The sequence below is a fragment of the Chrysemys picta genome, chromosome 1 (genome assembly GCF_011386835.1).
Source record: "Chrysemys picta bellii isolate R12L10 chromosome 1, ASM1138683v2, whole genome shotgun sequence".
Classification (NCBI taxonomy): domain Eukaryota; kingdom Metazoa; phylum Chordata; order Testudines; family Emydidae; genus Chrysemys; species Chrysemys picta.
Window position 1 is genome coordinate 25126579 of NC_088791.1, and position 211456 is coordinate 25338034.

Consider the following 211456-nt stretch of genomic DNA (forward strand, 5'->3'; position numbering starts at 1 on the left):
GCTATAGTCCACAAAAGCTTATGCTCTAATAAATTTGTTAGTCTCTAAGGTGCCACAAGTACTCCTGTTCTTTCTACTGAGCAATGAGTACTAGAGGGTTTGGCTGTACTTATGGGTTTAGATGCAGACATACCGACATACCCTTTGTACTGAGACCACTTGGCCTTCAGCAGTACCCTTTGTGGGCATGAGGGCTCCAGTATGGCACATTTCTTGTGACCAAGTTCATTCGTAAGAGATTTGAAGATCCTTTTGGCAGAAGATTGGATGTATCACCCACAGATCTCTCTCACGATGGTCTAGAAGGTAATTGAGTTGTGGAAGTCAAGGAGGTGCTGTGGTCACTTGAAGACATCTGCACGGTGGGGTCTCGAGGTGTGAATCTGATGCAGGTCAGAGAGAATGCTCCATCATAAGGAGACAAAGCTTTACCTCCCTGTCTCTCCTAGAACAGCTCTTGAATCCTGTGCAAATCTTGGACTTGGATGGTACATGAGTAGCTCCCAGACAGTGGATACACTGCAAATGGCTGTCACTAACTGCGGTGGAATCCCAGCAAGTAAAGCAACACATAAATCCTGACTATTTAAGCATATCACAAGGGAAAAAAGCTCCTTCGGGGAAAGAGAGGTCCCCTGGAAAAGGGGGTGGGAGAGACAAAGCCTCCCATAACACACACACACACACACACACACACACACACAGAATAAAACTAAACTATTAAAAATAAAAACAGTTAAACTAGTCTGTTAAGACGAGGTAAACTAAAGAATAAGTAAACAGAGAAACAACCGGTAGCTAGCTAAACAAGCAGGCACCACTGACTGCTCCATCTCAGGTCATAGGTAGTTGACATGGAACTGAGGTTGATTCGTGCATCGCAGCCCCGTATACTGTTAGTATGGGGCACAAAGATAGCAGGGGCATATGTGTGGACTGAACATGCACTACTGCTGAAAATTTCCGATCGAAGGAGCATGGACAAGTGGCCATCCATCGGAACATTACTCGAAGAAGAATGTGAAGGTCCTAAACTTTAGGAGCACAAATATGTCACAATGCACCAAAGCAGCAAATAGGTACTAATATGCTGACAGGTAGTTTGTGATGGCGCCACATATTTATATACTGTATTGGAAAATACTCTACATGCTGAGATTATTATATTTGCATAATATGTACCTATGTTCTTCCCCTCTTCAGGCACCTCTGGTTTTCACTGTGATGTGTGTTAAAATGGACTCCTGACAACATTTCAGCAGTTTGCCACTATGGGTATGTTATAAAATGTTTATTTCTACCAGACCACGTGTGGCCTCTCTTAGAAAAAATATTCTGGCCCTGGATCGTTACAGATTTTTTTCCTGATGTTATTTTTTGTGTGGATCCCATGAGCGCAAGCACTTGCTCTTGGGCTTTAATAGATGGAGTATCTTGCCAGCTTTAATTACTTCAAAGCTTTTGGGCTGTTAATTTCCTTCATTTTTTAATGAATGCTGCAGGTTCTAAATATTTGTGTAATTTCATTTTTATTAGCTTTATTATTTTAATTGCTTGGAAAAAAAACATTTAGAAAAGCTTTTCTAAAAGGACGATTCAGATTATTTTTAAAACTAAGTCGAAGTTTCTCAAGGAAGTAGGGGCAGTGACCTTTCCATTCACTTCCCAGGGATTATGGGGAACACCAGCTGAGGGGCTCTCCTTTACTCCCTGGGAGATGTAGGTGCAACTGCACCTATACTCCACTACCCACCTGGCATCAGAGTTACACATAGGGGGAGTAAGAAGGTGTTTGGCTGTCCTTCCCAAGACATGAAGAAGAGGATCTATATACACCCACCCACCATTGATAGCACTACAGGGATTAGTGTGTGATACTGATGAGGAGCAACTCTTGGGGCAGCATGCCCCCCCCCACATACCTCTGACCCCCCACACACACCCTTCACACATCTCACCAACACCCTCACACACATCTCTTACTCAACACATACACACATCCTATACCCCCCAGCCCACACCAGCCCCTCCACACACACATCCCTACTCACCACCCACAAACATATATCCCTATATGCGCCTTACCACCCCCACATATATACCCCCTCCACACCCGTCACTCCATACATACACCCCCTGACCTCCATACACACGCTCTACACACACACACACACACACACACACATCCCTTGCTGCCCCCTCCAATCCTCCACACAACCACACTCCTCCACACACACATACACAACTTGTGGGGGAGGGGGGGGGTTTACAACCACACCTCATACACACAATCCCTTCACACACACACCCAACACACACAGGTAAGATTGATTGCCCAAGGACAAAAAAGTAATGATCAGTGGAATTTGTAGCCTGCTCAGTACAAAGAACAATTAGGAGGAACATTGGTGACAACTGTTATCACAATATATCCATTCTCAGAACAATATAATGATAATATTTCATGACATGCTGAGTGTCCTTAGTGGGGTTAAAAGAGGATTTATTTTCCTCAACCAAAAGATGGCAGAAGGGATTGAACTGCTTATGAGTCAGCGAGTAGTACCCATTTACCACACATAGGTGGACTGTACAATACCTGCTCCACTTGCATAATCGGGTGCAATTTTCAGACTGATTCGAGCACTAATATTTCCTGCTGTTGTCTCACAAACTGTTACTGTTACCAAGTAACGTAATGAATAGTCACTGTAGGTAAGGAGAACTGGCTGGGTTTTATGTCGATTGCTACTACTGAGGATGGGTGGCATATGCAATATCATAAAGGATACTGTGCAATTTGATAAAAAACACACATGTCTACATGCTGCCTTAGCATCAGGTGTGTTTGTAGAGTAGGGATTTTTTGACAATTGCAATTTAAAGGCGAGGTTTTATACCTTAATTCTGAGTACTAAGCACAGAATTTGTATCCAAATCAAATATTCCTTCCATAGAAGAACAAAGCCTTCAAATTACACTAATGTTTAGTTGATGATAGCTGCATAATACTGAGGGAGGCAGCTTTTAAGGACTCTAACAGTATTCGGAAACTAGCCTGACCTACATTACAGAAGGTTAATAAATCACTTCAAATGCAAATTTCTGTCTGCTCTCACCTTGAGGTCTGAATACCTTTAATCTTGGAACATCATAGAAATTTTGATCAAAGGATCTAATGGCTTCAGTGTTGCCAACTCTCATGATTTCTTCATGAGTCACTTGTGTTCAACTCGGGCCAATCTCCCAGTGACAAAGAAACTCTCGCCCTCTTGAGAATTTCAGCCTTGCCTGGGGGAAAGCCCCATTGCCCCACCTCCTGGAGAAGATCAGCCAATCGGGGCTGCTGAAAAAATCAAGCAGAGCTCTATTCTCCTCTCCTCAGGAACAGACGCCATTCTCATAGGAGGGGCATGGCTCCCCTCCCCTCTTGTGAGCCATGGAGCGAGCACAGCTCCTCTGTTGCTCCCCCTTTCCTCTCCCTCCCTGCAGCATGGGGTGTGGCCTGAGAATGAATAAGAGAGACACGCACGCCCTGCACCCACCCACCCAAGCCTGTGTGTGCGTGACGAACTCCAGAAGCTGCAGGAGGAGCAAAGATGGGGCTGGGGAGAAGCAGCACTGATGGGGACACTGGGGGACCAGAATCAATTGGCATCTGAGGACAGAACTGATGGGGGCCAGACTTAATGGGGAGTGAAGGTGTTGATGGGGGGGCCAGGGGAGAAATTATTGCTGGGCAGAGGGCTGGGCAGGTGTGAAGATAAGAACTCTTTCAGCAAGGACCAAAATCACCCTGATACATTTAGAAGCATTGGTAACACTTCCTCTCAACCTAAGGGTGGGGCAGGTAGAGTTCAAAAATCAACACACAGACCAAAACAACATTTAAAAAAAAAATCACTTGATGTTGGGGGTCTTGACTCCTAAGTTTTGAGCCTTGGTAGATGGCAATACTGCAGAGTGGAACTGCAACTTGGTAAGAGAGCCGGGACTTAAAGTTTGGACAATTCTTTTAAAAGTTTGAAATTCCGTCTCTCCAAAAACTACAAAGCCTAACAAAGAGATGAAGATTTCAATGTTTAACAAAAGGCAAGATGGCTTATAAAGCCCCAGTATAGCTGACACCAAGATGCCAATGGGACAGGAAGGAGTCAGGGACTTTGTAAAGTTGAATAAAATCAAACGAGTTGGGCCATTCATGATCATAGGTTAAGGAATAGTATGGAACACATTTATATCAGCCTATTCCAATGACTGTTTTACTCTATAGTATAAATTCACTATCTTTGGAAGAGAACCATTGAGCCTCAGACTTTGGAGCCCTGGTCCCAGAAGACTTACACATGAAGGTTTGAAGCTGCAAGTGAGTCTTGAAGGCAAAGTCCAGGCTCACAAAGTTTGGAAAAGACAAAGAAATGAATCTTTGAAGATCCTGTTAAGAAGGTTGAAGGAAGCTGCACTATTGACCTTCTAAGAATATGGTCCCAACCTAGCTCTGCGTGAACTCTTTTGCCAGCAGAGAGAGATACAGACCTGCTGGCTCAGCCAGCAACTTTTAATAAGCAACTTCAGAAGGTTTTTATGCAACTAAGTTTTAAAAATATTTTATTTACAAGAGCTCTTTAAATAGAAATAAATGTTGCCTATAAAAAATCAGCCTAAGAACAAATTGGCAAGAAGGAGAAAGCAAAGACAGATTCTCAGCCATCAGAGAAGTTTAAGACTAGACTGAACACAGCACTAGAATATGTGTTATAGGGACCAATCCAGCACTGACTGAGAGATGGACGACAGGATCACTTCAGAGTGCTTTTTCATCTCTAACTTCTATGACACTGTAATACTTATCTTACCCATCCACTCATCTTGTACAGCTTCAAAGAGCTTCAGATTTGCTTTGGAACATCATTGCACTTGGTATTTATGTAATCCATATGTTTTGTACTGCAGTATTTGATTGTTTTGGCCCAAAACAAGATTTTGTCCTGTGAGGGAAGATTGAAAAAATGGGGTTTGTTTAATCTTGAAAAGAGAACACTGAGGGGGGACAGGACATCAGTTTTCAAGTACATAAAAAGTTGTTACAAGCAGAAGGGAGAAAAATTGTTCTCCTTAATCTCTGAGGCTAGGATAAGGAACAATGGTCTTAAATTGAAGCAAGGGCAGTTTAGGATGGACATTAAGAAAAACTTCCTGCCAGGGTAGTTAAGCACTGGAATAAATTGCCTAGGGAGGTTGTAGAATCTCTGTCATTGGAGGTTTTTAAGAGCAGATTAGATAAACACCCGTCAGGCATGGTCTAGATAGTACTTAGTCCTGCCTTGAGTGCAGGGGACTGGACTGAAAGACCTCTTGAGGTCCCTTCCAGTCCTTCGATTCTATAAAAGAAACAGAGAGAAGCAATGCGGAGAAGACATGGATTTTAGTTAGAATACTCTGTGTCAGCAGGGCATGCACTCAGCTCAGAGGGCCCACAAACATACAGAACTAAGATTTGGCAGTTACTGGACATGCTCAGTAGTTGTTACTACAGCTGTACAGGAAGTTTTTATTGTGGGCAAGGAGTCTGGCAAGTCCCACACATATTCACCATTTGAAGGATGAGCCAATCAGAGTGTGGAGGAAGAAAGGGCACAAGATTATAAACATAGGAGTGTGACAGCAGGGTCCCACTACCTGTACCACTTTGGATAGAGGTGTGTGCTAGTCCAGCTTTGCTTACTAGGGACTCCCTCCATTAGAATAATATTTGGCCCATTGTTATGTTCTTTATGGACCTGGAAGGAGAGCTGGGGGGAGGGAGGGAACAGAGAGCAATTGTCACCTGTAGGGGCTACATTTTTTATGGAACTTAACATTTAGCTATTAGCTAACTGGTTTAAATTGGGATTTTGTCCCAGCCGGAGAGAGAATGGGACAGCCCAGTGATGTGAAGATTTTTAATTCTTACCTGAATTTACTCAGTATTTGGGGGAAAAGACAGTGCCCTATAGAAATCCAAAGAATGTATATTTTATATGATAATTCCACTATCTGTACCATTTTGGATACAGGCTACAGATTTCTGAGGAGACCAGTCAGCTATTTGATCCAAGGGTTAGAGTGCTGCTAACTGTAAGGCTTGTTTGCTGACAAGACTCTACAGTGTTCGGAAAAGAACCGAGGTGCTGCCATTCTTCTCTAGGTCTGAAGAATCCAAATGACACACACTGTCTATTAGAACTGAACTACAGAGACTGAGAAATCATCTCTGAAAGAAGATCAGTGTCTGTACTAACTGATAGAAGTGTAAATGTTACATTGAAACATTCCACTTAAATATCTGTAACAGCAACAAAGGTCTGTGTAAACAGATTTACCACCTATTCTCTTTTGTTTTAGCATCATTCAGAAATATTCCAAATACTATTTACAAATGTTCATGTGTATTAAATGTTTGTTTACTAAGAAATTGAATCCTACTGGGTCTTTGAAGCTGACTGGGAACTGTTGTTAACAGCTACAGTCAACAATGTGATGTTTTCTGAAAAGACAAACCCTGTGCCTATGTTCCAGCAAAAAATGTTTAAGCTACAGGTGTGTCAGCCTTGCTTTGCACTCATGCAGAGTGTCTTCATCTCCATGAAGTGGTGTCATTGTGTCAATTTAGTAACACTTGTGCAAATTTTCTTAAGTGTGTACAAGGCCTATGCTTTCTGATTTCCCCATAATGAAAATCCGTGTGGCCAAAAACTCTGTAATAGGAATAATCAGCTGGAAATAAAAATAAGGTAAATACTGAGGTCCGGAATGTGTTGTCTCCGAGAAAGAAACTTAAAAATATAAGCACTAAGCAAAATTAATAATAGCATTTGATTTATTTTTTCCTACCACTCAGTAAATCCATTGCTGGCCACTGCCAAAGACACATATTTTTGGAGCAGTCTTTTAATTTACTTATTAAACTCTGTTTATGTATGTTTCAGAGAGGCTGGTCATTTAGTTACTGTATAGTAATTTATGCTGAAATGTTATTAGCACTGCTTATGTTTATCCTATTTCACTGGAGGGTTTTAGAAAAGTTTTGTGAGGTCTCTGCAAGTGGAAGGAGTGCTACTTGTTAATTACTGCACTATTGTCTTCAAGAAATTGAGGCCTCCAACTGTCTCGGGAAAAGGCATAGTCTAGCTTGCAAGGGATCAGTTGCTGCTTTCAGGAAACAAGCTACAGCTCTTAGATGTAGGAAGCTCAACTTGTGCATTACTCAAAATGCAGCTTTCAATCTCCATCTTCAGGCAGAGCAGAACAGTGCACCCCACCATCTGAACTGGGCCATTGGTATGCGAGTGGAAAAATGCTATTACAGTTATAAGATAGAGAATGTCCTATATTGAACTAATCATGAAGGTGAACTGCAAATAAAATCTTAAAAATCCACCTAGTGCAGAAACGTGTCCCTATTACCCTGGCTAGAAGGACTATTCATCACATTACCACTTACAGACTAACATTTTTTATGGTCAGGTCTGCTTAAGTTGCTGCAAAATGACGGCAGTCCTAGAAGTCTGCTGGAGCATGGAGATAAATGCAGATTTTAAAAATACACACACACACATATGTGAATTTATGTAGAATTTATAGACATGTAAAAGGACAAAAAGTAATTATTGTTGATATGAAAGGAAAATATCTGTGCCAAGTAGTTTTTAAAAGGGCATCAGTCCTAAACTGCCATCGTCTGGCTCCTTGTTTTGGTGACATTCCACACAGTAGCTGTGGCATCACAGAAAGTGACAAATCCAGCCTTTTTATCCATCCACACATCTAAAACTCTCATCTAAGCTCTCATCTCATGTCTGAATTACTACCACAACCTTCTCTGTGGCCTAGATAAATGCAATCACGTCCCATTCGTATCCATTCAGAATGGTGCTACAAAGATTGCTTTGACCATGCTACCCCTTTCTTTGCATCTCTTCACTGGCTTCCCCCTTCTCTATTGTATCATAAGCTGTTTTTCTTCACTTTCAAGGCCCTTCATGGTTTATCCCCATCCCACCCATTTTCTCTTATTCAGTATCGAAAAGTCGGAGTACGATCTCTGATTGGCCCATGATGCCAGCCTGCACCTCCCATTTGTTACAGTTTCAAACAAGCACCTTTGTGTTTTCTCCCATGCTGCCCCTCATGCTTGGGAGTTGCTCCCCAAAAGCATCTGCAAAATTACCTCATTATCCACCTTCAGATCCCTTCTCAAATCTCTATTTAGCTGAAATGCCTACAAAAAATTGACACTAGTTAACTGCTGATGTGCTAAGACTACAGGTCTGTTGCATCTTATGCGCATTTAACATGTGCGATTTCAGCTTTACGCACTCAACAAAAACAAAACAAAGAAAAATAACAATTTTAATACTGTACCTGTAGTGCGGGCGATTCCACCAGCCATTACACTCAATGTAATTTTGACTATACGCGATTTTTGCTTTCCGCGCTGACTACAGAACGTAACCCCAGTGTAAGATGCGACAGACCTGTATATCCTATCAAAATTGTCATTGCTTCCTTGTATTCCACAATCCGAGTGTAACCATCTGTTGTTTTTTGCCTTATACTTACATTGTTAGTTCCTTGGGACACGGACTTTCTTCTTTTTCTTTTTGTTCTGTGTTTACTAAATTTGGTGTCAATACCCCAAGGCAGCTTATAATAATTTTTCTTACTTCCTACCTTTAGAAGCAGTTGATTGGAGGCAACATTTTTAGTCTCAGCCCAGGGCAAAAGTAAGTGGTTCTCAATCACTGCTTTTCGATGACACAGACTATTCCCTTTAGCTTTTGAAGCACAGGGAATTTGGAGATTTTATGTGAAGTTTGCCTTTCTGCCCTTTCCTGGTGTTTGGAGATTTCTACATTATCTAGGCACATTGCTTTGCTTACGGACAGGCAATTCACTAATATATTCAATATTATTCAAACATGTCAAAAGTAATTTAAAATCTTATCAAAATTGAAAACCTAAAAGAACATATTTCCCCAAAATTCCACTTAGTCAAGGACTCCAGTTTTACTAGGACTTCTTAATGAAAATGAGTATGTAATAAAGAGTTTTCCTTAGGGTGATTGTGTTTATTATTGTTGTGATACAATTCTTTAATTACTTCTGCTCTAAAAATTTACTACTACTGATTTTTCTCTATCCTATCTGCCCAAAAATACGACTTTTGAGGATGAATAAGGAGCTTAATTATTATTATAAAATGCCTTCTTTCGGATTTTTCCATTTGATTCACAATATCTGCAGTAGATAAGTCAAAAACAGCTTTCATCTCACTGCCGGAATGGAATTAATTTACTATGGCTGAAATTGATGGCACCATCAAAAGTGTTCACGGTGACTAACATCATGAATATGAAAAGCTATCTTGTCTGAACCTAAGTTGCAGATGGGGCTTGGCAGAAAAGAAGTTAAAGGAAATGAATGTAATAATTGCAAAAATATGTAAGAATGACACAGATGCAGAGTCTAGACAATGTGAGATGATTGTCATGTTTTCCAGTTTAAAATGTTAAGATCTCTTATCATTTATTTGTTCTGTTAGTTTAATGTGCAGAACAAAAGTCACTCTTTGAATCCGTATGATCAAGTAATTTGCCATATGTTCTAGTACACTGAATGAGCACACTGAAATGTACCACCATTTATACAACCCCCACCCAAAGCCAGCCATCTATTTCCAATACATTAACCAGAATAATAAAAACTGCCCTCCCTCTTAAACCACATCAAAATACAAAGGGACTTTCCTCAATCCCAACACCTCCTTTTTTCTCCTTTGCTCTCATTCTCTAAAGTCCACCACAAGCCCCAGTGATGCCTCCCTTTCTGCCTCATGACTACTCTGACCCTCTTTCATACTTGTGTCTTTAACCTCTCACTCTCATGTCATCTTCTCGCTCCTCAGAAAACCACACCCACCTCTCTAACTACCAACTCATCTCCCTTCTCTAAAATAAGAGTTTCAGAGTAGCAGCCGTGTTAGTCTGTATCCGCAAAAAGAAGAACAGGAGTACTTGTGGCACCTTAGAGACTAACAAATTTATTAGAGCATAAGCTTTCGTGGACTACAGCCCACTTCTTCAGATGCATATAGAATGGAACATATATTGAGGAGATATATATACACACATACAGAGAGCATAAACAGGTGGGAGTTGTCTTACCAACTCTGAGAGGCCAATTAATTAAGAGAAAAAAAACTTTTGAAGTGATAATCAAGATAGCCCAGTACAGACAGTTTGATAAGAAGTGTGAGCATACTTACAAAGGGAGATAGAATCAATGTTTGTAATGGCTCAGCCATTCCCAGTCCTTATTCAAACCGGAGGTGATTGTGTCTAGTTTGCATATCAATTCTAGCTCAGTTTTTGAAATTATTTGGAGCCATGAAGTTGAGCATCTAGCTACTCTATGGAGCAGCATATTCTTATCACTGTTATCCTTTTCCGCCTTCCTTCCTATTGCTTGTTGCACTCATTGCATCCTGTCTTAAATTAGGTTGTAAACACCTGTGTTCAGGGACTCTTTGTGCTCGTACAGCACCCAGCACAATGGTGCTCGGATACTGAAAGAGGTCTTGCGGGGGGGGGGCTACTGCTTTCCAAATAATAATATTCAACTACTAAGTAACAGCTCAACAGTGTGTGCTGCTCTTTAACACAGACTGGTATTTTAAGTATAAACTGAAGGACCTAAAATCAACAAAATAAGGCAAATGTATACGCATGCAAAACAAAATCTGTCTGCCACTTCTACACCTTGTTTGCTCACTTATCATATGATAGTTTTATGGTCAAGTGTATAGTTTTGCATTTTGCGCAGTAGTGCAGGGAATCAGAGCTGATTGCCCTCAGAATCCTTGCTAACCGCCTGAATTTCCAGTTGGCTAACACCACTCTGTCTATCCCTTCTCAACCCTGCAGTGTCAATTGCAAAAACGATATCTTCTTCGGCCCTGTAAACTGCTATTCAGCATTGCTAGGTGCTATTAAGTGTGACTGTGTTCAGTGCCGCATGAAAAAATTCCTGTTAAAGCCCCTGTCATTCTGAAAGAACCCATATAAATGTAAAATATTGTTACAGGTAAAGTGTCAAAAATAGAAAAATCAATAAAACCTCAGTGACTTTTAGCTTAATTTCTTTGTTACTTTGTTTTTGTTAAGACCGTTGAAATTTAAATATGTTTGAGACTGGATTTAAGGAAGGAATAGTGTTCCCACAAAGATCTAATGCCATCCCGCCCTGCTCTGAGTATGTTCTGCATAACATACAAACATCAGAACAGCCACAGTATCCTGCCTTCTGACAGTGGCCAATGCCAGGTGCCCCAAAGGGAATGAACAGAACAGGTTATCATCAAGTGATCCATCCCCTGTCGCCCATTCCCAGCTTCTGGCAAAACAGCCATCAGCAACATGCTGCATAAACGTCTCTGTCAATCTTACTCATACACACTCCCAAAGAATCTGGAAGTGATTGCTCAAGTAATAATTAAATCAGATAAGGAGTATATTAGGAGATTATCAGATTGACCTTATTGATTTATGTTCTGCATATCTCCTGGTTTACTTTGTATTTCTGTTGCACTACAGGTCTTAAAAAAAACATAAAAATTGCTATTTGAAGTGATATGTTCTGTGTGTTACATTAAATTTTGGAGGGATACACTGAAAATGAAATTATAGGGCTTAGTTTTCAAAATTAGGAATGTTCAATTACAATTGCTTAAGGACATGAGATGTTGACATGACTGCACCCATAAACTGGGCAATTCCATGCATAATGAGTCACATGACTAACCACACTGCATGTAACTGCTTTGTTTTGGAGAAAGCAGAATCTCTCCGTGTATCAGACTGAAACTCCAGGGGGTGAAATCCTGGACCCATTGAAACCAATAGAAGTTTTGTCACTGATATTGGTGAAGCCAGAATTTCACTCCATGTCTTTCTTCAAGGGATCTTAGTGGTACCAAAGTTTCTGCAAAGTAAATCACTATCCTTGATATCTTTTTTTACCTAGTTCACTATGCTTTTCTTGTGACCTCATTTCAGTTATTTTTGCTACTTTTGCAGAGCTGGGTTTGATACCTTCAGTGAGTGAAAGTCTCATAAAAAAAAACTGTTAGGCTCAAGCAAGCAATATTTTGGGGACTAACATCAGGTTGGTACACAGAAGAAAATGTTATCCTAGTAGAAGATTCTCCATACACATGCAAAACAGATACTTCCACAGTGCATTATGACAATGAGAGAAAACATCTGCTGCTAGCATATTGAACATATGCACACAGTATTGAACCAGCATGTGGCTGACAACCAGAAGGCTAAGGGCAGGAAAATTGCCCTGATAGTCTTCTCCTTTGGAAAAGGAACCCAAGCCTATAAAGCATATGCAGGGCCTTGAAAGGTACAGGGCAAAGCATTAGGCTTTTCCATTCTGGAAATAAGGTGAAAAATTTTATCCGTGAGAGTAATTAACCATTGGAACAACTTATGAGAGGTTATAGTGGAGTCTCCATCACTGACCATTTTAAAATCAAGATGGATGTTTTTCTAAAAGATCTGCTCAGGGTATTATTTTTGGGAAGTTCTGTGGCCTGTGTTATTCAAGAGTCAAATCAGAGGGTCACAATAGTCCCTTCTAGCCTTTGAAGCACCTGGCACCGGCCACTGTCAGAGACAGGATACTGGGCTAGATGGACCAGTGGTCTGACCCAGTAGAGCGGTTCTTATGTTGGAACCTCTGAATCTTTTGTGTATTGCTACATGGCAAACTGAACACAAGTTTTAACAATTACTTAGACAACTTTTAATATTCCATGTGGAAGTTCCAAGCACTCTGTTCACTGGTAGCCAGACACACAGTGGCGTAGACAATCATTTAGCAGAGATTTCTGTGGTTTACTGTACATGGATGGGCAAGTCTGGTAGTAACTGAGAAAGACACACAATCCAGGCTTCTTTTGCGCCCCAAGTAGCATCTCTACCAAGTGATCCAAGAAGGAACCTTCTCTGAACTGCGCTACTGAGCCGCACTAAGCAGTATTATAGTGGTAATCACTTCTTGCAGTGTGTATTGTTAGAGTGTGCATGTGTGAGTAGTAAAGAGAAAGCAGTTTTCTTTATTTTATAGCCCCACCCTTGTCTCACCCCAAACAGAAGGCCTGAGTGTGCATGCTAAACCAGTGCATTGGCTTAAGTCTCCTATCTCTTCCAGGAGAGGCCACTAACACAAATCCAGGGGGAAAATTGTAAAGGGATTTAAAAAAAAAATCTTAACCCTTTTAAATTTGGGACTAAAGACAGTATGGGTTATTAAATATTATTATTATTATTATTGAATATTAATAATAATATTATTGAATATGCTTCTCCTGCTTTTTTGAAGTCTTAATGAACTAGCACGTTTGAAAGGTTAATGCTGTCCAGAGTAGATACAATCAATCAATGAATCAGTTTATGTCATAGCGTAAGAGGTCCAGTAACCAGTTGCTGCTATCTAGTCAGCGTCTCTAGTATCTTTCCTTGTATCTTTTATTAAAAGAATGCAGCATGGAGAACTTTCTTACAGCTATTGTTGAGCTTATGTTGATGGGTCACAGGCAGTGCTTGTTTCTCTGCTGAACCCGCACATGATACCTAATCCCTCCAAGCACACTAGATATGTAACATTGAACTGTTTGTCAGCACAGTGATCCAGTGTCTCAGCAGTCTGATGGAAGATTAGCTCAGGGGATTCTGGAAAAACATTTAAGTAATATCATAGGAAGGCAAAGTGCAACAATGTGCACCAGCACTGTCGGTTTACAAAATAAGTAAACGATTTGCCATCCGTTCGCTGGTCTTAAGTATATTGAAAATGATAAAGACCATAAAATTATAGGAAACTGAAAAAAAATTGTCATTTGCCTGCTGTCTTGAATGAAGTAATGACTGCTGAACAGAGTTTCACTACCTGACTTTGGTAGCAAGCAGGGAAATGAATACCATTCCCAAGACTGTCCTAAAGTAGAGAGGTGGTGGTTTTTTTTGTTTTGTTTTTTGTTTTGTTTTTTTAATGCATAGAGCCAAGATTGTAAACAATGGTCTATAGAGAAAGTGAGAGTCACCCAATATTTTCATGTCCTTGAGATACTGTTCTCTAATTACTCCCAGTATATATTTGATTCCTCCTACAGAAAGCCAATATCCTGGAAAAGACTGATGATGATACCCTATCCCAGAGACCAATAGCTGTCTCAAGGAAAAGGCCTATAAAGGCTTGAGTAGCCCTGGCAAATCTGAGATAGAAGAGAAAAATGAACAAAGATTCCATGTGGGGACTGAAGTCAACAGTTTGAGACATAGACATGTATCATGCAATGATAGAGACAATAGCATTATTTGTTCCCAGACCACAAGTGGAACCAATGATACATTCAAGCCCTATCTACCATCAGAGGTACATTATGTACAATGGGAATTTATTCCAGGTCCTCTCTCCCCAATATGAAGGCCTCTACTTATCCCAGAACTGGGTGGGAAAATAGCAAGAAAAATAGCAAGATTTTGTAATCACTTGTGTCTTATCAATGGCACACAAGTAGCATAACTGCACTTTAATTAATCTTTTTGGTCCAATTTCCACAATTTATAGTTAATTATGCACCCCCCCACACACTCTGAATGAAATATTGGCACAGACCTTCCCTTATCATGCTTGCCTGCACAGCACTAGCAACAACAGAAGACCGAGGCTTATAGACAGCTAGGAGAATGGGCAGTGTCTAGCCTCAACATACAATTTGTCAATTTGGTATTCTTTCCATTCACAAATGCTGTTGCCCACACAGAATGCGGCAGTAACTCTAGGAATGTATTTGAGGTCTTTTGTATTTGTATTTTGCTTCAGTAAGTATCTCCATCCATTTCAGGCTTCAGATGACATTTAATTATTATTTGCAGCATTGTTGTAGCCATGTTGGTCCCAGACTATTAGAGACACAAGGTGAGTGAGGTAATAGTTTTTAATTGGACCAACTTCTGCTGGTGCAAGATAAAAGCTTTCAAGCGACACAGAGCTCTGAGTAGTTCAAAAGCTTGTTTCTTTCACCATCCAATAAAATATATTACCTCACCTGCCTGGTCTATTTAGTCACAACTAAATTCGGTATGGTTTCATCAGGCCAGAGCCCCAAGATTCATAACATAAACATAACCTCCTGGTGCATAGTTAGAATAGTATTTTCACCTGTACCTTCCTAGACAATCTGGGATTATTTTTTTGTGTGTTCTTGCATAATGAACCTTGTCAGGCCAGTCAATGTTTACATCCATGAGTGGCTTCTGTGATCTACCACAGCTTACATCATCATAGGGAGTTTGACTTCTAGTTGTAGAACTGGGGCCGAGTTATACTGGAGGAAAGGTCCAACATCATTTGGGAAGCCTCTGTCTCACTCCTACTCCTCAATAATTATTAAAGAAACATTGGTACTCTTGATCACATGGGTCAGTAGGACTTGCTTTATTGCAATGCACCTTTCTACTACATCTTCCACCATTGTCTTCGCTACGAGAGTAGCTTTGCCAAGTAGTGGTAGGCTGGCTCCTTGAGCAAGCTCCATGGTGCTCTAGCAGCTCTCTTGTCCATCATGACAGCAGCTCTTCTTGTTTAATGCTGAACACTAAGAATCAAAAGCAAGTTTGTTCAATCACAGGTGTTTCAATTGGTCACTGCTAGTCCAGACAGCTACAATGTTGTCCCACCACTGAGCATAGCTTGGCCTGGGCCATAGTCCGCTCTTCACGCTGTTTAAATTCAGTAATACAGGCAAAATCTCTTTATTTGCCTCTGCCTGCTTTTCTGGTACTAGCTCCAAGTGCTCTGTGCTGTTACCATTTCTAGCCAATTACGTTCCCAGGCTGGTAAGCAGCAAGTTACAGAAGTGGGAGGATGCAGCAACTGTACTGATAAGCAGGTTTCCACAATGGAAATTAGCCGCTGTAATCCCTGTTTCAGGATTATGGGATCTGCATTTAAAAAATCCTATAAACCTAGGTGGAAGGGAGTAATCCTAAAAAATTACTCAAGGAGCTATTGCAGGGGCACTTAGGGTTAGCTGCCTTGAATGTATTCATTAAAAAAAAACAAAAAACAAAAAAAAACCCAGGCAGAGTACAGTACAAGATGTGGATGCAAAAACCTTCATGAAAAAAAAACCTACGAGAAAAAATATTTTGAGACCAGTTAAGATTACGGTGGTTCTAACTGATTACAGAATCATGGTTGCGGCTATGTGCAAAGTGGCCCCAGGTGACTTATGGAGCAGAGATCGAAAGAGCCTGGAGCACTGGGCCTGGTGTAAGATTTGAGGCCTGTGAACCAAAGTCAGCCCATGTATTAAAACAGATATTTACAAGTTCACTGTCCAGTACATGAACATGGCAAAGTTGTTGCTAGTGTACTAGGCACCAGATATCTATGTAAATATATTGAATCTAGTACAGATACACCCCAATCTACTACAAGATAAGATGGTTTGACAAAATAATGAATAGGGATGTTTTGTTCCAATTATCAGGAACAAGGGGAGCTAACAAGCAGATGTCATGAAATGTGTAAGTTGTGTATTTTAGTTGTCTGTTTTAGCCTATAAAAGTCAGGGTACTTTGCCTTAATTGTTTGTTCGGTGAAGGGATAGCAGAAATTCCTGTTGCTGACTGAGCCATTCCTTGTCACAGAGAACTCGTGTGTTAGCGTACTGTAACCAAGGAGCCAGGGTACTGGGACTGTCTTTTGATGGCAATAAAACTGGCCAAGTGCCTTTGTCACTGAACTGTGCCTGTTGTCTTACTTTATGAGTAACCTCGCAGTCTGCTGAACGAGTGGACTGCCTTATCTGCTCCAAGGACAGAAGCAGTGGGAACCTGAACAGCATTACTCAGGCAACGACACTCCAGCCTTCAGCACATAACACTGGGTAATACTATCAATGTCTGCTAAGCTAACTATCTGCACAGAGCTGGACAGCACACTGACAGGACACAAACGGAAGCCAGCTGACAACTCTTCACTCTAGTTCAGAGAGGGAGAGTTACTATCAGAGTTAGAATTCCAGAACTGAGCTCCGGGATAGTATACCTAATTTCTGCTATGACTAGCACTGTTGCAGAGGTCTTTTGACTTAGCCAACAAAATTTGACTATTTAACTTGAGAATTCTATTCTGTGTTTGAATGATGAGAAACCAGTTAGGTCTAGTCAGATTAATTGCATTTGTCAAATAGTGAAGTGACTTGCGCCCCATTTAGTTGTGCTATAGAAGAAAGGGAAAGCAAAAGATTCATTTAATTTACTACTACACCTCCAGTGGCTTTGTTTGGGATTTTTATTTGGTTGGGAGACAGTTAATCCCTGATAAAATTAACTTTCATTATCAAAAAGATTAAGCTGAATGCTTGTAAATAATTTCTAAAGACTGAACCAACAAAAAAAGGGGGGAGGGGAGTGTAGCAGAAGTAATTACAGTTATCCCTTCTAAATAAAAAAAAATAGGTCAAATGAAGTAGGTCAAATGAGCTATACCAAGGGAAGAGTTCAGTCCTTGGTTGTTAGCAGATCTTGTAAGTAAACATGTATTTTATCTAGAAAATCCTTCCTGTAAAATAAAAGCTCTTTATATTAATCTCCTTTATGATGCTAACAAATTGATAATTTATAGCGGAAGAAAAGGGTGACCAAAATTTGACGGTATTTTTATTATTCAGTGAACTGAGGTGTCTGTTCTGAAGATTGTTCTGTAGCAGTTTCAACCTCACCCAAAGGTTGAAAAGGAAGAGAAAAATCCAATTTGTGATTGCTCTCCCTGAAGGATCCCCAGTTACTGATAGCATGAGATATAGCATTGCTGACAGCACAGCTATAGCAGAGACCATGGGCTTTTCTACTATAAAACCCACTTTGCAGCAGTTTCAAACTGCATCGGGCTGAAACTTGAAAAATTGTCAGTTCAAATGCAAGAATGGTTTAAATCATTTAAGTCCTTTGCAGTTAAGGAAGGGCAAATCAAAATAACTGGACATTTCTAGTGTGGGTTTTTTTGGGAAGCACTTTAAGGAATACATTTTTATGAAATAGGATCACATATTGATCTCACTTACAACTACATTAAACCAGTGTAAATAAAGTTACATCTTGCACATGTGTCACAGACACAAGGGCGCAGATTTTTAAAGGTATTTAGGCTCCTGGGAATTAGACATCTAAATACATTTAAAAAACTAGATCTAAATGTTTAAATAATGATTTGTCAGAGTGCTAACAAAAAAGTATCAAACAGACTCCAAATGTTTTTATTTGCCTTTTATCATTGACTTCTACAGTTACGCTCTAAATTCTCACTGCTGTAAATGAGATCAGAATCTGGTCTTCAGTCCTTAGAACAATTTACAATCTTTAAAATCTTACCATCCTTTATGAAGTTAGATATTAACTTGGATACCCTCGGTGTTGAAATAGTCTAGCCTATAACTCTGTCATCAAAAGCCATAAACAACCTGGATTCTAAAGGATTTAGTTCTATTGAGACAGAACAATTAACCCTTCCGACATTAAGGGTGTGCAGGTTAGCTTTCCATAGAAAAAAAGAGACTTGGGGGAAGAAAACTGTAAAATTGATTCAGATGAAAATCAGATTTTGGTGTAAAAACTTGGGATGACGTTTGAGAGTGACCTTATCATTATGAACTACTACATAAAGGGGGTTCTGACATCAAAGGCTGATCTCCCTTATACTTCAGGATGAAGTTATAACTACCATGATGGAGGTCTTCAATAGGAGATATAGGGAACAAGTTGCTAGGCGTTCAAGAGGGGATCCCATTACACATGTTAACAATATACTGAGGTCCTGAGGAGGGGCACCGAGATTGAGGAAAAATTAGGTGCCAGACCCTTAAGAAATGTTGCAAATGCTGGGTGAGGAAAAATGATACGGCCCTGATTCGGATGGTGTGATTCAAGATTGCAGCTAAATGTACCCTCTGGGAGCTATTGGAGAGGCCTGATCATGTACTAGCCCTGAAACAGTCCAAAATAACAGAAATTGGGGCATCTATGGATAGCAGGTGATACTGAAAAAACCTCTTTCGCCTTACTTTATAATTCAGTCTAGTAAAGTTTTTTCTGCTATGAATCAGAATGTTTTGAACTTGAGCTGCACAGCTCCTGTCAGGAGCAATTATCCAGAAAACAACCAAACCGTCAGATGTAATGTTGTTGGATCCAGGTGCAGGATCTCACTGAAGTTTTGAGATTACATTAGGTAGAGCTGATAGAGTGATTGCAGGTTTTGAATACAGAAGCAGAACAGAGTACAAAAATTGTCTGACCTACACTGGTGCTATTAAGATAATGACATCTGCCTCCTGTCTGTTTTTCTCAGGACCTTCAGTGTTAATGGAATGGCATATATTAGTCATGGAGTCCAATGAATGAGAAAAACAACTGACAGGGAGCCTGGACTCAAACCCTCTCTGGAACAAATATTTAACATTTCTTGTTTTGATCAGTGGCATATATACTGATCCTGGGGAATCCTCATCAGCAGAAAATCTTATGCAAGACGGATCCTTGAGTGAACACATTTATGCTAGAATTCTATGCTGCACAGGGAAACATGAGTGTGAGAAGCTACTCCTATCTCCTTCTGTACAAACTACAATCTCAGCCTGTCTCTCTGATGACATCTTGTGAATGTCTACCCATGAATTCAAGCTCAAAATGGTTAAAACGGAGCTCTTCACCTTCCTTCTCTCCAATTCTTCCCACTACCTGCTTTCTCAATCACAATGGACACCACCATTCTATCTATCCCTCAAGTCCATAAGATGGGTGTCATCTTTGATACAGATCTCCTTTCTAAAGCCTCACACCTAGGCTATGTCTAAAGCCTTTCAGATTCTTTCTGCATAACATCTCTAAGATACAGCCTTTCCTATTCATTCACACCGCTAAAACTCTCATCCAGGCTCTTATCTCATGTCTCAATTACTGCAACATCCTTTTCTCTGGCCTAAATAAATGCAATCTTGCCACACTCATATCCATGCAAAATGCTGCTGCAAAGATAATTTTCCTAGCTCTTCACTTTGAACATCACCCTTCTTTTTGCATCGCTTCACTGGCTCCCTCTTCTTTATTGTATCAACATAAGCTGCATATATTCACCTTCAAGACCTATTCTCAGCCTCCCTTATCTCTTATTCAGTAAGGAAAGGTTTACTTACGCCTCTAATCGGCCCATGATGTCAGCCTCCATCGCTCACTTGCAAAATTTTAAAATAAGCACCTTTGTGCTTTCTCCCACACTAGCCCTCATGCTTGGGAGAAGCACCCCATAAACATCAACAAAAACTCATTATCCTTCAAAATCTCCTTTGCTGTGATGCCTATAAAAAACTTGACAACAATTAGGCTGCCGGTGTGCTGAGATCACTGCCTATTATTCTGATCAATATTGTTTCATTGATTCCTTGTACTCTCCCATCAGTATGTCTGTATCCATCTGTTGTCTCTTGTCTCATAGTTAGATTCTAAGAGCTTTGTTTCAGGGACCAGCTTTTGTTCTGTGTTTGTACAGCACCTAGCACAACAGGGTTCTAGGTCTATCACTGGGGCTCCATGGCACTATAATAAATAATGAGAAATGTGTAAGTCAAGATGCCATGTGTGGTGCACAGTCAGTGCTGGGGCATCAGTGGAACCCAATTCTGGCTGGTGACTGGCCTTCAATTGTGAAGCATGATACAAGACGAAACTATGACGACTATGGAGGGAATGTGCTTAATCTCCTCTTTGGAGTGATGCTCCTGCTCCTCTCACACATGGTTGGAGACTGGATCAAGGAGACCTTCTTTGCCCTTCAAGCCTCAGCTACTGACAACTGGGGTTAGTTTAGTGGAGGAAGCAGTTCTAACACGTGGGGTAGAGTACATCTCACTGGGGCACTGCTGAAGTGTGGCAGTTTAGAGGAATAGTCCTTATGAAGCTCTCTAACAGTCATTTTAACTGTGCATCTCTCGCCTTCTGTGTTCACTTTAAAAAATGAGCAGCCAATAGAACAGCAGTCTGGAATCCACCCTTCTCCCTGATGAAAAGACACTCAGAGTGCCTGTTAAAAAAAAGGAAAGATTTAAAGCCTAAGGATTTTGCTTTTGTAAACATCTCGGTGTTGATGTTAAAATTGTATTTTTGTATAACTGGTTGGGAATTTTCCAACAGAACCATTTTCTCATCAGAAAATGTTGATTTGATTAACCTGAAATATTTCATGGGAACATATTGATCTAATCAATTTTTTTGATTAAAAATAATCTAAGTGCTTCATTTCAACAAGTTTGAACTGGTTGTTGACTACCATTTTGACTTTTATGTTACATAGTATCTATTGCATTACATTATATTGCAGTGTACTATAGAAGTCAAAATGACATCTACATACATTTAAAAATCTAGATCTCAGAATCTACCCCACACCGTTCCAGGAAGTGGACATGCCCCTGTGGCCCTGGGTTGGGGGGGAAGGGGCATGTGGCTCTTTGTGCTTACTTAGCAGGAGCAGCACGCAATCTCTAATTCTAGAAATAGGATTATAGAGAAGCAGACGCACACTCCCTGAATTCTGTCTCACAGCCATGGGAGGTCAGAAGGAACTGCCTGCTCTGCGCTTTATGTCCTTGGGTAAGGGGCACAAGGATGTGCAGTGCATAGGTGCAGGCCCAATGGACACTGCTGACCTGAAGAATCAAATTTCACACACATGGGGTGCATGTGCACTAGAAATGGGATCCATGTGGACAAGTAATTCAAAGAAGAATTAAGGTTGTGGGTGCTCAATGCTGCCCTATGCTACCCGTTAGTGAAATGAATCAAATAAGAGGTAACCCTTATGTCTGGAATCTTCATTTCCAATTGCAAAGCTCTTTGTTGGTAAAATAAGCCACTTTGCATGAACAAAAACTATCTTGAGTACATTTTTCTGTTCCTTTTCCATGGTTAAGAGGTGTATTATTGACAACTGCAGTTCACAAGCCACCTCAAATGTTTAACTTGAATTCTTGCTTTAGCTCCCTTTTCCTAAGGAGGACACTCCTAATTCCAATAGAATAAGCGTTATCTGATCCTTTGCAGCATCACAAAACTGGATTTAGGTCAAAGGAAGCAAATAAATTCAATAGAAATATGGTGGAGTTACAAGAAACACAGATCACTGCGCAGTTTTATACCATCAGCCACAGAATGCTTTATTCCAAGCCTCCTCACACTTTCAGTTACAAAACATGTGGCAAAAAACAACAGTTAACACACAAGATCCGCCATGTTTCTACTTACCTCTATTTTTGTACTGGCTTTTTCATATTAAGGGATGTAGAACATTTCTCTCATTTATTTTCTTGCATTATTGATATACCTGATGACAGCAATTTACATGTGTCTGCATTTACAGTGAAGTACCCTTCGTTTCTTTTTACAAACCCTCATTTTATTCTCCCTACGCTCCCACTGTTAGTGCAACAATCCAGCATATTGCCACTTGCTGAGGTATATGTAGTTACAAACTAATTTCCATCTTCAACCCAAACTGTTACTTTAAATATATATATATATATATATATATATATATATATACACACACACACATACACACTGAAAGCAGTATATTTAACACAAGTTTCTCAAAAATATTTCCATTCTGGAATAAATTAGTGACAGGCTGTGAAAACCAACAGTCTCATCTTTTACCCCTACACAATTCTTGCTGTACTCTCCCTCCCCCGCCCTCCCCCTTTAAAATATATTCTGTGCAAAATTAAGTTCTGTGTAGGTCTGTACCATATTTTGGGAAAAAAACTTTATAAAATATACTTAATTCCTAAAAACAATCCCAACATCAGATAACAGAGGAAGAAGAAACAGATCAGATGCAGCCAAATTTATCACATGAGAAACTAAGAATAACATGTTCTTAAAGCTCCAGTAATACATTCCTTCAAAAACCAGAATGCACTTTGGTCATTATTAAACATTAGTACATAAGCAAATAAAATACAAAATGCTTGTTTGTGTTGCTTCGTATATAAATTTTTTTTATACCACACAAGTTTAAGATACATTACCTCAACTATTTAATGACAGAGGATTAGTAATATGTCATGTCTGATGGATTTTTTTAGTGTGTATATATGTATGTATCACATAGTAGAAAATGTAATAGGCTCTTTTCCAATCCGAAGCAGATGATTTTTTGAATTCTAATCATAAATATATTCCCCTAAAAGTAAAATGTTTAATGATACTCAAACATGATATTGGCCCTCCTAATACAGTTTTGTAAGTGGGATGTTGTTATATGTTTAAGCACAAACTAACTAATAACTCTGAAGGGATGAATTTCTAAGTTTTCCATATTCAAAAACTATCTGATACAGGTAAGGAAATAATGAGTCACAATTGAGCTAACCTAAAATGTAAACCCCAAAACAAATCTGCCTTCAAAATCATGCTCTTTAAGTAGCATCAGGGTTTAGAGTGGAGACTTGGCAACCTAAATAAAAACATTGAGGAGAAGCTAGGTGATGCTAACATTAGCAGCATTTAAAAAAAAATGCCTCAACTACAACAACACTACATACTAGTTTTAGTTGATAGATTTTGCAAGCTACATTTTTATAATTGCAGGAGATGTAGGCATGGAAACAAATAAGACTTACATTATATAGAAACATTTCTTTTTTTAACAACTGTTCTTAAAGTTAAGTGTGGTATAAACAGCATATACTATAGTGTACTATGGGAGAGTATCTGTCCTATTCTTGAGCGTATATAATTTACCATCTTCCATTAACAACTTTTTCACTCATAAGTGAAGTCCAAATACTCAGATTGCAAAAATAATATATTGCTCCACAGTCCACCATAATATATTACCTTTACTATATATAAAGGTCCTAATTAAAAGTAACAATAAAAAGTGCACATACTGAGCATGCACAGTTGAATCTGTGCAAATAGCCCAGTGTTTCAAATAAATACAATAGTTAATTTTATCAAAATATCTTACAGCATGTTAACCATTTACAATTATTGCTCTAATAAAAGTGTTATTAAAGAGTACTTGTTGACCTGTTATGTAATACCTTATTAATATCCAAGGGTGATTAAACTGCAGCTTAATCAGTTTAGATCCTGGACTCACTCAAAAAAAAATAAAAAAACAGCTTGCTTCTAGCGTTAACATAAAACATTTCCACTATCTGTCATACTGTATTGTCAGTACTTTAAGTTATTTGTAAATATGTATCATTTCTACTGTAACAATCAATCTACAAATATTCTGTTTTTACCCATAAATTATGAAGTATAAAACTTAGCATTTGTATTTCGCTTTCACAAAAGATACAGTAATTTAGTGTGACCAATTACCAGGATCTCAAGTAATTGGATATCAGTTTTCTAACCCTTTCAATAACTAAGCATACCAATACTTGAAAATAAAATACAAAATGTCAGCTAAAACATAAAAAACAGTGAGATGATAAAATAAATATAAAGATTGCACAAGACAATCAGATGTAAACACTTCAGTTTTCCAAACTACATCCTTGAAGAGGCCATAGCTTCCAAAGCACATTTCAGTGACTGCTCTGAGGCAGTTTAGTCAATCAATGCATTTTGCCAGAATACTGTGCTACATCTTCTCTTTGTGTATTGTCATGATTTGATCTTCCAGAGCTGAAAAAGTGAAAGCAGCAATGAACATTTTAAGTTTTGCATGAATTTTCAGTTAAATATTAAAGTTACAGTACAACCCTGTGTTTACATTTTAAAACATACCGCTGTGTCTAAAGTGTACAGAATCACTGTTACATTCCTTTACTTGTGAAAGGACACAGATATTTTTGTAATCTATTTAGAAAAATGAATGGCTAAGCATCAGGACTAGATGCCTGATACTACTGCAAGCTTTTGTAACTGATATTCCCCTATCTCCTGAGTCCGGAAATTATGACAGCTCATGCAGTTCAGATTTCAGTGTTAAATGATCAGTTCATTCTCTCATCATGGGGTGACATGATGCATAGTATGACAAGGTGATCCTACATCATGTTGTGACATCATGCATATTGTGGGGGAAGAGGTGATATGTGCATTTTCTGTAGCACTCCAAGAACTGCAAACAAGCTAGCAGTAAAAAAATAATGGTCAAGAGGCAGAGATAATTTCCTAAATTAGACGTAGGTCTTGTAAGATTAGTTAAATAAATTAACTGAGCCTGTACAGAAGTGTATCTGCTAAATGAAGGCCCAAGGTTGGAAGAAATAAATGTGAAAAGCTTTCTGGTGGTTGATGTGTTCTAAGAATAGAATGAAGATCCTCTGTTTATGTACATTAAATTTGATTAAATTATTTTCAAACAATATTCTTAACTTTACTATGTATTTTTACTGAGGTCACTATGCACATACAATTGTGACATTTTGTGTGTTCTGGATCAATACATGATACTGGAAGTGATCACCTTTAGATTAAATCCAAGCAAGTCACTGATAACACCAGAAACAGCAGACAGGATGACAACTTGGGTGATGTTATAAAGCAGTGGGTTCATTGTAAGCCCATATAACCTGAAGGGGCTGTCCAATTCCTACCAATGGAAATATATTTACATAATTAAAACACACAAATTATACAAAAGCAATTTTAATGTCAAGAAATATGGAACTAATACTTCAATGATCACATTAAGCACATTAACAAGATTTGTGATATGTAACTTTGAATGCCTTTGAGGCTGTAAAGGGGTCACAGTATTGACAAATAAGACAAAATATTTTAAGGAAAAAAACTGCTTACAACTCCAATTACTGCACCAGGACAGCCAGGCAGCTGATTTAACTGCCCATTTTGTTGTTGGCACAGTGTATGTGCTTGAGAAGCATCTTGAAGTTCCAGCTCTGGATCCAACAAATACTGGGAAAACTAGACTTCCAAAAGAAAGAGGGTGCTGTGCAGTGAAAAGGGCAAGAATTTAAGGGCTGAGCAGAATAATAGGGAAAGTTAAAGAGCTCAGTCACTTCAGACTGGCTGCTGTACTGTAATATAATGTAAAAGAGGGTTTTAACAAAAACTCATGCTCTGATGCCTCCTCACTTCTGCTGCAAAAACAAAAAGAAACCTACAACTTTTCATGACAAGAGCTGAAATATACTGATGCTAAGCAATAATACATTACACATTAGCTCTTAGCAGAAGAGCTATCTATTGTGCCAAAGGGTTAATAGGACAGTTCTCGTGGTTTTTTTTTTTTTTTTTTTGGTAGTATAGGACAGAAATTAGTACTACAAAGACATTAATTCAGTTTGCTATCCAAAGGGCATGTCTCCAGGTGAAAACACTTATTTTCTTAGTATGAAAAGAAACCAAATTTAAGAAATCACTTAAAAAAAATCAAGAAAACACAAACAATTGCATGGCAAATATTCATAACGCTGCAGCGATTACCTTGTTCACTACTGAAGAATGGTTTTATGTGAAATGGTGTTATCTGACACTTTGCATAGTGCCAAAGTTATTAAAATATTTTAAAACATTACTTTATTATTATCTTCGACTCATAACTTTCTGTAACAAACAGTTGTTCACATATATCCAAAATACCCGTTGGTAATTATAAAATCAAGTTTTACAAATGGCATCCCATGTTAATAATTCTTATGGCTCATTTGTTATTCATTACTTGTATTACAGTAGTTCCTAGAGGCACAACTAAGACTGTGGCCTCATTCTAGTAGGTGCTATACATACACATTGGAAGGGTGTAAAGAATAAGAGTCATGATGGGTTAAAATCTAAATAGAGAGGCAAAGGTGGGAGAAAGGAAAAATTACTGTTCCCCACTATGCAATTCACACAAAGGCATAAGTAGCCAAAAATGTCATCGACTTTCATGTAAAAAGCAACAGAGGGTCCTGTGGCACCTTTAAGACTAACAGAAGTATTGGGAGCATAAGCTTTCGTGGGTAAGAACCTCACTTCTTCAGATGCAAGTAATGGAAATTTCCAGAGGCAGGTATAAATCAGTATGGAGATAATGAGGTTAGTTCAATCAGGGAGGGTGAGGTGCTCATATATACATCTCTGAATGACACCTTCCTTGCATTAAATGACTGTCTGTCATGGAGAGGGCAATGGAAAGAAGAATTCTGGGAATTTCAATCTGTGACCGAATTCCCAATGAAGTGATCAGACAGCGGAGTGGAGTGCAGGACGTCATTGTTGAGAGCAGGCATAGTAAAATGCGACAGGCCGGGCATATAGCGAGGCTCACCGACAATCGATGGACTGCAGCTGTCGCCGAGTGGTATCCACAGGAACTGAAACAACCACTTGGCTGAACTCCAAAGAGATGGAACGATTTTATCATGAAAAGACATGGCCGCACATGGAGGAGGCGGCCAGGATACGAGAAGAATGAAAGATGTGTTGTGATCGGCGCAATCTATATGAGGGCCGAAGGACCGATCGATCAAGGTGATCAAGGATACTTCCCTTCCTTATGGCAGCAACCACAGTTACCAGCTGGAAAAAATATCTCGGGGGCTAATAATAAAATAAAAGGAATAGCCACATACTAGGAGTTCCTGTTCATAACCAAAGTATTCTAACCAGGAGTTAACCAGGTGAATGTGTACATACAGATATGCCTCTGAGGGCCACTGAACACAAAGTCCTGAGAGTTGTTCTTTTGGATGAGGAACACTAGGATTTCCATCCTGAATATGGATTTCTGGACAAGGAGATATGGGCAGATGAGATCCGAATTGTGACAAAAATCCCATCCTTCTCGGATAACAAGAAGTATGCTGTAAACACCTGTGTTCTAGTCTGCCATTAGGATATGAACAATTACCCCAGTGCACAACAGGATGCAATCTGTGTCCTTGTTTTTGCCAGATGCACAGACCAAGTCAAAATTATATGGTAGGATGTGATGTTGATGAAAACCTGGCCTAATTATCTACAAGACTCATTTGCCACTGGTCAAACCCAGCTAAGATTCTAAAACACCTCTCTCTCTCTCTAGGCAGTCAAGGTTGGCCCAGTATCAAAGGGGTAGCCATGTTAGTCTGGATCTGTAAAAAGCGACAAAGAGTCCTGTGGCACCTTATAGACTAACAAACGTATTGGAGCATAAGCTTTCGTGGGTGAATATCCACTTCGTCAGACGCATGTGGTGGAAATTTCCAGAGGCAGGTAGGTTACCTGCAGGTTACGCTTTTTAAGATTGGCCCAGGCTAGCATAGCCTTATTGTAACCTGATGGCATTCTTCTGGCTTTTTCACTGGAGATACTGAACTAGTCCTTAGCTCTAGTGGAGTGAAAGGCATATCTGTAACCTCTTTCCAAGCTATAGTTAGGAGAGTGAAAGCAAGAGGGTTTGGGGTTTTTGCCTTCTCCAGAATGAGTAATCTTAAAAACTTTCTTCGGGCTTGAAAGATTTTATTGGTATGACAGAGATTACTTATCTTAAAATAGGAAATATAGGTAGAATCAGTTCTCTCTCTCAAACAGGTAGAAACTTCTTAATCACACTCACTGTAGTATGTTTAGTTCAGTGGTGTTCTTCACTGTAGTGACCAATACCTCTCAAAACAGTTTCTTGACACTGAATAGTGTATGGATCTAGATTTGGTATCTGCCAGATCCAATACTGCCAGGCTGTGCTGTACAGTTACAGCTGTAGAGGTTCAAATAACTGGTGAGTTGTCAAAACCAGTCTGATACATCAGCACTTCTAAGCTCTCATCAGAAAAGAAAAAAATTGCATAATCCTTCCTCACGAAGCAAGTTGGAAGAGTTACTCCAGTAGCTGTCTCCATATTCGCGGAGAATAAGTCCATTAGAATAATGAGTAAGGTGCATTAGAATACAAGGGCTTCTATAGAAGGTTCTGGTGAATGACTTCTTAAGCCACAATCAATCTGGCATGTGAACACTTCCATCCATTCAATCATAATCCGTTGATCAGTTGACAAAAGGAAGTATAATATTTCCAAAACACTCCCCATGATGATCTATTGTATACCTATACTATGAGTTCACCTGTAAAAATGTGAGTAATTTTATGCACAGGCATAGTTTCATTTACTTAAGTATCATTTACAACTAGATAATTTAAAATTTAGACTGGATGAAATACTCTGCAACCAGTGCAGAAATGAACATGACTAGAAAACCCCCTTTTTAAAAAAAAAAACACAACAACCCACTTCTCTCACTTCTATGACAGGATTCTTAAATATGTACAAATAAGTTGATTTTAATTTTAAACAGTAAATAACCAACAACTGTTGCAGCATTTAGGAGGATTAGCTTTACAGAAGAGTATTAATGTTACAGTAATTGACTACTTAGCACCTTATATAGAGCAGAGATCAAAAACAAAGCAAGCTTATAGACTCCTCCTTCTTTGGTCCAGTGTATTGCCTATCCCAAAGGCTCCCCTCACTATACTCTTCATGTACTGTTCGTTACAAAGTGAAACTTAACAATGATTTTAATAAATTTCTATTTGCAATCCACAGTGATGACAGAACACAACAGACTGAAGCATATGAGAGAAAGTGTCCTGGTGACAACACAGACTATTAGGGAAAGTGGGTTTAAAGGGGAAGGGTATATATTGCATACTACAGAAGTGCTAGGATAAGCAAGATGTTCTCTCTCTTTATCATGTCTAATATTGTTGTACTCCATTTTCATTCTTACCTTCAGGAGTTTAGTAGCAAGTTTTAAAACATTGTTTACTAGTGTCAGTTCCTCCTTCTTATTAGGCTTCTTCTCCATTTTCAAATATAGATTTATCTATTCAAATAAAATATTGATTTAACACCTCAACTGAGTTAGCAAGAATCCATTCAAAAACAATTGTTAACGGGATAAGTGATTAGTCAGTAATAATATGATAAATACATAACTCTATTGTGGAAATCCAGAGTTTTTTTTGTTTTGTTTTTTTAAGAACAAATGTTTGTATGATTAATACTATAATAAAAACACATTTTATGATGTACCAAAATAATTGTGACTCTCTCATTAAGACAATAACTGAATCTGTAATTTGACACATCCACAAATCTGATTGGAAAGAAAGAGCAATAAAAGTTGCTTAAAGGACACAAGATTCTCTGTTCTCTCTGGAGTCTTAATACTCTGACAAAATTCTCCAGGTGATAATCAAATATGCCAATGAATGAAACTCCTTATTGAAGCAGAAAAACTGAACGGTGACCATTTCAATGATCTTGGAAGACATTTTTGATGACAACATTGCCCTGAAAGTGTAGCTAAAAATTATAATTTAACTCCCTGTTCCAGGCCTTCCAGAAACTTTGAAACATAAGCAGCTTCTGTTTGTCTTCAACACCCAAAATGTGGCAAAGATCACTTGATAATTAATAAAAACAAATGAAAAGAATTTTTTTTAACTCGGTAACTTTTTATATTAAAAAAAAATCAGCTTCAGTGTAGAATAAAATGAGCAATTTAAAGGTAGACTCCAGACAGACAAACTCACAGATACCAAGTAGCAGAGGAAAAAATAAAGAAACAAAATAATCTAAACTGGCATTAACATAAGCTGAGGCTCAAACATGAGGAATGATCCAATAATGGCTACTAGCATCCATACAGGAAAAAATGCATTCCTACTCAATGCTACTGATTTTACTTCTGAAAAGAAGGAATTACCATTTTTCCACAATATGAAAATAAAACAAAAAAAGAGGAGAGAACTTTTCAGGTACAATCGTGTTAAACTTCTAATGTACAGTCAGCCCACTTAAAATGTGCATTCTGGTTTTAGACTTAAGACTGATTAAGTATAGGGAATATCGCTTGAAAGTGGGAATAGTGCAGAAACCAAAACCATCTCTAAAACAGGAATGAAGTGAGCTATCTGTATTTAGCATACTAAACCATATTGAGAAAGTAATAACTAAAGGACACTGTGGGGACAAAGATCCTTTGGCAATAACCAACCTCATGGCTAGTTTACAAAAAAAAAAAAGAACGGTTGATACCCAAGTTTTTCAATGATAGTCTGTGGAACTCTCAGGGACACAGAGTCTCCGTATTTGCATAAGCATGTTAAAGTATGCCCTGAGCACAAAGAGGACTTTGATCAAAACATAGCACACATTTTATACATCAAGGAACTAGACAGAAGCACTTTACTTATAAAAGCAATTGAAGGTGGTTTCAGAAGGACTTGACAGGTTACAAGCTGATAACTAATTTCAAAGTGTCAATGGAAATCTGACTTGACCTAACTAAAAAAAAGAAGCTATGGAATCTCTCCTTTATTTCTCCAGCATGACTGATACCAAAAACAAAGTCCATTTGCTGAACCCAGAATAGGAGGAAGCCGTGGAAAACTTAGTTTATGGAAGGCAAAGTTAAGCTCCATCTTATTCATGCAGCATTTAAAAATGAAGATCCAAATTTCTCCAAATGTGTGTTTGTGAAGGAGTCAGTATCACAGTTTGTTGTATCAATAGACAGAAAACTGGGGAACTCAAAACATGAAAGGTAAGATGGTTGAATCCAGAATTTCGTTAATTTTTGAAAGATGTGTATTCTGTCCAGTCAGGGCCGGCTCCAGGCACCAGCCCACCAAGCTTGTGCTTGGGGCGGCACCTGGAGGGGGGCGGCGCAGCGCTCCGGCTCCGGCCGCCAGGGAGAGCAGAGCCACAGTGGGATGGCCACCCTCCCCGCGGCGCTCTGGCCGCCGGGGAGAGTGGGGCCGCGACCGGGCTCGCTGCCCTCCCCCGGCGCTCTGGCCGGGCTCGCTGCCTTCCTCCCGGCGCTCTGGCCGCCGGGGAGAGCGGAGCCGCGGCGGGCACTCTGCCCTCCACCCTGCGCTCTGGCCGCCGGGGAGAGCGGAGCCGCGGCGGGCTCTCCGCCCTCCTCCCGGCGCTCTGGACGCCTGGGAGAGCGGAGCCCCAGCTGGGCTTTCCACCCTCCTCCTGGGGCTCCGGCCGCCAACGCTCCGGCCGGTCGGGGAGAGCGGGCCCGCGGCCGGGCTCGGCGCCCTCCCCTGCCGCGCTGGGGGGGTGGCGGGAGGCTTTTTTGCCTGGGGCGGCAAAAAAGCCAGAGCCAGCCCTGTGTCCAGTCAGTTCAGTATCAGCAAGTTTGTTTTCAGCACATATGAATTGGTTTAGTCAAAGCTACATAATACACAAAATGCTTGTACGTTGGTTAATTGTGTAAGATGGTTACCTTACAGTAACTGGTGTTCTTTGAAATGTGCTCTCTAAATGTATTTTACTCTTGGTGCACGTGAGCCCTCAGTAGTGAGATCAGAACATTTTGGCCAGCAGTGCCTGTTGGCCCAGGTCTGTGCCCTAGCTACCCTCACACCCCAGAAGGCATAAAAGGGCACAGAAGGGTCAATTGCATCTCAGTTCATTTGCTAACCAGAATCTACATGACTATAGAATCTCATAGTGAGGAAGGAGGGCATGGATTACAACTAGGTAATACATATCAAAGAACATCAGTTACTGTAAAGTAAGTAGCAGCTTTTCTTCCAGTGATTGTTTATATGTATTACCACTCCTGATGATTCCCAAACAATGACCTCCTGCGGTGGGTCAACAGTCTTAACCAAATGGGGACTGAAAAACTGCCTTGCCAAAACTAGCACCAGCTCAAGAATCCTCCCCAGTTGCATAGCATTTTATTAGTGTACAAATTAAACTCCAGGAGGCAGCTTTACAAGTTTTGGAGATGGGGACATTTTTAAAGGAAGCCACAAATGCTACCTGAGTTCTAGCAGAGTGAGCTTTTATCTAAGCAAGGCGATCAAACTTAGTTATTTAATAACATAGTCTAATACAGTCTGAAATCTATCGGGATAACCTCTAGGAAGAAATTGCTTTCCCTTTTACTCTTTCAATATAGGCTATAAATAATATAGAAGAGACTCTAAATGGTTTGGTTATATGTTAATAAAAATACAATGTTCTCAAAATTACAAAAGGGTGTAATTTTCCTTCAGAACTGCTAGCATCAGATTTGGGAAAGAAAACCAGTAAATGAATGGTCTGATTAATATGAAAGTCAGAAACCACTTTAAGAAGGAATCTCTGATTAGGCCTAAAAGAAACCTAATCTCTATGAAAAATAATGTATGATGACCAGGCCATTAAAACTTTAATTTTGCCAACCAGACAGACCAGACACACTGGCCACTAAAACCAATGTTTTCACTGAAAGATGATGTAATGAACTCAGCAGTCCTACTAATTCCACATTAAAGTCCCATGTTGGAGGGGGTTTCCCTAATCGGGTGAGAGGGAGGGTTGGACTAAATACACTAAGATCTTTAAAAATCTAAAAACCGTAAGGTATGAAAATATTTTTTTATTTTGAATTTGTGAATTAAGAAGATATAGCTGCTAGATTCTGTTAGTTCTATAAAAGTGAAAGTCCAGATGATTTAGTGAAAGCAGATAGTCCAAAATGAATGGAAGGTCTGTTAGAAATGGTGAAACATTGTTGTGCCCAAACAGTGAATCTTTCCATTTTTGTCATTATAAGTAGATCTTTTAGGGTCCTGTGACACTGCACCCCATATTCTTCATAGTGATATTATTATATGATTATAGCATAATTATGATTTATTTTATGCAAGACGGGTCATGTAAGGTGTCATTGGAAAAGCTATGATTTGTTGAATATGATTATCCTACTTGTATGCATGTATCATTTTTGTATCTGAAGTTATAAATATTGATTATGTATCTGTACTTCAAATGTAGTTACAACTGGGTAACGCCCACCAGACAAGGTGCTTTCAGTCTAGATAGTTGGTTGGGAAGGGCCTATTCAGGGTAATAGGCCATTAGGGAAAACAATAGGCCTTAGGAGATGCTTATCTCCCACCTGGTGAGCTTTCCTGAGAACACTCCAAACAGCCTGTAGCGGTAATAGCTGCTATGACTCTACAAGGATATGTGACCAGGCCACATGATTCTGGACTCCATCTTGGGATGTCAGTATTTTTCCACAAACTTGTCTGGGAACCAAGTTTTGAAACACAGGGTTCCCGCCATATGCTAAAGCTATATAAGGCAGGGAGTGACATCATCTGTTGTTCTTCACTCCCCGTACAAGAAGATTCCTGAAAGCACCTGAGGAACAAAGACTGAACTGGGGGAAGTTCTGGACCCAGGCTAAAGGGATTTCTAGCCTGTGTATGAAAGACCTGGGGATTCCAAGCTGCAAAGCAAGTATAGTTTGTGCCTTAAGAATCTGCAGCCTGCTTGTATCAGGGTGAGGGATTCTTAATTCAAATCCTATCTTTCTAGTATATTAAGCTTAGATCACTTTTTCCTTTATGTACTAAGTCATCTGCTTTGATCTGTTTGCTATCACTTATAATCACTTAAAATCTATCTTTTGTAGTTAATTTATTTTATGTTTTAATCTAAACCAGTGAGTTTGGAGTGACGTGCTTGGGAATCTTAGCTCAGAGAGGCTGTTGTATATTCCTCTCCCCATTGAGGGGGGAGGCGAACTGGATAATAAATTCATACTGGTTGGGGTTTGGACCAGGGCAGAACAGTACTGTTCTGGGGTTCTAGGCTGGAAAGCTGGGGATTATTTTGGCTGTAGCCTCTCTACTGCTGGTTAACATGCAGTGGCTAGTCAGAGAGCCTACATGTAACCGCAGCTGGCTGTGTCCCTACCTGTGTGTATGCTGGTGGAAGTGTAAGGCCGGGAGCATGTCTGCAGCTTGTCAGAGCAGCACAGGATGAGAGGTAGCCCAGGCTGATGGGTCAGAGGGCACAGCAGTACCCCAGTTCTAGGCAGCACCCCAGGAGGAACCCGTCACAAGTCCTTTCTACTATTAAAATATTCGGTATATCCCTGGAGCAAGACTTCTTTACATCTGTTAAGCAATAAGAATCCAAGCTTTAAGGTGCAGTGTCTTCCTGTCATCTTGAAACATCTAATTTGACAGTAAAGGCAATGTTATTGGAATCCAAACTGACAGTGTCAGCAGGTCTGGGATCAAAAATTGCCTGGGCCAGGCTGGTGCAGTTAATATTATTGTTGCTGTGGCATCCTTGGGCCTTCTCAGAGTGTGCAAAATTAAGGGGGATAGTTGGGTAGGTGGACATCAAAAATCAAGATCATGATATTAGGAAGGCACCTGATAGGGTCAGAGTTGGATCTCTATCTCAAGCAAAAGATGTTGCATTTTTGTTCACTTCTGTGGCTAACAAATCTATGATCTCTTGCATTCAGTTTTGGAAAATGTGCTGATTAATTGAGTTCTTTATGGACCACTCCTGGTCAGATCAAAAATGCCTGCCCAGCTGAAACACATGGGTATTTATTAGTTTTGTTAGATGGATAAGCAGCGACAGATACTAGATGGCTGGTGCATCACTCCCATAGCTGGGTTACTTCCTGACACAGAAGAGGCCCGTTCCTGCCTGTTTAAATAAAACATTTCAGCACTGTTGTCTGTCATCGCTTGAATTGACTTGCCTTGGATTAGAGGCAAGAATGCTACATGTCAGACAAACTGCTCTGAGCTCCAAAATATTTATGTATCGAAGAGATTCAACTTTTGACCACAGACGTTGAGTCTGATGACTTAAATGTGCTTCCCAACCTAGACTGGAAGCATCCATCACCAGTGTTAACAAGGGGAGAAGAAGTGCAAGAGGGACATCCTTGCATACATCAATCAGATCTTTCCATCGTGGAAGCGAAGAAAGTACAAACTGAGTACCCCTTCCAATATATCTCTATGAGGTTGTATTGGAGCTAACCCCTTCCAGTATCTCTCTATGAGGTTGTATTAGAGTGTAAACTGATTTCAGCCAGTCCTGCATACAATGAAAGTTAAGTCTGGCATAAAGAGTGATGAATATGCATCACGCATTGTGACTCAGAACTCTTAGTCATGATCTTACTGTTGTGCAAGGGTTGCTCTGCAATTGGAAAATGATTCACATTGTGGTCTCAAATCTGGATTGATACCGAAGTGGAATCCAGAAGACCCCCTTGAATTTTATTTTGTTGTGATGGAGTCAGATTTTCCTTGTTTACTGCAAGCCCCAAACTGGCACACAGATGGAGAATGTACCGAATGTTAACTGAAACTTGCTGAGGAGGGGTATCTTGAAATCAGCCAATCATCAATGTAAGGCTAAACTTGAAATGTTCTGCTTTCTGAGGGCTAGTCTACACTACACAGTTAAGTCGATATAAGGTGCCTTATGTTGACCTAATTATGTCAGTGTCTACACTACACTGATGTAAGTGCCTTAATACACTGACATAAGTCCACCTCCATGAAAGGTATAAGGCTTAAGTCGGTGTAGTTAGGGTGACGCAGTGTTTGTGTAGATACTGCATCCTTTACATCAGCTTTCTTGTCAATTTAATGGCAGGAGCCGTGAAATTGACATGCAAGTCCCCAGTACCTGGAGAGCTAGGTGGCTTTTGACCCTGCTCCCATCTGGAGCCCGCAGAGCTTAGGACCCCACTCCCTGCCGGGAGCCAGGCAGCCCTGTCAATTTCACAGCTGGGAAATTGACAAGGCTGGCCGACTCCCGGCAGGGTGCGGGCGGTAGGGTGCGAAGCCAGGGCAGCTGGCGCCTGTTCCCCGGTAGCAAGAATTCCCGGGTATCTTGCCCCAGCTCCTGGCAGGGAATGGGGGAGGGGAGAAGCACCGGGCTGCTTACCCCGGATCTGGGCAGGGATCAGGGGGACAAGCCCAGGCGGCTTCCCCCAGCTCCCAGTGGGGAACAGGGAGTGGAGGATAGAGGACAGCCTGTCGGGAGCCTGTGGGGCAGCCAGGGTCCTGGCAGGAAGCTACCACTGGAGTTGAGAGACTGGGCTCTCAGCTCCCCACACTGCCACTCTCAGGTGAGTGGAAGCACTCCTGGTGAGGATCTGCACCAGTGACCCGAGGGTAATGTGGACATGCACCACTGCAGTAATTACTGCAGTGGCTGTAAGTTGACCTAATATAGGCTGACATAGGTTTGTTGGGTAGACATACCCTGAGAAATGCCGCCACTGCTGCCAGAAATTTTGTAAAGGCCCAGGGGCTGCTGACAAGCCGAACAGAAGAACTCTATTGGAAATGTTGTGTACCCAACTATGAAACAGAACTATTTCCTGTGTGCAGGATGGTTGGAAATATGCATTGTGGCGGTACAGAGCTGTAAACCAATTTTGTGGGTCTGGGAACAAGATTATTGAGGTTAAGGTCATGGTTCGGAATTTGAGTCAAATGTATTTATTGAATCTGCCTAGATCCAGAATGGGTCTCTAATCTCCTCTGTTAGGAAGCAGGAAAAAATGAGAACAAATGACCTTTCTCCTGAATTGAAGAGGAACCTCTACTATGTCTGTGAGGGACTTCACAGATTGAACTTCTTGTTGTAGAGTCCTCCAGAGGAGTCCCTGAAAAGGGACGGGGATGGTGGATGGGGTGTAGGGATAGACTGGCACTGAAGAGTATAACCAGTCTGGTTAATCTGGAGGAATCCATTAGGCTGCTGTAATATTGTTCCAGGCTTCAGAGTTATAAATGAGACTCACCAAAAAGGGGTAGAAATGAAAAAAAAAAAAATTCAAAATGATTGATTTGGAACAGTTCTCTACAGAACTGTTAAACGTGCTGACTCTTTGTTGGTGACAGACGTGAAGAGGTTGTCATAGATGAAGCAGATGGACCAGTGCAGCAAGCAGGTGCTTGGGACAGCCAACGGAAAGGGGCGGCACGTCCGACTCTTCAGCGGCGGGTCCCTCAGTCCCTCTCAGAGGGAAGGACCTGCCGCCGAATTGCCGCCAAAGAATGAAGCGGCAGCGGTAGAGCTGCCGCTGAAGTGCCGCCGATCGCAGCTTTCTCCCCCCCCCGCCGCTTGGAGCGGCAAAAATGCTGGAGCCGGCCCTGCTCTTATGGAAGCATTGCTTCTTTCTTAGAGGTTCAGCAAGTCTAGAATATGCATAAAAAGTTGAGACAGTTGCTTTGATTGCGTTTGGCTGTATTGTTTTTAGCTGAAGAGTGTATATGCCCAGTGATGGAAATGTTACTCAACCTGTGCAGTAACTGTAGTTCTTTGAGATGTGTCCCCCTATAGGTGCTCCACTTTCCGAACCCTCGATCGAAGATTTCTAGCTAGCAACATCTGTTTGGCCCATACATGCACCCAATGCCTCCTTGTGGCAGACACCAAGGCTACATAGGAGTGCGTGGATGAATCGCCCTCAGTTCCTTCTCTACTCATTCATCCTCTAGGGAACAACTGAAGCAGAGGGGAAGGAGGGCGAGTAGTGGAGCATCCATAGGGGGACACATCTAAAAGAACCATAGTTACATCAGAGGATAACATTTCTTACTTTTCTAGTAGTGTCCTATAGATGCTCCACTTCATGTGACTTCTGAGCAGTATCCCTAGAAGGAGGGGAGAGCTTCGGAACAGGATCCAGAACTGAAGATAGTACTGCAGAGCCAAGTGACATCAGAACTGACAGCATGAAGTAGAGCATAATGCTTCAAAAATGTACAAACTGAAGACCAGGTAGCAACTCTATATATCTCAAATACTGGGATATTCTCCAAAAAAATGCAGCAGATGTCGCCTACCATTTGGCTGAATGCACTCTCAGCCCCAGGGAGTTGCTGACTACCTGCAGACTCATAACAGTAGCAATACAACCCGATATCCACTTTGAAAGTCTTTGAGCAGAAATGCAAGCCCCCTTAGACCTATCTGGGAAGGATATGAAGAGCAGAAATTGAGAATTCCTCAACTGGGGGAAAAAAGCAACGAGATGTACTTTGACTGAACTAATGGATAACCCGGAGAAGTTCAGATCCAGCAGGTAATCTAGGATGAGGGAAAGGGGAACTGATTCCAACCAGAGGTAGTGACAGCCACACAAGTGGACAAATCTCTTCCATTTCTGCAGATAAGTACACGGATTGATGTTTTTCTACTATTTAATAACACCTACTGCACCTCCGTAAGGCAGGAAACCTTTATTCCAGAGAAACATCCGGGAGCCAGACTCTGAGCCATAGAACTGCCAGTTTGGGGTGAAGTGTGTGACCCACATCCCAAAGCAGATGAGGAATGATCAGGAGCCTGATCGGCATTTTGATACAGAGCTGAAGTAGGTAAGAGTACCACGCTTCTCTTGGCCAGGTAGGCACTATGAGGATAAACTCTGGTCTTATACTGCCTGATCTTGTTAAAATTAAGGGTGTTGGAGGAAAGGCATAGAACAGGGTCTTTTCCATGGTAGAAGGAAGGCGTCCCAAAGGGAGTGGTGACCTAGATCCCTCTTGGACAGAAGAGAGGACACTTCCTGTTATCAGAGGTGGCAAAAAGATCGATCTCTGGCTTTCACCATCTCTGGAATATGCAAGGGAGGACTTGAGTGTCTAGTTCCCATTTGTAGTCGTGGGAGAAGTGTCTGCTGAGGGCATCAGCAGTGGTGTTCCAGATGGACTGGAAGGTGGACTGCTGAAATCTGGATATGGTTGGTTATGCACCAGTTCTAGAGCTTTATAAGTTCAGTGCACAAGGAGGGGAATCTTGCGCCTTCCTGCTTGTTGATGTAAAACATACTGGACATGTCTGTCATGACCCTGATCATTTTGCCCTGATGAAGGGTAGGAAATGGAGGCAAGCATTCCTGATCATCCTGAGTTCCAACAAGTTGGAAGCTGATTTTGTGGGCTGTTCATCTGCCCTGAAACTTGAGGATGTTGAGTTGGGCTTTGGCTGTTAGAGTCACTGATAGGGCTGGGCAGCAGAAAGGGATGCTTGCACAGACATGAGGTTGCTCCTTCCACCAGTTTAGTGAGTTCTTTATTCACCCGCCCATCCAGAGCAAGGTTATCTTCTCCAGTTGATTCTGCCAGATTTCACGCAGAACAGCAGCCTCGTGTTTCTCCTTTGCAGCATCAACTCCACACTTGTGAAGAACAACTTCATCACACTGATCTTAGTCCTGCTTTGAGTGCAGGGGACTGGACTAGAAGACCTTTCGAGGTCCCTTCCAGTCCTACAATTCTAGGATTCTATAAACATCTAGTTGGTCTAGGGATCCTCTGTAAGATGGGCCTTCCCTAAGAGATCCTTTCCAAGATTAGGGAACTAAGAGAAGTTGCATGTAAGCTGTGTTTGTTTAGACACCTTATGTAAATATACCTCTTCCTGGGCCACCTTGAAGAAGAATTTCTGAACAAATGCCCCTGAGATGCATCAATATTTTCATCCTCTGGACAGATGACCTAAACTCCCTCATAGATGTCCACTACTTCAACTATCTATAGAGAACACTACCACACTACCATCAACTACCTGAATACCATGCTCAGGGTTCAGGAGTAAGCAATGGACCCATACAGATAACTACATACAAGAAACCCACAGATCATCATCCCTACCTTCACCATCCCAAATACATCAAGCCACCCCAAACACACCAAGAAATCGGTTATCTACCCCTAGGCAGGCATTCACATAACACAGAATATACTCTGAGAAGAAAGTCCAGGATATACACTTTAACCCATATAAAACCACCTTCACCGAACAAGGACACTCCACCAGGTAAGTAGATTGCATCAGGGAACAGACCATCCAGATATCCTGAGATGACCTGCTTCAATACAGAAATAAAAACCCCTTCAACCACACACCTCTAGCTGTCACCTACCACATCACACTGGAACCCATACAGGGAATCACCAAACAATTACAACCCATACTTGATGGGGACCACATCCTGAAAGAAATCTTTCCTGAACTCTCTCTTCTGGCCTTCATACAATTCCCCAACCACTCCAAGCTCATCATCAGAAGCAAGCTCCTCAGAGATCAGGACAAACCAACTCAAAATGGCACCAGACCCTGCCAGAACAGATGTAAAACCTGTAGACATATCAACTGCTATGATGATCAACACCCCCCACAACACACCTTTCCAGATCCATTGGTCCTACACATGCCTATCACAATAATGTGGGGGACTTCATCCAGTGCACTAAATGCCCCAATAAAAACTGTGTGGGTGAAACCAGACTATCACTAAGCTCTCAAATGAACTTACAGAGAAAAATGATAGAAGACAAAAACATCCTGTGAATACTTTCCACAAAGCGATTACTCCATAGCTGACCTCTCACTCAGAAATCCGATCTATAGCCAACTTAAATCCTATCCCCAGCATTTTTTTCCCCTTTCCTGACCTATGACTTCACCTTGAATGGTCCCTTGAAATATGTGTTGACTACATATACTAAACAATCTGTTCCACCTTGTATTTAGCTATGACACGGAGTACATTTCCCAGACCTGAAGAGCAGTGTGTAAGATCAAAAACTTGCTTCTCTCACCAACAGAAGCTGGTCTAATAAAAGATAGTACCTCACCCACCTTGTCTCTAATTAAAAAAACCTTTTTCTTATAGGAAGCCCATATAAGAAACATTCTACTAGGGCAACAGCAACTTTTATAGAAGCTTCTTCAGCTCGCCTGAAAAAGACTACTGTAAGATTTGTGAAGTGGCTAAAAGCTGTTTTTACTGAGCATTACTCTAGATTTGGCAGTACGGAAAAATATGGGAACTGAGCAACATGTTGTATATGTCTTTAATATCATGATTTCACTGAATTTGGGGTTGTTTAAAGTCCATGGCCCATGGACTCCCAGACTGAAGACATATGGAGAGATAAATATGCAGGTCTAGGTACATTCTCACCTGCTCAGTAAGTAATATTGAGGTATTGCTGTATTTTTTACTTGTTTCAGATCCAAGTGTAACAAATCTTAGGAGAAAGAGAGTTAATGAAATGCACCAAATCACTAGTTCCCAATTGTAGTGACAATCAAGGAAGATCTCATGCACATGAAGCAACTGAAAGTAAAGAGAAAAAGCAAAATTAAGAGTTATTGAACTTCAAAATAAAGGTTAATGCTACAGTAAGATAAAAGAACTTTAGTTCCTAATATTTTTTTTTCTTGTAAAAAGTATGGATCTGGTTTTTACTCTATAATAGACTTTTTAAATTATTTTATATTTCAAAACCAACATTCTATTAACAGAGATAGGTTTTCATGTAAGGACTGAGCAGTCCTAAGAGTAGTTTAGAAAGTTTTGGTCCCTTTAGCATGTAAGTAAAGCAAAAAAAATATTTTAATACAAAATGAAGAGGTTTGAACTCCTTAAGTTATCACATTTGCTCGAAAACAGCAACATACTTATCACTTGGATTAAAAAGAAAACTGAATTCATATAAAGTTGCTAAACTTAAAATTATGTTCATATTAAAATATGTATGATTAACACTACGATTTTGGTATGGAGGTCATGGTGTTCACAATAATAATGCATCTGAATAAAAACCGGGACGAGCCTGTCCCATAGGCTGAACCCAGCTCCACAGGTGCCAGAGACGAGGAGGTTGGAAAGCCAAAGAGCCACTCTCCTCTCCCCCACCTCCTTTTTAAAACTAGACTGCAAGGGAAAGTCCTGGGGCCTGATCCAGCTGTCCAGCAGCCAGGTCCCACTATATGTTGTTCCATGTGCTGGTAATTGGGCTCTCACCCACCAGTTGCCGAAACCATGGCAGTACCCCTCTCTAGGTGCTGTAGACTATCTGAATCCAGGAAGAGGGACAGAAGTGTCACCCAATGGCCTCAGGCTCACCAGCAGGGAGAGTAAGGTAAGGAGCGGGCAAAGGGGAGCAGGGCCTCCAGGAGGGTCGGGCTAGTGGAGCGGGGCTCCCTTGAATGACCTTTCCGTCATTTATCTTTTTTTCTCCTGCACCTCTGCCATGAAATTTACTATAAGTTTCCATGCCAAAATCATAGCCTTGTTTAGTTTATATACCAGGAAAAGGCAGTTAAATTATTTTTGGCTAAAAAGGAATGGAAAAACGATGGCTAGTCGATTCAAATGACAGGGCTCCTGGTTGTTAGCTGTAGACATCCAAGAAAGTGTTTACAGTAAATATTAGGCTATATAAACATAGGTTTGCTTATTCCACTAGAGGGCAGGCTAATACTAGCACACTTAACAATGTAATCTTTCCTGAAGAGTTCGGTGTAAGCTCTCTCACTAACACAAACTGGACCAATAAAAGATATTATCACACATCTGGTCTCTCTAATATCCTGGGACCAATATGGCTACAATACTACTGCATTTCCTATTTCTCACAGAAATCAGGATGGCAATTTATAGCAACAGAACGAAAGGAATAGGAGACAGTATACAAACACCCAGAATGCAAATAATTAAGACACTATTAAAATATCTCACTGAATAATATTATATTATACTTTTAAAATCCCCAATTAACCCCTCCAGATTAATTTAATTAAACAAAGTGCCTGCAAAAGCAGGTTTTTGATAGTGGATGAAAAAAATTATAACAGAGATATGAAAACAATGTCAGTTTATTTACTTTTAATTTATACTCTTGGTAGAATACATTTAGCCATACACTGGTGGTTAAAAAGTTAAACTTCTAAAATGGATAAATTGAGTTATAGTAGAAATTAATCTTCTGAAAAGGCACTAACCATATGATAGTTATTTTCACTGTATATCTTCCAGCCTGGAAGGCTTGCTTATAAAGTGTAACATTTTTAAAGAAACATTGTAAAGTCTTGGCTGTCTTTACATAAATGAGGTATCCTCACCTGAGCACAGCAGATAAATACAACTGAAATAGTCAATAAGAAGGCAGATGAAACTATTACATCGACTGACCGCTGAGGACCTCGCCGCTGAAAATAAGGGAAACATATTGAGTGAAAGTCTCTGTAGTAATTGACCAAGAAACTTTGTAGATTTAGTCAGGTTCACACCCCCAGCATAGGCTGATTATGGCTCTCAGTGGCATAACCTAGAACTTTAAAAACAAAATGTATTTTAATTTTACAGTGTAGCTACACATTAATATTTCCTGAGACAATGCATCACCAATGAAGAAGAAAGGGGAAGTGGGTGGCTCAGAGAAACTATAATAGACTATGAAACACTGGTTTGCTCAGTTCCTCAGTGATCAAAAGTTGCTAGTTAATAGTATTCCTTAACTGCCTTATGAATGGAAAAGATATTCTGCCTCAGGCCATAGCAAAGAACTAAACTTGGGTTGACAGCAGAGTTGGAATACAGACTACTGCTATCAAGATGCCATCTACATACATCAGTACAACAATCTTTCAGTATAAGAATACTGCATTGGGATACCAAAAGATTATCCCACATAGCCATACTATGCTTCTACATGCGAAAATTCTCATGAGGGAGGGATGGAAAAAAAGAAAGGTCTGGGACAGGCTAATATGACTGGAAAGGCATGTTTTTATTGTTTTCAATAACCTCACTCCCAGTTACATATACAGCAAGATGATCCTGTAATACTGGGGGGGTGGGGGGGTGGGGGGGGTGTTCCTTTAAGAATTGAGTGCCCTCTGCTGGATTGAAAAATGTGTACATTATGAACATACATTCATTTTTACTTCCCATCTTTCTTTTCCCTTCTGAAAATTTTACTTCTCTGTTGCATGAATGAGAAATGTAGGAGTTTTTGATTGTGAGGTATCATTTACTTATTTGGGACACACTTAGAACCTGAACAAACAAGACATATAATTTCTCCTGAATCCAGTGACTCCACTTTTTTCTGGATAATGATCAAAGTGAATATTGAGAACAGCTTGTCCTAGCACAAAGTTTATTAGTGCATGCGTGACAAATGGGGAAAAAAACAAAAAAGGGGAAACGAAAATGCCACATATGAATGTCATTCTAAAATCTCAATGTCTTGAATCACAACAGAACATACAAGCTGCGTCAAGGCAGTGTCTCTCTTTGCTTCATAGCTACCCACATTATATAACCCACAGTTTGCACAAGTTGGCACGTTGGCTCAAAACAGGCTCTGGAACAGCAGAATTGTACAAATCAAAAATGAAGGGCTTTGGCAAAACTATCCAGGAAATCTTTACAACAGAATGTGTCTGCGTTCTGCATGTCTTTAGGCAATGTTTTCATAAAGCAATAAATTCATCCACAAAAATGCATGGGAGGATAATTGACAAATTGTTTTTGGACTACAATGTAGTCTACAGTTTATTAGTCAATTTAATATGGTGCAGGGGCCAAATGAACTGCATATACAGTAAACACAAAATTTTGGCTCTTGATAGGCTGAACACAGTTATATAAACGGTCTAAAGTTCTACTAAAAATAGTTCTGTGCTTTTTTCTTTGAAATAATTTCTTTGTATGACGTAATGCGCTCCGCTTAGGAAAGCACCTTGTGATCATTTGAAGCTACAGTTTGTCCAGAGTATCTGATAACATCTTGTCTAACAACACCAGAGACTCTGGGCTTTCAGGTAGAATTCAAGGTTTTTATTTTGACCTTTAAAGCACTTCTATATGGTTTTGGTCTAATATTATTTTAGAGATTGCCTCTTTCATTACTCCATACTATCACAGTTGTGATCAGCAGAGTTGCTAGAAATGGAGCTCCCTTGACAGAGATGAGAAGGAACTGCCAGAAAGGCACTCTCTGTGAGGGTCACTCGACTATGGAATAATGCTTCCTTCTTTGGTCTTCTGGAGTCCAAACTGGTTAACCTTCCAGATGTGTCGCAAGGCTCCCCTATTTTCAGGGGTATGTGGGGATGGAACAGGATGAGGTGAGGAGAATTTGTGAATTATGCTATAATAGTTACATGGTGGGAACAAAGTATAATTGTATAAGATGGCAGTGAATTTACTAAACCATTGATTTTTACTTATAATGAAAGGAGAGCCTGAAGTAATGGACAGATGGTCCTAGTAGGTATGGCTTTCTTTTTTTAATTGCAGTGTTGAAACACAAATATTGCTGTACTAAGTAAGCGACTACATAAAGTGAAACTGATTTCCATTGTCGGAGAGGAGAGAAATAAAGAGCATAAGTACTAACAAGTAATCTGTATTTCAAAACTTTCATACAATATTAACTTAAATATTATTTTAATAATATTGGTAAACAAGATTGTTTACAACATTTTTAAGTTGACAGTTCCCTTTAAGAAAGTGGTGTTGGAAGGGTTCAAAATGAAGTGATGCCCTGACTTTCTCAAACAGAAGCGTGGTGGAAGCAAAGGAAAACAGACCATTTCAGGATCGAAAAAGGAAAAGTGGAAGACCTCCTGGCCTCCCAGAAAAAAAAAGCATTTTTAACAATGGTATACTCTGTATAAAGTTAGCATTCAAGGATATAATTAAGTTGAGAAGTCTAGGCAGTGTAGCTTTTTTATATTTAATCTTAGAAAAGGAAGCTTATTTCATTAAAAAGGCCAAGTACTGTAGAAAATTTGTTACATGACATTTTCTTTCTGGGACTAATCTCTTTCCCAGACATTCAGACTAAACCTCACTTCCTGCAAAGGCTGGAGGCAGTTTAGTCTTTTCCATGAGGCTATAGGGCTCAGCCAACCCCTGGAGAATCTCTATGCTGGAAACTGAAGCTGCAGTTAAAGACGGATGGAAGACACCTGATTCCACGATACCCTGGAAATCACTGTCTGCATCTTATCAAATCTTATAAATATGAAGGAGGCATCCACTGCAATAAATTTTGCTCCTCCTGATGTAGCCACCTGGTTCAATCATCTTCAGGTGAAATTGTCGTTGCTGCTCTCCACCAGTCATACAAAAGAAGAAGAAGATGATCTCTGTTGTCTACAGAGGAAAGAAATTCCAGTGATCAGGGCACTAGCCTGGGACTCTGAAAAACTGGGTTTGATTCTGTGCCACAGACTTCCTGTGAGTCTCTAGTCAAGTCACATAGTCTCTGTGTCTCAGCTTCCCATCTATAAATGAGGATAATTGTACTTCCCTATCTGAGAAGTTTTCTAGGCACAAGTACATTAAAGATTGCAAAACACTCAGATGCAGTAGTAATGGATATCATATAAGTACCCACAATAGATAAGATTAGATAGACTAGATAGGGAAACTAGTTCCCCTATGTTCACCTCAACTATTAGGTGGATTATTCTTGAAAGAGGATCAGGGAACGCTCTTTCAAGTTTATGATGAACCTGCGTACTTGGTGAATAGAAGGGGTCCTCTTGGGTCACTTCCTGCAAGATCCTCAAAAATAGTGTTCTGGTAAATATGTCATCTAAGAACAGGTTTAAATGAGCCTGTAGAATCCTTAGCTGAACCAACATCTTTATAAACATGCTGTGAATAAGTTGTTAGAGAACACTCCTGAGTTCAGAACTTCCATTTGGAAAGAAAACTGAAAGGATTATTTGCCCAGCAGCTCAGTTACTTAATTTAAGAACCTGGGATGATACCTTGACTTTTTCTTTTGGAGGTGGCCTGGACCTTGGACTTGGGTGGGAGACGGGGGGTGAGGGTTTGGGCTTTACCCTGAAGAATCGCTTATTAGGAAGGATGATTCACTTTGTGGAGTTTTAAGACGTGAAGAAGAGGATTGATCTTCCCTTATGGAGAGGTTTCTGGAAGAGCCTTTATTGATATGATGGGAAGCAGAAACCCTAACAAGCCATTCCTTGGAAGAAGGGTTTGCAGATTGGGAGTAATCATGGCAGTGCTGTCTTTTTATTACGCTTGAGAGTCTCCTTGTAGATGGAGCTCCACTTTATCTTCTGATTGCTCCATCTGATTTTACTCCTGGGGGCATTCTGCACCAAAAAATTAAAAATTCTGTGCTCAATATTTTAAAATTCTGCAAATTTTATTTGTCAAAATAACACTACATAATCATGCCAGTTTCAATTATTTTGGTAATTTATTTCAAAATACCTGTCAGCAAGTATGTCTGTAACAAAACAAACACAAAAATTCTCCCAGGAGCGGAGTTAAAGAAACCCCCATGACATCCCAGTTCCTGTTTCTCTGCCCCTTCCCTCCCTTTCCCCAGAGTCCAGCAGGGAGCCAGACACCCACAACCCTCTCCTTCCCCCAGAGCCCATCAGCAGGCCCCCCACCCCCAGCCAATACACCCAAACCCTCTCTTCCCCAGAGCCCAACCACAGCCCCCCCCTCCAGCCCAGATACCTGCACCCGGTCCTCCCCCAGAGCCCAGCTGCAGAGCACCCCCTTGCCCATGTAACCATCCCACTCCCCCCCAGAGCCCAGGGATCCACAGGGAGAGAAAGCCTAATGCTTGGTCCCAGGCTTGCACGGAGTTTCCTGCGTGCCACCCTCTCCCTTCCATCAGGGCATGCTGGGAACTGCAGCTGCCAGGAACCCTCTAGTTCCCCCTCTCTACCCCCAGCAGTGTCTTCTATTTGCAAGCTGGGGCTCTGCTGAGTCCAGTGGCCCCTAGCAGCACTGCAGCCCATTTCTATGGGGGAAAGGAAATTCTGCATGCACAACATTAATTTCTGCAAAATTCTGCATTGCGCCGTGGTGCAGAATTCCCCCAAGAATATGATTTATTCTGTCATAAGGGAATCTATGATAAGGCAGGAGGCTAAACCACCACCACTGGAGTCAAAGAAAGGCACAAAGGGCTTGGTCAGGACCAGGAGCTTATTGGAAAAGCCTGAGCTAGCTTTGTTTATTGCAACAGGTGCAGCCAAAATGTCTTGGATTAGGAGAGAAGTAAGGATATTGAAAGGAAGTTAGCAATTCAGAGGAGGGCAGACCTCAATGCAACAATATCATCAGCTTTCCAACAATGGGACATGCATTTATATTAACAGTGTAAGAGTGATAGGAAAAAATATGGTCATTTTACCTTCAAATAGGACCGGAGAGAGAGCCACATTTTTATATTTTGCACTTTCTTCAGCCGGAAGTGAGGAATCTCTGATTTTCTTGCCCTTCTAGCAGATGTTAAATGACCAAAGAGTTTGGCAAAAAGAAGCCTCTACGAGAGACGAACAAAATTTTACAGTTAAGTTATTATAAATTCATTTAAAAATGCAGTGAAACAAAGCTGAGCTCAACACGGCTTATCAATTTAGTTTCATATATTAAACATGCTACTTTAAAGAGCAGTAATACAGGTAGTGCTATACTAAAAAGAATACATCAATAAATTATATGAATCCATTAATGCTACAGAATAGGAAAATTTAACTGTGCTTGCCTGAAAATTTGCATTTTACACAGATCCATTACCAAGAGAGCTGGGCAAAAGTTTATCTGCAGAAAAATGCAGTTTTGGGTCAACCAAAAGTATTCATGAATTCATGTCACGTTTACTGAATAGTTTCGACCACACGCACACAAAACAAAACAAATAAAACCCAGAACACATGCTTAGTGAGATTCCAAAGAAGCAGGGGCTTCTTCCCTTGAGGGGACTACAGAGTACAATACACCTCTCATTGACTGTTCTATTAGGAAGAATTTTAAACACAGCTCTCTGGCTTTCAGGATGCATTCTGAAAAAGACAAAGACTTATAAAAATCACATACTTTCTGGGCTTATGGCCTTTTCCCAGGGAGAAAAGAAAAAGACATTTATTGTGTCCATCATTTATTGGAATGATGCACAACAGCCAGGTTTCAAAACCTGGAAATTCTAAGTCAGCCATAGGGCTGATAGACCTGGTACTGGGGCAGTTAAATAAAAACAACCTAACTCTGTCTCTCTCACGTATACACAACATTATATATATATATATATATATATATATATGAAAAATAAAGAAAAACTAAGTATTGTAATTACACTAGCTATATAGCCACACAGAGACTACAGTAGCCAAGAAGACAATGTAGTTGGTCTGTCTCACTGTCAAAAGCTATAAGAAAAAACTGAGTGGTGGTTCGGGGGCAACTCCACCTTTTATGCCACTGAGCATGTTTGGTGGGGACGGCGGGCAGAATGGCATGCAGAGTCCATTTGCAGTTCTAACACTGCTACTTAAAAGATTTCCATTCCTTTGTGTAGGGCACATATGTACTGGGATCAACATGCACAGATACTCGAAGAAGAATCTGTACTTTTAAGCATGGCAACCCAGAGTGATAACTGAGCAAAACAGCCTGGTAAGGAGTAGGTGACCTATAGCTAGTTTCTTACGTGTGGTAGGAAATCTCCATTTCTCTATTTTAGTACAGTGGTTCTCAAACTTTTGTACTGGTGACCCCTTTCACATAGCAAGCTTCTGAGTGCGACCCCTCCTTATAAATTAAAAACACATTTTTATATATTTAAACACCATTATAAATGCTGGAGGTGAAGCGGGGTTTGGGGTGAAGGCTGACAGTTCGCGACCCCCCATGTAATAACCTCGCGACCCCCTGAGGGGTCCTGACCCCCAGTTTGAAAACCCGTTATAGTATCTTCCTAGGAAAGATGGGGAAGGATAAGTAGTTATAGCTTACGTTCAGCAGCCACAGACCTCCTAATTATAGTTTCATAGAACTCCGTATTCTGCCTGAAAGATTATCTGTCTTTTTAAAATATATAATTGTATTATTTAATCCCTTAACTCTGATATGGACAACAGGCCTTCCTTCCTTAAGGAAAAATATCCCCCTCGTCCCCTCCCCTCCCCCAAGTCTTTGGTTTGGTCTTTTCCACCTTTATCTGCCAACCCATGCTCTATGAAGGTGAACAGGGGAACTTCAGAGAGAGGAACACAATTAAGCTAAGACACTCTTCCAAAAAGATTTCCAAGTGGCTAGCAATCTCTCTGCCCTCAGCAGGCAGGGCTCATTGTCTTGTCTCCCCAGTATAGATCCCTTCTGGATCTCTCAGGTAAGGTACTGAGGGATTCAAGAATGGACTCCCCAGAGGCTCTAACCCTATCTACTGTACGGAATCTATAAAAAACAGATGGTTCTACATTTCCCCTGGATAGCCCCAGCCTGGGATATCAGTAGGGATCCCTTGGGAGGCCTATTGTTGAGATGTCAGCAGGAAGAGGAAGCTGGGCCTGATTATCCAGTGTTGGCAGTGTCCATGCTATAGCCAGTGCCCTCCATACACTGCCTGAGGAGAGGCAGAAGAGGAGAAGACACTGGAGCTCCTCAGTCAGGAGTGTGACTGCTGACATGGGCTCTAACGATTTAGACACTATTTTCCACCTGGAGCACGGCCCATCTGGCATCACTCCTGTTGTGAAAACAAGGAAGGGGGAGCTGCTTGCCCCTGGAGATGGCTATTCCAATCCTGCCTGACTCCTTTCCTGTACAGCAGTGTTTCCCAAACTTGAGACGCCGCTTGTGTAGGGAAAGCCCCAGGCGGGCAGGGCCAGTTTATTTACCTGCCCTGTCCGCAGGTTCCACCGATCGCAGCTCCCACTGGCCGCGGTTCGCTGCTCCAGGTCAATGGGAGCTGCTGGAAGTGGCGTCTCAGCCCGCGCTGCTTCCAGCAGCCCCCATTGGCCTGGAAAAGCAAACCGCGGCACCTGCGGATGGGGCAGATAAACAAATCAGCCCGGCCCGCCAGGGGCTTTCCCTACACAAGCGGTGTCCCAAGTTTGGGAAACACTGCTGTACGGGGTACAGGGGGACTGAGGAACTTCAGCTCTGGGGCATGGCTAAGAATTAGTTGGACAATTATTGAGCTAAAGTGTTCATCAGAAATTTGAAATAAAAGGTGAAAGTTTTCCTCAGAAAAAACTGTAGCAGGGATATCTTACTGAGTCACTAGTTGTAAAAGAGGCTGATAAAACTAGAGGGAACTTCAAAGGGCAAGGTGTTCCCCATCTGCCAGTGACTGACAGGTCTGGTTCTGCCCCTCAAGACAATCAGTGTGAAGTGTCCACTGTAATGGATCTGTGGACCTTAGCACCAAGAAGAAACAATTTAAATTATTTATGCCCAACAAAACTCATGAAGCATAATACTTTGTTTTCTTTTTCTTCCATAAAGGAAATGTAATAAAGAGAGGCTTGATAGAATATTTACCTGTTTGTATGTTCTCTCTGCTACACATAGCAGAAAAAAGAAAATCCATACAAGGGACACACGGACTACAAAACTTATTATAACCATAGAAAGAACAGGTATGTCTCCATTTGACCCAAATGCAATAATATAAAGTTCAGTAGCAGAATGTGTAGCTAGCTGTTCCAAATCCTTAGCTTGGGAAAGTCGAAATATAAATGGAGTTAAACCCAGGATTAAAGAGATTACGTTTCCAAAAATCTGGTATCCTATTCCTGGCATGTGGCTGTTCACCTAAAAATGGGAGAAATAAAGTTATCCATTTATTATCAGAATTGATCTCATGCCTGTTAATGTCAACAACTTAGTTATTACTTCAGTTTAGCAATGACAGTTCAAAAAAAAAGCCATACAAGATGTAAAATATTTATTAAACACCTTCAAAATGTACTGTTATAGAAACAGTATACCTTGAATATACAAAATGACAATGAAACTGAGGGTGAGGATGGATAGGTAGCTATAGAAACAGGTGAAAATAGTTAAATGCACACTGAAAATAAAATTAGTAAATAAATTTAACCTATAAATTATTATTTTTATAAGGAACTAAAACAGATTATAGGCTGAGAGGCAGCTGAGTAATTTTATTAAAAATAAAGACAACAGTGAAATAACGTATGTGCCAATCAACCTAATTTCTTTGCTTACATGTTGTATCTTGTTCACCTTCCCTGCATCTTTGTCTTTTTAGAATGTAAGGGGACAATGCAGGGACAATGTCTTCCTAAATGTTTGTATGGCACCTAGCACCATGAAACCCCAATCCTGCCTGGTCTTTTGGTGTTATCACAATATAAATAAATAACAGAGGGCTATATTGTCTCTGTGGATAAGGCACATGTGGTTCACCTAAGCGTGTAACTGTGTTGCCTTCTAATGACTTGTCCACAGAGAATAACACACTCAATACCGCTAAAACAAAAGACGGTTCTCTTTAGCTAAAGCTGTGTATGTCTGGATTTGGTATTGAAGTCTATTCTATCTCTGCTGGTGTCCATATTGGTAGTATTGGTACAGCATATGCAGGGGTAGTCAACAGGCGGACTGCAGGCCAAATTCAGACCACCAGATGCTTTTGAATGGACCCCAAAATCTTTATTTACCGGTACTACTTATTATAGTTATTTTAAAAAAAAAAACCCACAACAACAACTTCTGGCGTCTGGACCTTGACAAAAAAATAACTGACTACCCCTGACACATAGGGTCATATCGGGCTTCTCTTAAGAGGAGAATTTTATTTGGGAACATTTTGGTGCAGTCAGATGTAGCATCCATTTTCTTAAAGATTTATTTAATAAAGTAAGCAATATTTTTTTCCAACCTTAACTCTAGTTTTCAGATATTTATATCTATAGCTGTATCTCTAACATATTTCTAATTTTTGATATTCACATAAAACCCAGAAGTGAAATTGGTTGGGGGACCAACATTTACAGAATGTTCAAGTGCCTGAAAAAAACAAAACAAATAAAGACTAACAATTAAGCTCACTGTATGGATATATAGTAATTCAAATCTAAAATACATGGTTTTAAGATTGGAGATTCAATAGCTCTTGTAACCCTGATGGTGACAAAATAAAATCAGATTGAGATCTCATGGAGCAAGATTTCTAAAGATATTTGCTGGAGATTATCAAAGAGAAAATCTGCCCAAAACATGATAATTCTGAGTGCTACTTATAGTTTGCAAGGAGTAAAAGGAAAAGAATACTCACTCTGTTCATTATCATGCCGCTGATTTCAAGCACTGACATATCAGCTTTCTTGCAATCATTACCCTCCCATACAATAGCGCTTACTTTTTCTAGTCCTGGATTGGAACTATGGAGCCAGGGCAAATGACTCTATAAAAAGCAAGGATATTCATTTGTATATAATAAGTATTGTATAGTTCAACAAAATTTACTTCAGTGTCAATACTTCTGCTGACAAAAGAAATTACATCATATTGTTGCAAAGAGCTTTCATGTGTACCAGATCATCACAGAATCAAAAATGCAAGATTAGAATGGACCTTGAGAAGTATCTAGTCCATCCCCCTGCGTTGAGGCAGGATTAAGAACACCTAGACTATCCCTGACAGGTGTTTGTCTAACCTGTTCTTAAAAATCTTCAATGACAGGAATTCTACAACTTCACTTGGAAGACTAGTCCAGTACTTCACTATTCTTACAGGTTAGAAAGCTTTTCCTAATACCCAATTCTCTCTTGCTGCAGATTGAGCTCATTATTTCTTGTTTTATCTTCAGTGGGCATGGAGAACAATTGTTCACAATCCTCTTTATAACAGTCCTTAACACATTAGAAGGTTATCAGTACCCCCCTCCCATCAGTCTTCTTTTCAAGACTAAACATGCACAGGTTTGTTTGTTTTTTAACCTTTCCTCATAGGACACCAGTCAGTTTTCAGAATTCACCTTCCTCAATCCCCTGTGTCCAGGGCTGGCTACCGCCAGGATTCCAATACCTGGCGGTAGTCCGGGGCTTCAGCGGCACTTTGTGGCGGGGGGTCCGCTCCGGGTCTTCCGCGGCACTGAAGGACCCCCCGCCGCCGAAGGCCCCCAGAGCGGACACCCCCCCCCCCCCCGCCGCCAAAATACCTCTGAAGACCCTGAGGCACAGGGCCCGATTCCAAGGAATCTGCTTAAAGCCGGCCCTGCCTGCGTCCCTTCCAGTCGGCATGGTCACAAGTAACCTCAGACTGTTGGGTTTTCGGTATAATATATCTGGGCTACACCCTGCAATTCCTTGAGTGCATCCTCAAAAGGAGTGATTCTGGATCCCCTGGTGTTTCGCCAGGCAGGCTGAGTGGGCAAACAGGAGGCGGAGAGGCAACAATGACTGAACCCTCTGTCTCCATCTCCCTGGCAGGGTTTCTTTAGGAAGAGAGGCAGGGGTGGCTGGAACTGCTTTCTTCCTATTTGCGGCATATGCAGACCTAGCGAGCAGAAGGTGGCTCAAGAATTGTTGAGTCCATGCAGCCTCGCATCCGTCTGCTCTGAAAAGAGCCCGTTTCCTTCAATGGGAAGGTTATGGATGGAGGACTGGGTTTCCTGGGACAACTTGAGGACTGAAGCCAGGAACTGCGCCTCATCACTACAGCCTAAAGTAATGACCCTGGCTGTCAAATCGGGTGTGTCCCAGGCCCTCTGGAGAGAGCCCCTCGCTACCGCAGTAACCTCCTCCAGGATGGTAGCAAATTCCTGGCCCAAGTCCTGAGGCAGGGAGTCTCTGAACTTCTTGACGGAGTCCCACAACTTAAAACTGTATTTCCCCAACAAAGCTTGGTGGTTCAACACTCTAAACTGAAGGCTGGCTGTTGAATAAGCTTTTCTTCCAAAAAGGTTCACCTCCAGGCATCTTTGTTTTGGGGGTTGGAACTCACTTGCCCTTGCCTGTCCTTTTCGTTGGCCGCAAATACAACAAGCAACCCTGGGGGTGGGTGGGTATACAAATACTCGAACCCTTGAGCGGGGATGAAATGTTTCTTTTCTATCCCCTTGGAGGTGGGTGGGATAGAAGACGGGATTAGTCACAGGGCCTTCGCGAGCTTTAGAACCCCTTCATATACCAGCAGTGCAACCCATGATGGGGCTGCCACTGTTAGAACGTCAAAAAAGTTGTCTGATTGCTCCGCCAGTTCCTCCACTTCTGAGCCCAAGTTCGAAGCCACCCTTCTAAGCAGGGCTTGGTGCTCTCTAAAGTCATTGGGCAAACTAGCATGTGAGGGTCCCACTACTGCCTCATCTGGTGACAAGGATGATGATTGCACCACTGTGGAAGGGCCTGGGGCACTGTCCCCCGTAGGGGAAGGCTCCCTTGTTGTGCACACCTGCTCCTCTACCCCAGCATCAGAGTCCGGGCTGTGCACCAAACTTGGTACGGTCGGTGGAGGGAGTTGCTTCTCTGAAGCCACAAGGGAGGACTGGTGTGAGAAAGGCATCAGCATCGCCGGCATGCCCCAGACGTTTCAATAAGGCCATTGGGCTGGCCACTGGCCCCTGCTGCCATGCTGGCACCACAGGAGCCGAGACGGTCTCTGGCACCCACAGGGTCGCTGCTGCTGTGGCAAGAGGCTAAAGTCTCACTCCGACACAGATGAGTCCCTTCCGGTGACCAAGGCGGGGCTGTAAATGCCTGGGTCTGGCAGTTGATACTAAGTGCAGCGGAGCAGTGCCTCGAATAAGGTGATTAGCGCCTCTCCAAGGACCAGTGCCGGGGACGTAGATATCGGTGCTGCGAAGGTGAGTGGTCCTGTACCAGTGGAGGATGATGCATGGATGGAGACCTACGCTGGGGCGTCAGCAGGTGGGAGGATGATCTGTGCCTCACTGCAGGTGATCCGCGCTGCGCTGGTGGAGACCAGGACCGCAGTGCCTGCAACCTGGACCATCTGACCAGAGACCTCAGTTATGGAGCCAGGGAGCGCTGCCTCTGCTATGGGGACCGACAGCATTCGGCTGCCCTCTGAGGTGGTCCCATGGCTTTTCTACACACTGCAGGAAGGGCTCTCTGGTCCCTAGCCACCAAGAAGGCCTCAGACGTCAAAGGCACTACCAGGTACCTGGGTCCCCTAACGCTCTCAAGAGTCGGATCCCTGGAGGGGAGAGAGTGGGGGGCTGAGGGGTCCAGATGGAAAGGCACCCCCTTGAGGCTCCGGAATGGGCAGGCAGCCTGCACTGGGCCCTTTGCCCAGTGCCCCTTGTCCTTTCTTGTTCAGTGCCGGGGAGCCTCTCTTTTTCAACACCAGCAAAGAGGAGCGGTGCCGGGAGGAGCTCGGTGCCAGCGATGCGCTCCTCACCAACGCCAAGGAGCTAGGCATGGAGTCAGAGGAGGAAGGCTCCAAGGCTGGACAAAACGGGCCCTCAGACAAATGTCCCACTCCTTTTGAGTTCCGGGACGAAAGTTTTTGCAAATTCAACACTTGTCCTTTATGTGCAACTCTCCCAAGCACTTTAGGAAGCTGCCATGGGGGTCGCTAACTGGCATAGGCCTATTGCAGTCTGAACAGGGCTTGAAACCTGGAGACCGGGGCATGCCCCGCCCCAGGGTAAAGTCCCTGCAAGGACTCTAACTTACTAACTCTTACAACTTAACACCTAATTACTAACTAACAGCTATATACAAAGAGAAGAGACAATAGGTACTAGAAAAACCACTATCCACTTGGGGGGCAAGGGGAAGGAGCTCCAACCTATGTGGTAAGAAGGAACTGAGGGAGTGTAGTGCCGCCGGCGGCTCATATACCGGTGCATGAGCACAGCATTCCAGATGACTCCACAGCTGGCCCAATGGATACTGCCAAGAATAGCTCCAGTGTGGATCCCACGTCCTCTGCAGCGAAGACCAATGCAAAGAATTTATTTAGCTACTCTGCAATAGCCTTGTCCTCCTTGAGGGTTCTTTAACACCTTTGCCATATAGAGGCCCCACTGCTTATGTAGCAGGCTTCTGATGTACTTAAAAAAATAAGTAGTTTTTGCATCTTTAGCAAGTTGCTTCTCAAATTCTTTTTTGGTCTGCCTTACATTTTTACAAGTTACTTGCCAGAGTTTGTTCTCCTTCCTGTTTTCCTCATTAGGATTTGACTTACAAATTTTAAAGAATGTCATTTTGCCTCTAATGGTCCCCATTACTCTGCTATTAAACCATGGTGTGATTCTTTTCATTCTACTACTGTCTTTTTTTTATTTGGGATCTACATTTACTCTGAGCCTCTATTATGATGTCTTTAAATAGTCTCTGTGCTGCTTGCAGGCGTTTTACCCTTGTGACTACTCTTTTTAATTTCCATAAGTGAAGTTAAATGTTACTGTGATGGGTTTGTTTTTTTTAATATTTCCCCTTCCTACAAGCATGTTAAATTTAATTACATTATTGTTACTATTACTGAGCTGTTCAGCTATAGTTATTTCTTGGACTAGATCCTGTGCTTCACTTAGGATTAAATCAAGAATTGCCTCTGCCTTTGTGAGTTCCAGGACTCGCTTCTACAGGAAGCAGTCATTTACGGTGTCTAGAAATTTCTTCTCTGCATCATGCCCTAAGATGACATTTACCCAGGAAATATGAAGATAGTTGAAATCACCCATTATTATTTCATTTTTTGGTTTTGTAGGTTCAGATGTCATAATTAATATATTTATGCTACCTGGAGCTTTTTAGAAGTCTAGGGCTTCGTCTATGTTATATCTACACTTGGAGCACTTTATTGGTGTAGGAATACTGGCAAATGTTTCTATTGGGAATGCAGCTATACTTGCAAAACAGTCCATATTTGGGGCTTCTGCTGGCACAGCTATGCTTTGCCTCTGAAAATGCCTTACCCCAAAATACAACTCTGGAAGGCTACAGAGTAACAAAATGTCTGGAAGTGCTGGTGATCTTGGGAGAACCTGATTCTTTCAGAACAACGCCCTCAAAGACACTGACATAGGTGTACTCTAAGGCCCTATCTGTACTTGCAGTGGTATGTAGGGTGTGTGTAGCTACATGCTGTAGTAAAAAAGCAGGCTGTGTCCACACTGTGGCATGTAGCTACACACAGCAATGAAAAACTGTGGCAGGGAGGAGGCAGAGGAAAGTTGCCAGAGACTTTCCTTGCTGCTACCCACTGTGACAGGTGGCACAAAAAACTCCTGGTGGTGGCATGTGGCCACAGTGATCGCATTTGAGAAACACTGGCCTATGCAAAAACTTGAACAGTGGCGTAATACTCCCCAATTGAAGAAATTTAAAAAGAATACTGAAAGGGTATAGCTTACTAGTTCACCTTGTAATAAAATTACAGCCAATTTTTTTAACTGTTTAAAGCTAGATCTTTTTCACAGAATGGTTTTCCTACTATTCATTTGGATTCTTCCTATTGTTAAATGCTACTCACTCATTGGTCAAATCTTCAGTGTTACTGAACAGAACGTGAACTACATTACTAAAAGGATCTTTAATTTGGTTAGTTGCAGGGACAGAGTGGAGTGGAATTTAAAAATGATATCAAGGATTTTCCTTTCATGGAGTAAAAACACTGGGAGCATTATTTCTTTTTATTAAATCCACAAATGAACATTTTCTGTGCAAAAACAAACAACTGCAGAAAAGTAAAGATAGCAGATCCGGTGTAATACCATTCTATTGCAAGTTCACTTAAATTTCATATCAAGAATAAAATAAGTAAAGTGTAACTATACATAGAACAAAAGATAGTAAATAATAAAATTAAAAGCTAAACTGCAATCTTCATTTTGATTAACAAATATGCAAATTAAAATATTCAGTTTATATTGGAAAGTTATTTTTTCAGGTTTTTGTTTTTTTTAAACGTTCTAACAACACAGCTGCTGAATTTGTTTAAAAATAACTATTTAGGAACTATATGCAAATCATATAGGAACCAAAACTACAATATTAATTACAAAACAGAATATACTGTATTTTCTGGCGTATAAGACTACCTTGTAACCCAGGAAAATCTTCTCAAAAGTCGGGGGTCGTCTTATACGCCGGGTGTCGTCTTATAGGGCGGGTGCTGAAACTTCCAAGCCGGACTGGAGAATCTGCGGTCACCGCATATGGTGGGGGGAGCTCAAAAACGGCCGCGGCCGCATCCCCGCCGTATGCGGCGACCATATGAAAGCAGCAAGGGCGGAGCAAGCTGCAGGCGTCCGGGATGCCCGGGGTATGGAAAAAAGAGAGAGAGCGGCGCTGTGCCCAGAAAAACACGCGGTAGCGCAAACACGCCTCTTTCACCCGTCTGGCCCGCCCTTGTATCCTATTACCTCCTTCTCTGCCTCTCAGATCTCGCTCCTGAGGACTGCAGTGAAGCGGCACAGGCACGCATGTGCGAGATCTGAGAGGCAGAGAAGGAGGTAATAGGATACAAGGGCAGGCCAGACGGGTGAAAGAGGCGTGTTTGCGCTACCGCTCTGATAGTCTTGGAGACAGGGAGGGCTGGGCAGGCAGGGAGAGCTGACCAATCCAAGCAGGCTTTGTATACAACAACCAGCCAATCGCCGGTAAGGTACATCGCTGTTGTATACTGGGTACCACATACAGTACAGCACCAGTATCTGTACCTGTTCATACAGTATAGCACCAGTACATACAGTACAGTATACAAATTTCCAACAGTCAAAACCCCATCATGGCTCCACCAGCAAGAAGAAAGAAATATGAAGCCAGTTTCAAACTTAAAGTTGTAAACTTTGCCATGGAACATAATAACTGTGCTGCTGCAAGATAATATGGAGTAACAGAAAAGATGGTTCGGGACTGGAAAGCAAATGAAAAAGCATTAAAGAGTATGCCAAGGGGTAAGTGTGCATTAAGAAGAGGCACCCCACATTGGCCAGAACTCGAAAAACATGTAGCAGACATGGTGAATGAGCATCGCCAAAACGGTTATGTAGTGACACGAAATAAAATACGTTTGTTTGCACTTCAGTGGGCCAAATCTAACCCAGATCACAGCAACAGATTTAAGGCCACTGTATCCTGGTGTACTAGATTCATGGGAAGGCATAATATGGTACTGAGGCAAAAGACGAAAATTGCCCAAAAATTACCTGCAGATCTTGATAGCAAAGTATATAGTTTCCATCGATACGTAATACAACAGCGCACTAAACATGGCTATGCGTTAAGTAGTATTGGAAATATGGATGAAACTCCAATTAATTTTGATATGGTTGGAAATAAAACTGTCCATCAAAAAGGTGAAAAAACAATTTTAATTAAAACAACAGGACATGAGAAGTCCAGTTTTACAGTGGTACTAGGATGCACAGCTGATGGCGCCAAACTGAGACCAATGATTATTTTTAAAAGAAAAACAATGCCGAAACTCAAGTTCCCTGTTGGTTGTTTTGTACATGTGAATGAAAAAGGCTGGATGGATGAAGAAGGGCTAAAGCTATGGCTTGATAATGTATGGAGCAGGCGACCAGGTGGACTTATTCAAAAATGTAGTCTACTGGTGTGGGATATGTTCAGGGCTCATTTAACTCCCAGCACCAAGCAAAGGCTTGCAAGACTAAACACAGATGTGGCAATTATTCCTGCAGGATTGACATCGTTGGTACAGCCACTGGATGTGTGCCTAAACAAGCCATTTAAAGATCGCATTCGAGAACAGTGGAATGAATGGATGGTTAGCGGCGAAAAGTCATTCACAAAAGGAGGAAACATGCGTGCTCCACAGTTGGATGTTTTGTGCAAGTTTGTCATAAAAGCCTGGAATGATATTGATGCAGAAACAGTAATCAAGTCTTTCAAGAAGTGTGGCATATCAAATTCATTAGATGGTATGGAGGACGACTACTTGTGGCAAGATGAAGAGGAAGCTGAAGCTGAGACCACACCATCTGATACGGAATTCGATCCATACGATGACTGCCTTACAAATGTATCACAAGATGTCATTGATGTACTTATGATATCAGATGACGAACAGGAGGATTTTGAAGGCTTTTAAAGGGAAACTGTCATGCCAGCAAAACCTGTAAAAATACCATAGCTTGCAGTTATGATGGGCGTTGCTAACTCGCCAGGGACTTGCCCGGCACTTGCTCTCTCTCTATTGTTTGTTATCTTCCTCCTATCATCATCAGTTCCAGTTTGGTTGACAGCTTAGAAAACAAACAGCATGGCAGCTCCCATGGGTTTATTGTCTTATCCTTCCTTTCAGCTTTAGAGTGAATTAGGAAAAGTTTAATCCACTTGCACTGTTTTATGTTTACATGTTTGATGACAAACAGCCTTATGTTTATAAGTGACAGTTTTCCTGCTAAGTACCTGCATGTCATAAGCATTTGAATTAAAATTACCATATTGAAATCAAATCTGATGTTTTTTTAATTTTTATTTGGTGTGCGTTGGAAGAGGGGTAGTCTTATACGGCGAGTATATCCCAAACTCTATATTTTAACTGGAAAAGTTGGGGGTCGTCTTATACGCCCAGTCGTCTTATACGCCGGAAAATATGGTATATTTTAGAGAAACTGATTAATTTTGAACACTTTTAATGCCCATATTTTCTAAATATGCATGTGAATGTACAGAATTTTCATTTACAGCCCCATATGTAAACTAAGAATGTCTCTAAAAAGTCCTGTTTGATCTGTGTCTAATTCAAAGATTAGTTTCCTAAGTCTGAACTGCAGTAAGGAAGTATAATAGCTCTGATCATCATCATGTGATTTATGAACTGTATGACTGTCTTACACTTATCTATTAATAGATATTGCCCATAAAACAAACAATTAACCTAAAAATAAAATATGTTAAAGTTATGCTGAGTTAGAAGCAAGTTAAAAGCTGTGGTGCCTTATGAGAGTTGCAGTTTTGGTGCTTCATGACCCCCATATTCCCTCTCTGGGCTAGGCTCCCTAGCTGGACTACATCTCCCATGATAAAATTTTCCTTGTTTTAAAGGATTTAAATCAGAACTTTGCAACTAATTCAACATTTATTTTCTGTTATTTTCATTTAATGTAAGTTTCTCTCCCCAGTTCTAACTCCTGAACACTTCATAAAGCTGTTAGGAGTGCAGGTAGCAAGTATTCCTTTAGATAATAAAAATAATTACAGGACACCAACCTGATGAAATGGGTCATCTCTATATTCTTTTTTCACACAAGGATTAACTTGAGGGTTTTCTACATCTGTCTCACTGGTACAGGAAGACCGGCACTCTGCACAGTGCAACAGATCTTCCCAGAGCACATCTTCGGTTTCCGATTCAGGCCTTGTGCTCTCAGAATCTTGTCTGGAACTTGAACATCGTGAACTGCAACTAGTACCTGATTTAGGGGTATCCTGCAATTAAGATATACACTGGCATTAATTCAGTTTACATATTCCACCCTGTTTATTTAAAATGCCAATTACTAAGTTCAACTATAATAAATCCACTCATTTTAATTTTCCAGTTTCACTGGAAATACAATCATAAACAGTACAAGTATTATTAAGAAGAACTAAAATTAATCTGTTCAAATTTCACTGTTGCCTTTGTAGGCTACAAATAATTATTACACACAACAGTTTAAATATTCCAGTCTACCCCTTCCACATAAGTATTCTAAATGTGAAACAGAAATTGAGGCTTGGGTCATGTACATAGAATTAACATAGAAATATGACTGAGAATCAAGAAACCTTCATTCATAACAATATTTTTTTAAAAGGCAGATGAACTTTGTCAGCATTTGCTGATTCTTCACCAAAATCACAACATTCCAGGGTACCATGTCAATTTTGATGAAATTTCCCCTGAAACCAGGGGATGTAGATGAAGAACCCCTTTTAAGAACATAAGAACGGCCATACCAAAGGTCTATCTAGCCCAGTATCCTGTCTTCCAACAGTGGCCAATGCCAGGTGCCCCAGAGGGAATGAACAGAGCAGGCAATAATCAAGTGATCCATTCCCTGTCGCTCATTCCCAGCTTCTGGCAAACAGAGGCTAGGGACACCATCCCTGACAATAGCCATTGATGGACCTATCCTCCATGAATTTATTTAGTTCTTTTTTGAACCCTGTTATAGTCTTGGGCTTCACAACATCCTCTGCATTGTGTGAAGAAAATACTTGCTTTTGTTTATTTTAAACCTGCTGCCTATTAATTTCATTTGGTGACCCATAGTTCTTCTGTTATGAGAGGAGTAAATAACACTTCCTTATTTACTTTCTCCATAACAGTCATGATTTTATAGACCTCTATCATAACCCCCCTTAGTCACCTCTTTTTCAAGCTGAAAAGTCTCAGTCTTATTAATCTCTCCTCATAAGGAAGCCGTTCCTTACCCCTAATAATTTTTGTTGTCCTTTTCTGAATCTTCTCCAAGTCCATTCTCTCTCTTTTTTTTTTTTTTTTTTTTTTTTTTGAGATGGGGCGGCCACATCCGCATGTAGTATTCAAGATGTGGGTGTACTATTGATTTGTAGAGAGACAATATGATATTTTCTGTCTTATTAGCTATCCCTTTCCTAATGATTCCCAACATTGTTAGCTTTTTTGACTGCCGTCGCACATTGAGTGGATGTTTTCAGAGAACTATCCACAATGACCCCAAGATCTCTTTCTTGAGCGGTAACAGCTAATTTAGACCCCATCGTTCCATATGTATAATTGGGATTGTGTTTTCCAATGTGGACTACTTTGCATTTATCAATATTGAATTTCATCTGCCATTTTGTTCCCCAGTCCCTATTTTTGAGAGATCCTTCTGAAGCTCTTGGCAGTCTGCCTGAGACTTAACTATCTTGAGTAGTTTCGTATCATCTGTGAATTTTGCCACCGCACTGTTTACCCCTTTTCCCAGATCATTTATGAATATGTTGAATAGGACTGGTCCCAGTACAGACCCCTGGGGGACACCGCTATTCACCTCTCTTCAGTTTGAAAATTGACCATTTATTCCTACCCTTTGTTTCCTATATTTTAGCCAGTTACCAATCCATGAGAGGCCCTTCCCTCTTATCCCATGACAGCTTACTATGCTTAAGAGCCTTTGGTGAGGGATCCCCCTTGTCCACATGCCTGTTGACCCCCTCAAAGAATTCTAGTAGATTGGTGAGGCATGATTTCCCTTTACAAAAACCATGTTGACTCTACCCCAACAAATTATGTTCATCTATGTCTGACAATTTTGTTCTTTACTATAAAAACAACAAGGACTAACAGATTTATTTGGACATAAGCTTTTGTGGGTAAAAAACCCACTTCTTCAGATGCATGAAGTGAAAATTACAGATGCAGGCATTATTATACTGACACATGAAGAGAAGGGAGTTACCTCACAAATGGAGAACCAGTGTTGACAGGGCCAATTCAATCAGGGTGGATGTAGTCCACTCCCAATAATTGATGAGGAGGTGTCAATTCCAGGAGAGGCAAAGTTGCTTTTGTAGTGAGCCAGCTACTCCCAGTCCCTAGTCAAGCCCAAATTAATCGTGTTAAATTTGCAAATGAATTTGAGTTCTGAAGTTTCTCTTTGAAGTCTGTTTCCGAAGTTTTTTTGTTGAAGTATGGCTACTTTTAAATCTGTTATAGAATGTCCAGGGAGACTGAAGTGTTCCACACAAGGATGGACTTTACAAAAACAAGACAAGCCATTTACAATGCACACTTCACTTCTCTACAGAGGAAAGAGGACAGTAAACTATCTAAACTCATATATACCACAGGGATGGAACACTTCAAAGAGAAACTGCAGAACTCCGGCAGGAGGCGGGGGAGATGGAAGGGGAGCCTGTGCGCCAAATCCTTGCTCCTGCCCTGGACAGGAGGGAGGGGGGAATCAGCTGGCTTGCAGCATTTAGGAGGCAGGAGGGAGGAGGGAGGAGCAAGGACTTGGCGCACAGGCTCCCCTTCCATCTCCCCCGCCCCCGCCTCCTGCCCAGAGAAATCAGCTGGCTTGCATTGTTCAGGAGGCAGGGGAGGGAGGGGGAGCCTGTGCGGCGAGTCCTCGCTCCTTCCCCTCCCTCCTGCCTCCTAAACGCTGCAAGCCAGCTGATTGCCGCGGGCAGGAGGCGGGGGGAGGAGAGGGAAGGCACTGATCTGCGGGGTCTGCCGGCCGGCGGGAGGCGCTGTGGGGACGGAGGGACGAGAGGGGCGTAGGAAGGCTGCCAGCTGTGGAGAAAGCAGGCAGCTAAACAACGTAAGAGTGGAGCATTGCACACCTTTAAATGAGCGTGTTCCCTAATTGATCAGCAATGTAACAACGAAACAATGTTAATCGGGACGACTTTAAGTGAGGAGCAACAGAGAGTCCTGTGGCACCTTTAAGACTAACAGATGTATTGGAGCATAAGCTTTCGTGGGTGAATGCCCACTTCGTCGGATGCATCCGACGAAGTGGGCATTCACCCACGAAAGCTTATGCTCCAATACATCTGTTAGTCTTAAAGGTGCCACAGGACTCTCTGTTGCTTTTTACAGATCCAGACTAACACGGCTACCCCTCTGATACTTTAAGTGAGGAGTTACTGTAGTCCATAGAGTGACCATTTGGAACCGCATGTACCGGATATATTTGTTGAGGCTGCAAAGGTAGAGGATGGGTCTTACTCCTTCCTTGGATTTGAGTATCAGGAAGTACCAGGAATAGAAGCTGTGATCCTGGTGTTCTGGTGGAATCTCCTCCTCCACTCCCAAAGCCAGCAGAGCACGGACCTGCTTGAGGAGCAGTATCTCATGAGTGGGGTCCTTGAAGAGAGGCAGGGAGGGAGGATGTGGGGAGGAACTGGATGGCATAACCCAGCTCGCTGTCAGTGGTAATTGATCTCCAAGCATTGTGAAAGCAGGCTAGCCTGTCCCCAAAGCGGGGAGATGAGGAGAGAGGAGCAACGATTGGAACAGTGGTCTGGACAAAGAAGTCTTCTGCTGCTGTTGAATGCCGTAGTGATGCCTCCCTACCACTAGCGTGTACACCCCTAAAGACTGCAGGGTAGCCCTCCAGGATCTCATCAGTTTTGTCTAAAAACAGTATTTGGCCGCCAAAGGGCAAATTCTTAATGGCTCGCAGGACATCGGGGCAATGCCTGAATTCTGCAGTCAGGAAGTCCTCCTCATGGTGACTGCGGAGGCCACCACTCTGGCATAGGTGTCTGCAACATTCAGCACAAATTGCAAGGATGTCTTAGTCACCAAGCAGCTTTCAGTGACAAATACCCAGAATTCCTCTCATGAGGCTTCGGGCAATTGGTCTGCAAATTTTGATATAGCGGTTGAGTCAACAAAATCATACATGTTCAGCAAGGCTTGCTGGTTAGCAATTCGCATCTGTAAGGAAGAGGAGGTGTCCTGCCCATGAGGTCCACTCATTTAGAGTCCCTATCCTTGGGGGTAGACCTAAACCTGCCCCACTGAGGTCTATCATTCACCACAGTTAGAACTAGGGAATTTGTGGCCAGATGGGAGTAAAATCCCTCAAATCCAGGCATGGGAACGAAATAGCCAATGTGATCCAGAGGCCCTTAGCCAGTTTAAGGTCAAATGGCTGCAAGACATCCACTAATTTGTGGGTGCTCTTTTGGAAAAACTCCACTTCACTACTGAGGGAAGCAGCTACACACTGCAAAAAGTCTTGATACACCTTAAAATTCTTCAGTACAGAAAAGCAGCACAGAATCATCCAGAGATGAAGGAGAGAATCATAGAATATCAGGGTTGGAAGGGACCTCAAGAGGTCATCTAGTCCAAGCCCCTGCTCAAAGCAGGACCAATTCCCAACTAAATCATCCCAGCCAGGGCTTTGTCAAGCCGGGCCTTAAAAACCTCCAAGGAAGGAGACTCCACCACCTCCCTAGGTAATGCATTCCAGTGTTTCACCAGCCTCCTAGTGAAATAGTTTTCCCTAATATCCAACCTGGACCTCCCCCACTGCAACTTGAGACCATTGCTCCTTGTTCTGTCAAGGCCCTTAACTGAGCCAAAGCAGGATCCTGTTCCAGGGCTGACGACTCCAGAGGCTTCACAAGGAGAACTTCTGGTGCCTGGGCTTACGGCGGATCGATGGCCACCACTGCAGACCTGGCCATTGATCTTGCCTTCAAGTGAGACGAAGAGCGGGATCTCTGCGACTGAGGAGCATCTCACAGATTCCATGGAGGTTACTGGCATGGATAAGGCATTGATGGCCAATAGGCATGAGGCCAGCGGCCTGAATCCCGACCACGAGATGGGCGCCAATCCTGCTACCCATAACGATCCATCAACAACCTGCAAGGCTGGTCAGACGATGGAGAGTGAGAGGATGATGACTCAGTCTCAGATGCCAAGGAGCTTTGGAATTCTGGGGTAAGAGTGGACTGAGACCAGAGGGAGCGAGTAACCAGTCTGACTCAGAAAAAGCCAGGAAGCAGTACTGCAGATGGAAGTGGTACCATCAGTACTGACCATGCTGATGCTGGAAGTGGTGTCAATTGTGAAGTCAGCAGTAGTACCGGAGTGTTTGGTGGTACTAACGTCAAGGGCAGTGAAAGCTGCCACGGAAGCATTTGCAGTGCCAACAGTAGTGCTGCTGAGGAGATTCCCAATACCGAGGTCCCATGTACTGATCATAGTACCGGCCCTATTTCCACAACCTGTGGAAAGGGAACATTAAGGTGCAGTGACAACAGATCAGAGGGTTCAGCGGCTTGCTGAGACAATGGGGCTATAGATGATGCAGCCCTGGCAAAGTTCTGGGCCAAAGACTAGGTCTAGACCCAAAAGCAGAGGTGGCCTGTAGCTGCCTGGTACTCTGCCAACATGGAAACAGCATCTCCCTCATTGGTACTGGACTCAACGGATGCCCAGGGGCCTGAAGCGGAGTCAATAATAAAGGTTTTCTAACCTGCCTACTTGGTACTGGGGAAGGATAAGAGATACTCATGCCATCCCGCACGCTGCACCAACTCTGTGCCAGTCCATACCTTCCATGGGGGAGCTGGAAGAGTCACCCTGAGACCTGAAGTGGCCTCAATTGGTCTTATGTGACTTTTTCCTTGGTGCAGTCAATGGGGAACACCACCTCCATTTCTTCAGAGAGGCACCTTCTCTGGAACATGAAGCAGCAGCACTCTCAGAAGCAGAGGGTGATCTTCAACCTGATGCCTGCTTCAGTATGGAGGCCCTCCACGTGGCCTATTCAAGCACGTGCTGTTTCAGGCAAAGGTCCCGAGCCACTGGAGTCTATTTTTTGAATAATCTGCAGATCACACAATGCTCTTTAACATGGGCCTCGCCAAGATAGAGCGGTGGGAATCACTGTTGGTGATCGCTGTCCCATATAAAGAACAATGTTTAAACCCGGTGAGAGAATCACCAAGGAAAACAAACTAATATGACTAAGGGCATAGCTACACTTGCGAGTTAAAGCGCATTAAAGCAGCCCAGTGCACTCACGACGCGTCCACACTGGCAAGGCATGTAGAGTGCTCTGACTCTGCGGCTAGAGCGCTCCTGGTACTCCACCTCAGCGAGTGGAATAATGTTTGATGCGCCCCCGCTGGAGCGCCGCGGCGCCAGTGTGGACACCCTGGTCTGTTAATGCACTCTGATCGGCCTCCAGAAGTGTCCCACAATGCCTGTTCTAGCCACTCTGGTCATCAGTTTGAACTCTACTGCCCTGCCCTCAGGTGACCAACTGTCAGACCCGTCCTTTAAATTCTCTGGGAATTTTGAAAATCCCCCGTTTATTCAGCCAGGCATGGAGTGCTCTCAGCGCATCTTATCTTTCCAGGTGACCATGCCTCCACGCGCCAGGCGATCCCCAGTATGACGCAATGGCGAGGTGCTGGACCTCATCAGTGTTTGGGGGGAGGAAGCTGTCCAGTCCCAGCTGTGCTCCAGCCCTAGTAATTATGATACCTTCGGGCAGATATCAAGGGACATGATGGAAAGGGGCCATGACCGGGACACACTGCACTGCAGGGTTAAAGTGAAGGAGCTGCAGAATGCCTACCGCAAAACCTGCAAGGCAAACCGCCACTCTGGTGCTGCCCCCGCGACCTGCCATTTCTACAAAGAGCTGGACGCGATACTTGGAGGTGACCACCTCCACTCCGAGTACCACCATGGACACTTCAGAACCCAGTTCAACAAAGCAGGAGGAGGAAGAGGAGCACAGTGGGAGCGAGGGTGCTGAGGAAGACACCCCAGAATCCCTAGATGCATGCAGCCAGGAGCTGTTCTCAAGCCAGAAGGAAGGTAGCCAGTTACGGCAGCTGGTGCTTGGGGAAGGACAAACACCAGAGGAGGTTCCCAGTAAGCAGCTTTTATTTTGGGAAGGAAGTTATTTGGTGCAGGCTCTTGGGGCAAGTAGGGTTAGGGCTGCATGCATGCCTAGATGCAAAATAGGGCATTGAAGTGCTTTCTCACATCATGGTAATCGGCCTCAATGATCTCTTCAAAGGTCTCAGCCAGAATTTGGGCAATGAGCTTGCGCAGGTTTCTTGGGAGAGCCACTGTGGTCCGTGTCCCAGTCAGGCGAACATGTCCACACCACTGTGCCGTGAGGGGCAGGGGGGACCATTGCTGCACACAGGAAAGCTGCATATGGGCCAGGGCAGAAGCCACATTGTAGCAGAAGACCCTCCCTTGCTTCCCAGGTCACCCTCAGCAGCGAGATATCTTCCAGGACGAACTCCTGTGAAAAATGTGGGGACAGTGTTCAGTGTAGGGGCCCCCTGCAGCTGTTGGCTCTCCCCAAGGCACAGAAACCCAGGGGACAGTACAGCCATGAAACAATCATTCCCCCTGGACCCTGTGCTTACTCACCATTTTGGGGCTCCCGTGGGTTGTGTGCTCGCTTTGGGATGGGCAAATTATGCTATTGTGTAGACTGTGCTTACCCTCCTTAAGTATGGGGAAATCATTGCTCTGTCTGGTGTGACAGCAGCAAGAAGTAGTTCAACAACAGTGCCTCTCAAAATCTGAGAGGGATGAGGTGTGAAACATGGCGTCAGAAATCTTAAAGGAGCAACACTACAATTCGATACTACAGAACCTGAACCACCGAAAAAGAAAATCAACCTTCTGTTGGTGGCATCTGACTCAGATAATGAATATGAACATGAGTCAGTCCACACTGCTTTGGATGCATACAAATGTTTAGCGTATCTGGCATGTAAATACTTTGCAACGCCAGCTACAACAGTGCCATGCAAACACCTGTTCTCCATTTCAGGTGACATTGTAGATAAGAAGCGGGCAGCATTACCTCCTGTAAATGTAAACAAACTTGTTTGTCATAGCAATTGGCTGATTAAGGAGGACTTAGTGGACTTGCAGGCACTTATTTTTGAGTGCAGTTATGTAAAAAAAAAATCTACATTTGTAAGTTACACTTTCATGATAAAGAGCTTGCACTACAGTACTTGTGTGAGGTGAATTGAAAAATACCGTCTTGTTTATTTTTTACAGTGCAAATATTTGTAATAAAAATAAAGTGAGAACTGTACACTTTGTATTCTGTGTTTTAATTGAAATCAATATATTTGAAAATGTAGAAAACATCCAAAAATATTTAAATAAATGGTATTTTATTATTGACGGTGTGATTAAAACTGCAATTAATCATGATAATTTTTTAAATCTTGCGATTAATCGCAATTAATTTATTTAACTGTTTGACAGCCCTAGCTGGAATACTAAGTATTCACTGGTTTGCTTTGAAGCCTGCTTGCCTTCAGCAAAATGATACATGTTGTTATCCGAGAATTCTATTTCCATTTGGTTCCCCACATCTGAATTTCATTTCTATAAAGGACTCCACCAATAAGGGGCTGCTGGGTTGCTGCTCTGCTCTTTGACTTCACTATGTAGCTCTTTAAATCAGAACACTTGAACTTCTTTTGCTGCCATGCAACAGCAACAATTGTGGCTTCAATAGCATATAGCATATTCTGAGTAATTGAAAAACTAACCTTTTTAAAGCATGTTACATACTCATATCTAGGAGAACATCCACATTGGTGGATCCTCTCACAACAGAACTTGGAGGTAGAATCAAATTTTCTTGTCTACTCAGAGTTCCCCTCATATGGGCTAATGGACTTACTGGAGACAATGGTGAAAGAAGCGGGGGTGCAGTCTGAACTATGACATGGAGAAAGCACTAGCATCAACACAGTAATGACTAAAAGTGCAAACAGATTGCTGGAAAAACAGTCTGCCAAATCTCTGGCAAGAAAGCTTTCTTTCTCACATAAGAGGAAACCACTAGTTTCTTAGATATATGTGCCTCCAAAGGAGGCGGCTGCTGCATAATGGGGCTGCTTCTAGAAGGCAAAATAGAAAGCAGCAAAGCTCTGATGGGATGTGGTGTAAGACCATAGCAACAGACCAATTATCCATATTGTGGACCCGCCCCCAAGAAGTGAAAAACATGCTAAATTCAAAGTGACTCTTGTGCAAACTGGACACCAAATCGCAATGATTCCCAAAGACAGTTACTTCACAGGAATATTTTTAACAAGTGTCATGAATTATTAATATTGACAAGATCACCACTAAATTCCAGTGATCCAGAATGCGTTCAGAAGAAATAAGTTCAAGGGAGATGTTGGCAAACCAGTTACAAAAAGGACTTTTGGGAAAAGAACATACCTCCACAGGGTAGTGTTTCTTATAATGGTGGGATTTCCTGTTTCGAAGAGCACAGTCACTAGAAGCACGTTCTACATTACGGCGTAAGGGATATCCAGATTCAGGTCCCTCCTCACTTGAAACTTCATCAGATACATTTGTTACTGTCCTGTGTGTATCCTAGACCAATTAAAAATGTACTATTAGTAAATCACACTATTTTTTCATAATGGTCTTTTAATTCATCTTAAATACTGCAATCGATTTTCTCAATTCTTTTAATTAAAAAATATTTAATAATCCCCTTTTGCTGAGTAGAGCATAGAAAACAGTTTCCCTCTTTTAGGTTATTGACTACATGGAAACGTGGTACTAGATGTGATATACAATAGAAGATTATAACATACTAAAGTAGGTGATTAATCATTGCACAGTAGTCGTGTGTCAGGCTAATTTATACTATACTGCAGAATGGATTCAAGATATTCATGTTCCAAGTGATGTTTTAGGTGAAGTCACAGCAATCCCAAATGGTGTATGACTCAAAAGAAAAGAAAGCAACATTCTATTCTTGGTTTTGTCCTCTCAAACACAGTAATTTCCATTATTGACAGCTTTTTCCAATCTTAAAATTTAATTTATTTTTACCACCTCCCCCCCCACACCCAAAGACGTGTAAGCCAGTAATCAACTATGAAATGCTTGGACTGTGAGCATATATCATTCCCTGGTTTCACGCTAATGTAGACGCAGCCCCCACAAAAGGAGAATGGTAGGAGGGACCAAGAAACTTTCAGTTTTCATTCTAAAGGGTTTCTTTTTTTAGAAAAATATACTAGTTTAATAAAGAACAACAATGAAAGTCTCTTTGGCTTCTGCCCTCCAATTTCTAAATTTCCAAGGATGATTTTTACTTTAGTGCACTTTCAGTGAAAGAAGCATTCAACAGCTGAATGTTGTTTTGTCATAAAGACCATTTGCCTACTCTCCTACAGATTAATGGCTGCATAAGTAATGTTAAGTACAACTGTTGCATTTGTTTGTATGGGGTTACATGTTGCTCACCGGGTAATTGCGATTTCTCAGGTTGTGCATGTACCTTTTGGACTTTGAAGCAGTGACATGGTAGCATTGCACAGAGTACAATTAATTGGGATGAGCATGGGTGGCATACTAAACTTATTGTTTATTTTGTCCACTGGATTGCAACTTTGGGTGGGTAGTCCTGAAATCAGGGTTTAGAATAATGTTGTGGCAATGACTGGGTCTCACAAATCTGCAAAAATTAGGATTTGCAGTAATGCCTTTTTTTCCAGCAAATCAGGCATCAGGCCATTGTTTGTAGTGAAGGGGATTGGTTCAGGTTGCTTCCCCATCACCTGCAATGCACAGAAGTCTTTGGCTAGGCCTGAGAATTAAACAGCTTTATTAAATGCACTGGGCTTATGGTCTGATTAGGTCTTCCATAGGCGCCGACTTCTGCTCCGACCGGTGAGTACTCGACCCCTCTCTACCCCCGTCCCCGCCCCGACTCCACCCCTGCCCCGTCCCCATTCCAACCTCTTCTCCAAATCCCTGCCCCGGCCCCACCTCTTCCCCTGAGCGCACCATGCTCCCGCTCCTCCCAGCACTCCTGGAGCTTGCTATGCCACCAAAGATGGGAAGCGCTGGGAGGTAGGCGGAGGAATGGGGACGCAGCGCGCTCAGGGGAGGAGGTGGAGGAGGAGGGAGCCCGGGGGAGGGGAGCTCCAGCCCCGGAACACCCATGGAGTCGGCGCCTATGAGGTCTTCAACAGTTGAGCTGTTTAGCATTTGATTACTGAAAATTGGGCAAGTCTGCCACAGCATGAGGTGAGAGTTGCTTGTGACCTTAATATACTGCCAATACTGGTTGTCTTTTTAAATACTGTGTTTGTTGTTCGAAATTACAACAACATTGCAGGCATTTAGCAAAAGGTGAATGCTTCTGTGCATCCTTATTGAACTCTGCCATTCTCAAAGTTTCTTTTAACAAAGTTATTTAAAGGAATAAAAGGCAACTTCATTTAAATTAGATATTAAACAGATAACTCATTCATTAAAATTATAGTAATGGCTATTACCTGCTCTTAAAATTGTTTGTTCATAAACCCTGTTTTCTGAATTTTTTTCTTGTTAGCTGCAAGAGTTCTGCTTTGAAGCAAAACATCAAGACTCCTTAATCAACAAAAGCTTTTAAAATAGTCAGACTTCAAAATGCTGAATTAGCAAGATTTAGCAACAAGTGTGTCAATAACATTTTCTGATTTCTTTCATAAATAATGAAAAATACTTCTCCTTTTTCTGATGTTAACAGGTATAATGAGAAATGCCACATAAGAAGTTTTTATATTTCTATAGAAATTAATTTACCTCAACAAGACTTTTTTCATAATTTATTCTAAATTTAGAGAGGTCTTTGTTTTTCCAAATAAGATTAGATACATTTATAATTATCCAGAAAACTGTTTATGCATGTATAAAAAGTGTTATGAGAGCTTGGAACTTCAAAAACGTGCTCACCATTTGACTGAGGAAAAGCAATATAAAGCACATTGAGGAAACTGATTTTTTCCAGAAACATTTTCACAAGTCTTATTTTATCTTCAACATACTGTAAATGACGATGATGATGCCAGAGCAGATAGTGATAAATCAGTGAAAGCATCATAAATTACAGTAATTACAAATTAAGTGTGCCAATGCACATCAAGGGACATGATCAAGGAGAAGCATGAAACTACCGTATACAAATATTCTAAATCTCACTTGCCCAAGTGTATCAAAACCTGAAGTAGGTGTACAGAAAGAGTGCATATGTTGCACTTTCTATGGATCCTATCTATGGAAGACCCCAAAACGGGTCCCTCCTTTAAAAATGTCTCTCATTGAATGAAGCCAGTGTCTCTCAAACTTTCCTTAGGCAAAAAATTTCTGTTTTACCACCATCATTACCTTCTAGAAGGTAGAATAATAGGCTGCTCCTCATTTGCTTCCCTTCGCTTTCTTTAAATGCTGCACTTCCAAATCTTCATGTACCAATAATGGTAGAGTTGTTTTGGAGGAGAATGAAGTAAGATGAAATAGGAGAACTGAGAGCTATCAGACCTAACCAGCCAAGCTCCATGTTGAGCAACACATCCTTCCTCCTCATTATGCTCTGCTTTCTGACTATCTTTCTTCTCTCCGATCCCCTCTGCGCTCTGCATTTCAGAGTGCCTTTTCACTTCCATGGGGAAGGGAAGGAAAGAAAACACTTGCAGATTTCTGCACTTATCCACAAGAGAAGGGGAAGGAGAATCCATGAACACGGAGGATTGGCAGGGAAACCCTTTGAAAGTATGGGGGGTTGTTTGAATTTTGGAAGTCATCATTACTGTGAAATGTGTCCAACTGTAGCAGAGAAGCAGACTCATTCCAGAGAAAAATCTAACAGAGGCAGGTGAGGTAGAAGCAAAGCCTTCTCATGAAGGCTAAAACAAACAAGAAATACAAGGACACATGGTGAGTCAAATTAAAGAAAATCAGAGAACCTAAAAGTCAGTAAAATGAGGTTCCTGTGGTAGGAATTGAGCCGTAGATATGCACTTGCCCAATCCTGGGTGACCAGTGTTACTGGGGTTCTCCCATTGTGTCTATGGCAAAATAGTTATGAAGTAGCACTTGCATAAATTAGCACAATTTAGATATAATAAAATATTTCTGAAAAGCAGTATTTTTGCCTTTGGGATGGCCTAAGTTGTTCAATATGTGTGTAATTTCCCAACACATTTTGCCAGGGAAGGGCGACTCCAGACACCACTACAAAAAGGTTTCAAGTCTTTTATGCAAAATTCAGTTGCTTGCAGTGCATTTTGTCTACCTGCAGATATTTTTTCTTTTATTTCTTTTTATTAAAATATTGCCCTGAGATTTTGGTGGAGATTTCTTCTTGAAGGAAGAAAATATTGATGGGACAGTGAAGAGAAAATATAAGGAAAAATTTAAGAGCAAGAAACCCAGAACTAGATCTTGCACTTAGGCCCTTAGTATCCTAACACGAGCCCTATTAATTTTTTTTTTAAGTTTAAAAAACACAGGGTCAAGATATAAATGGGAACCTATCCAAACTGCTGTGGCAATACGGTGTTCATATAATTGGACACACTACTGTTAGTTACGAAACAATGAACCATGCTTACTTTGTGAGGACTATGATTGTTGTATGTGTTTCTCACAGTTCCTGTGCTCCAACCTCCCTCTTCTGGCCTAATCACTTCACAGTGAGGCTCATGGGTCTGTACTCCATCTTCACTGCTTTTACCTGTCTTTTTCCCATCAAGGGAGACATAGCCATTATCAGTCTCTGTTGATTTATCTATTGAATTCTTTGCTTTCTTTGATCTAGATTTAAAACAAAACAAAAACAAACATGCACATAAAATTACTGTACGACTGTTATTGTCTATGTCCTCTCTTACCCTTCTCCCCCAACTATTTTTGACTTCATTGTTGAGATGTATGAAAACTAGTAATCTAAATCAGATTCAGTAGTATCTGTGCTACTTTTCACCATTTAAAGCTTATCTGTTACAACTGTAGGAATCTGGAATACCAAATGAAACATCCAGCACATGAAAGATTATTATATATTACAGTACTGAAAGAAGAGCTAAAGACCAAGAAAAGCTGTATTTTACTAAATAAGGCTTTATAACAGCAACTTGACAAAGCCAATTGCAAGTTCTGAATGCAATACATTTCCCTGTTCACATTTTTGTATCAAACAGAAACATAAAGGTATGCCCAAATAGCTGTTAATTCTCAGGAATTTTTAACTGATACTTATTTAAACTAAAAATTCATATTCCTTGCACACCCTTGCATGAAGCATGAATTAATCATATATTGAATTAAAATGAAAACCGCTATCCAAAAGTTTAACTTTTTGGCCTAACTTCACTTTGCTTCATCAGCAATCTAAAAGTTTATGCTAATTAGGAGATTTTCAAATGCATAATCCAGGTTGTTGCAGTCTCCCATATTACCTGGCAACAGTATGACTATTAGTGTTCCTGGCTTAAGTCCTCCCCTTCCAAAGCACAAAAGAGTAGTACAAGTATATACAGCCTATTTCAAATGACACACTAAGTGGAGGCAGGACAGAAAAAGAGAGAAACTAGAATAATTCTAGTTCTACAACTCTTAGAATAATCTCCCCTGTCCTGTGCCCCTCTCTTCCCATCCTACACACCAACATCTCTGAGTAAGCAGCAGACATAACAACAAGTGGAAACTCTAAAGAAAGGCTTACAACAGTGGAGTTTGGATGACTGCACTTCCAAATTACAACTTGGTATCTATGATGGCTTCCAACTGATGGTGGTGGTGAATGTGTGAAGGAAAAAGAGCAGGTGGCTAATTTACCAACTGATGAGGCAGATAGCTCAGACCTGCAAGCCCTTGAGGTTGACACACTTTGGACAAGTCTTATAGGCACTGTTGGATCAAAATCTTTATCCAGTGAGCAATGGAGATCTTGTAACAGGACAAGGTGGCACACAGCTATATGAAGTAGGTAAACAGCTGCATTTTAGATTTCTGGATTACAAGTGTATGTCCAGACCATGAAGCTTTCTTGTGGGAGTAGAGGGCTCTGTACACAAGGTAGGTAAAACATTAAGTTATCTGAGTTTTTTCTTCTGTATATCCCCCTTATTGAGAGAGAAACTGGTGGTGCAACTGGACCACCACTATATCTCCCAGTATTTGGATCATACTATGGCTCCTCTCGAAGAACTTACTGTTGGCAAGTAACCTTCATCTGAACTTTAAAAGTATGAAATAAATTTGAGGGGCCACACTGGGGAGGCAGAACACCCCTACCTAAAATAGGTACATTAAAATTTTGCTTTGGTGCAGTTCTACAGTGTTGAAATTATTTACTTAATAGATGAAGAGTAGGCTAGAGAGATGGAAAGGGAGATGCCTATGAAACCTATCATTTATGTTTATGGAAAATGGATGATTAAGCATAGGAAGGAAAGCAAATAATCAACCCTCTGGTGCTAGCTGGACTTGTTTGCAAGAGAATGCGCTTCAGGAAGTCCCAACAACCAACAATGAAGAGGCTAAATAAGATAAAGGAACAATAGTGACAAAATAGTCGCAATAAGAGGGAGGCGGAAGAAGCTCATTTTAATGCACTAAAACAATATTTTTGTTATCTTTTCTTCTTCATAGCTACAGTGGTTGAAAAGAAATGCAAATCTCATGAGACACACAGTTAGTAGAAATTCAGTATAATACAAGACAATTAAGTGCTCAATTCTGATCAAGTCTACCACAAACAATTTGCTACAATTAAACATTAAATAATATTCAGGTAATTCAATTCCTTAGAGCCTTTTTCTGTGTACAGTATATTAATAAAGAACCAAAGGTCATTAAATGTCTTCTGGCAGACAGAGCATCAAAAAGTATTAAATGAAATAAGTAGTAATGAAATATGAAAATTCAAACCAGTTCTTTTAGACAGCGCACAGATTTAAAAAAATGCAAAAGCATAACCAGTGAGACTCTGCTATTCCATGACTTATTGAACTGATGCATGAGGTACAGTTGTGATAATTCTTCCAACTTTGATTCGAAATGCATTCATAGGCCTGTAAAGTTCAAAAAGGTTCTGGTTCAACTAAACCTGGTTTTCCCCATGATCAACTTTCACTGCAAAGATGAGGCTAGACAGGTTTGAACATCCTGTAAATGTTTACAGGAACTGGAATTGGGATTAATGGACACACTGGAAAATATTATGCACTTGCTTCATGTGACCTTTCCCAGAAAAAACAGTTTGAACTTGAAAAGTACTGGGAAAGAGCAACCCCAAAGTACTCCCCAAAAACCACATTATTTCATTTTTTCCGCCACTGCAATGTACTTTAAAAATTTCACCTGAGGTGGGGAACGTGTGTAACTCTCTATTAGAATGTTAATACATGTCTATTACAGATTACTATATGAAGTGTGAAAAATCTAATAAAGTGTACGTATAGGGGGATAACATGAACACTTGTAGGAACATGACGGTGTCTTGCGATTTACAGATATACCAAAAGACAGGACAGGCCAAGCATTACTTGACATGGTATTCTCTCTGGATTAGCTAGAGGAAAGTGTTAAGGAAGGCTTAAATAAGGTTTCTGGAAGATAGATTTTCATTATCATAAATTGGGGGAAGTAAGGAAGGAGAGACTAAAGAGCAAATCTTCTTTCTGTAAATGGAGAAATAGTCTGCTCCCTTTACTTTCATCTGTGCTGATCTTAAAGATTCTCTCCTGACCCAATCCTAGAGTTGTTCAAAATTCAGAACTGAGGTGTTACATTTTGTGTGTTCTTTGAAACAGATACTGACTTATTTATTATGAATGTATACAGAGCTTAGCTCAATGGGACCCCAACCTGGTTGAGATTTCTAGGTAATATCAAAATATAAATAATAAATTATACAATTTGTGCAAGGTTTCCCCTCACCAAAATGATATTCAAGATGGGGTCAGAATTTCATAAATTCCTTCTTGCGCTGGATGAAAATCAAGTATTGAATGTTCTACAAGCTACTAATGACATTGGACTCTGCTATTCAGAAAGCATATGTTTCAAACACTTCCAAATTATCTAGGTCTGAATGTATGTATATATTTGATAAAAACTGTTTTCACTCTATCATGTATTTCAATTTATGATATACTCCAAGAACAATACATCCACTTCTGTGAAAACGATCCACTGCTTCAATCAGCCATTATAATAATATACAAGAACATAATGAACTAGTAATGTGGAGAGAGTGCTGGGTGGGGAAACCATGAATTCTGTTACTGTGTAAATTTCAGCCTTTCTTGGAAGAATCACTGAGGCTCACTTCCTCCACACTCATCTCTCAAAGATTCTGCATTGTGAACTTCCTGCCTGAAAATGCTGGACTTCTAGAGCCTTTAAATACTGACCTGCGTATTTGCCAGAGAAGAGAGACATTGCTAGAAATCAATAAGAGGCAATACATCCCTCCAAGAGGTGTGTATTCTGTCTCTTCAATGCTCTCAGCCCCTGGCATAAATACACTGCACAACTACTAGATTGGTGGCCAGCCCCACTTCTTGACCAAACTGTATACATTTAATGGCGTTTCTGATACTTTGTTCTAAAAGTAGTATAGTTGTCATCTTTGGAAATTAAACTCTGATGCAAGACAAGACTGTTGGGCAACATATGTTAAACTGCTTAATTTTATTTCTTTCAAAATACTAACACAAAGAGATGAAGGTTTTAAAATGAAAAAAAAAAAAAAAAGCATTGAAAAATCCCAGCTCCTAGATGCCATTGTAACGCTGACAGACCCCGGTTGTCAGTGGGTGGGATCGAACCTGGGACCTCTGGAGCTTAGTACATGAACCAAAAGCCTGTGGCTGTTAACTAAGGCTGTAGAGCAGACTCATTAATCTCTCTCTCTAGGTGGTCTCAGTGCCACTAGATGAGACAGAACACTACACCCAGTAGGTGTGTGGGTTACACCATCATACACACATAACACTCATTATTATATACAATATTTTAAGTGTTCGGGGGAAAAAACACATGCAAAATATTTCCTCTATAGAGGAAAAATGCAAGGGATTGACTGAACAGTTTATACACAATGAATCATGCAGGCGAATATCTGGGCAACGATGTTAACAATTCCTTTGGTACACAAAAAAAGTCACAAATCAAATTCAGTTCAATTTGTTCCATACCGAAGGCTATGCTAGAAGCAGTATTTTCTGCACTGGTAGCTCCATAGCAGTAGTAGAGCAATAGCATAAAACTTCACCACAGCTAGCTTCCATGATTCTCTGTGTTGACTGCAATTAGACCCTTCTGACTAAGGAAAATGGAAGTAATCATGTACAGCGAAATGTTGAATGTGCCTTCAACTACAGTACTAAGTGCTTGTCTACATGGGAACATCCTGGAAAGTGAATCCAAATTAACGAACGGTGTGAATTTGAAGTAGCTTTGTTAAGCTGCATTAAATCCCTGTGTGGATACTATTATTCAGAATTAAAGTAGCCTTAATATGGTTTAGTTTAGTTCTCTTAGTGAATTAAGCTAAACTGAGTACAAACCCACCTGAAACCTGTGAGTATGCACTCATCACAGCTCAGCCCTGCCTTCACTACTGCTACCCATACAACCACAGCTACGCTGCTATTTACATTCATGCTAGGTTGATGAAAGCAAATGCTAATGTGTACACAAGCAAGGAAATCACAGACCCCAGCTCATAGTGTAGACAAAGACAACTTGAGCCTTCCTAATGACCTAGTAATAGTGCTATACAATGTGCCATACGAGATGTAGGTTAGATTTGAGTTTGCAGTTTCTTCAGATGGGCTGTCAAAGAAGCTCTAGCCTTTCAGGGTGGGGTCTAGCAAGTTCTTCTCATGGCTTATAACCCTGAGATTTGATTAAATGATGTAAATAAGCTCTACAGTGAGACACAGCCCTGCTTAACTGTAAAGATTGTGTATGTGATGTTGACCCTTCAGAAAATGAGGTAAAATTTTGGGGTGCCACAGGCCTGATCCTGTGTGGTGCTAAGTGCAGTTGACTTCTATGAAAGTAGAAGATATTCAGCACTTTACACAATCAGCTCCAAATGCGCTGGAATAGACTGCATGAAGAACAATTCATTGAGATGTGAGCTTACTCAAAAAGATCACCCGTTTGATATTACTTGTACTTTGCAAAGCCAGTTTAGTTTATATAATGAAAAATATAAATAAAATGTATATAAAATTAAAATGGGATAGAATTGCCAGTGCTTTAAAATATCTAAAAGCCTGCAGCTCAATACAATGCTCCTGGTAATTAACTTTAGAACACCGAATAAACTTTATCAGAGTTTAAGAGCACAATCACAAATATAAAATGTTCGTGTAGTAATATTAAGACGAGACTTCCACGATAGAAAACATACATGTAGGAAACTGCAGTATCCCTTTTCTCAATTTTAGATCACCTTAGATTACATACAATATTTTGAACAGTTTCTAAATGCTTCCCAATTTTTAATGCAGCTGTATAGTGCACTTGCATTTGGATTCTAGACAGCTATTGAATGTTTTTACGTAAGTTTTCCGGAGGACCATTGTTTGGATAGATTCATTGTTCGCAAAAGAAATAGGCTACTGAAGGGCACAATAACTATACTTTCCCTCCAATCGTATAAAGGCTTAATTTAAAAAAAGAAGAAATATGCAAGTTGCACTTCATTACCTTAAGTGTTCTATTGTCCTTCTTGAACAATAAAAGCTTATGGGTATTTGACACCTTGACTTTTTTTTTTTTTTTTTTTTTTTTGCGCGCGCAGGCATAGAGTTAGAGCAAAGAAATATATACATTTAAATGTGTCATGTCATGGAATTCCATTGCCACCAGTAAGTTATTCTCTGACAGGATTTAAAAATAGAGAAATTGAAGTGTCTTATCTTTGATAGTCCTTATATCAGAGGTGAGCAAACTTTTTGGCCTGAGGGCCACATTGAGGTTGCAAAACCGTATGGAGGGCCGGGAAGGCTGTGCCTCCCCAAACAGCCTGGCCCCTACCCCCATCTGCCCCCTCCCACTTCCTGCCCCCTGACTGCCCCTCTCAGAACCCCCGACCCAACCAACCCCCCCCTGCTCCTTGTCGCCTAACCGCCCTCTCTCAGGACCTCCCTCCCCTAACCGCCCACTGGGACCTCACCCCCTATCCAACCCCCCTGCTCCCAGTCCCCTGACTGCCCCAACCCTTATCCACACCCCCACTCCCTGACAGGCCCCCCGGGACCCCACGCCTATTCAACCCCCCCGTTCGTCATCCCCTGGCCCCATCCACACCCCTACCCCCCTGACAGGCCCCCCAGGAACCCACGCTTACCCAACCCCCTCCCCGTTCCCCATCCCCTGACCACCCCCCACCCCAAACCTCCACCCCATGCAACCACCCCCTGCTCCCTGACTGCCCCTTGGCCCCCCGCCCCTTATCCAACCTCCCAGCCCCCTTACCATGCTGCTCAGACCAGCATGTCTGGCAGCCGTGCCGCCTGACCGGAGCTACACACACTGCCGCGCTGCCCTGCAGGAGCTTGCAGCCGCGCTGCCTGCGTGGCTGCGGGGGAGGGGGGACAGCAGGGGAGGGGCCGGGGGGGCTAGCCTCCCGTGGGTCGGATATGGCCATAGATATGGTGGGCCATAGTTTGCCCACCTCTGCCTTATATACTACTTCTCCCTCAAGCATCGAACACATTTGTAAAGTTAAGCCATTAATTTTGTATGTCACATGGATTATTTCACTGGAATTTGCCAAAATAAAGACTAATGTCCACACAAGCTCAAATAATTCAGAGTATGTTAGAAAAACAGAAAAACATTCTGTTCGGTAGAAAAAAAAACACATTTGATAGAAATATAGATCAAATATTACTTTTTCAGAAAAGGGATAGTGCATATCTACGACATACATAGCCTTAAATAAATACAAACCCTGATAAAAAGAAAGCAGCATGCCAGATATCTCTGAAGACGGCGCCAATACTGTAAGGGGTGCTTGTACTGTAGCTCTGCACTGTTCCCTCCTGTGTGTTATCTGTGGTACTAGAGCCATCTCCTTCCCTATGTACTTCCAAATGTGCTGCTTTCCTTAATTTCCTTTATCAGAAGAGATTAAAATTGGAAGGCATCTTTATAAATGTAATCCATTAGCTCTATAATGTGTTCAACAATTTTTGTAAGCATGCAAAATAAGAAACTTTTTAAAACATTTTAATCTAGTAATTTACCATTTTGTTTTAATAAACATTTTAAAACATTCAGCACATTAGAACTGTCCATTTTCATTATATAATTTCTTCTAGACAAAAACGTAAATTCACTAAACACTAAAGGCTCAAACCCGCAGTTGTGAGTAGTCCCACCAATTTCAACAGGATTACTCATAGTAGTAAACCCTATTCATTTAAGTATTGGCAGGATGGGGCCCATGTTTGCGGTTGCACTGTTTTTCTTTTAATTTGGGCCTCCAACAGGAAGATTATTGATCAGTATTGAGTACTGAATAATATAAGTTTACATTCATAGTTACAGAACAGTCTCTACCAATATTTAGTGACACACAATTTGAAGCAAAAAGGTTCAATACATAGCCAAATAAAGGTGAAATCACAAGACTAAAGGTTTTAAATCACTTTTAAAGTTTAGTAAACATATACACAGTACTCAAATTTCTTACAAGACAATGCATATCATACGCTATTGTAGACAAAACCTTGCAAAATGGTTCAGAGATTGTATATTCCAAAATAATTTCATGTACTCATGATCCTAACTGATAGAAAACATTTTAGTATAGACTGTACCTTCTTCTTTTACCCCCTGTGCTAGGTGGTGGTTTAGGAGTTCGTGTTGAAACAATCTGACAATGCACAGTTCCAAGTAGCAACATTAGCCATATTGGCCCAATTACTTCAGTCAGAGGTATGTTATGTGGGCTTGCTGCTGTATAGAATAATACTATTGCACCAACTGCAAAAAAGGAAAAAAAAATATTCAATTCAATGTCTGAATTGTCTTGAAATGCTCTATTGGTCAACTAACATGGATATTTCACAAAATTAAAAGTATTCACATCTCTAGAGATCCTTTTCTACATCCGAACTGCTCTTCACCTAACTCACTCAAGCCAAATATATCTCTGATACAACTTGCATTGCTAAATGACAGGTTGCAGATTCTACTCTAATCTTAGAAGTACAACCACACCCATTCTGATATCTTAATTATATGCTGCAAATATAGATGTCATTTCTGACCCAGACACATGGAAACAATTTCCAGGTCTGGTGATCTCAGAGGATAATTGGAAGAAATCTTTAAATAGGATTACTAGAAGATTAAAAAAATTTACTAACAACTATAGGACAGTATCACTTATTCATACTGTCACATCTATTATAAATTTATCCTCATCTGTATGTAGACCACAGCATGGCATGTTTACATATGTTTTGGAATTGTAATAAAATGGATCAATGTGTTTGATATTATGGGACATTTTTTATTATATCTCACAAATACCACGAGTCCTCTGAACTAGAATGTCAGCTTGTTTCATGGAAAGTGTCCTGATGCAACTATTTCTTAGTTGGTCAGAAGAAACCTATATAAACTGAATATTCATGCATCAAGAAATGTGTCACCTGTGAAAACTTTTAAACTAGGAATTGTTCATGCTTCCAAGAAAATTCTTGAGGTGCATGAACTCATGGAATCCAACAATCAGAACAAAGCTCATATATAATTTATTAAAACTGGCCTCTGTGCTGAAAGTTATGAACAGATTTATTTAGAAACAGCAAATATCAACTGAATAGGGGATGACACAGGATCAACCCTGATCATACAGCCACAGTGAACATTTTTTTCATTTTAAATCACATTTCCTAGTTGTTTGTCTTCTAGAGTTAAGTAAAACATATTGTACATCTACAGAGAAAGATTTCTCTAATTCTGCCAGAGTCCTATCCCCCACATTGTCAGATGCAACGAAAGCAGATCTGGATAGTACACTTTCCCTTGCTGCTATGACACAAGTAAGTGTCTGTAATTCCCTTTGGAAAGAAGGCACAAGTCCATGTAACACTGCTATCTTGGCCATGCTGGGGCAATAAGCATCATCCTGGCTGATCATCTTCACAATCTTCCACATTAGAAGGAATGGTGGGAAAGCATACATCAGATCTGTACCCCAATTTAGGAGGACTGTATCAGTTAGAGAGTGAGCATCTGGCTCCTGCTCTTAACACCAAGTGCCCTTCTTTTTGTTCAAGTCTTCTGGTAACTAGATCTTTATCTGAAGTACCAAGTACCCCAAAGTAGCTATGAAGCCACAAAGTACCATTTCAGAGTAGCAGCCGTGTTAGTCTGTATCCGCAAAAAGAAGAACAGGAGTACTTGTGGCACCTTAGAGACTAACAAATTTATTAGAGCATAAGCTTTCGTGGACTACAGCCCACTTCTTCGGATGCATATAGAATGGAACATATATTGAGGAGATATATATACACACATACAGAGAGCATAAACAGGTGGGGGTTGTCTTACCAACTCTGAGAGGCTCTCTGTATGTGTGTATATATATCTCCCCAATATATGTTCCATTCTATATGCATCCGAAGAAGTGGGCTGTAGTCCACGAAAGCTTATGCTCTAATAAATTTGTTAGTCTCTAAGGTGCCACAAGTACTCCTGTTCTTTTTTAAAGTACCATTTGTGCATCTGGGAAAAGTCTCTGTGTAGCTGGTCCACTGACTCACTGAGAGGCCCTGTCACATGCAGAGCTACTGTTCTATTGTCTGTGGCTACTTGAACCACTGATCTTTGCACTGGAGTACTGAATGATCTGACCAGAGAGAGGAATGATCTGAGTGCCAACAAACTGCTCTTAACTCCAGAACACTGATATGAAGGCAAGATTCCTAGTGATTCCAGAGACCTCTTGTTAAAAATCTCCAATTAGAGGCACAGGGGCACAGATACACCTACAGTGGAGCACCCACAGGGACACTACTCGAAGAACAACTTTTGGATGCATCTGATCAGCCCTGGATCCAGGATGGAACGAAGACCTCCATCTTTCTTTGGAATTAGGAAATAGTGGGAGTAGGAACCCCAATTTTTGAGATTTTCCTGAACCTCCTCTACTGCTCCCTCCATTAATAAAGTGGAGATTTCTATTCTTAACACCAACTTGTGAGAGGGATCCATGAAGAGAGAGGGAGGGGAGGTTGATCTGGAGGGAAGATTTCAAATTGTCCTTTTATAATAATCAAAACCATCTGTCTACAGAGTCTTTTGACACTTGCCGTAAACATGACAAAGAGTCTCCAATTGTTAGGGGAACTGAATTCAAGGTTGTTTTGTTGCTCTTGAACTTCATGCCACACCTGCACTCTAACTGCAGGTACAGAATGGAGGACAAATTCCTTTGTCTCATCATGGATTTAAAGGGACATCTTTTATATTGCTACCGAGAAGCAGTGATTGCCATTGTTGCCGCTGGTAGTGTTGTCTGCCTTTGTTGAAATATAAAAATGAAGAATAAGATGGACAATGTTGCCTTTGCTATTTGAAGGTAGGTATAGGAATTTTCCTCTTAAAAGGTTGCAAGAAACCCTGATGCATAGCTGTTGATCTTGTCTCTCATTTTCTCTAAGACTTCATTTGTTTTAGAACTAAAAAGTCCATCCCCTTCAAATGCAAGGTCTTCAATCTTTGACCTTGTTTCAAAGATTCATTTTAAAGTAACAAGCATTATACCATAGTAAATTCTTCTAAATTAAATGTATATATATTTATTCAATAATTTAAAAAAGGAAGGTCCGTTTGTGGATATTTGTTGGGACACATATTTGCATGTTTTTACATACTTTGTATGTTAACATACTTTTAATCTGATTTTAGGTTAGTGAACATATTACATGAAAAAAATATACCCAACTATCCACAGACTGCATCTACCCAGAGTAAAATCTCCCCAGTGATTTAAAATATACCCAGAATGCACAGCTAATTATAGATCCTAAATGCAACACCAATTATGGATTTTAAATACACTTAGAAACAGAGTATATATAAAGACAAGCAAAAGGAAGTATTACTGGGAAGTGGAGCTAGAAGTTTGGGCAGCAGAGAAAAATGGTGGAGAAAATAGTTGATCAGAAGAGCTACTGGAAGGGTGCTGACGAGGTTAGTTTCCTCAGGGCTCAGAGTTCTGGTATTCCCTGGATGTTCAGAAAACTCTTAATATTCATATTCATCATAGAGAGGATGGAAGCACAGCACAGATTTCACTGTTCAAGTGGAAGGGATGCTAAAGTGGCTTTAAGTCACCATTATACCCTCCCAATCCTGGATTGTTCCATGCCCCCCTGTGTAATTTAGAAAGCCCTGAAGCCTCTCCCCGATGCCTACTGGCCACAATGCTGTGTGCTGCCATCTATGTTCTCTTCCCCCGCTTTTGCCAGGACTTATGAGGGGGTCCTTGGAAAGTAGCCTTTATCTGAAGTAAGCTGTGTAAGTTAAAGGTGCATTATTAGGACCACTCAGCATTTTGAAAATACTGGATCTTGTCAGTACTAAGTGAACTTGACAAGATACAATATTTTCAAGATTGTTACAAACAAATGTTTGCTTTTATATTATCTTATTATCCAATTATACCTTGTAGAAGGTAAAGAACAAGCAGCCAGAAAAAGATGACGTTTGATGTCACTTGTAACCACCACCTGTAGAAAAATGGAAAGAAAACTACTCGAACAATTCCTTTTCGGGTCAGAGAGGTCCAAGGACTTTCAGGTTTTGCTTTAGCAAAGGCAGAGCCTAAAATTAAAGACAACAAATGTTATTCTTAAAAACACTTATCTAATAAAGTTCTGGTTACCATTTTAGTACAATATAATCACAATGCTGTCTTGTGTATTAATGCATCCATATGGTACATACATATATACACATGCACCACCCAGGTGGTGTAAAGGCAACCTGCTGCAGGATTCAAAAGTTCAAATCCACCTCCAGTACCTCATAGAATAAAGCAAGCAACCATTAAGGATTTTTGTTGAAAAGTGAAAGTTTATTCTAATATAGCAAAATAAAATCATGCTGTAAAAAATAAAGTTAGGTACTCTTTACTGTGTTATGCATAACTTCAGTTTTTCTGAGTTACCTAAAACACATTACAAATAGTCAAATGACCAGGAATTTAAGATTTACATAGAGTTGGCTAAAGATGTATTTAACAGTATCCATAAAATGTACTAGCAACCAACGGGGTCCAGAAGAAAAGTGGATGCTGCTCATTCTTAACTAGCAAACACACACATTTGGAAACTTCTGGTAATAAATGTGCTAGACTATACAGGCAACATAGGAATGCAATTTTCTCACCTATGCCAAAACAGGTGCTCCCAGTTGGGCTAATCAAGGGGGCAGGGCTGCACCTGCAGTTACAAAGGTCAGACAGAGAGCCAATGAGGCAGAAATGGCTGAGAGAGAGCTAGGAAGAGGAACTGGGAAGGGAAGAAGTGAGAGCCTAAAATGTAAACGGTCAGCTGCAGAACTGTTTGTGTAAGTTTAGATAATAAACCTGCCTAAGAGAGACTGTGGGTGTGGCAATGAGACCATAACAAGTTGGGGAGAAGCCCTCTGACATATGGAAGAGAAGGCTAGCACTGAGATCGGCCCCTGGTACAAGGGGAGAGCAAGGAGAATTACTGGTGCCAAGAAAAAAGGGAAAGCCCAAGCATTGACTGAGCCCACCTAGTTTGGCTGATTAAGGAAGATGGAGGAGATGATACATCTATTGGTTATAGCACAGCAACACCAGACAGCTGCACTACAGCAGCAACAGGAACAGCAAAGACAGAGGCTATGCTCCTACAGTTGACGAACAGGCTAGAGAAGCAACAGAGGCACAACTTGCTGCTCAAAAACACTGGCTAGAGGCCCCCCCCCTTCCAGCAACAGGAATGTCTACAGAAGCAGTTAGGTCAAGAGACCCAGGGGAACCTGCTTGGTGATGGAGAGGGAAGCTCAGGTCAGCTAGTCCCTGGCCTGGTAAAGCTTGGGCCAGAGAACGACCCATAGGCCTTCCTTGGAGACAGTGGCAAGTGCAGCAGGCAGGAAGGAGTCAATTTACATAGCACTGTTCCTGATGGGCAAGGCAGAGGCAGCATACCAAGCAGTAAGTGACGAGCAGACAGGCTCCTATCCTGTGGTGAAGGCTGCCATCTTAAATAGACTAGGACTGACTTCAGAGGTGTATAGCACCGGTTTTGGGCTGAACCATTTCCATGGGGGCCATGACCACACATAGCGGTCAAAGATTACAGGACCTCATGGCTTGGTGGCTATGCCCGGAGACCAGTTCAACAGAGAAAATCATGGACCAAATCATCCTGGAACAGTTTTTAAAAAGGTCCTACTCAAGGGAGTAGAGCTAGGCACTGCCAGCCTAACTCAGTGTGGGAGGAAGTCAAATAGGCAGAAGCCTTCTCTGTGGCTGAAGGAAATGAGCAGCCTGAATGATATGGCAGAGTTAAGAGTGACCCAACAGGGTCACAAAATAGTCTCAGGAAAGCTCTCATATAGCCCAAAACAGGAGGCTGCACAGAGGCCACCAGGCCCCTGCACTTTTTGGTTTGTGGGTGGAAGAAGTCTGGAAGGGGCCTCAAGTCAGGAAAAAAGCCTATCTGTGAAAGAGGCAGGGTTTTGGTTGTTTGTTTTGTTTTGTTTTTTTGAAAGGGACAGGTATGTCACAGGGTGGCTGGCCCCTGTAACTGAAGTAGGTCCCTCCTCCCTGTGCCAGAACATGTGCTCCCAGTTGATCCAATTAAGGAGGTGGGGCTGGAGCTATAAAGGCATTATGTGACCTGGGGCTATAAAGGGTAAGAGAAAGACCCAGTGAGGCAGAACTGACTGGGAGAAAGCTAGGAAGCTGCAGGACAGCCAGAGTTTGGGAGAAGAGACCGCAAGAGCCCAATATGTAAAGGGTGAGCTAAGAAACTTTTTTGTTTGTTTTAAGTTTGGACAATAAACCTGACCAAAAGAACGTAACAGTTAGTCTGTAACAAGCTCCAGAGAAGTCCTGCCTTGTTTCATAGGTCTACAGATGATAAAGCCTCCCAAGCATAACAGAGTAATACATTTTAGATGTTTCTAAAACTAGCCTATACTCCAACTTCTGAAACAATGGACATTTATAGATATTATGACCATAAATCCCATATCTTCTTATAGTTACAGTGCTTTTAAACCGATTTTTGTTCACATAAAAATTATGTATAAACGGTTACTTTAACACTTATGCCCCTAGTCATGGGCCAAGACCCTATTATACTAGTTGCTGTATAAACATAGAATGAAAAGGTGAAAATTTAACTGATTCCTGTTCTTAATTACACCTCTACCCCGATATAACACGAATTCGGATATAACACGGTAAAGCAATGCTCTGGGGGGGGCAGGGTTGCACACTCTGGTGGATCAAAGCAAGTTCGATATAACGCGTTTTCACCTATAAAGCGGTTAAGATTTTTTGGCTCCCGAGGACAGCGTTATATCAAGGTAGAGGTGTATAATGAATTTAATGCAAACCTATTTATAAAAGACATCTACTGAAAAGCATGAAGAGCTGTACAGTAAAACTAATCTAAAACAAAAATAAAAACACTGATCTCTAGACAGACAGATCCAACCAAAGGATCTGGTACAGGGCAAAACCCACCACCATTCATGTCTGTATATGCATTTAGATTAGGAGTTCCAAAGGCAGCAGCCAATCAGGACAAGGATTTGTACTCTGAGGCTAAGAGTTATTAGCCAATAAGTATAATCAGATACACCTATTTTACAGGGAAGAAATAACTGTACAGCATCTACAAATCCCTTCTCAGACTATGCTCAAGCTTATTCCTTGAAGTGTCCTTATCAGGATTTCTTGAACTTTCCTCTGAAGTTTCTTAAAATGGACACTATCAGATACAAAACAATTAGCAATTGTTTCCTTTTTTCTTAAGACTATGGCTATAATAAATCTACATGATCAACTACATACGGTAACTAAACTGATTTAATTTTAAATTTAGACATAAATAGGAGACAACTGTTTCCTGGTGTTTCTTTAGCCATAGAGTTTCTTCTCATTTTTATTGTTATACTCAACTCTTCTGCTGTAAGGCTATCAGGATAAAGACAATTATTTTTATAACTGTCCCCATAAGGTCAAATTACTGACAAATTCAGCATTTACTAGCTCAAGCCTTACCTCTTACAAGATCGACATCTATGAGGTCTGGCTTCACATGTCCAGTTTTCTTTGGCTTGTTCCTCAGACCCTGTAATATGCAAAAAATATTGGAATCTAAACACTACAACCGAAGATATACATTAGCTAAAAATAAGAATGGGGGTCAGTAACTGTCTTACACTTTTTTTTTAAAACATTTAAGAAAATGCCAAATTCACAATTTGAAATCTAAAGTAACAAGTGTTCCAAAGAACAACGTACCTGGTATTAAATACAAACAATGTGTTAAAGTAAAGCCAAGATGGGGTAAAAAAAATTTCAACAAATAGGATAATGTAATGAAAACTAATCAATTACTGCCCCTTTAGGGTGTGATTTTCAGAAGTGCCTAAAAATTCTTATTGACTATGATAATGCAACATACTATACACACATGCTGCCTCCGCCCGCAAGCACTGCCCCCGCAGCTCCCATTGGCGCAGTTCCCAGCCAATGGGAGCTGCAGGACCGGAGCTTAGGGTGGATCAGAGGCAGCAGATGGAGCTTGGGGCTGGGTAGGGAATCTGCCCCAGCCCCACCAACCACCCCCCCCCCAGCACCTCCCAGGCTGCAATTCCGCCCCCCCCCCCCCCGCCGCCGAGCACCCACGGCGTCCGCCCCCTAGCACCCACTGCACCCCCGCTTCCCCCCCCCCCCAAGCACCACCCCCAAGTTTTAGGCAGGAGTATATAGTAAAAGTCATGGACAGGTCACAGGCTGTGAATTTCTGTTTACTGTCCGTGACCTATGACTTTTACTAAAAATACCTGTGACTAAAACATAGCCTTAATTATGGTTCATTTGGTTTCTGAAATGTGACGTCAATTACACTGGCCACGTTATGGGGATATGGACTCTATAAAGTACAGTTTTTAGAGATTGAAAGCTAATATGTTGTTCTCAAAAGATAGCAGGCTAGTGGTGTGGAATTACTATCAGGGATGGCTGAACCTTATCCTTCTGTAATACTTTTTAAACTGATGCATAAACTGCAGTTGCCTTTGTAAAACATTTAAGTATTTATTTTCAAGAATGTCAATTTCATTCATAAAATTAGGAATACAAACTTACTAAGTTATGAGTTAAAGAGTATATCTACACTGCAATAAAAAATCCGCAGCACTCAGTTTCAGAGCCCAGGTCAATTGACTTAGGTTCACAGGACTTGGGCTGTGAGGCAAAAAATTGCAGCACAGACATCTGGGCTCAGGCTGGAGCCCAAGCTCTGAGACCCTCCTCCCTAATGGTGTCTCAGAGCTCAGGCTCCAACCAACACCTTATCATCTGCACTGCAATTTTTAGCCCCGTGAGCCTGAGTCAACTGGCTCAGGCCAGTTACAGCAGTGCCAAGAGTCTTTTGTTGCAGTGAAGACTTACCTAAAGTCACACTATACCTATGGCAGAAGCAAACAAAGGTCAGTGATAATTAGTCATATTACTGTAATGCCAGAACTGGCAAAGTCATCTTATGACAAGTAGATGCATGAATGCATGCAATTTTCTCCATTTAATTTAAATGAGTAATTTCAGTTTGGCATGCTCAAACAGGTATGATGTTGGTAATATTGAACAAGACAATGCTGTTGCTACAGATTTAGATCAGATAAATCAGAGGTGTAGAATGCTGGAGAGACAAACAGAAGAAATTAATCAAAACAAAGCAACATACCATAGAGCACAACTAAACATGGTTATAGCAAGTTAAATATATTACAAGACAGCAAATATGGATAAACTAGCTGCATGTAAAAATTAAAACACTGTCAGATAAGTCTTGTAAACAACATGATGTGTAAAAGTATTCCTTCAGTCTGCACATCAGACTGATTATTGAGATATGTTATGCTGAACAAAAAAATAAGTCTCCATAATGAGAAATGGGAATCTTAATAGTTACAAAATTTGCTGTAGATCACTGTGAAATCTGAAGCAAGACAGCTCCAAATGTAAAAGGAAGTTCATCTATCACAAAAAACCCATTATTTTAAACATGTATAACTTATGAGAGTGGGGGAGAGTTTTGTATTGTGGTGTGAATCCATGCCACAGGACCCTCTGTTGCTTCTTCCAAAACTGATATCTCTATCAACAGGAAATCCTGTTTAAGCCTCATAGTAGTTTAATGAGCTTAAGGCAAGCCTTACTTCGGCCTTGCAAAAGAAATTAAAACAAATAGTAAAATGTTTTTTTACCAATATAAATAAAAAGAGAACTAGAAAAGAAGTAGGGCTGCTATGGGGTAGAGCAGTGGTTTTCAAACTTTTTTCATTTGTGAACCCCTAAAATATTTCAAATGGAGTTGCAGACCCCTTTGGAAATCTTAGACAGTCTACAGACCACCAGGGGTCTGTGGACCACAAGTTGAAAACCAGTGGGGTAGAGATTAAACAATCTAGGTATGTCTCACAAACTAAATGAATATGTTGTCCCAGTTTTCAATAACAGTGATGATGCAGACCATGGGGGCAAAGGCAGGATGCTAATGGGAGCGAGTATAACGACAGAGGGATAGAAAGACCTGGATGTATTAGTCGATCACAGGATGACTAAGCCATCAAAATGATGCAGCTGTGAAAAAGGAAAGTGTTTGCCTAGCATGTATGAAGTAAGGTATTTCCAGCAGAGATAGGGAAGTATTAATACCCTTGTACGAGGTACTGATAAGATCTCATTTGATATAGTGTATACAATTCTAGTCACCCATGTTCAAGAAAGAATTCATATTGGAAGAAGTGCAGAGAAGGGCTACTAAAATGACTTGGAGAGCCTACTTTACAAGAGGAAACTTAAAAGGCTTGGCTTGTTTAGTCTAGCAAAAAGAACACAGCGGGGATATGGTTGCTCTCTATAAATATGTCACGGAGTAAACATCAGAGAGGGAGAAGAGCTATTTAAGCTTGAGGACAATGTTGGCCACATGAACAAATGTGTATAAACAGGCTATGAATAAAGTTAGCAGGTTTCTGACTAGAAGAGTGAAGTTTTGGAACAGCCTTCAAGTAGGACTGGTGGGTGGGGTTGGGGGCACAGGGGAGAAACCCAACTACTTTTAAATTGGGGCTTGATATAATCATTTACAGAATTATATAATGGGGCTGTTTGCAACAACAGTGTACTGGACCTGGAAGGGATCTCCTGGGTTATATTCCTAGATTATTTTAAATTTATACTGTGAGGTCTCTTAAAATATAGCACCATCTTCATAATTAAACATTCTAATAAGCATCTTAGATACACTTTATAAAGAATAAGCTACATTATATTTTCATTTCTATGGCACAAAATCTGCAACTTTCAACTTAGGTGCTGAGTCTGATGTGCTGTCCCCACGTTGAATTTAGTACCGTGTTCCAACTCCAGTGCTGGTGGTGCTGGGGGTAGTTAGTCCGAGGCATCCAGGGACAACTGGTGGGAATATGGGACCGGCATAACGGGCATGCCCCAAAGGTTCCAGTATGGCCATTGAGTGGGCCATTGTTCCTCCTGCCATGCCATCGCTGCAGCTGCCACACCAGCTTCACGGGTCGGCAGTGAATCACCCCTCCTTGGCGAGGGGCTGAACACCCGGTCCGAGTCCAACCATTGACCTTCCAGCAACCGGGGCGGAGCTGTCAAGGCCTGAGTCTGCTGACTGATCCTGGTGATGATCGGTGCCTGCTGATGAGTGGTACCGAGGGGGTTGGGGGGGGGGGGGTGGAGACTGGTGCTGCAACAGAGGCGATCCCGCCCCAGTGGGGGACCCATGTCTGGGAGACCGTCTGGGAGAGGGTGACCTGCGCCGTGGCAATCTTTGACAGGAAGCTCGTCGGTACTGGTGGTACAGGGACTGGTGCCTTGACTCTGGTGTCCCATGTCTTGTAGGGGGAGGGCGCAGCGTCAGGGACCTGGGTCTTCTGACTGGAGACTGGGGATGCAGTGCTGGAGTTCTAGGCCCCAGAGATGAGGATCTACGCCTTCGTTCCAGGGACCAAGGGTGCTCCACTGCCCTATGGGGCAGTCTCATGATTGGCTTGCCCTTATGAGTTGGGACCTTAGCCGAGTCTGGCGCCTGGTGCGGTGTCTGCAGTGCCTGTCGGCCAGCTTGCTCTTTAGCTGCTGGGGCCGCTTGGGCAACCAGGGCCCAAGGAGAAGCCAGGGTCCCCTGCCACTCCCGGGAGTTGGAGGCGGATCGCTGGCCGGGCTGAGGGGGTTCAACCTCAGTGGTACCCCCATGATACCTTGAGGCGGGCACATGGCCTGACATAGGGCCTTTGCCCAAGGCCCCTTTACCTTCCAGTGCCGGGGGGCTTTTCTTCTTTTGTCGCTTCTTCAGCACCGGCGAGGGGCACGGTGCCGGGCAGAGTCCGATGCTGGCGGTGCGTTACGCACTGATGTCCAGGTGCTCAGTGTGGGATCCGAGCAGGAGGACTCGGACACAGGACGAAGCTCAGTCTCCATGAAGAGGGCTCTCAAGCAGCTATCCCACTCTGTGTGTTCTGGGGCAAAAGTTTTTACAGATTCTGCACTTGTCCTTTCTATGGGATTCCCCTAAACACTTCAAACAACTGTTGTGGGGGTCACTAATAGGCATCGGCCTGTTGCAGGACGAGTATGGTTTGAAGCCAGGAGATTGGGGCATGCTCTGCTCTGGGGTGAAATCGCAGCTGGTACTCTAACTACCAACTAACCTAACACTTAATGGCTAACTAGGAACCTACAAACTATATACGAAGGAGACAGACAATGGGCTGTGAAGAACTGCTAATGCTCTTGTGATGCAAGACAAGGCACTCCGATCAACTGCCACGGGTAGTAAGAAGGAACTGAGAGGGCGTAGGGTTGGCAGCATCTAATATGCCAATGCGCGAGCGCAGCACTCAAGGGGACGCTACAGCCGACCCTACAGATACCACTAAGGCAAAAAATCTCTGCTGACTGTGCACGTGGGTGCACACACACCTAGAATAGAATCGACATGAGCAAGCACTCGAAGAAATAGTTCCTAAGCTCTAAGAGACTGATGATCCAGACCCACAGGCTCATCCTTAGTCCTCTTTTCTTCTCCCTCTACATCTTATCTCTGGGTAATCTCATCTGCAAACAAATTCAACTGCTAACTCTATGCTCACAACTCACAGATCTACCTCTCTCCTCCTGTCCAAGCTAAAATCTCAGCCCATCTCTTCGACATCTCCATATGGATGTCTACCACCATTTAAGCTTGAGTTGATAGCTAAAACAGAACTCTTAATCTTGCCTCCCACACCATCCCCACTACCTCCTTTTTTGATCACTAGACACCACCACCATCCTGCTGTACTTAGGCCTATAACCTGGGTACCACCATCAACTTTGACCGCTCTCTAAGTCCTCACATTCAGGCTTTATCTAAATCTTGCTGATATTTTTTCTGCATAACATCTCTAACACAGACTTTCCTATCCATCCACACAGCTAAAACCCTCATCCAGATTCATTACCTCACAACTGGATTACTTCAACGTCTTTTTCTCTGACCCTGACAAATCAGTCTTGCTCCACTCACATCCATTCAGAATGCTGCCAGAAAGATCATTTTCAGAGACTGTGACTTTGCCCATGCCACCCTTCTCTTTGAACCCCTCCACTGTCTCTTCACTTCCCTATCAAAAACAATGTGCACGTATTCACTTTCAAGGCCCTTCACAGTCAATCCTCACCCGACCTATCATCTTGTTAGTTATCAAGCTGTCAATTCTCTCCTCTAATTGGCCAACAAAGCCACCCTCCACTGCGCATTTGTTAAAATTTCTAACAAATATCTTCATGCTTTCTCCCATCCTGTCCTGCACACTTGGAGGACACTCTCTGTAAATATACGTAAAGCTACCTCATTTATCCACCTTCAAATCCCTCTTCAATGGTTAGGCTGCTAGTGTGCTGAGACTACTAGCTATGACTGAACAAATATTGTCTCATTGTTTATTTGGTACTCTCCCATCTGTCCATCCATCTGTCGTCTCATCTTACTCAGATTATGGTCCCTGACCCAGGATCTTATCTTTCTGTTCTATGTTCGTACGACACCTAGCACAATGAGGTACCGGTCTGTGACTTGGGCTAAAAAAGGACCTAATAATGAGGAAAGTGCCTTTCCCGAGCTGAAGAAGGCAAAGATCTTGACCTTTGCAATCTACCCAGAGAAGCCTCTCACTGCTCTGGAGTCAGAAGAATAGGAGTATTCTTTAGGCAGAGGCGATGCAGTGCTGGTAAGGGCACCAGGCAATCTAGAAAGTTTATGCAGCACTGTGAGAGTTGAGGGTACTGAGGCCAGTATCGATGCCGGCATTGGGATGAGCACTGATGTCAGCCCTAAAGGAAATCTTGAGAACGTAGGTTGTTGCAGGAAGGAGGGGTTCCACACTGATAGGCAGAGCAGATTCCTAGCTGCCAAATAAGCCTGTGTAATCCCATTAATGTTGCAAATACATTTTAATTAATATTTTTAATAGCACAGAGTTAGAACTTGTTATATTGAAAAAGACAAAATGCAACAGCTCAAATATGAGAGAAATAAAATACTTGGCAACATTCACGTGGAAACTAACATTAGTGAATACCTAGCCATGACATTAGAGGACTGGGCCAAAAGAAATCTTATGAGGTTCAACAAGAACAAGTGCAGAGTCCTGCACTTAGGACAGAAGAATCCCATGCACCGATACAGACTATGGACCGAATGGCTAGGCAGCAGTTCTGCAGAAAAGGACCTAGGGGTTACAGTGGACGAGAAGCTGGATATGAGTCAACAGTGTGCCCTCGTTGCCAAGAAGGTTAACAGCATTTTGGGCTGTATAAGTAGGAGCATTGCCAGCAGATCAAGGGACGTGATCATTCCCCTCTATTCGACATTGGTGAGGCCTCATCTGGAGATTTGATAGCTGCTTTCAACTACCTGAAAGGGAGTTCCAAAGAGGATGGATCTAGACTGTTCTCAGTGGTACCACATGACAGAACAAGGAGTAATGGTCTCAAGTTGCATGGGGGAAGTTTAGGTTGGATATTAGGAAAAACTTTTTCACTAGGAGGCTGGTGAAGCACTGGAATGGGTTACCTAGGGAGGTGGTGGTCAGGATTGACAAAGCCCTGGCTGGGATGATTTAGTTGGGGATTGGTTCTGCTTTGAGCAGGGGGTTGGACTAGATGACCTCCTGAGGTCCCTTCCAACCCTGATATTCTATGACACCACATTTAGCCTGGCCAAGTTTCCAGAAAGTGACTAGGTCATTTTGGGTGCCTCAGTTTTGGGGGCTCAATATGAGACACATTAAAGGAGCCAGATTTTCTAAAGCTTGAGTGCTCATCACTTTCTGAAAATCGGGCCATTTTAGGGTGTTTCAGATTGATCACACAAAAAACTGAGGCACATAAAATTACTAAATCATTTTTTAAAATCTTGGTCCTTGTTCCTTTCAGAATCTATCTGCAAGCGGTTATAATGTATGTTTACTCTTTAGAAACTTCAAAGCTGGTATGTTTTGTGTTATTTGTTCATTTAGAATATTATCTCTATTTCAGTCAAACTGTATAAAAATATGTACCGAGTAGGTAAAACACCCCAAAAGAATGCATGTATCAAGTTTATGCAGTATTTTAGCCCAATATATTAAAAACTGACTAGTGATAGTAGATGCCCAAACTGTAATGGAGCCAAATTTTCAAAAAGTGCTTGTGCTAGACCTCAGAAAATCAGGACCCTTTAAGAAGTCTCAAGTTGGTACCCAAAAATCAAAGCATCCAAAACTACTAGTTATTTCGGAAAGCCGTGGCCTTAAATTTCTTTTCATAAGGTTTTATCTTTAGAAATAAAATGCAACAGAAAAGAAAAAAGAGTGTGAACAGAATTAAGCAAGAATGCAAATGCATACTATAAAGAACTTAGTTGCACATTTTTAGTTAACATTTACTGTAACCTAGAACTTATTTTTAACATGGAAACCTGAGAAATAATTGATCAATCATGAAAATTTTCAAGGTACATAAATTATGGAATTTGTATGTTTACGCAAGTTTTTATAACAGCAATACAACAGTGCAGTAGAGTAGGACTGACGCTGTGTAAAGCCCCAGCTGCCTATTGTAATAAAAGCACGTTACTTCCAAAACCGTGATTCACTACTTACTTGAAGTGCAACTATACTAAACTCACAATATAAATGTGATAGTGAACAGCATTAATTTAACCACTCATGTATAATTGCTTAATTATTGTAAAATAGGACTGCCCAACCAAGAGCTATCTCTGATAGGCATGTAGCATGTTTTCAAAAGAACATAATGCATATGAAACAGATTATTTCAATTTCTTATGTATATGCTTGTTATACTACTGCAGAGGTAATTATTGTTGGTTTTCACTGAAATAACACTTCAATTAATAAGTACTGTGCCCAATGTTCGGATTTGAGATTATAGATAGTTATTGTGTTGAATGCTTCTGAAGTCCCGCCACTCCACCAATCTTTACAATTTGAACACACATTAGTCTGTATTAGACAATGTCTGTATGAGACACAGGTCTTCTGATGAGCCAGAAGACCTAACACTCAGACATCCTCCCTACTTTAACCCAGGAGGACAAACTTGAAAGAAAACATTTGTATACAAGTTTTTATTATTTTATTATTTTGTTACCTTTCTGAGGGCAACTAGTGATACCAACTGTAGAGCCCTGGTTGAAAGAGGGTTTTTAGAGCCATATATCTGTAACATATGGACACACTTCTATGTGTTGCCAAATCAAGAGAAGTCACCATGTGAAAGGTGCTATAATATAATATAATAATAATATAATATGGAGGTATACCTATCTCATAGAACTGGAAGGGACCCTGAAAGGTCATTGAGTCCAACCCCCTGCCTTCACTAGCAGGACCAAGTACTGATTTTTGCCCCAGATCCCTAAGTGGCCCCCTCAAGGACTGAACTCACAACCCTGGGTTTAGCAGACCAATGCTCAAACCACTGAGCTATCCCTCCCCCCATACTACTATAAAGCAGTGGTTCTAAACCAGGGGTACGTGTACTCCTGGGGTATGCAGAGGTCTTCCATGGGGTACATCAACTCACCTAGATAGTTGCCTAGTTTTACAACAGGCTATTTAAAAAGAACTAGCGAAGTCAGTACAAACTAAAATTTCATACAGAATGATTTGTTTATACTGCTCTATATACTATACCCTGAAATGTAAAGTAAAATATTTATATTCCAATTGATTTATTTTATAATTATTTGATAAAAATAAGTAAGCAAGCAATTTTTCAGTAATAGTGTGCTGTGACACTTTTGTATTTTTATGTCTGATTTTGAAAGCAAGTAATTTTTAAGTGTGGTGAAACTTGGGGGTACTCAAAACAGACTCCTGAATGGGGTACAGTAGTCTGGAAAGGTTGAGAGCCACTGCTATAAAGTATTACATACTTACTCTCAATGGCTAAACCATTTAGTTCATAATTTAAAACATATATATGATGCAAATATTTAACTGAAGCATTGCTATCCGATTAGTGTACAGTGATGTGACCTCTAAAATATATTTAAATTTTCAAGCATTCTTCTCATTTAACAGATATAAAGATAGGAACATTTCAGCAGAAAGCAATTATTTCGTAGAATGAAAAAAAAAAAAGTTCTCTAGTGAAGTCAGGGTCACATAATTACACAGTCCAGGTCAGTCTCGGATGTGTTAATGCAGCTGAATTTCCACTTAATAAAGCATGCCCAAAGTGCATCAAAATCCCCTATTCATTTTACTATCCAATCACTAAAACCCAGTGAAATCTTAAGCAATTTATATATTATCAGAATTATTTCTGCTAAAATCAGCAACGGCTTTCAGCCCAGGAAATAGCAGCACATTTACCATATGCAGAACTTGAGGGAAAAAAAGTTGGTATAATAAATTCATTTGTTAGGAGAACTACTTCATTTCTATAATTGTGTAATATAATTTATTATCCATGAATTCCAGAAAATCATAATCTATTACAACAAAAGACTCCTATCAATTGTTATTTTTGCATAACAAGTTGGCAGTGTCAAATACTGATGACATTCTGTTAGTCACCCCAAAATGCAGAAAAAAGGTAAGCATAGCAGCTTATGCACAGTAACACAAAACCATTCTGAAGTACTTACCAGTCCAATAAACTGTACAAAACAATGACAGCATCAAAAAGGAGGATATAAGGTGGTATAGAGTAACTAACTGAAAGTAAAAAACAGCTCAAACAAGTGACATTAGAATTCATACAAAGAAAATTGAACTTCTTGCCATGAACTTCAGATTGCTAGCGTTTTTTCAGTAATTAGGAAATATATGATAAACAACATACAAACTACTTATTGTTATACACTGGAATTCAGAACATTATGAACATTACTTTTTCATTGTAATAAGAGTTTTAGGAGTGTAAATCACCATACTTACGTAATTAGAAATTTAAGATTAAGTTAGCCATAACCTACACTATGAACAGAAAAAAATATTACCTTGATTTCTCTTTGTTCAACAGATTTTTCCCATATTTGTTGATCATATGCCCCGATCTAAAAAGAGAACAAAAATATCTAAATGAAATTACATTTAATGAAACATTATGCAACAAAAAGACAAATCGGCCTTCACAGAGGTAAGGTAAAGCATGAACACAAACAATAGACCATAGTTTCCTTGGAGATACTTATTTACAGAGAAACCTACATTTTCCCTACTTCCTCCCATTTCTCATTTCCTATTATTTTGATATTCTAAAAATTGAGGGTATTATAAAGAATACACATGGCATCAACAGCTGAAATTTGAAATTCTTAACAAGGATTATGCAAGAAGCCAGTTTCATTTATTTTCCTAGTTTTATAATCCTCCCTTACCAAATTCCTTTTCTCTTTATCACAGAGTCAGAGATTTTTTCTTTAGCAATACCCAATTGGGGTGAGGGACAGGTGCATGCATGCTCTGCTGCCTTATGCTGTTGCACAATCCCATAGAGGGCAAACCCGCCCCCACACCCTCCTACTTCCTTCTTGACAGACTCCAATATAAAGGGAAAGGAGAGTGGGTCATGCAATGGGAGTGTGCAACATCTCAAAAGAATCACAGATACAGACCAGGTGAGTAACCATTTTTTCCTTCAAGAGATTGCACATGTCCATTCCACTTCAGGTGACTCACAAGCAATTCAAGCCAGAGCTGATTTTGGAGACTACCTGAACAATGAGGGAAGGATTACTCATCCAAATTTAGCATCATCTCTGGAATATTAAGATATAGCATAATGAGTTGTAAAAAGTTATGTACCAATGAGCAAGTTTATTCCCGGGGGAATTCTGTGCCAAAAATTAAAAATTCTACGCACAATACTTTAAAATTCTGCAAATTTTATTACTCAAAATAAAACTACATAATCACACCAGTTTCAATTATTTAGGTATTATTTCAAAATACCTGTCAGCAAATATGTCTAACTATACAGACACACAAAAATTCCCACAGCAGTAGAGAGTTAAAGAAACCCCTATGACAACCCAGTTCCTATTTCTCTGCCCTCTTCCCTCCCCCGCAGCCGGGGTGCCATACATTCACAATCCCTTTCCCCCCAGAGCCCAGCCGCAGGGCTCCCTTTGCCCAGATTCCTGTCCTCCTACCCCTCGGAGCCCAGGGATATCTAGAGAGAGAAACAGCCTGATCCTGGGTCCCAGGCTTGCACGGAGTTTCCTGTGCGCTACCCTCTCCTTCCTTCAGAGAGTGCTGGGAACGGCAGCTCCCTCCTTCTCTCCCCAGCAGTGTCCTCTATGTGTGAGTTGGGTTTGGCAGGTCTGGTGGCCCCTAGTGATGGCCAGAAGAACTGCAGCCCATTTCTGGGGGAGAAAGGAAATTCTGCATGCACATTCATTTCTGCAAAATTCTGCATTGCGTAGGGGTGCAGAATTCTCCCAAGAGTACAAGTTGCAGCTTTACAAATGTCTGGTATAAATACCTGCGCCAAACAAAAGCTACAGGACAATATCTATGATTCTAAGGTTAAAGGACTAAACACCCAACCATGAACCCTGCATTGCATCAGAGAAAATGAAGACTTTCTGGATAGAAGTCAGTGTTTGGTACTGCAGATACTGAACAATCAGAGAGGGTAGTGCAAAACGGGGAAGAAAATTGGTGGCATGTGACCTCCAGAAGAAGAAAGAGGAGAACCAATGTATCCTCAATGCAGATAGAGATAAGAAACTGTTTTCAGGCTCTCGGCACAGGTACTATGGTGAAGAATGGTTTGGAAGAGTCATCTGAGGGAAGGGATCAGAAGGAGACCCCAATTGACCAGAGGGCATGCGATGCATTGTCCTAAGGATGGGGGTTCCATGACCAGCACTGCCAAGGGGAGGAGATGGGTGGTAGTGATTGTTGGGGACTCCCTCCTAAGAGGTACGGAGTCATCAGAGAATATCAGGGTTGGGAGGGACCTCAGGAGGTCATCTAGTCCAACCCAATTCCCAACTAAATCATCCCAGCCAGGGCTTTGTCAAGCCTGACCTTAAAAACCTCTAAGGAAGGAGATTCCACCACCTCCCTAGGTAACCCATTCCAGTGCTTTACCACCCTCCTAGTGAAAAAGTTTTTTCTAATATCCAACCTAAACCTCCCACACTGCAACTTGAGACCATTAGTCCTTGTTCTGTCATCTGGTACCACTGAGAACAGTCTAGCTCCATCCTCTTTGGAACCCCCCTTCAGGTAGTTGAAAGCAGCTATCAAATCCCCCCTAATTCTTCTCTTCTGAAGACTAAATAATCCCAGTTCCCTCAGCCTCTCCTCATAAATCATGTGCTCCAGCCCCCTAATCATTTTTGTTGCCCTCTGCTGGACTCTTTCCAATTTTTCCACATCCTTCTTGTAGTGTGGGGCCCAAAACTGGACACAGTACTCCAGATGAGGCCTCACCAATGTCGAATAGAGGGGAATGATCACGTCCCTCGATCTGCTGGCAATGCCCCTACTTATATAGCCCAAAATGCCGTTAGCCTTCTTGGCAACAAGGGCACACTGTTGACTCATATCCAGCTTCTCATCCACTGTAACCCCTAGGTCTTTTTCTACAGAACTGCTTCCTAGCCATTCAGTCCCTAGTCTGTAACAGTGAATGGGATTCTTCCGTCCTAAGTGCAGGACTCTGCACTTGTCCTTGTTGAACCTCATCAGGTTTCTTTTGGCCCAATCCTCTAATTTGTCTAGGTCCCTCTGTATCCTATCCCTACCCTTCAGCGTATCTACCACTCCTCCCAGTTTAGTGTCATCTGCAAACTTGCTGAAAGTGCAGTCCACGCCATCCTCCAGATCATTAATGAAGATATTGAACAAAAACGGCCCCAGGACCTACCCTTGGGGCACTCCACTTGAAACCGGCTGCCAACTAGACATGGAGCCGTTGATCACTACCCATTGAGCCAGCTTTCTATCCACCTTATAGTCCATTCATCCAGCCCATACTTCTTTAACTTGCTGGCAAGAATACTGTGGGAGACTGTATCAAAAGCTTTGCTAAAGTCAAGGAACAACACATCCACTGCTTTCCCCTCATCCACAGACCCAGTTATCTCCTCATAGAAGGCAATTAGGTTAGTCAGACATGACTTGCCCTTGATGAATCCATGCTGACTGTTCCTGATCACTTTCCTCTCCTCTAAGTGTTTCAGAATTGATTCCTTGAGGACCTGCTCCATGATTTTTCCGGGGACTGAGATGAGGCTGACTGGCCTGTAGTTCCCTGGATCCTCCTCCTTCCCTTTTTTAAAAATGGGCACTACATTAGCTTTTTTCCAGTCATCTGGGACCTCCCCCAATCGCCATGAGTTTTCAAAGATAATGGCCAATGGCTCTGCAATAACATCCGCCAACTCCTTTAGCACCCTCGGATGCAACGCATCCGGCCCCAGGGACTTGTGCTCGTCCAGTTTTTCTAAATAGTCCCGAACCACTTCTTTCTCCACAGAGGGCTGGTCACCTCCTCCCCATGCTGTGCTGCCCAGTGCAGCAGTCTGGGAGCTGACCTTGTTTGTGAAGACAGAGAGGACAAAAGCATTGAGTACATTAGCTTTTTCCACATCCTCTGTTACTAGGTTGCCTCCCTCATTCAGTAAGGGGCCCACACTTTCCTTGACTTTCTTCTTGTTGCTAACATACCTGAAGAAACCCTTCTTGTTACTCTTAACATCTCTTGCTAGCTGCAACTCCAAGTGTGATTTGGCCTTCCCGATTTCACTCCTGCATGCCTGAGCAATATTTTTATACTCCTCCCTGGTCATTTGTCCAATCTTGCACTTCTTGTAAGCTTCTTTTTTGCGTTTAAGATCAGCAAGGATTTCACCGTTAAGCCAAGCTGGTCGCCTGCCATATTTACTATTCTTTCTACACATCGGGGATGTTTTTTTCCTGCAACCTCAATAAGGATTCTTTAAAATATAGCCAGCTTTCCTGGACTCCTTTCCCCCTCATGTTATTCTCCCAGGGGATCCTGCCCATCAGTTCCCTGAGGGAGTCAAAGTCTGCTTTCTGAAGTCCAGGGTCCATATTCTGCTGCTCTCCTTTCTTCCTTGTGTCAGGATCCTGAACTCGACCATCTTATGGTCACTGCCACCCAGATTCCCATCCACTTTTGCTTCCCCTACTAATTCTTCCCGGTTTGTGAGCAGCAGGTCTAGAAGAGCTCTGCCCCTAGTTGGTTCCTCCAGCACTTGCACCAGGAAATTGTCCCCTACACTTTCCAAAAACTTCCTGGATTGTCTGTGCACTGCTGTATTGCTCTCCCAGCAGATATCATGGTGATTAAAGTCTCCCATGAGAACCAGGGCCTGTGATCTAGTAACTTCTGTTAGTTGCCTGAAAAAAGCCTTGTCCACCTCATCCCCCTGGTCTGGTGGTCTATAGCAGACTCCCACCACGACATCACCCTTGTTGCTCACACTTTTCAACTTAATCCAGAGACTGAGGTTTTTCTGCAGTTTCATACCGGAGCTCTGAGCAGTCATACTCCTCTCTTACATACAATGCAACTCCCCCACCTTTCCTGCCCTGCCTGTCCTTCCTGAACAGTTTATATCCATCCATGACAGTACTCCAGTCATGTGAGTTATCCCACCAAGTCTCTGTTATTTCAATCACATCATAGTTCCCTGACTGTGCCAGGACTTCCAGTTCTCCCTGCTTGTTTCCCAGGCTTCTTGCATTTGTGTATAGGCACTTAAGATAACTCACTGATTGTCCTGGTTTCTCAGTACGAGACAGGAGTCCTCCCCTCTTGCCCTCTCCTGCTCGTGCTTCCTCCCGGTATTCCATTTCCCCCACTTACCTCAGGGCTTTGGTCTCCTTCCCCCAGTGAACAGTCATCCATCTGCTGTCCAGACCAAGAGACTCGAGAAGTGTGCTGCTCGCCTGGAGCTAGAATTCAGGATGTGATGGAGTGTCTGCCGAGACTGATCAAGTCCTTGAATCGCTACCCCTTCCTACTTCTTTACATGGGCACCCATTACATTGCCAAGAATGACCTTGAGTGGGTCACTGCAGACTACGTGGCTCTGGGAAGAAGGATAAAGGAGTTTGAGGTGCAAGTTGTGTTCTTGTCTATCCTCCCTGTTGAAGGAAAAGGCCCAGGTAGGGACCATCGAATTGTGAGGGTAAATGGGTGGTTGCGTAGGTGATGGAAAGAGGGCTTTGGATTCTTCGACCATGGGATGTTATTCCAGGAAGAAGGATTGCTAGGAAGGGATGGGATCCACCTAAGAGAGGGAAGAGCATCTTCGCAGGCTGGCTTGCTAACCTAGTGAGGAGGGCTTTAAACTAGGTTCGCCAGGATGGTGACCTAAGCCCAGAGGTAAGTGAGGAAGTGGGATACCAGGAGGAAACACAAGGAGGAGGGTGCAACAGGGGAAGCCTGCTGATCCATACTGAGAAAGTAAGGCAATCGGCTAGTTATCTTAGGTACCTGTACACGAACGCAAGAAGCCTGGGAAACAAGCAGAAAGAACTGGAAGTCCTGGCACACACAAGGAACTATGATGTGACTGGAATAACAGAGTTGGTGGGTTAACTCACATGATGGGGTATAAATTGTTCAGAAAGGACAGGCGAGGGAGAAAAGATGGAGGAGTTGCACTGTATGGAAGAGAGCAGTATGATTTGTGACAAAGTTCCTTCTCTATCTTGGTGGGTCCTGCGCTTATTGGTGGATTTTCTTGCCTCAGAGATTCACCATGTGGGTTGGGGAACAGCCCAGAGACCTTCCCCTCTGGTAGAACCCACAGTCCAGGTCAATTGGGAGGTTTGGGGGGAACCCGGTCCCGCCCTCTGCTCCGGGCTCCAGCCCAGGGCCCTGTGGACTGCAGCTGACTAGAGTACCTCCTGGAACAGCTGCACAACAGCTACAATTCCCTGGGCTACTTCCCCATGGTTCCTCCCAACACCTTCTTTCTCCTCAACCACAGGACCTTCTTCTTGGTGTCTGTTAATGCTTATACTCCTCAGTCCTCCAGCAGCACGTCCTCTCACCCCCAGCTCCTTACACCCAACCCATGAGCTGAAGTGAGCTCCTTTTTAAACCCAGATGCCCTGATTAGCCTGCCTTAATTGATTCTAGCAGCTTCTTAATTGGCTGCAGGTGTTCTAATCAGCCTGTCTGCCTTAATTATTTCCAGAAAGTTCCTGGTTGTTCTGGAATCTTCCGTGTTACCTTACCCAGGGAAAAGAGACCTACTTAATCTGGGGCTAATATATCTGCCTTCTATCACTCTCCTGTAGCCTCCTGCTGGGCTGCCGTAGCAGGGTGTCGGAGCAGCTCCGGAAATGGACAGGACTGCTCCGGTGTCTCTCCCTTCGAGGGAGAGAACTGGTGCTCAATCAACTAGTCCTGTCCATGCTCTGGTCGTACCGGCTCAACACCCTGGTCCCGGCCCCGGGTTTCCTAGCCAACCTCCGGACGTCGATTCTGGGTTTCTTTTGGTCAGGACTGCACTGGGTCTCTGCGGGGGTTCTCCATCTACCCCTGGAGGAGGGAGGGCAGGGCCTGAAGTGTCTGCACGCTCCGGTCCACGTCTTCCGCCTCCAGGCCCTGCAGAGGCTCCTTTATGGTGCAGGTAGTCCGGCGTGGAGCGTATTGGCGCACGCCATCCTGCGCCGCTTCCGAGGGCTCCGCTATGACTGGCAGCTCCTTTGTCTTCATCCGAGAGGTCTCCTGCGAGACCTCTCCGGGCTGCCGGTCTTCTACCAGGACCTCCTCCGGACCCGGAAACTGTTCTCAGTGACCAGGTCCGTGGCAGCCTCCATGGGGGCAGATCTCCGCGCGGAGCCCCTGCTACACAATCCCCAGCTCCATGTGCAGGTGGCGGAGTCCCCCGTGGTGCGCCAGAGGTTGGTCCTGGCAGAAGTCACCAAAGTCGGAGACCTCCTGGACTACGACCAGGGAGACTGGCTGGATCCCCTGACACTCGCTCAGCGCATGGGGCTCTCCAGACCTCGTACTCCCCGGCACGTTCTTCAGGAGGTGAGGGCTGCTTTGCTGCCCGCTGCTCGGGACTCTCTCGACCGGGTCCTGCGAGAGGACACGCCCCGCCCACCCTCCGCTCCGAGCCCTCCAGACTTTTTCATCGGGCCCCTGCTCGTGGACCCAACCGGCCCCCTCCCCGTCCCTTCACCATGAGCTGGCTGCACGATCTGCAGCCGGTTCTGTTCCAGACCGCGCCAAAGAAACATCTATACACGCTTGTGCTCCATGTTCTTCATGTCCTCACCCTCGCGTCCCGCCCTGATACGAAGTGGCGGGACCTTCTGCCACCTCTGGAGGGTGAGGAGCCCCAGTAGGCCAACCTTTATTCTACTCTGATCCCAAAGCCCACCGGGGACATCAGTTGGCGGCTCCTTCATGGAGCCGTGAGCACGGGCGTGTACTTGGCGCGGTTTACCCCATCCCAGACACCTGCCCCTTCTGCGGCGTGAGGGAGACCCTGGCGCATGTTTACCTGGAGTAAGCCAGGCTACAGCCCCTATTCCGGCTCCTCACGGATATTTTGGTTGCACTTTTTTCCTCACCTTTTTATTTATGCACTCCCTATCCATCGCCCCACAAAGTTACAGGACCTCCTGGTCCACCTCCTCCTGGCCCTAGCGAAACTGGCCATCTATAAAACCAGAGTGAGGAGTTTGGCCGATGGAGCCTCCTGTGACTGTGGGGCCTATTTCAGGTCCTCCGTTCGTTCATGTATCCGGGCAGTTTCTCTGGGCAGTGTCCACTGGCTCCCTTGACGCCTTCGAGGAGCAGTGGGCGCTGTCCGGGGTTCTCTGCTCGGTGTCCCCATCTGGTTTGCTTCGTTTGACCCTTTGACCTCACTCCTGTCCCTGTTCTTTTATTAGTTGTCCCCCGTAATTTTTTGGTCTCCAGGTCCTATGGACCCCCCCTTAGGCTGGGGGGGATCCTTTAGCAGTGGGCGGGCTTTGCCTGTCACAGATTGCTCAGAGTTCCAGTATGAAACTGGAGAAAAGCCTGTTGAGTCTCTTTGGTTTAAGTTTAGAGGGGAGAGCAACACGGGTGATGTCTTGGTGGGCATCTGCTACAGACCACCAGACCAGGAGAATGAGGTAGACAAGGCTTTCTTTGGACAACTAACAGAAGTTTCCAGATCACAGGCCCTGGTTCTCCAGGGGGACTTCAATCACCCTGACATCTCCTGGGAGAGCAATACAGGAGTGTACAGACAATCCAGGAAGTTTTTGGAGAGTGTTGGGGACAACTTCCTGGTGCATGTGCTGGAGGGAAGAACTGGTAGGGGAAGTAGAAGTGGGTGGCAACCTGGGCAGCAGTGACCATGACATGGTCGAGTTCAGGATCCTGATAAAAGGAAGAAGAGAGCAGCAGAATACGGTGGATAGAAAGCTGGCTAGATCGTCTGGCTCATCATCGGGTAGTGATAAACAGCTCAATGTCTAGTTGGCAGCCAGTATCAAGCAGAATGCCCCAGAGGTCAGTTTTGTTCAACATCTTCATTAATTATCTGGATGATGGGATGGATTATACCCTCAGCAAGTTTGGGGATGATACTAAGCTGGGGGGAGAGGTAGATAAGCTGGAGGGTAGGGACGGGGTCCAGAGTGACCTAGACAAATTGGAGGATTGGGCCAAAAGAAATCTGATGAGGTTCAACAAGGACAACTGCACTTAGGATGGAAGAATCCCATGCACTGCTACAGGCTGGGGACCAACTAGCTAAGCGGCAGTTCTGCAGAAAAGGACCTGGGAATTAGTGGACAAGAAACTGGATACGAGTCAACAGTGTGCCCTTGTTGCCAAGAACGCTAAAAGCATATTGAGCTGCATTAGTAGGAGCATTGCCAGCAGATTGAGGGAACTGATTAGTCCCCTCTATTCGGCATTGGTGAGGCCACACCTGAGGATTGTGTCCAGTTTTGGTTCCCCACTACAGAAATGATGTGGACAAATTAGAGACAGTCCCGTGGAGGACAACAAAAATGATTAGGGGGCTGGGGCACGTGACTTCTAAGGAGAGGCTGAGGGAACTGGGCTTTTTAGTCTGCAGAAGAGAAGAATGAGGGGCGATTTGATAGCAGCCTTCAACTAGCTGAAAGGGGGTTCCAAAGAGGGTGGAGCTAGGCTGTTCTCAGTGGTGGCAGATCACAAAACAAGAAGCAATGGTCTCAAGTTTCAGTGGAGGAGTTCTAGGGTGGATATTAGGAAACACTATTTCACTAGGAGGGTGGTGAAGCACTGGAATGGGTTACCTAGGGAGGCGGTGGAATCTCCATTCTTCAGGGGTTTTACAGCCTGACTTGACAAAGCCCTGGCTGGGATGATTTAGTTGGGGCTGGTCCTGCTTTGAGCAGGGGGTTGGACTAGATGATCTCCTGATGTTTCTTCCAGCCCTCATCTTCTATGATTCTATGATACTTTAGTCAGGAATTTTGGATGCAGACATATGTATACCTTTTCCTTATTAAAAAAACTGCATTAAGGAGAGTCAGCTACCAAAGCTTGTAATTCTGTCACTCTTCTCACAGAGGTAACAGCTACCAAAAATACTACTTTCATAAAGAGATGCAGTAAGGAGCAAGTAGCCCTTTGTTCAAAGGGTGGAACCATCACCTGAGTTAGATCCCATTCCTCCCTCGAACTCCATGGTGCTATGACATGGGGATTTAAACTGACCAGATCCTGTCCAGATCTGATTGACACAGGATTAGAAAATACCAAAACAGCCCACAGTTGCTTCCCCCCCCCCCCACAGGTGGAAAGCAGAAATAGCTGCCAGATGAACTCTGATGGATCTAATTGATAGGCCTTGTTGTTTTCGGTGGAACAAATAGTCCAGAACGTGGTATAGAGGCCAGGACTGGTGAAACATCCTTTTGCTTTGACCATAAGGATAATTATTTCCACTTCAACTGGTAAGCATGTTTAGTAGGTGACTTTCTGGAGGCAGATGTTTTGCACATTCCCCGAACACTGCCTCCTGAGACATTAACCATGGAGCATTCAGGCCATCAGATGTAGCAGGCAGCCGTGGTCTTGGAAGTTCAGATTGGCTTCTGAAGGTAGTATCAAAGGAGCCTCAGCAAACAGGCTCACCAGACTGGTGTGATAACAAAACGCACTTCTAAACAATGACTATCTGATCTGGCCACTCTCTGCCTGTTCAAATATAAAATTGTTACAGTGTTGTCCATGAGGACTTGTAGGGCCTCTCCCTTGATATGAGGAGAAAAGCCAGATGAATAGCTCACAATTCACATATTTTTGTGGAGAGCCCAAATCTTGAGGAGACCATAGATGCTGAGTCTGTAGATTTCTTAGGTGAGCTCCCCAACCTAGAGAATCATAGGGTTACTAGGGACCACAAGGGCCATCCAGTCCAACCTTCCTCCAAGATGCAGGACCTGTTGTGTCCAAACCATCCAAGACAGATGGCTATCCAAACTCCTTTTGAAAACCTCCTCCAGTGAAAAAGCTTCTACAACCTCCCACGGCAGTCTGTTCCATTGTTCTACTATTCTTACAGTTAGGACGTTTTTCCTGAGATTTAATCTAAACCTGCTACACTGTAGTTTGAACCCATTGCCTCTTGTCCTACCCTCTGTGGGAAGAGAACAACTTTTCTCCATCTTTTTTGTGGCAGCCTTTCAAGTATCTGAAAACCGCTATCATATCCTGCCTTAATCCCCTCTTTTCCAAAGTAAACATACCCAGTTCCTTCAGGCTTTGCTCATATGGCTTGTATTCCATCCCTCTGATCATCTTTATCACTCACCTCTGAATCCTTTCCAGGTTCTCTATATTCTTTCTACACATTGGTGATCAAAATTGGACACAGCACTCCAGCTGAGGCCTAACCAGCATCGAATAGAGCGGTACTATCACCACCCAGGGCTTGCACGTTATACCTCTGTTAATGCAACCTAAAATTACATTTGCTTTTTTTTTTTTTTCCCCCGCAACCACATCGTATTGTTGACTCATGTTGAGGCTGTGATCCACCGAAAATCCCAGATCCTTCTCAGCAGTGCTGCTGCCAACCCAGTTTCCCCCCATTCTATATTTGCCCATTTGTTCTTTCTTCTCCAAGTATAGCCTTATATTTGTCTTTGATAAATTGGAGAATTAGACACCAAAATGAAATTCGTCAAGATCCCTCTGAATTTTAGTGCTATCCTCCAAAATATTGGCCATTCCATCCCCAGCTTTGTGTTATCTGCAAACTTGATCATTATGCTCTCTATTTCTACATCCAAGTAATTAATAAAGATGTTAAATGACACCAGACCCGGAACAGATCCCTGTGGAACCCCATTTGAGACCTCCTTCCAATCTGACATCATTCCATTAATAGTTACTCTTCATTTGCAGTTGTTTAACCAATTATTTATCCACTTAATGGCAGTTCTATCAAGCCTGCATTTCTCCAGCTTACTTATCAGAACGTTGTGTGGGACTGTGTCAAAAGCCTTGCTGAAGTCCAGGTACATTATGGCCACCACATTCCCCCTCTATCCACCAAATCAGTTACCCTGTCAAAGTAAACCAAGCTGGTTTTGCATGATTTGTTCTTGGTAAATCCATGCTGGCTGCTAGGGATTACCCCTTCATCTTCCAGGTATTCACAAATTGAATGTTTTATACATTGCTCTAGTAACTTCCCAACTATCAAAGTCAGGCTGACTGGTCTATAGCTTGCCAGGGCCTCCTTCCCCCCTTTTTAAAGATGGGCAGTGCACTACGCCTTCTCCAGTCTTCTGGGACCTCTCCTGTCAACCATGAGTTTGTAAATATTATTGCCATATTATTTTGCCAAATATTGCCAAATATTATTGGCTCCGAGATATCTTCAACTAATTCCTTCAGTATCCTCAGGTGAATAGCATCCAGCCCCACTGGTATTAATTCATTCAAATTGAATGAAGTGTCCATAACCAGAGTCAGTGTGGGTAAGGAAGGGGCAAAGGAAACTCCAATACATACAATGCCCAGATCCATCCACCAGTCTAAGAAGGCTAGTTCTCTTGTGGGCACTCAACCCAGCATGTCTAATGGGTGACGAGCTAGGGAGTACACTGATTTTAACCAGCTCTGAAACTTTCTGAGATTAAATCTGGCATGCCGAATCCCATACATACACATACTCAGTAGTCAGATAATTGCTGACTGTTGAAAGCAGATGGGCTTTGAGCTCTATGGTAATTTTTAACATTGCCTGGAATCTGGCTTGATGTAGGAACACCAATGTTATTGTAGAATCCAAAACTTCCCCAATAAATTCTACTCTCTGAATCGGGGAGAATATTGTTTATCAACAGACCCTGAAGAGGGATCAGATCTTGGAGAGACTGACTTTTATTTGGAGCTCAGATCAACCTCATACCAGCCAGTCAGCTATCTAGGTAATAAAATTCTTGCCCCCCAGTTTTCCTTAGGTATGCAGCCGTTGCCACCATGCATTTTGTAAATACTCATGGGGCAGTGGACAGGCCAAAAGGAAAGACTAAACGGATAATGGGCGTTGGTGACCAGATACTTAAGGAATCTCCTGTGGCTTTGATGGATAGTCACTTGAAAACATGTATCCATCAGGTTAAGAGCAGCATACCAGTCTCCAGGATCCAGAGTGGGGATGATGGAGACAATTGGTCTGTGGTAAAATAGGACCACACAAATAGGAAGTGGGATAACCTGTTGGAAAGTAAATAAGGGAGGGAGGAACTCAAAGTGATCTGGTATCCTGTCCTCGACAAGGCAATCAAACAGACTGCATGGGATTTCCAGACTAAGAACCCGCTGTGGAAGAAAACTGAGGAGGTTGAGGTCTGCTGTAGTTTCCTCCTGTTTCTGGAATGGCCAGGCTGCCAAGGTGGGAAGAGGGGGTATCTCTGCAGAGATGGAGGACAGAATTGCTTTTTTTTTATTTTATTTTATTTTATTAATTACCCTAAAAGAAAAGAGTATAAATTCCCAACGATTTCAGCATAGCCCTCAAACTCTTCAGAGTGTGGAGCTCCTCTTCCATCTTCTGTGAAAAGAAAGTAGGACCTTCAAAAGGGGTGATCCTGGATAATCTGCTGGACATCCTGGGGGAGACCGGATGGCTTAAGGCACAAACATCTGTGCATAGTTATTGCAGATGACATGGCTCTAGATGTCAAAACTGTCCCATCTAAGGCAACTAGCAGTGAGATCCTAATCTCCAATTTCCCCCCTTCTATGGTGGCCTAAAAATTCCTGCCTGGCATCGTCTGGCAACTTGTCTGAGAACTTCAGTATATTGTCTCAGAGGGAGAAGTCATACCAAGCCAGTAAGATTTGCTGGCTAGATATTAAATTGTTGGCCAGCTGTGAAATAAATCTTTCTACCAAAAAGGTCAAGTCCCTTGTCCTTTTGGGGTAGAAGACCATCTTTCATTTACTGCTGTGACTACAAAGGAACCTGACAAGGAATTGGCCTAAAAACATTCATAGCTTTGAGAAGGGAAATGGTACCTTCTCCTGGTTATCTTAGCTGTTAGAGGCAGAGAGGATAGCACTGGCTGCAAGGATTTGTTAGGTTCCAATAGGGGGCTTCATTGACAAGGAGAGCCACTCCCGAAGGCCCTACTGAACCCAGAATGTCCACAAGACTATGGACCACCTCAACAGGTATTTCAAGAGAGGTAGCAACGCTCTTTAAAAGATCATGGTAAGCCCTCTCATCATCTTGGACCAGTGAGGTATCTTGAGGAGCTACAGTCTGAGCATGTTGTGAGGACAACAAATATAAAGGAGGCTGATCCTCTTGTGCTGTAGTGGGTGCAGGTGTCAAAGCTTGCAGGCCTTGAGGGTTTTGCTCGGTATCGAAATTAGATCTCCTACCAGGCGTCACTACCAAAAGACTGAGGAATCAAGTAGGATCTAGAAACTGGGGGCATGCCCCATGGGTTCCACATGGGTCATGGGTATGGAATAGGACCCCAACCATCAGTGCTCCAAATTTCTCTCTGACTGCCTCTGGACATCTGGTGAGTATCAGTAACAAAATTCCCTTGATGAAGGAGAAAGGGAATGCCCTCATCTATGTCAAGGGGAAGGGGCATAAGAACCTACCTCAGACTCCATGGAGGACCCTCAGCCCATCACGATGGTGCTGACATCCAGGTTGCAGCCCTGGGGATATTGGTACTAGGGATATCGAGGTAGGTTGACCCCTAGACTAAATTAGTTGAGAAAATGCCAGATATTCCAATGCTTTATCCCCCACACTGGACTGACGGCTGATCAGAAGCCTAAGGTAAGTCCGTAGCAAGGGCCTGAGGGTGCATCAGTACAGGGTGAGCTGTTTCCTGTACCATTAAGGATTCCGGCACTGAAAGGCAGAGTAGGTCTCATGCTGCTACATATGCCTCAGGCATTGTTGGTACTGAGAGATTTTCTTGTTGCTTATTTTGTTGCACAGGTGGTCAGTACTGTAGCAGGGGATGGTCTTGACGGCCCAGATATTAGTGACGGAGTCAACACCCCTTATGTGAAAGGGCTGGTACCAGCGAGTGTCTTTTGCAAGAGGACCCATTCCTCTGTCCTCCTGAGTGCTTACTAGTGGATGGCACTGGGGACCTTGATGATCTAGCAGAAGTAAGTCTTGGCTCCTTGGATGATTTCGACCTCTCGTTTCTTCCTCAGCACCAGGGAAGCAGATCAGTGCCAATGATTTGAGGCAATGTCTAGAGGACAATCTTCACCAATGACCAAGCATTCTGTGTTCTCCTTAAGCAGGAAGGCACAGAAGGAGACTGCATGACAGCTTTCATAAGGATGTGGCGCAGTCTTGCCTCTCCGTTTTTCTTCATTCAGCACTTAAAGTCTTTACAAATTTGGCAACCTTATGTGACCCTTACCAAGGCACTTTAGGCAGGTGGAATGAGGATCACTTGCCAACATACATCTTTTGTAGCCAACACAAGGCTGAAACCCCAGAGAACAAGCCATGCCCCAGTACCAGCTGTTATCACCTTAAAACCAGAGGGAACAGATGTTCCCAGAAAATAAAGGAAAAAAAACAAATGAAACCTATACTAATCTAAACAACTACTATCTAACCAAACCACCTATTTATAGAAATATAAGATAAATTCCCTGTGAGGGAACTTGTTCTGACTACCAATCATGGGTGGTAGGAAAGAATTCAGTGGGGTCTGGGGTGGCTCGTCCCTTTATGCCATCATACAGTAGCAAGAGGCAGCAGAAGGTGCATGTGTCCCCACTTCCCCCGACTATTACCACGAAGGCATTCAGAATAACTTAATATTCTATAAATAACAAAATAATTTAGATTGTATTACTAAAGCAATCAAACCTGAATGGATCTTTATTGAAACATTACATACAAGACAAAATCACAATTTATTTCTGTAACTAAAAATAACCCCTCGATTGTGAAAGGGAAATTTACATTTTAACCATTAGCTCGTTTACTGTCTATTTGCTGGGACACTCAGAGGTCAGAAGAATACTCAAAGTATTTTTATATGGGTTCTGGAAGAACTAAGTGTGCATACCTGAACATGTATAAATAAACCTTATAAATTTAACCTTAAGATGTGGAAGACCAACACATCAAAGAAAGAAGAGAAGGCTTTTCCATTTTTTTCATTTTGCAAAAGATGCCACACTTACAAGTCTCAAAAAACGAACTCAATACAAAGGAAAGGTACAAATCAAAGCAGCATCAATTTTTGGTTTCAGATCCTTTAGGCCAAGTTTCAGTCAAGAGCTATTAATTTACAGCAATATTAATAATGAAGTACATCATTTCTGGCCAAAAAAGGGTATATAAGAAAGAGTACATAAGAAAATTCAAGCTGACACTAGTAGATTCAGATTTATAACTAAATAAAAGAAACTAATCAATATATACTCAACCATTTAATTTAGGCACAAAAAGAATGTCTCAAATCATTACTGACAAGTGGGATGTTGCCTCAATTAGATTTTCATATAAATACAGAAGTAACAGAACTAGTGGATATCATCATAATAAAGCCTTTCTTAGGAGGAATTGTATAATTATGATTTGGACTCTGCACTGAAGAGGCAGGTACATTAAACTTTTTCCAGACTTCTGCAATCATCATAGAATTAGAATTATAAACATAGTAACAAGCTAGCATAATTTATATGCTTGTTAATATTTCTCAGTACACAACCATATATAGTACTCACAACTAATGGTGGTGTAGTCAAATTGAAGTAGCTGAAAAGTATAGTTGCTTCTGTTTTGTTAAGTGTTGATTAACCAAAGAGAAAGAGATTAATCAAAAAAAAGGAAACATTTGGCTACCTTTTAAATGCAAAACATTTTTCTGAGTTTATAAAATGCTATTACTCTATTTGCAGACTGGACTGGTTCAATTAGGTTCAGCCAAAGTCCTGAAATGAATATGCTTTGTTATACGGTGGAAGCAATCATCTCTACTCCCAGATCAGCTATTACCAGGGAAAATACAATACTATCTAATAAAGTACAAGGTGTTATTGTGGAACAAAATAAACCCAATACCAGAGAATAACCTATGGCTAGGCCCAGGGCCGGATCCAGGGTTTTTGCCGCACCAAGCGGCGGGAAAAAAAAAAAAAAAGCCGCGATCACGATCGGCGGCAGCTCCACCGCCCCGCTTTCTTCTTCAGCGGCAGGTCCTTCCATTCGAGAGGGACAGGGACCCTCTGCCGAATTGCCACCGAAGAGCCCGATGTGCCGCCCCCTCCCCTTGGCTGCGCCAAGCACCTGCTTGCTCAGCTGGTGCCTGGAGCTGGCCCTGGCTAGGCCAAAGTAAATGATTAATTGTAGAAACAAATCCATTTTAAAAATGAACTGAAGATGTTATTGGTATTGTTTGAGGTGAGAATCTTCTCACAGGAAATGATCATGTATCAACTGTCACAGGTTATTTGGCTATCCTTCCAGTAATTTACTCTGGCAATTAACAGCTTGGTGGATTCGGATTATCTCCATGTTTGGGGACATGCATATGATTGTCAGCTTCTATGTGAGACCAAGCAGTATAAATATAGATTCTTATGAGTTTAGACCAGTATTAGCCTCTGAGGTTCTAGAAATCCTCAAAGAGATTTAGGCTGCCACCTGACAGTTAAGTCCATATTCTTCCTGGTTAGTAAAGTTCTGTGGGGAAGCAGAGTTCATTACTGGAGAATCTCAAAATTTCCTTTGGCAGAGTACCACTGCCTTCTTGAAGAGGAATTATTTACTCTTGCTTAAAAGAAATAATTTATTGAAAGTGAGGATTTTATCAGTATTCCAGACTTGGCTGTGACTACACTACAAGCTAGGGATGTGATTCCCCTGCTTATGTACATGTATTCATGTTAGCTGTCACTGAGGTAACGCAAGTATAAACAGCTGCAGTAGCATGGCTTCCATCAGCAGAGGGACAGCTAAGCCATGCTGAGAACATTCTCACCGGTTTCAGGCAGGTTTGTACTTGGCATGGCTCAGCTGTGCTGCCACTACCAGTGCTACTGTGGCTAAACTGCCCTTTATACTTGCACTAGCTTGATGCCTTAAAAGACAGCCAAAACTATCTTTTCCCCACAAACCATCCCTACTTTCCCCATTTTCTGACCACCACCCTCCTCCTCCATATTCAGGCCCATAATTTGGAGATCTTTTAGTCCTCCCCCTTCTGTGCCTCACACTTCTGGACCATGTTCAAATCTTGCTATTTCTTCCTCCAACGTTTCTCACATCATCCCTTTCTTTTAGTTGCTTCAGCTAAAATTCCTATTCATGTTCTATCTCCCATCTCGATTACTGTAATTTCATCCCTCTTTGGCCTCTCTGATACCTACATCGCTGTTTTCTCCTCAATACAAAATGCTGCCACTTCAACTTCCTTGCCCAGTATCTCTCTCTCTCACACACACACACACACACACACACCTTTTAAACCTGCCACTTTAATAAAATCCAAACTTCTTGTCCTTTCCCTTAAGGCCTGCATAATTCTGCCTCTCCCTGCCTATCTACTCGTATCCACTGGTAACTCTTTTCAGTATATTTACGGGCCCAACAAAAAATGCCAGCCTTAATGCACCATATGTGCTTTCTTCTATGGAATGCCCTTCCTGAACGGATATAAAACGCATTATCCCCTCCAACTTATTTTTAAAGTTAATTGCTTGCACAACTTTCAACCATTATTGACAATTGCCATCAGTGGTTTAAGTTGTCTGAGTCAACTAGTGATATATTTAAATTTGCTTGCCGCTAGTTAAGAGCATGAAACATTTCAGCAAGTTGTGAGGGAATATATAATGGAGCCCTAATTACACCACAGACTTTGCTTTGGAATCTACCATTTACTTACTGCCGGTGCAGAAGTGTGCTCCAAAATTTAAGATTCCACTTTATGTTTTTAATAACAAATGTTTCTAGCTCTAGTATTGCCAATCCCAAGTACTCAAAAAATCATGAGTCAGGCCCTCCCCCCCCCCCAAAAAAAAAGATTTTTTTTTTTTTTAATTAATGACATTTTTGAAAAGTAAATAACTTTTTAGGAAACAGTTTATTTGCCTTTTAGTGTTGAAGCATATAGGGGTCAACATTTTCAAGTTCTTCTCCAGAACCATCAGGATTAAAACCATTTTTTTTTTTATTATAATTTTTAAATTCTCGATTACACTGTTTCCAGCAGTTGGGGACTTTAAGAGAAAATAAAAAAAAAGAAATCAGAAAACTCAAACTAAAAATCTTGATAATATGCAACCACTATATCCCTCATGATTTGGAAGATACCCTTTTAGATAAATGACTGTAAATAGATGAAATATTTTCTTCCTGAGTCTGCAGGCAGCCTGAAACAATAGTCCTGCAAAGAATTAACTGCTCCACTCATCTCAACGGAATAGGAGCTCTGAAAACACAATGATAATATTTGTGTGGATAAGATCCAGAGGTCCAGAATCGGAGTGTGCATATGTCTCTGCAGATGGATCAGAGGGGAGGATTGTAGCCATCTGTGACTTCTTAACATTATGCAGAAGCCAGTGCTCTCAACAACCAACAGGAAGTGGGGAACTAAGGCAAAATTGTTGTAGAGGATCTTTTACACCCTTAACTTCTAGAGTAGAGGCTCAGGTCATACACATGTCCCCAATTTCAATTACTAAACCAGAGCTCTATGGCTCTTGAGCAAAGGCAAATAATGCCATACAGTGGGGATCTGCAGAGAAAATTTTACTGAAGGGATAGAGTGTATTTAGGCAAAAAAAGTGAAAAAAACACTGAGTTTCATTCCAATCTCTCTCAATTGGCATTTCCATTTTTATGCCTTGTTAACTTAATTTTTTGGTGCTTTTTAAAAAAAATGTTAGCAGAGGTACTTCCTACAATGCCAAGCATGGATGTTAATCTTCATAATTTAGATTTGACTCCCTCTCCCCTGCAAATCACTCTAAACCAGCAGTTCTCAAACTGTGGGTCGGGACCTCAAAGTAGGTTACGACCCCATTTTAATGGGGTCACCAGGGCTGGCTTAGATTTGCTGAGGCCTGGGGCTGAAGCCAGAGCCCCACTGCCCAGGGCCAAAGCCAAAGGGCTTCAGCCCTTGGCAGCGGGGCTCATGTTACAAACCCCCTTGCCTTGGGCTGAAGCCCTCGGGCTTCAGCTTTGCCAACGCCCGGCACCCACAGCAGTGGGGCTCAGGCTTCCCCACCACCCAGGGCAGTGGGGCTTGGGCAGGCTCAGGCTTCGGTCCCCTCCTGGTGTCGTGTAATAATTTTTGTGGTCAGAAAGGGGTGACAATGCAATGAAGTCTGAAAACACCTGCAGTATAAACAATACATGCTTCTCTTTCAAACCAAGTTTGTGGGAGAAGAATGCAGACAATTAGCCAGTACAAATAATAATGAAGTAGCGGGGGTGGGGGGGGGGGGGGAGAGGAGCAGTGGAGTGGGGGGGTGCGGTTGGGGCAGGACAGGTGAGGTGGGGGTTTGGGGGAAAGGGTGGAGTGGGGGCAAGGCCTGAGGCAGTGCAGGGGTTGAGCACCCCCCAGGAACTGAGGAAGTCAGCGCTTATGCTCACACTCCTACCTATTCCAGCCTCAGCCCCTATAACACACCTAAATCCCCACTATCCCTGCTCTACCCCCCATTTCCCTCCCACACTCCAATCCCAGCTTCTCTAACACTATGGGTCCTTCAAATAATCCCCATCCAGGACAGTGACACATGGTAAACAGAATAAGCCCTTTATGTTTAGAAGAGAGACTATTACATATATGTACATAGATGAACAGGTCATACTTTAATCTAATCATACAAATGAAGGGCTGGAAGGGACCTTAAGAAATTATCTAGTTTCCCCACCACCACCACTTCCCACAGTGAGGTAGATACTTAGACCATCCCTGACAAGTGTTTGTCAAATCTGTTCTTAAAAACCTCCAATGACGGGAATTCCATAACCTCCCTGGGTAACCTGTTCCAGTGTTTAACTACTAAAACAACAAGGAGTCTGGTGGCACCTTAAAGACTAACATTTATTTGGGCATAAGCTTTCGTGAGTAAAAACCTCACTTCTTCGGATGCATAGAGTGAAAGTTATAGATGTAGGCATTATATACTGACACATGGAGAGCAGGGAGTTACTTCACAAGTGGAGAACCAGTGTTGACAGGGCCAATTCAATCAGGGTGGATGTAGTCCACTCCCAATAATAGATGAGGAGGTGTCAATTCCAAGAGAGGAAAAGCTGCTTCTGTAGTGAGCCAGCCACTCCCAGTCCCTATTCAAGCCCAGATTAATGGTGTTGAATTTGCAAATGAATTTTAGTTCTGCTGTTTCTCTTTGAAGTCTGTTTCTGAAGTTTTTTTGTTCAATGATAGTGACTTTTAAATCTGTAATAGAATGACCAGGGAGATTGAAGTGTTCACTTACTGGCTTATGTATGTTACCATTCCTGATGTCCGATTTGTGTCCATTTATTCTTTTGCGGAGGGACTGTCCGGTTTGGCCAATGTACATGGCAGAGGGGCATTGCTGGCACATGATGGCATATATGACATTAGTGGATGTGCAGGTGAATGAGCCCCTGATGGTGTGGCTGATGTGGTTGGGTCCTCTGATGCTGTTGCCAGAGTAGATATGGGGACAGAGTAGGCAACGAGGTTTGCTACAGGGATAGGTTCCTGGGCCTGCCCCTCTGCCATGTACATTGGCCAAACCGGACAGTCCCTCCGCAAAAGAATAAATGGACACAAATCGGACATCAGGAATGGTAACATACATAAGCCAGTAAGTGAACACTTCAATCTCCCTGGTCATTCTATTACAGATTTAAAAGTCACTATCATTGAACAAAAAAACTTCAGAAACAGACTTCAAAGAGAAACAGCAGAACTAAAATTCATTTGCAAATTCAACACCATTAATCTGGGCTTGAATAGGGACTGGGAGTGGCTGGCTCACTACAGAAGCAGCTTTTCCTCTCTTGGAATTGACACCTCCTCATCTATTATTGGGAGTGGACTACATCCACCCTGATTGAATTGGCCCTGTCAACACTGGTTCTCCACTTGTGAAGTAACTCCCTGCTCTCCATGTGTCAGTATATAATGCCTGCATCTGTAACTTTCACTCTATGCATCCGAAGAAGTGAGGTTTTCACTCACGAAAGCTTATGCCCAAATAAATCTGTTAGTCTTTAAGGTGCCACCAGACTGCTTGTTGTTTTTGTAGATACAAACTAACACGGCTACCCCCTGATGTTTAACTACTCTTACTGTTAGAAGACTTTTTCTTGATATCCAACCTAAATTTCCCTTGCTGTAAACTAAGCAACTTATTGTTCCATCCTTCTTGTCCCTACCAAATTCACAGCCCATTTTCGTCAATTTCACGGTCATAGACTTTTAAAAATCATAAATCTCACTGTTTCAGATATTTAAATCTGAAATTTCACGTAATTGTAAACATGGGGGTCCCGACCCAAAAGAAGGTCATCGGGGGGGAAGGGTCACAAGGCTATTGTAGGAGGGTCGTGGTATTGCCACCGTTACTTCTGTGCTGCTGCCTTTAGAGCTAGGCAGCTAGAGGGCAGCCGCTGGCCAAGCACCCAGTTCTGAAGGCAGCATTGCATCCAGCAGCAGCGCATAAGTCAGGATGGCAATGCCATACATGCCACCACCACTTCTGCGCTGCTGATGACAGCAGCGCTGTCTTCCAAGATGGACTCCCAAGACAGCAGCCGTGAAAGTTTCCCAGAGATGGGTCTGACCCAGCCTGAGAGTAGCCCCGTGCAGAGGGAGATGCAGTCCTGTCCCTCCCCAGCCAATCCAGGACTAGCAGCTGGAGCCTGGTGTACCATAGGATCCCTGGCTCCAGACCCAGCATTTGAGAGTTAACAAGGGGCCTTGGGCTGGCTGTCTGGGAGGGTGGGTAGGGGGTGACCATGACACACACCCCCCGACCACAGAGCCCTGGGTGGTCACCCACTCATAAAGCTGGCCCTGCTTCCCCCAAATGTAATGACCCCTCCCCCTCATACCATGCCACCCTCACTTATGCACTGCTGCTGGTGGCAGCGCTGCCTTCAGAGCTCGGCTCCCAGCCAGCAGCCTCCACTCTTCAGCTACCCTACTCAGTGAAATCTGGTCTTCCCTACAATAGCCAGATTTCATGGGGGAGATCAGATTTCATAGTCTGACACACGTTTTTCACAGCCATGATTTTGGTAGGGCCTTAACTATAATCACCAGATCCTTTCAACCTCAGTGGTTGCAAGTTTGTTACTGACTCACTGGCAGTTCAGGTCCATTCTAGTTTAATAATAGCAATTCACCAGTTAATCCCACAATATGGTGTTTCTTACTCTATCTATATTTAAACTGTCTGCAAGATACTGGTAGAATATTTGACAAGAGCACAAAATCCTGATTTTAAACCAATGCATCATGGAAATTTATTGGAGCTCAGTTTCCAAAATATTAGTTTTCCTAGTCCAAAATAGACATGAATAGGATAGTTCATCAATAAAGCTTCTACTTCAAAGCATCATTAAATATTTTTTTAAAACATATTCAGCATATGAAATCTAGGGACTTGTACTGTGGCCATCAGAGATCTATCTTCACCCTATCACACCAGCAAGAGAGCATAATTGCCAACTTTCATGCAGTAAGCATCCCGACTTTCACAATAAACCAAAAAACAAGCTAATCCTATTTCAAAACAAGGCCAAAACAAGCCAATCCCTAAGAACCCCAACACTCTATGTGACTAGATCCCCCCGGCGTGCAGTCTGGACTGTGTTGGGCCCACTGTGCACCCCTGACTCTCCCCCCCCCCCCTTGCTCCTGCTTGCCGGGAGCCTATCAAAAAAAAGAAGCAACAAGCTACAAGCCAAACAAGCTACAAGCCAAAAACTGGCCAACAAGCAACTCACCAGCCAATTAAGCCAAAAACAAGCCCAATTTCTGCAGGTTTTTTTACAGGTTTGGCATGTCTGCAAGAGAGTTTTCCAAACACTGCACATGTGTATGATTGATGGTTTCTTGGAATGCAGCATGACTGCAATAATTTTATTCAACAGCCCTCTCTTTTCAGGTTTACATTTTCAGCATAATTCTCTTTTTTGGCCTAGTGGTTGAGTCTTCATGGCAAATTCAGCCTTAGCCCCTAAAGTGCTGAAGGCGGAAATTAAACAGCAGAACCCCTTTCTTTAACCCATTCAAGAAAAACCCATAGTTGTGGGGGAAGAACAAGAGGAAGATCTGAAGGTGCTATTTGAACACCAGGAGAAAACATCATCCAAATTACATTAAGAATTAATTATGATAGAGGGAGCAGTCTTGTGGAAGATACGGTATAGACTCATGTAATGAGACTATCATAGTCTTATACAAAAAGGGGCAGAGTCAAAGCTGAACAGGTAATCTTAACCTTGTCATTTCCCAACTTTTTAGTGCTTCAATTTTCAAATGCAACATTTTTAGACTTTTTGTAGCAAATTCCCTATGGTTTGGGTAAAAAAAATCCATCATATTTCAACTATTTGCTGAGTACTTCAGGGTCTCTAGATACCACGGTTATAGGGACCATATAATTACAAAGAATATGATACTCTGTACTGCACAATATGTGCAACTAATCAGGCAGGAATTCTTGATTCATTCCATGATATAGAGAAAGGCTGGACTCCAGAGGTATGCTTCTGTTCCTGTGCACCTTCATTAGATATACAAAGACGCAGTACTCCCTATGAACTTTCCTAAGTTGCCTATGCATTATTATTATTTGTATTGCAGTACCAGCCAAAGACCCCAATCAAAGTTACGGCCACATTGAGCAAACACACACAGAAATCATGGCCCCTGGCCCAAAGATCTTACAAACTAACATGCTGTAACCACAGCACTTCCAGCCCTGACTGTTTGGGGAGTTATGAATGAATCAACCTAGCCAACTGCTTCTTCACTATGGCCTGGTCCACACTAACCCCCCACTTCGAACTAAGGTACGCAAATTCATTATTAACGTAGCTGAATTCGAAGTACCTTAGTTCGAACTTACCGCGGGTCCAGACGCGGCAGGTAGGCTCCCCCGTCGATGCCGCGTACTCCTCTCGCCGAGCTGGAGTACCGGTGTCGACGGCGAGCACTTCCGGGAGCACTGCCAGCCCCCTCCCCCCCTCTCCCCCCCCCCCCCCCCAACACCAGCGGGGGTCCCGGGCCACCTCCCCCAGTACCCACGGTGCCCTCAGAGCACCTCCACCTCCCCCCACCCAAGATTTAATTAGGGGTACATAGAAAAAGTCATGGACAGGTCATGGGCCGTGAATTTTTGTTTACTGCCCGTGACCTATCCATGACTTTTACTAAAAATACCCATGACTAAAACATAGCGTTAACTGTAAGTGATTTTGTTTATAACTTCCTAGACAAAATCAGAGAATATATTTGACATAGCATTACTAAATTTTAATTGATATATGGATGGTGCCTCTAATACAGCTCAAAGAATGCTACTATTTGATTTTTTTTAAAAAAATCAGTAATTTTTATAGCAATTGATACATTGATCAAAGAACTTATTTTGTATCAATTTAGTTAATTCAAAGACAGCTAATCTGTGATTCAAGTAATGCCTCGTGCTAGCTGTGTTGGCATTGTAAATTATTTCTTCCCAGCATCTTATTCGTAAATAGACAGAATAAATAAGCCATATGTGCACCAAGACTGAATTTGAGCTTTGTGAAGGACACTGATATTCACTTTAAACTAACATAGTAATGGTATCAACATGTAGTCCAATACTCACAACACCTTGTTATTCTAACGGAATCAATTAATATTTAAGGAATCATTTATAATTTATGACCAGGGTAGACTACCATTCTCCAAGATTATATTCCTGAGAATACATACTTGCTCTTTCATTATATATAATGTTTTAAAGGCTTAGCACAAAAAAGTTAATCCATATTAAAAAAAACAAACAGAAAAAACAACCATACTAAATTTTTCTGCTTAGAAATTCTGAATCAAAATGATGCAACGTCATATTTAGTACCAGAATTCCAAAAGATACTAAATATAATCCCAAGAGCAAATTCATTTTTAAAATTAGTTTCTATGGACCTTCTGTTCCAGAAATAAAGAATAAAATCAAATGTTTTATTACGAGTGCCTAGTATAACTGCATTTACTAACATCCTTCAGAAATTATTTTATTCTTTCCTTAGTGATCTACAGGGCAGGAATAGTAGCAAGCCAATAATACAGCAGTACCACAGACTTTGCTATAGTTTCCTTCTGTTCACTATGGATAAGTCTCTGTTTGGAGATGGGCAGAGCTTGTTCCTAGGTATGGACTGTGTGAAAGAAATATAGCACATGTGCAGGAAAAAGAAGTGGTCATAATGAGTATGGGAAGAATGCTCCAGTGGTTAGGATGCTAGCCTAAGAATTGAGAAACCTGGGTTCAATTCCCTGCTTTGCCACAAAACTTTGTGTAACCTTGGCAAGTCACTTAGCCTCTGTGTCTCAGCTCCCCATCCGTAAAACAGGTACTGTGCAATACTTTATCCTCACAGTATCCCTGTGAGGTAGGGAAATACATTTCAGATTGTGAAGCACTGAGATCTACTGATTAAAAATACTTTATAAAAAAGGTAACAACACTCCATTAGTTGATACTGGGAAGTGCAGTAGTGACTTTAATTTTTCACTATTCAAGTGGGATGGAGAGACGGAAGTAGACTGTACAAGCTGCCCATCACATTGTTCAGGACTTCTAACCTTTCAGCTTCCTGATGTGAGTCCTGACTCCCTGTACCCTATCAGTTTAGCCTTCTCTTCTTAGTCATTGGTGGTTTTCCCCTTATGTAGTAACTGAGGTTCTTTGAGATGTGTGCACGCATGTGGGTGCTCCACTTTAGGTGTTCATGCGCCGCCTGCTCGTAATTGGAGATTTGTCATAACTGCCCAGTTGGGTTATACATGCATGGTCCCCATTTTGCGCCGCTTCAGGTGGTTATTTGGTGCTGTGTGACCATCCCCCACCCCCCTTTCCTTCTCATAGGCAGCATTGCATCCAGCAGCAGCGCATAAGTCAGGATGGCAATGCCATACATGCCACCACCACTTCTGTGCTGCTGATGACAGCAGCGCTATGGTGAGTCCGAATAGCGCATCGGATGTTGAATGCTGCTCTAGTGCATAGTGTTGTATAAATGTGTGGGCTGATGCCCAAATTGCTGCTATACAAAGGTCCATAATGGGAACATTGTTGAGAAATGCTATGGAGGCCGATAAGACACTGGTGGCATGAGTATGAATGTCCGTAGGGGGTTGTAGGTCATATTGGTGATAACACAGTTTGATGCAATCTGAAATCCATTTGAAAAGCCTCTGTTTAGATATGGTGTTCCCTCTGGATCGTTCAGTTATTGAGACGAATAATTTCAGAGACTTGTAGAATGACTTCGTTCTATGTAAATTGCTGATGCCCTGCGTACATCCGGGGTATGGCATGTTAACTCCTATCTATCCCTGTGGGGTTTCGGATAAAATGTCAGTAGATGGATGGATTGGTTGAGGTGGAATGATGAGGCAACCTTAGGCAAAAACTTGGGATGCAGCCTCAGGGAAACTTTCTCTTTGAAAAAGATTATATATGGTGGGTCTGCAATGAGAGCTCCCAACTCTCCAACCTATCTGGCGGATGTAATAGCTAAAAGAAGCACTACCTTCATCAAAAGGTGAAGGAGAGAGCATGCTACCATTGGCTCAAATGGGAGGGGGGGGCGGTGAGGACTCGAAGGACTAAGTTGAGATCCCAAGCTGGGGTAGGATTTCGCACTTCAGGGTAAATGTTGTTGAGGCCTTTGAAAAACTGCTTGGTGAGTGGGAAGGTGGAAAAAAAAAAATCAATAAATCGTATACTTTGTGGTGGAACGCTATGATAGCTCAGAGATGGGCCCATCCATGAGCTCAATCAAGGTATGATTTTTTTAAGTTCTAATATTAGAGGTCAGGAGGCTGAGATTGATACAATCTTTCTGCTGGCACCAGGTATCAAACCGCTTCCATTTGTGTAGGTATGTGTGGTGGGTGATTGTTCTGCGGCTATTTAATAAAATGTTTTGTACTTCCTTCACGCACATAATTTTGGATCCTTAGAGCTTTGAGATTGAGTATTTCCAGGTCCAGGGGAAGGATTTGATGTGCATCCTGGGACAGGAGAAGAGGCAGAGGTGGAAATGTGCGTGGTGGACACACCACCATCTTGAGAAGGTAAGGGAACCAGGTTTGCCGAGGCCACGCGGGGGCTGTATCAGGATTACTTTGGACTTTTCCAGCCTGATCTTGTAAAGAACCCACGCTAGGAGGGGGGTGAGAGGAAAGGCATATAAGAGGGGAGCGTTCCATTTGATAAGAAAGGCATCGCCTAAGGAGTGAAAACTCAGCCCTGGCATTTGGCGTTTTGTGCAGTTGCAAACCTCCAACACCTGAATATATTGTGGAGCACACGTGTTCAACTCCTTCTCATGGCCCTGAGAGAAGTTCCTGCTTAAGGTATCTGCTGTGGTGTTTTGGCATCCAGATAAGTATGATGCTGTGATGTCAATATTGTGCATGACGCATCAGTGCCAGAACCGCATGGTCTCTATGCATAGCGAGTGTGAGTGTGCTCCCCCTTGTTTATGTAAAACATGCATGCCACCATGTCTGTGAGGACTTGTATGGTCTTGTCTTTTTTGATGGGTAAGAAGTGGGAGAAAGCATTGTGAATGGCTCATAGTTCTAAAATATTTATGTGCAGAAGGGATTCTGCTGGGAACCAACTGCCCTGGATAGAATATGACTTCAGATGTGCTCCCCAGCCCAAAAGTGATGTGTGTGTCATGATGGTCATCATGGGGGATTCTGTACAAAAGACCATCCCCATGCAGACGTTGTCTGGCTGTGTCCACCAGAGTATGGAGTTTTTTTTTTTATCTTGTTTGGCATTGTGAGGCATTTGTTTATATTGTGCGTGTGCGGGACATCTCACGTGTAGTCTCGCATGCTTGACAACGAAAATCGTGGCAGCCATGGGGTCCAATAGTTGCAAGCAAATCCTGGCGGTTACTTGCGGACTCTGTTTCATGCCATGGTAATCAGATTGGTTAAAATTAGAAATCACTGCCATGGTAGAGAGGCCATCATCTCAGGAGAACTGAGGGAGGCTCTGATGAATTCTAGTTCTTGCACTGATGTTAGTATTGATTTTTATGCATTTATTTGGAGGTCTAGTCTTGTAAAGAGAGCTACCGTCTGTTCGGTGGCCTCTAAAGCTGCTTGTCATGTTGACACTTTCAGTAAGCAGTCGTCCAAGTACAGGAATATCAGGATTCTTTTTTTGCAGAGGTAAGCAGCCAAAATTGTAAGGACCTTCGAGAATACTCAAGGGGCAGTGGATAGGCCGAAAGTCAGGACATTGTACTGGAAGTGATCCAGTCCAATAGCAGATTGGAGAAACCTTTGATGGAACAGGTGAATTGTTATAGGAAAGTACGCATCCTGGAGGTCAAGGGCTTAGAAATAGCCCCCCCTTTCTAGCGCTGGAATTATGGTCACTAATGTGACCATCCTGAAGCGTTGGGTCTTCACAAACTTGTTGAGTTGTCTTAGATCATGAATGGGTCTCTCCACCCTCCTGTTTTTTTTCCTGTGTGAAGAAATAATGTAAGCAAAAGCCCTTCCCTCAGTGTTTTGTTGGTATGGGTTATACTGCTCCAATGGGCTACCTCCTGATGCAGCAGATGTTCGTGAGAGGGGTCCCTGAAGAAGGATGGGGAAGGAGGGTGGGTATGGGGGTTGGAGATAAAAGGGATAGAATACCCAGTCTCAATAATTTCTAGAACCCATCTGTCTGTTACAATAGTTTGCCAGATTGGATAACTCCAAATGGTTGGGAGATGGTTCCAGCGCTAAAGATGTGGGGGGTCTCAGACCCTCGAACAGGGCTCAAATTTGCTGCCTGATGGTTGAGACAGAGTAGTCGGAGGACTAGGTTGTCATCTCCTCGAGGGTCTCCGTTTCCACCCATGATGCTTGTATTGTCTGTGCTGTTGTGTATGGGCTGGAACCTCTATGGGGTATAATAATTTCGTCGTCTTTTCTTGGTCCTAGGTGTATAAACGCCCAGGGACCTCAATGTCACCCTCAAGTCCTTGAGCGTATGGAGGGACTTGTCTGTTTTGGCTGCGGAGAATTTGGGACCTTCAAACAGCAAATCTTTGACCGTCGACAGCACCTCTTTGGGGAAATCCAGAGAGACGGAGTCAAGACACCTTTCTCCATCACCACTGTGGTGGCTACAGACCTCGCTGCTGTGTCCACCAAGTCCTGAGCAGCCTGTAGTGCTGTTCTGGTTATAAATTGTCCCTCTGATATCTGAGGCAGGTATTGAAAGTCTGCAGGTGAGGCAGTGATTAAAACCCAGGAAGCCGGGCATGCCCCTCAGGGGAGCGTTTTCCTCCCACCAAGGAGAGAACGAATACTCTACTCCAATGCTTCAACAGAAGCCCAAACTCCTAGTGAGGGAATTTTTTTTAAAGGAAAGAAAATAACAGGGATAAAAAAAACAAGACTAACTATATCTACTAAACCTAGAACTAGTGAGAAAACTATGCTATTAAGACTAAGCACAGAGGCACTGCTAGATGCTCCAACTCGAGCCAAAGGCGGTAGAGAAGAAACTCGGGGAGGGGGAGGGAGAGGGGGGAGGGTGTCGCACAGTGCCAGATAACTGCCTGAAGCACCTTGAGATGGGGACCAGGCATGTGCAACCAACTGGCACTGCTATCACAAATCTCCAATTACAAGAGCAGGGGTGCACAAACACCTAAAGTGGAGCACCCACAGGGACATCACTCAAAGTAGTAGTGCTGGGATCCCCCCACCCCACTGTCCCTCACATAGGGGAACCAAACGAAGCAATTTAAAACGTAACTTTTATGCACACATGCATTCCCTCGTTTGGATTCCATGTAGAGACCATCGCTCGAAGAACAACTTTGCCTTAAACAAGCATATTTTTAAAACTTTTTAATGGTGGTGCTCAAGTTACTAACTAGTGAATTGTTTGTTTTTTGGTGAGAACACTAACAGTGTTAAATTTTTTGAGGGATTTCACAGAACTAGAATTTCACTGAGGTTTACATCCCTATAACATCTCTGAAGTAGACAATTACCATTATGAAAATAATGAAATATTTAAAATGATCAATAGTGGAGAAGTGCCTTCAAAGTGCAATAATTCATGTTACTGAAGTGTTTACAATAAATGTATTCACAGGTATCTATGACCTAAGCATTGTCAGAGGAAAAATATGAATCAGTCAACCTTATTCATTACACTCCTTGATGTTTACTCTTTTCTAGTGTCAGAGAGGCAAGGTGGGTTAGGTAATATCTTTTATTGGACCAGCTTCTGATGGTGAAACACACAAACTTTCAAGCTACACAGAGCTATTCTTCAGGTCTTTCCTAGCATGTTTACTATACAAATCATGAAACTTACCTTTTAGGTCTGATTAATTAATTACAAAGGAAAGTTATACCTGTAAGAATAGGCAGCAACAGCTTCCAGTCCTCTTTCTTGACCAGTGAGTTAGTATCGGTATGAATGCATCCAGTTGGCCTCACTAGCACTATTTCCCTTTCTAATGACACACAGTATTTCAGCTGCCCACATTCCTCAGGCCTATTCTGGCAGCGTCAGAAGACTACGAGAAAGCCACAGTTTGAGAGATCTATCTATTCTTTGCTCTGCCATTAAACTAAAGCACTACCCTTCTTTAGAACATATTTAGAGATTTTATCTTGATCTTTAACATGACCTTAAATTACATGTTAAATGTTCCAAGGTATCAAAACTAATGTCCCCTTAACACTCTCTCTTTGCCTTAATGTCTGAGGGTAACACAGCAGCCCCAAAGTCAGAGATGCTTCATAGATTATGCCAGAAAGAGTGCTGCAGCAGTATTCCTTAAAGCTGATTCAGATACTCTCCTGGTGCTAAAATTTTAATCAACTTGTTCCAACAGAACAAAGCTATCTGTTACTGAAAGAGCAGCTGGTACCAGCTTAGTATCTAATCTTGTCAGTACACAGGAAACTCCCAGATCCAACAAGTTCTTTAGAAGGCAAAAATCAGCCTTGGCACTGACGACGTTTGGCAGCAGAAGGACTGCTTCTTTGAGCTGATGTAATTTTAGTACTCATTGAAGTCTTTATACAGTGTAGTCACAAACCCAATCCATCTGGCACAGACTTCTTTGGTGCCAGGGCCACCCATGACTTGGCTGACTGATGCCAAAGATGGAGTGGAGAAGCTTTGTATATAATTCCCTTAAGCATAACAAAATTCTGCTATTTGCTTTCCTTTTATTTTGCCAAGTTCTGGACAAATTTGGCACTGATGCACAATATACTACAAATTTAAAATAAAATTAAAAATTAAAAATGCATGTAAATATAATCCTAATTCCACCGTAATCTATGCAAACCTTACCTTTTGCTAAATAAATTTACTACACCTCTACCTCGATGTAACGCTGTCCTCGGGAGCCAAAAAATCTTACCGTGTTATAGGTGAAACCGCGTTCTATCGAACTTGCTTTGATCCACCGGAGTGTGCAGCCCCGCCCCCCAGGAGCACTGCTTTACCACATTATATCCGAATTCGTATTATATCGGGTCGCGTTATATCGAGGTAGAGGTGTATTAAAAACTTGAAAGAGAGCATTGTGACATAGCTAGGGCCCAAAACGTGTTCCCATCTTTCTCCTAAACGTCATTCAACACCCTGTGTTTCAAGTGTACATTCTTGAAATTTCTAGACATTTGATACTCTTCATAACACATTCACTTTAAAAAAAAAAAAAAAAAACAGCAAAAAGGGGAGATTTAAAACGAATGAAGTTTTAAAAGAGTTTTCCTGATCCTCAAAAGATACATTAATCAGTCAATATCAAGAGCTGGATTCTTCCAGTTTCAGAATGGAGCAGAAGGGGTCACTGGCATGAAAGGATTATGATGAAACTATTTAGAAAGGAGATACTTATATTTAAAAAATCCCACTAATACAAAGTTATGGTCAAGTACTCAGACACTATGAAACTGAAAAAAAATTGAAGTTTGCCCTCACAATACTTCCAATGTTGTCAACTCTAACCATTTTATCAGGAGTCCAATTATGCCGAGTGTTTTTCATGACTGAATACTGATCTTGCAATCTTAACTCTACATTAAGGTTACATTCTTGCATTTAAATTCCCCAGGCATTTAAGAACAAAGAAAATCTAGAGAAGCTGCTGAGCATCTTGTAAATTCCTTGCACCGTGCCAATTCAACTTGCTCGCCAAAAGATCACCATCAACTTGAAAATTATGCCTGTCTAAAATTTTTGTATCTATTAGTTAACAAAAATAAGTGAAAAACTGTCAAAGTTTGTGTATTTCACAACCAAATTAGCAATAGGTCAAATGCGGTTTTCTCTTTGAGGACCATTAATTTCCTCCTTGCTAAAAAAGACATTAAAAAGAGTGGAACCGATTTTTTTTTTGGTAAGTAATGGAGAACAAAACCAAGAAAAACTGAAAAAGGTGCTCAGGTGGACATGGGAATTGTTTAAAACAGGGTGGATTTGATTTAAATCACTGGTCAGGAAGACTCGATTTAATCATGGATTTCTACATAAAAGTGCATTCTTGTTGGTTGTTATAACCTTAATACACATTCTTCATACCTCAGAGATAGATGTAGGTTTCATTTTTAGAAGGTACACACTATAAATGCCTGCCCTGTCCCCGGCCCCAAGCTATTCCCACAAACGCTGCGGCCCCTGGGAGAGGAGGGGCAGAGGGCTCTGCGTGCACTGCCCTTGCCACGCCTCCAGGTACTTCCCCCAAAGCTTCCATTGGCCGCAATTCCCTGTTCCTGACCAATGGGATCTGCGGGGGGCGGTGCCTGGAGGCAAGGGAAACGCACAGAGCCCTGTGCCCTCCTGCCTGGGGGCCACAGGTACATGGTGCCGGTGGCGCCGTGGGCCGGATCCAAAGCCCTGAGGGGCCAGATCCGGCCCGCGGGACGTAGTTTGCCCACCTCTGTTCTAGACTGAGCACTGAGTCCCATTGGGTAGACAGAAAGATTAACCTAAATCTATACAGAAGCTCCTGGAACCCCATAAGATTGGGTCCCTAAAACATGAACTATTGGAACTAATTTACAAAAAACTTTTCTTAAGCATTACATGAATATATTGTTTCATACTATAGAATTAGAATTTATAATCCCTATTCCATGATGAGGTATCTTTGAGCTATAATGTGTCTATCTTTAGATAGGTTTTTTTTCCCCTCAAAAAGCATTTTATCAAAAAAATCTGATTCAAATATAAAAAATCCAATTTTTTTTATTTTTATTTTTTTAAATATCATTGATTTTTATCCACCCTGGTTTAAAATAAGTTGACCGTGTTTCTCAAGTTTCTCAGACTTTTCAAGAGGAAATGTTTCTCTGCAGGTACTCACCTATTCAAGTTGGGGTATGTGAATTCAGTGTATTAGTATACACATGCAGACTTAAGGACATGTTCTGACAAGCTACATATGCAATTTTGAAAGGGTTCTCTTAAGTAAAACCAATTGTTTCCTCTCCTCCTCAAAGCAAAAGCATTTGTTTTCAAAGTTGCATCAATGTCAACTCTCCTGTTCAAACTTCCGGCATTTTTATTTTAACTTCCATCTTTTTAAAAAAGAAAAATACTGATTAGGTCTCCTCATGCATATACCTTTTTCAAAGTTCAAAATCAGCTGAACTAATTTTGCAGAAACTTTCTGGGAAAGTCACTTTTGAGCAGAAAGAAAAGCAATAAAATCACTATTTAAAGATAAATATTTCAGAAAGAGGAACATATGAAAAACATATTAGCAATTAAATTTAAGCGTGAATTGTAAGCTCCCATGCTATTTTATAAACCTCAAGTAGTGTGGGTCAGACTTAAAATTCTTATGAGTAAGGAAATTCTGACTTAGTCATAACAGATCATGGAAAAAGTGACAAACAGTCCTGTGACACCTTATAGACTAACATATTGGAGCATAAGCTTTCGTGGGTGAATACCCACTTCATCAGATGCATGTCATGTTAACAGATCATGTTATGATCCTTTTCCAGATCACTACTACAGACAAGAGCTCACATGCATTCTCCCTAGACACAGAATACATTTATTGTAACAATATAGAGGGTATGAATTTTAACACACTTAAGCACATAAATAACTTTAATCATCTGAGCAGCTCAATTTCAGCCAATGGGACTGATCATATGAATAAAGTTACTCATAAGTGTGTGCAGGGCTCATAGGTAATATGGACAGTTGATAGTGACCCTATAACAGAGTAATTTACTCCTTTAAGGCCCAGGAGCCTGGAGTCAGCAACCCTGTTCGATTATCAGACCCACTTGGGAAGGAGTCAGTGATGCCTATAAAGGGCTGAAAGAGCTAAGCTGGAGGAGAGCTGCAGAAAGGAGATTGACTCCTGTGACTGGTCCTGGAGCAGAGAGAGATATCCAGTGACAGGCCTCTGGGCCCCTACACTAGGCATGTGAATAGTTTTGTATTACTTTGAAAGCCTTTTGGTTTAAATTAATAAACCATACCATTCATACTTAGCAAAAAGAACAGGAGTACTTGTGGCACCTTAGAGACTAACAAATTTATTTGAGCATAAGCTTTCGTGGGCTACAGCCCACTTCATTGGATGCATAGACTGGAACATACAGCAAGAAGATATTTACACATACAGAGAACATGAAAAGGTGATAGTAGCCATACCAACTGTAAGGTTGCCTAATTCTTTCCATTAAAAAAAAGGTCACAAAATGAACATTCTGTTCTCTACAGAAGGCCTTTGAAATTCAGCTGGGAGAAGAATCCTGGGGGGGTCAAAAAAGAGCCTTGTCTTCATCCATGAAATTCCATTCAAGAATAGCTAAGTTTTAAACTGTTAAAATTGCCACTTCCCTTCTATCTCTTATGACATTAGCAAAATTTTGGCAGCATGCCAAAACAGCTGAACACAAACATGGTCCCATGCCATTACCAAAGTAACAGCAGCACAACACACGCTACACTGGGAACACCAAGAACAAACTGTGTTTCCAGGACGAGGAAAGAAAGAGCTGGTTCATGCTTCCCCCAACAACTCTTCTCCCCACCCAAATCCAAAAGCCCATCTCTCCAGTGGCTTAATTTGTAATGAAAGAGGTGCCGGGGCTCAAGCAATTTTTGTACTTTCATAACCGAAGTGGCTAGTGGTGCCAGGGCTATGAAATGCCAAACCTAACGGTGCCAGGGCACAAATTAAGCCCTGCACCTCTCCTTCTGGGACCACCATATGAGGAAGAAGCTTACCCCTGCCTCTCAGTATAGAGGAAAAAGGAAGGTAAGCCAGGTGCCCCTAAACAAGGCCCAAGACATGGCCCTACTGATCCCTCTCCTCTCTAGGGTACCACATGGAGCAGGAGTTCTCCCCTCATCCCCCAGTCTTCTGGGGAAGAAGAAAAACAGGCAAGCAAACTCCCTGACACCACTCCCAGAACAAGCAAAGCTCTAACCCCAGCAGCCCATTCCCGCCACCCCGGGATAACAGCTTTCTGCAGAAGATCCTGTATTTCAATTGGCAGAATTCCATGCTGAAGGAAGCCTCAGGGTTTAAAGCTTGAAGATGATGCAATGGGGGGTGGGGGGGATGTTATGGTTGCACTGAATATAATTTTTTCCTTTAAGTAGAGGCTAGGAAATAAACCACATTAAAGATTGTTATTTAAATATATTTTATGTTGCCAAGTCAAGCACTTGAAAATCTTCAACATAGGGAATGAGGCATCTATGCAATGGCTGTTTTTATCTTCATCATTCAGTGTGTGACCCCTGCTTTATTTAATGAAAATTATCCAGATTTTGGACTGAATACAGAATTATTTCCTTGTTGTCTTTTCTAGGGCTTTCACATATTAATGACTTTATCTCCCCAGTGAGATAACAGTATTATTCTCCCCATTTTACAGATGACCAAATTGAGAGGTTTGCCTGAGGCTATCTCAGGGCCTCCTCCTGATTCCCAACCCTGTTGTCATTTGTTCAGCTACACCTCTACCCTGATATAACGCGACCCAATATAACACGGGTTTGCATACAAGGCGGTAAAGCTCTGACACAGTACTCTGAGCAGCGTGTTAAGGGTGCCGGGCCAGGCCGGGGGGTTGGATAAGGGGCAGAGGGTCTCAGGGGCGGTCAGAGGCTCCCCCCCCCCCCAGGGCCTGCGAGGCAGGAGCTGTGGGGGGGGCACTTTTGGGGGCCCCGCAGTCCCAGAGTGGCCCTGGGGATTAGCAGGGGGCCGGGAGAAGCCCACTCCGCTTCCCTCGCCCTGGCCCCAGCCGTATTGCTCGGGGCAGGGGGCTTGGGGGAAGGGATCTCCCCCGCACTCATCGGCAGCAGCGGAAGCAGAGCAGCCTGGCCCCAGCCCGCGCCACTCTGCTAGGGTTACCATACGTCCTCTTTTTCCCGGACATGACTGCCGAAAAGCCGGACATGTCTGGGAAAATGGCGGCTCTGCTCCTCCCCTGACTCTTCGGCTCTGTTTAAGAGCCGAGCTGCCCGAGTGCTACGGGCTTCAGGCAGCCCCCTTGCCTCCGGACCCTGCGCCGCCGGAGCCCGGGAGGGGAAGTGCCCGGCTGGGGGCGCAGGGTCCGGAGGCATATGGGCTGCCCAAAGCCCGAGCGCTACCGGCTTCACGGTTTGCCAGGCAGCCTCCAGACCCTGCGCCCCCGGCTGGGCGCTTCCCCTCCCGGGCTCCAGCTGCGCTGGGGAAGCGCCGACCGGGGGCGCAGGGTCTGGGGGCTGCCCGGCAAACCGTGAAGCCAGTAGCGCTCGGGCAGCCCTTTCCGCATGGCTGGGAGTGGGAGGAGGGGGCGGAGTTAGGGCGGGGAAGGGGCGGAGTTGGGTCGGGGCCAGTGGTGGGGGAATGGGCGGGGCCAGGGCCCGTGGAGGATCCTCTTTTTTTATTTATTAGATACGGTAACCCTACACTCTGCCAGCTCCCAGCCACGGCGCTCCGCTTCCTGCCACAGGTGAGTGCGGGGGGGCGTCTTTTCACCAACCTTCCCACACTCACCGGCAGCGGGAAGCAGAGCAGCCCACCCCAGGCAGCTCCACTCTGCCAGCTCCCAGCCACGGTGCTCCGCTTCCTGCCGCAGGTGAGTGGCAACTCCCCAACTCCCCCGCAGCGACATGGCTGGGGCCGGGGCAAGGAAAGTGGAGCAGGCTAGGGCCGTGTCACTCCACTTTCCGCCGCAGATGAGTGCGGGGGGCATCCTTTCCCCAACCTCCCCGCACTCACCGATGGCAGGAAGCGGAGCGCCGCAGCTGGGAGGTGGCGGAGTGGAGCAGGCTGGGGCTGGGCTACACTGCTTCCCGCCGCTGCCAGTGAGTCTGTCAGGGGGTGAGGGGTGTGGCTAGGGGACAGGGAGCAGGGGGGTTGGGGGTCTCTGAAGGGGGTGGTCAGGGAACAAGGAACAGGGAGGGCCAAAGCAAGTTCGATATAACACGGTCTCACCTATAACACGGTGAGATTTTTTGTCTCCAGAGGACCGCGTTATATTGGGGTAGAGGTGCATTTTACTGCCAGAAGAGCTGAGCGTGCACAGCTTCCACTGACTTTAGTTGCAGTTGCGAGGACTCATCACTTCCTCACAGCAGGCCCAGGAACATAATATTAACATGAAAATAAAGTATTGCTGTGTGCCGTTCACCTGTCTTAACCAGACCATCCTCTCTTTCAACAGTTCCTTACCTCATTCCTTATATAGCTTCCAACTTCTAGAGCAAATGAGGCAGAGATCCTACCAACAGCTTAATTTCACAACACAATTCTAAATCATTCCCTGAACACCATCCGTCCTGATCTCTGAATGGCCAGGGTGCAGTGGGAAAAAAAAAATAGGGGGTCATCATGGAAAGACTATCATAAAGCATACCATAAGATGACTGAATTAATGTTACATGGGAAACAAATAAAAATATTATCTAAACCGGGGTAGGCAATCTATGGCACGCATGCCGAAGGCGGCACGCAAGCTGATTTTCAGTGGCACTCACACTGCCCGGGTCCTGGCCACCATTCCGGGGGGCTCTGCATTTTAATTTAATTTTAAATGAAGCTTCTTAAACATTTTAAAAACCTTATTTACTTTACATACAACAATAGTTTAGTTATATATTATAGACTTATAGAACGAGACCTTCTAAAAACGTTAAAATGTATTACTGGCACGCAAAATCTTAAATTAGAGTAAATAAATGAAGACTTGGCACACCACTTCTGAAAGGTTGCTGACCCCTGATCTAAAACTTTCAAGTCCATGACTTTACAACCTAAATAATATTTTAATAGGTGGGTGTTTGGTATGTAATTTTATCTTAGAGTGTTCAGACTCAAAGGTTTACAGACTTGTAAAGAGAGACTGCAACTAGTACCAGAGGGGGGAAAAACAACCCTAAAGCTTCAATCTATTTGTCAGTAATTCTTCCATTAGTTTTCCCTACAACAAAAGGTTCCTGCACTTTTAAATTTAAATGTTTTATTTTATTTCTTCTAGCAAAGACCTAAATAATGGGGGACAGGGATAACTAAAGATCACTGAAGTAGTCTTCATTCATTAGTGTGCTTTGAAAACATTTTACAATAAAATGTGTTTTAATATCATCAAAACTACATTATAAATAGCATCTAATTTAGTTATCAAGGTTTTAGATTTGCGTTTTCAATGTCATGTTATCCACAATTGTAAAGGTTCAACACAATACTGCAATGAAAACATTAACTATTCCGTATCTTGTATGTAGGATAGTGAACCATGCTACTAAAACTGTAAACTGCTGTCACCCTGCTCATAAAAATGAGATGTGCATTCTCATTAGGCTATCCCAAGTAAACAAAAAATATTAAGAGTTGCTGATTTACAAACAAATGAGGGTTTTTTTAAAATCCATAACAAAAAACCCCTAAAAAAGGTACTTTTCATTAGAGCCTAATTATAGTACATATATAACGCATGTTACTTTAAAAAAAGATTCCTGCTTTAAATCCTAGCATCACAGCACTGAAATCATGAATTCTAGCCCTGTGCCGCTTTATAACTGAAAAGCAGTTCAACTTATAAAGTATATTAAAAAATTGTGGGAGACTAAGTCATGAATGATACAGTTTGAAATTGCTGAGATTGTAAAACCAAAATACAGAGCAACATTTAGCAGTTTTCATGTACATTAATGGAACAGTTTAACAAATCCTAGAAACACAATTGTGGATATATAATGGATAATTAAAAAAAAAAATCTGGTCAACTTTTATCAGTACAAATAAAAGAAATTTTAAAATTTGAATATTCTGGAAAGCATAGCCATTAACTGACGAGTGAAAAGATAAATGAAATCTTTACTTTCAGCCTTGCAGTTTGCTTTTCCATCAAATAGTGTTATTTCAATACTTTTAAAAGTATGAGAAAGTGACTTAAGTACTACATAAACTGAACATTCTCCTATACACCAATGCTTTAGTCTACAACCAATAAATGAAAACTTTCCTTCAAAACTACATTTTCCCTTTAAGGAAAAAAAAGAAGCAGCCCAAAAGGAATCAAAACACACTTTTAATATATGTTTAATCAATCATTTTTGGGAAAATAGTTTGAGCTACTCATTTCCAGACACTACACAAATCAACACTTCAAGAAAAAAAAAATGTAAAAAAGACAAAACAAAAACCCAATCACCACCAAAATCCCCCTTCCTTTCTTTTATCACTACCACCAGCACCAACACATATTTTAACTGAAAAGCTTACCTTCTTCTGATACCAGACTATAGCATCTGTTACTTTTGACGCCATTTATTCTACTGCATTCGCACGGTAGTCATTTTAGGCTGTTGAAAGAAAGACAAATTTTACTTCCACCTTCCAAGAAAAGACTGATCAACAGGCATGTAAACTACTCTAGTTACCTGCAGAGTAAAATGGTCTACAGGTATACTTACATTACATCTTGCCTCGTTATTTTAGTGATAAGTTTTCCCCAGCTAAACAAAAATCTGCTGCCATACTAAGGAGACAGAAGTTTCTATTATAACAGCTTTCTCCACCCTGTAAAATAATGCATACCTGGCAAACAAAGTAAGCTTTACTGCCCAGCTAAGTCTCATAGGATATATCTACACTGAAAAAAAAAAAAAAAAAAAAAAAAAAAAAAAAAACACATGATACCAAGTCTCATGGGGAGACTGGTTCAAGCTCATAGGGCTTGGGCTGCAGGGCTAAAATTTGCAACAGACATTTAGGTTCAGGCTGGAGTTCAGGCTCTGAGACCCACCCCAGACATGGGGTTTCAGATCCTGGACTCCAGCCTGAGCCTGAATATCTACACTGCAATGTTTAGCCCTGCAGTCTGAGACCTGCAAGCCAAAGTCAGTTGACCTGGGCCAGCCACAGCCATGCCATAGGTCTTTTATTGCAGTGTAGAAGCACATCCCCTTTAAGGCCAGAAGGGACAATCATCATCATCTAGTCTGACCTGCACATTGCAGGCCACAGAAACTCATCTACCCACTCCTGTGGCTGAGTTACTAAAGTCTTCAAATCTTGATTTAAAGACTCCAAGTTAGAGAATCCACTATTAACTCTAGTTCAAACTAGCAAGTGATCCATGCCCCACGCTGTAGACAAAGGCAAAAAGCCCTCGGGGTCTCTGCCAACCTGACCCGGGGGGGGGGGGGGGGGGATTCCTTCCCAATCCCAAATATGGCAATTGGTTAAATGCAGGTCAATGAGGCCCACTGCCAGACACCTGGGAAAGAATTCTCTGTAGTAACTTGGAACCCTCCCCATCTAACATCCCGTGTCCTGCCACTGGAGATATTTGCTAATAGCTGTCAACAATGGGCCTCATGCCATTGTACGCAACTTCATCATACAATCCCCTTCATAAACTTATCAAGCTCAGTCTTGAAACCAGTCTGGTTTTTTGCCCTTTCTTCTCGCCCTGGGAGGCTGTTCCTGAAGTTCATTCCTCTGATGATCAGAAACCTTGAACTAATTTCAACCCTATACTGGTTGATGGTCAGTTTATATCCATTTGTTCTTGGGCCAATGCTGGCCCTGAACTTAAATAATTCCTCTCCCTCCCTGGGTGTTTATCCCTCTGATGTATTTACAGAAAGCAATCATATCTCCCCTCAGCATCTGTTAGACTCAGCAAGCCAAGTTCTGTAAGCCTCCTCTCATAAGGTAGATTCTCCAATCCTCTGATTATCTTAGTAGCCATTCTCTGCACCTGTTTCTTAAACATGGGAGACCAAAATTGCACATAATGTTCCAGATGAGGTCTCACCAGTGCTTTGTACAATGGTAATAACCTTCCCTTTCCCTACTGGAATACCTCGCCTGGTGCATCCTAGGATTGCTCTAGCCTTTTTCACAGCCTCACCGTCACCCTGTCATCCACTAATACACCCAGATCTTTCTCCTACTCAGTTGCTTCCAACTGACAAATCCCCAGCTTAAAGCAAAAATTCTTGTTGTTAGTCCCTTGCACTTAACACTATTAAATTTCATCCCGTCTCTTTCTCCAGTGTTCAAGGCCATGCAAATCTTCTTGTAGAATATGCCAGTCCTCCTCCCATATTAACAATACCTATCAATTGTGTATCATTCGCAAATTTTATTAGCGCACACTTACTTTTTCTGCCAAGGTCATGGATGTTAAATGATATTAAATAAGATTGATCCCAAGATCCATCCTTAAGGAACTCCACTAATAACCTCTCTCCAGACTGGCAGTTCACCTTTCAGCATGACCGGTTATAGTTAAGGCTAAGATTTTGTCATGGTTATTTTTAGTAAAAACTCATGGACAGGTCACGGGCAATAAACAAAAATTCACAGAAGCTGTGACCTGTCTGTGACTTTTGCTACTGCGGCTCCATGATTTCCCCCACCATCGTGGTGGCTGGGAGCTGTGGGGTTCCCCCCCTCCACCCACGGCAGCTGGGAGTTGCAGGATGACCATATTTTCCAAAGAGAAAAAATGGGACACCCCAGTCACTTGCCCGAGGCGGCCCCTCTGCCCTGGGTAAGCTGTCACCTGTAACTGGAACCCTGAGGAGGGGCCCCCTCAGGAGTCTACCACCTGTGCTGGAACTTTGCAGGAGGCCCTGTCACTTGAACCCTCCCAGGGCCACATTGGCTGTCAGCTCCAGAGTCCTGAGAACATCTATGAGCTCCGTGACACAAACATAGACTTACTTATAGTCTCCCCTTTAACTAGTTTCTTACTCACCTTTCAGTTCTAATATTAATCCCCATCTTCTCCAATTTAACTAAATTTCCCACATGGAACTGTATCAAATGCTTTACTGAAATCCATAGATTAGGGTCTACTGCATTTCCTATATCTAGAAAAATCAGTTTTCTTCTCAAAGAAAATACTAAGAAATGCTGTGATTTAAGTTCCTGAGATTCACATTGCACGCAAAATCTTTTTTATTTTTTTTAAACAATGGGAAGTTGTACCTATTGTTTTATACTATTGCCTTGTTAGAATTTGTCAACAAGTACTTTTCTATGGAAATAGTGCGATTTAGTGAAGTCAACAGTGTATTCAGGAAAGTGAACCATAACATTATAAATGCAAAGGAGGACCATTTCAGACTTGCAGCCGGATATAACAAAATTACTGTTGGGATCACCCTAATTATGATTTTAAAGTTTGCCAATTTTCTTACTGAAAGGGTAAACTAAAACTGTATTAAAGGGGATAAGCAAAGGCATTTTTTTAAACTATCAAATGGTAGTATTTACTACATCCATTGAATTTTTAAAAAAATTAGGCATTATCTTTACGTAAGAACGGCCATACTGGGTCAAACCAAAGGTCCATCTAGCTCAGTATCCTGTCTTCCAACAGTGGCCAATGTCAGGTGCCCCAGAGGGAATGAACTGAACAGGTAATCATCAAGTGATCCATTCCCTGTCTCTCATTCCCAACTTCTAGCAAACAGAGGTTAGGGACACCATCCCTGTCCATCTTGGACAATAGCCATTGATGGACCTATCCTTCATGAATTTATCTAGTTCTTTTTTGAACCCTGTTATAATCTTGGCCTTCACATCCTCTGGGAAATTATTCCATAGGTTGGCTGTGCGTTGTGGGAAGAAATACTTCCTTTTGTTTGTTTTAAACCTGCTGCCTATTAATTTCATTTGGTGACCCCTAGTACGTGTGTTATGAGGAGTAAATAACATTTCCTTATTTACTTTCTCCACACCAGTCATGATTTTATAGACCTCTATCAGATCCCCCTTTAGGCGACTCTTTTCCAAGCTGACAAGTCCCAGTCTTATTAAACTCTCCTCATACGGAAACCATTCCATATCCCCAATCATTTTTGTTGCCCTTTTCTGAACCTTTTCCAAGTCCACTATTATTTTTTCTCTTTTTTGGAGGAGATGGGGCGACCACATATGCACGCAGTATTCAAGATGTAGGCATACCATGGATTTATATAGAAGCAATATGATATTTCTGTCTTATCTATCCCTTTCTTAATAATGCCCAACATTCTGTTCACTTTTTTGACTGCCATTGCACACTGAGTGGATGTTTTCAGAGAACTATCCACAATGACGCCAAGATCTCTTTCTTGAGTGGTAACAGCTAATTTAGACCCCATTATTTTAGATGTATAATTGGGATTATGTTTTCCAATGTGCATTACTTTGCATTTATCAGCACTGAATTTCATCTGCCATTTTGTTGCCCAGAAATCCAGTTTTGAGAAATCCAGTCTGCCTGGAACTTAACTATCTTGAGTAGTTTTGTATCATCTGCAAATTTTGCCACCTCACTGTTCACCACTTTTCCTGATCATTTATGAATATGTTGAATAGAAGTGGCCGCAGTACAGACCCCTGGGGGACACCATTATTTACCTCTCTCCATTCTGAAACTGAACATTTATTCCTACCCTTTGTTTCCTATCTTTTAACAAGTTGCCAATCCATGAGAGGACCTTCCCTCTTATCCCGTGACAGCTTACTATGCTTAAGAGCCTGTGGTGAGGGACCTTGTCAAAAGCTTTCTGAAAGTCCAAGTACACTATATCCACTGGATCCCCCTTGTCCACAAGCTTGTTGACCCCCTCAAAGAATTCTAGTTGATTGGTGAGGCATGATTTCCCTTTACAAAAACCATGCTGACTATCCCCCAACAAATTATGTTCATCTATGTGTCTGACAATTTTGTTCTTTACTATAGTTTCAACCAGTTTGCCCGGTACTGAAGTCAGGCTAATGGGCCTGTAATAGCTGGGATCACCTCTGGAGCCCTTTTTAAAAATTGGCATCACGTTAGCTATCCTCCAATCATTTGGTACAGAAGCTGATTTAAATGATAGGTTACAGACTACAGTTAGTATTTCTGTAATTTCACATTTGAGTTCCTTCAGAACTCTTAGGTGAATACCATCTGGCCTTGGTGACCTATTACTGTTTAGTTTATCAATTTGTTCCAAAACCTCCTCTAATGACACCTCAATCTGGGACAGTTCCTCAGATTTGTCACCTAAAAAGAATGGCTCAGGTTTGGGAATCTCCCTCACATCCTGAGCTGTGAAGAACAATGAGAAGAATTCATTTAGTTTCTCTGCAATGGCCTAATCATCCTTGAGTGCTCCTTTAGCATCTTGATCGTCCAGTGGCCCCATTGGTTTTTTAGCAGGCTTCTGGTTTCTGATGTACTTTAAAAAAATTGTTATTACTTTTTGAGTCTCTGGCTAGCTGTTCTTCAAATTATTTTTGGCCTTCCTAATTATATTTTTACACTTCATTTGCCAGTTTATGCTCCTTTCTATTTTCCTTACTAGGATTTAACTTCCATTTTTTAAAGGATGCCCTTTTGCGAATGTTTAGATAATTTTAACATTAAAACTGAAATTTATTAAATATTAAATTTTGATCTCAGGAATTCTAGAGTGCTTAAGAGGTTTCCCCTGAAAAACCAAGCTAAAATAGTTCTTTGCTCCACTTAACTAATTAATTACATTGTAAATCTAATTTAAAAAATTAAAATTCAACATAAAGAAGATTTTACTGAAATAAAGAACCTTATTTTTAGACAATAGTTTTTTTTTTCCTATTATATTGTATAGAGTGTCCCAAAAGTCCAAGCACTGCCTCAAGAGTCATTCAAAGGTTGGTGGAATTTGCATAAGTTATGTAATGCATCTATACTCCTACAAAAACAGTGTCATCTGGATTTTTGTATATATAATTGAAAGAACAATATAATTACATGTCCTCTTACCTATTCAGTGTCCATAAAATATAGTGTAACAAAGGACAGATGAACTGAGAATTAAGGGATTCTGTTTTTACAAAGTGTTTTGAGATAATATCCAAGTTATTTAATTAACTATGCAAATCAAAGGAATGATTAAGACAAATTGTTACAAGGGCACTTCATAAATGTTAAATAGTAAAGGTTTAGAAATCAAGAAATTTGGGATAGCTGCATTCTTAAAATGAAACACTGAACTATTTCAATGTAGTTATTTTTAGCTGTTTGAGACTCTTCCAGACAAGCTTGCGATATTTCTAAGACATCTATTTCCTCTGTCTAGGGCCTCTAGGCTTTTATGGCAGACAGAGAAGCCACACTTTGGGGCCTCCGCACAGGCCCAGGTAGGCTGATGTTTAGCTGGCCACTGGAGTCTGGCCAGTTAAGATAATTGGAACTGTACTTAGATGAATCTAGTGGGCAGGTACCCCATACACTAGGTACAAAAAAGTTGCAAAGTGTTGGAATAGCAGTTGCTTTGGTGCTACACTGTAACTTCACAATCTGCTCCCAGGTTTAAAGATGAATTCCATCATCCACAAACATGTTATTCTAGCCTTTTGTGCGGAGAGGTGATTTTTTTTCAACCTATGTAAACAGTTTTATAATGATATGAGACAAGCCAAGCTTAGAAAAGACAGTGGGGTCACATGGAAGGTCAAGAGTCAATCTTTTGACCCCTCCTGAGGCACTAAACAAGCAGATTTGCCATTCTTTCTACAGATATGTGCATTTTTTCCCTATAATAGTTACACCCTTAACAGCTACAGGATACAAGGTGGCTGAAAATATTCAAACCCCTCTCTAGCACTTGGTACCATTGATCAGTTGTTTTATCCACAAGGCAAGATACAAAGATTGAGGCTAGGTTGAGATACAAATGCTGAGCTGGTTTGAAAAGCTCTTCTGGCAGGACCTGAAGATATTAAGTAATTTGTTCAAGTTCACCTGCACAGTATACACTTCCAGATCTCAAGCCTATGACAAATGGCTCAATATTTCCTACAATGTATTAATAATGTAGAAGATATGGCAGCTGCAGCCCATAAATAGCCACACAAATCATGAAGCACACTGTTCACAGGAGTAAAAAGCCAGCACCTATTAACCCTAGGACACTGTAAAAGTGCAAGGGGAAAGCTCTGAAACACCTCAGAATGAAGTGAACTCATTTCCTTCTAAACAGATATTGAAAACATCTTCCAAATCTAAGAACCCTCCAGGATAAGACTTAACTCATGCTAACATATCCAAAACAGATTCTGAAGGCTCAGAACCAAAAAGACAACTCTCTCACATGAAGACGCAGAAGTGTGCTACAAACAAGGAAAACCACAAGTTATTGCTAACAGAATGCAGTACAGGAGCATGTACCAGTCATATAACCATCAGCATCTGCTTAGTCCAGACTTCTAACTTCTGAGATTTCCTCAGATTGGGCTTCTTCTGAAGAGAGGCTCTAACCTGTGGAGGACCCTGAATTGTAAAAAACAAAAAACCACACCATTAGATTTTTAAATGCTTTAAGATCAATAAAGGAAAGCTTGTTTAATTCCAAAAGATACACTTGCATCACTCTTCTTTTATAATGGCCTCAACTGGATAAAACTTGTCCATATTAGAGTACATTTTCAGGGAGTATTATTCCCCAAGACAACTTCAACACTACTCATTCTGGTAATCTTAGCACTACAAAGCATAGCTCTTAAATGAGCTGATGGTCCTATGGTCACCTCTATTTTCTCTTAGGCTCAGTCATGTCTATGCATCAAGTCTAACCGGCAGGTTCCTATATGAAAAAAGAACTAAATTGCCCACCAAATGCCAACATGGAACTTCCAGAACCAGAAGAACTGATCTGGGTGGATCCAAGAAAAAGTTGATGCCAGTACCTACAGGAATTCACTAAGCAAGAACATAGGGACTCTAGAACAGACCATACACCAAGCCAACAAAAGCAAGCAGATGGCCCAGTGATCTTGCTACAGCACAGAACCAAATGCCCAGCAGAGCTGGATAATCTTCAGTGGTATAAAATTGGCTAAATCCAACAAACTTTTAAAAAAGAGCTAGTTTATTGCTCAGTGTAAAAAAGTTAACCTATCCAGAGGAAACAAGAAATAGTGCACATTTAATTCTTCCCTTAAAGGCTTCAGAAACTAAAAGGCTAGACCTGTTAGCAACACCTCTTTCAAAACCTGTCCCAAACATTTGGAGCATGTGGGAAAGTACACATGATTTGAAAGAACATAGGTTTCTAGGTAATTCTGAGCTTACAGAAGCAAAGGAGCACAACACACTTCAAAAGTAGGCGCCTGCAAGGACAACGCTTTATGAAACAGTGGACAAATTACATTCCATCAAGGCTACATACTAGAGCCACATCTTGAAACCATGCTATAAATGTATTTGTACTGTCGAGAGCAAAACCTTGTCATGTAAAGTACATAATCTAAAGTGTTTAAATTTAATTTCAAACAAAATAAATATCAACTAAGCCTTATGGGGGGGAAGAAGGAGGAGGGAGCAATGAGCCAGCCTTGCAAGGGGAATATAGGAAGTTTCCCCACTTTGCCCTATTTTAAATGGCTGACCCTGAAAGCTGGGCTTTCCAGTCAGAAAGCCCAATCGCTTCAGCCAAAAACAGCTCATCTTCCTAGAAGTTAGTCCATGCCACAGGTTAGTGCCATTTTGTGACCTGAGGAAAACCATTCTTTCTTACACATCATCCCAAAACATGTACATAAAACTTTACAGCTGTGACCCATCCTGGAAAGTTTGATCACAGTGATATCATGTTACCACTGAAACCTATTTTCAGAGTTTCAAAAGTGATACCACAATAGACTTAATTGCAAAATGCATAAAAACTACTACATTGCACAAAGCATTTCTCCCACCAATAAGTGAAATTCATAAGTTTTCAACTGCTCTGATATTAAGCTGATATTTCTGGATGAAACTAAACCTATGAAATGCAAAAAAGAGAGCCAAAAATGGAAGCATACAAGAACACAAAGAAGTTTACTCACCTGTAAGAAGCGTTCATGATCAATGCATATTTACGCTTCTGAGATATGCCAACAATGAAACTTGGCCCAGTGGAACCTGAAAGCTGTGCACATTGGAGCGTTCTTGCACCCCCATACCTTCCCTCACTGTTCTGAAAGTTCAGAGGGAGGGATTATAAAAAGGAGGACATGACATGCCAATTGCCTCAGTTCCTTCCAACCACCTCTTCCAGTACAAGATTGAAATTAGAAAGTGGGAAAGGTGAGTGGGGAACATGAGGTTCTCTCAAAGAATTCCAGTTTACAGATGAGTAACCTTCATTTCTTTGAATGATCTCTGTACACTCCTGATAGTTTGGCAAGGGGTACTTCTCCCTCTGGATGTGGGATGAGGAAATCTAATTAAATAGAGATTTTAAAACTGCTTTACCCAATTGTGCATCTGATTTAGTTGCCAGATATAAAGAACGGTTTGTGAAAATATGAACTGAACTCCAGATTGGTCCAATAAAAGATATTACCTCATCCACCTTGTCTCTGAGTTCCAAGTGGCAGCTCTACAGATTTCTAATATGGAAACATGTTTAAGGCAGGTCATGGAAGCAGACTTTGCTCTAGTTGAGTGCTCTCTAAGCCCTTAAGGAAGGGCTAGAGAAATGTGCTTATAAAAACTCTTCAATGCAGAGACTAACCTGCCTTGAAAGGTACTGGGATGAGACTGGCTGACCTTCATTCTTTTCTCCAAAAAGAGAGTCTGGGTGATGTCCTTAGAACTATTCAGAGAGAAGGCTAATGCTCTCTTAGCATCCTAGACTTAGGTTCCCCCCAAGTAAAGTGAGGGCTAAATACTGACAAAATTATGGATTGGTTAAGATTGAATTTTACTACCACTTTTGAGAGAAATTTCAGGTGTGGATGAAGGTCCACTTTACAGATTCATGGAGTTTAAGGCCAGAATGGACCATGAGATCATGTAGTCTGACCGCCTGTATATCACTAGCTTTTTCATAGTTACCACTGCATTGAGCCCAATCAAGTGTGTTTGTTTAAGGCATATACTCCAGAAAGGTATCCAAAATTTATATGAAGACATCAAAAGGAGAATTCACCACTTCCCTTGGTAGTTTCAATGATTAATCCTCACTGTTAAAATTTTTAGCCTCAACTTCCAATTTGAATTTGGATGACTTCAGCTTCCAGCCATTGTTTCTTGTTATGCCTTTAAAGAGCCCTTAGGAGCTGGTATTTTCTCCCAATTAACAAATTTATAAACTAATCAAGTCACCTCTCAGTCTTTTTTGTTAAGATAAACAGATTTGGCTATAAGCCTCTCACTATAAGGAATCTTATCTTTGTGAAAAACTGTGAAGAGAGGTAGACAGGAAAGAGAGCCTCTGTAGCTTGCTCACTCTTCTAGCACAGTGGTTCTCAACCAGGGGATACACTTACCCCTAGGGGTACACAGAGGTCTTGCAGGAGGTACATCAACTTATCTAGACATTTGCCTAGTTTTACAACAGGCTACATAAAAAGCACTAGCAAAGTCAGCACAAACTAAAATTTCATATGGACAATGACTTGTTTATACTGCTCTATATAATATATACTGAAATGCAAGTACAATATTTATATTCCAATCAATTTATTTTATAATTATATGGTAAAAAATGAGAAAGTAAGCAAATTTTCAGTAATAGTGTCCTGTGACACTTTTGTATTATTATGTCTGATTTTGTAAGTTGAGGTGAAACTTGGGGGAACGCAAGACAAATCAGGCTCCTGAAAGGGATACAGTTGTCTGGAAAGGTTGAGAGCCACTGTTCTAGCAGATGCAATAGCTACAATAAAAGCTATCTTAATAAAAAGATCAAACAGGAAACTTTTTTTATGGGTTCAAACGGAAGATTTCATAAGCTAAGTACTAGAGTAAGGCCCTACATAATTGTGGGCTCTCCAGCCAGGGAGTATATGTCCATTAACTCTTAAGAGTCTTTTGATTATATACTTGCTAAATACAATCTTTGATTGAACTATGATGAGCTGAGATATATACTTTCACTAACGATACAGAGAGTTCCAAGGATTTCAAATGAAGTACTCTCCTGTGGACTGAATAGGAGTGGGGTTATTTTTGATTGCTCACAAAGAGAACCTTTTCCACTTATGCTCATAACACCCGAGTTGACTGCTTCCTGGAATTTAACAGAATCTCCTGTACCTTTTTCAAATATGTCAGAGTCCTCTGGGTGAGGATTGGCAAATCTGACCTCTCTGGATCAATAGGCCTGGAATTGTGGGGCAGTCAAACCCGCTGTGATAGTTACTGTAAGGAAAGTAGCTGTTCTCTCTCAGATCTATTGCAACTGTGGTTCATTGAGATGTGTTGTCCACATAGATTCCAACACGGGTACTTATGGACCCCCCCCTGTGATGGGGTTTACCAGGCCTTCTCCACCCTTGCTGGGGAAATCAGCACCGTGACTCTCTGCCGGCTCAAGGAAACCCACTGAAACTGGGCTACCACCAAGACTCAGTCCTCCATGGGCCTAGAAGGGCCAAGAGGAGACATGGACCAAATAGGAGCCAGACAGACAGTTAAGGCTTGCCTGCTTCCTCACAGAGGGAGTGCTGGATGAGGCTAGGATAGGAAAGGAGCTCCTCAGCCCTAACCCAGAACTCCAAGCCCATGTCAGGGCCTTTGTTTAAAATGCTGCAACCAAACAGTTACCTTTTATGTTTGTTTGCTAGTTTAAAGATGCAGACAGGCAAATTGAGCTTTACTGTTTAATCATTTAAAGACAGATGGTGAACTCACAGCATGGACCGTTCAGCTCCATGTGGGCTGCCCCAACCCCATGTGTTTAATATCAGATTATTTGAGCTAGCAGGGTCCATTGGAGCTACACCTGTGCCCTAGATGTCCTTGCAACTCACCCACCCACGGACAAAGGGTGAAGTGGGCTAGTACAGAATCTCAGCATAGGATTCTTACATGGACAATCTCTCACAGAACCACAGTTAATGTAAGATAGGAAATTAGTTCTCTCTTCAAGTGAGTTGTCTACAGAGATTCCTCTCTTGGTGACTAACAAGCAAAGTTACCTGTTTGGAGGTGGATAGGAGTCACTGTACTTAAACAATGACTGCAAGACATCCCTACAATATGGAAGCATCTACCAGAGCACAGGGTCTTGTTAAGGTGTGGACTGAGTGGCATATTATTGCCCTACAGGTTTCAAAAAGATGTGAGATGACAGCCTGGATGAGAGTTTTAGCTGTGTGGATGGACAGGAAGGGCTGCATCTTAGAGATGTTACACAGAAAGAATCTGTAAGACTTAGACATGGACGTCTCTAGTTCTTCACATCCAGTCAGTCAAAGATGACACCCAGGTTACAGGCCTGAGTGACAAACAGAATGGTGTTGTTGTTCACAATGATCAAGAAAGGAGGTAACGGGGAGGGTTGGGGGTAACATTAAGAGCTCTGTTTTAGCCATGTTGAGCTGGAGCTGATGGCAAGACATCCATGCGGGGATGTCAGACACAGACCGAGATTGTAATTTGGACAGAAGTAGACAGATATGGAGTAAAGGCAGATCTGTGAATCATCCACATACAGACGGTGGTTGAATTTGTGTTTGCAGGTGAGATTATCCAGAGATCAGGGGTAGAGGGAGAAGAGAAGGACCAGGGACAGAGCCCTGGGAAACCCCCACAGAAAGCTGAAGGGGGGGGGGGGGGAGAGAAGAGTATGAGGAGGATCCTCTAAAGGGCAACTGAAAGAGCAATTAGAAAAACAGGAAGAGAACCAGGAAAGGACAGTCACAAAATCTAATGGAGGCCAAGAGTTTAAAAAGGAAAGTATGGTTGACTTGTGTCAAAGGCAGCTGACAGTTATAGGAGGATGAGGACAGTACTGGTTCTGAGAGCTGGCTAAAAAGAGGTCATTAGAGACTTCGGCAAGAGGTCACAAAAACATTCTCTCTGGGTTGAGATTAAATAGGAATATTAATGTAAACGAATGACTTTCTTTAAAAGGTTATGAGAGTGAAGACAGAGAGGTTTAATCAAAGGTTGTTTGTAACCTTAACCACAAATTTTTATACCTTCAAAGCTATCACTATACATTATAAATGACTTAAAATGTATTAGGAAATTTAGCTAATCCAATCAACTAAATCACTGAACATTCCAAAATATTTTATAATGTGGCGGTATTGCATGCATTGCCCCAGTGAAACACCATGCAAATAAACTGCATTATTACTCTCCTAATTTAGGGTAGCAGTTTGTCATCTTCTCAGCCAATTCTGCACTTCAAAGTTGAGAGTTTTCTACATCTCTATAGAGTCTTTATGTCTTTGACATGCTACAACATATATTATTTAGCCGCATGCTCTTAAGGCGTGATCTCACTCCCATTACAAACAATGGCAATATTCCCACTGAACTCAGTGGCGCAAGATCAATTTCTTAAAGCAAAGATTTACAGACTTGTTTTCTATTTCCATTTAACTGTGCTTTTTACTCTTTGTATTAAATCCTGTTAGTCCAACTATACTGGTTCCCATTGCTAGGTAGTCTACAATAAACCAAGCCATCATTAATATCATATTCCATTTTAAACATACACCACATATAGCTGATCTCCAATTCTGCCTTCTCACCAAAGTTTAGCCCTCTATGTTTGCTACTGATACTCTAATACTCCAGAATAGAAAGTTAGCTCAGATAAAAACTATGAAAAAAATAAGTCTACACTTATTATTTTCCCAAAATACATTCTATCAGTGTGATTTTTTAAAAAAAAATATCCCTAAAATATTAAGAACACATCTACTGCAGGGCAACTACATTAACATACTTTTAATATATGCCTTTCCAGATGTAATAGTTGAGTATTTCCCCACAACTGATAAAATGATCAAAACTGTGCATACAAGTCAGGTAGCTGTATGCCTAATAAATGGTCAGAAACAGTGGTTGTCTTGAAGTATGCTGTATTGTTCCCCTTTCCCCAACCCAGAGTGATGATCTTCTTGGCCACCTGTCTACAGAGTCATAATACCACGAATTTTTAAGTGTGGATCTGTAGCAAGAAATTGGCATGACAAAGCTGTGGTATGTTAATGAGTGCATGCAGGAAGTAGAAAACCACTCCCAGATTAAAGTTTTCAACACATTCTATAAACTACAATCAACTGAGCTTGTGAAGGAACTTAGGTATGAAGTGACTGAGCTGCTAACAAAAACATGCAATCTCTCAATACTGTGCCTATATTTTAAAAAAGTTCTTGGGGTGATCTGAGGAATTACAGAGCAACAAGCCTTACATCTGTATTGGACAACTGGTTTAAATGATAGTTAAAAAACAGAACAGTAAAATATCTAAAAGATCAGCATATGATAGGGTCGAACCAGCAGTTTCTCCACAGGAAACCTGTATCTCACTAATCTATTAGTATTCTTTGAACACTTCAGTGAAGTAATTGATAGAGGAGTAATGGCTGATAAAACTTATTTACACTTTCAAAAGGTTTTGGATTAGGTTCCTCTCAAGAGACTACTAAAGAAAATAAGTTGGTATGAGTGAGAGGCAGAGTATTGCCATGGGTCAGAAACTAAAAACAAGAGGTAGGATTATATATGATTGATATTCATCATAACAAAAGGTTAACAGCAGGGTGCCTCAAGATTCTGTACTAGATCCAGTGTTTACTATATTTATTAATGATCTGGAAAAGGGAGCAAGTACCAAAACATATAGATGACAAAGTTATGTATAGTATCAGAGGGGTAGCCGTGTTAGTCTGGATCTGTAAAAAGCAACAGAGATTCCTGTGGCACCTTTAAGACTAACAGATGTATTGGAGCATAAGCTTTCGTGGGTGAATGCCCACTTCATCGGATGCATGTGCATGTTATGTATGTTAATTAGTCAAGACTAGAAAGAATTGGGGATCAACTTCAGAGAACTAACCAAACTAAATGAATGGCCAATATGAAGGCCAATAGAGTTCAATGCTGATAAATACAAAGTAATGCACGTGAGAGGGAAAAACTACACATACACCTTACAAGGTTCTTAGTTAATTGCTATCAGCCTAGGAAAGGAACTCTGGCTTCTTCATACACAACTCAGTGAAGGCTTCCGCTCAATGTGCGGATGTGGTCAAAAAAGCAAAACAAGACATCTGGATGTATAAGGAATGGGACAGAGAATAAATCGTAAAAATATTATAATGCCATTATATTAATCAATGATGCATCCTGTTCTTGAATACTGTGTGCATTACTGGTCACATCACCTCAAAAAGGATATTGCAGAATTAACATGCATTCCGAGAAGGTCTCTGAGGATGATATAGGGCATGGGAAACTCTTCATGAGACTGAAAAAAATGGGTCTGTTTACCTTAGAAAGACAACAAAACAAAGGATCATAATAAAAGTATATAAAATATTGAATGGCATAGAGAAAATAAACCAGAATGAGTGGTCAGTGAGTGAAATTCAAACTCTAGCAAATTCAAAACTGATTAAAAGGAAATCCTTTCACACAATGGGTAATTAGACCGTGGAACACACAAAATGGGAAATAACTGGCTAGGCAGTAGGACTGCTGAAAAAGCTTGGGGCAGCGTTAGAAAAACCTGACCTGTGAGGAAAGGTTAAAAAAACTGGGCATGTTTAGTCTTGAGAAACAGACTGAGGAGGAATCTGATAAGTCTTCAAATTTGTTAAGGGCTGCTATGAGAGAGGACAACAATCAATTGTTCTCAATGTCGACGGAGGGTTGAAAAAGAAGTAATCAGCTTAGTTTACAGGAAGGGAGATTTAGGCTAGATAGTAAGAAAACATTTTAATTCAAAGATATATACTGTCAAAGTCATCTCTGTTCTCTACCCATATGCTTTACTCTGTACCAGGGGTGAAAGTAACTTGAAGGACTTACCGGTACACCGGAGTCCTGAGCAGAGGGCGGGGCCTCAACCAGAAGGCTGGGACTTTAAATCCCCGGGCCCTTTAAGTCAAGATTTAAAGGGCCCGGGGATCCGGCAGTGGTAGCAGCGGCTGGGAGCCCCAAGGCCCTTTAAATCATCCCGGGAGCTACCAGCTGCAGAGGCGGCTGGGAGCCCCTGGGCCAAGGGGCAATTTAAAGGGCCCGGGGCTCCAGCTGCTGCTACTGCAGGGGAGCCATGGGCCCTTTAAATCACTGCCCAAGCCCCGCTGCCGGAGCCCCTGGGGTAGCGGTGGCAGCCGGGGGCTCTGGCGGTGATTTAAAGGGCCCTTTAAATCACCGCCTGAGCCACCTCCACCACCCTGGGGCTCTGATGTCAATTTAAAGGGCCCGGGGCTCCCGCCGCTGCTGGGAGCCCCAGGCCCTTTAAATCGCCAGCCTGGGGAAGCCGGTCCTGTCTAGCATACCTTACTGGCAAGAGCCAGTACGGTGTGCCAGACCGGACCGGCTTACTTTCACCTCTGTTCTGGACCATTACAGACTAGAAGAACACTGAAGCACCACAGTGTACCTATGAGAGAAAATACCCTGTGTTAAACTTAAACGATCTCCTCTTAATGCTTCCTTTGAAGTTATGTTCAGCTGCCCTCTATGGGGCAGATGTTCACAATAAGATGAGGTCTTGGTGAATGATAAAAGAATCTCAAAGGACTTTATTTTCTTTTAAAGAATGGCTGCAAGGCTAAAATGAAATTATCAGCTATGTTATCAATCTCAGGAGTGAATCGGTACACCATACACATGTGCACTGAGCTTCCCCATAGAAATTCAAGTACTTGTGCTCATCTCTGGTGTTCCCATGTGAGAGAGAATATTGAAATTCACAAGAATCCATCTTCTTGTAAATTTCAGAAGCTTACAGAAGAATAGAGGATGGTGCTAAAAACATGTTGGTGCTTAAAACTAGGTTTGGTACAATGATTTTTGTTTTCTATAATTTTGACAACGTATTTTTCTCTGATTTTTTAAAGTTTTACAATTGCAGGAAATTATGAAGAGGTCAGACAACTGTTTAATGACACTAGACATTGAGATTAAAAACATTAAAGCTTTATAAAACGATTATTCACCTGCAATAGTGTAGTTCGAGATGTGCTGTGCACAGATAAACACCTAAAGTAGAGCGTGTGCACCCACGGCACTCAAGTAGGAGACTCTTGCCAGCCATACCACTAGGCAGGGCACGCACCTCATCTCTCTTTGTGCGCCCAGCCTAGGGCATGGGGGGGGGGGGGGGGAATATATCTGCCGCCTCCCTCTCTGTTCCATCTTGCCACTTCTGAAACATTGTCTGAAATAGTGTGGAAGGTGGGAGGGTTGTGGAATGTATATGTGCATAGCATATCTTGAAGAACGGTTACTGCAAGAGAGAAACTCTTTCTCAGTGATTGTGAATCTTACATTCCACTTTAGATGATTCTGTAGCAGTTCCCAAACAGATGGTGGAACTTCAGATCATGTGAAGCACTGATTTTCTGAAACTGGCATCATCTCAAGAGGTCTGAGTGATAGCAAAACATCTTGAAAACATATGCACAGAAGACCACATTGCTGCTTTACAAATGTCCATAGAAGGATGGTTACTCAAAGGTTGAAGAAGCAGACTGAGCCCTGGTAGAATGAGCCATTATTCTCAGTGGAGGAGAGAGGACAGGTTACTGGATGAGAAACTGGATGATAGAGACTAAGTCTTTCAGAAAACTGGACGGAGGGTGAGAAAAAACAGAAAAACCCTCTAACAGTGGGACAGCCACAGATATGGACCCTAGATGAACCCTTAGAGAGCTAATCGAAAGGCCAAATGACTCCAAATGCAATAAGTAATCTAGTACATGACTAATGTCCATGCAGTAGCACATTAGTCTTATATTAGACTAGATGAGATGGCTCCCAAAAAGAAAAATCTTTTCCACTTTGCAGCATAGGTGGCCTTAGTGGAATCTTTCCTGAACATCTGTATAGTAGAGTTTCTCATGATCATTGAGCCAAAGATCATCCATGCAGTAAGAACCTGAAGGAAAAACTGAAGGTTTGGGTGCAGTGACTGACTCTGGTTCTGAAATAGGAGATCCTTGATGAGAGGTAACATTACTGGAGGGCTGATAGAGACTCGATGCAGCATTGTCTTGGCCAAGATGAAGCTATTAAAATCAATGTTGCTTTATCTTGTCTTAGCTTCCTGATTACCCTGGGGTTGAGAGGAAGTGGACAGAATGTATATAAGTAGCTGACCAGACCATGGGAGAAAATGGGGACTGTGACTGAACCAGCCTGTGGACTCGCCCATGAGCAGAACTTCCTGAATTTGATCATGACAGATCTCAACAACAATCTATTAACGGGATTCCCCACTGCTGAAAGATCAGAAGGAGTATGTCCTTTTCCGATGGACCACTCATAATGGTCCACATGACTCCCTCAGCAGGTTTTACCAATGGTGTTTTTCTCTCCCCGAAGATGGGAGATACACAATCCCTGATCTATATGTTCCAAAGATGGAAAGCTTCCTGACATAACCAATTGGATCTCACACACGGCACTACCCAATTCCTGAGGGTGGGCATAAACATCTCACTTGCTCAGCAAATCAACTGCAGCTCCAGCACATGTGTGGAGAGAGACTTCTTCACATGACCAACGAGCTTATTCCTTCAGTGTGCTAAAATGGGCACCCCAATCTGTCCTGGACACACGTGTTACTAATGTCATGGTTAGTTCAGTGGGGGTTGCTTTTCTAGACCCAGAAAACACTGCATGGTTGTAACCACCAGTCTAGGGATCTAAGCACTCATGCAGGTGCGCAAAAGAACATTCTGCAAGGCACAGGCAAACAAAAAGGATAGTGTGCTGCCTTCCTGGACCCAAGACACGAGATCTCACTCTAAGATTGGAAAAGCGTCAAAGGCGACAGGCAAGGATCCATTGGTGATGGTTCATATCAGCACTACAGACATTTCATTGCGGGATATCTCACAGATAATAGATGACCTCAGGGAACTTGGAAACATATTAAAGAAGAAGAATGTCCAATGATCCTCTCTGAGATCCTTCCTTTCCCACAAGCATAGGAAGACAGAAGGCAGAAGATTCTGGAAGCAAATTGCTGGCTAAATAAGTGATGGGGGATTTTGGTTTGATGGAACATTGGTCCTCCTTCTATAGGGAAAGACAGCTGTATAATTTGGACGGCCTCCACCTCAGTATAAGGGGAAACAAGCTCCTCAGGAACAGGCTGGCCTGAGTAGTCAGGAGGGCATTAAACTAATAGCAAAAAAGAAAGGGTAAAAAAAAATTTCAGAGAATAGCCTAGAGCCTTCAAATGGCAGATTTTCAATTGAGTTTTGCAGCTCTTTAGGAATTCTGATGCCTGGAGAGAGGAGGAACATCTTACATCAATTCCAAAGGCCATGGATCATGCAGCCGTATCCACAGCATCAATTGCAGCCTGGAGTAAAATGCTTGCCGCAAGGTGTCCTTCAGAGACTAAAGCCATAAATTGTTCTCTATAGTCTTCCGGCAGTTTGTCCACAAACTTAGCAATTACAGAGAAATTAAAATTATACTTGGGCAAAAGAGCTTGATAATTTGCCACCCTCATTTGATGTGGAATAAGCCTTTCTGCCACAGAGGCTGAGTCTGTTATGCTCCTTGTCTTTAGGAACGAATTTAGGGTGTGACTGGCACAAGTGTTCATTTGCTGCTGTGATCACCAATGAACTGGGAATGGGATGAGTAAAGAAGTAATCTAAGTCCTTCTGGGGAACTTGATATCTATTCACTCTCTTGGCAGAGGATGGTATGGTCTACCAGAGTTTGATAGCCCCACGAAAGCCTCATTAATTGGAAGGGCACCCCTTCTCGGAGCTGGGATCTGTAAAATATCAAGGATGATTTGCTGATTCTCTAGAGTTCTACCTGAATTCCCAGAGAATTGGCCACTTGTTTCATCAAATCCTGAAACACCTTGTAATTTTCTGGGAGAGGAGAGACACTCAGGCATGAACATATCGGCCACAGACAATGACAAGATATGGAGTAACATCTGTGTGTTCCTCCATTATTTCTCCTTTCTCAACGAAGGTCCAACCTGGATAGGGGAAGGACTGGTTAAGGAACTGGTTCAGGGGCTTCTCAAGGTTGAGAAAGAACTCTCTTTTCAGCATGAGACACTGACAAGCATCCAAATTGTCTTTGAACAGCCATGACCAGTAAGACCTAGGTCACCCATGGAGAAGGGCACCATATAGTAGATTCCTTATAAGACCACCATTCCCTAGGTACCAAGTCCCTAGTCATGATGCCAGTATGCTGATGTAGAGGTGTATGGAGGTGACACTTGGCCCATTGAGGTTGAAGGAGATATCAGTAAAGGAGACCACCTATAATCAATAGATGGTACAGGATAAGGTGGTCAAAATGCCGAGGATACAATCAGTGCCAACTGTACCAGGGAAGCTGCTGGTGCCAACAGAATCAGCCTAAGAGAATGGAGCGACAACATCAAAGGTTCCAACGGTGCCAGCTATGTTAGCACAGTAGACTGCATCAGCAGCATCAGCCTCACTGCTAGTGCTGATTGCGCAGACCACGTTGATAGTATGGAAATTTTCGGTGGTTGGGCCACACATGCGCAGTAGCGGTCTCATGGCGCTGTTGGAGTCTCATTCAGCGCACGCACAGCCAGACCCCCTCAGTTCCTTCTCTACTGTAGAGTCCTAGAAGAGAACACTAAAGTAGAGGGGAGGAGGCTGGGTAGTGGAGCACCCACAGGGACACACATCTCGAAAAACCTCAGCCACTGCACAAGGTAAGTAACCCTCTCTTCTTCGAGTACTGTCCCTATGGGTGCTCCACTACAGGTGAATGTAGAGCAGTACTCCTTACGGTTGGGGGGGAGGGGGGGGGGGGAAGAGAGGGAGACAACTTTGGAGTTACGTGCATAGTAGAAGTGGAAAGGACCATAAGGCCTAGTATGGCATCTACTCTGGAGTCCTGTGTAATGGCATAATGATTGACAAAAGTATGTTCTTATGCCCATGTGGCGGCTCTACAAATTTCCAAAATGGGTACATTGTGCAGAAATGTCACAGATGTTGCCATAGCCCAAGTAGAATGGGATCTGATCCCCGTTGGGGCTTCTATCTTATGCGAGGGGTAGCATAAGAGAATGCAGTTCGATATCCACTTAGAAAGCCGCTGTTTGGATATTGCAGCACCTTTGGATCGTTCAGTCGTTGAGACAAACAGCCTTGTGGATTTACGGAAAGGTTTCATTCTGTCTAGATAGAAGGCTATAGCCCTTCGGACATCCAAGGTGTGAAATGCTGCTTCCTGTGAGGTTTTGTGCAGTTTAGGGTAAAATGTAGGGAGATTAATAGGTTGGTGATGTGGAAGGTTGACGCCACTTTGGGAAGAAATTTCGGATGAGGTCGCAGAATGACCTTGTCTTTGAAAAAAGATTGTGTACGGTGGATTGGACATTAGTCCATTAATCTTTCTAACCCTTCTAGCAGATGTTATAACCACCAGGAATGTTACCTTCTTAGACATGTGTAGTAATGAGCAGGTAGCCAGTGACTCGAAGAGGGGTCTCATTAGTCCCCTGAGCACTAAGTTCAGATCCCACGTGGGCGTGGGTGAGTGTACTTCAGGGTGAAGATTCTGGAGGCCAGACAGAAAGCATTTTGTAGTCAGATGCGTAAATGTCGAGAATCTGTTGCTCTTGTTGTGGAAGGTATTAATCACCATGAGGTGTACCTTGATAAAGCTTAAGGACAGTCCTGAGTTCTTCAGCTCTAAAGGGTACTCTTGCACCATTGGTAGTGGCATGGTGCAGGGAGTGAGCTGTTTGGTTAGACTCCATGTGGAAAAACATTTCCATTTTTGCAGGTAAGTACTGCACGTAGATTCATGTCTGCTGCTCAGCAACACGTGTTTGACTTGTTCCGAACCATGGAAAAACCATGCTTTCAGATGGAGTTTCTCCAGTTGTGGATGGAGGATCTGGCGGTTGGCCTATGACAGGTGGTCTGTTCTCATCAGAAGGGAGACATACACCACAGGAGACATACATCACAGGGTACCAGGTCTGTCTGGGGGACGCATGATGATCTTGGCCTTGTCGCCCTGTATTTTGCATAGGACTATGTATCAGCAGGATTGGCAGGAATGTACACAAAAGTGTCTTGTCCCACTGGATTAGGAAAGCATCCCCTAGAGATCAGGGACCGAGTCCTGCCCTGGAACAGAACAGAGGGCATTTGTGGTTCTGCGCTGTGGCGAATAAGTCGATGTATGGAAACCCCATTGATGGAATATCTGTTATAAGATTGTAGGGTTCAATTCCCATTCGTGCTCCTGTGAGAACCTTCTGCTTAGTGTGTCAGCAGTGGTGTTTTGGCATCCTGGAAGGTAAGAAGCTGAAATGTCGATGTGGTGTTGGATACACCAGTCCAATAGTCTCATGGCTTCGGTGCACAGGGAGTGGGATCAGGCTCCCCTTGTCTGTTGATGTAGAACATGCACGTGACATTGTCAGTCATCAAACAAATTGATTTGTTCCTTATGAGTGGTAGAAAGTGGAGACAAGCATTCCTTACTGCTCTGAGTTTTAGCAAGGTTTATGTGAAGGCGTGTCTCTGATGGAGACCACCTGCCTGGTACTGTGAGTTGGTCCAGGTGTGCCTCCAGCCCAGCAGGGAGGCATCTGCTGTGATCATGATTTAAGATGGTCTGTGGTTAAAAGGGACCCCTACACAAAGGTTTTCGGGCCTTGTCCACCACTGTAGAGATGTTAGCACCTCAAGAGGTGGTGTTACCATCATATTGAGGCGGTGTTTGGTGGGTTTGTATACTGAACTCAGCCAGCCCTGGAGACACCACATGCATAACCTGGCATGTTTTACCACAAATGTGGTGGCGGCCATGTGTCCCAGTAGTTGTAGACAAGTCCTTGCCTCAGTTCATGGGCAGATGGAGACAGTGTCTGAGAGGTTTGATGGCCAGGAATCTGGCATGAGGTAGACATACTCTGGCTTGAACTGAGTCTAGGTTGGCTCCAATGAAGTCTAGTTGTTGTGTGGGTACCAATATCGACTTTTGGATGTTCAGTTGCAACCCCCATTTTTGAAAGAGGTTGATGGTCAGTCGTGTGATTGTTTCTGTCTGTGTACGTGTGATTGTTTGTCTGTCTGTCTGTGACCTTTGAGAAGGCAATTGTCTAGGTATGGGGAAAAGTATGATCCCTTGTTTGCACAGGTGAGCTGCAACTACTGCAAAGGTTTTGGAGAACACGCTTGGTGCAGTAGATAGTCCAAACGGGAGCACTCTGTATTGGAAATGGTCGTGTCCCACTGTGAACTGGAGGAATAGTCTGTGAGATGGATGTACTATAGTGTGGAAATATGCATCTTATAACTCAGTGGTTTGAGCATTGGCCTGCTAAACCCAGGGTTGTGAGTTCAATCCGTGAGGGGGCCATTTAGGGAACTTGGGTAAAAAACTGTCTGGGGATTGGTCCTGCTTTGAGCAGGGGGTTGGACTAGATGACCTCCTAAGGTCCCTTCCAACCCTGATATTCTATTATTCCATCTTGAAGGTCGAGGGCCAAAAACTAGTCCCTCTGTTCCAGCGCTGGGATTATTGTGCCTAAGGTGACCATCTTGAATTTTTGGGAGCGTACGAATTTGTTGAGTTTTTGTAGGTCTAGTATCAGGCGCCATCCACCACTTTTCTTCTGGGTCAAGAAACAGTATGAATAAAAACCCTTCCCTCTATATTGTGTTCCACAGCATCTAGCTGTCTACTTCCAGTCTTAAGAGGTGCTTGTGAGAAGGGTCCCTGAAGAGGGATGGGGAGGAGAGTAAGTGGGGGGCAAGTAAAAGGGATGGAATAGCCCAACTATATTATTTCTAAGACCCAACGGTCTTGGGTAATGCGCTCCCACGCCTGGCGGTGGTGCAGGCGATGACCAAATGGGCAGGTAAGGGCTGGTGTCAAGGGAAGGTCATTCAGACCCTCGACCAGACTTTCAAAACTATGGTTTGTGCCCTGAAGGCTGAGACACCGCGGGTTGTGGTTGTGTCTGCCAGCATCAAGGCGGCCTATTTTTGTGTCTGCCCACCTCATATAGTCTGGATTGAAGGCAGGTATATTGAGTATCCTTGGTTCATTGGTAGAGTTGGTACTTCTTCCTTTCAGGGGGCAGTGTATAGATACTGAGCGTACGAAGAGTCACGCAAGAGTCCTTCATGGTGTGAAGAACTTCATCGGTTTTGGCCGAAAAAAGTTTATCTTTGTCGAAAGGTAGGTCCTCTACCTTTACTTGTAGCTCTTTCACTATGCCGGATGACAATAGCCAGGAGGCTCTGCGCATCACTATAGCTGTGGCCATGGTACGGGCCACATTATCAGCGACATCCAGGGAGGCCTCTAGGGCCATCCTTTGACCAGTTGTCCCTCAATAAGCACAGATTTGAATTGTGCTCTCCAGTCTTCAGGGATCTTAGCGGTAAACTCGAAGAGTTTTCCATAATTGTCTAAATCATACTTAGCCACGAGGGCACTGTAGTTGGCAAACCGGAATTACAATGTTGAGTTGGTGTAGACCTTGCGGCCCAAAAGGTCCGGTTGCTTATGGTCTTTGCCCTGTGGTGTAGATCAGTGTTGAGTTTGTTTGGTCCTGTGGTTAGCAGCTTAAACCACTAAAGAATTTGGTTGTGGATGGGCAAACAGGAAGTCCATTTCTTTGGCTGGCACATAATACTTTCGGTCCGCTTTTTTTCATTGGGGGGAGAGGGGGCAGAAACGGTGGCTGGGGTCTGCCACACTATTTCTGCCGGGTCTAGAATAGCATCATTTATGAGTAGGGCTATTTTCGAGGAAGAAGATGGTTGCAAGATTTTTAACAGTTTATGTTGATTTTCTTGGACTTCAAGTGGGATGTCCTGGCTAATCGCTATGCGTTTGAATAACTCCTGGAATTGTTTAAAGTCATCAGACAGGGTGGGTGGAGGTGCCTGACGGCTTCTTCAGGAGAAGAAGAATTATGTTCAGGGTATACTTCCTCAGAAGCGGGTTCTTCCTCGGGTTCCTTGGCTATCTCCTCCATGGTTGGTTCAGACCTAGTTGGAGAGCACTTAGGAGAAGGTTTCGGGGTGTCCTTCTCTGATTCAGGTTGAAGCGATTTTTCCATTAGGATCATTTTTTGAGGTGGAGATCCCGGTCGCTCTCACCTTCAAGTTGCTATGGTGGACACACCTGGATGGTACATGCATCTCTCTGAGGCATCTTACACAGAGAGTGTGCCCATCGGAGCACAGCATAGCTTCTTTGCAAGAGACGCATTTTTTTAAACCAGGGGAGCCTGGCATGATCAAAGTAAAATCCCAGGTGGACCGAGAACTTTTTGAGGTCCGTGCTCCACAGGAAGCAGGGAACCGGGGAACACAGAAAAAACTAAGTAAAATTTTTTTATATAACACTAACTACTTACCTAAGGAAAGTTAAACTGAAGCTAACAATTAACTATTTTGCTATCTCTAGGGGTAGACGCTGACGCACTACCCCGAGCTCCGTCTTCAGTCGAGGACGGTTGAAAGAATTAAGGGGGTCGGGCCTTGCGCTGAACGAGACTCCAACGGCGCCGCAAGAAAGCTATTGCACACGCATGGCCCGACCACGCACTGCTACCAAAAATATCCAATTAACAGCGCCAAGACGCAATATCAGCTGAAGTGGAGCACCCACAGGGCCACACAACTTGAAGAACCTCAGTTACTGCACAAGGTAAGTAACCCTCTCTTGGCACTGACGGTGCAGACCATGTTGATGTTGCTGGTTGTCACAGCAGTGCTGAGCAACATTACTGCACTGAAGGTGCTAAGTGTTCTGATTGCATAGAATAAACAGTAATGCTGTTTGGATGTACTGACAGAGCCAGCAGTCCTGAAGAAGCTGAAGACTGAAGAGTCTTGTAGAGGGAGATATCAGATCTCTTCCAAGACAAAGATTTGAGGAGTTAAAGGCACCAAGAGAGGTGGGGACTCTAGTGAAAGAGCTTGGTATATCGGTAATGCCAAAATAGGGCCTTTTTCATCACTCCAGAGTGGGACAGGTAAAAACACCGGACTTCATGGTCCCAGAGTCAACAGCACTGCCTCAGACAGAGCCAATGTGCTCTTGTGCTTTTGATGTGCTGAACCAATTCCAGAAGACTTACTGTACAATTTATTTGGTGATGATGTAGATTTTTGAATGCTTCTCAGGATGAGAACACTTAGAGCACTTAGATGAGACAGCGGAAGATGATGAAGATCAATGTTTCTCATCCAACTTGTGCTTAAAGTCTTGTGCTAGAGGAGGGACACTCCTGATACAGAATCTGTCGGTTCAAAGTTAGGGTCCAGTTCTGATACTGGTCCATTAGACGGACCTTGGAACAATATTCTGTCTGCTTTTTCATTGTAGTGGGCAAGGATGTACAAATTGGGCATTTGTCCCTCACATGCCCTTCCCCAAGCAGAATAAATATCTTTCTTGTCTATCCGGGACAGGGAACACAGCCCTGCATGTAGCACATGGTTTGAAACCCAGTGATTTCTTCATAATTAACCCCTGGGATTTACTTTGAAACTAAACTATCTAACCTAACACTAATTAAACTAACCCTAGTATAAACAACTATTTACAAAAAGATTTTTAGGAAGCTGGCTGAACTGCAAAACTATGGGGAGCTCAGACTCTTGCCACTAGCAATGAGAAGGAAATGAGAGGATGGTGGTGGACACACCCACTTTGCAGCCTTGGTTGGGCTCAGGCACCATCTATACATACTGCTGGCAAGAATCTCCCACTTCAGTGCACTAGACTCACACAGACCTAAAGTGGTATCTAGTGCACAAATATTTGAAGGAGAACCATTATAACACAAATTGTCAACATCACATGTCAAAATATACAAAGTAAATATCCTTAAATCAAACTCTAATAAGTTCTCAAGTAGCATTTTTCTTACTTTGCCTACCTGCAAACGATTATTATAGATGGATAAATTTTTAGCTGGTTTGTGTGTGAGGTGAAATCACAGTTTACCAACATTTACTGATAAAAATCTAATTCTTCTAAACCTATTTAGAATACATTCCACCTTCGGGAATGAGGAAAGAAGGAATGGCCGTTGCTTTCCAGCGACCCCTGCCAGCCAGTACAGGAGCCAAACAATGCTATTCCAAGAGCTGCTCAACCCTGCTGGCTGTGTAGGAATAAACTCTCTTGCTCCATCAAAATGAAAGAGGTATCTTAATTCAACTACACTATATATCCATGCCCAATATCATTAGTATTTCCTTGTTTCCCCATGCATTTATGAACTTATTGAAACACTTCAACTATTCTAGCACTGGGCCTTTTTCTAAAGTAGAAATAGCTTATAATGTTACATTACTGGAATAACTTTTTTAAAAGTTATGTACGGTATAATTCATTTTTCCTACAAACCCACATTGAGTAAGTCTTTCATGAATGCAAAGCTGTTGCTCAGATGACTCAAACTCACATTTTATTAGTAGTAACGTTTATATTTAGAGTAATAAATACATTGGTACCAAAAATACACTGCAACAAAAACCCTAATTACATGGAAATTCCATTTCAAATATGAATCAGGATCTTAAAAAGTATCATTTCCAAACAGGTTTCAGAGTAGCAGCCGTGTTAGTCTGTATCCGCAAAAAGAAGAACAGGAGGACTTGTGGCACCTTAGAGACTAACAAATTTATTAGAGCATAAGCTTTCGTGGACTACAGCCCGAAGAAGTGGGCTGTAGTCCACGAAAGCTTATGCTCTAATAAATTTGTTAGTCTCTAAGGTGCCACAAGTCCTCCTGTTCTTCCATTTCCAAACAGTATCCTTTGTTTTCCCTTTTAGCACTGAAAATAGTTTGCAAAGACTGTATAGGAGCTATAAAAATAAACCAAAACTTAAAATTAAAATAAATGTTTTATATTTTACACACACATCGGTTCCTGAACACTTTACAGAAACAAAAATAAAAAGTGTTGAGAAAAGGATAATCCTTTCCAGGGAGCTACAAATTAAGCAGCAAAACAAGGCAGATCACTAGACCCCACCAAAGCTGCAGAAAAAGTCAAATGCATACAGCTCCTCACAAAGAGCAACATACATATACTGGAAACCAAAAACAGCAAATAAAGAGCATTAATGAATTGTAATACATAATGAGAATATAACCTGCCATTTAGCAATTGCACTAAATGTAGCTAAAAATGGTGGCCTTTCACATACTGGGATTAACAGATTATATCAGTAGGAGATACCCTAGTTGAAACAAAAGATGCAGCCATCTGGTTTCTTGAATCAACATAAAGTAGTAAATTGGGAAGATTACTGAGGACACATTCCAAACCATGTAGTTGTATCACTCTTAGGAGAGTGGAGACCCAAAAAAGCTATGCCATGTCAAAATAAAAACACTAATACTTAACATTATCTTCAACCAGTTTTTAATCAAAAGGACCTCAGAACACTTTACAAACATTAAACAAACCTCACAATGCTCTTCGGAGGTAAATCATATTACAGATGGGTATCTAACGATCAGAGAGATTAAGCGACTTACTCAAGGTCACATAGCAAGATGCTGGCAGAGCTTGGAATAAAAACCAGAATTCTCAACTCCCCATTATTTTTCAAGCACCCAAAAGTATACTAGGCACCTGATAAAACAAGTGAAAAGAGAGTCTTTAGTCTAAAGAGCATACAGACTAAACTGTACAAAATGTAGTCAGTGAGGGTCATAGACAAAGGGGGAAGAGGGACAACAAAAGTAAGGTAGGTACACAACTTGACAGTTTTATTATTTTGCTCGTTTCAGCTGTTAGCTATTTCCCCTCCACTTCTCACAGAAGAAAGGTCAGAAGGCGTTTTAGAGAGAACTTCTAATTTGGGAAGGAGGTGGCCTGGCAAACAAACAGTTTCTGAGAGGAAGATCCAAGCATAAGGGCAGCTTGGAACAGAGGAGCTGGCAGTGTTGGGGTGAGGAAGATACAGCAGTGGGGATGCAAAAAACAACAACAGGCAAATGAGTGGAAGGGATGCAATGTATGAAGGAGAGAATATGAAAGGAGACGAGATCAGAGATGAAAGCAGAGATTGCATGATACAGGGCCTTGAAGGCAAGAAAAAGAGTCAATGTGATTCCCATCATCTGCTCCACCTCCTGAACCAAACTCATCCTCTCCCAAGAAAATGAGGGTTATTCACAGCAGCCCCAAAATTAGGCTTTTCACATAGCACCCATGAATAAGGAATCATTAGTTCAGGGCTTGAAAAATTAAGAGTACGTCTATTAGCCTGAAGACTAAACCAACTATAGCCCAATAAAAAGGACCAGTGAGGTCCAATGACAACAGCTCCAGCCCCTCAGTCCCCCTCCCTCCCCGCGGGCCGCCAGCCCCTGTTTCCCTCGCTCCCTCCCCCCGGCTGCCAGCCCCTCAGTCCCGCTCCCTCGCTCCCTCCCCCCGGCTGCCAGCCCCTCAGTCCCCCCTTTCCTCACCCACTCCTTCCTCGTGTGTGGAAGCTGCTCTACACCCGCCGCTCATCCTCGTCCCTTCCCCATAGAGCGTAAGCCCCCCTCCCCACTCACTATCACCTTATCCCTTCCCCAGTATGCGGAGGAGCCAGAGCCAGCCTGACTCCCCCCACCCGGGTGCGTAGGCTCCTCTGCCCCCTCTCCTCCCGTGTGTAAGGAGATTTTTCCTCTGCTCCCGACCCCGCTAACCGTTGGGGTTCGAATCTTACCGGTAACCCGGCGCCGCGATGAGGCGGCAGCGGGGAGAGCGCGCGCCGCAGACAACAGCAGCTGTGCGGGGGTAACGAAAGGCAACAGCTGTGGGGAAGCGCGAGCTCGAGAAGGAGGCAGAGCCGCGGCGGCAGCAACAGCGCGCGGCCGGGATAGAGAGGAGGGAACAATGCGCGGCCAGGATAGAAGAGAGGAAAAAGGGGCCGTGCTTCAAACGACGCTCCGCCCTTGCCCGAGAAAAGACATACGGAGCTTCGTCATCACATCAGTTACCATCTTCCGTAAGATTTAAGGGGGCGCCCTCCCACTAGACTACATGGAGAGGGGCGGGCACTACATTTGATGGATGGGTATTTTATCCAATGGGAAAGGAGGTGAGGCGGGATTACGTTAGATGGGCAAGTCTCTACCACAATAGGAGTTGCTGACTTGATGCTGTCCTGTTTGATTGACGTCCCTGTCCCTGAATTGGAAGAAGGGAAAACGTGGGCGGGCTGAGTGTGAATTGAGCTTCTTTTATACCCAATGGCTATGGTACGAAGGCAGGGCTCAGTTTGATGGGCATCTGGCCTACCTAATAGTTGTGGTACATAGACGGCATCAACTTGATCGGCTCCTCTGCTGCCCAATGGGCATGTGGCAGAGTCTGTTGATCGCGTGATGGGCTAGCCAATGGGCGCGCTGTAGAGACGGTCTAAGCGTCTCTCGTGCTCTGTCTTTTCCCGAATGAGGGGGCCCCTCCTCTCCACCTGAGACCCGCTTGCTGGCTGGGCCCCTCGCAACGCGTGTGGGGGCCGAGGGCTGTAACGTGATGAGCCGAGACCCTGCGAAGGGAGAGGGAAGGCTCTGGCCTCGGTCGCGGGGTGAGGCGGCAGCGGCGGGTCCAGCCGGGAGCGACAGCGGCTGCTGCGCAGGGCGGCCCGGGCCTGCCTGGTAGGTACAGGGAGAAGCGGGGCCTCTCGTCTCCTGGGGCCGGGGACGGGTTCCCAACCGGGGCTAGCTGCTGTTGCGGAGGCTGAACCCTCTGTCCGAGTGCGGGCCACAAAGGGGGCGGGCCGGACTCAGCCCTGCGGCCGCGGGAGGGAGGGCGGGAGCTGGGGCACGGAGAGGACCCCGCCCCCGGGGCCTTTCGGAGCTGCTGGTTGGCTGAGGCGTCCCGCTGCACCAGGGACCAGAGCAGAGGGGCGAGTGAGGCGCAGAGGGCAGCGCAGCTGGCAGGCAGCGCCAAGCCTCCCCTTCGACCCAGGGGAGCTGCGAGTCCGGCCAGGGCGGAGATGAACGGCCAGGGCAGGGGCGCCATTTCGGGGGTGGGCAACTTTTACCATGTTTCCTGGGGGCTACTTAGGCACTTGAAAAAAACTCGTTTTTTTTGACAGGAACCCTGTCTCTGATTCCTTTATGAAAGAAATCTAAATAAATATTAGACCCACTCAGCTCTAATAACATGTTCTGACATCTTGTGGCAAGTCACTTAAGGGACACTGGTTAGGTTTGAAATTTTAATATTCTTATTTTATTACTAACTCTGTGGAGAGAGAGACAGACCCTGTCAGGCCCCCTCTCCTCTGGGAGGGGAGGGGGGAAACAGATACATCTGGGTTCTATATAAGAACATCAGCGGCTATACTGGGTCAGACCAATGGTCCATCTAGCCCAGTATCCTGTCTTCCAACAGTGGCCAATGCCAGGTGCCACAGGGGGAATGAACAGAACAGGCACCAAGCAATCATTGAGTTACCCTGTTACCCACTCCCAGCTTCTGGCAAACAGCGAGGAACATGGTGTTGGATTCCTGGCCATCCTGGCTAATAGCCATTGCTGGACCTATCCTCCATGAACTTAACTAGTTCTTATTGGAACCATTCTAGTTTTGGCCTTCACAACATCCCCTAGCAAAGAGTTCCAGGTGTTGACTGTGAAGAAATACTTTTGTTTCTTTTAAATCTACTGCCTACTCATTTCATTTGGTGACTCCTAGTTCTTGTGTTACGAGGAGTAAATAACAATTCCTTATTATTCTGTTAGCTTTTTTAATTGCCATTGTACATTGAGCAGGTGTTTTCAGAGAACTATCCGCAATGACTCCAAGATTTCTTTATTGACAGGTTCAGCTAATTTAGACCCCATCATTTTATATGTATAGTTGGAATTGTATTTTGCCAAGTGCATTTCTTTGCATTTATCAACACTGAATTTCTTCTGGCATTGTTGCCCAGTCACCCAGTTTTGAGAGATCCCGTTGTAACTCTTCGCAGTCTGCTTTGGACTTAACTATCTTGAGTAATTTTGTACTAACTACACATTTTACCACCTCACTGCTTACCCCTTTTTCCAGATCATTTATGAATATGTTGAATAGGACTGGTCCCAGTACAGACCCCTGAGGGACACCACTATTTACCTCTCTCCATTCTCACCTTTTAGTCCTACCCTTTTGTTTCCTATCTTTTAACTGAAGTGCCTGACAGTGCTTTTAGGATCATCTAATGATCCTTAATTTACTTTAATGATAAGCCTTTTGTTATCGTAATCACCCTGCCTCTGTTTATAAACAAACTCCCTGCCATAAAGGCTATGCTGCTTCCAGCTTCAGAACTTACACATATCATGCTCAAGCTGTTGCAGTTAGGAGCTCTGTCTGGGGCTACAGTGAGTAGACCTCCCCTAGGAAACTCAGGGGTGGAGGGACTAGAGCTCTCTCCTCCCTCCCCCCCCCAATGGCGCCCCTGGGCCAGGGGTGGAGACTCACGCACTTCAGGGAACATCAGTGACTCACAAGCACCTTCTGCCTTGGCGGAACCCTGCTGACACAGAGGACAGGAATACAACTGCTGCCTGCTCCAAGTAATTGCTCTGGGTGGGGAACAGACCTCTGCAGTGCAGGGAGAGCCCTGAGGCATTCATGATATCAGAAGTCAGCTATGAATTCCAGAACCCTGCTCCTCCTAATTGGCCGGGTCTAACCGCAGGAAATGCTCTTCTAGACTCAGGCTTGGTTGGCCTACACGTGATGCTTATAGCGGCATAGCTGTGTCATAGGGGTGTGGGGGGGAAAAAACACTGACATAACCCTCACTTTTGATGTATCCATCAGCAGATGTATTTGTCCATCAAAGTAGCCAACATCATTCAGGGAGTGCTGTTCCTACCTTGACAGAAGAAAACACTCCTATCAGTATAGGCCAGTGGTTTTCAAACTTTTTTTCTGGTGACCCAGTTGATGAAAATTGTTAATGCCCATGACCCAATGGAGCTGGGGATGAGCGATTTGGGGTAGGGGAGGAGCTCAGGGCTGGGGCAGAGGGTTGGAGTGTGGGGGGTGAGGGATGTGGGGTGGGGCTGGGAATGAGGGATTCAGGGTGCGGGATGGGGCTCTGGGGTGAGGCCAGGGATGAGGGGTGCAGGAGGAGGCTCTGGGTTGGGGGGGTCAGGGCTGTGGCAGGGGTAGGGGAGGGGCTTTGGGCTGGGGGTGCAGGCTCTGGGGTGGGGCTGGGGATGAGGAGTTTGGGGTACAGGAGGGGGCTCAGGGCTGTGGCAGGGGATTGCGGTGTGGGAGGGGGTCTGGGCTGGGGGGTGGGGATGAGGGGGCTGGGTGCAAGAAGCGGTTCCAGGTTTGGGGGGGCTCAGGGCTGGAGCAGGGGCTTACCTCTGGCAGCTCCCGGTCAGCAGCACAGCCAGGGTGCAGGGGCAGGCTTCCCACCTGTCCTGGTACTGCGGACCGCGCCTCACCCCGGAAGCGGCCAGCAGCAGGTCTGGCTCCTAGGCGGAGGTGTGCAAGCGGCTCTGTATGGCTTTCGCCCGTAGGCACACACACCCCCAGCTCCCATTGGCCGGTCCCTCTGCTGGCCACTTCTGGGGCATAGCGCGGTGTCGGAACAGGTAGGGACTAGCCTGCCTTAGCCGGGCAACACCGCCAATGGGACTTTTAACGGCCTGGTTGGCGGTGCTGACCAGAGGCGCCGCAACCCAGTCCCTTCTATTCTGTGACCCAATTCTGGGTTACGACCCATGGTTTGAAAACCACTGGTGTAGACTATGTCTACTCTCCAGCGTATAGCCATAGAGTAAGGGTTTATTGACTTAGGGAGTTATTCTGGATTAAACGAATTTGGAATATGCCATTTATGAGGGAGTAGGAGCATCCACTAAAACAGTTAATCTACTTTAAATTAACACCCTGTTTTATTCCCAATCAGTTTTCAGGGACAGACAAGCCCTAATATCCCAAAATAAAAGGGATGTCCGTGATTCTTGCTGTTGGTGCCTTCAAGCCAGCAAAAGGAGGCTGTGAATATGAAATGTCCCAAATAACGAGGCAACTGACAATAACTTGTTCCCCAAGAGCAGAGAATAACAACTGTACACTATATGCCAAAAACACAACAGAAGATGGCATTTCTTTCCATCTGGATAATTAGTTGGAGCTAGTGAATGTCAGTAGTTTTCTTTCCCTAAAAAATGTAAATGTTCATTTTTAACTCAAGAGAAATAAAATGCTTTAGCCTAGTAAAATAGATTTGTGATTAAAGCCATTCAATAAGGTAAAATGCCCATGGATTAGTTGAAGAAAATTGGTCAGGACAATCACTCTTAACATTCAGTGCTACATGAATTAGGTTGTTCCTTGAACTGGAACATTGTTTTAGGATATCCTTATCCTTTTAAAGGTGAGTATAACAGTTTTTAAAAAAAACTGTTTAAGAGTCCAAATCATTAATATACTATTACCAAAACATTAACCTTTTCTTACCTGCCGAGCTCTACGTTCAGGTTCTCCCCTTGTTCCGTGCATCAATATTTCCACTTTAATAAATGTGAGTTGCGCACGCACACATCCTCCAAGAGCAAAATTTTGACTTCAAGAAACCTAAAAGAGCAGACAAGATTTCTGCATTCCTTGGACCATATCATGCTCCCTACATCCCTATGTGGAGAGGAGCCTCCATGCTTAGTTTTCAACTCCTCATTCAGTGTGTGTTGCCTTTTTCTGTGGCGCATTCTCTGCAAGAGGATATTTCCTCATAGTACAGTTCCATTGGTGCCATCCTGCCTGAGTGCTGGGGGCCAGTGGTGGTGCAGTGATAGAGGCTTCTACAAGATCTCCTGGGATCTGACAAATTTGTCTCACTTAGGTAAAGGATCGACCCCAAACCGCCCTTTACAGGATACAATGAGGAAACCTCTAAGGAATTCTAGGTGAGATTTCCATACAAAAGCCCCTCTTCCATAGTTTAACATGTTTTGGAGGGGGGGGAAAGGAGAGGAGATGGATGATCTAATCCCTTGTTATTGGGTCACTATTTTTATGGAAGGAAGCTGTCCGTTTGGTATATGTAAGTGTTTTGGCTATACATACATCTCTTGTTAAGTATTCCTTCTTTGAAGAACATATTTAAACTGCTGGTTTTTATTCACTTTTTTACATCTAATTTTTCTTTCCAATACGTTTCTCTCATAATTTTTCTCAACTGGGGGAAATTTAGCCCCTTTGAAGCACCAAATATATAAATTATTAGTTGGGACTGTCATTGTCTATATTGAATATAATCAGGTCAAGATCATTGGTCAATGGGCAACTTCCAGTCCAATGATTAACTCATCTTTATCCATCATAATGTGGTCCAAAACAGTTCTTGTGTTGGGTGCAGTATCTTTTTGTGTTAGAAAATAGTCATTTATAAGTTTATAAACTCCAGTGTTTTACTACCAGCTTCACAAAACCTCCATTTCATGCCTCTCAAATCGAAGTCCTCCATAACAACCATTTTTTCCCCCCGTACATTAAACAGGTACAAAAGGAGTAACTTAGGACAGTTTAAGAACCGCCTATTTTGATTTGGTGGTCTATAACAGATCTCCCCAGTAATTAGCACAGTCATCTATATGCAGTCAAGATCCTATAGTTTTGCATTAATCATAACTCTAAAACAGGTAATGGTGTCACTATCCTTCCTAAACAGGTTATAACTAATGATATTTGATATTCCAGACCTGTCCCACCTGTTTCATTAAGGTCACTATCCATTTTCTATTCATTCTATTCATTGAGAATTTTCAGTTCCTCTTGCTTGTTACGCGTACTTCTAGCATTGTTAAACAATTTCTTCTCTTTGCATACTTTCCCACATCTGTTCAATGTGTTCGGAACATGTTGAATTTGAGTTCTTACTACATTTGCCTTCTCCACTCTCCCCTTTCTTTGTTAGGTTAATGCTTTCCAGGCTGCTTCTGCTAGTCTCCAGTTGAGAAATTTAGCCCCCGTTACCCCCAGTCTGTGAGATGCAGGCCATCTCGTTCATAGTGCTCCCTCTCCCACTGGAATGTGGCCTACTGTTCCACAAAACATCCACTAGTAGTGCAGCCAGCAATCCATCTCCTTCAACTTTCTATTCATGGGACCAGAAGGATCTATGAGAATATCACTTGGTCTTTTATCTTCTTCAGCTCCTTTTCAAAATCTAAGTCTCTTGTAATTTGTATAGTTCCATGTGATGCCAAGTCATTGGTTTTAATGTTTCATCAGCAGTGGAGATTTGCAAATTACTTCATAATCCTGTCCAGTCATGCAATTACATGTCAAATATTTGCTCCTGGGAGACAACACACCATCCTGTTATCCTTCTGTCCCTTGCTGAGTTCTCTCTCCGCTCTTCTTAATATGGAATCACTAATGACAATTGTTTGCATTTTCAGGATGATTGAATAACCTGTCACAAGGCAAACAGCTACCAAATTGCAAGGATGCCCATCAGCTATGTCCCCTATAGCTTTCTGTTCCATTCCTCCAGAAAGAGAGTTCCTCAATAGTTGACTTACTGGTTATCTGATTGATAACTATTTGATCATTCTAGCCAGGCTGAATGCCTCCTAGCTCTGTGTCACAAGTGGTCAGTTTGTTTCTTGGGTTTCTACTCTTTCTAGTTCCCTTATTTCCAATCCTTCCCCTTGTGGTGTCTGTGGCAACAATTGCTGAATCTGGTTATCCAAGAAGTAGTCGCCTTTTTGGATGATGTGTGTTTATGAAACTATCATTTCCAGACCACATCTCCTTGATAGTACCCCCACCAGCCAGGCAGCATTCTTGTTTTATCCCTTGACAGCAGCTTGTGGTGTTTATCCCTTTCTATGAGAATCTGAATATGTGCTGTTAGGCAGCTGAGGTCCTCTTTGGAAAAATGTCTATAGGGTTTGACTTCCTGAAATCACCACCTGATAGAGAGTGAGAGAGAAATAGTGGAAGCAGAAAAATCTGTGTAACCATGGATCTAAAATACATTTCTGAGGATGTGGGTAGGAGGGGTTTGGTATTTGTGAAATCACTTGTCTGTCTTTTCTGCTTTGAAATTTGCTCTCTAATATTGTAGAAGCAGGTCATATATAGGGCTGTATGCAGGAGCCCTCAGAACTCCAGCTCTTGTGACACCAAGCTAAAATCATGAGCAACTGGAGCTGTGAATAGGGAACAAAATAAACTTAGATTGTAATTGGAGTCTGTGCATACACACCATATGCAGTTCAGTGGGGCATTGATCCCTGACTGCCCTCTAAGCATTACTGTAATACAGCTGATGTCAGAGCCAACACTAACTGTGCAAAGGGCTGGGTGCCTATTGGCTAAGTCATCACAAAAATTGTCCTTAACCTTTATTAAGTTTCCCTTAGATCATTCCGTCTGAGCAGCAGTTTGCAGGACATTTCAATGAGTGTCTGCTATCTACAAGAGCAGCGTCCATTTTAGAGAAATTTGCACACTATTTGTGCTTTGGCAGCAACTAAGTAACATAACACCTCTGTGTATGTCATAGTACTGGAAAAAGTGTTGATAATGTGTTCAGCCTTGTACAAACCAACAAATACAGTTTCTGTTTTGGAGACCACAGTCTAGAGAGATTCACAAAAATGACAGACAGGCTGCACAGAGAAGTCCAAAGTTAAGGATAATTTAGGATTAAGGCTTCTATAGTTTAACTGTAAATTGCTGTATTTGCTCTGCAGAATATGTTTTGTTAGGGACATGAGAGGTTGGGGGCTTGGCTAATTGGCTTACAAAAGCATTCAGGTTTGAGTGGCAAATTCGTTTGGGAAGAGGACCAGGATTAAAATGCTTAGTGTTAAGACTTGTATCATTGGAAGAACAGAGTCATAAAAGGGAAGTGAGAAATATGGTCTACTATCTAGGTAAGGTGGGATTGTGGTGGGTTCTGAAAGCAAGAACAAAAAGTGAAACTTTTGCATGTGAAACTTCAAGATATATTCCATATGTTCTTGATGTGCCATTTGACTGTTTTTTTTCCCCCTTGTCTTAGGTTGTTGCTGGCAGTTGGGGGAAAAAGACTCCCTCTCAAAGCTGTTTAAATGAGAATGTCCCTGGCGCAGAGAGTGCTGCTCACATGGCTTTTCACATTACTCTTCCTGATCATGTTGGTGTTAAAATTGGATGATAAAGCACCATGGAACTGGTTTCTTATCTTTATTCCAGTTTGGATATTTGATACTATCCTACTCGTTATGCTAATTGTAAAAATGGCTGGGCGATGTAAATCTGGCTATGACCCTCGCAATGGTTCTCAAAATGTAAAGAAAAAGGCCTGGTACCTCATCGCAATGCTGCTTAAATTAGCTTTCTGCCTTGCCCTCTGCGCTAAACTGCAACAATTTACTGAAATGAAACTAGTGTATGTCTTTATCCCCTTATGGGCCTTACTCATGGGGGGAATGATTGAGCTTGGATATAACATCTTCTACGTACGAAGAGACTAAGTTGTAACAAAACTTTTTCAAGTTGACCAGTATCAAATTACTAGATCATCCTATCTTGGTACAAGCTTAAACTTCACACAGCAATTACAAATGTCAGTCTGAAAATTTTATTTAAGACAGGCTGGTATTAAAGTGGATTTGTTCAGTTCTTATTTTAGAACTGTCACAAATATCGTCATGTAAATAAAGTATGTTTGACTTCACCTGTGTTTCTAAACATGACTTAATTTGTTAAAACAGAATTCATGTATTTTTGTGACACACAGCTTCACCGCCTCAAAGCTACTAGACCTTCCATTCTAAAGAGTGCAACCTGTTTAAATTCTGGGAGGAGGATTTAGTTTTCCACTACATATTGTACTATAAGTTCCAGGAGCTACTTACAATAGTTCTAATACAATTTTCTATAATGTACTAAATTTCCTTTTGAGCATTGATAACACCTGAAAGTAATTACAATGGGGCTAATAGCCCTGCCTATTACAATTGCCTGACACTTCACATAAGATGCTGTTTTTCTGTAATTTACAACTATGCCAGACTAACAGTTCAGGCTGAAATTTTCCAGGGGGTTTCTGCCTCAGAATGATTTTTTTTTTTTAGTTAATTATTTTCGGCTAATATGGTTCAGTCATTTCTGAGACAGGTTCCCTTTCAAAAACTCTAGCACTCCTGGATTTTGGAGCAAGGAATTTGAAATGGGGGAGGGAGTCACTTTGTGTCAGGGACGTGCCTTTTTCATTCTTCGTGACCATCTGCACAAATTTGGACAAGTTATAAGCCTTTGGGCAAAAAATGTTTGCACATGTTTAGTAGAGGCTTGAGATAAAAATCTCAGAAGATTCAGTTCCCACTCAGACCTCTCACAGCTCCTAGTGCTGACCAGAGTGTTAATGTAGCATCCCCACAAAGCCCAGGGCAACAAGGGTGAAGTCAAACTCCAAGTAATAGGTGCTCTGGGGCTAACGACTGAAAATAATACCTGGGGGCTTCTCTCTTCTGTGCTGACAGTGACCTCCCTGCTGACACCAAAGCAGCCTAGTGGAAGCTATGTGATGCAAGTGGAGAGAGGACAAGACCCAGACCTAGAAAATTGTGGAGTAGATTAGTAGAAAGAGTCTGGGGGTGGGAAGTGGGCCTGTCCAGCTAAGGAGACTAGGTCTGTAACCTAGCAGGCACCTAGTGGGCCTGGGGGAAGGAGAGACATCAGGCAAGCTAGGGGAGATGAGGATGCTGAAATTAGATGAGACAGCCAGGGAGGGAGACTGACTGGGAGCCAGTGGGGATGGGAACGTGTGTGTCCAGGGGTTAAGGGAGTGTGTAGCTGGAGGCTATGAGAAGGAAGAAAGAGATAAGGGAATGGGAGAGAGAACTGGGAATGGGCAAGGAGATGGATAAGAATTCTGAAGAGTGGAGAAGAAGACTGACTAGGTTAGAAAACTGGGACAAAAGGCCAGTGGTGTGGTAGACACCGGACAAGTTAGGGGAGAGAGGCAAAAAAAAAAAAAAAAAAATCAAGCTTAGGGGGAAATGGGTAGTATATTTTATGCCTAGTAGACACACTGCTCCAGTGCCTGGAATGGAACCCAAGATCCAAATCTCACTATTCTTTGTCAGCAAACATTTGAGACCACCACTGGTAAAATGTCCATCCTCTTCTAGATGTGATCCACCTATATAATTTCCTACTACTGCTATCAGTTACTTAGTTCTAGTAGTAAAGGTTTGTATGGTGGATGTAAAGATCTCAGTCCCTGATGCTGAGCCCTGTAGTTTTCACTATTATGCCTCAAGGGGATTTGTTTTCTCAGTTTACTTTAACTATTTAGAAAATTACATGCAAAGGTACAAAGTCAAGCAGTCAAAAATTAGGAAGGGCTGAAATTAAGATTGCCTGTGAAACCTTATTTCAGCCCCTTTTTGCATGAGTGTCAGGTCCAGTTGAGAAGATAAAGCCACTAGGTTCCATGTGTTTTAAGCCTCTGGCATCTGAACCAGTGACTTTAGGCACAGCCCTGTCTTAGGACCACGCAACACACTCAGGTTTCTGATCTATCCGAAGAGCTGCAACCACACGGCCTGCTGCACCCTCCCAGGAAACAGGTCTAAGGCCCCAAACTTCCCATGACAGAACTCTACCTGAAGGTGTGAGCTTTTTCATTTACCTCTTCAAAGGGCAGATGACAGCTGTAGCATATAAGAGCATTTCTATACTACAAACTTTGGTTAAGGCAAGTTACATTGGCATATAGCCAGTGAAATGTATATCATTTGGGCATATTTGGTTGCTTGTAGCAGCATTGTGCTTACCAGGAGCACTTGTGTTGATGTAAAGGGTGGTGCACCATGGGTAGGTATTCTAGTGTGCCATGTATCGCTGTCCAGTAAATGCCTTATGAGTTATATTTGCAATATTTATGGGATAGTAATGACTCACCCAGGTATCTCCAGGAGCTAGTGTTCAGGTTCCCAGCATGCAACTGTCTCCATCCCATAATGTCATTCCTATCCCATAATATTTTCAGCTTATTTTAAAAAATCTCTCAAATGCATGCAGAACTTTTCAGTTTCTGCCACTCGGAAATAAGTATGGAGCACCCAGAGCTTTGCACTATTCTCATCAATGTTGCAAATACATGCCATGATTCTCCTGTATCTGCAGACTCTAGGACAGGCCTGCACAACATGCGGCCCGCATGGGCTCATTGTGCCGCCCGCGGGGGTTCAGTAGATGGGCTCACTGTGCGGCCCGCGGAGGGGGGGATGAGTAGACAAGCGGCGGGTGAGGGAGGGGGGCTGAGTAGGTGAGCGAGCGGGCAGTGGCAGGGAATGAGTAGGCGATCCGGGAGGGTGGAGAGCTGAGGAGGCAAGTGGGCGGGCAGTGGCGGGGGTGAGTAGGCGAGCCGGGGCAAGGGAGCTGAGGAGGCGAGTGGTGAGTCGGTTGCTGACTTGTTCTACTGATCTGGTCTTGCTTCCATCCCCTCTCCCAGGGCCGGCTCCAGGCACCAACAAAACAAGCAGGTGCTTGGGGTGGCACATTTCTAGGGGCGGCATTCTGGCGCCGGCCATCATAGATGCCAACTCCAGGGCATGGGAAAAAAGTGCCCTCGCTGCCCCAGCTCGCCTCCGCTCCGCCTCCACCTGCTCCCGCTTCTTCTCCCTCCCTACCAGGCTTGCTGCGCGCGAAACAGCTGTTTTGCGCAGCAAGGCTGGGAGGAAGGAGAAGCCAAGCGGCGGAGGTGAGCTGGAGCGGGGAGTGGTTCCTCTACCCCCCCGTTACTTCCTGCACCCCCCCACCTTAGCTCACCTCCGTTCCGCCTACTCCCCTGAATGTGCTGCTGCTCCGCTTCTCCCCCCTCCCTCCCAGGCTTGCCACGTGCGAAACCGCTATTTCGCGCAGTAAGGCTGGGAGGGAGGAGAAGCCGAGCGGCGGGTGCTCGGGGGAGGCGGTGGTGGTGGAGCGGAGGTGAGCTGGAGTGGGGAGCGGTTCCTCTAACCCCCCCATTACTTCCTGCGCCCCCCCAACCTAACTCACCTCTGCTCCGCCTGCTCCCCTGAATGTGCTGCTGCTCCGCTTCTCCACTCTCCCTCGCCTGAGAGGGATGGGGGAGAAGCAGAGCGGCGGCATGCCCGGGGGAGCAGGCAGAGTGGAGGTGAGCTAGGGTGGGACGTCACGGGGGGCCCATAGGAAGCAATGGGGGCGAGAAATGCAGCACGCCAGGGGAGGAGGCGGTGCTGGGGATTTGGGGAAGGGGTCCGGAAGGGGTGTAGTTGGGGTGGGGCCAGGGGCACGAAAAAGAAAGGGAAGGTGGCCAAAAATTTTTTTGCTTGGGGCGGCAAAAATCCTAGAGCTGGCCCTGCCCTCCAAGGGTTGCAGCTGTCCGGAGGTGCCTGCCTTCCACACCTTCCTCATTCACACCTCATTCATTCAACAGGGCAATCAATTACAAAGTGGTGGGGGGGGAAGATCTTATTCTACTTCTAGCAAAAAGACATTTTTCTTTTACCTTAATTATACTACCTTAGGGGCCGCTATAACATATTACCGAAGTTCAATACTGCTGTTTCGGTGGGGCGGGCGCTGGGGAAGAGGGTTTAATTCCGTGGAGCAGATGGCGCGCGGGGGGGGGGGGGTGTCGGCGGCGCTGGGGAGGTTGTTTCCATGGGGTGGGCGGTGCTGGGGGGTGTGTGTGTTGTGTTTGGGGGGGGCTGGGTTGTGCGGGGGGGGGGGGTTGGCAGCGCTTGGGGGGTTTCGGCCCTCAGTTGTTTTCTTTGGAGTAATATGGCCCTCGCCGCTTTACGAATTGTGCAGGCCTGCTCTAGGAAGTACCACAACAACCAGGTTTCAGAGTAGCAACCGTGTTAGTCTGTATCCGCAAAAAGAACAGGAGTACTTGTGGCACCTTAAAGACTAACATATTTGTACTCCTGTTCTTTTTGCGGATACAAACTAACACGGCTGCTACTCTGAAACCTGTCATTATGCAAGGCACTGCATTTAGCCGTATGGAGTGGAAATCCATCAACTTCATGATTTTTTAATTTCATAGACTCATAGACTTTAAGGTCAGAAGGGACCATTATGATCATCTGGTCTGACCCCCTGCATGCTGCAGGCCACAAAACCCTTCCCTGGACTCTGCCATTGAAGTCCCCAATCCTGTGTTTCAGTGACTTCAATCGGCAGAGACCCTCCTGCTAGTGATCCCTGCCCCATGCTGCGGAGGAAGGCGAAAAACCTCTAGAGGCTCAGCCAATCTACCCTGGAGGAAAATTCCTTCCCGACCCCAAATATGGCGATCAGTAAGACCCCGAGCATGTAGGCAAGAGTCTCTAGCCTGACCCCTGTTGGCCATTGTACTATTTACTTACCAGTGCTTGGTTTTCCTTGGCTACTATGTTTTACCATTAAACCATAGTTAAACTAATTTGTTAGTCTCTAAGGTGCCACAAGTACAACAACCAGGGACGTGACAATTTCTTTAAGGGCAATTTGCTGAGGGACATAACAGAAAACATGTCAAGGTTGTTTGGTGGCATTCATGGAGCAGCTGCAGACAGTGGAGTGCTGCGTCTGGGCCTGGCAACAAGCACTCTTTAAAGTGACTTTAGTTCAGGCACAAGAACATCTTTGGAATCTCACATATCATCTTTGGCAGTTCCAGAGGGTAAATCTTACCAAGTTTTTCCTCTGTATGGGTACTTTAGGATTTTGAACGTAGATCTGACAGGTTCTGTGTCTTCAACTCTCTCTCTTAATAGATGTACATGGCTCCAGAATTCAGGTATTTCTATAAAATATCAAGTCAATAGATGAACTTACAAAGGTAGGTGATCTTTAGTTTTAAAACTGATGAGCTCTTGGAGAAACTAAAGGCCACCAGATCTCCAGTTGAGTCAATCAGTTCCTCACAAAATTCTCTTTCAGAAGTCAGCAGGTGTGATTTCAGTAGAAATCTTCTGTATGTCTATGTAGAGAAACCCAGACAGTCTAGGAAATATTTTTGCCATATCAAAAAAGGAAAAGTTTGTTCTTCCCTCGCCTCTGCTCCCTCAGCAGCAGATGCTACAACATCCAGCATTCTCAGACTTGCTACCTAGAGGCTCCCAAACCAATTGTAAGATTTAAATCCTCACTTTCTTTTCCTCCTCCTTTTTGGAGACAATTTGTCCCCAATTGTTTCAGGCATGACAAGCTATTTAGTCAAACTGCTCTGTTCTAGAAATCAAACAGAACAGACACGTCAAGATCATACCAAAATCCAGTCCTTCCTCACCCCCGGGGGTCTTTTCATGAAAAACTGATGCAAAAAGTGGTCTTGACCTTACTGAAAATTGAAATCTGGAGACAGAAGTAGTACAAGAGCCTTGGAGGGGAGAAAGTTTTTTTTTATTAGAAATAAGACATTGCTAGGAATAAAATAATTCTGTCTTACACATTCTACTGCATCTCTGCAAATTGAAAAAATGCCTATGCAAAAATTCTGCTCATTGGAGAAACCATGCACAATATCTCCTTTCAGCTTTTAGGACTGGTTTGCCCCAGATTCTTGAGAGGGCTACTTCCATAGTGTGGTAAGGACAAGACAAAGTTCCTCCAGTTCATAGTAGACAAACACCCTTGCAAACCTCATAATATTCATTAAGTGCTCAAATGTTCTCTGACTCATCTGCATCACCTGAGTCTGCAGGTGTAATCAGATCTGGATGAATGGCTCACAACAGATTCCCACCATGGAGAGGTCTTATCCACCTGGTGCCAAGGTGGGAAAGACTGGTCAGGAGAAAAATCTTACATGAAGTCTGATGGATTCCAACAGGTTGTAGTTAGAGTTCATATTCCTGGGGGAATTCTGCGCAATCTAGAATTTTGCAGAAAGTAATGCTGTGCACGCAGAATTTCCTTTCCTCCACAAAAATTGGCTGCAATGCTGCTGGGGGCTGCTGGACCCAGCAGAGCCCAGCTCACACATAGAAGACACTGTCGGGGGGGGGGAGTGAGAGGGACCTAGAGGGTTCCTGGCAGCTGCAGTTCCCTGCATGACCTGAGGGAAAGAGACAGCAGTGTGCAGGAAACTCCACACAAGTCTGGAACCCAGCATCAGGCTGTTTCTTCCTCTGGATCCCTGGGCTCTGAGGGGTGGGGGTTGGGGGGGCACAGCTGGGCTCTGAGGGAGCCTATGGCTGGGCTTTTGTGGGGAAGAGGTGTGAGTATCTGGGCAAGGAGGTGCATGGCTGCCCTCTGGAGGGTGTATGTGTGGGTATCTGGCCAGGGGGCCTCCACGGCTAGGCTCTGTGGGGAGAGGTTGTGGTTATTTGGGCTGGGGGGCCCTGCAGCTGGGCTCCAGGAGGGGGAGTGTGCAGGTATCTGGGCTTGCAGGGGCCCTGCAGCTGGGCTCGGGAGTGGGAGGGGACAGAGAAACAGGAACTGGGTTGTCATGGGGTTTCTTTAACTCTCTACTCCCAGGGAAATTATTTTTGTGTGTCTGCATTGTCACAGACATACTTGTGACAGGTATTTTGAAATAAACTACCAAAATAATTGAAACTGGTGTGATTATGTAGTGTTATTATGATAAATATTGGCAGAATTTTAAAATATTGCACAAATAATTTTTAATTTTGTGGTGCAGAATTCCCCCAGGATTAAGTTCAGCACAACAGATGACAGTTCTTTGTCCTCCAATGTCTCTTCCACCAGAGCCTTTGAAGGCTCCTGGTGCTTTGGGCAAGATGGACTATGTGGGCACCTCACTGCAGATAACCAGTGTAACCATCCCAGATCTGAGGAAGCTCTTTCTGGGATCCTAGGAAACTAGGTACATTGGTGATACTCTTGTCAGAGGTCTATAACCATGCAGTTTCTTGGAACCACTAGCACTTAAGAAGAACAGGAGGACTTGTGGCACCTTAGAGACTAACAAATTTATTAGAGCATAAGCTTTCGTGGACTACAGCCCACTTCTTCGGATGCATATGGGCTGTAGTCCACGAAAGCTTATGCTCTAATAAATTTGTTAGTCTCTAAGGTGCCACAAGTCCTCCTGTTCTTTTTTTTGCGGATACAGACTAACACGGCTGCTACTCTGTAGCACTTAAGAGGTACTTTCCTTGTTTTCATCTGCAAAACTTTAGAGTCCTGGTCCTTGTGCTTCCTAAGGGGACATTTTAACAAGAGGATGACCTCTTTCAGCATGGTATTTTGTATCCGGCTTAAGCACTGAGGGAGTCTTAGCAGTCATGCTACTTGTGCTTGAAGACACCTTTCCAGATCTCCCATTCTCATGTGTTACTTGATCCTCTCAAGCAGAGGGTGCTATTGTCCTTTTGGGACCCTTTTTGTGAAGGCCTCACAGGAATTGATGTTACAAGGATACCATTCCCCAAGACAGAGACATGAAAAGTGGTTTTTATTTGAAGCACAAAACATTGCAGGGAACGGGAAATACCTCAAACCATTTTTAGACGAATCCACATCTTGAGAGACTTGAAACTACCACATATTCAATTAAAGTAAAAAACTAAAATAAAACCAAGACCTTTCAGCCTAAACTCTAAATTCCAACTCTTCTTTCTTCTCCTCTATGCTGTTGTCATCTACTGTCTGCCCAACTCCTCCCTGTCAGCTTTTCTCTCTGATTTTGACTCCTGACTTCTTCTGTTCCTCTCCTCACTGTGACATTCTATACCTTGGGGGAACACCCTGTAACCCCCATACTCCTCATTTATATACAATTGTGATCTTGCATGTAAAGCATGCCATGTAAGGTATCCTGAAAGTTTATGATCTGGTGAAAGTAACGGTTCTATCTAAATATGTATATCATTAATGCATATGAAGTTATGAGACTGTGTTGTATGGTTGTCACTAAAATATGCTGTGGGTTTGGGAACCGCCCAGATAGTAGCTCTCCAGAGACAATGACAAGGGAGGTAATCAGTGCCTGGGTGGGTGCTGAACAGCAGATTTTACCAGTCATTGTCTAGCAAAGGAGTTACAATTCAATGACTCACCTGCATAAGGCCACACCAGGGGAATTGCTCAACCTTGCCTGGGAACTCAGCAATGCCTCGGCCCACGCCGCTTCCCGCAGCCCCCATTGGCCTGGAACAGTGGGAGCTGCGATCGGTCAAACCTGTGGACACTGCAGGTAAACAAACCGTCCCAGCCTGCCAGCGGATTTCCCTGACTGGCCACAGGTTGCCAATCCCTGCTCTAGAACCTCACATCCAAACTTTGTCTGGAGTTTTGCAGATTATTTCTGTGTAACATCTCTAAAATAGGACCTTTTCTGTCCACCCACACAGCCAAAACTCTCATCCAAGCTCTCATCTCACTTTGATTAGTTTTCTCTCTGGCCTTGCCCATATCCATTCAGATTGCAGAGATCATTTTCCTAGCTCATCACTTTGACTATGTCACCCTCCTCTCTTTGAATCCCTTCACTGACTTCCCATTCTCTATCTGATCAAACATAAGCTGCTTTCATTTTCAAGGTTCTGCACAGTCAGTTCCTACCCTACCTATCATCTTATTCTCTATCAAGACCTTGGTGCTTGCCTCTGATCAGCCTTCCCTGCCCACTTACTAAATTTTCAAACACCTTCATGCTTTCTCCCATGCTGCCCCACATGCTTAGGAGGTGCTCCCCATAAACATCCATAAAGCTATCTCATCCACCTTCAGATCCCTCCTCAAAACTCTCCTCTGCCATGCCTACATAAAACTTCACAGTGGTTAGGCTGCTGCTGTGCAGAGACCACTGCCTACACCATGCTTACCAATATTATCTGATTACCTGCATTCCCCCATTTGCCTGTATCCATCATTTGCCTGTTGTTTTACTTAGATTTTTTGTTCTTTGTCTGTACCATACCGAGCACAATGAGGTACCCCATGGCTAGGGCTCCAAGGCACCATGGTAATACAAATAATAATAATAAGCTAACAATGTAAACCACTTTTACAATTATTTACAAGTATATTTGATTATCATAGAAGAGGAGAGGTTAGTTCCATGACGGCTCAAACTGGTGGAAAGAGAGAGAGGGGAGAACAGAAGTCAGTCTGTAGAAAGTAGTGTTTAAGGGAATTGTATGCACTGCCTTACTCCCAACTAAGGCTCAGCAAGATTATGTGGCTTAAACTTTCATCTACAGAATTGTTTTCTAAATGTAACTCTGAACCTGTTTGGAAAATGGAAAGAAATTAGCCCCAGAATTTTCAAATGGAGGAGTTGTTTTTTAAAGTGTATGGAATAAACATCTTAATTTTTAGTGCAACTTTTTTTACACTCATCTATCAAGTGGTCATACATATTTTTCTCAACATTTCCAAAAATTATAATTTTTGGGTTCAAAACATGAGAAACTTCAGTTCAAAGTTAGAATGAGCATATGAAAGTAAGGATTTATGATTATATTCCCATAAATTTAATCGCAACCCTTTTAATAATCACTGCACTCGAGTCCAAGGAAAAGCAATAATTTTCCAGTTAGAAAACAGTTTTAGAGTTGCTGAAAATAAGCTAATAGTTACATTATGAAAACATTTTACCTTCTGAGATAACCTCAGACTGGAGCCCCCTCATTCCCAAGTACCATCATAATAGACTGGAGGAAATCAAATCATCCAAATGGCTGCTGCACATCTTGTCACATCATGGCCATCAGCTTGGTTGTCTTGAGACTAAGGGTACAGCTATGCAGAAAAAAAAAAACAAAAAAAACCCCAAACACTGCAGCAAGGCTCAGAGCCCAGGTCAACTGACTTGAGATCATGGGGCTTGTGCTACAGGGCTAAAAATAGCAGTGTATATGCTTGGGCTGGAGCCTGGACTCTGAGACCCTTCCTCCTTGCCAGGATTCAGAGCCTAGGTTCCAGCCTGAGCCCAAACGTCTACACTACTAGTTTTAGCCTCATAGCGCAAGCCCGAGTCAACTGGCCCAGGCTCTAAGATTCGCTATCAGGGGAGTTTTTTTGCTGCGTAGATGTATCCAGAGGTGGAAATCACGCAGCTACGTTTTACAGTTGAACTACACACAAAATGTGTGTTCTCTTCATGGCATCTTTGTGATGTAGGACTTTTTTAAAAACTGAGCCCATCTTACGTTTGACCACTTTAGGGTTATCCAGACCTGAACTTCCAATTTTGCTGAAGAAGAATAGTGACAATATCAGAAACCTGAGCTACATCTTTCCAAGTCTCAGGCAGTCTGAGCAGGTACCACTACGTGACCATTAGAATAATCACAACACAAATTATCTAAGTCAACACCCCTCTTAGTTCATGTCTGAGAAAGCTGCAGCTCAGTGTTCAGACTATTTTGATGTCACTGTCCACCTCCAGCAAAAACAGAAGTCTAGTGCAGATCATCTTACATTTAAAGAAGTATGTTGTGTAGGGTGGGGCAATTGAGACAGTGTCATAAAAGAGCAAGAAACACATTTTTAAAAGCAGGAAGGAAATGAGTGCTACAGCATAACTAAATATAAAAATGAACAATGCATTTTATAAAGAAACTGTTACTACAGGATGTATATCCTATCCCCTAGATCTGGAAGGGACCTTGAAAGGTCATTGAGTCCAGCTCCCTGCCTTCACTAGCAGCACTAGTACTGATTTTTGCCCCAGATTCCTAAATTGCCCCCTCAAGGATTGAACTCACAACCCTGGGTTTAGCAGGCCAATGCTCAAACCACTGAGCTATTCTTCCCCCCCAGTCTAATATAACATTTCTTAGGTGATGGAAGCACTCGACTGCATTTTATTACAACAGAGGCAGGTATTTTATAAGCATTATTGCTTAAGGACATGACTTTAGGAATCTTGACCCAAATTTTCTTGTCAGTGTCTAATGCCCAAGTCTAAAGCTAATCTATATATTTTGTTTCTTAGGATTCACCACATAATTTCAGGGCAGCTTCCTCAGCTGGTAAAGGTCACTCCACTTTGTCATAATGCTACCTGAGAAAAGCAATACTTTCCTTAAAATGTATGGCCTTTAGAACACAGACAGACCTGCCGCCCCCCCCCCCCCGCCCCACACACACACACAACTCCAGACACTGGCATTTTCATCCACATGGATTGTAATCCATCAAACAATTAAGTATTTAAATCACTTCCTTCAAAATCCCTAAAAAGTGTTAGAACAAATACATTAGGATACTTGCATTTAAAATGAGAGGTGACATTATCCGATTGATTAAAACCTAATGCTGTCCTGGGCAACACAGTATGGGAAGAGGTGAGCAGCCCTCAGTGGCGAAAGAACAGGTTAAGGACTATTTAGAAAAGCTGGACATGCACAAGTCCATGGGTCCAGATCTAATGCATCCGAGGGTGCTGAGGGAATTAGCTGGTGTGATTGCAGAGCCATTGGACATTATCTTTGAAAACTTGTGGCAATTGGGGGAGGTCCCAGACAATTGGAAAAAGGCAAATATAGTGCCCATCTTTAAAAAAGGGAAGAAGGAGAACCCGGGGAACTACAGACCGGTCAGCCTCAGCCCTGGAAAAAACATGGAGCAGGTCTTCAAGGAAACCATTTTGAAGCACTTGGAGAGGAAGATGACCAGGAACAGTCAACACAGATTCACCAAGGGCAAGTCATGCCTGACCAACCTGATTGCCTTCTATCATGAGATAACTGGCTCTGTGGATATGGGGAAAGCAGTGGACGTGATATATCTTGACTTTAGCAAAGCTTTTGATACCATCTCCCACAGTATTTTTGCCAGCAAGTTTAAAAAGTATGGATTGGATGAATGGACTGTAAGGTGGATAGAAAGCTGGCTAGATTGTCGGGCTCAATGGGTAGCAATCAACAGCTTGATGTCTAGTTGGCAGCCAGGATCAAGCAGAGTGCCCCAGGGGTCAGTCCTGGGGCCGGTTTTGTTCAACATCTTCATTAATGATCTGGATGATGGGATGAATTGCACCCTCAGCAAGTTCGCAGATGACACTAAACTTGAGGGAGAGGGAGATATGCTGGAGGGTAGGGATAGGGTCCAGAGTGACCTAGACAAATTGGAGGATTGGGCCAAAAGAAATCTGATGAGGTTCAACAAGGACAAGTGCAGAGTCCTGCACTTAGGACAGAAGAATCCCATGCACCGCTACAGGCTGGGGACCGACTGGCTAAGCAGCAGTTCTGCAGAAAAGGACCTGGGGATTACAGTGGACAAGAAGCTGGATATGAGTCAACAGTGTGCCCTTGTTGCCAAGAAGGCTAATGGCATATTGGGCTGCATTAGTAGGAGCATTGCCAGCAGATTGATGGAAGTGATTATTCCCCTCTATTCGGCACTGGTGAGGTCACATCTGGAGAATTGCGTCCAGTTTTGGGCCCCCCACTACAGAAAGGATGTGGACAAATTGGAGAGAGTCCAGTGGAGGGCAATGAAAATCATCAGGGCGCTGGGGCACATGACTTACGCGGAGAGGCTGAGGAAATTGGGCTTGTTTAGTCTGCAGAAGAGAAGAGTGAGGGGGAATTTGATAGCAGCCTTCAACTACCTGAAGGTGGGGGTTCCAAAGAGGATGGAGCTCAGCTGTTCCTAGTGGTGGCAGATGACAGAACAAGGAGCAATGGTCTCAAGTTGCAGTTGGGGAGGTTTAGGTTGGATAGTAGGAAACACTATTTCACTAGGAGGGTGGTGAAACACTGGAATGGGTTATCTAGGGAGGTGGTGGAATCTCCATCCTTAGAGGTTCTTAAGGCTCAGCTTGACAACACCCTGGCTGAGATGATTTAGTTGGTGTTGGTCCTGCTTTGAGCAGAGGATTGGATTAGATGACCTCCTGTGGTCTCTTCCAACCCTAATCTTTTATGATTCTATGACAGAATTAAGCTGATTAATTAATCGGCTAATTTTAATGACAATAAAATAACTAGCAAGGGTCTTACACCACCATCAAGAGAGTTCAGAATATTAAAACTGAACTCTTCCCATGTTCAGGAAGTAGGACACACTACTCAATTTTAGATATTTAAAGCTAATTAAATTGTATATTTTTGTTTTCCAATCTCAAATATTTTGTGGAACATGCATGTACAGTCCTTTGTTTTCATAAATGCTTGTCTTTTTAGGCTAGATGTCCATACCTAGCAAATGTTTAAATTAATCTGTTTGGACTAATGAGCTCATCAGTGGATTCCTGTAATTTTGTGACCAAAATGTGAGAACGTCATTGTTTAACTGACATTCAAGTACAATACACTCCAAAGCAAAGCTAGTAGCAGGGCAGAGCAAAGAGGAGTAGAGCAAAAGCTAGATTACACGGTTTTGAAATCCAGATCCCAGATATATCTCGAACATGTTAAACAGAAGCTACTAGAACTGAGACATTTTAAAATCAGCAGATCCAGATAACTTGCATACAAGAGTTTTAAAACAGTTGGCTGAGGTGCTCGGTGTTCTATTAATGTTGATTTTCAATAGGTCTTGGAGCACTGGGGAAGTTTCATAAAACTGAAAGAAAGCTAATGTGCCAAATTTTAAAAAAGGTAAATGGAATGACCTGAGTAATTATAGGCCTGTCAGACTGACATTGATCCTGGGCAAGATAATGGAGCGGCTGATATAGGACTTGATTAATAACAAACTAAAAGAAGATAATGTAATTAAATGCAAATCAACAGGTGTTTATGGAAAATAGATCCTGTCAATCTAACTTGACTTTTTTTTAACGAACTTACAAGTTTGGTCAATAAAGATAATAGTGTTGATGTAATATATTTAGATTTCTGCAAGTGTTTGACTTGGTACTGTATGGCATTTTGATTAAAAAACTAGAATATTAAATTAACCTGGCACACATTAAATAAAAACTGGCTAACTGATAGGTCTCAATGTATCTGCAAATGGTGAATTGTCATTGAGTGGGTCTGTTTCCAGTGGGATCCTGCAGGGATTGGTTCTTGGCCCTATCATATTTAACATTTTTATCCATGGCCTGGAAGAGGCTAGGTCACTGATTCAGAGCAATTTAGATTGCTTGGTAAATTGGACACATGTTTTAATATGGAAAACTGTAAATGTATACATCTGGGAACAAAGAATGTAGGCCATAGAATCATAGAACTATAAGGTTAGCAGGGACTGGAAGGGTCATCTAGTCTAACCCCCTGCCAAGATGCAGGATTTGTTGCATCTACTCTAAATCAGTGGCGGACCGGCTTTGAGAACCACTGCTCTAAACCATCCAAGACAGGTGGCTATCCAGCCTCTTTTTGGAAACCTCCAGCAAAGGAGATTCCATGACTTTCCTAGGCAGTTTGTTCCATTGTCCTACTGTTCTTACAGGAAGGTTTTTTTTTTTGGAAGTTTTTCTTGATATTTAATCTAAATCTGCTATAGATCTATAAATCTAAACATGTTGTAATTTGAACCCACTGCCTCTTGTGCTATTCTCTGTGGCAAGAAAGACCATTTCCGTCCATCTTTCTGATGGAAGCATTTCAAGTATCCAAAGACCACTATTGTGTCCCCCCTTAATCTCCTCTTTTCCAAACTAAACATAACCAGTTCCTTCAGCCTTTGCTCATATGGCTTGCATTCTACCCCTTTGATCATTTTTGTCACTCACCTCTGGATCTTTTCCAGTTTATCTACATCCTTTCTATACAGTTGTGACCAAAACTGGACACAGTACTCCAGTTGAGGCCTAACCAGTGCTGAGTAGAGTGCTACTACTGCTTCCTGTGACTTACATGCTATACCTCTGTTAATGGCATTTGCTCTTTTCGGGGGGGTGGGGGCAGTATTGTATTGTTGACTCATGTTGAGGTTGTGATCCGCCACAACTCCCAAATCCTGCTCAGAAGTGCTGATGTCAAGTCCATTATCCCCCATTCTCTATTTGTGCATTTGGTTTTTCTTTCCCAAATGTAGCACCTTACATTTGTTTTGTTATTTTTGTATAGCCCAATTCTCCAATTTATCAAGATTCCTTTGAATTTTAGTTATATTCTCCAAAGTGTGCAATCCCTCCTCTCCTCCTCTGTGTGTCATATACAAATTTGAGCAATATGCTCTCTATTCCTACATCCGGGTAATTAATAAAAATGTTAAATAACATTGGACCCAGAACTGTGGAATCCCACTTGAGACCTCCCTCTAATCTGACATTCCATTAATAGTTACCCTTTGTTTGTGGCTGTTTAACCAAATATGTATCCACTTAATGGTAGTTCTGTCAAGCCCACATCTCTCCAGTTTACTTATGAGAATGTCATGTGGGACTGTGTCAAAAACCTTGCTAAAGTCCAAGTATCTTATGGCCACCGCATTCCCCATATCCACCAAACCAGTTACCTTGGTTTGGCATGATTTGTTCTTGGTAAATCCATCCTAGCTGCTAGTGATCATCCCTTCCCCTTGTCTTCATTACTTAAGCCTAGATGCGCAGGGTCCGGATTTTTGTCACCATCTGCCCCATAAGACTAGTTTCAAGCTCTCCTTATCAGGTTAGCCAGATAATGACCAAACATGCTTTTCCCAATATTTGATTGATAAAGCCAGTCCCAGCACAGTAATCTTCCTTCCTGGAACATCATCTCATTGTCAAAGAAGCCAAAGCCTTCTACTTGACACCAACTGCATAGCCAGGCATTTACTCCCATGATTCAATGGGCCTTGCCTAAGCCTTTTCCTTCAACAGGGAGGATGGACGAGACCACCACTTACACCCCAAACTCTTTTACCCTTCTTCCCAGAATCACATAGTCTGCACTGGTCATTCTTGGCACTATCATTGGTGCCCACATAGAAGAGTATTAAGGCTTGATGAGTCTCAGTAGACTCTGTCACATCCTGAATTTGGGCTCCAGGCAAGCAGCACATTTCTCCGGATTCACGGTTCAGATGGCAGATGAAGGTCTTCCTTCCCCTTAGGAAGGAGTCCCCGACCACATTTCTCCTCCTGGGAGTGGTGTTCATGGAACCCCCATCCCTAGGACAATGCATTCCATGCTTTCCAGTCAACAGGGTTTCCTTCTGATCCCTTCCCTCAGATGACTCCTCCAAGGCATTCTCAGAAGTAGTATCTGTGCTGAGAGCCTGAAAGCTGTTGCTTATGTGAAAGTGAAATGAATTATATTAAAGAAATAGAATGAATTAAAGAATTCTGTATGTACCTTTAAGTAGAAATGAGAAATGCTGCAAGCCATGGGGGAAGGAAAGCAGACATTAACTGCTTAACTTGCCACTTAAGGGCAATTGGTGAAGCATTAGTCTTAGATCCATAAGAGTTAACAAGGAAGCAGGATATGCATATTGTGCTCCATGCATATTTTACAATTTTGCTCTCTCTGTCCCTTTGTTTAGTTCGCACCCTTTTATCTGTATAAATAAGTGTTTGTATCTTGCATGGAGGCTCACATTATCTGAATGTATTAGCAGAGCGCTGTGCTAATAAAACAGAGTGGTCTGACAAACTATGAGTCCTGAAAAAAGAAGAACAGGAGTACTTCTTCGGAAGTGGGCTGTAGTCCACAAAAGCTTATGCTCTAATAAATTTGTTAGTCTCTAAGGTGCCACAAGTACTCCTGTTCTTCTTTTTGCGGATACAGACTAACACGGCTGCTACTCTGAAACCTATGAGTCCTGAGTTAACTTTGACAATTTGGAGGTTCCACCGAGATGGCAACTGTCTTCACTGGGGCTGTGTGATTCCTGACCGTTTTTGTAGGACGACCGTGGTAGCCGGCACCTGGGCATTTGGCCCGAGCGGTCCTTCTCCTGAACGGAAGGGTGCACGACCACAGTGAGGTCTACTCCATCGAACCTGTTGGTTCCCACGCTGTTCTGGTAGGGATCCCGGGATCTGACATCAGGAATCTGGTCAGGTAATTATTTCTGTGTTTTGTCCGGACTGAGGACTGTCCTGTCTCTGTGTCTATCCGTCCTCCTGTGGAGTGTTTGAGTCTGGGTGCCATCTCCGTCCGGGGATCGGCTGATCAAGGGGTTCCTGTCCCCGCGGTCTGAGTGAGTGAAATCTGCACAATCGCAGCCGCACCGCACCTTGGGTAAAACCCTTGGTGTGAAAGGGCGATTGAGTCAGTAGTCTGTGGGCTCCTTTTGTGTTGCACCGGGCATCGCTCTGACGAACCCGAATTTCCTTCTTGTGTGATTGGTGTGTGTAAAGTCCTCCTGTATTGGTAACCAGACGTCTAAGTCGGGACAGTTCCCTAAAGGAACGCCGGCTCAGTTTTAGGAAGGGTCCGGACTCCTGTAAATTTCTGGAAAAAATGGTCTAGGCTAACTCAGGGAGATCCCAAAACTCAGTGGCCACTGTTAAAACCTTGGAACAAGGACCGAGTGGACATCTTAAAAAACAAACTCGGCCAGCCTAAAACTAAATTGGCTAAAGGAGAGGTTAATTGTTTCATGCAGTGGTGGGAAGAGGCAAATCGTAGGTGGACAAAATCAAAACTCGCCTCTCTCAAATATTCAAATAATACATTAAAAGCTTTATTAAAAGACTCCTCTCCCACCACCAGAATGAGCGCTCCCCTTCACCCTGTTCTCTGACAAAAAAACAACAACCCCGGATCGATCCCAACTCCCTTCATACTCCCCTCTCATTGTAAAAAGGATAAAATGCCCCTTGTTCTGTTCCCCTTCGTTGTCTGCCTCAGAAACTGATTCTTTAGTGTTCCATTACCAATTCAGCAAGGAGGGTGGGCTCCTCAACTAGCCCCCACCCTTCCTGGTCCCTTTTCCTTAAGCATTTCTTTCAAAATTGTGAAATGATCACAATATCACTCACAAAAATGGTTCATTGGAAAAAGCAGGATTGGGCCCAGACAAGCAGGCAAGCAACAGATAAAGAAACTTAAAAAAAAAAAAACAAAAAAAAAACAAACAGGTTGGAAGCCCTAAGGGCATAGTGTCAGGAGTAAGTGCAAGTATGAACCCCTGGAACAATACTTAAAATGGTGAAATCTGAGTTGATAAAGGTGCCATTTTGGGAAATAAACAAGTGATTTAAGGAAAGAGAGTGAAAAGTTAACTCTACAGAGGCTGGAGAGAATTAAACAGTTAAACTTTGTGAAAATGTTAAAAAGGATCTTGTTAAAAGAATTCTTGGTTTCTTTGCAGCCATTCTAAAGGAAAAATGGGCCCTTTTCCAGAGGAATGTCTGTAAATAATCCAGGTAAAGAGACTATCTAATTAAAATCATTTGACTATGGACAATTGAGTCAAATTTGCTAAAAGAACATAGGGGGGGTTCTATTGGAACTTAACTGCCCCAAATGTATAAAGGTAATGTAATCTATGTACAGCTATGTAAAAACAAAGCAGCGTAAGAGGGATGTTAAGGGAGAGAAAATGTGTATGTATCTGTCTGTCTGTGGGAATATGTGAGGTTTGTAAAACTCCTGTTTTGTAAGTTTAAGATAAATTGGTTTTGTTTTGTTTATAATGCCACTAAAAATCCATTTGACTCTTTAATTCAAAGTTGCAAAATTGACAGACCTTTTTGCCAGACACAGGTAATCAGTGTTGGTTGACTTTCAGATTTGATATTTAACCCTTAAGGGGTAACTTGATTCTTTACAAAATTTAAATGTTTTCAAATAAAGACCAAGTCATGACTGCAGCAGGACAGTCAAAATCAGAAAAATAGGGAGAGATTCTGGATTCTGTTTGTTTGTTTTTGTAACAAAATAGCAAATGAAAGCTGTAGGAAAAGAAAGACAGTGGCCCTCTGAAGCAACAGCAGGGGTGAGGTGCACAAAACAAAAAGAAGCAATGTTAGAAACACCGAGCCTTAAAATGGCTCTGTGTAATCAGACTGTCACTTTGATAAGGGTACATAAAACTCTGTAAGAACAAAAGAAACAGTTACACCTTATGTAAAAATTAATATGGCTAATGTTTTAAAAATTAAAGTATAGAAGGAATGTGCAGACGTGTGCAGTGTATATTATAGAGGGGGTAAAAGAAATGCAAACGAAACATGCTACTTAATTAAAATCCTATTAGGGCTCCAAAGGAGACACAATAGACTGTTTTCTTTTTCAGATCTGTGTGTGTTTTGGAAGCAAGAGTTAAAAGTAATCAAAACTCTGGTAAAAGTTAATTGTGTTCCTTTTAAGACAGAGTCTCTGAGCTCTGCTAATGGTTTTGAATCCAAAAGCCAAGCCTGTGTGGATGCAAATTATCTAACTGATAAAGGAAGTGAGAGAGCTGCCAGCACAAAGAAGTTGCAGATAAAGAACATACCTGGTCAGCAAACAAATTGTCTAAATAAAAGGCACGGTATAACAAGATAACATTAAATTTATTTTAATTAAAGGTAATAAGTACCCCTGTAACAATGTATAGTGTGTATGATTTTTTTGGGGGAAAAATCCTTTATGGTAATGATGCTTTTCAGCTGTTACCTGTGAACAAACTTAAAGCTTAATACAGCAGGAAAGACATTGTAACCTTGGTCTGCTGTAAAGGGAAAACTGAGGTACACCACCTCATGGATTTAATGACTGAACAGTGGGATAATTTCCCCATAACTCTTAAAAGATAGAAGCCATTAAAACCTGGCCTGCCTATAGAACAAAAACACAGGAAAATATGGAGGTAATTCCTCTTGTTTTGCCTGCAATCAGCAAGGGTATTTGTAAAAGAAAGGAATATTTTAAGCAATAATGAATGCCACCCCAAAAGGGGTAGAAAAATGCCACCCCAAAAGGGGTAGAAAAATGTTATTTTTGTCTTTCAGAAAAAGCTAATATCAGCTACAGGACAACCTAATAAGAAACAAATAAAAGTGGGTATGCTTATCCATGCCTGTTGCTCCAAAGCCCTGTAGTAAAGACATCTCACTAGGATCCTGTATGTGGGATAAAATGAATAATGAGACCAAAGTACTGTATAATGGGCTATGTGTATGTGTTAATTCTTGGGGGGGGGGGGGGGGAAGTGTTTTAAAAGAATGGAAGTGTTAGCAACCTTCCAATAGACAAATGTAAATGTAATGTAAGTAATGTGTTTACAAAAGGTAAAAAGGTAACATAGTTCCTAAAACAAACAAAAGGGCAATGTGGGAAACCGAACCATTCATATTATACATGCAAATGGCAACATGTTAAAAATTGCCACTGCAGAAAGACATAACAGCTTACCATTGGTATAATATATTTTCTGAATGGTCTCCCACAACTACTGGCGTACTAATGTTACTAACCCTAATTGTTTTTTATTTTAAATTGTCTGTGTTTAATTGTAACGTTTAAAATGTGCTGTTGGATAAAACAAATGTATGCAAAGCTAGAGCCACAGGCCCAAATCACCTCCCAGTATTTTCTATTACGTGGACTAAATAAGAAGTGACACTGGCGATTAATAATCTTAGTGTCAAAAGGGGGATATGTAGGAGCAGGATCTTATAATGTCCCATAAGAATTAATGTATGATTTGATTTCATCCCTGTCAGCCACCCTTTTTGAATAGCAGAAAGGAATGACAGACCAGAACAATCCTTATGACTGATTATGGTCACCCTTTTGTTTTAGAATAAGTTGTAATGTCTACTATGGTTTCCTATATGTATTACAAAGTAGGCCTCTAGTTAAATATACATTTCTTTGTTTTAAGGTTTAGGAAGTAAGAAACAGGATTCTCTATTGTGTCTATGTTAAGTAGATTAGAGGAACATTGAAGGCCTGGGTCTCAATGTAAATTGTCTTGGTTATTGATTGTAAAACTTAGCAAGGTTTAATTTGCAATGCCTTTTTGCTCCATATAAAATACTACTGTTTGTATTCTCAATCTGTGTGAATAAGGAATGTATGCATCAGGAAAAGATAAGGTGTGAAGGCCATGGTTATAGCCAGAGTCAAGGAAGAAGAAGTAAAGAGACTTAAAGGACATCAAAGGATCATCAGGTACTGCTTACTATCCAGATGGCTGTTAAACTGTCTGGCATCACAGCGTGCATACATGCTTCGCAGTGTAAGAAGGCACCACCCCCAGCAAACCAATCACCTCAGGACCACGCAGAGTCAATTTTGACTCCAGAAGAAGACGTAGAGGAACAGCCTGCAATACCTTACCATCTACGCTCTCGTAAGGGTTGCCAGAAGCAGACGAGGACCTAAAGAAGCAGTAGTGAGCCTAGCGCCTGCTGCCCGGTGGATGTAAAACCGTGACTGCGGTTCCCTCAGTTGAGGTTGTCAGAACCGGAAGGGCCTTGCCTCCAACATGAGCCTCTGGTGGCGCCTGTTCCTCGGCTGCTGGTGTCTTAAGGTCTGGGGAGTCCACAATGACAATTCTTTTATCCAGCAGCAAGTGTGGATAGCTCAGACTCTTAATATTTCTAATTGCTGGGTCTGCAGCCACATCCCAGCTCACTCTCAAGCTGGTGTTCCTGTCCTGGCAATCCCACTCAATTCCCCAGACCTCACTGGAGGACCTCGTCCGTTTAACAAAACATGGAATAATGACACTTGGGAAGCAGTGGGAATAAATGTATCTAAATGGATAAGTGTGGTGGAGGGAAAAGGTCATTGGTGTTGGGTGTGTAATGGGACAGGGCTGGATCTGGGAAAAAGTCATTGCCTTCAGCATATTGTGGCCAATGGTGTATGGGATTATTCGAACAAAACTAAGGAGTGGCGAGCCGGGTATGGGGATATGAATTTTTTCTCAACCTGGGATCAAACAGAAAAATCAATCTCATGTTCCCCCTACAGTAATCTTAGTGAAAACAATACAATCTTTCAATGCCATGCAAATAACACCACTCCCCGTAAGGAGAATTACCCTGTGCCCTTCGGAGGATATTACTCCTCCTTTGGAGGCACCTATGTGACAAATGGGTGCAACCGACCCTTCCCAGCCTTAATAGGCCATCCTTGGGTTTGTGGGACCAAAGCTTATACTGTGTTACCAGCTAACTGGTCAGGTATCTGTTATCCCGCCCGACTCTTCCCACAATTCCGAGTGCTAGGGTCTTTCCCACGAGAACACCTTCGTAATTTCAGGCGAAGAAGAAAGGACTTATCAGATGCCCAATGGTATGTAAATAACATAAGCCCCTTGACCTGGGAAGAGGCCATTGGCGGTTCCCTTATCCCACTTGGGGGAGCAATACACCATGCAAAAAGGCTCCTAAGGTTACAAGCAGTAGTTGAAATAATGGCAAATGAAACAGGAGAGAGTTTAAAGACCCTGGCCAAAGAAACAGGGGTGATCCGACAGATGGCCCTCTAAAACTGTCAGGCATTGGACATAGTGCTGGCCGCCAAAGGAGGGACCTGTGCTCTCATTGGAAAAGAATGTTGTGTGTTCATACCTGACGACACCAATGAGGTAATAGATCGTGCTAGTCACTTAGAACAAATTGCATATCTTCCCCATGAAGAGCCAAGTTCTTTATGGAAGTGGCTAAGTAACCTATTCAATTTCTCTGGCATAGGAAACTGGTTGTTTCAGGGAGCCCTGACTATCCTGTGTGGAATCCTAATGATTTTTGTATGTTTTCAGTTAATCTCCTGTTGTATCCAGAATTGTGTAAGGTATGCCACCCAGGTGACTGCCCCAAAACAGAGTGCTAATATGATGATGTTAAATATCACTGATGAACGAAGAGATAAAGAACTATTAATATGTGGAACCCAGTAATTGTTGGTCTTTGCGTAAGCTTGACCAAAAGGAGGGATTGTGAAAGTGAAATGAATTATATTAAAGAAATAGAATGAATTAAAGAATTCTGTATGTACCTTTAAGTAGAAATGAGAAATGCTGCAAGCCAGGGGGGCAGGAAAGCAGACATTAACTGCTTAACTTGCCACTTAAGGGCAATTGGTGAAGCATTAGTCTTAGATCGATAAGAGTTAACAAGGAAGCAGGATATGCATATTGTGCTCCATGCATATTTTACAATTTTGCTCTCTCTGTCCCTTTGTTTAGTTCGCACCCTTTTATCTGTATAAATAAGACTGTTTGAATCTTGCATGGAGGCTCACATTATCTGAATGTATTAGCAGAGCGCTGTGCTAATAAAACAGAGTGGTCTGACAAACTGAGTCCTGAGTTAACTTTGACACTTACCTCTATCTGTGTTGGGGGATCCCGTTTCTCCTCCTCCTCTTGGAGGTCACACACTGCCAATTTTCTTCCCTGTTCTTTAGTGCCCCCTGCACCGCCCTCTCAGATTCTTCAGCATGCTGTGCCTGCAGTACCAAATCCTGACTTCTCTCCAGAAACTCTTCATTTTCTCTGATACAATGATACTTTGGGCTCCACTCCTTTAATCTTTTCTTCCAGTATGGAGACCAGCTTGCTCTTCATTCAGACAAAGTCACTTCTATCCTCTGGGAGAAGGACAAACATGGAACCTCCTATGCAGGTCACAACAGGTGATCCCTCACAATCCATGTTTTCTTCCATTCTTACAGGATGGGGGACTCTATCCCCGGAAGCAGTGACTTTGAAAAAGATTTAGGGGTGGTGGTGTATATTCAGCTGAACTTGAGCTCCCAATAGGACAGTGGTCAAAAGAGCGAATGCAATCCTGGGATGCATAAATATGGGAGTCTCAAGTAGAAGTAGAGGTTATTTTACCTCTGTACTTGACAGGGGTGTGTCCATTGCTGGAATAGTGTGCAGTTCTGGGGTGCCCACAAGTCAAGAAGGATGTTGATCAACTGGAGAGGGTTCAGAGAAGAGTCATAAGACTGATTAAAGGATTAGAAAACATGTCTTACAGTGATAGCTTCAAGGAGTGGAATTTATGTTACTTAAAGAGAAGGTTAAGGGGTGACTTGGTAACAGTCTCCAAGTACCTACATTGGTAACAAATATTGAACAATGGGCTTTTCAATGTAGCAGAGAAAGGTATAACACAATCCAATGGCTGGATGCTGAAGCTAGACAAATTCAGATTGGAAATAAGGTGAACATTTGTAATGGTGAGAGTAATTAACCATTGGAACAATTTACCAAGGGTCATGAATGGATTCTCCATTATTGACAATTTTTAAATCAATACTGGATGTTTTTTCTAAAAGATATTTTCTAGGAATTATTTTTGGGGAAGTTCTGTGGCTTGTGCTATATAGAAGATAAAACTGGATGATCACAATTGTCCCTTCTGGGCTCAGAATCAATGAATATCTTGGTGACAGGCACAATATAAAGACCTAAACAGTTGTAGTTTACTGCTAGCTAGAATGAAAGTCAACCTTCACTTCTGGATTGGCATATAGTGAGTGCACAGAATAAATTAATTTGATAATTCCTGAAGAAAAAATGTGTGGCCAGCAGGAATCAGCATAATGAAGGATTTTACTAAGTTTTCCTTCCTTTCCTGTAAAGCCTGTTGTATACCCAGTGGAATCTGCACAAAGTGCCAACTGCACCTATTGTGGCTCTCAAGATGCATTTCCTCCAATTTTTTTGAAAAGAAATATAAACCTACAAAATACCTGCATTAACCTACAGTAATCTGCACTGGCAATGGAGACTCATTTCCAAGAAAAAAAAATAATTCTACAATGGGGTCCATAGCAGAATCTAGATAGATAATCCAAGTTTGCCCTTTCAATTGCCAACTTGTTTTTCCAACAAAAATTCATAGAACTTGAAGACTGAATACATACATACTCTCACCCAGGACAAGGGCACAGATCTGCCTCTATACAAGTCTTCTGTAAATAGTATAACTACTTGCAAATTAGTAAAAGTGTGGAAATGTAGAAGCCTGCGAAGTTTGTAGATGCTCTCCCACCATGTAATTGGAGCGAATAAGTACAGCTCTCTTCCTAAGTCATAGTATATGTTAAATTTATTTACAAGACGAATTATAGGCCCATTTTTTCCAATTGCTCATTCCAGTTTCAGACAGACTCAACATCCTCATTTGCATGAGTACTAGGAAATAGAGGGACGAGGTGGGCAAGGTAATATTTACTGGACCAACTTCTGTAGGTGAGAGAGACACACTTTCGAGCTTACGTGCTGCTTTTCTTCATGTCTGGGAAATGTACTCACTGTCACAGCTAAATACAAGGTGGAACAGATGGTTTAGCATAATCAGTTAACACATTTCAAGGGACCATTCAAGCTGAACTGGCCTGTTAACACCCCTCCAATCACTGGGGGGGGGGGGGGGGGCGAAGGGGAGAGAAGAGGGAGGCAGCTGGAGGGGTTGTTAGTGGGTTATAGATTGTTGTAATAAGCTATAAATCCACTGTCTAGTCAGTCCATGATTTTTAGGCTATGTCTACTCTACAGACCTTACAGCAGCATAGCTGTACTGCTGCAGCTGTGCCACTGTAAGGTCTCCCATGTAGCCGCTCTATGCTGGCAGGAGAGAGCTCTCGCTGGCATAATTAAACCACCCCTAACGAGCAGCAGTAGCTATGTTGTCAGGAGAGCATCTCCTGCCGACATAGCGCTGTCCATACCGGCGCTTTCGTCGGTTAGGGTGTGTTTTTTTTTCCACACCCCGACCGACAAAAGCTTTGCCAACAAAAGTGCTAGTGCAGACACAGCCTTAGTGTCTTGCAAAATAAAATATTACCTTACCCACCTTGTCTCGACACAGCTACAACACTGCATACTAGAAAAAAGTCACTTTCAATTTTTGAAATACTTGTCTTACATTTCTTGTAAGAGTCAAGCATTTTGAAATTGTAATGGACTGCTGACCCTTGTCTAGTGGTAAATTCTGTGCATTTATTGTCTGTGTGTGTATCAGTTTCCTATTTTTGGAACGTCAACTATCTGTATAGAAGTTTACTCATGTGTGTAGAAATATATGAAATGTTGATCCATTTGATTGTGTCCTACTCAGCTGAATAATCAATACTTTTTGAAGTTACACTTTACTTTTAGTACTAGATGAAACTAGTATCTTCCAGGGAAAACTTATTCAAAAATTAAAATAATGTGAACTATGGAAAAGGGAAACTAAGTCAGAAGATAAATGTAATGGGAATACTTCAGGAATCGACATGCAGCAAGCATGATAACTCATGAAGCCACTGCCTGAAGTGTTATTAGAAGAGATGTTTCAATTGCATTTAATTGAGAATGCCAAAGAAGAGGAAGGTACTACTGAAATAAGGAAGTTATAGACCTTAGTCTGAAAATGAAAAGCTTTTGGCAGTGACAGTGACAGTAACAATAGCAATGCAATTTTTTGCTAGCCAGAAACATGATGTGAGAGCCTGGGAAAGCAAACTTTGCATGCCAAGCAATTGACATTTAACAGGTTTATATATGCATCAAAAATAAATTTATCCCAGCTTTCAAGAGAGCACATGGGGCCAAAAGAGAAAACAAAGGTAATACTCGAGTTTCCAACAAGAACAAAAGTTAACAGGAAAGTAGCTTTATAAAAAATTGAAGAGCTAAGGAGCGGCACCGGGGAAGAAAAAGCAAGAAAGCAAAGACTAGTTTCAGTAAATTGGAAGGCATGAAAAGATTTATTAAATTCTAAATATGAAACAGAGTGGCAGGAGTAAAAGGTTACTAGTGTGGGATTACTGAAAACCAAAGTCAGCAGATGCTTGTCAGAGGACAAGCAAATGGCTGGAGAGCAAAATAAAATTCTCAGAAAAGGTACTCTTAAAGAACCACCATCATGTCCCAATAAATACACCATAGGCAGGGGACAAACTATAGTTTTGCAAACAAACTGATAAAGTATATATATTAGTAAGTCACTCAAGTCAGATTGTTTACGCTTCAGAATATGAAGGAAGCTCTGATAGTGGTCGGTAATCTCACTATCATTCATATTCAATCTGTGAGGGATTGTGTCAGCTGTTTGGAAGGTGGATGGCTACAATAATCTTTAAAACAAAGGATATATTAAAAAGCAGGAACCAGAAGACTTCTAACTTTAAAAAAGTCAAAATGCTAAAATGGAAAGATTGGGTTGAAGATTCAGGAGTTTAAATGAGAACCCCAAAATTATTTAACAAAAATATACCAACAGACTGAAGTCTTATGAGTCAATTGTGACCAGTGAACGTTTTTAATGGTGTTAAACTGTCTACACTAGTTGCAAAGTCATGGTTTAGTGAATAAGATTTTAAACATTTTCAAAGAGGACCTATTCTTCTAGTCTAGACAGGGCCTAAAATCAGGGAGGTTATTTATTGTCAAGGGGAATATGTTTAATTTTAGTAAAACTTTTGACAACAAACCAAAAACACCTAACTAATCCACATATGGATCATAGGCATAGAAAGGAGCTAGAAATATGATTAAATAGCATCAACAAAAAGGGCAGAGGAAGTCAAGTCGGGTTTAAGTAAATCTAGAGCCTTCTGCTAAGCCATTTGGAAAGTCTTATTCGTTGCTTGGCCTAAAATACCATTTGTAACTTTCTTCACCCTGCCCCAAATTCATATTCCCTTCCAGCAGGTGTATAGTAGGGGACTATAATGGGACATGTTGATGAAGTTAAAAGAATTGTGTGTGGAGGTTTCCTGGTAAATGCAAAAAACATGGAGGTAAATTTGGATTGTATTTCAGTCAAGAATTCCTAGGTCTTCAATTATCACATGAGCCAGATGATAGTCCAGCACAATGTAGTTTGAAGTATGAGTTGTTAGTATCACACTGCTGCTTGAATCTCTCTTCTGGTAGGGTGGATCCCCTGAGGCTGCATGTTTGGTAGCACCATCTGAACCAGCTTTAATGGAAATAGCAATAGGTCCTACAGAAATCACAAGTGACTCCACATGAGAGAGTCATATGGTGGCTGTTGCCTTTTTATTTATTTATTTATTATAAAAAGGTCATGTTTAATGACCTAATACAGAATTATGACTATCTAAGGGTAAAGTTTATGATGACACCAGCATTTGAATTATTAATACTTTGACAGAACTATTTCAGAAAGATTTAATCCACTTAGCACACTGGTCTATGAAATGGTTAATGGATTTCAGTGTATGCAAGTGTCAAGTAATATATTTTGGATAAGTAATAAAAGCAAACTAAGTTTGAGTAAACAAATGGAAATTTAATGACAATAAAAGGGCCTTAAGTAGGATTAGCAACATGGGGGGTGGGGAGGAGTGGGAAGGAACACATTGTTCTATTGCAGGGGTTCTCAAACTGGGGGTCAGGACCCCTCATGAGGTTATTACATGGGGGGGGTTGCGAGCTGTCAGCCTCCACCCCAAACCCCGCTTTGCCTCCAGCATTTATAAATTGTATTAATATACAAAAAAGTGTTTTTAATTTATAAGGGGGGGGTCGCACTCAGTACAAAAGTTTGAGAACCACTGTTCTATTGCAACAAATGTGGTCAATGTGCTCCTAAGGTATTTCAAAGAAGCCTGTATGTCAGACATGGACAACAGTTCAAGGCCTTGGTGAGGCTACCTGGTGTATTACATCCAGTTTTGGGTATCTGTAGGGATGTCCAAATTTTGTAAAGTCCAGGGGAAAAGACACTTAAAATTGATCAAAAGGTAAGGAGGAGTCTTAGAAAGCAAGACAGGCTTGGGATCTTACGCAGTTGATAGAATGGGAAGCTGAGAAATTTACTGCTTTATATAAGTAGCTGAAAGGGGAGTGCGGAGTTTGGATCTGTTGGGACTAAACAACAACACATGCCCAGGCAATTTAAAAAAAAATTAGTTTAAAGGACAGAGTTTACCGTTACCCCATCAGATAGTAATTAGCGTTTGGAATTGTCTTCTTTCAAAGGTATTGACACAATACACCTTACAACTATTCAACAACTCGGTACTGGAAGGAGAAAGAAGTGGACAGTTAACCTGGACCGATATTACCTGGTAAACAAGGATTCTTGTTCATATACAAATTGGGGTTGGTAAGGAATTCTCTCCAGGACAGATAGGCAGGTACCTTTTTCCTACTTTACTCTAGAGCATGGAGTATCTGTTTCTATCAATTTACAAAACACTTCAAGTCCAAATTTGTGCATCAATGAATTATTTTGTATCAGTGCCAAAGATTCCCAGGTCTTAATACCCCAATTAGTAATTGTCTTAAATCAGCGGTTCTCAAACTGTGGGTCAGGATCCCAAAGTGGGCTCGCTTAGACTTGCTGGGGTTTGGGGCTGAAGCCTGAGCCCCACCGCCCAGGGCCGAAACTGAAGCTTGAGGGCTTCAGCCCTGGGCGGCAGGGCTCAGGTTACAGGCCCCCTGCCTAGGACTGAAGCCCTTGGGTTTTAGCTTTGGCCCCTCTACCTGGAGTGGTATGGCTTGGGCTTAGCCCCCCCCCCACCTAAGTTCCCTGTAAGCTGTGCGGCCGCGCAGCAACCTATTTAGCGTCACGCAGGTGCTCAGGGAACCCGCCCAGGCATTTGCTGCGGTTGGGGGAAGGGCGCTGTTCCCCCAGCCCCAACCTAGCCCACCCCCAACCTGACACGGCAGAGGACCCCCGGCCCCACCTATGCTATGGCCCGGACCTGCTGGTGTGGCGTGGTACTTTGCGGCCCGGCCCCAGCCCCGGACCTGTCACGGTCGGGGTGCCCCTCCCTGAACCCAGCCCCAGCTGGACCTGCAGGGGCTGGGCGAGGGGTTCCTATCCTGTGGCCCCAGCGCTGCTGCGGTGGGGAGAGGCACCCTGTAGCCCCAGCCCAGGTGCTGCTGTGGGGCGAGTTCTCTCCCCCCACTGTAGTCCTGGAGTACCCAAATCCCTCATCCCCAGCCCCACCCCAGAGCCCACACCCTCTGCACACAGCCCTCTGCCCC

The 211456-nt window shown here is 42.6% G+C and overlaps 2 protein-coding genes and 1 long non-coding RNA gene across 16 annotated transcripts; 1 reads left to right on the forward strand and 2 right to left on the reverse strand.

Moving 5' to 3' along the window:
• Positions 1–22674: 22674 nt before the first annotated feature.
• PHTF2 (putative homeodomain transcription factor 2) lies at positions 22675–173207 on the reverse strand. 13 transcript variants are annotated; one of them, XM_042859385.2, is made up of 19 exons: positions 172494–172780; positions 150018–150119; positions 143099–143178; positions 102602–102658; positions 92071–92140; positions 88467–88625; positions 84605–84770; positions 83733–83897; positions 76367–76568; positions 72189–72347; positions 62690–62908; positions 53812–53940; positions 52050–52322; positions 48919–49050; positions 43838–43924; positions 41892–42047; positions 29853–29948; positions 25603–25728; positions 22675–24815 (listed from the first exon to the last, which is right to left on the reverse strand). In XM_042859385.2, exons 3-19 carry the CDS (start codon positions 143141–143143, stop codon positions 24795–24797), a joined length of 2262 nt encoding a protein of 753 aa, XP_042715319.1. In that variant the 5' UTR covers positions 143144–143178; positions 150018–150119; positions 172494–172780; the 3' UTR covers positions 22675–24794. The 13 variants fall into 13 exon arrangements, with proteins under 13 accessions (XP_042715319.1, XP_065411841.1, XP_005305827.1 ...); XM_065555769.1 differs by lacking the exons at positions 150018–150119; positions 172494–172780 and adding an exon at positions 173069–173207; XM_005305770.4 differs by lacking the exon at positions 150018–150119 and having other exon boundaries at positions 172494–172779.
• An 80-nt stretch (positions 173208–173287) lies between these two features.
• On the forward strand, positions 173288–181457 carry TMEM60 (transmembrane protein 60). Of its 2 annotated transcripts, XM_005305774.4 has the most exons (3): positions 173288–173427; positions 177627–177690; positions 180801–181457. In XM_005305774.4, exon 3 carries the CDS (start codon positions 180850–180852, stop codon positions 181252–181254), a length of 405 nt encoding a protein of 134 aa, XP_005305831.1. In that variant the 5' UTR covers positions 173288–173427; positions 177627–177690; positions 180801–180849; the 3' UTR covers positions 181255–181457. The 2 variants fall into 2 exon arrangements, with proteins under 2 accessions (XP_005305831.1, XP_005305830.1); XM_005305773.5 differs by lacking the exon at positions 177627–177690 and having other exon boundaries at positions 173290–173427.
• LOC135973400 (uncharacterized) lies at positions 177092–191438 on the reverse strand. Its single transcript, XR_010590233.1, has 3 exons — positions 191312–191438; positions 186434–186545; positions 177092–177361 (listed from the first exon to the last, which is right to left on the reverse strand). It is a non-coding gene; the product is annotated as an uncharacterized LOC135973400 (long non-coding RNA).
• Between the last annotated feature and the right edge of the window lie 20018 nt (positions 191439–211456).

Coding starts and splice junctions, on each gene's coding strand:
- TMEM60 (XM_005305774.4), top strand. CDS start 180,850: ATGAGAATGTCCCTGGCGCAGAGAGTGCTGCTCACATGGCTTTTCACA.
- PHTF2 (XM_065555769.1), bottom strand. CDS start 143,143: ATGGCGTCAAAAGTAACAGATGCTATAGTCTGGTATCAGAAGAAG. Junction 29,949..41,891: donor CAATATTACTTACTGAGCAG/GTGAGAATGTAC, acceptor TTATTTGAATAG/ATAAATCTATATTTGAAAAT. Junction 25,729..29,852: donor TTGCTACTAAACTCCTGAAG/GTAAGAATGAAA, acceptor TTCCATTGGTAG/GAATTGGACAGCCCCTTCAG.